The sequence below is a fragment of the Bubalus bubalis genome, chromosome 7 (genome assembly GCF_019923935.1).
Source record: "Bubalus bubalis isolate 160015118507 breed Murrah chromosome 7, NDDB_SH_1, whole genome shotgun sequence".
Taxonomy (NCBI): Eukaryota; Metazoa; Chordata; class Mammalia; order Artiodactyla; family Bovidae; genus Bubalus; species Bubalus bubalis.
Window position 1 is genome coordinate 25502271 of NC_059163.1, and position 219522 is coordinate 25721792.

Sequence of the window (219522 nt, forward strand, 5' to 3'; positions counted from 1 at the left end):
TTTTGCCTTTTCTGTTACCTAGCTAGCAACTTTGTACCTGGTTAACAATTCCTTGTGTTAAATGTTGGTGCAATTTCTATCTCCTGACAGGATACTGACTGATATAGACACCTTTCCAGGATTCCTTCACTTGCTCCCATCCTCCACTCCAGGTTGGAAATTTTTCTCCCATTTTACTGTGATTAACAACAAATCATCACAGAATTTTGTGATTGATTTCTAATATCCCAGCTAAATGGAGAACTTGCTACTCATCTTGACCTCTCTCTTTCCCAACATGTTGTCTAGAAAATAGAGACAATCTGTGATTATTTATTGAATGAGAGAAAGAATAATTCAAGAAGATTCCTGTGGAAAGATGACAGAGGAGAGAGAGGGAGGTCGCCACTAGACCAGTGGCTCACCCATTTTGTGATCTCAGGAGTTCTTTACAGAGTAGTGTACTGGTAAATGTTTAATAAACATTTTTTTAATCTCTATGTATTTCCTGATTTCTGTTTATAAATACATTCCCCGTGTCCAATTTTAAGTCATCAATATGATGCTACTGAACTCAGAGTTGAAAAGAGATGCTCACCTTGGCTGCTGGGAGCCAGTGCCAGCCAGCCTGCACACAATTGCTTCACACTCAACCTCTCTGAGGACCTTGAAGAACTTTAGTTTATGTGGATTATATCGATAAATACTTACAGCATTAGAAATTAGAACTGAAATATTCTTTAAATTTTCACTTGTAAATTCTATCAAAAATAACAATAATAATCCTACTACTTATTAGCCTAAATGCCATTTTTAGAAAGCATTTTTACAAAGCAAAAACCAATTAGTGCAAAAAAGGAGGTGTTGTTTTACATTTTGGCAGTTTTCTTAATGTCTGGGTTCCTCGAAGACTTCTCATATTTCCTCAAATATTCATTCCATTATCATATGTTATTTTAAGTATATGAAGAAAATCTGGCCCAACACAGATATGTTATTAGAAAAGAGAGGAATACACACATTTTAATAAACCTTTTAGATAGTTGTCAATATTTTTCATTGATGCTACACTAAAACTCAATGAGTGGCCGTTTCCTAAAGGTTAGTTATAATGTGGAATCTGAAACCACAAAATGAGCTTTTAAACTCAATCACGATAAAATCCACTGTTCTAGCTTGCATTTTGATTGGATCTTTTATTGAGCATGAAACATTGGTCATTTGGAAAGGATTGCTTCACTGAGTTAGGCAGATCTTCAAAATGTTAACATAGTTCATTATATAGAAACAAAAATTCCATTCACTAATATCACCACCAATCTCATTAGTAAAGTCCTTAAGGGTTGGAAAACTATCAGGCTACAAGTTTCCTCAAATTCTTATTTTCACTCCTATTTTTCTCATTGGCAACAAACACTGTCAATTGTTTTCCATGAAGTGACAGTTTCATTTCATGCATTTGTAGTGAAATATCTGCCAAGTGCCCGAGTGTGAATAACCATAGTTTTTCTATCATTTTTTTCCAAGTGAAAATGATGTCCCATAAGAAAAGCAGCTAGTTCAGCTTCAGTCTCAAGCAGCCACACAACTGCTTTTATTCAAGACAACTACTCTATTCTTCTGTGTGCAACAGAAATGCTTCATGCATCTTTCCCATTTTTTAAACATAGAATAAATGTTTAACCACGTGTCAAGATTTAATAATATACATTATTTTATTGCTCCATCAAGGACATTCTTAAAGGAAACTGGCTTTGTGTTGGGGTGGGGTGGGGGGAGGGGGTTTGGTTTTCACTGGTGTGCATGACAATAAGAAAACAATGACTTCTAGTACAATTTGTGACTGCTGCCTTGAGCCACACTGAGATGCCAGCAATTTTAACCACCATTGCTTTCCGCTACTGGTGCAAATGTCAACCATAAATAAGATTGTACCATCTTAGCACTATAATAAAAGTAATTTTGACCCCACAGACTCCAGAGAGGATCTGGAGATCTCCCTAAGTCCACTGACCACACTTCAGAAAGTGTTGCACAAAACAATGAAAAACACCACAAGTCATCTTGCATATATATAAGCCCCCATACCAATATGAAAGACAGAACATTTCTAGAAAAGGTATCTCCCCAGGTCACTATGCTGGAAAGAAAGAAAGAAAAGGCTTATTGAGAGCTGTATTAATCAAGTGAATTCTGTCCACGGTTTCTCCTGAGGAGGCAGCTCTGGGCCGCCTTGACCTACCATGAGCCCTTGCGGCTCTTCCGTTCACATCCGTCATCCCTATTACCATCCAGCTTGGACTTCGGACAGCTAATATAGAGACTCATAAAAAGCAAGGTGCTATGAGGACAGTAATATAAGAGCTCCTCTGAAACCAAGATTAACTAGCTAAATCAGATTCCTTTCCACAATGTAGAAGGGGAAAAAAGAAGAACAATCAGCCAGGTGTAGGTGGGGGAAAAAAAACCACCCAGATAAGAAATGGTTCAGTTCAGTTCAGTAGCTCAGTCGTGTCCAACTCTTTGCGACCCCATGGACTGCAGCACGCCAGGATTCCCTGTCCATCACCATCTCCCAGAGTTTACTCAAACTCATGTCCATTGAGTCGGTGATGCCATCCAACCATCTCATCCTCTGTCATCCCCTTCTCCCGCCTTCAATCTTTCCCACCATCAGGGTCTTTGCAAATGAATCAGTTCTTCACATCAGGTGGCCAAAGTATTGGAGTTTCAGCTTCAGCATCAGTCCTTCCAATAAATTGTAGTCAGGGCTATAAAAGGGCGGTGCACCTCTGGTTATGACTCCCGGCTTCCACTGCAGGGGGCACAGGGTTCAATTCCTGGTGAGGCAAGTAAGATCCTCAGAGGTGCACGGTGCAGCCAGAAAAAAAAAAAAAAAAAAGGCAAAACCAAAAAGGAAAAATAAGCAAAAATCTGACATTCAGGTCAAGTTGGAAAGACAAAATTACCACTAAATTAAAAAAAAAAAAAAAAGGTCACAGACATTCAGAAGTTATAAGCTAAAGCTACAAGAAAGGAGACAAAATGAGTGAAGAGAAACAGCGAAGGAGGGAGAAAGGGGCTGAATAGACCATGAACAAGTAGGTCAGCAAAAGCAGTAAATACAAAGAGGAACCAAGTCACCTAATAGTGTAAGGTCAACAAATTTCTGCTACTGAGTGGCTAACAAGAAAATCCAGTTCTTAGAGTTGCCAAGCCAGGCCTCAGCTCTTAGCTGAGATTCCTTCTGTCTATTAATATCCTTCCAAAACCCCACTGTTTAAAATAATAATAACTTGACTCTGTTCCTTGTATCCAGTGGAACTTAATTACCACCTAACTACTGGGAAGACATCATTCTAGATGCTTTCACATCATTATCTCAATTTTAAACCATATTTCTTGACTTAAGCATAAGTACCAACAACACTCCCACACATCAGGTGAGTTGGGAATTAGCAAAGGTGATGTGATTTTCACGTTCCATCAGCCATAAAATACAGAGGCCACAAGCCAGAAGAATTTGTTGCTTTTTCCTCCTGGTTCAAAATGAGAAAACAAACTATAGAGCATTAAGATGATAAGAGAAAAGGGTGTATCAAGTTGAGATTCCTTTAATTATATATTTTTAAATACAGGTGAATTAAATTAAGCAAACAAGGAGACTATAACACTGCAGAGGGGACTCAGAAACATAATAGGATGCTCAGTCTCAGAAGAGCCACGCCTGAATTTCTTCTGTGGCTCTCTGTTTCTCTCTGTGTAACCGTCGCATTGTTCTGTTCCTGCACCCTGGCTTTCTCTGTTGCCCAGTCTGTCTGGCAAGAAGTCTACCCACATCTCCTGAGTTTGCAGGTCACCACTCTACCTCACAAGGAAATTGAATCAATCTTCTCCTCCCTCTCTTTTTTCTTCCCTTTACTCCTCATTCACCTCAATTCCATATTTATAGGGAAAGTGCTCTGATTGTTCCAGATTGGGTCAGATAATCATCATTGGTACAGTGAACTGCAGCTGAGAGGCAGAGTGAAGGAAGCACCATATATGAAATGAAAATGATGGTAGACTAGCAAGGGGGTTGGGGGTGCTTGGTCTGGTCTTAACACTGTGGATCATCAGAATGGGGCAGTTGGGTAGAGGGTGGGTGCTTATTGTTAGTTGACTGATTCCAAAGAATGACCACTACAAAAGGTTAACCATTTGTCTCCACCACGTTAAAACAAAACAGCTCTTAAGTGATTCCAAATGGATATGGCTGCATCTCATGATGTCCTTGGAAAAGGACATTTGAGAGCCACTACCATCAAAAAAAAAAAAAAAAAAAAAGGGCTGCTGATCTCCAGCGAAGTCAAAATGTATTTTGAGAAATCTCTCCCTTTGCAGATTTCCTCCTACCATGTACTTTATGATCTCAGCCACTTTATCATTCAACATGGGTAGATCATCCCCTACATAATACCCTACATCTCAGACCTGTTCTTTATTTTTTCCTTTCACTCAAGCAAATCTATCTGTTCTGTATTATACTCTTTTGCTCCATTATAGTAGCTGCAAATGTTACCTGTGTTAGAGCTTTAATGCTCTAATACTGTTAACCATCCCAAATAAAAGAAATGTAATAAACACACAGATATAAATGTAAGAAACATAATTTCTTACTTTAGAGGAGTGGTTCTGATGGTAGCAATGACCTTGGACTAATTTAAGAAAAAAGATACATTAAGAAAGAAGGTCCATCACTGGACATATTATTTACAATACAACCCATTTCTCCTAAACTGTGGGGCTTGATACTGCGTTGTTTCCTTTCCAAACTGGTAATCTTGTTTTCCAGACCTCCTTTGTAACTGCTGTCTCTGTGCTTTCAGATTATAGCCGTAATACTGTGCTTTTTGTATAATAAATGACATTGTAAACCAGAGGCACTAAACACAAAATCCTAATGAGGCTGCATTTGTGCAACAGCTTCTAATGCCCTAAAGAATGAAAAAAAAAAAAAAATCAGTTTTAATGAGCCCTTAAGAGAGTTTTCAAAGATGAGCGGTTTCTAAAATTTGCAGTTCCTGTCCTCTTAAAATGCAAATATACAAATGTCCAGTAAGAGCTGTTTTTTTTAAAGGAAACATTAGTGTTCATCTTCATTAAGTATTACCCTACTGTCAAAATATTTTCAATTAAAAATTAAGTAGTACCCACTGCTTTCAACTCTCTTCATTTAAGGGGCTGCAGATCATCTTAGAAATTGACCTACTTAATCTAAAATTCTGCCTGTAACGATGGTACAGTAACCAGCAAGAGGAGATTATAAATTATTCTACCAGACCTTCCAGCTCACTCTGTCAGCTATAAAACTTATCTCCAGATCTTACGCTTTAATTTTTCTCTCACATACAAAAAGGCAGTGGGTCTCGATGGTTAGACAATGGACTCAGTAACCAGACTTCCTACTTTCAAATCCTTCAGCCAACAGTTGGGAGATTTGGGGAAATTTGCTTGAGTTCTCTGTGTCTCAGTTTCCTCACCTCTAAAATGAAGGTAATAGTAATTTCTATGGATATATTATTGTGACAATTAAGGCCAGGCCTGGGGCTTCACTCTCTATCCTTGTAGAGACCATCTGAGCAAGAATCCTGCTGAATCAGTTTACTGAAAATTCGCCACCCTTCAAATTTTATCACTCTGTCCTGCCTTTAGCAAGAATTCTGTCAACTCTTCTCACATGATTCTACTTAACGCTGATGATTTCTCCTAGTAATTTTCCATCCACTAACCCCCATCCTCCTGCTTGGCTATAAATCTCCACTTGTCCTTATTGGAGTGGGAGTTGGGTCAGAACCTCACTGAGTTAGCCTCCCTGGAATGAAATCTGCCTGCCTGTCGTGAATAATTTTTTCTTTAACACTGCCCTGTCTTTGTCTTTAAATAAGCAACCATCTCTTGGGCAGAGTGGGAGGAGAGGCACGTTTTGGAGATGGCTCCAATATTTTAATCTTGTCTCTAATAATCTAACCTCATTTATTAATATTTAAGGTGTTGGTGGCAGAACATTCATGCCTTAGCTACATAGGAAACTGGAAAAGGAAAATGTGGTTGTTTAGAGGAACCAATCTGTGAGGAGAGTTAGGAGAATGGACAGCAGGAGCTACCCTCACCATAAAAGCTGGTATTGTAAGAAAAATATGTTTAATTTTAATAAGGGTGGCATTGATGTTGTTCCTTATCATGTCATCACAGTTCATTGGTTGAAATGCATGGATAAGGAATGCAACGGCTGAATCGCTTACCAAACGTCTGATTGGAGGTTTGCTCAGGATGATTGCCCCAACAGTAAGATCAACAGTTTCCCCCTTGAGAGTTTTTATTCCACTATTCTATTCTATAATGAGAAAGGGAAACATTTTTTTTTTACAGAAATAGCTTTTAATGATGCCACAATTGTGCTGAAAATGCTAAAACACACATCATTCATGTAGCTACATACATATTTATGTTCTATTCTGTCAGTCCATTCCCCACAGAATACCTCTTAACTGCCAAAAAATAGTCACTGAAAGGTCACATTGAAAAACCAGACTGTTCAGTCTTTAGAAGAAAAATGGAGAGAAGGTGGGGTAGCATACTCAGTGTATGTGTGCTCACAGATAGTAGAAAATGCTGGGGTCTTTTGAATTTGTGCAAACCTATCCAGGTTGTGCTGTGCACTGTCATGTCCGACTTTTTGCAACCCCGTGGACTGTAGCCCACCAGACTCCTGTCCATGGAATTTTCCAGGCAAGAATACTGGAGTGAGTTGCCATTTCCTCCTCCGGAGGACCTTCCTAATCCACAGATCAAACCAGCAGCTCTTACAACTCGTGCATTGGCGGGATTCTTTACCACTGCACCACCGCAGACCTACATAATATTACTAATCCTGTGCTAGACAATGCGTCTAGGAGGTTACTCTGTAATCTAGAAACACCCGTGTTTAAGATTGGGTTTTATAGATGAAGAGCCTGAGAAAGGGGTTCTAGTACATGTACTTTATTGAGTGAATATGTTCTTTAGAAAAAGCTGGAGGGGGGAAGAAGCAGTATGGGAAAGAGCTGAATGAGGATATCTTCCTAGGTCGAGTCTGGGAAGGAAGATGAAAGAGAGGAAGTGAGTCAGTCCTGGTTATTCTTGGACTGGGATACTCCAGTGAAGTGGCTCCACTTGGCCAAGGTCAAGACTCTGGTGAAAGTCACAGGGATGAGCCCTCGAAGCTGTGAAGGGTGTCTGGGCTGGGCTGCAATGCATACCACATGGCTGTTCATTGTTCTGTGATGATTTTTAACACATGACGATAGGAACTTCATCTTGTGCATTCTTTGTATCCCTGGCACTTATCAGTGCCTAGCACATGGTAGGTTTTTAATAAGCTGTTTCCTTCACTTAAATTACACGGAGAGCCTCCTATTGAATTTACATAGTGACTTCTCAAAAGAGCCATCTAAATTCAGATTTGCTTTTGACTCCTGTGGAGTACACTGTGTTTTCCTTCATGCCCTTGTCACCACCCTGGCTGCTTACATCGGCCAGTCTCCTCTGCAGATCAATGGGAGCGGAAGGAAGTGTGGTCTTGTGGTCGAAAGAGTAGCTAGCTTGAGAACCCGGAGATCTAGCCTCATGTCTTATTGGATGCTTTAAAGAAGTCACTGAACCTCTCAAAACTTCCCATTTGGGGAAAGGAGACCTACACGGTCTGTCTTACTTCCGTTTAGCTACCTCTGTCTGTTTTACTTTTCTGTTTAGCTTAAAACCTTTAATGTTACACATTGTGAATGAGAAATCTCTAAAGCACCTTCCTGCTGGAGACAGAAATCTGGAAGTTGTGATGTTTAGAGAACGGATTCCTGGAGTCCTAGAATCCTGAGATGCTGGGCTAGCATGCTCTGCTGTGGGTAGAAAAGAGCTAAGATTCCCTGGTGGTTCAGCGGTAGAGAATCTGCCTGCGAATGCAGGAGACGTGGATTCGATCTCTGGGTCAGAAAGATCCCCTGGAGAAGGAAATAGCAACCCACTCTAGTATTCTTGCCTGGGAAATGCCATGGGCGGGAAGAGCCTGGCGGGCTACAGTCCATGGGGTCTCAAAAAATTCAGACATGACTTAGCGACTAAACAACAACTAGCTTGTCTTGGCTCATTCACCTTAATGCACGTGTGCTAAAGGACCTCATTTGGTAGCTACAGATGTATGAAAGTCATTCAGCTGTGTCCGACTCTTTGCAACCCCCATGGACTGTAGCCCATCAGCCTCTTCTGTCCATGGAATTTTCCAGGCAAGAATACTGGAGTGGGTTGTCATTTCCTCCTCCAGGGGATCTTCCCAACCCAGGGATCTAACCCATGTCTCCTGCATTGCAGGCAGATTCTTTACCGCTGAGCCACCTAGGAAGCCCAGATGTATAGAAGTGGGCAAAGAGGGACCTGAGGAGTGGAATCTGATGAGGTTACTACCAAAGGGACACCACTCCCTTAATAGAGAGGCTGTTGCTCCTCTTCACATTCCTCTTTAACTCTCCTTTAGATTTCAACCAACATTCTCGTAGATGTGGAGAAATTATCTGCTAACTATTTTCTCCCTGTCTGCAGTCAGATGACTGCACACCCACTGAGTAGGGATCTGGCTCGTGGTCAAGAAAGTCCAAACTTTTCAAAGGAATGGAAATAGGTTGCCAAAAATTATGGTATTGAAACTGTAACTGAGGGTATTAAATCACTGAAAACTAGGGAATAAGGACCAATGAGGAAAGCACAAAAATCTTGTTGCGGAGGATATATAAATCCAAACACTCTAATGGAATTAATAGCCTAATTAAATTGTTTGCTCACAGATGACATCTAGATTAAACTATGAATTAATGAAGGCTTTTATAACCACAAATTATACCTGTCATTTACCTCATGGATAAAAATCTGGCTCAACAAGAGCTGAGGAAAGTTGGACTTGGGGGGAAAAAAAGAGGAACTTTGGAAACTGATTTGGGGAGAGGATTTCTGAAGCTGACTCTGAGTGTGTGTGTGTGCGCGTGTGTGTGTTCACTATGAACACAGCTAACTGTGTGAAGCGGGAGGGAAAGCTGGGGTGGGGAGGCAGAATAAAGAGGCATACGATACTTTAGACATAAATAAACAGATAGTTCATAGACCTCTACAGATAAATCTTCAGTATTTCAAAAATTCTCCTACATTATTGTCTATTCTCTTCTCAAGGGCTAAGTAGAAATCAGATAGTTCTCTCTAGAAATTGATGCTTACAGGAGAAAACTGCACAACCCCCTTATTATACAGTGGGAGAATCAAATGGAGAACTCTATTAACCTGTCTACTGCACCATGGTAGGGCTGGATGGTAAACAGGTTTGGGGAGAGGAAAGTTGATTTCTGTTGGCTAGTCCCTTCTCATGGATGGGGACCTTACCACTCAAGAGATTTCATTCCTTCCTTATATCACATTCACTATCCAAATCTTCTCCTTTTGTAGCCTCTAATTTGCCTCAGAGAGCTTACTGCTCAGGAATGGGTATAGAGATACCAACAAACAAGTAGGACATTTGAGATCATCATGGCTTAGTGTCAGGGCTCTAGGTCTGAAAAAACATCAAGGAGAGAGGGAATATGTAGAAATTTAGCAGTGGCATCATAGTTATTTTTCTTCTCGTTCCTGGGCACACAGGAAAACTTCCTAGCCTCCCTCAAAGTTCATTTGTGGCCATGCACAGGGTTTGGCCAACGAACGGGAAATGGAAGTGATGTGTGTCATTTCCAGCTTTCAACACTTGAGAGCATGTGTGAATTCACTCAACCCCTGCTTTAGTGTCTGAAAGTCTTGTGTTCCAGGTGGAGTAGCTGTAAGGTGAAAGCCGCCTGGATTTGCAAGTCATCACTTGGAAGGAAGCTGCCCGGAAAAGCTGCTGAACCTGCAGTAGGTTCAGCACATGTGAGCTGGGTGAAGTCTGAGGAGCTGTTTATTGCTGCAACAGAACATAGCTTCTCCTGACTAATACCAGAAAGGATACAGAAAGAGGTGTGAGGAAGGGCTCAGAGCCGTCCCTGCTCACCTCACCACTTCCCAGAGCCACAAAGAAAGGGCCTGTCTTCTGGAAAAGGAGGCATTAAAAAATATCCACAGAAGGTGAACTTGAATATACTTCTGTATTGTCTTTTTAAAAATATTTATTTATTTATTTGGCTGCCCACCAGGCTCCGTCGTCCCTGGGATTCTCCAGGCAAGAATACTGGAGCGGGTTGCCATTTCCTTCTCCAGTGCATGAAAGTGAAAAGTGAAAGTGAAGTTGCTCAGTTGTGCCCAACTCTTAGTGACCCCCTGGACCGCAGCCCACCAGGCTCCCCCGTCCCTGGGGTTCTCCAGGCAAGAACACTGGAGTGGGTTGCCATTTCCTTCTCCAATGCATGAAAGTGAAAAGTGAAAGTGAAGTTGCTCAGTTGTGCCCAACTCTTAGTGACCCCCTGGACTGCAGCCTACCAGGCTCCTCCGTCCATGGGATTCTCCAGGCAAGAACACTGGAGTGGGTTGCCATTTCCTTCTCCAATGCATGAAAGTGAAAAGTGAAAGTGAAGTCACTCAGTCGTGTCCGACTCCTAGCGACCCCATGGACCGCAGCCCACCAGGCTCCTCCGTCCATGGGATTTTCCAGGCAAGAGTACTGGAGTGGGGTGCCATTGTCTTCTCCTTATTTGGCTGCACTAGGTCTTAATTGTGGCATGTGGGATCCAGTTCCCTAACCAGGGATCAAACCCAATTCCCCTGCACTGGGAGCACCAGGGAGGTCCCTCTATACTGTCTTTTACAATAAAAATATACTTCTTGTGTCATTTAAAAAAATTTTTTTAAAGTAGGAAAAAAAGGTTTGGGGTAGCTTTGAGAAGAAAGCTTTGTGGTAAGGAATTTGGAAGACTGCCACCATCCCTCAAAAATGTCTCTTGCGTTTATATAAAGATTTATTTGGGTTACCAAGAGCCCGTTTAAAAAATGACTCAGTGAGGCAGCATAAACAGTGAATTCCTGCAGTGGTATGATTAAAATCACAAATGCTGGTGGTTGCTGACTGAAGACACTCAGCCTGGGTCAGCTCCACTGGGCAGATTGACAGCATAGAACGCCAACTCACTCTGGGTGGAAAAACCTGACTTTTGTTCCCTCACAATGATAAGCAACAAGACCCAAAACTCTTTCAGTAAAATGGGATGGTTTGTGTTATGAAGTGTATTTCTTGCAAGTAGCCTGAAGTGCTTTGTAGAAAGAGAATGTTAAATAAGATAGTACCTATTAACTAAGTGCTGCTGACATAAAAGATGTGGGATGACTACTCTTCTGAATAAATCATAAGAAATCAGAGAAGCTGGTTTGCATGCATCCATTGAAACATCAGTTCCCTGTTCTCTAGGAAAATGAACTTCTTTATTCATGCTGTCGGTGACACCAGGAACTGAATGAGACAATAATGAAATCAGTTTCATAAATTCTGCTTCATAACCTTGGTAGCACCATGTGGCTTAGACACGCCCATCAAGTCTGCCACATAAACAAACCTTCACAGTTGAAACATATACACTACCACGTGCAAAATAGCTAGCTAGTGGGAAGTTGCTGTATAACACAGGGACCTCACCTGGTGCTCTATGATGACCTAGAGGGGAGGGATGGGTGAGGGAGGGTCAAGGAGGAAATATATGTATGTGTGTATAGATATAGATGTAGATGTAGATATAGATATAGCTTCCCTGGTGGCTCAGATGGTAAAGAATCTGCCTGCAGTGCAGGAGACCCAGGTTCAATCCCTAGGTCGGGAAGATCCCCCAGAGAAAGGAATGGCAACCCATTTCAGTTTTCTTGCCTGGAGAATTCCATGGACAGAAGAGCCTGGCTGGCTACAGTCCATAGCGTTGCAGAGTCAGACATGGCTGAGCATCTTCCACTTTATAGCTGATTCACGTTGTTGTACAGCAGAAACCAACACAACATTGTAAAGAAATTATCCTCCAATTAAAAATAAATTTTAAAAAATCACCATACAAAAGAATCTTCACAGAAACTTCTATTTGTCACCAAATACTCAAGAGAAAGAGGCCCAGATAGAAAAGAGAATCTTGAGTTCTCCTCTCACCCCACCCCTTGACTTCCTCTGCCACCTACACTTTCTAAACCAGGACAACCTCTGTTGTCAGTCATCGAGTCTCCTCAGTGATCAACTGTTCACACATGGGTAGGAACATGTGAATTTTCCCTGTAAGCCTTTTATCTCTCATTGTGGGGCCATGGCCATTTGACCCTTGTTTCAGGGATTAAAGGCCTATGAAATAGCATGAGGATTATTAACAGGTTGGTCTAGAAATGGAAACTAATCAAGATCATTTCATGCTGTTGTGGTGGGGTAAAACAATCACAGCTCTGCCAGTTTCTCTTCTTCAAGTCATCTCACTCTCCTAAATGGAGACCTAGAAGACTTCCAGGAGGCCTGTCCCCATGAGACTGTTGGTGGTGGCCACACTTTTTCCCTTGCCCTTCATAGATTTCTCTAGAACATCCCTTCTTCTAACTCCAGGCCCTCCCTTTTCTTAGCCTCCTGAGCAGGAGTTTGGGCTCCCGTCCCTACTTCCAAATTTTAACATTTCCCCTTCCTATGCTTTTGGCTCAGACAGTAAAGAATCCTCCTGCAATGCAGGAGACCCAGGTTCAAGCCTTAGGTTGGGAATATCCCCTAGAGAAGGGAATGACCACCCTCTCCAATATTCTTGCCTAGAGAATTCCATGGACAGAGGATCCTGGCAGGCTACAGTCCATGGGGTCACAAAGAGTCAGACATGACTTGAACAACTAACACACACCCTACTTCCAAATTTTAACATTTCCCCTTCCTAGGCTTTTAAAACAGAGTTGGATACTTCACTTTTTCTAGGAAGCTTGATTTTGTTTTCATTATAGAAATATATTTTCATCCCACCTCTTTTCTGAAATTTTGTAAGGCTCTGATTTAATAAGGAAATGCCCTAGGTCACTCAGTATAATAACTTGAGTTTGTTATTATTTTTTAAAGCCTCATTTTAGGATTCACTCATTATTAAAGGGCCTCAGAGTTCCCAAACTCCCCAATCAAATGTGTACACATATCATCACACTCTTTTCACGTATTGTGAGGACACTTTCATTAAGCCTGAGTAATTATACTGAAGTTAAATTGGTCTGAAAGAACAGAAACTGTGACTCACTCAGTACTTAGACCCAATTCTGACTTACTCTGATAAAACAAGCATTTGTTTTTGATTCTCCATCTGTTTCTGTGTTACATCTAATTGTCTCCAAAAATGATCTGAATTTTTTAGAAAATTCTTCCTAAGATTTCCATTGAGTAAAATTGATTCATTGCCTATGTTGTAAATTTTTAACTAATTGAAGTAACAAATAGCAATTCCTTTAAGTTTTCTAAGTTTTTATTTTTGGAACTAAAATTCCTAAAATTAGATGGACTGCTGCTGCTGCTAAGTTGCTTCAGTCATGTCTGGCTCTTTGTGACCCCATAGATGGCAGCCCACCAGGCTCCTCTGTCCCTGGGATTCTCCAGGCAAGAATACTGGAATGGGTTGCCATTTCCTTCTCCGATGCATGCATGCATGCTAAGTCGCTTCAGTCATGTCCAACTCTATGTGACCCCATGATGAGCAGCCCACCAGGCTCCTCTGTCCACAGGATTCTCCAAGCAAGAATACTGGAGTGGGTTGCCATTTCCTTCTCCATTAGATGGACTAATGGGTGGTTTTTTTAATTTAAAATATCTTAATGATATAACTATTGAATATAACCATCCTGATGGTTTCTCTGTTGCAATTTTAAGTTGTTGATGCTATTTGAGTAGCTTGAAACCTTTATGGGTCTTGAGCAATGTACAATGAATTGTAGGTTGAACATTGATGTATGTAGTATCATTTATAACCAATAAAACAAGAGGCTGTATTATCGAAATATTTAGGGTCATACAGAATAATACATAGGGTTATGCAAAAACTGGACTTAGCCTAAAGTTTCCTCCCCTCCATTATCACACTAATAACATGGGATGTTAACTAGGAGATACAGCAAAAGAACTGGGTTTTTTTTTGCCTCTATGTTCCTCTCCTGTGAGTGTTGAAAAACCATGAAATGGTCAAAAAGGAGACAGCAGGGACTTCCCTGGTGGTCCAGTGGTTAAGAATCTGTATTTCCAATGCAAAGGATATAGCTCCAATCCCCAGTGAGGGAACTAAGATCCCATATGCCATGTGGCAAGGCCAAAATAAAAAAGAATAAAGAGAAATTACATATTTTAAAAAGGGAGACAGCAAGAGAGGTTAGAAAAAACAGAAGTTGCAAGAAATACAAATTGAATAGCGTATCCCTTAATTAACCAAATAAGTGAATGCTGTGGAAAGTGAAGTGAAAGTCGTGTAGACTCTTCATAACCCCATGGGCTATACAGTCCATGGAATTCTCAGGCAAGAATACTAGAGTGGGTAGCCATTCCCTTCTCCAAGGGATCTTCTCCATCCAGGGATCGAACCCAGCTCTCCCACATTGCAAGTGGATTCTTTACCAGCAGAGCCATCAGGGAAGCCCAAGAATACTGGAGTGGGTAACCTATCCCTTCTCCAGCAGATCTTCCCAACCTGGGAATCGAACCAGGGTCTCCTGCATTGCAGACAGATTCTTTACCAGCTGAGCTACTAGGGAAGCCCAAATGCAATGGGGGTTTCCTTTATTAGTTTGCTTGGGCTGTCATACAGAGTACATCAGATTGGGTGGCCTAATCAACAGAAAATTATTTTCCCTCAGTTTTGGAGGCTAGAAGTCCAGGATCCAAATGTTGACAGCGTTGGTCTCCCTTGAGGTCTCTCTCCTTGGCTTGTAGTCTGCCTTCTCTCTCTGTCTTCGTATCATTTTGCCTCTGCACTTGTATGTGTCCTAATTTCCTCTTCTTAAAAGAACACAAGTCATATTTGATTAGAGCCCACCCAAACAGCCTCATTTTAACTTGATCATCTATGTTTAAATAGGTGACTTTAAATCTTGTCTTTGAATATAGTCACATATGAGGTACTGGAGGATAGGACTTCAACATATACATTTTAGGAGGTACCAAAGTTCAGCCCACGACAGGGTCCTGTCCAAGCCATCTGTTGAAAACCACCAAAAATTCCATTTATCCTATGCAAATCATCTCTTTAAATGCATCAAAGAACTGAGAGGTTAAAAAATTATACATATACACACACGGGCCAAAACCCAAACTGAAATGAAAAACTAGGCAAATAAACAAAGCAGTGAAGCTGGTTTCACTTTGAGGGCACTTGTCAACACCTGGTGACTTTAAGCACCTTAAGTTTCTATTTTTCTGTAATTTTAAGAGAGCCAAGAGGAGACTAGAACCTACCCAAAGTGAGGAGTCTAATTAAAGCACCCCTAAACCAAAGGGATGAACACCCAATGTAAGGTGAACTAGAAATAAGCCTGCCCCCTACTTATGCCACCAAATCATGGGATCACAAGGAGAACCGTCACACTTAAACCATGGCATTGAGTAGAGGGAAAATTATTCCTTCTAATCATACATAGTTACAGACCAGCCTCAAGTAGTTCTCTAGCCTGTATTTATAATTCGTCTGTTGCCCTTAAACCCATAAACCCTAGAATTTAAACTAGTCTGAGCTTGGTCTCACCCCAAGCTGTCTGGCAGAAGTGTTCTGTTATTGACTGCTGGATAAAACCCATGTTCCTCCCAACTTGGTATCATACACCAGCAGGATTATTGTACTCACAGAGTCTCCAGGTTAAGAATTTGGAAAAAGCACAACACAGACAATTTACTTCTTCCCCCAATGTATCTGTTGGCTATCAGAGAAGACTTGAAGACCAGGAGGTGACTCCAAGGCTAGAACTGTAATTACCTGTAAGCTAGTTTATCTGCAGTTCTGGTGGTTGATACAAGTTGTTGGCTAGGACTTCAGCTGAGAATTCTCTTGGTGAAAATACCTAGATATGATCTTTCCATTGGCTACATGGGCTTTCTCACAGCATGGTGGCTGCTTCAGAGTGCAACACATCTATAGACAAGTAGGGTTAAATTGTTCTGCCTATTATCGCCCAGCCTTGGAAATCACATGGAATCACTTCCATGGACATTACAGATCTTCCCAGATTCAAGGAGAAAGAACAATGACTTCGTTTCTCCATGGGAGGAATGTCAAAGTCACATTGTAAGAAAAGCATGTGGAATGGGAGATATTGTGACTGCTATCTTTGAAACCTAAAATTCACCATCCAGAAGGATATGAGCCAATAAAAAAGATACCAGCTGACAGTTTTAGAATTATCCATGAATCCCAAGCTGGATATATAAGAGGAAATCCAGGCCTAGATATATCATAGTGTGGCAATCCAGAAACAAAGAAAATATTTAAAAGTCTATCCTTCCAAGAAGTAACAATTATACTAACATCACACTTCTCAGCAATATATGAAAGTCCTAAGGCAGTAGAATAATGTCTTCAAAGATGTCATCCTAAAATTATAAACCTGGCAAAAATATCATTCAATAATGATGATGAAACAAAGACATTTGCAAAAACAAGAATATGCAGAAAGAGTTTATCACCAATAAATCTCAACAGAGGATGTTCCAAAAGATTGAAAGAAGAAAAGTGAGTTGAAATGGAAAGACTAAAATGCAAGGATGAATGGTGAGCAAAGAAAGTAGATCAGATCAGATCAGTTGCTCAGTTGTGTCCGACTCTTTGCGACCCTATGAATTGCAGCACACCAGGCCTCCCTGTCCATCACCAACTCCCGGAGATCACTCAGACTCACGTCCATCGAGTCGGTGATGCCATCCAGCCATCTCATCCTCTGTCATTCCCTTCTCCTCCTGCCCCCAATCCCTCCCAGCATCAGAGTCTTCTCCAATGAGTCAACTCTTTGCATGAGGTGGCCAAAGTATTGGAGTTTCAGCTTTAGCATCAGTCCTTCCATTGAACACCCAGGGCTGATCTCCTTTAGGATGGACTGGTTGGATCTTTTTGCAGTCCAAGGGACTCTCAAGAGTCTTCTCCAACACCACACTTCAAAAGCATCAATTCTTCGGCGCTCAGCCTTCTTCACAGTCCAACTCTCACATCCATACATGACCACTGGAAAAACCATAGCCTTGGCTAGACAGGCCTTTGTTGGCAAAGTAATGTCTCTGCTTTTGAATATTCTATCTAGGTTGGTCATAACTTTCCTTCCAAGGAGTAAGCGTCTTTTAATTTCATGGCTGCAGTCACCATCTGCAGTGATTTTGGAGCCCACAAAAATAAAGTCTGACACTGTTTCCACTGTTTCTCCATCTATTTCCCATGAAGTGATGGGACCAGATGCCATGATCTTCGTTTTCTGAATGTTGAGCTTTAAGCCAACTTTTTCACTCTCCACTTTCACTTTCATCAAGAGGCTTTTTAGTTCCTCTTGAAAGTAGATAATTCTAGATAAATATTGACTATATATTATAAACATATATTCATATCACATATAAATATATTTACATATAAGACAAAAATACCCAACATAAATCAGGAGGGGATAATCGAGCAAAATGTTTCAAAGATCTTCCTCTTGTTTAGGAGGGAGTTAAACATTCAGAAAACTAAGATCATGGCATCTGGTCCCATCACTTCATGGGAAATAGATGGAGAAACAGTGGAAACAGTGTCAGACTTTATTTTGGGGGGCTCCAAAATCACTGCAGATGGTGACTGCAGCCATGAAATTAAAAGACGCTTACTCCTTGGAAGGAAAGTTATGACCAACCTAGATAGCATATTCAAAAGCAGAGACATTACTTTGCCAACAAAGGCCTGTCTAGCCAAGGCTATGGTTTTTCCAGTGGTCATGTATGGATGTGAGAGTTGGACTGGGAAGAAAGCTGAGCGCTGAAGAATTGATGGTTTTGAACTGTGGTGTTGGAGAAGACTCTTGAGAGTCCCTTGAGCTGCAAGAAGATCCAACCAGTCCATCCTAAAGGAGATCAGCCCTGGGTGTTCAATGGAAGGACTGATGCTAAAGCTGAAACTCCAATACTTTGGCCACCTCATGCAAAGAGTTGACTCATTGGAAAAGACCCTGATGCTGGGAGGGATTGGGGGCAGGAGGAGAAGGGAATGACAGAAGATGAGATGGCTGGATGGCATCACTGACTCGATGCACATGAGTTTGAGTGAACTCCGGGAGCTGGTGATGGACAAGGAGGCCTGGTGTGCTGTGATTCATGGGGTCGCAAAGAGTCGGATCAGACTGAGCGACTGAACTGAACTGAACTGAAAGATACTATTGCTATTGTTGTTTAGTTGCTAAGTCATGTCCATCTCTTTGTGATCCCATGGACTGTAGCCCTCCCAGTTCCTCTGTCCATGGGATTTCCTACCACTGAGCCACCAGGGAAGCAAGATGTTATTGGGTTGGCCAAAAAGTTCATTTGGGTTTTTATGTAATATCTTATGGGACAAGCCTGAACAAACTTTTTGTCCAATCCAATACATGATAACTTTCTAAAGTCACCACTAAAATAATAGAAATGGAATGAATAAGATAAGAAAAATCACTCAAGTATTCAAAAAATAGTCAAGACAGGAGAAAAAAAAAACAAATAGTGGGAGACGTTATCTAAAATAACATCTTAGAACTAAATCACCCTGGTAATCTCAACAAATGTAAGTAAATGGGCTAAATGCTCCATTTAAAAGAAAAAACCCACAACCCAGCAGACTATATAATAGCAACAAAATCCAGCTATGAGCTGCTTACATGTTTGCTGGCTCTTCTCAACTCTATCCTGCCTGGCTCCGGGCTCAGCTCTATGCTCTGCATCCCTGGAAATCTTTTGCCATCTAACTTCTGCTTGGGTTTGGCCAGCAGCAGATAGTGGTAATAGATCACAGGTCAGGAGAAGAACGAAGTAGGATATCAGTTCCCCTAGTTTCTCTCCCTGCCAGGACAGTGTTTTTCAGTGATTGTGTTATCTCTACTGAAGACCACTGATCCTGCAGGTGCCCCTCTCCCAGTAACAGTTTATACTGGGTTCCACTATTACTGTTCCCTTTCTTTGACCTTTTTGTGCTTAGAGTACAAATGCTTTTCCCTGTTTCTAGTGCCTGGGTATGTCACCGTCTTTTATTGGTTCCCTTAATGCTGTCCACACCTCTGTAAAGAATTTCTTCATTAAATTGTCTTCAATTAGCATTTTGAGTGCACTGCCTATTTCCCGCCAGGATCCTGACTCACAGCAGGAGACACACCTAAAACTTAAGGATTCTAAAAGATTGACAATAAGATGTTGAAAATGTTACACCATGCAAATACCAACCCCCAAAACATTAGACTTTAAGATGAAAAAACAATATGAGATAAGAGATACAAGATGAAAAATTCAGTTAGTCAGTGATAGAGCATTACTATCATAGCGTCAAATGATATGAAGTGAAAAAAATTGAGAGGAGAATTAAATAAATCCTTCAAACCTAGAGTAAAAAAGATAAAAATGATCTGCAAATAACAATTTGTTTTTTTAAAGTACACTATACATGGAGACTTCCCTGGAGGCCCAGTGGTTAAGACTCCATGCTTCCACTGCAGGAGACATGGGTTCAATCCCTGATCAGGGAACTAAGGTCCCCTATGCCATCCAAAAGAAAAAAAAAAAAAAGTCCACCATACATTTGAATAGCTTTATAACAGGCATTTATTTTTCTAATTTTATGTTTTTTAGAGTAATATAATCCTTAGTTTGTATTTACCTGAGCAGAAATTGGTTGGCAGCAGAGATAGGAAAGCAAAACTGTGGAGGTGGTCAGAAGAAACCAGTTATACCAGAACACAAATGGACAAGAAAATGGTAATTTATGACAGAGAAGCTAAAAATGACTAAATAAACAAATGGAAAAATGTTCAACCTCACTAGCAAAGAAACAGAAAATAAAACCATACATTATTTTCACCAATAAAGTTAACAAAAAGTTCTTTTAAAATTAGATGTAATACCCAAAGCTATCTAGGATAGAATAGACACTGCCATGTGCTGCTGGCAGGAGTAAAACTTAAGACAATTTATTTAGCTTATGACAGTTGACCCAATAATTCCATTTCTGGGAATATAGAAAATAGTTTGAATTAATGATAAAGATTCATGTACAAAAAGGGAATGCTGTTGATAATATACATATTTTTAAAAATAGGAATGCTCTTCTCTTTCTTTTCCCCTTTCCATATCTTTCTCCCTGCCATTCAGTTGTTCACTTCTTGAACCCCAAGCCCATTAGATTGAGGCTATACGAGGTAGGTGTCCCTGTGGGTGAGTGGGGGGAAAGCAATGGTAGCCCTTGTGGAATGGTAGACAAGCAGTAGAGAAGAGGGTCTCTGTAGGGCGTTGACTCAGCTCAGAATGCAAGAGCCCCAGCAGTGAGAGGAGAGCCTCTGTGGGAGGGAGAGAGATAGCCTAGAGCAGGGTGTCATAGCCCAGTCAAGGTGAGGAGGGCATTTACACAGGTGAGAGTGTGGTGGCTATTAGGGAAAACAGTTGCATATAGGGGATTGATCAAATAAATAAATATATTGAAGATAAGGAAGCCAGGTTTCTCATTTCTAGAGAAACAAGTTACAATTATTACAATATATACAGGCAGAACATAAGAATGAGATATTGGCTTAGAATTGGGGATATTGTTGTCAACTCTTGGCTCTTATAAAAATAGATACAAAACATAAAAATAAACACAGATATAAACACATGTATGTATACATACATATGTCTGTTATGAGGGTCTAGGAACAGTGTCACGCTTTTAGCAAGGAGCCCACTAGTGCCTAGATGTTGGTTTCTAAATATTCTTTTCCAGTAAAAGGAACCAAGCCTCTTGAGAGAAACAGATGAGTCCAGTGCTGGGGCAGGGAATGTACAGTAAGACTGGAGTATCTCTGCCAGAAAAAGTAAGGGTGGGTTCAGCGAGTAATGGGAACATTTCTAAAGAACACATAAATCATTGACGAAGCTACGAGTCCATACTTATTCAAGTGATATAAACAATTGGATGAACTGACTCTTTGAAAAGGAATGACTCTTTAAATATTCTCTAAGTATCTCCGTACAAAATATTTATTATTTATAAGGGGGAAGAAAAGTACCTGTGCACTGGAAAAGCCTGGCAGACATCACCTTCATAAAGTTATCAAAGTTAATATCACCAGTGATGGGGCAAATTGAAATCATGTATCTGATAGGGTGCAATGAGAGGAATACAGCATTGCTTCTGAAAAACACCTACCAAAGATGCATGATTGAATCCAATTGTGAGGAAAGATCTAACATACTCACATGGAGGGGCGTTTTATAAAATAACTAACTTGTAATCTTCGAAAGGATCAAGGAAATGAAAATCAAGGGAAAGGCGAGAAACTGTCCTGGATTGAAGGAAACTAAAGAGACCTGACAACTAAGCATAAGGATTTATTCTGAACTAAATCTTTTACTATAAAAAAAATATGGTTTTTCCAGTGGTCGTGTATGGATGTGAGAGTTGGACTGTGAAGTAAGCTGAGTGCCGAAGAATTGATGCTTTTGAACTGCGGTGTTGGAGAAGACTCTTGAGAGTCCCTTGGACTGCAAGGAGATCCAACCAGTCCATCCTAAAGGAGATCAGTCCTGGGTGTTCAATGGAATGACTGATGCTAAAGCTGAAACTCCAATACTTTGGCCACCTCATGTGAAGAGTTGACTCATTGGAAAAGACCCTGATGCTGGGAGGGGTTGGGGGGCAGGAGGAGAAGGGGACGACAGAGGATGTGATGGCTGGATGGTATCACCAACTCAATGGACGTGAGTTTGAGTGAACTCCGGGAGTTGGTGATGGACAAGGAGGCCTGGCATGCTTAATTCATGGGGTCGCAAAGAGTTGGACACGACTGAGCAACTGAACTGAACTGAGTGGATCAACATTACTTTCTTAATATTGGTAGTTGTATTAAGGAAAATGTCCTTGTTTGTGGATATTATACACACTAAGGCATTTAGAGAGACAAGATGATTAAGCATCATGTTGGCAACTTATTCTCAAATGATTCGGGGTTGGGGGGAAGTTATTTGTTCTGTTCTTTCAACTTTCTCTAAACTTGAGATTGTTTGCAAATAGTTTTTAAATGTAGAAACAATCTAAATATCAAATAGACCAGTTCCATAATCTGGGTCCAACTTCTCTAATTTCATCTGTCATCGATCCACCAGGCACCCATCCCAACATTCAACCACCCCATCAATGATCTCACATACTACACATGTAGTTCAATTTGGCTTGACCATATTTTGTCTCTTTACACAGGTGAATAGGCTTTATTTCCTTCAAAATTTGACTCAAAAGACTTCCGCTAGAATATGGTTCTCTCTTCCTCAGTGTGATTAGTTGTCCCTTCAGCTCTCACAGCATCTGGGGCTTCTCTTGATCTTACAGGGTGCACTTCTCACTTATCATCATGAATGCACTCAGTTCTATTCTTGCCTGAGTTTCTTGAAACAGAGATTATGTCTTCCTTCCCTTTTTTGTTTTTTTTGGCCATATGCAAACATTCCCTGAACCAGGGATGGAACCTGAGTCCCCTGCAGTAGAAACACTGAGTCTTAACCACTGGGCCACCAGGGAAGTCCCAGGGACTATTATTCTTTATCCAACAATCCTCATTGTCTGACACTGAGTAGGTTCTCATAAAACTTTGTGACATCAAAGGATAAACAAATAAACTGGTCTTCCTGCAAATACAGTCAGTCCTTCCTTCATAATCCATTCCCAATGGAATAGCCAGACTGACTCACACCTCTTTCTCCTGAAATGTCTCTCTAGGGCTCTCTACAAAGCCTAACATTACGCCAGCTGCAAAAGGAAACTATTTAAGAGATTCAGATTCACTTTCATTGAGGCAGGCTATGAAGGGTGAATTTGGAGCTAAGAGGCAATAAATTAATAACTAACATAGAGCATATAGTAATTCTTTTAGGATTTATTAATTAATAGAGTATAAAGTACCAAAGACTCTTTCTAACTTCAGAAATCCCTTAAAGTACATTGATATTTTATTAATTAGAACCAGATCTATAAGAATCACAGCATGTTTCTGAGCCACTGTGCTTTTTTAATAGACAGATACTACTTGATAAGTCTACGGATTTGGAAATCTCTGACACATCAGCAAGAAGATCACCATTGCTGAGTGTGGACAAATTGAATACCTTTGACTTGTAGGGAAAAAAACTTCCGATTGTATATTTACAGGACTCTCTTGAGGATTAAAATACTTAACCCATGTAAAAAAGAACTCAGGATAGCAGTCAACACAGAGCAAATACTCAGTACATATTAGTTGTTGATTTTGTAGTTATTACTGATTGGAGCCACATTCTAAATATTTATCTATTTGACTGTGCCACGTCTTAGTGGTGGCAGGCAGCACCTTTGGTTGCAGCATGTGGATCTAGTTCCTTGGGCCAGGGATTGAACCTGGGCCTTCTGCATTAGGGGCATGGAGTCTTAGTCACTGGACCACAAGGAACTCCCAGAGTCACATTTTAGAACCACATGATATTAGCAATATTCTAGAAATCTTAATCCCTCCATAGGAATGGGAGAACCTGGAATTTGAAGACAAGTTAGGTGACTGTTGAAATAATCTTGGCCTATAGTTAAATTGGGCTGGGGTGGGAGGGAATACAACAATGAGAACAGAAAGAAAGAACTCTGAGAAGTGAGTTTAAGAAAAAATTGAATTCAGAAAGCAATTGCTTGTTGAGGGGTCTAGAAAATGGAGGCATTCAAAAATAACTTCAATGATTTAAACTCTTGAGATCAAGAACTATAGATTCCATTGGAAAAAATACTGACAAATGGGAGGAAAAATCTACTTGAGGAGAATGAAATCATATTGGATTTGAAGAAGAGGAGATCATTGGAAATCCAAGTAAAATATTTAGTCTAATTGGAGAGATAAAGGACTGCACTTTAGTTAAATGAATAGGACAGCAAGTATATAAAAATTATCTGAATATAAGTAATAAACAAAGTAGTAACAATTGATAAGCTTTCTGCTTTTAAAAAAATTGTTATGGGAAAAACCAAGGTTTGACACATCAGGAACACCCAGAGTTGAATTGTAGGAGAAGGGAGAAGAACCAATAAAGGAAAAATGTTCTCAGAAGCAAGAGGAAGACAGGGTAGAGCCCTGCTATGAGCAAAATACACTATGTACTCTGAGAGGCAAGATTAGACATGAGAGCAGGCCATTATATAGACTACTTTTAGTAACCTGATGATACATGGCCATCTGAGGAATGCAAAGAAAGCTGATACAAGACCTTCTCAGTAAAAAACAAAGAAAAGAATGAGGCAAGGCCATTTGCTGAGAGTGATGGAAGAGGATGTGATCGAGGGCTTAGTTGTGACCTTGTAAGAAAAGATATGGGAGTTTTGAGGAGCGTTAGTGGCTCAGCTGGTAAAGAATCCACCTGCAATGTGGCAGACCTGAGATTGATCCCTGGGTTGGGAAGATCCCCTGGAGAAGGGAACGGTTACCCACTCCAGTATTCTGGCCTGGAGAATTCCATGTACTCTATTGTCCATGGGGTTGCAAAGAGTAGGACATGACTGAGCGACTTTCAGTTTCTTTCTTTCTATAGAGTTGTGAGCAAGGATGAAAAAAAAACAAAGGATGGCACTTCCCCCAGGACTAGTGGGCGGGAGAACTATTACCTTTCCCAGGCCTGGAGAAGAGGGAGGAGAGAGCACTTACCCAGAGAAAGCTTTTGGGAGAGGACCCCCTGCAGGGGTTGTGGGCCTTTAGGTAAAGGGATATAGCCAACCTGCAAGACTGGTAAGGAGGAAGCTGGGGGTATAAATGATCTGACCTCATTTTCTCTTGCCCTGTAGATTTCAAGTAAAGGTTGAAACCTAACTGGTATCTAGAGGACCAGGGAGCCAGATTGTTGGAATCTCATGGGACAGCTTCTTATGGCATGTGCATATGTACATGCTACGTCGCTTCAGTCATGTCTGACTCTTTGCGATCCTATGGACTGTAGCCTTACAGGCTCCTCTGTGCATTGGATTCGCCAGGCAAGAGTACTGGAGTGGGTTGCCATGCCCTCCTCCAGGGGATCTTCCCAACCCAGTGATCAAACCCAAGTCTCTCACGTCTCCTGCATTGGCAGGTGGGTTCTCTACCATTAGCGCCACCTGGGAAGCCCTTCTTATGGCACAGAGGAGGGTAAAGATGGTGGGAAATGGATCCAGTGAGACTTTAAAAAGAATGGAGAAGGTTTGACAATGCCACTGTTAGAATGGAGTTGCAAAGAGTCAGATACAACTGAGCAACAAACACATGCACACACACACTGTCCGAAAAGGGATGAGGAGCCAAGAGATGAAAAAAAACTGCCAACCTTCTCTAGAAGATCAGATTGATGCTAGTCAATACTTTAAAATAAAGGTACTTATAGCAGAAATCAACACAACCTTGTAAATCAAATATACTTCAATAAAATAATTTTTAATTTAAAAATGAAATAAAGGTAGTTATTTTTATCTTATTACAAGGATCACATGTAGTCATTGTAGAAAATTCCAGAAGTATTAAAATCAAAAAAGAAAATGAAAATTACCCCAAATCCCACTCTCCAATGGTAATCACTTCTAATATTTTTGAACACACATCCATTCTTTTTTATACACACAAAAAATTTTTAAAACAAAATGAGTCAACATTGTACACCCCTGAAACCATCTAAAGTTCTTTGGAAATAATAATAAACAGAAACCAAATCAGATCAACTTAAGTATTGATTAATTAAATGTTTATTGACTGCCTACAATGTATAGAGTTTCATAGCACTTAAAAAGACAGATTGTGATTTTATGGAATTTACATTCTATCGGAGAGAGACATTCAGTTCAGTTCAGTTCAGTCGCTCAGTCGTGTCCGACTCTTTGCGACCCCATGAATCGCAGCATGCCAGGCCTCCCTGTCCATCACCAACTCCCAGAGTTCACTCAGACTCACGTCCATTGAGTCAGTGATGCCATCCAGCCATCTCATCCTCTGTCATCCCCTTCTCCTCCTGCCCCCAATCCCTCCCAGCATCAGAGTCTTTTCCAATGAGTCAACTCTTTGCATGAGGTGGCCAAAGTACTGGAGTTTCAGCTTCAGCATCATTCCCTCCAAAGAAATCCCAGGGCTGATCTCCTTCAGAATGGACTGGTTGGATCTCCTTGCAGTCCAAGGGACTCTCAAGAGTCTTCTCCAACACCACAGTTCAAAAGCATCAATTCTTCGGCACTCAGCTTTCTTCACAGTCCAACTCTCACATCCATACATGACCACTGGAAAAGCCATAGCCTTGACTAGACGGACCTTTGTTGGCAAAGTAATGTCTCTGCTTTTCAATGTGCTATCTAGATTGGTCATAACTTTTCTTCCAAGGAGTAAGTGTCTTTTAATTTCATGGCTGCAGTCACCATCTGCAGTGATTTTGGAGCCCCCAAAAATAAAGTCAGCCACTGTTTCCCCATCTATTTCCCATGAAGTGATGGGACCAGATGCCATGATCTTCATTTTCTGAATGTTGAGCTTTAAGCCAACTTTTTCACTCTCCTCTTTCACTTTCATCAAGAGGCTTTTTAGTTCGTCTTCACTTTCTGCCATAAGGGTGGTGTCATCTGCCTATCTGAGGTTATTGATATTTCTCCCAGCAATTAGTAAGCAAATAAATTATACATAATATTTTAGGGGGTCATAAATGATGTAAAAGAACAAAGCTGGGGCTGGGACTTTTTTGGTGGTCCAGTGGCTAAGATTTCGCCTTCCAATGCAGAGGGTGTGGGTTCAATCCCTGGTCAGGGAGTTAAGATCCCACATGAATTGTGCCCAAAAAAACAAAACATGAAACTATGAGCAGTACTGTAATGAATTCAATAAAGTCTTTTTTTTAAAAATGGTCTGCATCAAAAAAAAAAAAAAAAAAACTTTAAAAAGTAAGTAAATAAAAAAATAAAGCTGGGGAAATGAGTAGAAGCTAATTCAGTTGTCCAGGTGAGAAACAGTGGCTTGGATCAGGAAGGAATAAGGGAGGAAGAGCTTGAGAGCTGGATTCTGGATGTATTTCCAGCAGAGCAGACGGACTCACTGATGAGGGCACACAGGGAGTCCGACTGTCCCTTCAGATGCACCTGCTCCTCCCTCCTGGGCACTGGTGATCTGACCTCCGTGGACCACACACTTCGATTCTCCTATCCTCCTTTGGTTGGGTTCAGACAATGAAGTGAACTGGAGGGTGGGAGACCAAGAAAGAAATGTTTATTCGCCTGACATCTGCCCTGCCAGGCTACAGTATGGCAACACTGCCGTTCTCTCCTGTCAGGCAGCTGTCTAGGACACCACAGCTCTTGCTGGTTCTGGTAAACCCTGCTCATCCCTGCTTTGTTCCAGCTTCGGGTAGCAATGGCTTCCCACAGTGATCCCCTTTTGGGTGCTTCATCATTCCTTATTACTTTCCCTGACCACAAGGACTTCCCAGGCGGCTTAGTTGTAAAGAATCCACCTGCAGTGCTGGAGATGCAGGAGACATGGGTTTGATTCCTGGGTCAAGAAGATCCCCTGGAGGAGGAAATAGCAACCCACTCTGGTATTCTTGCCTGGAGAATCAAACAGACAGAGGAGCCTGGCAGTCTACAGTCCATGAGGTCACAAAGAGTTGGATGTGACTGAGCAACTGAACAACACCACCTTTTAGTGTGCTAACTGCATTCTGCCAGGACTCTGAGTGACACAGGGTGTGAGAAAAAAAGAATCAGAGATGACACCCAAGTTACTGGTCTGAGCAGCTGGAGGAAAGGGTTGATTTGCTGAACTGAAGGAAAACTTGATAGTGTAAAAATGAATTCATGGGAAAGATAGGGAGTAGCTCACAGAACAGAATCAAAGGCAGAAATACAAAGGAGTGGGTTGAAGCCCCTGGCCTGCTGAGAGCTCAGGATGGAAGCTGGCAATGATTGGTCAGAGCTTCTAAAGGGGAAAGGGGTTCAAAGCCTTTCATTGAAGGGAAGAGGCCAGATGTAGGCTCTAACTGCAACTGCTTGCCTGGGCTGCGGCATTTAGCATGCTTGAGGCCTCGAAGAAACTAGATACTGCTAAACTTCCTTCAGTGCGTGAGACAACTCTTTCACAAAGAATTACTCAGTCTATAGGTTATCGCAGAGTCATGAAAAAGCTTAGCTACATGTATATGTGTAACTGAATCACTTTGTTGTACACCTGAAACTAACACAATATTGTAAATCAATTATACTACAATATAAAATAAAAATAAAAAAAGAAAGAAAACTTCAAAAATCAAAATAGATGACAATGAAAAATAGATAAATAGGGAATTCCCTGGCAGGTCAGTGGTTAAGGCTCTGCATTTTCACTGCTGGGTTCAATCACTGGTCAGGCAAAAATATAAATAAATAAAAAGAATTAGCCCAAAACATCCACAGGGTTCAGGCTGAGAACCCCTTCTCTATATGAAGGTTGCCAAGGACTGTTTCAGTTCCTTTTTTTTTGGCCGTGAGGCTTGTCTTAGTTCCTCAACTAGGTATGGAACCCGTGGCCCCTGCAGTGGAAGCAGAGTCTTAACCACTGGACCGTCAGGAAAGTCCCTGTTCTCCAGTTTCTATGTCTTAGAAGCCAGGTCAGATTATGCTAGATACAGGGCCTCACACTTTATTGGAAACCAATTTTTAGAGTGACTGTGGCAAATATATGGGTACTGTCCGAACAGGCTCAGTAAACAGTTGGAAGTTTTTGTCTGAGAGCCTGGAGCTGAAGTTGACAACACGATGGCAAAGCGCAAGTGTGCAAACAGACACAAACCCCCTCCGTGTAGTGCCGGTGTATTCATCGCTTAAACAGAGTATTCTGTATGCGCTCAGTTTGCAACTGAAATTAATAAGGCTATAAATCACATTACAGCTTTCAAACTCATGCAGGAATCTTTCCAGGGAGCGGAGAGCTATGGCATTGTCTAATGACGGGTTCTAAAGCAGGCCTGCCAACAGGGCTGCATTCATGGGGCACAATATGCTTTCTGTGTCCCAAGGATTCTCCTGGGACAGCCTGACTTACCTGGAGGAGGTAGACAGACTCACTGGAGAAGGCAGGCTACGCTCCAGACGTGCCTTTGTTCTTAGCACAAGGGTAGGTCTGAGAACCTGGGCCTGGCCCAGGGCCAGGCAGGCTCTGAGAGCAGATTAAGAAGGTGCACTCTGCCAACGAGCCTCAGGGCTTAGATGGCTCAGTGGTTTCCTAACATTCTGGCAGAGAGAAATATTTTTTAAAGCAAGAATTTTTTTTTTTCTATTTTGCCATTTGGAGCTAGAAAGTTTTCTGTTGAAAATAAACATGATTCATGTCCCAAGAAAGCTCCGTTCTAGAGAATGCTGCAAACTTCCTTGACTGACATATCTCCCCAACTCTGAGGTGATGGTTCTTCTCTTTATTTTCCTGGTCCAGGAAGACCTGAATCCTCAGGAGGAACCAGTCTTCAGGGTGGAGAATATGCAGCTGTGTCCCAAGAATTTGAATTCCAATTATTAGAAAAGTGTGATAATATGATGATTTCCCCCGTCTCATTTTTGCTGCCTCTGGAATTCCCCTAAATTTACTCAAAATTATTTCCCTGAAGCTATAAAGTCAGGCTTCCCCCCCAACACTTAACACGAGAATGTTTTAACTGTAAATATGAATTCTACAGAGATTGTGCTTGAGTACTAGAGTTAACCCTGTCAAATTAGTTCTGTAGTTCAGTAAACTCCATTAAATGATATTTTTCTATCACAAATAAATATGTAGGTGATTTCTTCAGATATGTATGTTTTGAACTTTATGCATATTAGCAATCAGTTAATGTGATAAGACCATTAATTCACTCACAAAATTGTTCTTAACTCATAAGACTAAGCAAAGTTTATTTATACTATTATTAAATTGCTGTGGGTGTGCATGCATTATACATATACATAAAAATTTGTGAAACACATGCGATAAAGTACAGTCATCCCAGTATTGGAGTTTTTTTTTAACTTAGTCTCACTTTTTAAAAGTTACATTTAATATTCATATGTTTACTCTTATTTTATGATATGGAAAAATGACATCCTTGGGGCATTTTCTTCTTCAAATAATGTAAATATCCTGTGAAATATTATGATATTGATTATTATCTTTGTCAGCTTCTGGTTTTCCTTCTTTACATTGGCTTATTCTTTCTGGTTACAAAACAGCTAAATTAAAATGTAAGTTTATGACAAATTTCTGTTAAACCTTGTATACAAAATTTGTAGTCTTTCTTTCACACAGTAAGAATAACTGAAATTCCTAGTAAATGCACACACAAAAATATATCATCAAAATCTTATTAATTCACTACAATAGTCACTTCGTTCATTTCAAAATGTAGCCTTCAGACTACCAGCGGATGCAGGTGCTAACATGTAGGTTTAGAAACTTACCCCAGAAATTGTGATTTAGTTGATCAGGAGTTGGACCCAGGAATTTGCTTTCTTTTTTATTTTTTCTCTCAGTGTGGTAAGTAGCACTCTTACAACATCTTTTTTACGTGTGTGGGTTTTTTCTAACTTAATTGAGGTATGATTGATGAATAAAATTGTAATATATTAAAAGTGCATAATGTGATTTGGTTTCACTTTGTGAAAAAATTCCTACACTCAAGTTAATTAACACATCTGTCACCTCACAGGGGCTTCCCAGGTGGCGCTAGTGGCAAAGAACCCACCTGCCAATGCAAGAGATGCAGGTTTGATCCCTGGATTGGGAAGATCCCTTGGAGGAGGAAATGGCAACCCACTCCAGTATTCTTGTCTGGGAAATTCCATGGACAGAGGAGCCTGGCAGGCTACAGTCCATGGGGTCGCAGAGAGTTGGACATGACTGAGCGCACGCATGCGCGCACACACACACACACAGGCTTATATCACTTAGCATAATTCCCTTCAGGTTCATTCACGATGTCACAAAAGGAAGTATTTCCTTCTTTTTTTAAAAGGCTGAATAGTATTCCTGCATGTGTGTGTGTGTGTGTGTGTGTGTGTGTGTGAGTATCACACATACACAAACACACACTTTCTTTATCTATTATCTGTTGTTTAGACTCTTGGCTTGTTTCCATACCTGGCTATTGTGAACATTGTTGCAATGAACATTGCTCTGGCTAGGATTTCCAGTACCATGTTGAATGAAAGTAGTGAGAGTGGGCATCCTTGTCTAGCAATCTGTATTTTAAGAAAATGACTGCATTGTATGCCCAATGAAACTTAAGTACCATTTATTTAAAAGATTTCTGTTGTGTTCCTTTGGTCATTTGAAATAGAGAATTAATTTCATACCTAATTTTGATAACTTACTAGCTTTATATTCTTATTTTTCTTCAAAAGAGTTTCTAAAACTGTATAGATTTCAAGCCCACAGAAACCTCAATCTACTCCTGCTGTAGGTAAATTTGTAATATATACTTTTGTGTTTCTAAATGATATCCATGGGTAATTTAAGAGAACATGATGGAAAACATGAGAGAATTCAAAAGGAGATACGAAAAAGCAGTGTTCAAAATAAGAAATAAGCCAGGGATTATATGTACCACATGTCCAGAAGCTGATAACCAATTTATAAGCATCTACAGCTGCCAATTCTTGAACATGAATGCATGAAAGCAATAGGCAGCAATTATCTGGTCAGGGGAGCAGCTGACCTAATTCCTTTGAAGGATCATCCCCTGGTACCAGTTATGATAGTTGGTCAGACGATATTCTGCAACAGATGTTTAACTCTCATCATCCCAGGACTAACTCTGTTCAGCCCAAATTTGGACTTGAGTTAAAAACATAAAAAAGATGATGTCTTTTCTAGATCTATTGGTCACTGTTCCACTCACAATCCATTCTAAGAGACTGCCTTCTACGCTTTGGTCGTGATTATTTCAAATGAATCTACTTTCCTGGTTACAACTGCTTGAACCAGGTAAAGATAGGATTCAGACTGAGCTGACTGGATGTTCTCAGTTCAGAAGCTGGACCAAAATATAGAGATTGAGGCTGTTCATACTGTGCAGAGCAGCTCTCAGCTGTGGGAATGTTGGTGCAAACATGATGCTGTGGCAAATAGAAGCCTCGTGTCAGAATTGGTGAGGGGGAGTGAACCTCAAAAAGCCGTAGAAAAATAAAAAATGCCTGGAGTAGAGGAGAAGGAACAAATGGATACACCCAGAGAAGCAGAGATGAGAGACCATCTGATCCCAGAAGCTATTGGATGACTTTCTCATTCCTGTGAAGCAGGATTCTGTATTCTTCAAAGTATAGATATCCTTCAATAAATACCCTTTCTACCTCTACTTAAAATGCTGAGTTGAGGGAATTTCTGTTCCCATCAGCAGAGATCCCTCATGGAGACAATGGTGTACTTATCAGCCTCCGTTTTCAGAGTAGTTAAGGAAGGAAGCACGCATCCTGTGGAATGTGCTAACGTCTGCAGGCTTCCTGTGCGATGCAGGCAGAGTGCTGAAACTTGGCCTGATGAGCATCAAAGAAGCAGGAGGCTGAGGGTCAATAGGGTATGAAGCTAGAATAATGAGGACCCCGAACAGGAAGGCTCCCTACCTACAAAAAGTAAAGTGAAAGACATTCAAAAGTATGGAGATTTTATTTACATTAGCAAAGGGACACATTCAGCTTCAGAGTCTTACTTGTATTGGTTATATCTTTAATATGTTATAGTGTTAATGTACACTCAAGGTATAGTGGCTAAAGAGTCATAATCTGGCTCTTTGTGACAGTACAGAGGTTACACTTTTTTGCAGGGAAGTCAGCGTGGTTAAAACTCAGTATTAAAAAAATAAGATCATGTCATCTGGTCCCATCATTTCACGGCAAATAGAAGGAGAAAAGCGGGGAGCAGTGACAGATTTCCTTTTCTTGGGCCCTAAAATCACTTCGGATGGTGACTGCAGCCATGAAATTTGAATATGATTGCTTCTCGGTAGGAAAGCTATGACAAACCTAGACAGTATGTTAAAAAGATCCATATAGTTAAGGCTATGGTCTTTCCAGTAGTCATGTATGGATGTGAGAACTGGACCATAAAGAAGGCAGAGTGCCAAAGAATTAATGCTTTTGAATTCTGGTGCTGAACAAGACTCTTGAAAGTCCCTTGGACTACAAGGAGATCAAACCAGTTAATCTTTTTTTTTTTTAACTTTACAATATTGTATTGGTTTTGCCATATATCAACATGAATCTGCCACAGGTATACACGTGTTCCCCATCCTGAACCCTCCTCCCTCCTCCCTCCCTGTACCACCCCTCTGGGTCATCCCAGTGCACCAGCCCCAAGCATCCAGTATCGTGTATCGAACCTGGACTGGTGACTCATTTCATATATGATATTATACATGTTTCAATGCCATTCTCCCAAATCTTCCCACCCTCTCCCTCTCCCACAGAGTCCAAAAGATTGTTCTATACATCTGTGTCTCTTTTGCTGTCTTGTATACAGGATTATTGTTACCATCTTTCTAAATTCCATATATATGCGTTTGTATACTGTATAGGTGTTTTTCTTTCTGGCTTACTTCACTCTGTATAATAGGCTCCAGTTTCAGCCACCTCATTAGAACTGATTCAAATGTATTCTTTTTAATGGCTGAGTAATACTCCATTGTGTATATGTACCCCAGCTTTCTTATCCATTCGTCTGCTGATGGACATCTAGGTTGCTTCCATGTCCTGGCTATTATAAACAGTGCTGTGATGAACATTGGGGTACACGTGTCTCTTTCCCTTCTGGTTTCCTCAGTGTGTATGCCCAGCAGTGGGACTGCTGGGTCATAAGGCAGTTCTATTTCCACAAACCAGTTAATCTTAAAGGAAGTCAACCCTGAATACTCTGGGAGGACTGATGCTGAAGCTGAAGCTCCAATACTTTGGTCATCTGATACAAACAGCTGACTCAATGGGAAAGACCCTGATGCTGGGAAAGATGGAAGGCACAAGGAGAAGAGGGCAACAGAGGATGAGATGGTTGGATGGCATCATCAATTCAATGGACATGAACTTGGGCGAACTCTGGGAAACAGAGAGGGACAAGGAAGCCTGGCTTGCTGCAGTCCACAGGGTTGCAAAGAGTTGGACACTGCTTGGCAACTGAACAACCACAGCAGCAGCAGAGTTATGACTACTGCACCTTGGACTGAGATCAGATCAAAAAGTTTTGCTTTACTTTTTTCTTCCTACCTGCACCCCTACCCCACTCCAAATACTAGTAAGAATATCAGGGGAACTAGGATGGACATTATGCCTCTGCCAAAATGCCAACTGCTAGCTCTTTTATTTTTTATTTGTTTGTATTTTAAATTTTATTTTGGGCTGTGCTGGGTCTTCATAGCTGCCCTCAGGCTTCCTCTAGTTGTGGTCAGCAGGGGCTACTCTCTAGATTTGGTGTGTGGGCTTCTCATTGTGGTGGCTTCTCTTGTTGCAGCTCTTGGGCTCTAGAGCGCAGGCTCAGTAGTTGTGGCAATGAACGGGGACAGCTGCCCCAAGGTATGTGGGATCTTCTCAGACCAGGGGTCATATGCGTGTCTCTTGCATTGGTAGGTGGATTCTTAACCACTGGAACACCAGGGAAATCCAGCTGTTGCTTTTTATAAACAATTTTTTAATAGATCTAGATCATATTAGTGTGGGGCAGAGTTTGCCAATCATCTTTTCAATATCCTTTATCTCCCATACTACTGATAACAGTTTAAGCTGGATGCAAACATACCTAAAGACTGCATAGGAAATAGAATATAAGCAGAACTGATGTATGCAACTTCTGGGCTAGGTGCTTCTTCACTCTTACCCCTCCAAATGGGATGGCTTCAGTATGTGATTGTGAGCTAGCTAATTCTCAAGCACAAAAATGAAGCTAACTCCCTAACGATGGGAAAGCAACAAGATGGACAAGGCTCTATATGATAGGGCCTCTGGTGTTTGTATTTTTGAGTATGTTGTTTCAACAGCCTAACCAGTGTCCTAAACAAGGCCATCATTATGCAGGCCTTCAGATGATTCTCTCCATATATATTGGCACCTGACCTAAATCTAGGAGACAAGCACAGAATATTTCTAGAGAGATGATTGGGGTCTGAGAGTTGAGACAGATGTGCTAAGCCTTCCATAGGATCTTAGAATAAAAGAGTATTTAACAGTCCTTAGGAAAGTGGGAACTCTAAGTATGTCCTAAGAATATTTCTGGAAGTGTGATAAGAGGTACAATTTTAAGTAAGTTCAATATGACTAAATAAGGGACTTCCCTGGTGGCCCAGTGTTTAAGACTGAATTCCCAGTGCAGAAGGCAGTTCAACCCAGTTCAATCCCTTCTTGGGGAACTAAGATCCCACATGGAAAAATTAAACAAGAAGATTAAATAAGGAGAATAAGAAAATAAGGAGAATAAAAGCACAAAATAGTTGACAAGTTACATAGTTTCCTGATGATGATAAATTTTTTTATGATGTTTTGATGTTTCCCTCAGGGAAGAAATAATTTGGGATCTCCAAAAATGTATAACCTAGTAAAGACTCGGAGAAGGCAATGGCACCCCACTCCAGTACTCTTGCCTGGAGGATCCCGTGGACGGAGAAGCCTGGTAGGCTGCAGTCCAGGGGGTCGCTAAGAGTCAGACACAACTGAGCGACTTCACTTTCACTTTTCACTTTCATGCGTTGGAGAAGGAAATGGCAACCCACTCCAGTGTTCTTGCCTGGAGAATCCCAGGGACGGGGGAGCCTGGTGGGCTGGCGTCTATGGGGTCACACAGAGTTGGACATGACTGAAGTGACTTAGCAGCAGCAGCAGCAGTAAAGACTAGAGGCCAAGGTCCTATTAGAAATGCCACAGGAAGCTTTTGCTTTACTTAGAAAAATTTCAAACCAGGCCACTGGAAAATGGTAGACTTGCCTATGAGTTTGGGGCCATTTGCTTCCTTTCTATCTGGTCTACCTCCAGTTCTGAAAAACAGTAAGTACAACAAGCCCAGTCCAACACTGGGCCAGATAAAAAACGCCTTCTGAATTAAGAGCTCTATGACTTCCTGGATAATTTCATTCCAGAGGTATACAGAAATTTCTAGTTTTGTTGCACAAAATATTTGTATAGTTGTTCCCAACTTTCCCTTAAAATCATGATCACTGCATATATCCCAAAAGGCATATACTTGTTTTTGTAACATTATCTCCTGGCTTTGTGGTCGCTTGATATGCAGTCCAAGGCCTTGTAGAAGGGCTTCCCTGGTGGCTCAATGATAAAGAATCTGCCTGCAATGCAGGAGATGTGGTTTCGATCCCTGGGTCAGAGAGATCCCCTGGAGAAGGAAATGGCAACCCTCTCCAGTATTCTTGCCTGGGAAATCCCATGGACAGAGGAGCCTGGTGGAATACAGTCCATGGGGTCACAAAGAGTTGGACACAACTTAGCCACTGAACAACAACAAGGCCTTGTAGACAGCTGATGCTCAGTAAATATTCAGCTATTTGTTTACTGAGTCAGAAAGAGTTTCACATAACTCTAGCTTTTACTAGTAAATGTAGCTGGCAAAATCAGCTGAAAGCAGCAACAGTCTATAACCATACCATGCCATGTTTCAATTGTGCCTTTGAGAAATGATTGCATGCTGAGTCTCAAAGAATTTGCTGCTGCTGCTAAGTCACATCAGTCGTGTCCGACTCTGTGTGACTCCATAGACAGCAGCCCACCAGGTTCCCCCTTCCCTGGGATTCTCCAGGTAAGAACACTGGAGTGGGTTGCCATTTCCTTCTCCAGTGCACGAAAGTGAAAAGTGAAAGTGAAGTCACCCAGTTGTGTCCGACTCTTTGCGACCCCATGGACTACAGCCTACCAGTCTCCTCCGTCCATGAGATTTCCCAGGCAAGAGTACTGGAGTGGGGTGCCATTGCCTTCTCCCAAAGAATTTCAAAGGTACTTAAAATTCACTTTTTAAAATGCCTAGTCTCAGAAGAAGAAGAAACAGAGACTCTACCAAAATGACATCATTTCATCAACTTACCAGCAAGTACAATGTGGAGTGGTGTTGCTCTGGCCAGGATACTTCATCCCAGGAGATAATTCTTCCCAGGAGCTTCTCTGAGGGTCTAATTTAGAAAAGAGACTTGACAAAAAAAGCTATTTTGTTGCTGTTGTTGTTGTTGTTCAGTCACTCAGTCATGTCCCACTCACCCCATGGACTGCGGCACACCAGGCTTCCTTGTCCTTCACCATCTCCCAGAGCTTGCTCAAACTCACGTCCATTGAGTCGATGATGCCATCCAACCATCTTATCCTCTGTCACCCCCTTCTCCTCCTGCCCTCAATCTTTCCCAGCATCAGGGTCTTTTCCAATGAGTCAGCTCTTCGTATCAGGTGGCCAAAGTATTGAAAGGACTATAACACCAGCCAAGAGAGGGCCCCTTCTTCACTTCACACCACCTTTACCTAGACCAACATAGACATTGACCACAAGGGACCTGATCCAACATCAGTCAGCCACTGAGAAGGGACGATTGTAAGTCCAAACTCTGAGACAGTGACCCCCAAGTGTTGTGCCGAGGTCAGTACACATCTGAAGAGAGCCTGCAGGGCAGCTGAGCCAAAGGAACCAAGCAGATAACAAAGAGATGGGATTCTTTTGAAGACTGGCAAAGAGATCAAGTGAACTCCTCTAGCACCTGCCAAGAGAAAAGAAGAATTTGGAGTTCTGGAGGAATTGGGGTGCCTCCAATTATATAGGGGGAGCTCAAAGCCAGAAATTACTGTTGTCATTACATTTACCCCCCAAGCTGCTGTGGAAGATAAGGATACACACTAACTGCAGTGTACTTTACTGAATTTGTTTGTTTTTACTGAATTTTTAAATGTAAAACATAGACTTTTACATTACGTTTATAATAAATGTATACATTTACTCAACAATACAAAAAATAGAGTATTGAGTAGACACTCTACCCAAAAAATCTTTTGAGAACCTTTCCTATTGTTGGTTTTTATACTAATTTAAGGCTTTTCCGGTGGCTCAGTGGTAAGGAATCCAGCAAAGCAGGAGACGGAAGGAGAAGGATTCCATCCCTGAGCAGGGAAGATCCCCTGCAGGAGGGCATGGCAACCCACTCCAGTATTCTTGTTTGGAGAATCCCATTGACAGAAGAGCCTGGTGGACTACAGTCCACGGGATCACAAAGATTCAGACACGACTGAAGCGAACGAGCATGTGTGCACTGTAACTCTTAATGTTAGGCATAATTTTAGCATTATGATAAAGGATCCTGGCATTTGTTAGCATGGGAAATTACATTTTTGTCTCACTTCCTCTGTTTAATGTATACCTAACTTATTGTGGCTCAGTTGGTATAGAATCTGCCTGCAATGGGGGAGACCTGGGTTTGATCCCTGGGTTGGGAAGATCCCCTGGAGTACCCACTCCAGTATTCTGGCCTAGAGAATTCCATGGACTGTGTAGTCCATGGGGTCACAAAGAGTCAGACAAGACTGAGCAACTTTAACTTTCAACTTTCCTTTCAACTTATAAAAATCAACATATACTCCCTAACATCATTTTATAAATTCAATTTTAATTTAGCAACTAATGAGAACTTGGTGAATAATCCCTTGGCTTTTGAACAGTTTTAAAACTAAGGCAGTAACATATTTTAAAGTCAGGTAATGAGATACTGATACATACAAGATGTATAAATATAAAAACAACGTTATTAGTAACATGGGCTTGTTTTTTTCATTTGGACAAGATTCCATTTCTATGACCTTAGCTGTAAATTTCTATAGTAGAGAATATGCTGCATATATTATAATGCATGTGGGAGTAGCTGTCAAAGGAAGCCTGTTCTATATTCAACAATTCTCTGAGTGGAAAAAAAAAAACTGACTTGGCATTCAAATCAATCTTTTAATATTCATTACTGATTTGTATGTACACTGTAAATTCCTGATAGTGGTCAGGAGGCCAAGTTACAATGGACTTATAAAAATTGATCAGTGGGCCTCTCTGAAAGTCTTGATGGAAGAGTTCTAATATAGTGGGAGAAAGGGAAAGTCCATAGAAAACTGCAGTTTCTTTAGCATAAAGCTTGATTTCTCTCACAATACTTCTCTAGCATTATTTTTTTCTCCTTACCCAACACTATTCTTAAACATTCAGAAGACATTTTGGAATCAGGAATGGAAATTATAGAGTAGTGAATTTTGGGTATGTAATTTTTAACTCTAAAATGCAGGTGGTTATATGATTTATGTCAAAATAAGCCGATCATTTTCTAAGATTAAAGTCAAAATTAGCTGGGTTGATGCAAAGAGTACCTTGTATGGTTAGATCTTTCGGAGACCTGGGTTCGATCCCCAGGTTGGGAAGATACCCTAGAGAAGGAAATGGCAATGCACTCCATTATCTTGCCTGGAGAACCCCATGGGCAGAGGAGCCTAGCAGGCTACAGTCCATAGGGTCCAAAGAATAGAACACAACTGAGTAACTCAACACTTTCACTTTCACTTTGGATCTTAGTTTCCATTATCATGGTTCAAATAAGCAATATATTAAAAATAACTTTCTGAAATATGCAAAGGAACATAACTAAAAGGGGATCATTCCTTTGGAATGGAGTACTTAGAGAATTTATAAATATACCTCCACTGGCAATCTTTCAAGGCAAAGTAAGAAAACTATCAATATTTCTCCAAGATGGTTTAAGTATAACTTTATTAAAAATAGAACGATTACATAAACTATCAAAATCTCCTATCATTGACATATTTGTGTTGATATAAAAGAAAATAAAAGAAACTGATTTTGGTAAAATCTTTATTTGGTCTTTCATGCTATTAATGAAGCCCTTCTCTGAAGATGGAATTCACACTTGACTGAGTTTGTAGGATGATCAGTATAGCAACAGGAGATACAGCAGAAAGAGAAGGAACACAGAGAAACACTGATGCATTGAATTTTTCCTTTTGTAGGAAACTAGCTTCTCCTCTGAATGGTGTTGATGTCTTTACTCACACAAAATCTGCTCATCAGCTGCTGCTGCTGCTGCTGCTAAGTCACTTAAGTTGCATCCAACTCTGTGCGACCCCACAGACAGCAGCCCACCAGGCTCCGCCATCCCTGGGATTCTCCAGGCAAGAACACTGGAGTGGGTTGCCATTTCCTTCTCCAATGCATGAAAGTGAAAAGTGAAAGTGAAGTCACTCAGTCGTGTCCGACTCCTAGCGACCCCATGGACTACAGCCTACCAGGCTTCTCCGTCCACGGGATCCTCCAGGCAAGAGTACTGGAGTGTGTGCCATTGCCCTCTCCGGTTCATCAGCTAGAACTCACCAAACCACCTAGTGGTGTTATCCACCCGCTGGGTGTTTTGAAGCTCACAAATTATATCCTGCTGTTCTTAAGAAGGAAAGCTGAAAATGTGCTATTATCTAGAGCCCGAACTTTAGCTCCCAAACTCTCTTACCTTGCTTTATATTTTACTAGCAGGTCTCAGCTCCTATATATTTTGCAAATCTGGTTCTGCCTTCCTTGCCAACTTGTTGTACCCTTTGCTCTACGGGTGTTCTAGATTTTGCTGTTTCCCAGGTGGCGCTAGTGGTAAAGAACCCGCCTGCTAATGCAGGTGATGCTAGAGATATGGGTTTGATCCCTGGGTCAGGAAGATCCCCTGGAGGAGTGCATGGCTACCCATTCCAGTCTTCTTGCCTGGGGAATCCCATGGACAGAGCAGCCTGTCAGGCTACAATCCATAGGGTAGCAAAGAGTCAGATATGACTGAAGCAAAGCATTGTTCTTCTCTCCTGGTAGGCTATATCCATAGATTTACATTCCATATCACTTTCAGATGGCTTCATAACACTCCCCAGCCCACTCCTTATCTGTGTCATGTCCTCAGTGGGGACTCAGACTGAGTAGGTCAAAATAAAAAGTTGGGACCATTGCATTTTTAAATTCTGAGGCTCCACAAAAAGGTTTCCTGCTCTGTGTTAGTTACAAAGAGAAATATCTCCACCAGCAAGATTGAAACAGTTTTTCTTATGCATCAGCAGCAAAGAAATGACACTTGAACAATATTTATACCTTTGGAATCACCAAGTCCAGCTGGTCCACAAACTGGTTTCTCACCCTCATTTTTGTCTTCTTTCCTGATGTCACATTTCACTCTGGTAGGAGGTATGCCTAAAAGGAAACCCTGACGGCTTCCCTTGTGGCTCAGTTGTGGGGAATCTGCCCGCCCATGCCAGAGACGTGGGTTTGACCCCGGCTCCAGGAGGATTCCACATGCTGAGGAGCGGCTGAGCCCATGTGCCACAACTGTTGCGCATGCACTCTAGAGCCTGTGAAGAACACTACTGAGTTCATGCACCACAACCACTGAAGCCCATACACCCGAGAGCCCGTGCTGAGCAACAAGAGAAGCCACTGCAATGAGAAGCCCGTGCACCGCACCTAGAGCGTGGCCCCTGCTTGCTGCAACTAGAGAAAAGCCTGTGCAGCAACAAAGACACATCACAGCCAAAAATAAATAAATAGATTTTTAAAACGGAAACCTTGAAATAAGGCATCAAAGGGAAGAGAAGAGAGAAAGGTCCAAACGGGAGAAAAATACTTCTCAGATGAAAGTCATTTCGAAATATGTGAAAGGCAGATAGAGGGCAGGAGGAGAAGGGGATGACAGAGGATGAGATGATTGGATAGTATCACTGACTCGGTGGACATGAGTTTGACAAACCCCGGGAGTTGGTGATAGACAGGGAATCCTGGCGTGTGGCAGTCCATGGGTCACAAAGAGTCAGACACAACTGAACAACTGAACTGAACTGAATTACTGAAAACACATGGACTAAAAAAGGAAAACACTGAAAGGAAAAAATATAGTGTTAATAAAAACCATATTTGTCATTTGTCAAAACATGATTGAAGACCAAGCATGATAGACAAATATTCCAACAGACATTTCCTAAATGAATTACAGTATTTCATGGGAACACCCCACCCTTGAACATCATATGTTTAAGATTATATTGCTCACAGAGAGCTATTGGTTCATCTTCTTTTTTAACTTAATTTTCTTTTTTACCTTGTTATTTTATAGAGAAGTAAAGCCAATTAACAATGTTGTGATAGTTTCAGGTGGATGGCAAAGGGACTCAGTCATACATACACATGTATCCATTCTCCCCCAAACTTCCCTCCCATCCAGGATGCCACATAACATTGAGCCCAGTTCCCTGTCCTATACAGTAGGAGCTTGTTGGTTATCCTTTTTAAATACAGCAGTATGTACACATTGATCCCAAACTCCCTAACGACCCCTTCCTCCATCCTTTGCCCCTGGCAACCATAATTTCTTTCCTGTGATCTGTTTCTGTTTTGTAAATAAGTTTGTTTGTATTATTTCTTTTTAGATTCCAAGTATAAGGGATGTCAAACAGTATTTCTCCTTCTCTGACTTACTTCACTGGAGTATGACAATCTCTAGACCCATCCATATTGCAACAAATGGCATTATTTCATTCCTTTTAATGGCTGAGTGATATTCCATTGTATATACGTACCACATCATCTTTATCCATTCCTCTGTCAACAGACATGTAGGTTTGGTTAATTTTCCTAAGTCTAACAAACTGCTTAGTATGACATTCAGGGCCATTTGTGATCTGGACCCCAAGTTGTCATCTTTGTAGAGGGTTAGTATAATTTCATGTGTTGATTTCATGTGTCATCTTGGGTCAGCCATGGTACCCAGATACTTGGTCAATGATTATTTTGGAAGTTTCTATGAAGATTTTGTTTGTTTTGGGATGAGATTTAACAACTAAGTTGGTGGACTTTGGATAAAGCAGATTATCCTCCATAATGTGGGCAAGCCTTATCCAACCAGTTGAACATCTCAATATTACAAAGGCTGAGCAAGAAGGAATTCAGCCAGCAGACTACATTTGGACTTGAACTGCAGCTCTTCCAGAGAGCTGCAGTATTCCTCTGCAAATTTTGGACTTACCAAGCATCCATAGCCATGAGCCAATTTCTTAAAATAAATCTCTCTCTCAAAATCCCTCTATATATATAGAAAAAGAGACACAGACGCAGCCTCTTGGTTCTGTATCTCTGAAGAACCCTGCCCAATACAGGTAGTGATAAGACTGTAGACTCTATAATCTGAATTATATGGATTTAAGATCTGGCTCTGCCATTTACTAACTGCAGAATATAAACTGGAAAAGTTATTTTACCTCTCTAAGCCCATTTTCTCTGTATAAAAACAGGAGTAAAAACAGCCCCCTCAGTTCTTTAGCCATGGTCAGATTACATGTCATGAAATTTAGATCTCTCTACTCCTTTGTTTCTGCTGCTCACTGGCCTTTATAAATGTGTTTCTGTGCAGGGAGCAAAATGGTTACTTTTCCCTCCATACCTGCAGTGGTTTTAAAACTATGTTCACAGATTCTTTGATACTCTTCCCTTCAACTCCCCTCCTCTTTACTATAGGCTGGATTTATTGAGTTGCTGCTGCTGCTTTTTTTTCTTTTTAGTATTTACTTACTTAGTTGGCTGTGTTGGGTCTTAGTTGCATGTTGCATCATGTCAGATCTTTCCTTGTGGCACATGGATTCTATAGCTGTGGCACAAAGGTTCAGTAGCTGTGGTGCAAGGGCTTAGTTAATCCCAAGCATGTGGGAGTCTAGTTCTCCGGCCAGGGATCAAACCCACGTCTCCTGCATTGTGACGCAGATTCCTAACCACTGGACCATCAGGGAGGTCCCTATTGATTTGCTTCTAGTAAACAAAATATGGCAGAAGTGACCATAGAACATGTCCCACATTGCTATAAAATGACTGCAGTTTCCATCTGGGTCTCACGTTCTGTCTCTCTCTCACCACCTGTGCGGGAGCAGTCACAGGCGACTGTGGTCACTTGAGCAGCCCTACAGAAAGGTCTAGTGGCAATGCCTGAAGCCTCCTGCCCACAGCGGACACTGAACCTGAAAGCAGATTATCCAGTCCCATGATGACTTCAGCTCCTGTCAACAACTTCATTGCAGCCTTATGAGAGATCCTAAATCATAACCACCCAGCTAAGGAACTCACAGTTCTTGAGCCTCAGAAATGGTTTGAGATACTACATACTTATTTTTACACAGTTAAGTTTCAAGGTAATTTGATCAATAGCAAGTAATTAATGAAACTCCAGTACTTTGGCCACCTCATGCGAAGAGTTGACTCATTGGAAAAGACTCTGATGCTGGGAGGAATTGAGGGCAAGAGGAGAAGGGGACGACAGAGGATGAGATGGCTGGATGGCATCACTGACTCGATGGATGTGAGTCTCAGTGAACTCCGGGAGTTGGTGATGGACAGGGAGGCCTGGCGTGCTGCGATTCATGGGGTCGCAAAGAGTCGGACACGACTGAGCGACTGATCTGATCTGATCTGATCTGAATGCCACATTCAAGTCTATAAAAGCCTTTTCTGACCAACATAAAGAATTTCTCCTCTCTGTTTCTTCCCTTGTACAAGGCAGGGAGCTCACGGAGGGTAAGCCATTTTTAACTCTATTAAGTGGGAAAAAATAACCAAACTCAACCCTGATACATAAAGGGTTAGAAAAGTTAAGCTAACAATTAGTGTTTTCTACGTGTCCTATGCTGGTCTAAGCCTATTGTAAACATTATCCCATTTAGTCCTCATAAAAACCTAGGAGATATACTATTATTATTCCGTTTTACAGTTGATGAAACTGAGGTGAAGTTACAGAGAAGCTGGTTAATTTGCTCATGATCACACAGCTAATAAATACTGAATTAAGAAATGAATGAATACAAGTTTCTTACAAACAGGACCACATATGCTTCTTTGAACCACATACAGTTTCTAGCCCAATATTCAACTGGGTCTCAAATATTTACTAACTCACTGTCTGCTAACAAAAGAAGCTGATGTATGTGAGAAAGAAGTCTTGAAAACCCTGATTATGGATAATTTAAATTGATTTCCCAAATATAATTCTTTTCCTTCAGTGAGAAGAAATAAGGATTACAGAAAATATATGCTGTGACGAAACTAAAAATACACTTTGGAAGATGTTTACCTCTCTCTCCACACCTCCCACATAAATGCTTCACAAGAAATAATGTGTATTGGTAGTTTGATTACATAAGATACACAAAAATATTTTTTGGTGGTTCAGGATTCAAAACAGTTTGTGAGAGTAAAACAGTGTTATTTTAATGGTGTATTTTCTTCCCAAGAACTACAAGGAAAGAATGTTTCTACTGAAGTCTTTTTGATTTATAAATTTCAAATAGCGGCTTCAGGGGCTCCTTTTAGGAAAGCGTGCAACCAATGGTCCCTCCTGGTGAAGTCTTTCTCAATAAGCACCTATATACCAAGAAACCTAAAGCAAGTTTTTATTCAGAGTTGGTCAAACTCTGGAAAGCAGCTTGTGGCTTCCTATTTTAGAACTTTTGACTTGTTTTCTCTGAGCACTTTCTCTCCAGTTAATAGTAAGTAGGAGGTATAAACAAACAACACGGACCTACTGTATAGCACAGAGAACTATATTCAATATCTTGTAATAACCTATAATGGAAAAGAATTTGGAAAAGAATATATATATATAAAACCAAATCACTTTGCTGCATACGCAAAACTAACACAACATTGTAAATTAACTACACTTCAATTAAATAATAGTGAGTAGGTGGTCTTTTATATTATTTGGTGAATGTGGATTCCTTTTCTCTTAATGTCTATTTGACATTTAGAGAATGTCAAACTTTACATTTGTTTACTTTTTACTCCTTTACTCCTCTTACATTTTCTCTGTAGAGATTAAAGAAAACAAGTAATTTGGAGGCTGTAAAAAGGATCTTGAAGCTAAACACTAAAGATAAGTAATTATAAGGGCATTAAATCACTTCTTTTGATCTTTTGGGGTTTCTCTTATAGGATGGTACCTTCATAAACTGTCTGCTGAAAACATTACCCTAAAATTTCATTTAAGACAAAGGAGACTAGAAATTTCTCTCTTTAAAGATTAAACAAAGCCTTATCTTCTATATTCACAAAAAGGTAAGCAGCCTGTTTCTAATTATTTTTCTTGAAAGATTATAGATAGTAAACGACTTTGCTCCTCAACTTGTCCTAGATTTCTGGAGGAGGGGTCTCACTTCACACTATCCTGCATTTCAGAGCAGAGCTTTTATTTTGACAGCACTCTGCTTCGCAGCTTCCTCCTTACTCTGTCACTCTGCACTGGAAGCAAGGCACGTTTCTATTTCAAGATCCCATATTTTAGTCATGAAATAAAACAAATGTAAGAAAATGTTAATAACCTGTTTTCAGACAGAACTCAACTCTCTAGAAACAAAAATATGAACTACTCACTAAAAACTTTTGTTTGAATATTTGTTCTTAGATTAAAAGCAAGGCAAAAATAGCCAGAGGGTGAGTATTTTTGTTCAGACTTCCACACAAGCCAGAAATACCCGTAGGGGAGGCAGTAAAGACTGGTAACTAAAAACACTTCAGACTCCGGAGTAAGACAAGCTGGAATCCTGGCTGTGCCTCTCCAAGCTGTGTGACCCGTCTTGAGGATTTACTTTACCTCTTATTTTATTATTGCTGTTGTTTTTTACTTTTTACTTTACTTCTTTATCTTCTGAAAAATGGGGATGACAAAAATACCTAATCCTAACCCTAACCCTATAGTAGAGGACTGCCGTAGGAATAAACACAAGAGAATGCAATAAAAGTGCTCAGTGCAATGCCTGGTACATAGTGAGTAATCAATATATTTCATTTATTAGTACTTAACGTGCAGGAGCTTCCCAGGTGGCTCAATGGTAAAGAATCTGCCTGCTAATGCAGGAGACTTGAGTTTGATTCTGGGTGGGGAAGATCCCCTAGAGAAGAAAACGGAACCCACTCCAGTATTCTTGCCTGGGAAATCTCATGGACAGAGGAGCCTGGCGGGCTACAGTCCATGGGGTCGCAAAGAGTCGGATGCGACTGAGCACACACACACACCATATGCAGAAAGGTAGTTTATTATTTGGGACAAAATATTCCTAAAAAGTTTTAATTGAAAAAATATGAATTCCGTATCAATACAGTAGTATTAAAGTTTTCTTTATATGCCTTATTTTCTCACAGAATTTCAAAGACTTTTCATTTGTTATAACTTCAATTCATTTTAAAAAATGATATTAGTTATTAATAAAAAAGTGATGGTAATTAAATGTAAATTCTTGTGAATGCATAATGAAGAAAAAGAATGTCCATATTTTTTGTTAGGACAACTGAACAAGTTCCTTACTTACCAATTACTTACTTATAACTATAGATTAAACTGTCATTGGCAATCTCACAGACAGTAAGACAGTTTTATTAAAACTAAGCTTCACAAAGGCTATGTAATGAAGTAAGAGCTCTTAAATACTCTGGGTTAAATTTTAATTGAGTCAAATCTTCTGCCAAGCACTTTGGCAAACTGGTATTCATCAAAAGCCATAAAAATGCAAATAACCCAGAAAAAAGTTACACTTGAAGATGTTAATTGTTCTTTTTGTTTTTTCCCTTGGTTATTTGGTAACGGCTTTATTGACATATAATTCACATTTCAGATAATTCACCCATTTAATGTATACCATTCAGTAGCTTTTAGTAACTTACTTAGAGTTTGCAACCATCACCCCAATCAACTGTAAAATATTTTCATCAAAAAGAAACCCCAAAACTTTTACTCATTTCCCAATCACATCCACTAATCTACTTTCTGAGGCTTCCCAGGTGGCACTAGTGGCAAAGAATCCGCCTGCCAATGCAGGAGAGGTAAGAGACATGAGTTTGATCCCTGGGTCAGGAAGATACCCTGGAGGAAGACATGGCAACCAACTCCAGTATTTGTGCCTGGAGAATCCCATGGACAGAGGATCCTGGTGAGCCATGGACCAGAGGGCCATAATGAGTCGGACATGACTGAAGCCACTTAGCACCTGCACAATCTACTCTTGTCTATAGATTTGCCTATTCTGAACATTTCATATAAATAGAATCATTATGCTAAAGTAAAAGCAGCCAGCCACAAAAGACTGCACATTGTTTACAACGGTTATCCATGTTACACCATATATCAGTACCTCCTTATGGCCAAATATCATTTCACTGTATAGACATTTGACCATGCATTCAGCAGTTGTGTGTGTTGTCTGTGTTGTCTCCCTTTTCGGACATTATAAATAATGCCCTTCTGAACATTTACATACAAGTTTCTGCATGGACATGTTTACATTTCTTTTGACTACATACCTGGGAATGGAATTGGTATTATTCTTACAGTACTGAAAATCATAAGCAATTTCACTGTCCAACAAAGAATGGTATTATGCAAAATAAATGTTGCCTATGTAGAAGGAAGACCATGCAGCCATACAGACCATGCAAGAAAAAGGATGCGTGTGTGCTAAGCCGCTTCATTTGTGTCAGACTCTGTGTGACTCTATGGACTATAGCCAGCCAGGCTCCTCTGTCCATGGGGATTTTCCAGGCAAGAATATTGGAGTGGGTTGCCATGCCCTCCTCCAGGGGATCTTCCCCAATCCAGGGATTGAACCTGTCTCTTCTGTCTCCTGCATTGGCAGGGGGGTTCTTTACAGCTAGCGCCACCTGGGAAGTCCGGGATTAAAAAAAAAAAAAAGGCAAAAAAAAAGCAAAGTAGGACCCTCTTAAAATCCTTTCTGGGTTTCCCTGCCCTGTTCTGTCATAGGGACCTGCCCTCTGCCTCTGACCTCAGAGCTCTCCCCCTCAATTCTCTGAAGACCAGCCACACTGCTTTTAGAGATTTTTTAAAATATCTAAGATCCAGAGTCTTTGCATTTGTTTCCTCTGCTGGTATCACACTTTTCCCACTTTGATGACCAGTGGTTTCAAGTATCATCTTAAATGTCTCTTTCTCAAAGAAACCTTCTCTGATATCCCTAACTAGTCTAGGATTAGGTGTTTCCATAGCAGCCTGCAATTTTCCATCTTAATACTGCTGTTTATTCAGTCAGTGATCAAGTATTGAGAACCTTTTACATGCAGGAATACACGGTAAAATAAAACATGCAAGACCCCAGACATCCTAGACCTTATATTCTACAGAGGGAATGCAACGTACAAGTAAACAAATCACCCTACTGGGTGATTTTAGTTAATGATAATTAGTTCCACGGTTTTCCTCTGTGTTTGGATAGTAAACTCCAGGAAGGTAGAAGCTATTTGTATTAGTTACTTCCAGTTTGCTAGAGCTTATTAGCACCTAGCTGGCTGAATAAGCTAAAAACAAATTTAAGTGACTGTTAAAAACAGGCATATAAAAAACAAATGGAAAACACAAATGTAACTACTTCTGTAAACAGTTCAGTTTGAGGGTTTCTTTCCTTTTTCAAAACTTTCTGTAATTCTACTATTCTTTTTATAACTACAATTTTAAAAGATAAGCAAAAAATCACCAAAGTCCGTAAAGAAACCCCAAATAAAACACATTTATATGTTATCACATACTCATTAACAGACGTGGTGGTAAACCTACACTGAAATACTCAGATGCGTTGGTTAACAGTATAGAATTTCCTTGGCGCCTTACCAAGTAGGTTCCCGGCTGCCAGCAATGTAATTTACTGTTTTAAAAGAAAAGGTGCTTAAGAATATGCCCCCCGCAATTTCCCCGATCTCTAATACACTTGAGAATCTCCCTACCCAGGACGTGGCAGCAAAAAAAAAAAACAAAAAACAAAAAAACCCTGAAATTCTATTTTTCTGTCAACGATGAGAAGAGAACACAGAACTTTTTGCGAGGTCAACAAAGGACGCAAGACTTTTACACAACAGATCGCCGGCTTTTCCCCAAAAGATCCTTTTACAAGCCCCAAAGACAAAAGATGGGCTGGTAAAACCAGGTAGCCCTAGGTTTGGCCAGGAGAGCATCCAGATAAAACCCCACCCCCTACCAGAGCACTCAGCCTGGTCTTTCTTTCCCCTGGGCGCATGCGCAGCGCACTCTCCTGCCTCCTCACGCCTTTTCCAGCGAGTCGAGTAGGCGCTTACGTCACCGTGCCGGCGAAGAGAAAACCCTTCCGCTGCTCCCCGGAAAAACGAGTCCACGCACCTTTAGCTTTCCTTACCACTCCTCCTACCCCAATGCCAAAGACTTTCCCAGCCCGTTGCCAGCATCCCACCTTTTTGCCGAACTTCTGAGTACGTTCGTTGGGCGGAAAAGGCGGCGGAGAGGGAAAAGTGGGAGGATGAGAGACCAGACCAGGGTTGTTTACGGAGAGTGAGCGAGTCTAGGAATCGGTCCGCGAGGGCGGAGCCGAGGAAGCCGGCACTTCTTTCCCTCTTCCCCTCCCTCCCCAGCCTTCCCCGCGAGCGGACGCGGCATCGCCTCTGTCTCGCTTTTTTCTTATTTTTCTCCCCCCTTTCCCCTTCCTTTTTTTTTTCATTTTTCCCCCTTCCCCCCCTTTCACCATTTCCCCTTGGAGGCGCTTCCCCTGGGCAGGGGCAGAGCCGGTCTCACCCCCCGCCTCTCCCCGGCCCCCGCCGCCCTATGGCGAGAGGGAACCCCCTCCCCACCCGGGCACAAGCGGCGGCGGTTGGAGGAGCGGGACCGGCGGCGGCGGCCTCAGGTCCGGGGGCGTCATGGAACTAATTCGCTGACCAACCCACCGGCTGCAGCCGTGCGTCCCGCTCGAGCGCCAGCGCCCGTGCCCTCCGGCCCGCTTCCCCCTCTTCTCCCTCCTCTGTCGGCCCGGTCCTGGTCCCGCGCGTCTCGTCGCCGCGCGCAGAGGAAAATGAGGTGGTAACGGGCCCCCGGATGACCCCTCGTCACCACTTTGAGGTCTACAGTTCTGCCGGGGAGGAGGAGGAGGAGGAAGAAGAGGAGGAGAAGGTGAGGGGCGGGGACGGTCCCCGCCACCCGCGCGCGACCCCCTCCAGCGCCGCGCGCTCCGTCTGGGAAATCTGCCGGACACCCCCCACCCTACCCCTCTCACCAACAACTCGGCACCTGCCCAGTTTGGAAACAGCTCCGCTGGGTTCCCTTTCGGGCCAATTTTTTTCCGTCAGCGCGTAACTTTTTTTGTAGCTGCAGCAAATCGCCTCCTAGTGCGCGTTCTAGGCTCCGCGAGCCCGGGGGATACACAAAGAAGGGGACACACCCCCAACCCCAGACCTCAAGGGGCCCGGGGGAAGATCGTTCACTATGCAAAGCAGGCGGTGCCGGGGACGGGACGGGACGGGGCGGGGGGGGGTGGGGGGGCAGATGATGGGGAGAACCTGCGGGAAGGCGGGGGAGAGGAACGTTACCCTTGGTTTTGGGTGGGTGGGGAGATCTGGCGAAGGAGCTGAGCTTAGAGTTTGCACCCTAAGGGCAGATAAGAAGACCGAAAAGTTGAAGAGGGCGGAAGGCCCTCTGCCGAGCTAGTGATTCCACTGCAGATCGTTTGGGTAGGAGTTGCGAATTAGATAGCAAAGTAGTGGAAGGGTATCTTTCCGGAGGTAGGATGGCATCAGACTGGAGATCTTTGAATGTCAAAAGTATTCAACTTTTATTCTGTCGGTGGGAGCCACTCAGCGTTTGAACAACAGCAGTGTGACATGATGTTAATAGTAACACTTGTTGAGGCTTATTATTGGACAAGCATGGTTCTAAGTGGTTTGGAACTTACTGAATCTTCACAGGGGTAGGTGGGTCAGAAACATTTTACAGATGAGGGAAACTGAGGCTCCATAAAATTTATTTTTCCTACTAGATGACAGCCAGGACACGGTATCCAGAATTCCATCCTAGGCAGTCTGACTGTGCTGTACAGTCTGTATCTCGGAAAAAATTAAAGTAGTGTTATCTGCTTCTAGCTTTTCCAGGTCATTTGTGGCAGACAAAGTAGAAGGGAACAGACAAGGAAGAATGGACAGGATTCAGATTTGCTAGTCTGGGACCAGACATGAGAAATTCCGAGCTTCTGAACTAGAAGTTTCTAAATACTGATGAAGAGCAGACTAGTAGAATCAGCGTGTTTGGGGAAGGTGCACTTGGATGGTTTGCAGTTAAACTGAGTTAATTGAGTTTTCATGGCAGTGTGACATACTAGTTTAGAATGGAACTCTCAAATGTTTCTTGGTTAAGATTGGAAGCTTAACGATGTGTACATGTTTTATTCTGATTGTATGCCACCATCAAAGGTGAAAAGTATTCACCTTTCTGTACATGTTTCTTCGTCTTTAAAAGAGGCTTAATAAAAATACAAACTTAATAATGTGCTTCCCTGGTAGCTCAGTCCGTAAAGGGTCTGCCTGCACTGCAGGAGACCTGGGTTTGATCCCTGGGTCCGGAACATCCCTTGGAGAACATCAAGCCCATGGAGTTGAAAGAGTTGGACACAACTTGGTGACTAAACCCCCACCACCAAACTAATACCGTTCTTTGAGTTTGAGGAGTTAATATGGCAGTATTTTGAACAATACCTGGCCAAGTGATAAGCACTTACTATTTTTTAGCTAAGCACTTAATAAGTGTAAACTATTATTATTATTTATTTAGCACAGTGCTGAACTCGGGAGAGTGTTTGCCATCAAGGTTAATAGGAGAGACCATCCTACAGATAATCAGTTACACAGTAAAGTTATCCACTTCAGCAAACTTAACATTGATACTTTTACTTTTGTCATATCTGTCGGAATTCTCATTATATCAGTTGACCCAAAAGTGACCCTCTCTCTACAGGATCCAGATATTGAGTTTATATCTGATCTGCAGTAGCCAGATCAGATACTGCAGTTTCACTTTTCTGTAGGTTGGAAAATCTGGAACATCCCCACGGATGTTCTCCATGCTTGTATTATTTATATCCCATTTTTTTGAAGTTTAAGGAAATATGACATCTTTGTTATGTTTCCCTGTTGTGTTTTGTTTTGTTTGTTTTTTCTGTTGATATGGTGTAGGGCTTCCCTTGTGGCTCAGCTGGTAAAGAATCCACCTGCAACACAGGAGACCTGGGTTCAATCCCTGGGTTGGGAATATCCCCTGAAGAATGGAAAGGCAGCCCACTCCAGTGGCAGAATTCATGGACTGTATAGTCCATGGGGTTGCAAAGAGTCGGACAGGACTGAGCGACTTTCACTTCACTTCGTGGCGTGTTACATTGATTTCTGAATATTAAACCAACTTTGCATTCCTGGGCTAAATCCCACTTGGTTATGGTGTGTAATCCACTTTTTATGTTTTCAAATACAGATTGCTAGTATTTTGTTGATGAATTCTGCCTCTGTATTTAAAAGAGATATATATTGGCCTACAGTTTTCCTACTGTAGTCTTTGGTTTTGGTAGCAGGATCATAACTGGCCTTATAAAATGAGTTGAGAAGGATTCCTCCTCTTTATTTTTTGGAAGAGTTTATGAAGAATTTGTCTTAATGTTTCTGTAAATGTTTGGTAGAATTCATCAGTGAAGCTATTTGGGCATGGGGTTTCTTTAGTTTGTCTTACTAATTTTATTTTATTTTTGTCTTACTAATTTTAGAAAGCTGGCAGATCCTAGTGAGCCACCCTGGTGAGAGTACCTAAAGGAATGAAATAAGTTTTGACAAGAGTTAATTAATTACTGATTAAAATTAGGTTTAGAAGAAGTCTTAGAACCTAAAGAGTTCAGTCTGTATCCAGTATAGGTATTTCTTCTAAATAACCTCTTGACAGGTGATTATCTAGTTTACACTGGTGTTTCTGAGGTTGATATTTATGTTTACTTTAAATGAAATTATTGTGAGTCTGTTTATCTCAGATTGTGGAGAATTTGAGAAAAGTACCAAGGCAACAAAATTGGAATCTCAGAACATCTCAGCAGAGTATAACAGTAAATGGAATTTGACAAGATGACTTTGTTTAAAGAAAGAATGCATTTGAAGTCCTGAACAAAGATGTAATGTCCTCCCCCAACCCCAAAAAAGGCACCAAAAGCCCCCCGCACAATGAGGCAGGGAGATAGAGAAGTTTGCCTAAGAGTGTACCTTAGAAAGTCTTAGAGTTTTAGCTGAGCATAAATTTTGTCTCGATAATTCAATAGTTTCTTTAAAAAAAGTAGCTAATGATCTTAGAGGGCATTAATAATTAAATTGGTGCTAATTTTGAAGAGCTAAAATCATGTCACATGAGGAACTCTTGAATAGTTTTTCATTTCTGCAGAGGATGAACTGATGAGCACGATAACAGCCTTCAAACATTTGAAGGCTTGATCTTTGAAAGAGATCAGACTTTGGTTATAGTTTTTTGGTTTTGGCCCCAAGGGCTGAAATGAGCCTTTGATTCTATTTCTGTTTCATCAGGACACTGCTGTGGGCCCAGTGGGTTACGAAAACATGATATTGATGGATATGAATACAAAGGAATTTATAGGGAAGATAGTTCTTGGAAGAAATTACCTTTTAGATGGATCTTTCAGGATAGTTTTTATTTTCCACTAAGTTACTTAACTTGTTTCTTAAAAAAGCGCTTCATGCTTGGTATAAAAAATTTGCAAAAAACCCAGAAGTTTAAAGAAGCAAAAAGAAAATCACTGTCCTGTTAACCAGAGGCAGTTTGCAGTAGGTTAAGCAGTAAGTTAGTGAAATATGTGGGGTGATTCATAGGGAAGAGGATATTAGCTAGAGTTGGGGCAGAGGGAACACAGAAATTGAAGATTAGGCTTGTATATTTTGTTTTTTCAGATTTTAATTTTTATAAAAAATTAGGGACTTTGTGTGTTAAAACTATCTGAAGCAAATAGGTAATACAGGTATGTAGTTGATAAAATGGAATAGTTATTCAAGGTCTTCAATGAAAAACAGCATTCCCCTGCTGCTTGACTTCCCCACTCTCTTCTCTCCTCATTTCCTAGAGGTTTTCTCATTCCGTAGAGGTTAACCACTCTTAGCTTTTTCTCTTGTTATTTAAAAATCGTACTTTCAAATAACTACTGCTGTTTTTTGATGTTTGAGTTTTAGATATTATTTATGTTTTCTTCTGAAATATAAAGATGAGGCTCTCATTCTGCCTTCTAGCTCCCTCATCCTACCAGTGTAGTTTTATCACAGTGTTTGTGTTGAAATCTCTATTCAGTATTTTCATTATTATTGCTTTGTAAATATTGTGGTATATTATTATATTTCAGTTCAGTTCAGTTGCTCACTCGTGTCTGACTTTACGACCCCATGTACTGTAGCACGCCAGGCTTCCCTGTTGATCACCAATTTCTGGAGCTTGCTCAAACTCATGTCCATTGAGTCGTCATTGATGCCATCCAACCATCTCATCCTCTTTCATCCTCTTCTGCTCCTGCCTTTAATCTTTCCCAGCATCAGGGTCTTTTCTAATGAGTCAGCTCTTCACATCAGGTGGCTGAAGTATTGGAACTTCGGCTTCAACATAGTCCTCAGAACTGATTTCTTTTAGGATTGACTGGTTTGATCTTGTAGTCCATGGGACTCTCAAGAGTCTTCTCCAACACCACAGTTCAAAAGCATCAATTCTTTGACTTTCAGCTTTCTTTATGGTCCATCTCTCACATCCATATATAACTACTGGAAAAACCATAGCTTTGACTATACGGACCTTTGTTGGCAAAGTAATGTCTCTGCTTTTTAATATGCTGTCCAGGTTTTCATAGCTTTTCTTATTATATTTTCTTATATTTACTTTCTTGCATAATCTCTTTTTCTGAATTTAATAACCTTTTTTAGTTGCTTTGTTGTTGTTCAGTCACTAAGTTGTGTCCAACTTTTTGCAGCCCCATGGACTGCAGCATGCTAGTCTTCCCTGTCCTTCACTATCAGTGGGAGTTTGCCCCAAAAATCTATCTGCCAGTGCAGGAGACTCCAGAGATGCAGGTCTATCCCTGGGTCAGAAAGATCCCTTGGAATAGGAAATGGGAACCCACTCCAGAATTCTTGCCTGGAGAATCCTATGGTCAGAGGAACCTGGCTGGCTACAGTCCATAGGGTTGCAGAATCTGAGCATGCATGCACATACATGTCCATTGAGTTGGTGATGCCATCCAACCATTTCATCCTTTGTTGCCCCTGCCCCCTTCTCCTCCTGGCCTCAGTCTTTCCCAGCATCAGGGTCTCTTGCAGTGAGTTGGCTCTTCACATCAGGTGGCCAAAGTATTGGAGATTCAGTATCAGTCCTTCCAATGAATGTTCAGGGTTGATTTTCTTTAGGATTGACTGGTTTAGTCTCTTTGCTGTCCAGGGGACTCTCAAGAGTCTTCTCTGGCACCATAATTCGAAAGCATCAATTCTTTGGCAGTTAACTTTCATCAAATCTAATTACGTTTTTTTCACATCCTTCCACAGTGTCTCCAGTTTTCTACATACAGTTAAATCTCTGTGGTTTCCTTTTTTTTTTTAACTTTAATGTAGAAACATCTCTCAGACTCTCAGATGCTTTGCGCTGATCTAGACTTTGCTTTTTAGACTTGCTCATTTTAGAGTGCCAGTTACCTTGCATGCTAAGTCACTTCAGCTGTGACCGACTCTTTGCAGCCCTGTGGACTGGGGCCTGCCGGGCCCCTCTGTCCATGGGATTCTCCAGGCAAGAATACTGGAGTGGGTTGCCATTTCCTCCTCCAGGGGATCTTCCGAACCCACGGATCAAACCCACATCTCTATGTCTCCTGCATTGGCAGGTGGATTCTTTACCACTAGTGCCAGTTACCTTACTGTTGGGCTTTCTAGATTGGCATTGTCAAGTAGAAATTACTGCCTTGATAGAAATGTTCCTTTGCCGTACTGTCCAGTGCAGTATTCACTGTCCACATGTAGCTGTTTAGTACTTGAAATATGGCTAGTGTGACTGAGGAATTTTAACTTTATTCAGTTCTGATTTTAATAGCTACTTGTGTAGCTAGTGGATGCTCTATTGGGAAGCACAGTTCAGGATGGTTTCATACTTAAGGGGATAGTTTCATACTCAGTGGAAATGGTTTTTTTTGTTGTTTTGTTTTTTTTTTAAATGAAGAGACTGCTTAGCCCTTATCTGATTAGATTTTAAACAGGAATATTTGGGACAACTAGTTCTAAAAATTTCTAGTTTAAAAAGCCTATGACTTAGTTTTGACACATTGATGTTTTGATCAAAGTCCAAAGATTCTGTCAATTATATGGTCATGTTTTTGTCTCTTTATAACTGAACTTCAGATTTAAAGGGAGAATGTTTTAGATAACTGATGATTATTGTAAACATTTTAATATATGGTATTTTAAAGAGTTGTAAAATCCTATATTGCCTCATAACATTTTTATTTTATGAATTGCTTAATATGTACCAACATATTTATACAATGCTACACTTACTATATATGTGTAATTAAATATAGAACATTTTTTATATTTGCTTTTATAGGTAGCTACATCAAGCTGGGTGGCAGGCAGATCCATAGGATATCATGAAGTTTCCAGGGCCTTTGGAAAACCAGAGATTGTCTTTCCTATTGGAAAAGGCAATCTCTAGGGAAGCCCAGATGTGGAAAGTGAATGTGCCGAAAATACCTACAAATCAGGTAAAGATTTCTCTCTCTCCACTCTAGATAGGTGGCTTTTATTACTACTATTATATGTAACAATATCTTGACACTGAATTGGAGAAATACGTATATAAATATGTATATAATACATAAAGATATTCTTTATATGAGAAAAAATGAACTGTTTGCTTTTTTGTTTTATCTGGGTTGCACCTTTAGGAAGATAAGTATGTCCCTTCCCTTTCCTTGTAGCACAATACTTAGAGTAGGAGGCCTTCTTTATTTCTACGTACATAGCTCACCTTAGAGGCTGAACATAATCACATCCTTATCTTTAGTGATCAAAAACTTTTTCCTTCATAAATATTAGTAGAGAATTACATAACCTACTAAGGTCGTGTCAGTGTTGAAAACTTCTAGAAAGATAATCACCAGCTTACCTCTTAATTACTGTTGGCTATATGCCTTTTGCTGAGCACCGAAGAATTGATACTTTTGAACTGTGGTGTTGGAGAAGATTCTTGAGAATCCCTTGGACTGCAAGGAGATCCAACCAGTCCATCCTAAAGGAGATCAGTCCTGCGTGTTCATTGGAAGGACTAATGCTGAAGCTGAAACTCCAATATCTTGGCCACCTCATGCGAAGGGTTGACTCATTGGAAAAGACCCTGATGCTGGGAGGGATTGGGGGCAGGAGGAGAAGGGGATGACAGAGGATGAGATGGCTGGATGGCATCACCGACTTGATGGACATGAGTTTTGGTGAACTCCGGGAGTTGGTGATGGACAGGGAGTCCTGGTGTGCTGTGATTCATGGGGTTGCAAAGAGTTGGACACGACTGAGTGACTGAACCGAAGATATGCCTTTTCTCTTAGAAATTTCATATAATTAGAGTTTTGTTTTTTTTTTTTTTAACAAATAGCTGTGAATATGTCTACTCTCCAAAATTTACTGGTATAACATGAGAGTGAAAAACTTGGCTTAAAGCTCAACATTCAGAAAACGAAGATCATGGCATCTGGTCCCATCACTTCATGGCAAATAGATGGGGAAACAGTGGAAACAGTGTCAGAGTTTATTTTTTGGGGCTCCAAAATCACTGCAGATGATGACTACAGCCATGAAATTAAAAGACGCTTACTCCTTGGAAAGAAAGTTATGTCTAACCTAGATAGCATATTCAAAAGCAGAGACATTACTTTGCCAACAAAGGTCCGTCTAGTCAAGGGTATGGTTTTTCCAGTGGTCATGTATGGATGTGAGAGTTGGACACTGAAGAAGGCTGAGCGCTGAAGAATTGATGCTTTTGAACTGTGGTGTTGGAGAAGACTCTTGAGAGTCCTTTGGACTGCAAGGAGATCCAACCAGTCCATTCTGAAGGAGATCAGCCCTGGGATTTCTTTGGAAGGAATGATGCTAAGGCTGAAACTCCAGTACTTTGGCCACCTCATGCGAAGAGCTGATTCATTGAAGAAGACTCTGATGCTGGGAGGGATTGGGGGCAGGAGGAGAAGGGGACGACAGAGGATGAGATGGCTGGATGGCATCACTGACTCGATGGACGTGAGTCTGAGTGAACTCTGGGATTTGGTGATGGACAGAGAGACCTGGCGTGCTGCGATTCATGGGGTCGCAAAGGGTCGGACTGAGCAACTGAACTGAACTGAACTGAACACATCGTTTATCCCTGGTACCTAGCTTTGTGCTTGGGATAAAGAATATGGCGAATAAATTTTCAGTATGTGTAAGCAAATGACAGTATCTAAGCTTCCCTGGTAGCTTAACAGTGAAGAATCCCCCCTGCAATGCAGGAGACTTGGGTTCGATCCCTGGGTTGGGAAGAATTCCTATCCCCTGGAATAGGAAATGGCAACCCACTCCAGTATTCTTGCCTGGAGAATTCCGTGGACAGAGCAGCCTAGTGGGTTGCGGTCCATGGGGTCATAAGAGTCGGACATGACGTAGTGCTAAACCACCGCACCATAGGTTATTGATGTCTATGTGCTTTTTCTAATTCCAGCCTACTTTTATCTTCTTTCCCACAAGCTGAAGAAATATTAGTGTTACCTAATTGTCGTTTAGGGAATTGGAAAATTAGTTAATCTGAAAGCCTTTTATACTAGGAGCATTTGCATGTGTCATCAAATACATTTAATATCTCACTTGATCCTCTGAGGGCTTCCCTTATAGAGCCCATAAGATTGCACACACTTGATCCTTTGAAAAAGGCAGTAGTCCCAAATTGCTCAGGATTTCAAATAGTAAGTAGTAGAGTTATAATTTTGAACCTGAGGCAGTTTTCTTCCCATTATACTTTTTATTTTTGTATGCTTGTGTGATTCAGTCATTCAGTAAATGTTTAAGTGTGATGTTCTGAGCACTGTTCTAGCATTGGGGATACAACTGTGAGAAAAACAGAAATTTCTGCTCTTATGTTCTGACATTCTAATAAGCCTCAAAGCTTTATTACATCTGCTTTTAGAACCATTTTTTTCTCCTATTATCTCAAGTCATCATGCAACCAGCATGCATGATAAACTTTTATAACATGGTCTTTGAAGGTGATTTCTATCAAGATGATAGTATATTGCTATATTGTCACTTATTCTGACCTATTTTTATAGATATTTTAACAGATATTATTAAGGTGTAATACCAGAGAACAGAACAGGATCAGAACTTCTAAGACGGATCTGTTTAAGGTTTTGCCTTTGGTAATGCCAAGTAGAAGCCCTACTTAGTGTTAGTCACTCAGTCGTGTCTGACTCTTTGTGATTCCATGGACTGTAGCCCTCCAGGGCCCCTCAATCCACAGAATCTCTAGGCAAGAATGCCGGAGTGGGTTGCCATTCCCTTCTCCAGGGGATATTCCAATCCAGAAATTGAACCTGGGTTTCCAGCCTTGCAGGCAGATTCTTCACCATCTGAGCTACCAGGGAATCCCAGAAGCCCTACTTAGTTCCTGTAAAATGTATGTGGGCTTAGTCTGAGGGTGATAGGAAATAAGATAGAGATGGGAGTGAAGAGCTATAGGGGCTGAGCCGCTTGACAGAAGAACCTCAAGGCCACTTACCTGTTCTAATTCTTTTATTTTCTTCTGCAGCTCTCAGGGACTGGTTTTCTACTTCCCTTTTCACAATTTCTTCTAACTGTGATTTCCCTCCTTTTTCACTCTTTGCATAAGAGAAATAGTCTTGTCTCTAAACCAATTTTTTTATTTTGGGGCTTTTTTTTTTTTTTTTTGGTGCTGGTTAAAGCGGAAAAATAAAATATTTTTAAGCTTTTTCTCCTCTAGTTTTCTTCTCCCCACCTCTACTTTCACCTAAACACTACTACAAGGTCATTTTCTTAAAATTTTCATCTCCTGTCTTGCAGTTTAGGACAGAGTAGAGTGGTCACGCAAGAATATATTACACATCTATCACTTCCCTTCAGTTTGCTTCTACAACACTCTGTTCTTCACATATGATAGCACACACTATTATAATTTCCTGATGATTTGACTTTAGTTTCAGTTCAGTTGCTCAGTCATGTCCGACTCTTTGCAACCCCATGAATCGCAGCACGCCAGGCCTCCCTGTCCATCACCAACTCCCAGAGTTCACTCAAACTCACGTCCATGGAGTCAGTGATGCCATCCAGCCATCTCATCCTCTGTTCGTCCCTTCTCGTCCTGCCGCCAATCCCTCCCAGCATCAGAGTCTTCTCCAATGAATCAACTCTTCGCATGAGGTGGCCAAAGTACTGGACTTTCAGCTTTAGCATCATTCCTTCCAAAGAACACCCAGGACCGATCTCCTTTAGAGGGACTGGTTGGATCTCCTTGCAGTCCAAGGGACTCTCAAAAGTCTTCTCCAACACCACAGTTCAAAACCATCAATTCTTTGGCGCTGAGGTTTCTTCACTCTCTCACATCGTACATGACCACTGGAAAAACCATAGCCTTGACTAGACAGACCTTTGTTGGCAAAGTAATGTCTCTGCTTTTGAATATGCTATCTAGGTTGGTCATAACTTTCGTTCCAAGGAGTAAGTGTCTTTTAATTTCATGGCTGCAGTCACCATCTTCCATGATTTCGGAGCCCAAAAAAATAGTCTGACACTGTTTCCACTGTTTCCCCATCTATTTGCCATGAAGTGATGGGACCAGATGGCATGATCTTCATTTTCTGAATGTTGAGCTTTAAGCCAGCTTTTTCACTCTCCTCTTTCACTTTCATCAAGAGGCTTTTTAGTTCTTCCTCACTTTCTGCCATAAGGCTGGGGTCATCTGCATATCTGAGGTTATTGATATTTCTCCCGCAATCTTGATTCCAGCTTGTGCTTCTTCCAGTCCAGCGTTTCTCATGATGTACTCTGCGTATAAGTTAAATAAGCGGGGTGACAATATACAGCCTTGACGTACTCCTTTTCCTATTTGGAACCGGTCTGTTGTTCCATGTCCAGTTCTAACTGTTGCTTCCTGACCTGCATACAGGTTTCTCAAGAGGCAGATCAGGTGATCTGGCATTCCTATCTCTTGAAGAATTTTCCACAGTTTATTGTGATCCACACAGTCAAAGGCTTTGGCATAGTCAATAAAGCAGAAATAGATGTTTTTCTGAAACTCTCTTGCTTTTTCGATGACTTTAGTTTACTGGCATATAATTGGCACACAGTAAATGTTTGTTAAATGAATGTTTATTATCATCTTTTTATAATTCATTCAGGCCAGAGAAGTTATTTTATATATTAATAGTACTTTCAAGTACACAACAATTTTGTTACAAATTCAGGGGAAAAAACTGAAGACTGGTTAAAGTGACATGTACTTTCAGACATACTTTTTTTAATAGATACAAAGATAAATCTGCCTCAGACTGTTTATATAAAGATGATTTTCATTAGAATTTTGAAAATCTAAGGATCCTTAAAGGCCATCTAATTTTGTGTTTCCAAATGTAGGATCTTGAATCACTGGGCTCCTCGGTGTATGAGAATCACCAGGAGGTGTCCTGCAGATTCCTCTTCCAGACCTACTGGACTTGGGTAGCAACTATGGGAATTTGTATTGTAAAAAACATCATAGTTTTGTTATAGCTCAGTTGGTAAAGAATCCGCCTGCCAGGAGACCCCAGTTTGATTCCTCGGTAGGGAAGATCCACTGGAGAAGGGATAGGCTACCCACTCCAGTATTCTTGGGCTTCCCTTGTGGCTCAGCTGGTAAAGAATCCGCCTGCAATGTGGGAGACTGGATTCAATCCCTAGGTTGGGAAGATCCCCTGGAGAAGGGAAAGGCTGTCCACTCCAGTATTCTGGCCTGGAGAATTCCATGGACTGTATACCCCGTGGGGTTGCAAAGAGTTGGACATGACTGAGCAGCTTTAACTTCACTTTGTTAATATGTGTTAGGTCTGGGAAATATTGATTCGGTCTAATCACATAATAAAAAAAGTTTTTTGACATCTGTGATAAATGATCCTCTACTTTGTCTATTCCACCGTAGAAAAGCTCTACCAGTTATTGGAGATTTTTTCATGAATTGAATCTGAAAACTGCTTCTTACAGTTGGCTACCTGTTGGTTCTAATTCTGTACACTGAAGCAGTACAGGATAAGTTTGTTCTCTTTTGTCTACTTATAATCCTTTTAAGCTTGAAAAGTCCTCTCTTCCAATTATATATCCTTTGTTCTTGAACCATTTTTCACTTGACAAGGTTTCCCCTTTTTACCATCTACTTTTTTCCCCTCTGCATACACTCTTTTTACCATGTTTCTTAAATCATGATATTTGAGTTGTGCTCATTAATAAGCAGTAGAATGAAACTATTACCTCACTTTATCTTGGCTTGATAATTTCATTAGTATAGCCCTAAATTAAAAAAAAAAAATTGTTTTGGCAGTAATGTCTTGTTGTTGGCTTATTATACTGAACTTGTTTTTAAAACCTTTCTGTTTTGTTTCTCTGCTTTTAAGTAGAATTTCCCTTATCCTAGATGTACTTTTTAAATTTTTAACTTAGATGCACTGTTTCTTAAAATTTTAAATTGTTGACATTTATCTGTTGATAAATTGATGCTGGCCCATTTTTCTAGCTTTAAAATTATTACCTAATATATTGGAGCTTCTCTGGTGGCTCAGAAGTAAAGAATCCACCTGCAGTGTGGATCCCTGGAGAAGGAAATGGCAACCCACTCCAGTATTCTTGCCTGGGAAATCTCATGGACAGAGGAGCCTGGTGGGCTACAGTCCTAGGGGTCACAAAGAGTCGGACACGACTTAGTGACTAAACATCATCATCATCTAATATATTCAGTTCAGTTCAATCGCTCAGTCGTGTCCGACTCTTTGCGACCCCATGAACTGCAGTATGCCAGGCCTCCTTGTCCATCACCAACTCGAGTTTACTCAAACTCATATCTGTTGTGTTGGTGATGCCATCCAACCATCTCATCCTCTGTCATCCCCTTCTCCTCCTGCCCTCAATCTTTCCCAGCATCAGTCTTTTCAAATGAGTCAGCTCTTCGCATCAGGTGGCCAAAGTATTGGAGTTTCAGCTTCAACATCAGTCCTTCCAATGCACATTCAGGACTGATTTCCTTTACGATGGACTGGTTGGATCTCCTTACAGTCCAAAGGACTCTCAAGAGTCTTCTCCAACACCACAGTTCAAAAGCATCAATTCTTCGGTGCTCAGCTTTCTTTATAGTCCAACTCTCACATCCATACATGACTACTAAAAAACCCATAGCCTTGACTAGATGGAGATGGACTTTTGTTGGCAAAGTCATGTCTCTGCTTTTGAATATGCTGTCTAGGTTGGTCATAATTTTTTTTCCAAGGAGTAAGCGTCTTTTAATTTCATGGCTGCAATCACCATCTGCAGTGATTTTGGAGCCCCAAAAAATAAAGTCTGCCACTATTTCCACTGTTTCTCCATTTGCCATGAAGTGATAGGACCAGATGCCATGATCTTTGTTTCTGAATGTTGAGCTTTAAGCCAGCTTTTTCACTCTCCTCTTTCACTTTCATCAAGAGGCTCTTTAGTTCTTCATTTTCTGCCATAAGGGTGGTGTCATCTGCATATCTGAGGTTATTGATATTTCTCCCGCAGTCTTAATTCCAGCTTGTGCTTCCTCCAGCCCAGCGTTTCTCATGATATACTCTGCATGTAAGTTAAATAAGCATGGTGACAATAAACAGCCTTGACATACCCCTTTTCCTATTTGGAACCAGTCTGTTGTTCCATGTCCAGTTCTAACTGTTGCTCCCTTACCTGCATATAGGTTTCTCAAGAGGCAGGTCAGGTGGTCTGGTATTCCCATCTCTTTCAGAATTTTCCACAGTTTATTGTGATCCACAATAACAGTCAAAGGCTTTGGCATAGTCAGTAAAGCAGAAATAGATGTTTTTCTGGAACTCGTGCTTTTTCGATGATCCAGCAGATGTTGGCAATTTGATCTCTGGTTCCTCTGCCTTTTCTAAAACCAGCTTGACTATCTGGAAGTTTACGGTTCACGTATTGTTATATCCTGGCTTGGAGAATTTTGAGCATTACTTTGCTAGCGTGTGAGATGAGTGCAATTGTGCAGTAGCTTGAGCATTCTTTAGCATTGCCTTTCTTAGGGATTGGAATGAAAACTGACCTTTTCCAGTCCTGTGGCCACAGTTTTCCAAATTTACTGGCATATTGAGTGCAGCACTTTCACAGCATCATTTTTGAGGATTTGAAATAGCTCAACTGGAATTCCATCACCTCCACTAGCTTTGTTTGTAGTGATGCTTCCTAAGGCCCACTTGACTTCACATTGCAGGATGTCTGGCTCTAATATATTAACTTTGTCATTTTTGAACCATCTGTAGATTTGGTAAATAAATACATCTGTTTTGCCCCTAGGTTGGTTTTTTTCTTTTCCTTAAGTAAACAGTTTCTTAAAGTATATATAGATCATAGAGTGTACAACTCATAAATTTTCACAGAATGACACTAGCCACATTACCAGCACCTTCAGAAGCTCTTCTTATGTCTTACATTTACCATCATCTATCTTTTCCCCACAAAGAAACATTAGCCTATATATATCAGAGATTAGTCTTTCTTTGTTTTGAATTATATTTATATATGGAATAATAAAATATGTCCTGGGCTGCTTTGCTTAGCATTATTATTTATTTTATTTTTTTTGGTGTAAGATCTCATCATAGGGATTCATTTATCCATTCTTCTATTGATGATCATCAGAGTCTTTTTGTGTATGTCTTTTGGTGAACATGCTTGTACATTACTGTTGAGTATATTCTTAGAAGTGGAAATGCTAGAACCTAGAATATGTGTGTTCTCAGGTTTAGCAGATACCACCAATTGTATTACTTACCCCAGTTGTTACACCACTTTTACACCGCATTTTTTTTTCTTTTTACTCTTACAGCAGAGTATGAAAGTCCCAGGTTGCCCTGCATCCTTGTGAACCTTGATATTGTCTGTCTTTTTCATTTTAGTTATTCTCTCGTGATTGTGTTATAGTGTCACATTGGGTTTTAATTTGCATTTTCTGGGTAGCTAATGAAATTCAGCTTTTCATGTGCTAATTGGCCATTGACTATCTTTTTTGGTGAAATGTGTGTTCACATCTTTCACCTGGATTCTGTTGATTTCCTTTTTAAATTGTTAGAAGTTTTTTGTTTTGCAGGCTCTGTGTATTATACATATCTTCAGCTCTGTATATGTTGACTTTTGATAAATAGAAGATCTTAATTTTTAATGACCAAATATCAGAAATTTTTTCCTTTTTGCTTAGTCCTTTTAAAGAAATGTTTGCCTCACCCGAAGTAATAAATTTTTTTTTTCCCTTTGTGATATGATGTGAAGTAGGAGTCAAAAATAATTTTTCTCCATTTAGAAAACCAGTACTATTGATTAGAAATACAGTTTGTGCCACTGCCCCATAATGTATTTTTGTTATTAATGACGTGACTGCTGTATATGAGTAAATACATCTGTGGGTCAGTTTCTTGCCTCTCTTCATTGATCTGTTCACTTCTCTTAAATACCACACTGCCTCAGTTATTGTAGCATAATAATGTCTTTGGTGGCATATACTTTTTTTTTTTTCCTTAACAGTTGTCTTGGCTGTTTTAAGCCCTTTGCTCTTCTGTATGTATCAATACTTTTAATACACTTACCAGTTTTCAAAAAAACAAAAAAATTGTGGAGTTTTGGTTTTACTGAATCTGTAGATTGATTTGGGGAAGAATGAACATGTTTATGAGTCTTCTAATCCATGAACATAGAGTATTTCTCCATTTTTCTTTAAAGATGGTCTTCAGTTTCTTTTAATAATGTTTGATAATTTAGGTTTATTCCTGGGTATTTGAGACTTGTTGAGGCAATTACAAATGATATCATTTTAAATTTTTTATGTGCTTGCTTCTGTATGCTGGTGGATTTTTATATAGACCATACTAAATTAACTAACTTAGTAGTTTGCAGAGTCTCTAGGATTTTCTGTGTAATATACTCTGTCATGTCAAATGTGAATAATTGTGGTTTTATTTCGTTCTTTCCAGTCCTTACAACTTTCTTTTTTTTCCTGTTTTTCAGAATTAGCTAGGGTTTCCAGAATACTGCTGAAGTCTCCATTTGAGGAGAAAGCTTTCAATGTTTTACCATTAACTCTACTAGTTGCTATATATTTTTTAATCTTTATCAGATTAAGAAATTCCTTTCTCTGCCTTAGTTTGCTTGGAGTTATTTTTATGAATAAGTGTTGACTTTTTATACATCATTGGATTTTATTAACATTTTGGCTAGGAATCTTCCATCTAAGGTCATGGGTAAGGTTGGTTTGTAATGCCTTTATTAGATTTTCATGATAAAGTTATGCTGGCTTTGTAAAATGAGTTGGGAATTATTCCTGCTTTTTTTCCCCCAGTGCTCTCAATTTGTTTAAATTGATACTATTTCTTTCTTAAATGTTGGATGGTTTCACTTCAAAGCCCCTGGGGCCTAGAGATTTATTTGTGGGTAAAACATTTACTAATTAATATCTTTGGTAAGTATGAGGCTAATCAGGTCTTCATTTAAATGTTGTCTCAGTTTTGGTGAATTGTGTTTTTTAAGGAATTCATTTCATCTAAAGTTTCAAATTATTTGTATAAAGTTACTCAAAGTATTCTCTCTTTAACATTCCCTTTTTTATTTCTTAGTTAGCATGTAGTTTTTCTTGATCACTCTTTATAGGTCTGTCAGTCTTTCAGTTCTGTTGATTTTTCCCTATTGTACATTCTTTTTTTTTTTTTAAGTTTTGCTCTTTTTCCATTATTTCTACTTTTTTTGTATAGTTTTCTGTTCTTTATCTTGAGATATAGATGCTTTATCTCAAGAGAAATGTTTTCTTCTTTTTTAATTCATTTAGCACTATAAAGCATCACTGTCTACTCTTACTGAGTTTGTTGTTAGATTTCATATTAGGTTCTTAATTTGAGTTGTTACATGTCTCAGTTCTAAAATTTCCCTTTTGGATTTTTTATAGATTTCATTTCTTTAGTGAACATTTTCATCTTCTCATCTGTCTTCCTTCCTCTCTGTTTGTGTATCAAGTCCTTTTCTGATAATGCAAAGACCAAGATCTTTTTGTTGTCCCCCTTTTTTTTCTCCCTTGTTTTTGATTACTTGGTTCTTTGTCTTGTCATGCCTGGTTATTTTTGATTGGTTGCTGAACATCATGAGAAATTGTAGAGGCTCTAGATGTTTTTTTTTTCTGCAGGAGGGTTCAATCTTCCCAGTGCTGGGCAAACTGAAGAAGAAGCTTGAATCCATTGAAGGACTGTGCTGATGGGAGGCTGGGTTGCTGTTGAGTATGGCTTCATCTATTTCTGGTTGTCCCCAACTTCTAGAGAGTAGCCAAGGATTCCAGCAGAGAGCTTGGAGTGTTTACTAGTGCCCTTATTCCTGGAAGGGTGCTACATTCTTCCCTGAGCTCATTCTTACTTTTCAGAGACTTTCTGCTTAGCCACTTAGAGCCTTGTCCTTCCCAACTTCAGAATTTCATTCAGAAGATTAATTAAGAGGAAAATCAGCTGAGTGTCACATTCAGATTTCTGACCCTCCCTCTTCCCGCTACGTTCTTGGCTCTTCAAGTCACCAAATTTTGACTCTTGCCTTGTAAGACTCCCCAAAACTCTGTTGGTTTCTTTGCTCATACTTTACAGCTCTTGCCATACTCATAAGATGGGCAGATGCCTGAAAGGGGAAGCTATGCAGAGTGTTGACTCATCTCTAATTGTTGCCTCCTCTCTGGAATCTCGGCTCCTCAAGGCCTGGCTGTCCTAGCAGTTCTGATGCCTTTCTGTCACTGTTAGTGGCCTTTCTAGCTGTTCTCAGCTAGAGTGTAGGTTTGCTGCTCCCTACTCAGTCATAGCCAAAAGCAGTAAGGTGATTTTTTTAAAAGGTATTGAACAGTTGTGACAGATGATGATATGGGAGCACAGGAAAGTACTTAGCCCAATTTGAGTAATCAGGAAAAGTGTCTGGTAGGGAGTGATGGTTTAAAAAGCTCTTAAAGGATAAATAAAAAAGCAAGTAAAAGAGCAAGAAGTGTGTTTCAACCAGAGGGAGCAGTGATATAAAATACCATTACAGGAGTAAGGAAGAAGCCATAGATAGAAGTACTGCTCTTATGCGTTTTAAGGCAAAAAGGGATGGAAGGTGAGTGAGGCTGGAGAGGTAGGTCAGAGAGGGATTTGCATGCCCTGCCTGGGGGATTATACTTCATCTTTGAGGTAATGGTGAACCTTTTAGAGTTTAAAGCTAGACGGAATTTGTGTTTTAATAATCAGAATAGCAGAAAGCTCTGTGTTTTACCATGTTGAATCAAACCATTATAAATTCTCTTTGGGATCAGTTGTTCAACCACTATAATTCTCTTAACCTTATTTGAGCAATCCATATAAGAGAAAACAGATCTCTTGATTAGGAAATATGAGTGAGTCTTTGCAAACTGATCTTCTGTGGGAGTTTTTTGGTTTCTGTTAGTTTTGGCTAGTAATGATAATACTAGCCATGCAAGAATGCTTTCTTGGCTCCATTCTCAAATTTGTTAATACAAAGTATGTTAAAGTCCATAGAGTGTCATGTTTTCTTTCATAATTATTTGCATTATAATTGGTTTGAAAGAACTGTTTATAAGTAACATTTTGTAAATTTGTTTCTTCTGGCATCACAAACCACTGGGTATTTGTAAAGGAAGGAAAGGACAAAACTAACGTTTAACTGCTATTTGCATTCTCTGTGTTTCACACAAGTTAAATCACTTAGTTGTAATATGTAGATCTCTATTTAGCTATGTTCTCGTGTGTTATACCTCTCCTTACAGCACATTATGTCCTCCTTCTGTGAGACTTCTTACAGTTATATGTTTGTGTTATTTGTTAACAAATAACACAATGTCAAACACGGATAGTCACATTATGTGACTATCTGTAAACATAATGTCAAACACAGATAGTCACATTATGTAATGTAATCTGTTATTTAGGGATTTTTCCCCCCCTATATCCGACCTGAAGGTATTGAATTAATGCTGTTTTTGCTCCTTATTGCTCTTCTAGATCACTGTTCTTTCACTTCCCTAAAAGCCTACCCACTTGCATCAGATTGTATCACCATCTGCCTCTCCTTGTATTAATTTATTTCATTTTCATCGAATTGTTCAGATGGCTTAATTAACATGGCTATTTTTTTTTTTTGCATTTTTAGATAAAAGCTCCCCTTTGTAGAAATTTAATTTCTCTTGAATGTTTAATTATCTCTATCTAAAAGTTTTGTGGCTGCTTCAGTTGGTTCCCAGGGACCTGTAGGGGCTCCTGGTCCAGCTCCTACAAGTAACACCTCATGGCTCTGTGGAAAATGGAATATTTTAAAACCAGTACCCAGGGACTAGCTGTAGGGCTGTGTCTACTTCCTCCCACCTCTAGAGAAGCCATAGATCCAGATAGTATTTTGCTGACTTTTTCAGACTCCTCCTTTCAGAGTGAGGATCCAACTGCTGGCTTTAATATCCTGGCTTTAATAACCTAACTCCAGGTTCCTCTGTCAAGTTGGAAAGTAGTCTCTTTAGGACGTTATTTTCCTGTTACCCCGTATATCCCAAGCATTTCAAGCCCACAGCTTCAGTCCCATGAGCAACTTTATGTTTCTTTTCAATTCATTGAATTGTATCACTAGTTGTCAGAGTATCTGTTCTAGCAGTCTTTTCCATCCACCTTGATTTTTATTTGCAAATCTGAGGAGCTTAACACTAGGTTATTGTGTTGACATTAGTCCTGTTGACATTAGTTGACTCCAGGTTGACATCCGTCCTGTCCTTCAGAGTAAAGTTCACAGGTTTAAAATACTTAGTTCTTTTCCTTGCCTTGCGAGTGATCACCCCCTGCCCTCACTCTTAAGATACAAGGTAGTTGCTGTCTTCTCTTAGAGCCTTTTGTCCTACTCCCACACTAGGCCAGGCGCCCTTCCAGTGTCCCCCCTCACCCTGTGCATACCTCTGTTCTCATGTTACCGTATTTTATTAATGATTTCTGATTGTTTGCCTCATCACGAGGCTTTGCTTTAAAGTTCAAACAGGGAGATTGTCATTCTTCATTGTATTCCCATGGCCTGTTGTATGATCCAGACTTAATGTTCATTAATATGAACTGAGTTAAATGTCTTGAGTATCAGGTGTTTTCAAATTATTGTTCATAGTCTTAACACCAGTTTGGTGGTGAGATATTAATATAAAAGGTTGTAAACCATCTTTGTCTCATTTTCTTGTCAGTATTTCTTGTGTAGTATTCTAGAGTCAGTTTTTATATAACAAAAGGAATTGACCAGGAGGCAAATATATATGGCAGTTAACCATCATAAATACCAGTGATAACTGAGTTTAGAGCTAAATATAAAAATTATGTATGTGTGATTAGTTGATTTGGCCACAAAGAAATACTTTACTTTTGGGGTCAAAGCTGAAAATTGACAGAGGAGTTGGAATAAAGGAAACTGGCTAGTGCACTACCAGAGGTTACAAGGAGCACCTGGCACTGTTCTTGCAACGCTAAAGAAAACCAAGAGAAAGGAGAGAAGGAATTCTAGCTGAAATGCCTATTTGAGGAGATCCACTGTCAAGATGTGCAGCCTTTCATACTTTAATAACTCTTAATGCATCTCTCTCTGATAGAGGAATTAATTTCATAAAGTTGACTCTGAGTGATCAGGAAAAAGGGTTAAGCTGTGGTCTTTGTGCTTTCTGAGGAATGAGATAAATAATATATTTTTAAAGAGATTTCCATCCAAAATGGTTATGATGGTGAATCCTGCAGTGCTCAGGTTAAACCTTTACTTGTCTGGAACCCTCACTTCTTGAAAATGGTCTTTTCCACTAATCACGGAGCCTTTTCTGTACTTTTGTGTGTTTACCTGACAGCAATACTTACCACTCCAGTGTTCTTGCCTGGAGGATCCCAGGGACGGCAGAGCCTGGTGGCTGCCGTCTGTGGGGTCGCGCAGAGTCGGACACGACAGACGCAACTTAGCAGCAGCAGCACTACTTACGTATATCTGTTCTATTTATTAGTAGTAAATTAAGTATTACTAGGTTTGTTTTGTTTTTATGATTCCTATAAAACTGAAGAGTAAATAAATATTGCTTTAAAGTATGTACCTTTTGAAAATTAAGCCTAAATCCAAAACTTAAAAATAATATGTAGGAAGATTAAAATGATAATAATCCGTGTTTGTATAGTAATCTCTAATGATAAATTCAGATTAATTTCCCCTTCAGTATCCTTTCATCTTTAAATGTATATTCATCTCTTGTCCCTGGTATCTTTCATTTATTCCTATCGAGTTTAGTTTTGTTTTTAATGGACTATCAATCTGTTATCATGGCCCATTTAAGATAGTTTAATGTCTGTTTGCTGCCTTAGAAAGAAATTCTCTTATTCTTACTAAATTTTCTTATTCTCAGGAATTGAGAAAACTTAATTCCAAAATTACTATTAGTTTGTAACAATGTTACCTAAACTTTAAAACCTTAATTTGATTATATAGATTTGTGGTGTGATGACATCGTGAAAATTTTATTTCATAAATAAGAGAATACTGGATATTGATATTAAATGCTGTAACTAGTACACTGCAGTTCAAAACAATCAATTCTTAGGTGCTCAGCCTTCTTTATGGTCCTACTCTTATATTCATATATGACCATTGGAAAAACCTTAGCTTTGACTATATGGACCTTTGTTGGCAAAGTAATGTCTCTGCTTTTGAATATGCTGTCTAGGTTGGTCATAACTTTCCTTCCAAGGAGTAAGCGTCTTTTAATTTCACGGCTGCAGTCACCATCTGCAGTGATTTTGCAGCCCAAGAAAATAGTCTGTCATTGTTTTCATTCTTTCCCCATCTATTTGCCATGAAGTGATGAATCCGGATACCATAATCTTAGTCTGTTGAATGTTGAGTTTTAAGCCAACTTTTTCACTCTCCTCTTTAACTTTCATCAAGAGGCTCTTCACTTCCTCTTTGCTTTCTGCCATTAGGGTGGTGTCTTCTGCATATCTGAGGTTATTGATATTTCTCCCGGCAGTTTGGATTCCAGCTTGTGCTTTATCCAGCCTGGCATTTCGCATGATGTACTCTGCATATAAGTTAAATAAACAGGGTGACAGTAGCCTTGACGTTCTCCTTTTCCAATTTGGAACCGTTGTTCCATATCCGGTTCTAACTGCTGCTTCTTGACCTGCATACATGTTTCCCAGGAGGGGTATAAGGTGGTCTGGTATTCCTATCTCTTTAAGAATTTTCCACAGTTTGTTGTGATCCACACAAAGACTTTGGCATATTCAATGAAGCAAAAGTTAGGTGTTCTGGAATTCTCTTGCTTTTTCTATGATCCAGTGGATGTTAGCAATTTGATCTCTGATTCCTCTGCCATTTTTAAATCCAGCTTGAACATCTGGAACTTCTCAGTTCACATACTGTTGAAGCCTAGCTTGGAGAATTTTGAGCATTACTTTGATAGCATGTGAAATGAGTGCAATTGTGCAGTAGTTTGAACATTCTTTGGCATTGCCTTTGGGATTGGAGTGAAAACTGACCTTTTCCAGTCCTGTGGCCACTGCTGAGTTTTCAAATTTGCTGGCATATCGAGTGCAGCACTTTCACAGCATCATCTTTTCGGATTTGAAATGGCTCAGCTGGAATTCCATCACCTCCACTAGCTTTGTTCATAGTGATGGTTCCTAAGGCCCACTTGACTTCACCTTCCAGGATGTCTGGCCCTAGGTCAGTGATCACACCATCGTCATTATCTGGGTCATGAAGATCTTTTTTGTACAGTTCTTCTGTGTATTCTTGCCACCTCTTCTTAATATCTTCTGATTCTGTTAGGTCCATACCATTTCTGTCCTTTATTTTGCTCAACTCTATAGACTTGTGTACTCTGGACATTACATATAAACATGATCATATAATACATGGTCTGTTGTGACTGTCTTCTTTCACTTAACATATTGTTTTCAAGGGTCTTCCATATTATGGCATGTCTGTACTTCATTCTGTTTTTTTAAAAAATATATTTATTTAATTTGACTGCTCCAGGTCTTAGTTGTAGCATGTGAGATCTTAGTTGCAGCATGTGGGATCTAGTTCCCTGACCAGGAAGTGAACTTGGGCTCTTGCATTGGGAGCTCAACGTCTTAGCCACTGGACTACCAGGAAAATCCCAGCACTTCATTCTTTTTTGTTGATGAATAATTTTCATAGTATGGATATATCACACTTTATTTATATCCATTTATCAGTTGATGGGCATTTGGGTTGTTTCTGCCTCTTAACTATTATGAGTAGTTACTGTTGTAAACGTTAGTGTACAAATACTTGTGAACATTAGTGTACAAATGCTTGTTTGAATACTTGTTTTAAATTCTTTTTGGTATATGCCTAGGAGTGGAATTGCTGGGTCATATGATAATTCTGTGTTTAAACTTCTGAGGAGCTGCTAGATTGTTTTCTGAAGTAACCGTACCATCTTTCATTCTTACTAGGTGAATGAATGAGGGTTCTAATTTCTCCATATCCTTGCCAGAATTTGTTGTTACTAATTTTTTTATTGTAGTCATTTTTGTGGGTGAGAGGAGATACTGCCTTTTGATTTTGATTTGCATTTCCCTGATATGTAATAATGTTGAGCATCTTTTCAAGTGCTCATTGGCGAATTGTGTATTTTCTTTGGAGAAATATCTATTTAGACCCTTTGCTCATTTTAAAATTTGGTTTCTGTCTCTGTTAAACTCTCAGGAGTCTTTGCATATTCTAGATATAAGTACCTAATTAGATATATGATTTACAAACATTTTCTTCATTTTGTGAGGAACCATTTCACTCTTCCCATCGTTTACATGTTGTTTGCTTTTGAAAAGCTGAAGATCAATAAAGATATTTGCTTTGTTATGACTCTGACAGTAACTAAGTCAACTTTGTACTCCATAGCTAAGTTATACGAGTTTTATATTTTCTATAGTTATACTGGAATGACTTAAATGATAGATAGAGAATTAAAAATGTCCCAAGTACTTCTTTTCTCAGGTTTCACATTAAAAAAGAGCAATGCTTCATTTACTTTAAAAACTGTGTGAATGACTCAGTTATTTATTTACCAAAGTAGCAGAAGGGTATATTTGTAAAGTAATTTAAAGTGAGCTGTATCACCCAAAAGTTGATACCCTTTTTTAGCTGGTTGAGATACCGATTACTGTGTTATATCAGCATAGGGTTCTTAACTGGGGCCAGTTTTGCTCACCAGGTGACATTTGGAAATGTCTGGAGATATGTAGGTTGTTCTGCTGGAGAAGTATCTAGCATCTATGTAGCTTCGCTGGTGGCTCAGAATCCACCTGCAATGCAGGAGACCTGGGTTGGGAAGATCCCCTGGAGGAGGGCATGGCAACCCACTCCAGTATTCTTGCCTGGAGAATCCCATGGACAGAGGAGCCTGGCTGGCTACAGTCCACGGGGTCACAAAGAGTCAGACACAACTGAGCAACTAAGCACAGCACAGCAACTAATACATAAGGTTTTATCTTCCTTTATCTCAAGTTTGTTAGATTTTGAATAAACTTAGAAACATTTTCTAACATGTAAACATATTCCATAGCATTTGCTAACCTTTTGTAAGTGAGAATTGCAAATATATCTTGATGATAACTTGAAACTTATTCTCTTTTATTTTTTAATTGTTCCCTTACAGAATGTTTCTCCATCGCAGAGAGATGAAGTGATTGAGTGGCTGGCCAAACTCAAGTACCAATTCAACCTTTACCCAGAAACATTTGCTCTGGCTAGCAGTCTTTTGGACAGGTTCTTAGCTACTGTAAAGGTAAATATTCTAGAATATACTTACATACAACTTCTGTTTTAATGGTTTATATGCTGCACCAGGGGCAATTAGTAGAATATTCTACAAGGTGGAAAGGAATGGAAAACCTTCTTAAAGATAAGATATATATCTGTAAGAAGACATGATGTCTTCTGTTATTGCTTTAAGTTTTCAGAAATGTTTCTGATTATATTCTGTAAGTATTCATAGCTTATACTTAACCAATGAAATTTATGTCTTTCTTTTATAGCATTGGTAGAAAGTTTAGTCATCTTTTTAACACATTGAATACTAGTTGTGAATAGTGAATCAGACTAGAAAAGTATAATAAGCCTATTGCATATTTTTCTGTCACTACTTATTGATTGAATCTCTTTTTTGTAGTTTTCTGAACAGCATATAAGTACTTTCTAGCAGCATACATTTGGAGTATAACAAGATGAAAACTGAACTGTTTTACATAACTTTGGTGTTTTTTTGTTCAATGGTCGTATTACAGATAAGTTTTATGTTATCCCTATTGGTATATCATTGGTTATATGATGTGAAATCAGTCATGGGAGGCCCTTAGCAGATTTAAAGCAGAAAGTCAACATTTATTCAATAGCAAGACATGAAACAAAAAAGCAATTCAGTCATCGTTTGTATCCCTAGGAATATATATGTTGCAGGAACTATGAGTTCAGTGCTGAGGGTACTGTATTTTTTGTTATTTGGTATAACAAATAGAAGCCAAAGAATTATGGAATGGAAGAATTTGGATGGCCACTCAGTTACCTTTTTATGTTTCAGACTTCTACTTTTGAGAGACTTAAATTATGATGATCCTAATTGCCTGAAGTCTGGGTTAACTGAGATGCCAACAGTTTTTCAGCATCAAGTCCTCCTCCCCTCTCCTTGTTCCCTTACTGTAGCTAAGCTCCCTTTCACAGAGAAAGATACCATGGGGCCTGATGTTACTAGCATCAGATGCTTACTTAGAGATGGCTAATCTATATTGAAACAATTCATTTAAAATGTATTCATAGTTTAAAGGTGCTTAAAACAGACCATAAAAGGATTGCAACAAGAATGGAGCCTCAAGTCTAGCTGTGCAGAAAAAGGTGCTATGAACCTTAAAAGTACAGACCTTGAACCTTATCCCAGACCTACTAAATCTGAATCTCTAGTAGGTGAAATCTGAACATTTTTATTTAAATAAAGAAACTACATAGATGATTCTGATGTACATCCAGGATTGAAAATTACTGTTTGTTTAAACAAAAAAAACCCCACATATTTGCTGTTTGGGTTCTTTACAGTACTAAGTTTACTATTGGTGCCCTTGATTTGGGGATTTCATTGCCTACCCAGAGTTGCTAACTGTTGGACTGTCTATAATGAACTCTGATTTCCTCAAGGATATGGAGTTGATACGTTGTTACACAGGGAGAAATAAGAGAACCTGAAAAACTGTCAGAGCCACAAGATCTGACTTCACTTTCTGGATCACTTGTGGTATCTCTGTTAACCTCTGAGACTGTTTTCTCATCTGTAAAGCAAGATATAACATTTATGGCAATGTTTTCTAAACATAATATTCTGATTAATATTAATGATTACTTTAAAATATTGATAGAATTGAACTGGCTTTTATTTCTCATTTGGGCTTCCTTGGTGGTTCAAATGGTGAAGAATCTGCTTGCAATACAGGAGACCTGGGTTCGGTCCCAGGTCGGGAAGATGCCATAGAGAAGGGAATGGCAACCCACTCCAGTATTCTGGCCTGGAGAATTCCATGAACAGAGGATCCTGGTGGACTGCAGTCCATGGGGTGCAAAGAGTCAGACATGACTGAGCAACCAACCCTTTATTTCTTATACAGGAAGAGGGATGGAAGATTCCTAGACTGTATGCCACTTCTATTGAGGCATTGGTTGTTGACTGGCCTATTTATTACATAATTAATCAAGGCTAAACTATCATGATTATTCATTTGGCCACACCACATAGCTGTGGGATCTTAGTACCCCAACCAGGGATTGAACCCAGGACACGGCAGTGAAGGTGCCAAATCCTAATCACCGGACCTCCAGGGAAATCCCTGTCCTGATTATTTAAAACTGAATTGGCAAACTCTTACTCTACCAGTTGGGTAGAAAGTTATTATAGATAAAGAAAACAGGCAAACTCAAGCCCTCCTAAGGGTGTCAAATCTAAGAAAGATTTTCCCCACCTTGATTGATTCTGTATATATTTAGGAGCCTTTCATTCTTATCATGGATTTGAATATATAATTTTTTGGGTGAACGTTTAATTAGAAAATTTGCTAGCATGTCACTTTGTAAAGTATGTAAAATATATAATAGCCTTCATTTTATATTCCTTTCTTAATTCCCCTAACATCTCATATGTTAATCTTAACTGATAGGACAGATAAAGAGACTAAAACCAGCTTTAAAAATACACAAATATATTTTTAATTGGGGGAATTTTATAAGTAAAAAAATGTCTTCTAAAATCAAGCTCACCTCTGATGGATAGAAATTAGCTTTGGCTAACTAGCATTGGTTGAACTTGCAAGAGAATGATCTTAGTATTTCTGTAGAGTGTGTAATATGGCTGGGTTTATAAGTTATCTCTGATCCTAGAAAGCAGTGAGTGAGAGCCAGATTAATTTGAATTCCACAGGGTTGTGTGCATACTTGCCTCGTCTGCATATCTAGTTTCCAAAAATAAACTCTTTTTAACTTTTTGACAAATCACTGAAGTTGTTTTTTCTCTATTCCTTGTTTTAGGCCCACCCCAAATACCTGAGTTGTATTGCAATCAGCTGTTTTTTCCTGGCTGCCAAGACTGTTGAGGAAGACGAGGTAACTATTTTCAAGATTAGTCATGTCTCTTTGTTGAAAGTTTTATCCGTTTATTAGCTTGTTTTCTGTTTACCAAAACAAAAACTGAAAAAACGAGTTAATTTTTTTCTGTCCTGCCCTCCCTGCCTCCTCCCCTTTTGCTTTGTATAGAGAATCCCAGTACTGAAGGTGTTGGCAAGAGACAGTTTCTGTGGCTGTTCTTCTTCTGAAATTCTGCGGATGGAGAGAATTATTCTGGATAAGTTGAATTGGGATCTTCACACAGCCACACCATTGGATTTTCTTCACATTGTAAATTCACCTGAAGTCTTTCAATTTCCTACTTGAGTATATAGTCCTGTTTTAGTAACTTGAAAAGTAGATTGCCCACTCTTTTGGCGGGAACGGGGAGCTGCACTGAGTCTTTGTGGTTGCTTCAGCTTTTGTCTAGTTTTGGGGAGCAGGGGCTGTGGAGCGTGTGGGCTCAGTAGTTGTGGCTCCTGGGCTCTAGAGCACAGGCTCAGTAGATCTGCTGCATGGGCTTAGTTGCTTTTACAGCATGTGGGATCTTCCTAGAGATCAAACCCATGTCTCCTGTATTGGCAGGCAGATACTTTACCCCTGAGTCACCAGCGAAGTCCTTTTTTTTTGTTGTTCTGATTTTTAGGAAAAAGAAAATTACTGCAGTTAGCCAAGGAAAAAGTAGAAATTAAGACACATGTCAAATCACTGAAGCTAAAATTGCAAACTTAGAAATTGAGTAATACCTGAGATTACGTCAACTTCTGTACATAGCTTATCTTGACATTTAAGTAACTAGAATGATGTTCTTGTGATTTAATTTTAATTTTTTATTTTTTTGTAGTTCCATGCCATTGCAGTGTCAACTAGACCTCAGTTACTTTTTAGTTTGCCCAGTCTGAGCCCATCTCAACATTTGGCATTCCTTACCAAGCAATTACTTCACTGTATGGCCTGCAGCCAACTTCTGCAGTTCAAAGGATCCATGCTTGCCCTGGCGATGGTTAGTCTGGAAATGGAGAAACTCATTCCTGATTGGCTTCCTCTTACAATTGAACTGCTTCAGAAAGCACAGGTAGGTGTCAGTCTAATTAAATGGCATTCATTTGTCTCTTACTGGGAAAATAGGGTTAGCAGATAGTTATAAAACTAAGATATTTTTAATCTTGTAATGGCAGCTCATTTTTAAGGGCAGATGAAGTATTATTACACAATTTAAATGTATAGGTTAGATGTCTTTTTTTCTCTTTTAAAGCCTAGACAGTATTTTCTCGATTCTTTTCATCCCTCCTCTAGGTGGTGGTGGTTGTTTAGTCACTAAGTCCTGTCCAACTTCTTTGCGACCCCATGGATTGCAGCACTAGGCTTTCCTGTCCTTCACTATCCTGGAGTTTGCTCAGAATTCATGTCCACTGAGTCGGTGATGCTGTCTAACCATCTAACCTTCTAGGTTTCTGAAAATCTTAATCTTAAAAGGTTACTAAGATTCTTGCTAATATAGTCTCCATTGGTTTTGTATGAAGAACCTTACTACCTATTAGGCTTCATTACAGTACTTCTGTAGTTAACTCATTTTTTTAAAAAGATAAGGCAAAAACATAAACCGCAAGAAGTTGCTTTTTAGACAAGCAGATAATTTATTGTTGGCTAGAGAAGGAAGTATTTGGCAAATAGAAAGTATATTCCTGAAGTTCCAGGACTTTCTGAAGTAGTTGCCTAAGGTTGGTGAGTAGCTTTATCTGCAAATTGATATAAAATGTTTGAGTTGGTTAAATTTTTATCAACTATATAAAAACTAAAAAGTTGTGGAGAAAATTCTCATTCAAATGAAAATTTGAAATTCAAATGAAAAGTTAGTAATGGTTACTCTGTTAGCAACTATTTGGAGAGGATCCTTACTGGTTCTGTTCATGGCATTAAATGGAACCTACGAGTTTAGATCTGCTGCAGACCATACCCCTTAGCCAAATGAGTCCATAATAAGACTTTTGAGCCTACTTTCCCTTTTATATGTCCCTGTTTATTCTCATTTGGCAATAGTTATTCTGATTTGTTTTATTAAATTTTATTTAGAGAAGAGACTGCTAAATTCTGAGCATAAAAACATTATGTAATATAAAAACCAACTTCAGCAAACAGCTGCAATCTTTGAGTTGATAAAACTTATTAAAGAATTCTATAAAAGAAAAATGAGAATAATACTTGAATTTGGTATTTTGTAAGACAGTAACAGTTGATAGATACAAGCCGTAAAAGCTAACAGACCAAAAAAAAGTTGGCAGACATCTAAAATATACTTCAGGGCAGCCTCTCAGCTCTGAGAATTTCATGCTTTAGTTTGTGAGCAGAGAAGGGCTGTCTTTTCATAAAAAGAATGATGATAATAGAGCAATATATCAACTAGAGCTCTGTTCCTCTTAGATGTGTTTTATTCTGTTTTAGCATAGCCCAGCTTGTTCTCCTTCCCTGGGACACATGATGTTAGTGTAATACAGGCTGTTTCTCCATACACAAGGAGATACCTTCTTTTACTTGCATTTGTTATATTGAAATAATTGAGAAATGTTTTTTTCTATTGAAATAATGCTATAATGAAAATAAACCCTGGGAGATAGTTGCTAGTTAGTGAGAATTTTTAGAAAGTAACATCAAAAACTACCACTTAAGGGAATAGTGTGACACAGAGCACTTACTTTGCCTACCTTGAGTGTTGGAAAAGGAAGTTGAATGTTAATCATTTACATTAGACTCTGGAAGTGGGGGAAGGGACATTAAGAGAACCTCCTACATTTTTCATCTTTATTGGAATGAAGGACATAGCTCTAAATGCCTCCATGACTTTGTTTCTGTGCCTGTTTCCAAGTTAGTGCAGAGAAAATTTGCTATATGAAGAGTTACTAGCACTGAGAAAGGACAAGCTTTGAACCGTAAATAAGAATATTGTAAATAACATGTATATTCTGTAGCTTTGATGGCTTGTTCTTTGTTGAAGAACACTAGAGAATGTGCTTATTCTCTATTGTAAGTCTTCTGGTGCTAAAAGAAAGTGTTCACCAAAACTGTTCTCCCCAGGCATTATTATAAGCTTGGAATTTGAAGGAACCTTCTTAAAAATCAGATCATTCAAACTGTTTATTTTATAGCTGCGGCACAGAGAACTTGGGATTTTCTCAGAGACACACAAAACTTAGTAGTAAAGAAAACTAGAAAAACCCCAGTGCTTTATCCATACCATAAAAATCTTGAAGATTATAGTCCAGTGGTTTTCAGTGTTTTCTTTAGAAATAGAACTCTTCCTCACCCCCCTCCCCCCAAATCTTGTACACGCACAATCCCCAAATCTTAAATAGTAAAGTATTACTTTGTAATATGTGTTTGGGGCAGAAGCCTATCAGATGCAGTCCTATTCAGCATGGCCTCTTCTCTTTCATAAGCTGTTTGGACATAGTTTGAAAACCACTGTTCCATTGTCTTATATATGTATATAGTTATGTTACATTTATTGAGAAATCTATGGTCAAGGTATTGGGGATACAGTGATTCCAAAAAAAGTCTCTGCTCCATGTAGTAGTCAAGTTATAATGAGGAAGACAGTTAAAAACACACATAAGATCACAAAATTTCAGAGAGTTTGAGACTTGGTCTTAGCAATTCTCTGGAATCCTAGTGGCCCAAATCTGTGCTTAGTCGCTGAGTTGTCTCCAACTCTTTGCAACCACATGGACTATAGCCCGCCAGGCTCCTCTGTCCATGGGATTCTCCAGGCAAGACTACTAGAGTGGGTAGCCATTGCCTTCCCCAGGCCCAAATATGAGTGGCTCCTTATTCTTTAAGACTCAGTTATTTTTGCTAAGTTCATCTCTGTTCACATAGGAACACTAAGTCTAGTATCTTTGTAATTAGACCTGTGACAAAGCCCTAGTAATATCAGATACTCCTCCTGGATTTCTGGTTGTTATATAGGAAGTTCTTGCATCAGATTGCTAAGATGGTGCCGACATTACTTCTGACATGTTTCCCAGTGTCGTGGTTTGAGAGGACTGCCATTGGTCCATCACAGGCATCCATGCTGTGAGGGGCCCCATTGTCAGCAGCTCTGCCTGTGTTCCCTCTGAACTTCAGACAAAGTACAGGGAGTGTTTCCTGGTTTTGAAAGGCAAGCTTTCTCTTGTCTATTCTAGTCCCCTCACCCACTCTACTGCCATATCACCACCCCTCTTACCTCTTATGCTACCTTTTGGTCATCATTCTGAGCTGGCTAACCCTCTTTCTTCTTACTCCTCTCATTGCTCTGTTTCTGTGGCTGTACTCATGTTCTCCTCTTTCTGATCGATGCCGTCTGCCTTGATAATCTCAGGATGTTAAATCTCCCCAGATTAGCTTGGTGGTCTTCCTGTCCCTAAAGCGATAAAGCATCTGCCTGCAATGCAGGAGACCCGGGTTTGATCCCTGGGTTGGGAAGATCCCCTGGAGAAGGAAATGGCAACCCACTCCAGTATTCTTGCCTGGAGAATCCCATGGACAGAGGATCCTGGCGGGCTACAGTCCACAGGGTCGCAGAGTCAGACACGACTGAGCGACTTGACTTGACTTTAACTTCCTATCTCTAACCAAGGTCCCTAGTCAAAGTATAAGTTTACCTCTGTGGTGTAGTGTAAGAGTATGGAGTTCAAGAAGCAGGCCCTCCCCACCAGGTCTTCTAGTCCTTCCTGAAGGTGCCTCGAGTCTGACTCCTTAGGGCACTAGGTGTTTTCAGGGCTTTATGCTATCCACTGAACCTGATGGGTCCATCTGAATCAGTTACATAATGCTATTCCGATCCCCCTTTCCCATCAGTAACCTGTTCGGCTGTCTGCTCTGTAAATGTTTGAGGCTATTTGCCTTACCTCCTTGGTAAGCTGAATTACAGTTCTGTTTGTTTTTCTAGCAAGGGATACTTTAGTTACCATTGAGGGAGATGGTCGTCCTAAAAAATAACAATAAAGGTTCTCCTGACACTCTGCAACTAAATCATTCTATGAATTTCATTAGAGAACTTGTCTGGTGTCTAAAGTTGCAGTAATTCCAGTATATATGCTTATTTTGTTTCTTCCACTGTATCTTAGCAAGGGCCATATTATTTTATTTTCTTAGAACAAACTCAGGTTGCAATAGAAGGAATTTATGTTGATGAATTACTTTGGACAGAGGATTTAACTTGGGTAAACCATCATTAGATGGTCTGTGTGCTTGCATGCTCCGTTGTGTCCAACGCTTTCTGACCCCTGGATATAGCCTGCCAGGCTCCTCTGTCCATGGAACTTTCGAGGCAGTACTGAAGTTGGTTGCCGTTTCCTACTCCAAGCGATCTTCCGGACCCAGGGATCACACCCGCCTCTTGCGTTTCCTGCATTGGCAGGCAGATTCTTTACCACTGCACCACCTTGCGAAGCTTCATTAGGTGGTATCAATTTGCAAAACCTTCAGTGTCTTTCTAGCCCTGTTTTCTGCCAGTCCTCACATTTACTTACTACTTCTACAGAGAAAGTTTTTAGTGACACAGTCTTCTTTTTACTTGAAAAACATGTTTTTCTTCAGGCTTCTTCTGTGATACTATATGCCCAGTGACTAAGGCATTAGAATATTTGTGATATTTTTACTTTTCTCGGCCATTAGTGTAATTCATTTGTTGAAGAACAACATAATAAACTGGGTACTTACTTTTTAGACATAATTTTTTTTACACTGTAGTCTTCTTTCCATGTCCCAATTCCTTTTTTTCTGTTACCTGTCTTTTGGAGGCTATTTGAAGAAGTGGGGTCCTGGCCTGGAGTACCAGGTGCCTTAAAGAACTCTGAAGCCCCATCTCTCTCCTGTGTGCTTTGTTCCACTGTCTTTGTTTTTTAATTTGGCTGCACTAGGTCTTATTTGCAGCATGTGGGATCTACTTCCTTCACCAGGAGTCGAACCCAGGCCTCCTGCATTGGGAGCACAGTCTTTTTAGCCACTGGACCACCAGGGAAGTCCCATTCCACTGTTTTTAGCATGGCTTAGCTTATTTCACATCCCTGGGACATGATAAGCCTTAGCCTACAGTTATAATCTTAAAAGTTATTATAAAACTTTTTTTGTTTTAAGAGAAAAGAAATTCTAATACTAGTTAATAATATCTTGCCTGTTAGGGTGTTAGCTAGAGCCTTTCAAACTAGGGGAAAAAATTGGTGAACAAAATACATATGAAAAATGGTCATTTTCATATATAGTTTCTGGTAATTTCAGACACTGTTATATTTGTACATGATGACTAACACTAGCCTCTCATCTTTGTATACTTTCCTGGGTAATAGGTAATGAGTTTATTTTAATGCATTTTATGATTATTTAAAAAATTTTTGGCCACACCACCCTGTAGCATGTGGGACCTTAGTTCCCCAACCAGGGACTGAACTGTCACCCCCTGCATTGGAAGGTGGAGTTTTAACACTAGACTGCAGGGGAAGTTCCAGCAAGGAGTATATTTAGAGATAAAAAGTTTTGTCACCAAATATGTTCTTGCAGAGCATGTTTTTTTCCTTTATTTTCTCTGTGGTGTTGCAAAGTCATACTGTGTGCTACAGGGTTTTTTAGGTATGAATAAGAATTGGTTGAGAAATGTCCAAAGATACCTATAGAATACATCAGCCTGGAAAGTGATCGCTGGTAGTTAGTCAAGATAGACTTCCTGGAGGTGGTGGCAGTTAGCCAGACCTGGAAGGAATACATAATACAGTTTCAATATGAGGATGAGCAAGGGTAAAGTAAGAAAAGGCAAAATTTGTGCAGAGTAGAGAGCATGTTTGTTTGGCAGGAATACAGAGCACAAATTGGGATATGTTAGGAGGAAATATGGAGAAGGCAATGGCAACCCACTCCAGTACTCTTTTGCCTGGAAAATCCCATGGACAGAGGAGCCTGGTAGGCTGCAGTCCATGGGGTCTCAAAGAGTCGGACACAACTGAGTGACTTCACTTTTACTTTTCACTTTCATGCACTGGAGAAGGAAATGGCAATCCACTCCAGTGTTCTTGCCTGGAGAATCCCAGGGACAGCGGAGCCTGGTGGGCTGTTGTCTGTGGGGTCACACAGAGTTGGACACGACTGAAGCGACTTAGCAGCAGCAGCAAGAGGAAATAAGACTGGAAAGGCTTCCCAGGTGGCACAGTGGTAAAGAATATACCTGCCAATGCAGGAGACTCCAGTTCGATCCCTGAGTCAGGAAGATACCCTGGAAAAGAAAATGGCAACCCACTCCAGTATTCTTGCCTGAAAAGTTCCGTGGACAGAGGCCTGGGGGCTATAGCCCATGGAGTTGCAAAGAGTCAGACATGACTGAGCACACAGCTCACACAAGACAGGAAAAGAAGGTTGGGTCAGATTGTGGAGAGCCTTCTTAATTCCAAAGTAAAGAAGTAGATTATTTCTGGTAGGCACTTGGGGTGCTGAGGAATTAAATAGAGGAATTAATTTAAATGTGTTGTATAGGAATTTTGACTAAGGCTATAATTGTAGGGAAAGTAAGGCAGAAAGAGACTAATTAATTTAATTAGACTCTATCACAAGATTTTGAAGGCCTTCCATGTAGTCATTGGTGCTAGAAACTTAAATAAAAATGAATATGATACAGTGGCTACCTCTTGGGATCTTATAGTCTGCAGAAGAAAAGCATAAGTGGTTAAATAGATTATTCTAACACAGTGTGGTAAGTATGATAACAGCTTGATACAAAAACAGATGATCCTGGGATTTGGGGTTTGGGAGGGATAAGGGAAGTCAGGGGTGGCTTCAAAAAGGACTGATACCTGAATTATTCTGAAGGATAAGAAGGAGTTGAATTATCCTGAAGGATAAGGAGTTAGTGAAACTTCCTAATTAAACAAAAATCTTAGCAAAAATGTTTTTTTGCTAGTGCTGTCAAGCCTGCTATTTGCTACAGAAATACAACTTGTGAAAGGTTCTCATTTACTGTTTAAAAAAAAAAAAACAGGTTGTTCAAAAATTCTTAGACAGCCTTCCCCATCCCTTATTTAAATTTTTTCTTGCCTCTGCTTCTTCTCTAAATTCTTAATGGATTTTGTTTATCTATACATTGAATGTGTTAGTCACTTAATTGTGACTGACTCTTTGCAACCCCATGAACTGTAGCCTACCAAGCTCCTCTGTCCATGGGATTCTCCAGGCAAGAATACTGGAGTGGGTTGCCATTTCCTTCTCCAGGGGATCTTGAACCTGGGTCTTCTGCATTCCAGGCAGATTGTTTACTGTTAGAGCCAAAAGCGTGTGTATGTATATGTGTGTGTGTGTCTGTGTATATAGACACACACACATATATAATATGTATCTTTATAATATATATATGGGAGTATATTTATTAATATCTAATTATCTGTATTTTGGTGTTCACTAAAGACGTTGGAGGAGGCAAAGAGGGTGAGGTGAAAGGCCTTCTGGACAGGGGAGATAGCCTGAACAAAAAGCAGATGTTAGATATGTATCAGTGAAAAAAGAATAATTTCTACTTTCATGAAGATGTCCAGCATATAATTGCAAATAGAGAATTCAAGTTCCAAAGTGGTTTATATTATAAATACAGATCTGGACACACATTCTAAAAATGATGGGTTAGGCTGGAGGAATTAGATGAGTTGGAGGTAAAAGATGTGAGGAGAGAAGCCTTGGGGGACAGGGGGCATGAGGAGAAAAAGTGGCTAGCAGAAAGGACAGAGCCACCTCCATTGATTATTTTTCTTTCTCGCCTGGCTCAGATGGATAGCTCCCAGCTGATCCACTGTCGGGAGCTTGTGGCACATCACCTTTCTACTCTGCAGTCTTCCCTGCCTCTAAATTCCGTTTATGTCTACCGTCCCCTCAAGCACACCCTGGTGACCTGTGACAGAGGAGTGTTCAGATTACACCCCTCCTCCGTCCCAGGCCCAGACTTCTCCAAGGACAACAGCAAACCAGAAGTGCCAGTCAGAGGTCCAGCAGCCTTCTGCCACCATCTCCCAGCTGCCAATGGGTGCAAGTATGCCTCTGCCAAACGCAAAGTGGAAGAAATGGAAGTGGATGACTTCTACGATGGGATCAAACGGCTCTATAACGAAGATAACGCTTCCGAAAGTGTGGGTTCTGTGTGTGGCACTGATTTATCACGGCAAGAGGGACAGGCTTCTCCTTGTCCACCTCTGCAGCCTGTTTCTGTCATGTAGCTGCAAGAGTTACCTTCAAGTGCAAACTAAGGTAGACGACTCTGGGGATGGGAGCATGGAGAACCAGGATAGGCTATGTAAGGTATATATCTTTTCAGGCTGATTTGAAATGAGCCAGAGGAAAAAACCCAGTTGATTTGTATGACTAATTATAATTTAACAATATTTAAGCACTTAAAAACCAAAAAAAAAAGTCTAAAGATCAAAAAAGATTTTAGTAAAAAATTCCTTTGTAGTATTTGTCAGTTCTACCCTTTACTCTGCTAAAATGTAACGTGTAGATTGCCTTGTGTCAGAAACTCACAGTGTTTTTTTTAAATTCCAAAATTCCTAGCTAGCAAACCTTGTCCCAGAATCCTGATTTAATTTTCCCTCTTGCTTTTGCTTGCTTCTTTGAATACTAAATGAATTTTATGCATGTTGATCTATGCCTGCTGATGAGGAAACCCTCAAAGTTTATTTTTAGCAATCTAGTGAACAAATTATTTCAGTGTGACAGCCATGTTTAATCCATGATTCAAATTCAAATTAATCTGGAAAAGGTACTTCAAAATTGCCCCATATGAATCAGGTGGTAAAAAGGACCCCTGTTACCATTGTTGATTTTTGTCTCCTTTCAATTTCTAGAGTTTGAAAATAAAATTACTTTCAGTTTTTGTTTATCTTAAATTGAAGCTTAAAAGTGGCACGTGATTAAGACACTCTTAGGTTTGTTGAAAGGATTTTTGACATTTGTATAAAAATTTGTGATAAAGACTATATCGAGGTGCTCACTAAAGAAACGTAACAGCTAAAGTTAGGTTTTTTAAACTGCTCAGTTCACTCATTTATAATCAGCAGGAGAGACTCTCTAGATGTTGGGGCAGCTCTGTGATTGGGATCTGTAACATGTATTAACTGAATTCAGTACCCTAGTTTTATGTTAAGCCATTAGGATTTTTCTTGATCAGTTAACCCCCTGCCTCCCCAGCCTACCTGTATTTCTTGATCAGTTAACCCCCTGCCTCCCCAGCCTCCCTGTATTTCTTGATCAGTTAATCCCCCTGCCTCCCCAGCCTACCTGTATTTCTCTTAATGACTTCTGGATTCTGAGCTCCCTGTGCAGTCTGAAGAAGGTATTGCAGTCAGAACCATGTACTGATGATAAAAGCTACTGGTAGCAATAAATGTTGTCCTTAACCTTTTTATCTTTTTTTTTCTGCTTGTGAAGAGGTACAAATTCTTGATTGGTTAAGCACTGCTATTTCAACTATAAAAGATGATAAAAATACTAATATGCTTGTGGAAAATAAAACATAAAGGGGGGAATTAAATGTGACTGAGTTTAGGGTTTGACATTATTTTTCCTTCCTAATATTTTCTAACTGGTGGACTGTGACCTTCCAAACAATAAATTCTTAGCTTAAGGAACTGTGAGGGCAGGCATTTCCCTTGTCTTGATAACCTGTCATTTTTAACCCACTGATTTTGCTCTAGTTTAGCAGAGCACAAGTATTCTCCAGTCTGCATTTGACTTTTAAATTCTTGTGGTAGGGTTGGCTACCTGCTACAGTCCAATCAAAGGGGAAATGTCTCCTGACATCGAAGTACAGGGAGTGAATAGGACAAGGTTCAGCTTCTGACATATCAAATATAAAGCTTTCCAATATCATGAAGTTTTGTCTAATATGTAACTGTAACTTCTAAAGACTCAAATTATTGAAATTAGTCTATAAGCTCTTAACAGGAGAATGTCTCCTAAGCCTATTAGTATTTTGAGGTTTGGCCACTAGATGGTGCTTTTAGAAAAACCATCTTTTTAAGTTTCAGGAGAAACTGGGCTTACTGTGACGGAATAAGCAGTTTAAGCTCTCACCTCTTGTTGCTAAACATCATCATGTGCAGCTGTAAGTTCACATCACTTAAGCCATGGGAGGCCTGTGCACATGGGACTGATGGGAAATTACCAAGATCTGCCATGTTGGGACTTAGATGTGGCTAAGTATGTCTCAACAACAACAAAAACATTCTAAAAATTCAAGATCCTAATGTTTGGTTAAGTTGTTTGGTCCTGCACCCTAGAAATACGCTTGGGAATACTTGAAAATAGCCAAGTCCCAAAAGCTTGCTGCTTTCATTTTCAGTTGGATTTGGCTGATCATAGGACAGAAGGCAATGGTGACCCACTCCGGTACTCTTGCCTGGAAAACCCCATGGATGGAGGAGCCTGGTAGGCTGCAGTCCGTGGGGTCGCCAAGAGTGGGACACGACTGAGCCACTTCACTTTCACGCATTGGGGAAGGAAATGGCAACCCACTCCAGTGTTCTTGCCTGGAGAACCCCAGGGACGGAGGAGTCTGGTAGGCTGCCGTCTATGGGGTCGCACAGAGTTGGACACGACTGAAGCGACTTAGCTTAGCAGTAGGACAGAAGATGGAAGTATAGCCTTAAACGTGGTAAAGCTAGGTACAAGGAGTTAAACTGACAGCTTCCCCTCACCGTATTAAGAAGTTTACAGATTACAGACCTTCCTCTATTTACAACAGAGTTATATCTTGATGAACTCAATAAGTTGAAAATATCCTTAAATCAAAAATGAATTTAGTGCACCTAATCTACTAAACACCATAGCTTATGAACCTAGTCCACCTCAAGTGCTCAATACACTTAACATTAACCTCCAGTTGGGCTGAATCCATTTAACACAAAGCCTGTTCTACAACACAGGAATCAGGTATCTTATGGAATTTGTTGAATCCTGCCCTTAAGTGGAAAACTGGTTCTAAGTCTATCAGTTATTTTCCTTTCATGAGTGCATGGCTGACTAGGAGCTGCTGCTGCTGCTAAGTCACTTTAGTCGTGTCCAACTCTGCGACCCCATAGACGGAGGACCCCATCCTCCGTCCCTGGGATTCTCCAGGCAAGAGTACTGGAGTGGTTTGCCATTTCCTTCTGCAATGCATGAAAATGAAAAGTGAAGTCGCTCAGTTGTGTCCGACTCTTAGCGACCCCATGGACTGCAGCCCACCAGGCTCCTCCATCCATGGGATTTTCCAGGCAAGAGTACCGGAGTGGGATGCCATTGCCTGCTGCTACTGCCCAGCAAAATGAATATCCGTACTGCATATGGCTGGCCCAAGACAAGATCCAAATCCAGAACTACAGTTTCTTCTTAATGTATATCACTCACACCATCACGAAGTCAAACCATATTAAGTCAGGGACCTTCCGCAGTGGTTTGCGTGATGTAAGACCCATGTGTAGTACAGAGATATGCCTCTCCCTGTGCCACCTCTGGGTCATTGACAAGCTGTCCTAAGAGGTAACCAAGAACATCTTACCAGATAGAGAAGTTTAGACAGCCCACAACTCTAGGTTTTTCAGGTTCTAGGAGGCTGAACCTCTCCATTTCTCTCAACTCAAAGTATGAGTTTCATGGCACATCAAATGTCAAAACTTTTGACCTTACTATGTTACATAACAGTAGGCCAGTGAACTTAAAACTACTGAAAAGCAATTAGTGTGTTTTGCTTTTTAGAATACTCTCTCTTGCAGTTTAGCCCAGAAAGGGCTTACCTCTTACTCCCAGAGTTTGCTGTATGAGGTATACAGAGACATGCAGTTCATAGCATGTGGCTACATCCCCCAGTGCCTAATGTTGGCCTAGTGTAGTATAAAAGTATTTGGGGAGAGGAAAGAGTGGGAAGACGGATGGATGTAAAGCAAGGGCAAGGAGAGCTAGAGCTGCACCTCTTCAGCGTTACAAAAGCCCTGTGCAGGGCACGGTTAGGCAGAGTTTGTAGAACGCTATTGTGCATCCTACCCCCATCATACACAAATTTTTTTTTTTTTTTGGACAGGAACCAACCTTAAAGCTTCATGCCTCTCGGTGCCATAATTTGCCAAGAAAAAAAGCTTTTCTTTGGTGCCAAGAAAGTTTCCATAGTGGACTGACAGGCCGTTTCAATTCACAGTACTGCAAATAACTGACTTGAGGAAGACATGAAATCTTCATCTGTACCTCCTACGATGTTCCACTAATAATCAAAAGATCTCATTTATTTACAGCTGCCTGTCAGAATAGGAAGGTTGGAAAAGGAGGTGAGCAGATACCCAGGCTTGCAATTAGTCTTTTCATATTAACACATTCAGCCCTGAGGGTGCCACTTGTTGGCTAGAGACTGATCTGAAAGCTACATGGTAACAATCACAAGGACTAAATACCACAGTCTTAAGGATTCAAATGCAAGGATCTTCAAAGTGAGCCATGTTGCCAACACTGTCTCCAAGGTGGAAAGATGGCAGTCATCTGCAAAGCAAAAGGTTTTGCATAGAACTGTCATTTAAGTACAGTGAAAATTATTTACTTAGTTTTTCAGATGTCCAGAACTGTTTACCCATACGGGACAATGATAAGCAGAAAAGTCAAAATAACTAAGAAGGAAGTTTAGGTACAGTCGATGCGAAAAAGTACAGTCGAGCCTACTGGTATGATGACCTAATTTTATCTCACTCAGCTCAGTGCATACTAATTCAGAAGATCAGGTTTCTCCTTTATACATGTGCTGTGCCAATCTCAAAGAGATCATCTAGGATACACTTTGAGCAATAAGGCCGAGTCTGTAGCTGAAGCAAGGTTTTTTTTTAAAAGACGATGAAAAATAAAAAGCCTGTTATCAAAATAGGTTCAGCTGGTTCAGTTCTCCCTGCTTTTCAACAATCTACTTTGGGACAAGCGAGTAATGTTTATTTTTCATCTCTCTTAGCTGGTCAGCCAAGAGAACTTGAGAACCTACCAGTTTTATCAACACTTGAGAAAAAGAACCTGAAGTAAACGGGAGGTTAGCTGTGTGCTTGACCTGTGCTGTCCATTACCCACTCTCCCTAGATAACTGAATAGAAACCAACCTAGATGGAACAGCCAGCTCTCTCGCCCCTCTCACTAAGATGTCACCATTACACTTCTCTAGCCTGAGGCCTAAAAGGGGAACAGCAGTAATAGATTACACATTTCTCTCCTTAAGGACAAAAATACTGCCTAATTTGAGTTTTAAATATTGCTCAAAAAATGTCTTTACAATCTGACACAAAATTTGTTTTCAAAACGAGTGACAGGGTAAAGTTGATATTAAAATAATGAAAGGAGCTTAAAAAGAAATCCAATCATTGTGCTTAGTAATCACAGTGGTTTCACACAATAGGATGTCTGTGTTCAACTTACAAGACTGATAGTATGTCATGCTGTAGCATCAGTTAATGAGTTGATACCCACCCATCCATCCGTCAAACCACTGATCACATCTTAGCAGATTTCTATCCTTGCAGATTATAGTGTAATATGGAGGGGATGGCTCTCAACTCATATTTTAACTATTTAATGGCTCAGATGAACTTGATTTTAATAACATGTAATAACAGTGTCTAAGTAAAGGAAGCCTCTCGCCAGTATGCTTATCCAATTAGACTAAATAATCTCTTTCCAAGAATCAAATGATTCAAGAGGCAGGCACTGTTGCTTTATCATTTCACCTTTCAACCAAAGCATATGTTTACCATTCTTAAATAAAGCGGGGAACTCTCTCAAGGATCTTTACCAAATGCAACTCATGCCACCAATATCCATCTGTTATGGGGCCAAAAAGTGATGGAAATAAGCAAAAACTATTGACAAGAAATGAAAAGGTAGCAAACTGCATGTTCATGCTTAAAATAGAAATGAGTTTGGAAATTGCACCTTGACTACAAAAATTGCCCCTAAGAGGTGACTGCTGACAAAACAACCTACCCCTGCATCCAGCCCATCACAAACGAGTCAGCATCGGAAGTCACTGACTCCACAGCCAGAAGTGTGTGTGTGCGTGTGGGTGTACTTGAAGCAATTTTCAGCATTTTTTTTTCCTCCTTTGGCAAACAGAGTGGAGAAAGCCACCTGGCTGACTGGCAGATGTGCATGAGAACCATTGTTTACAACGCTCCTGTTGTCTGGGACAGGATATGTACTTGGGGGTTTGTTTCCATGGTCCAGGACACAAAAACTCTGGACACGTGGTAAAGAAGAGCTTCACAATAAATAAAAAGGCAAGCATGGGCCAGAAAGTTATTTTAACGTACCTTTAAATATAAATTGAGTCCCAGAGGCAGAAAAACCACCTACCCAGCCCTGGCACATTTTAAACATGATTAAGACTTGCAGGTCAAAGTCCCAGTGACAGCACTGGGGCTTGCTGCTGTGTCTGCGATGAGGAGCATCTGAAACACGGTTCTGTGGCTTGAATGTCACCTAACTTTCCCCTTGAGCTTAAAATTGGCATAATTTTGATACCAAAACTAAGTCTGAATAACCAATACATAAAACTGGCTAAGTAGAAAAAAAATTTTTTTTTTCCAAAACAGAGTCCCAAACCCCAAAAACTTATATATAGGATGCAGGTAACAGAAAGAGTCAAATAAAACAACAATGGTTCCTGAATTTAAAGGAAGGATGCCCACTTCTCTCTCTGAAGAGGCAGACGATCAGCTGAAAAATAAAAATATTGTATCAATAGAACACTCCAAATTTAAAACTTGCAGCCATCTTTGTTCATGCAATATCAAATGTTTAGAAAAATACCCCAAACTTCAAAACAACCCATCAAGCTACCAAGAGGAAGGAAAACTGTTGCCCCAATCTTATGACCTGATGGATGGTTGAGGGTCCTGATGGGACTGTTCAGAAGGTCGCTCATGGGACAGAGGTCTGGAGTTTACATGAGATCGTTTGTGGACCCTCAGACTAGGGTCCATGCTGTCTTCAGTCCATGAGTTCTTGGGTCAGCAGCTTCAAGAACGTGACAGCTAAGCAAGATCCCAACACATGGCTACTTTGGGTTTTGGCCCAAGTTCTCTGTTTCACTCAATTTCCTTTTAAGGAGTATTATTAAGTATTACTGTTTTTGGTGACGATAAGTCATTTTAGTAACCACTATGGGCAGTGGTTTGTAAACAGACATTGACAAATACAAACAGCAGTGCAGTATTTGACCCAGACTTTAAAGAACAGGAGGCGATGGTGGAAATGAGGTAACTCTTCCCCAACACGTGTGAACAGACAGCTCCTGCTCTTCTAATGCTCTATGTCCATTAGGAGAGAGTAGGGCTTGTCAACAGGATGGTTACATAAAGAAGAAGCTACAGAAGAGAAAAAAGAAAGGTTCAGATTCAAAGTTGATTCTTAAAAGGCTTTAAAAAAAAAAGGAGCTTCTCTACAACAAACTGAAGGAACAGTGGTGTGTCAGTAAAAGGATGGCAGTCGAGGTGGGGAGCAACAGCAGTAGAGCTGGCACCAGAGGCCGAGGAAGAAGAGGCTGCCTCGGCGGGGGCGGTGGGGTGCTAATCAGGGTAGAAGGGGATGGGAATGGGGGACAGAGGGTGGCAGAGACGGTGTATGAAGCACAGAACACCACGTGGCAAGCGTCTTGGAGGAGGTGGTGCTGCCCAGATGGTAGCAGTTCAAGTCCAGACAAAGCAGGAAAGCATGAGACACTTCCATCCCTATTTCTTTTATCCAGTATTATAAACACGTGTACATTTGTATATCAAACAGTGACTAAAAAGAACTCACAAAAGGGCACACAATGTTTGGGTAAAAATATATTTTCCCCCACTTTATGTTCTTGGCACTAGTGATATGCATAGATTACCTGTCCACCACGCTCCTACCTCCACAGACACCAAATGACCGAGCCAGTTTGCTACGGGATTACTTTCATACTTGAAAAAAATGATATGCTTCACACCAATACAGTTGTTTTAGTTTTTTAAAAAAGACAAGTGTCTAACATGCAGTTTACATATATGACAATTCTGCATTAACACTGAAAGGAGATTACACAACAGTTTTAAAAACATTGGTTATTTTCCAACAGCAAAATGACAGTGATCTACAACTACAGTTTAAGGCATATCAGCATATTTTAAAATTAAGGAACAGACACAGTTGTAATGCTGTTCACAGCTTAATCTTCCATTTATTTAAAAAATTCCCTTCATACCTACATACAATCTAGACTTGACGTCAATTCCCCCTAAAGAGTCATCACATATGTATCCTGTCAATGGAACCAAGACTTCTGGAAGTTGAGACTTGACAACTTCAGACACTTGCAAATGGCAAAGCAAAGGGATCTCAATGCACAGTTTTGGTAGGACCACACAGAGACAGTATGACATGAGTTGGTAACAGCTGAAAACCTGATTCAACAGTCTGTATTATGAAACACCGATGGATATGTCAAGCAAGTGAGGAAACCAAGTCTGTTTGTTTGAGGTGCACAAGATATGAGGTGTTATTGCTGGTGAGATCACAAAGCAGAGAAAGAAGATGAGTAACCTGTGCCCAGCATTCTGTTAAATGTTCCCCTGGTTGAGGTGTCCTTTCTGGACAAAACCACCACCAATTAATAAAGAGCCTAAGCTGAGAAAAGGTCGTCTCTCAACTGCCCGTAAATTCTCATAAGTGCTTTTCCATCACATCCTTCTTGAAACTGTCATAGGTATCTAAAGTCCAGAAGAAGCAAAAGCATGGTCATAATGGTTGAACAAAAGATCTGGGGAAGGGCCAGCAAGAGCTGTCTTGGCAAAAAAAAAAAAAAAAAAAAAAAAAGTGATCCTTGGTAGTAGTTAGCACAAGGGAAAAATCATTAAACCAGGATCACCAAAAAACTAAGCAGTCATAAAGGCAGTGTAATATGAAAAAAACTTTCTCTTGTTTTTCTCTAGTGGAAGGTAGTAGTTTCTCATTCTAGCTTTACTTACACAGTCAGAACCAAGGACCCTCTGGGACTTCCCTGGGGGTCCAGTGGTTAAGACTTCACGCTCTCACTGCTGAGGACTCAGGTTCAATCCCTGGTCAGGAGACTGAAGTCCTGCACATCACATGGCACAAGCAAAAATAACAACAAAAGAGAACCAAGGACCTTCTGTAATATCCAATGAACCCACAACACTATGTAGAACACAGACTGGGATTGATAATTTCTGACTTCCACACTGACACCAAGGAAAAGTCAAATCTCTGTTTCTTGTGAAAAAGAAATGTGAGCCATTTAAAATATAGTTTTCTTTCTTTTAAAAAAAGAAAACAAAGGCTACTCAAACCAATACCTCCCTACCCCCATCCAGGAAAAAAGAAATAATTCCACCTATCCCATTTGTTTCTCTAAAAAGCCAAAAAGATCTCAAAGGTTTCTTACTACTGTACTTACATGCAAAGGCGAAAGCACATCCAATTAGATTTGAGGGTATCATTTACTCCGTGCAGAGCCAAGGACTACTGTGAAAAAAGGCACAGATACAGAAAGAAGAGAGGGCAGCAATAACAAACCAAACAGGACCGGGGAGCAGGGGCAGAAAAAAGTTCAGAAGCAACGCAGTTTTTTTTTTTTTAAAAAAAAAAAAAAAAAAGCTTTTATATGTTTCTTTTGACTTTTTATTCCCTGACTCTCCATGATTTGTTTTTCTGTGAAAAATTTAATGGGGGGAAAAAATCAATCAACAATCTTGGAATCAAAAAGTCAGCTGGATGCCTTTTGCGGTTGGGCTCACTTTAAAAAGGCTTTAGCGATGCATGTAAAATGGTCATTTTCAAGGGATGCATTCTTAGGATTTAGAAGTGTATTTCCTGTTACAAGGCACAAAAATGAGCACACAAGCAATGATTGGAACAAGCATACAGCACTAGTATTCAAGCTTCTGTCTGGTGCACAGCGTCTGAGCAAATTCAGCCCACGATTAGAATCAGCATGCCACCTGATGTCTGGCTGCTGCACAGCTAGCTTCAGACTAGAATCATTCAAAAACAAAAGCAGAAACACTGATCCCGGAGCTTCTAAAGCCTGTCTTTATACCTCTATTGCCGCTTCTGGTTTGCAGTTTCTATCCCAGCTTAGTTTGAGCTTCCATGAAAACTGATTCCTTGCTTTGCCTAGTTAAGCCTAAATCAGTTCATGGAAGCCCATTCCTTCTTTCCCTAAGAGTTGAGGATAAAGAGAAGGTTGAAAATTTACTGAAATCAGCTAGAGACTTACTATTTAAATTTTTTTAAAAAAGTGTGTATGTGTTCTGTTCACTTAATGTATGACTTAATGAAGACCCTTCTCCAGGGGATCTTCCCGACCCAGGGATTGAACTTGGGTCTCCTGAATTACAGGTGGATCCTTTAGCATCTGAGCCACTAGAGAAGCCCATCTAATGGATGACTAGGGAGGGCCAAAAGGAAAACGCAGGGGTGAAGGGTCAGATTCATAAGAAATGTTATTCTTTCAAGTAAGAAGTTGGAGACTATGGAGTCAGAGAGAAGCTGGGAGTGTTTTGTTTTTATGGGGGGAGGGGGGATAACTAAGAAACTGAAAGGATAAGCTTCAAGAAGGAAAAGTATAGAAAATAAATTAGGTATGCTCCTTTCCATACAAATCTGGCATATGTAGTCTATGTCCTGAAATGTGACTAATTCCTAATTCTTGTTGATGGGGCAATGGGTCTTAAACGTAGAGGGCAGGTTGAGCGAGTCTTGGTGAGGCCATTCCTTCAAGACAACTGGATTTGAAAGACCAGATGTTCTATTCCTTCATCCCTCTTTTGGCCAAATATCAAAATATGCAAGGAAATTGGGATGTGAAGTTGGATTTCTGCTTTCTTGACTCATGGGTTTGTATTATGTCCCTTCCCATTTCTACCTTAAAATGACAAAATCTCCTCAAACTTGTGCTGCAAGATGATACAGTTTATAACAAATTTTCTATTTTAAATATTTCTGGAAAATTTCTCCTTGGAATTATTGAAAAATGTTACTCAAAGCACTGATATCCTGGAGTCAGTCATTAGGCCCTCGCCCTCAGCCTACTGAGAGCAGATTTAGGTGTGTTTATGAAAAGATGGGGTATTGTTAGTAGCAAACAAGTTGCAGAAAGCCCATTAATTTTAGTAGAAGACTCTTCTACTAAGAACGTTGTATGATCAGCCTTGGAGAGGGCTATCTGTGAGAGGGCCAAGGCTGCCCTGACACAAGTAAATATAATCACTGATTTCTTATTACAGGCCAACTTGGCTAGGACTTAAGATAGGGGTTCAGACATGTTTTTAAAGCCATAAGAGGAGACAAACCAGTCTGAACAGATCCACAATCCAGGCCAAATAATGTTATTATAGTAATAATTTTAAAAAATCCATGCAAGGGTGAAAGTCAGGTAAAGCTTACCCACCGTTCTGCCTACATACAAAGCTACCTTGGTTGGGGCAGGTGAGGAGAAGCAGCAGAAGGCGTTCAGAGCCTTTCCATCATGGAGATGAATAATCAAGAAAAGCAAGTTGTCAGAGCTATTCAGGTTTACAGTTCAGCTGCTGAGGTGGTGAGAAGTTTTCCTGTCAGACGTACATGGAGGAATTTAGCCTCCTTCCCTTGGTCCCAAGCAACACTCGAGTCACAGGACAGGCATGCTTGCTGCCGCCACTCTGAATTGGCATAAACGGCAAGTCATTTGCGTTTCCAGAAACAAAGTCCCACTGCACATAGCTTTTGCTGTGACTCCCTTGTTCTATCATTTTCCACCCCCCAACAACATTCAGCAAAATGAGTTAATAGTTATATGGTGTCTGGGGAAGGGGGAAAAATAAAAATAAAAAAATAAAAGGACACAGATGGCAGAGATACAATATTACTGCAAAAGCAGGTGAATGCGGACCATCCTTGGCTTGCCAGGCTTTATGTGAAGCTTGCACTGCAAGTTAAAAAACAAAACAAAAAAGTTAGAAATAATAATAAATTAAAAGAAGGAAAATTAGGAGCGCCAGCACCAGCATTCGGTGATGGTGAATGCTCATGCAATGATTATGGAATCGACAGAAATTAAAACCAAAAATTTGAGTAAGCTATATACTACATGACAAGCAAAAGCAAAATTTTAATACTGAATTAAAGAACACATGGTTAGTTTCCATTTGCAGGTCATTCGGAATTCACGAGTGACTTCTTGAAACCATTACATGTTCTACTGGGAAGATTTGCGGTTTGATTTTTTATTTTCTCATAACACAAAACCATGATCTATTAGATTTGGGCATCACAGCAGTACTGAATAGCTGAAAATTCCATTTCTGAGCTGCTAGAGTCAGAGAATAAATAAATATACAATAAACGTCTTTGAACAAATAATTTGGCAGTTGGAATATAGTGGATGGAGGACATGCTATTGATCTATTTGGGAGGGGGAAAAAAAAGGACGATCATTATATGGTTACAGCTATAGCAATGCCAGGAGCCTTCCCCCTCTTAGGTATAAAGCAACACCAAGTTCAAGATCCACACGTCTAATTTTAGGCAAATCCAAAACATGCAACTTCATTCCTTAGCAAGAATCAAAATATGTTTAAAAAAAAAAATGAGTGGATGATTCTGTAAACTGTCATTATCAGATGCCAGGTATAGTTTTAAAATGAGATTTTAAAACTTTCTTTTTGGAATGGATGCGTCTTTAAACCCCCAAACTGCCGGCTGGCAAAGTTTTCAGAAAAGATGAACACTGTCTACTGAACAACTTACCCTCGGGCACTTCCACCACTGAGGTGTAGCCGTGAGCAAGGAAAATGACTTGGTGGCCAGAGATGGCAGGAGGTGGGGTCCAGTTAAAGGCAGTACCAGGGTTAGTTCTACCTTGTCTGTAATCTTAGGACATGTAATATGCTCTCATGCCACTACAGGTCAAGGAGGAAGTACAAAGCCTTACCTACGTTAAAGAGGGAGCGTGTCATTAGAATAGAAAAAAACAAAGAATTTCAAACTATTAGAAAAACTTAGTTAAGCTCTGAGGTGGAAGCATAGCCGGTGAATAAACACGCATCTCTTTTTAAATTTTCTCCCTCGAACAGCTCCCATGCTCCTCCTCCAGCTACGCAAGAAGGAAAGAGCCTCCCATGTATTTTCAAAGTACTGTTCTAGTTCCCCTGGTCACTGTCTGTCTGTGGTCCTCTCTAACCAAAACTCTCCACTGGCAGTAAGAGAAGTAATTTTTCTTTTCCACTTTTACACTTCCGGCCTCCAGCTGGCAATTGCTTTCACTGTTCAAATGGGAAAGGGAGCTGAAGTTCCTAGAAGAAGTTACCAAAAAGCTCGTGCTGTTGTCAGGCACAACATCTGGTGACTCTTGCGCACCAAACTCAGTCTAACCCTATTAATAATAACTGAGAATGTATAAATAAGGCTAAAATAGAATTCACACGCACTTCACATAAACTTGAAAAGCATTATAAATGTCTAAGGCCCAAGGCTGGGAAGAAAATAACCTAAAACGTTCTAAAGGATAAGAAAAACCTCCTTACACGGAGAAGTCTGTTATTAGAGAGACTGTTGAAAATGGAGGCACAATGCTGATCAGCTCTTGGAATATTTATTGCTTAAAGGCACATCCAGTATAAATGAGATATCCTTGGAACACTGCTGGTCTTTTATAAAAACATTTTTAGTTCTAAAACGTGTACCTTTATGCACTTTGTGCTTCAGGGTAAGAAAACTTGACTTTGGGTTTCCTAAAACATGAGTCAGCAGCTTTTTTCTATTTCGTTCATGCCTATAGATGTGTGTACACACGTACACACACACACACACACACAACCTATTTTTATCCTGGGTTGGTTTGGATCAACAAGGGTATGATGCCAAATGGCTTTCATTGTGTCTTCCCTAAAGGAATCACCAATCTCTGACTGCATGGGGATCGTCACCATTAGTGACCGACACTGCCCCCAACGTGTAGAGCTACTACAAAGCGCGTTCTTCAACTGGATTATAATCTAGGCAGCTGTCACTCAGAATTAATACAGCATGACTCAATTTTCAGCCCCTGGAGTCCTTCGATCGGTTGGGTCTGTACCAACCCCATTCAACACCACAGCTCACCTACACTGACTACCTTCTATTGCTTAGAAAATCTGCTTGCTCCCCTGCTCCCTTCACACATTGCTTGCTGGCTCAGAGCTTGGAAAGTCAAGGTCTGCAGAGGAGAACTGCAAACTCTCTGCATGTCACGGAGCAGTGCATGTTGGTTTCTACCACAGACAACATAACAGTATTCCTTGCGGGGCAGGTCTGCACACTGACCGAGATGAACACCTCACTGCCGTGCTCACTGTCCACTGATCAGACCTGAGGACTGCGCAGGCTCCAGCCTGTCTGCCATATTACATCTAAGAACGTAATTTTCTGCCTGCTCCAGTACCAACATTTTTAGTGTTTACTTAGTTGTCAGCCTCTCCCCTGGCACCTTAGCATCTGAGGGTGGAGAGCAAGAATCCTGAAACATGCTCTGAGTTGGCTCCTCACTGCCCTCAGAGGGTCACGTATTAAACGAAGAGGGTGGCACCCATGGGCTCACCACCCGGCCGCCACTAAGGTTTTCTTCTAAGGTAACTTACTGACCACTGTGCTTACTGTCAGACCAACAGTAATTGTCATAAAACGGCACCCTTGAGTCTTTCAGGTGATTTCCATAAAGCTTCAAATTACAGGAGAATTTCAAGGCAGGCCCAAATCCCCCACTGGCTTCAGGCCACTGCTGCTGGAATATCATAGGGAGTGACAACTCAGGAGCAGAGTCTGACCCCTCAGCACATTAAATCAAGGCTATATTAAAAAAAAAATTTCTTTGTGTGTGTGGATACAGGTATGTCTTGAGAGCTGGTGGAAGTGTCTTAATAGGATGGGCATTTTGATTTCATTTTCACAATAAAACAATTCATCATCTTGTTCAGAGGAAAACTAGTGGCCACTGGCAGTTCTTCTGAATCTTTCATTTTGGGAACAAGACGGTCAGTGACTGGCTTCTCAAGCCTTACAAGAGAGAATAGAAAAATAATTCTAACAATCATAATTTTAGGATGCTCTTTCATCAAGAGCCAGGAGGATTGTCTCCAGAGAGTAGTGAAGAGAAATACACTGTCTTCTCGAGAGTCCTAGTATTGGTGCAGAAGATGCTACTGGAGACGACAGGCGGCTCCAGTCCTGATTGCTTGATCGTGTGGTCAAGTTTTAGACATGAGTGTTTGTGTACCCTTTAGATATACTTTAAAAACCTTTATCGTCTCCCCTGCACTGTAGAGAAAATACTTGCTTTTATCTTTCTGGTAACAGACCAGTTTCCAGTCTGCAAATGGGAAAAGTAGAGACATGCAAGAGGAATAAACTGTTAGAGACCCCGCTGCATGGGGGACACCGCTTACTTTTTCTTATCCTTGTCTTTCTTGGTTTGCTGGGCCCCAGACTGTTGGGCCTGGGACTGGAGCAACTGGGCGGCTGCCTTCTTCTTCTGGAAATTGTTCACCTCCTCCTCCAGCTCCTTCTTCTTGTCTTCCACTTTCTTCTTCTCTTCTTGGTGTGTCCGCTTGAGGAGGTCGAATTTCTCGTGGAGCTGAAAAGGAGAGGAGGAGAACAAGCTTGAGGGAGGGGCTGGGATGCTTGCTGGTCTAAGGCTGCTTGCATCTGTTCAGAAACACACACGTGGTGCTGCCTGTGGTCCAGTTCCCAAAGGGGATCTGGATCTAGAGCTGAGCCAGGCAGAGGTCTGAAGAGCATCCTGTGGAGCGCTGTGCTCTATTGAGACTTGGATCCCTTAGGACTAAGATAAATCTCTGTGCAGTTTTTCGGATAACAGAATACAGTCATTGTAAAAAGCATAAAGAAGAAAATTAAAATCATCCATGCTCCTAGTAAGAAACTTACCTAATGGTAAGAGTAGTTCTTTTCAAAATAGATAATACATATTTACTTGAAGACTTACATAATGACTACAGATAGACGTATACAGACTATGCAAATAAAAAGAGCATGTAGAGAAATTTCTGAACCTTGACAAACTAAATTTAGAAAAATATCACAATGCAGAAACAAAAACAGGGGGAGAGGGAAGAAGGGAGGGTGGGGAGGCAGGAAGAGAAAGGGAAGGAGGGACAGAGGGAAACGTCCGCACTGAATGATTCTAGATTTTTTACCCAGCATTCACTTGATACTTAAAGCCAACAGCAAATAAGGCTCAACTTTCTTTTCCCTGCAGCAAAACTATGTTGAGTACTTAGCTATTAAGTAAACTCTAGGTTTTTCATTATCTACCATCAAGGCAAACCTATGTCTTTTTCTCAGTGGGATAAATGTTACTCAGAAATCCATGAGGCCCGATTCCAATTGATGTCCATACAAACAGACTCATAAATTTTAATGTACCTCAGTTTATCTTTTAACAGGAGAAAATGAGTAATATTCATTAAGCTATATCAGCTAAAGAATTGGGTCATTTTAAAATCTGAACAGAATTGATTCCTTCATTCTAAACTCTTTGAAAACTTACTGTATTGAAAATATTACTTAAGATGAAAACAAATTACTACTCATTACCATGTGAAATAATTCATATGTCTGAAAATGTTCAGTTATTTATTTTACAATATACTATGCATACATTTAGCAGTATATTTAGGGTATTATGTATAAGAAACAAATGCAAATAAAAAGGATACATTTACATTTAATTAAGTGATCTTAAAAGCTTCCACACTACATTAATCTGCTGCTGCTGCTAAGTCACTTCAGTTGTGTCCGACTCCGTGTGACCCCATAGACAACAGCCCACCAGGCTCCCCTGTCCCTGGGATTCTCCAGGCAAGAACACTGGAGTGGGTTGCCATTTCCTTCTCCAATGCAGGAAAATGAAAAGTGAAAGTGAAGTCGCTCAGTCGTGTCTGACCCTCAGCGACCCCATGGACTGCAGCCTACCAGGCTCCTCTGTCCATGGGATTTTCCAGGCAAGAGTACTGGAGTGGGGTGCCATTGCCTTCTCCAACATTAATCTAATGGCAACTAAATTAATTTCTTGGTTTAATTTAAATAATAGGGGCATATATGTTTATATAATCAAATATATGTTTATCTGTGCAGTTTTAGGCAGATTTTGTGTGCTTAAACTATTTTAAAGTGGTAATGATTTAGTTTGTGTGCTTAATTATTAGAAAGAACTTCCAAAAGTGATAGACCAAAAGCTCTAATTTGTATTTTAAGAAACTTCTCAAAATAAAACTAATATAATCAATAAATACTGCTTAAAAAAAATTTTTTTTTAAGAAATAAAAAAGAAATCCAGGAAGCAGTTACCCTGGCCTGGAACTACAAGGGCTTTGGGATCAGGCCTAGAGATCTAAGATCTAGCTTTAGTCTTGGCTTTGCTGCTAAGTTGGTATGTGACTGCATAAACCCCTTAATCTTTAGGACACTCAGTGTCGCCATCTGTGAAACAGGAATGAGACTGGCTGTCCTGCTCTTCACATCACGCTGGTAGGCCACTTCTCTGATAGAATACACGTGGCAAGTGCTTATCTCCTCTGTCTCCCCTGGACGCAGGACAGATGGCTCACCTCTTTCTCTGCCTCTTTAAGTTCAGCTTCTTTCTCCTTCACTCTCATGACAAACATCTGTCTCATCTCTTCTTCTTTCTTCTGAAGTTCTCCCAGAAATTCATTCCTTTTGGCTTCATACGTCTCCTGAAGACTACTCAAAAGCCACAAACCAAGGACAGTGTTGTGAAGTTGCATGATAAGACATTTCAGTTCAGACAATTTCTACCCAACTGCTTCCTCAAAATAGATAAGGCTGCCGCTTACCAGGTTCAGGGACACATAAAATGGCACCATCTTTTTTTAATTATGTGAGGATCAGAAAGACAAGCGTATAGGAACCAGAGATGTGGCAGTAAGCACAGAATAGCACTAACGCTGATGTTGTTGTTTAGTCGCTACTCTTTTGGGACCCCATGGACTGTAGCCCGCCAGGCTCCTCTCTCCATGGGATTTCCCAGGTAAGAATACTGGAGCGGGTTGCCATCTCCTTCTCCAGCGGATCTTCCCCACTCAGGGATCAAACCCGAGTCTCTTACACAGGAAGGTGGATTCTTTACCACTGAGCCACCAGGAAAGCCCCTAGCACTAATGGGATGCCTCTTACTGCCCAGGCTGTCTGCTGTGTATATTCACACAGGGTCAGCCTGGGCAGGCTGGTGTCTCCCAGATCAGTACCAGGTGGACACTGAAGACATGATTAGAATTTTAGAAGGTTAGAGGGGGTGTGGGGAGAGACATGCATTGACACTGGAGCCAGACAGAGCCATCAGAGCTGGTTTGGGGTTCACAGCAGTTTACTGCCTGATCTGAGGAAGGGCACAGGCTCTCAGCTCAATGTTGTCTATATAAATGTGAATACAATGCCTTCCAGGGATATGATTATGGGAGGTGAATGTGGGCAGACCGAGAAAAGCATCTGACATAACATTAGTGCTGGATAAATGTCATCTCCCCCACTCAGCTCCCTCCAACCCCCCAGTTTAGAAAACAGACTCAGTGAACCATTTAAAGAGACAATAGTGTATCTAAAGATATTATAGAAAATTACTACTCTTCAAGTGATATTATGAATTGTAAATAGAGCAGGGAGGAGTTTTACTTTTATTTTAAACCTCATCCACCTCCTGACTGTCTACAGAACTTAGGGCCCAATATTTTAAAGCAAATGCCATGGACTCAGTTTCACCTCCAAATCAGAACAAATATATTTACAGAAAAAGCACCGTTGGTGACACAACTTAGAAAAACAGACACCCACACCCACTCACACAGAGAAACATTTGTGGGTAAATTATTATTTCTAGCTCTCCCTTGAACTATCCCTAGAACAAGAGTTGTTACAGTAACACAAGTCTGCAGAACTGTCCACCTTTACCCAGGGACCAATTTCATCCATAGAGCTGGTTCCAAAATGAAGAGCACCTGTGGATGACCCCAGGCTCCATCCAGAGCCACCCCAGCGTTCACACTTGTCCATGCAGAAGGAGGAAAAGGACATGGGGGGGGGGGGGGGGGGAATAGCAACATACTTACAAATATCTTAATTAGGTTTGTTTCTATTTCTGTAATCAGTGCTCTTACTGGCCCTGAAAAAATCAGTTCTCCTGCCCTCAAGTGTATCAACACTACCTACCCAGTAATGGACAATTAGGAGTCTCAAGTTTCTGGAGGTATATTTGGCTTCCACATTATCTTAGAACACAAAAGCAAGTGTAGCCAACATCAGTGCTGGCTAACAATAGCAATATTTGGACTTGACATTTAAACCCTACAGCCACAGATACAGAAAAATGCGTGGGATAATAAAGGTACAAAATAATTTGCAAATTTGATTTTGTTTGCTAGCTTCCAGTAAACTCTTCAACAGCATTACTTGGGTCAGAATTGCCAAAGGCAGAGGATGACCTGTCCCTGCTGTTAAATTTTGGGAGGGAACCCAGTTTTTGTTGATTTTAAGATAATGAACATGTCTCCCTTTCCTAACAAGCAGTGGAACACCCACTGCTTTTGGGGTTTGCCAAAAAGTTTCATTTGGGTTTTTCCGTTAAGATGTTAGGAAAAAATCCAAAGGAACCTGTTGGCCAAGCCAATATTATAGAAACACTATCAAGAAACATGACCCAAAATGTGTTCCAAAGACCACTAATTTCAAGAAATCTTCAAAAGAAGGGATCCCAGGTTGAAAGAACGAAAGGAAGGTGCAATGTGTCACTTTGACCTCTCTTTAGGAGAGCCCCAGAGTGCAGGGGCTCCCAAGACCTGCAGCACGTCAGCATTGCCTGGGCAGGTTTTATTGGACTTTTCTAAACTCCACTCCTGGAGATGCTGGCTCAGGATGTCCGACAAAGGCAAAGCAATCTCTGTGCTTCTTAAATGTTCCAGGTGACTGGACAGTAACTAGTATGCCAACCAAGGCTCATCTTAAGTGCTCCGAAAAGGCCTTTGGTTTCCAAACAAAACAAAAACCTGCTTAAACTGATTAACTTAGAGCTCCCCAAATCTGTTTCATCATGGAAAGTTTTGCTAAGTGACCCACAGAGAGAATCTCCTTTGGGTAACACTACTAGGAATTCTGAGAACTCTCAGAATGACTCTGCCTTCGCCAGTCCCATACACAGCCTAGCCTAGGCTCCCGTTTTGGGAAATCCATTTTCAAACTGAGTCATGACCCAGTCGAGGGACTTAACCCATCTGTTAAAAAGTTTAGAGACTAGGACAGGAAAAAAAAAAAAACAATGCAGTACAAACACGAACAGCAGATATTGTTTCATGCAATGTATATACTGGATCATGATGTAGAACGTATTTCATAGTGAAGTTTGCGGCCCCAAGTTGGGAAACGCGTATCCCAGAGAAAGGATAGAGTGATGCTGCTGCAGCCAGATGATCTGAACACTGGCTGCTTATGAGATGGCTGCATCCGGGGACAGTAAGCGGCTGTGGAGCTCTGACACGAGATGACAAGCAACATGCTGGAAAGAGAAACCCCACTCCAAGGAGTCCAGTGCAGTAAGTTTCTTAGATATGCATTCACAGATGACACTCCCCAGGCACGTGCGGAAATCCATGTGTGAACGAGAGACACTGGACACCCTCCCCAATGCCTCCAGCCAGTGAACCCCAGTCTAGAAGGAACTGGCCCTATAGTATATCCACTCAGACACCTAAGGGGATAACACCTTTTGCAATTTTTAGCTCTTCCAACTTCATTTGTAATTGTATTTACTAATACACTTTTCTAAGGGAGAAGTGAACAATATTTTCATGAGGCTTTAAGCCAGCCTGAAACACAGGCTTTCTCTTCTCATTTTCTCTCAACAGGTCTGAGTAGAAGATGGCTCTGCCCACAGAGGTCAAGGCAAAGGAGAACAAGCGCTGACACTCCAGCCCATCCTTCACTCAGGTTAAGTCATGCAGCGCGGCTCTCTCCCTGTCAGGTCTCGTGGACCACCAGGGGAGGGCAGGCTGGAGTCCCATATGTCACCAGGGTTAGTGGAGGAATTTACATACGAAAATGCGTCATCCTCACAACCACACTGTGAAGTGGGTATTATTATCACCACACGTTTCATAGATGGAAAAACTCAGACACAGAGGAGCTCAGTAATCTGTGCAGGTCACACAATGAAGAAATGACGGAGCTGGGACATGCGCCTCGGCCACCTAGCTCAGGTGGGAGCTCACCTCCCATGGCCGGAGAAGCAAGGCTTTGGTGCTCCTAAAAACAAAGAAGTCTCAGGGGAATGCAAACTGTGTGACCTTGAGAGAAGGGCAGTAAAGCAGCACTATATAGGACCTGACAGGCAGAGTGCAGGAGAAGGCGGAGTTTGGAGGCGTGCAGGAGAGCTGGGAAGAGGGCAGTGGCGTCCAGGAGACGAGCGGCAGAGACAAGACCCATCCCCTCTTCTGTGAACAGCCCGCCCCCACTTCTTCCCCAAATGCCAGCCAGAAGGGGGCCCGGGTATGAGGGACCTGAGTCCTGGGAAGGCACGGGTGCTCTGGCTGGAGTGAAGCATGAGCTCCAAGGCTGCAGGGCAGCAGGTGGAAAAGATGTGCACCAGAACAAGCAGGAAGGGACTTTCCGGGTGGTCTCCAGGCTCCCAGTGCAGGGAGCCTGGGTTCGATCCCTGGTCAGGGAACTAGATCCCACAAGCTGCAACTAAGACCTGGTGCAGCCAAAATAAACATTTAAAAAACAGAAAAAGCAGGTTGACACCTGGAGATGTGTATGCATAGTGACACAAAGAGTCTGCCACAAGACAAAAGAGACAATACTCTGAATGCAGGCAGGTTGAAGGACAGTACTGGGCACAGACTCGGCTTCTGTGCCTGGGACTCACTTCCAAGGCTCAAATGTGGCCTGTCCCTGAGCTCGCCTGGCTCCTGGTTCGGTGTAATACTCAGGGGAGCCGCCACTCATTATCCTCGGCTTTACAGACCTCTCTCTATTTTATGAACACGTGGTATAAACAGAAGTGGCGCCCAGAGGGGAGGGTGGCCTTCACTGTATACCTGAGAAGGAATTCTCTACTTTGAGAACATAAAAGCCCGGAGTCCTTCACTGATACTCCTCCAACCTCACCCTAAATGCACAGGAAAAAAATGTCTTCTCTGAGCATCCAGGCGTGATGACTTTGATGGTGAAATACCAGGAAATCCCTCAGATTAACTGTGGCTTTTGCTTTTCCTTAACTGTGTCATCGTTCACGCAGTGAACCCTCAGGGTCAGGCCCACAGGAAGTGCCCAGGAGGCTGGAAACTCCTCCAGGAGAGAGGCTGGGCTCTTTGTAAAGTCCTGGTTTCCAAGGAAAGGAAAACCAAGTTCATTTCACCTTACAACCCACCAAGACTTGTGATTCGGAGTTGACTTTTACATTCCAAGGATCTTGCCTGCACCAAGAGGGCCACCTGAGGTTGAGTGAGTGGGTCTCCAAGAGGAGAAACTGCTTCCAGGGTTCCCAGGAACTCAGGTGATAGGAGATGTTTATTTATAGAAGGTCTACTTCTATTTCTTATTTTCTTATACAGGGAAGAGAGTAAAGGTTTTGGTGATACAGATGTATTGGGTTGGCCCAAAAGTTCATTGGGGTTTCCATACCATCTTACATAAAAACCAAATGTTTTGGCCAACCCAATATTATATATTTCCTGCTTTTTTGTCCTCAAAAAGGAACCCTCAGGCCAGTAGAAATGGAACCAAATGGGGAAGGGGAGACGTGTGAATAAAGCATGTTCTCTCCAAGTCTCAAGGACCTCCACCGCCAGACTGGGAGGCCGAAGCAGTGGGCTGGGCCCCGCTCTGCCAGGAACAGCCTGCTGGACCCACCCAGCAATGCTCCTCATGGTGGGCACTACCCTGGCATTGCAGGAGAAACTGTCGTTCAAATGCAGAGATGGGGCAGCAGCAGGAAACCCTCACCATCCAGGGGCCTGCATTACAGACTCCAAATTCCAGAGCTGAAAAGAACACAGCTGTGCTGAACGCTTAACATTTGGGGACGTAAACTACCTCTAACAGACTTAAGAAATAGTCACATGCAGTCTAACTTCTGCAGGCAGCTCACTGGCTCCAGGTGATGATCTAGTAGTCTGCTGCTGCTGCTAAGTCATGTCAGTTGTGTCCGACTCTGTGCAACCCCATAGACGGAAGCCCACCAGGCTCCTCTGTCCCTGGGATTCTCCAGGCAAGAACACTGGAGTGGGTTGCCATTTCCTTCTCCAGTGCATGAAAGTGAAAAGTGAAAGTGAAGTCGCTCAGTCGTGTCCGACTCTCAGCGACCCCATGGACTGTAGCCTATCAGGCTCCTCCGTCCATGGGATTTCCCAGGCAAGAGTACTGGAAGGGGGTGCCATTGCCTTCTCCCGATCTAGTAGTCTAGGGGCTGCCAAATTAGAGCCTGAGAGGGAAATCTGGCCCCTCCAGTTTTTCTAACTACAGTTTTATTGGAACGCAGCTGAGAAATGGAATATTTCCTGCCATATCAGAAAACACGGATGTCACAGTCATCAGCGATTACAGTCCTTCAAGGTGAGCTGGTGAGCCCTGAGGGAACTCAGGAAGGAGAATACCTGGGATCTAGCAGCCATTGGACTGCAGCCACTCCCCGCTGTGAGCCCCAAGGGAGCTCCGGATGTGAAAACCACAGGATACTGGCCCTGGGACGGCCAAAATGCAAATGAGAGGGACGACTTCAGTGAGTCCAGACTCCTGCATCTTCCCACACATAGAGAAGCACTAAATTCCTTCACTCGGGTTACCTGGTTTTCTTTAATTAACAATGATCACTGCCATCTATGGGGTCGCACAGAGTCGGACATGACTGAAGCAACTTGGCAGCAGCAGCACCAGTTCAGACTACCTGCCCTTTGTGGCAAAACTTCTATATAACCTGATGGATCCTCCCCTCGTCTCCTCAGAGCAGTTCTCTCAGGGTTACTTGAGATGCTGTCTCCTGGGCTTGAAGTCCCACCAAACATTAAACATAACCCTCCACTTTTAGGATGTGAATATCTTTTTTACAGCCACGCAGCCACACCTGTTCTTTTCGTTAGGGTTTCTGGCTGCTTTCATCCTATAAGGGTGGAACTGAATGACTGGGACAGAGACTGCATGGTTCATAGAACCCACCGCATTTATTTCCTCGGGGGCATATTCTGGAAAAAGTACTCCTACTAGATCTTACTATCCCCGGATCCAGCCCAGTTCCTCATTTTACAGATAAAGAACCTGAAGCCCAGACAAGTTAAGAAGTCCGGTGGTAGCAGGACCAAGACTTGAACCCAGACTGATGCCTCCTCATCCTTCAGCGCTGTCTGGGTTTGAATGAGAGTGGAGGCACATGGGTTCCATTGTTCTGTGGTTCCTTCTGTTCCATGTCTATGGGGGTGGTGGGGCGGGAAGGGATGAGGAGAGAAAACCTCTATGAAAAAATAAAGATGGCTTCTGCCACTATCAACTACCATTTTCCTCCAGCTTAATAAGCAGGACTGTGTTGAGGCTATCTTGGAGTCAAGTTTCTATCAGCTGAACCTGTATACACAAAAAGGGATCCTCTACGCTGCCTCAGAAAGCACATTCCCGTGGTTGAAGACGGTCAGTTTCACAAGCCCCCAGGGCAAGACTAAATGGTGCAAACCTGGCTAAAAGTGAACATCTCGGTTAGAAGCCCTTTGTCTGGGGTCTCCAGTCATTCTCGCAGGATACTCAGGAGCACTCTACCAGGAAACCATCCCAGATCTCACAAAACTATCTCTAAAGCGACTCCAAGAAAATAACCTCCTCCCATCCTAAAGGCAGCTCAGATCCCAGGGACAGTCTGCCACGCTGCACGCAGGCTGCCTCGGGCATATTTTGGGAGGTAAATGTGTGGCCAGCCGGCTCCTAGACATCCAAGTGTGAGTTACAGGTCAGCCACAAAAGCAAAGGAAAACAGTCTTTTCCAATGAACTGTAGCCCCCAATTGGTACAGCCATAGAACAGACACCTCGTATCACCTCAACTCAAATCCCCATTAAGAAACTACAAGAGGGACTTCCCTGGTGGTCCAATGGCTGAGAGTCCACCTGCCAGTGCAGGGGACACAGGTTCAATCCCTGGTCTGGGACAATCCCACATGTCTCAGGCCAACAGGTCCTGAACCTGTTCAGGCAACTACTGAACCGGAGCGCCCCAAGTGCTGAAGCCCGTGCACCTAGAGCCAGTGCTCCAAAACAGGAGAAGCCACCGAAAGGAGAAGCCCGTGAACTGCAACTCGAGGGCAGACCTCGCTCCACGCAACTAGAGAAAGCCGGTGTGCAGGAACAAAGACCCAGCACAGCCATAAGTAAGTAAGTAAATACGTATTTAAAAAGAAAAGAAACTGTATGAGTTTAGTATGGAAAAGTGATTCTCTCCTGTACCAGGAGGTGGCGAATCTAGCCCAGCAGCCCACCTTCCTCTGCCTGGCTGACCCTTCCCCACCACTGGGTTCTCACCGGGCCTGGCCTTTGCAGACAGCCACTCACTCTCTGGCTCACAAAACCTGGGATGCAGAAGTCCATGGGGTTGCAAAGAAGCAGACATAACTTAGCGACTAAACAACAACAAAACTCTATATTGATCCCACACTCTCCCCTTCACATTCTTCCTCTTCATCTCCATCCATCAACGGTGTGGGGAAATACATAACAGACACTCTGTAAGTTATTCCCTTTCCTACTCACTCGTGTTCTTAGAACTGTATGGCTTCACCGAAATCCAGTAAGAGCACTGCCAAAATAGGACTGCTGGCAAGGTTCAACCTTAAATCTGTCTGGCAAAAATGAACAGGGCCAACTGTAATGAGCGGCAACACCTTTATGAACGCCTGAACCAGGTCCTATGCTTCTGTGAGTGTAACAGGGTTCAAAACTCACGCCCCTCACTTCCAACTTGGGCAGGTTGTGGTGCCTTCGCTTCCTCGACTGTAAAATGAGGATGCAGGAATGACATCAGGAACATCAGCTACTCGAGGTGATACAGACAAAGTGGTACTGCAATGCCTGGCAATACACGCTGTTAATCTGCCCTCGCCTGACCCCCTCCCACTTGGATATTTCAATCCAGTGAGTGTTTCTGTGATGCACCAGGACATCCCGGAGACTGCTGCCTGGGGGAGCTGATTGCTAGGTGCCCGCATACCTGAAGGGCTTGCTGTCAGGGTCGGTGTCCTTGAAGCCCATCTCCTCGAGCTTACAGCGCCGATACAGTTCATAATGGCGGGTGTGAGTCTGTTCTCGTAAATCTTCCATGTTCACACGGATCAGCATCTCTCGGAGTTTCACAAAGTCACAGTGGTTTTCATTCTCCACTGTGAGAGATGGGGAAGAAGGCAGGGAGGGTTCTCAGCAGCCATGTCATTAAGATCTGAAGTGATGCTTCTGAGATGTTGTTACCATGGCTACTGAAACCTCTGAGGTCTCAAGGTCACCCGAGGATCCTCTACTGGATCCTCCTTCCACCCCTAACATAGACAGGATTTCTGACATCGGTGATGACTGTGACTGATGACGAGGGTGACCGCTGAGTGCATACTGACTGCTGAGTGCAAGGCACCCTAGGAGGAGCTCTGCAAATACTGTCTCGACTCTGTAACAATTCTGCCAAGTAGGCTATGTGACTCCTGCCCCACAGATGCAGAGCATGGTTCTGATGAGCAGGCTGACCTCCCAGACAGATGGAGCAGAGTCTACATCCAGACCTTGTCACACCTGGCGATTTCTACCCCTCCATGCTGTCGGGACCTGTACAAGGCAGCTTTTATGTACCACCTCCTTTAATTGTACCAACAACTTGTTGCTGTTGTTGTTCAGTCATTAAGTCGTGTCCGACTCTTTGCAACCCCATGGACTACAGTACACCAGGCTCTCCTGTCCTTCACCATCTCCTGCATTTTGCTCAGATTCATGTTAATTGAGCCAGTAATGCCATCTAACCATCTCATCCTCTGCCACCCCCTTCTCCTTTCACATCAACAACATGAAGAACGTCTTATTGGAAAGAATTTAGGAAGATTCATAAACACTAGAATTTTCCTAAACATCTCAAAGGTATTGTGCTTTCTCAGTTCTCATAGATTTGCTGCCTTTATTCAGAACAAGAGGACTGATATATCTTAAACTGATGAAGGAACTTTCTTTCTGCAGCCACCCTACTTAATCCATAGCATTGGATAACCTCCTTCACAACATACAAGGGCAGGCAACAGAATCAGAGACCTTGCCCAACAAAGTGACACAGGAAAAAATATCTTCAGGTTAGAGACTGTGGTCATGTCCCCGAGTGCCAATTACAGGTCACTTAGTCTCATAATTCTCAGATACTGACTGAGAAAACATTTCATTAGAAGACAATTTTTCAGGAGATAATGGAGAAACAAGTATCATGTTTGCAAGAAACTTTTTGCAGCTTTCTGATACTTGGCTGATGAAACTGGTTCAAACTCCCAGGGAAGAACTCTCTTTGCTCAGGAATTTACAGTAAATTCCCCACACCACCCAGCATTCCTGACGGGCTGCCTCATGGACACAAAGGCTCTGCAGACACTTCTCTCTGTTGTGTACCGGCCTCCCCATTTCTTTCCTTCCTCCACGACTGCCAGCGGCCCCCTTCCATCCGCCCATGTCGAGTTCCCGCGTGGTCACTCTGGGGGTGACAGCTGAGGAGCACCTTCGCTGTGATGCCCACGTACATACCCTGCACCACACCCCAGGGGTACTGCCTGGCCTTCGCCATCTTGTTGCCGATCTTCACCTCTTCGGTGCTGCCGACCACCGCAAAAGGGAGGTGGACCTGCCAGCAACAGAGGACAGAGTGGTTACCCTCCCCAAGCGGCAAAGATGGGCCCCCCATGCCTCCGCACGCCCCCTCCTCCCACAGGCGTCTCCTTGGGGCAAGAGGAAAGGCGGTGTGAGGGCAGACGAGGGAGGGGGCTCAACAGCCCAGTGGGCGTAGGTGTCATGGATCCGACCCTCCTGCAACCAGCTCCTGAGGCTCTGACGTGGGCTAGACTCTGGGGCAGACTGGAGTCTTTGCAATTATATGTATGGTAAGTGAGGGAACTCCAGGGTCTGACAGTAGCCACTGATCTATGCTCATCTATGTGATTAAGAGCACTTGACGTGAGGCTGATTGAGAATAAATTTTTAATTTTATTTACTTCTAATTCAATTACACTTAAAAGGAAGCAGTGTGAAACAGTTTTCCCTTAATTACAACTTTATGGTTTTGGTAGGACTGCACTTCACTTGGCATCAAATTCAAATCTTCTAAAAAAAAAAAAAAGAGGAAGAAGCAGTTATGTCAATGTGGACGTAAACATGAAGGAAAATTACTCTTTTGGGTACTTATTTCATACTGAAAAACTTTGAAGTATGAGAGGAGTAAGTTAAGCAGGTGTCCAAGTTGGGATGTATGTAACTGTGAAATGTACATTCAGGAATTCCCTGGTGGTCCAGTGGTTAGGACTCTGAGCTTTCATTGCCATGGCCTGGGTTCAATCCCTGGTCAGGAAACTAAGATCCTGCAAGACTTGCAGTGCAAGCAAAAAAAGACAAAAAAAAAAAGAAAGAAATACACACACACACAGAAATGAAATTTTTGACGTATTAGGTTAAATAAGTTCTTAAATTTATCTTCTTACTTTTTAAAAATGTGGCTACTGGAAAATTTTAAATTCCTTGTGTGGCTCATATTTTATTTCTGTTGATCAGCGTTGCTTTTGACAGGTGATCACTGCACAAAATTCAGTTGAGAAAATTACTGGCTCAGGCCTTGCCCCCAGACTCACCTTGAGCAGAGCTGCTATGTAAGATACTAGGCTGTACCACGCTCTGTGCCACGTTGGTTTATTTGGTAACTATGGCTACATTCTGGGGTGAAAACAGTGATTCCATATTTTTCCTATTGGCAGGTAAGAATAACATTTGAAATGGCTGATCTTGGATTTATTGCTGATAAATAATAAATCAGTAATTATTTACTGATTTACTGCTCCCCGATGCAGGGTCCTTCTGCTACAGAGAGACTGAGAAAGATGATGCTTTTAAAGCCGAATCCTCTCCCACAGAGAGCTTGGCAGAACCCTTGGCCCAGGCTGCCCAAGTGCTATTCTGTCTGGCGCTCATGGTACTTATATTTTCCAGTTGATTTCTCACTGTGGACGAAGGAAAGAAAGCACATCTTCTTCCCCAGCATCTGGAACTGCAGAGTGTTTCCTCGAGTTGGGGCAGCAGGACCCTTGCAGCCCACACTATGATGTCACGACCTAGGAAACCACCTGCTCCATCGGCGCTGAGGGACAGAAGCCGCCACTGGCCCCTAGGATAACCTTCTTTCACATGCTCTCGTGGCCGTTTCCCAGGAAGCCTCTCTCTTGGGTTTCGTCCAAGGACTCCAGACCCTTTACTATCCTGGCCACAGCAGCACGACAGCCAGAGGGGCTCACACAACTCAGGGTGAGCAGACCCGGGTGAAGCAGAGCTGGACTGCCTCTGCAGGAATGAGATCCTTCAGTGTTAAAGGCAATGTTTTCCACAGAAGGAAAACATTCTATTCCCTTCCAAAGTCCTGACCATGGTGGGGATGACTAGAGGGATTGATAATAGCCTTATCCAGAGAAGTCCATATGCTGAACAAAAGGAGGAAGAAGCAGTTCTGAGGAATTACTCTCATCTCCTAATTACGACGGCAAACAGCACAAGTCTGGTTGAAATTTCAGTTAGGTTGAAATCTCAGTGTTACTATTCACTAGATGGCTTTCACCAAATCATTTAATTCTCTAGCTAAGCTTCAGTATGACTTTCTTTATATAAAATGTCCAGAATAGGCAAATCTACAGAGACAGGAATGTACAGACTGGTAGTTGTCAATGTCTGTATATGTGTATGTGCTAAGTCCCTTCAGTCTTGTCCAACTCTTTGCAACACCATGGACTGCAGCCCACCAGGCTCCTCTGTCCATGGGATTTTTCCAGGCAAGAATACTGGAGTGGGTTGCCATGCCCTCCTCTAGGGGATCTTCCCAACCCAGGGATCACACCCGAGTCTCTTATGTCTCCTGTACTGGCAGACAGGTTCTTTACCACTAGCGCCACCTGAGAAGCGCCCACCAATGGCTGGGATGGTTAGAAGGCTGACATCTAAAAGGTACACGGTTTCTTTCTGGGGTGATGGAAATGTTCTAAAATTGATTGTGGCAATGGTCACACAATTCTGTGAATACTAAGAACCACTGCGCCATCATCACGGGATGGTCCTTACATGAGGACTTACACTCATCGTTGCGTTAATCTCTGCCACTGTTTCTTCATCTGTAGGGAACTGATAGATCTGGACGCCGTTGCTGACTAGTTCACTCATGATCTTACTCTTGAATTTGTGCAATTCGTTCTTGGCAATGGTGTCCGCTTTGGCAATTATTGGAATGATGTTCACCTGTAAACCAAACACAGCCATTTTTATTTAATTCCAACAGATGAAAAACAGACAAATGAATAAAATATAGAAAACACAGAAATGGAAATTGTACAACTTCACTTAGAAAATATAGAGATATTAAAAATTGCACTTTCTACCTAGATGCAAAATTCAGAAGATATTTGATAATCTTTTAATTCCATCTCTGAACACTTTACTTCCTCCCATCTGGCACTGAAAGAAAGCATCCTTGTAATTTCCTCTTCTGTGCCACCTCATTCTTCCTTACGGTGTAAAAGGAAGTGTTACTCTATAACAAAGAAGCCTATTCTTTGAGTAACCAGTCACTCCTCTGTTACTCCTCCCAGCTACTTTAGGAGCTTGATTTTTGCATGTTTCTAACAGTCTAATACCAAGGTTTTCGGTAGTTAGAATAGTGGAACATTCAGCTCTATGAGGAGAGCATTCTTTCTTTCTTCTGATGACCTGAAAATTGCTAGGAACAGGGAACCTAAGCATTAACCAAAACAAAAATGGTTTCACCTACTTTTAAACTTTTCAAAATCACATCAACTAATTCTCTTGAGAACCAGCTTCTATCAGATTACTTTGTGCCAGAATGAGACCTAGTGCCCAAGACAAAACTCGCTTTCAGAGCATCGGATACAGAGAGCTCGGGATTTGACAGCAAAGGCAGAAAGCCCGGGACAAGGCCTGAGGACCCTCCAGCTCAAGCCCTAAAGCCCAGGGTGGGCCACTCTTCTCCCAGCTTGCCCTAACACTGTCCATAAGGCACATTTTTTGAAATTCACTTTTAAAGAATAACTTCCTTCCACTCCCTGTTTGGTACAAAGGTTTCAGTAAGATGCTATTGACATCTGATACCGAAGCCAGGTCAGTTGAAAAGGGAACAGAAAGAGGTCCCAGCCAGAGAAAAGAGAGACTTCTGGGAGGTTTTCCAGGTCATGTCCGCATTCCTTTGCTTCTCCTTTTATCCCAACAGCCAAATCAAAAATCGCTGATAAGCCAGAATGAGATGATCCACTGATGGAAAAAACCTACTCTTCCCTATTCCTTTACCCACTCCTAACCTTATCATGCGTGGGCTCCCTCCAGCAAGTTGGAGGCTGAGGCAGACATCACTGAGGACTGGTGAATGTCTGAATCAGGACCTGGGCAACAAACTCCTCCCTGTTTTTCATATTGGCTAACTTTTGTGCACATTTGGTATTCGGTTAACACCAACATGCACAAAATGGCAGAGGGTCATACTTTCCTGGCCAATTTGATGAGAGTAGACAGAAGAACCAAGCACATTTAGATTTAAAATCTCTTCTTCAAAAGAAGGTGGTACCTGGAAATCTTTTCTGAAATTATATGTTTGCCTTAATTCTTCACTTGACTTGTACCAACAAACCTTTGACAACATCATTTTCAAATTCTCTCCGGCATTACTCTACAATAATATTAATCCTTTGAAAGTGGTTCAACTTGCTTTATAGTGATGGCTTTGTTTTTATTAAATGCATTTGCCTTTTCTTTCCCCTTTGAAATCAACTCTATGAAGCATAATCCTATTGTTGGATATCACCCTGACGTGGTCTACAAGTTCTGCCTCAGTGAGGAAGCCACCTCCCTCTGCCTGCCTCCCAGCCCTGCTTTCAAGGACCTGAGAGTGCAGGGAGCAGGGTCCCCCTGCCCAGGACTCCTCACCCTCAATGGCTCACTGCAGCTGAATCAAATGAGATGAGGGAAGGTTTCTATTTATTCTCCCAAGAATACTCTAGCTGCAGGAGTCTTTTCTGGCTGGTAGAATATGTTTGTGTAAAGCAGTGTGCCTGTGCAGGCTGGGGCCTGGGGAGCCTGGCATGGTATCAGCATGCGGGCCTCCTGTGGGCTGGTTCAGGCAGAGGCCTTGGGGACAGGCAGATCTTCTCAGAGGTCTCTATTATGTCCCTCCAGGGAGAAAGCATCCTTTAAACAGAGTTGTTGGGACAGAAAATAACACCCAACAAAGCCCCGTAAAGATACTAGGACTTGTTACTGATCTCAAAAGCAGGTTAGAATCTAAGAGGAAACACTGGAGCGGAATTCTGTGGTTGTTCTTGTTGCCGTCTGCTGCTGCTTTATTTCACAATGTATTGTCTTCCTACTTATTTCAAAATGGAAAATCAAATTGGTCGTCAAGTACGTCATCAAATGCGGTCAGACTTAGCAGCCCCTCTCTCAAATGTTGTGAAGGAGAGAGGTTACACATGTGCAAAGATCAGGGGTCAAACGCATTCTGAGACACTACTTCCTTTGAACGCATGGTACAGATCTGTTTTAAAATCTAAGAAATTAGACCAACCTTATCACATAGATAAAGAATTAACACTTTTTAAAAATTTTTTAAACTTTAAGTTAAAGCCAAACCTATACAAACCCTTCAAAGAGAGATTTAAAGCAAGTTTCTTTAAAAAAATAAATCGTGAATTACTGTTCAATCTCCCTAAATTTAACCCTTCCTACGACCCTTTAGGTGTCTCCACTATCTGATTCCCCAACCCTCAACAGAGCACACATTAGTGCTAATTTAAGAACTGAAGCTCTCTTTTCCTCCCTGGCTGCTTGAAGATCAGCCGCCATCACGAACAACACAGCAACTATCCGGACCAGTAAGTTCACGACCAACCAACTACTTCAGCAGAAACGATGTCCTTCACCCTGGAAAGGCAATAGTCCCTAAGACAGAAATTCGGGAAAAACTGTCCAAAATGTCCAAGACCAAATGTCATCTTTGTATTTGGATTCAGAACACATTTTGGTGGTGGTAAGACAACTGGCTTTGGCATGATTTACTACCATTCCTTGGATTATGCAAAGAAGAATGAGTCCAAACACAGGCTTGCAAGACATGGCCTGTATGAGAACAAGACCTCAAGAAAATAGTGCAAGGAACACAAGAACGGAGTGAAGAAAGTCAGGGGGGCTGCAAAGGCCAGTGTTGGTGCTGGCAAAAAGTGAGCTGGAGCTGGGACGACAGAAGGAGTAAAGATTCTGCAATGACTCCGTCTGTGGTGATTGTACAGATTTTTCATGAAAGAGAAAATAAATGAAGACCTCTTACCTGAAAAAAATAAATAAATAAACTAAAGATACTTTGTAATAAGCTACATCATTTTGCTTTGTCCTCTGTCCAATATCCAGAGGTTTTGAAACATTTTTTTCATATTGTTAAACCTTATGGTTCTGTAAGCCAGTGAAAATAAATACAGGGTTAGGAAGCAGAGGTGGGGATGAACAGGTGGAGACTTCTAGGGTAGTGAAACTACTCTATTTGATACTTTAGTGATAATTACATGTCATTATAAATGTGTCCAAGCCCACAGAATGTACAATATCAAGAGTGAACCCTGGTGTAAACTATCGACTTGGGGTGACAGGGATGTGTCAATGTAGGTTTTTTGACTGTATTAATAACAAATGCACCATCCTGGGGGGATATTGGTAATGGGGGGCTATACATGTGGAGAGCAGAGAATCTATGGAAAATATCTGCACCTTGCTCTTAATTTTGCTGTGAACCTAAAACAGCTTCCCTGGTGGCTCAGATGGTAAAGAATCTGCCTACAATGCGGGAGACCTGGTTTGATCCTTGGGTTGGAAAGATCCCCTGGAAGAGGGCATGGCAACCCACTCCAGGACTCCTGTCTGGAGAATACTCATGGACAGAGAAGCCTGGTGGGCCATAGTCCATGGGGTTGCAAAGAGTTGGACATGACTGAGCAACTAAGCACACACAAAACTGTAAAAAATAGTCTTTAAAATAAAACACCAAATTACACCAAAAGCAGAGGTCCCCTGGGGCCTCTGGACAAAGGTGATCTTAGGGGAGAGTGGTGGCACCCAGAGCAGCAGTGAGTACCTTACTGTCCAGCTTCTTCATGGTGACCAGGTCCAGGGACTTGAGCGAATGGCCAGTGGGGGCGATGAAGTAGAGACATGCGTGGATCCTGGTGTCATGGTAGTTGAAGAGAGAACGTTTGATCTTCAGTTCCTCTTGCAAGTAGGCCTCAAACTGGGCATCGATATATTCCACAATCGGCTTGTAGCTAGAATGCAGAAGATGGTTATTAAAATACATTTTTAAATCAGCATGTCACTAGTCTCAAACCTCTATGTACAGTCCTCCAGGAAAGTCCTTAGTGGTTCCCTGTTCTCTAAGAGCTAAAGTCCAAGCTCCTTACCTTGGCAGCCCAGGCCTTTGGCCATATGGCCCCTAAACATCACCCCAGGCTCCCCTATCCTTCTCCTTCCTAGTTCATGCTTTCTGCCCCACATGGCAAGCTCCCACCTGCCTCCAGGCCTTTGCTCATGATAGATCCCCACCTGGAATGGTCTTCTTCCTCTTAATCTCCTGGCTAACATTCATCCTTTTAAAACAGCAATTAGAAATATGTAGGATACACTGTCACTGCCCCCATGGCACCCATGAAGGTACTGCTAAGAGACTGTGGTATTCTTCCCTGCTGGGCCAAAACTGAGCCTCAAAATCTGTCCCAGTAAAGTGACTTTGACAGGCTCTGCCAACTGACTGGCATTGGTGCCCAGAGTGAAACTCCTCTGTGGTTTTAGGATGTGGCACCATCTCCGGCTGGCAGCCTCTCCCTGCTCCTCTGCCCAGTCCTTCGGGGAGGAGGGCTAGCTACTCTGTGCTCTCAAAAAGCCTTGAGCTTGCCATGACCTTATCTATAAATGGAAGTGCCTGGTCTATTAGGATCAAGGTTCCTTCCAACTCTCAATTTTATGATTTGAAGGTAAACTCTCTTCTCACCAAATCATAATTCAAATCTGTTTTGAATAATTACACATGACTCTATGAATTGACCACAAACACTATCATTAATAGCATATGCGGGATATATATTCAATAAACCACATGGTCTCCAGGGATGAAGTAGTTCATTAGGTCACTGTGGAAAAGCCACGAATTCTTCCAGGTCTCCACAGGGACTGCTCAGAAGCCAGTGTCAGCACCAATGAAACAGGTGGATTAGGAATAAAATGGGTTAATCCTTCCCCAGCTTACTACCTTGCTGAGGAATGATTTAAACTTTAAGAAAAATAAAAACCTCTCAACACTCAACTCGCAAACCCATAAATTAAACTGAAATCCCTGAAAGGGAACTATAAATCTTTTATAATAAGGATGACAGCAGATGTCCTAAAAGAAAAAAAAAAATTTATGACCCAAACTGAAAACAGAAAAAAGTTTTCTTCTATTTTCCTTTGGTGATTTACTACAATCCATTGATTCAATTTGAGCAAAGCCTCTAGAGGTTTAAAGAAAAAGTAGACTGTGCCTGAACAAAATCCTTAACATAATAGAAATCCCAATAAATTCCAATAGAAAGGATGAACAAGCAATAAGATTCTTCTACATGTTCCAATTTTTAAATATAGGCAGGTAGGGCTTCTCTGGTGGTTCAGTGGTTAAGAACCAGTACAATGCAAGGGACACTGGTTTGATCTCGGGTCGGGGAAGATCCCACATGCCATGGACCAACTAAGGCCACGCCATAACTACTGAAACCCGCATGCCCTCGAGTCCGTGCTCTGCAACGAGAGATGCTACTGCATGAGAAGCCCACACACCACCACTAGAGGAGTCCCCGCTTGCGGCAACTAGAGGAGACTCTCGTACAGCAACAAAGACCCACTGTAGCCAAAAAAATAAACAAATACATAAATTAAAATTTTTTAAAATATAAGCAGGTATTATATAACAATATTAATAATCATTATTATGATAGGATAGTTATGTAAAATGGTAGTTAGAAGCATGGACTCAAGTCAGACCAACTAAGATCAAACTCCAAATCCACAACTTTCTAACTTGCTTTGGACAAGTTACTAAACCTCTCTGTGTTTCAATTTCCTCACAGGTAACATCAAGGACAAAAATATCACCTATATCAGAGCTAATGTGACAAATAAGTGAGCTAGTATATGCAAAAAACTAGCACATAAAAGTGTGAGATTTAACTATTTCACAGTAATTTAACAAACCACAAATAAGAGAAAAGCAAGCCTCAGTTTTCAAAAAAGACAGGGAAAAAAAAAGAAAAAGGAACTTTGTACTGACCTAGACCCATGGTAACTCTTCTGCCACTGACTCATGCCCTGTAGGGCAGTGGCCCAGGCCACTTCAACGAGGCCCACGCATGCCCTGTGGGTCCAAGGCCAGGGCTTCAGGTCCCCCGACACCGAGGCAAGTGCTCGGGGAACCAGGGACCCCCCAGCACCCTCTGAGCCCGGAAGGGAGGAAAGCAGCTCATGGTAGTTGCTCCTTCCTATCCCCCCAGTTCCTGATTTGCAGCTTCCTAGCACCTCCCCCAACAGTGGTCCAAGAATGTTTCTTCTTTCTAGTAATTTCCTTTTTGCCTTTGGTCTTGATTCTGTTCCGCCAAGATTATGGGAGGCATTGCACCTCTCCTTTTCCAGTGAGGAACGCTTTCTGCCCTGGATTCAGCATCTCCAAAGCCATCTGTGGTTCTCCGCTTACATTTCAGGCTTCCTGCCGCCTTCCCCTGTTTAGGAGTTTGGGCCAATCTTTTCAATCTCCTTCTTTTCCCTGTATGCGGTTTCCTTGGAAAATCACATTTCGTCTTCTGTTTCACTTAACCAGATCTCTTACCTAAGTTTCAGACCACTCCATCCAACTGCTTACCAGATATTTCCACTTGCTCTTTTAGCCAAGTGCCCAAAATCACACTTTGTCTTGTCCCCAAACCCTACTAGCCTGTATTCCTTAGCTCAGCAGATGGCATCTCCATCCACACCACTGGCCAAATCAGAATCCTAGGTTCAACCCAGAGACTGATCACACAGAGCCTACCTCCCACCCATAGCCAAGCACAAGATCCCATCTGTTCTAGCCTCTAGAGCATTATAAACAAATAAATGTATTTCAGGAAAACTATTGACCAAAATCACTATTCCCTGCATTCCAGATTTCATTGTGTTGATGAAACAGCCTCTCTTGGTGCATACAGTAAGTCAGCCTAGTGGCTCTGTTCTCCCTTCACATCCTTCAAATAACCCCTGCCCTCTCTCCATCTCCTGTCCACGTGTGATCTACACTCAAAGTCATAAAATAAGGAAATTTCATCCTTATTTTTGCCTTTTGCTAGTTTCCATTTTTATAGCGAGGGTACCTATTTATATTCTGGTTTTGCCAATTCAAACTTCTTTGGATTGTAGCCATATCAAGCAGAGGAAAGGAGGCAGGTAAACCAAATCAAGTCGTACGTTTTCACATAATTTCCTTTTAAGGCATGAGGATATCCCTTTTTATCCTCCACTCTTTTTTCACCCCCATAAATATCCAGCCATAAAAAACACACACACACACACACACACACACAAAAATTGACAGTGGTTGACCCTAAGAGTGATGGGAAAAAATATTTTATACAAAGTTTTCTAGCCACCCAAGGTACCCATTGATCATGCTTGCAAAATAGCCCATGCCATTGTTCAGGGACTGACTCTCTATTTTGTATATGAACAGATAAACAGATACCTGCCATGTATTTTCCTCTCTCTTGCTATCTATTAGCCAAAGCTAATTTTCCTTATCCTTCTACTACCTCTACCAGAAAGTGTGACTAAGACAGAATTTAAAGATCAAACAGACCACTCCATTACCACTTTATAACTCTGATAAAGATTTGGCGAGTTTCAGGAGTCTCTCAGTGGACTTGAATTAGCCATGCTTTTTGTGCTACCATCATAGTTTGTAAGATGCTACTGACATTCTCCCATCTCCTAAATATGCAGAATATACATTCTGCAGCAGCAGTAGAAGAATTCTTCCAGTAGAAGAATCTACTATAGCAGATTGCGATTCCCTTCTCTAGACCTCTTTCCTTCTTCACTGAATAGTAGAGACAGCAGAACAAGAGTGTCCTTAGACCACGAAGAGTTAATCATGCTATTAAACAAAACAGGAAACCTTACCAGACCTCTCTTCCTGCCTCCTTCTAGCTAGCCTGGTCCAAGGCAGATAGTGATGCAGGAATGCTGACATGTCCAAAGCCTACATAAACAAACTGGGACATTCTTGAAGTCTTGCATCGATGGCAGAAAAGCTTGCCTAATCCTCAAAGTAGTAAAAATAATCATGGGTTTGGAGAAACAACACATCTCTTCGCATATGTTTACACACTGATACAAAAATGCATACCCCACTTCCAATTTTTTTGATGGAAGCAGACCCTATCTGAATGAGTAGCGTTTTTTTTTTTTTAAACAACAGGCATTTGGGTTTATAGTCAACAGTGTCAACAATCCTTCTGGAGCACAGAGTTCTAAATGCCACTCAAAGAGGTTATGCAATAGCTGTCAAGAAATTTCAGAAGAAAAAAAAAATATTTGGTATCTAGGTTAGGTTAATACCACACTTCCTCTCTTCTAAGTCTCCTTGGAAACTATTATTTGATCCAAATGAGTCAGAAATTTTCTTAAAGAGGCCTCCAGCTGCAAATGTGTGGGTCAGCCTTGTCCTGGCCACCTGCTGCTCAGGGCTGGCGAGTGAAAACCCACCAGAAGGGTAGGAAGTCGCCATTTAAAGGAGAAGTAAAAAATGCAGTGGCAGCGCTGGGGCGATGACGAGCAGGAATAGCTCAAGGAATCTCAGCAGCAAAATGCGGGAGGATGGTTCTCATTCCCTCCAGAAGGCATCCCGAAAAAGTCCGGCTGCTGCCTGCCCATCAAGCAGTGCACACGCCTGGCATTCCGCAACCCCAGGGAGAAACCTGCACAGGTCAGAGACGGAGACCCGCCTTGCTTCGATGGGTCCTCCTGACCACACGAGGACCAGGAGCCCCCAGGCTTGCTTCCCAGCTCCCACAATGCACTTGTGCTCTTCTGCTTGTCATCAGGGTTTTCTCTTCATCTGTTCTACTGAGCATCACACACAGCATTCAGACAAGACCCTCTCCATCATTCCTTGGAATTGAAGTCATAAATCAAGAGCAACTGCTCAGCTGCAGGAGCTGTGCTTAGCTGTTCCCCACTCCACACAATGTACAGATAGTCCATTTTGACAGATGCAAAATAAAATCTTTCTTACTGTGTCTAACAATTGCTCCTGTTATTCCAGGCCAATGTTTACTGAAGAGCATATAAACTGCTCTATAGATAAACTAGAGCTCAGTGCTCAGCTAGAGCATGCATTAAATATTTCTCTGTCATTACTATGGGTACATCTTTATATCAGAGACAGTTAAAATGTATCTAGACAATACACAGCTCTAGATTTTTTAAAAAATGGTTAAAATTCCTCTTTAGAACACACACACATATACCATACACAGTTCAGAGGAAAATGAAGCAAACAAAGAAACAAAACCTGGTATGATACAAATGAAGTGTCTGAGCCCTAAGCAAACAGACTGTAACTTAAAGTTCTGGTTGTCTTATTCCCATTAAGTTGTAACTGCACAAAAATGTCTCTGGAAGCCTCCTTCTAGAATTATCTTTGGGTCTGGGACAGTTTAACTTTCTCAAACTTTTTTTGGAGAATGAACATAAATATTTAAAATAATCATAAGGGATTCAAAGATTAGTGAAGAAGATGAGTGATCTTGAGATGAATGCATGGGTGCAAACCAGGAAGGTTTAAAACTTAAACACCTCCCTCAAATAAGGACTACAGAAACTCAAAGAGTAGAACTTGCTTGGCTTTATCAATTGAGAAGGTTTGTTTTATAAAAATAAAACTTCACAGTATTACTTTATAAGTAGGTGAAGTTTTGTCAACCAGTTTTAGTGAATACATAAGATGGACTTACGGGCTACCCTGGTGGCTCAGCTGGTAAAGAATCTGCCTGCAATTCAGGAGACCCCAGCTTGATTCCTGAGCTGGGAAGATCCCATGGAGAAGTGATAGGCTACCCACTCCAGTATTCTTGGGCTTCCCTGGTGGCTCAGCTGGTAAAGAAACTTCCCACAATGCAGGAGACCTGGGTTCAATCCCTGGGTTGGGAAGATCCACTGGAGGAGGGCATGGCAACCCACTCCAGTATTCTTGCCTGGAGAATCCTTACGGACAGAGGAGCCTGGTGGGCTGCATGCAGTCCATGGGGTCACAAAGAGTCGGACACGACTGAGTGACTAAGCCCAGCAAGACTGACTTATTGCTAATAGCTTCTGTCTACATATAAACTATAGGATCAAAATTTTGAAGGAAAAAAAAAAAGACATTTTATTTCTTAAGCAGGTTAAACATGTCTGTTTTCTACACTGACAAAGACGTTTGTTATAAATACATTATCTGGTTAGCTTAACAAACCCTCGCTGGATAGAGAATGATCTGAATTCCTCACTAGGCTCCACTGAGACCACACTCATTATTCAGACTCAATGTGGCCATTCTGCACCCAGCAGGCCACCCAACTGTGAGCAGCCTACAGGAAGACCCGGACAATGCACAAAGGAGCCACAGTGCTCACACCACAGCTCCAGCATCAATATTAAGATCCTGTGCCGGCTGGAAATCAGCTACGATATTTCCCATTGAGCTTTCACAAACATGCTTTCTTCACTTTGGGTTTTAGGAGCGGATACCCCTGGTTGCCAAAGCCATCAAAATACAGGATTACCCCCTATGATTACCACACCCCTCCTCCAGGCTCAGCCATTCACCAGCGCCCTTCCTTAGACCGCACCTGAAGAGAGATTGTGTGCAGATCCCACTCTGAGACCTGAGAGTATCTAGTGTCATTCTCTTAGAGTGAGATAAACTGCCAAGGACCCATCGCTGGTTATTGGCAGAATTCAGACCACAACCTGGGTCTACTAGATCCTGGGCTCTAGTTTCTTGGGCAAAATCATTATTGACTCCAAGTTTTCACTCAGAGCTATAGGAATTTGGGGATTAAGTCAAATATCCCAATCTGTCTCAGTGACTAGGAGAGCATGAACGCCTGCATGCATGCTAAGTCATTTCAGTCGTGTCTGACTCTTTGTGATCCTATGGATTAAAGCCCGCCAGGCTCCTCTGTCCATGGGATTCTCCAGGCAAGAATGCTGGAGTGGGTTGCCATTTCCTCCTCTAGGGGATCTTCCCAACCAGGGACCGAAACCGTGTCTCTCATACCTCCTGCATTGGCAGGCAGGGTCTTTACCGCTAGTGCCACCTGCGAAGCCCTAGGAGAACAGGGCAGATGCTCATTCCAAACTCCTCTTACTTTTTAATGCCTGGTTTTTGTTTTGTTTTCTTGGCAGAGTTAAAGTGACAACATCAACAACAACAAAAAACGAACCAGAAACCACATTCCCCAGACCCTCTTGCAGCTTGTGTTCAGATGTGGCCTACTTTCTGCCAAGTAGCTGCAGCCATACAAGATCTGGAGGCAGGGGGCATGTCCCCCAAGGCAGAGGCCACACACAGGGAAAGGGGTTCTTCTTGCAAGTGGTGATGAAGGCATTCAGTTAACAGGGACAGATTCAGTGGAGGTTCTAGAGACCTGTCCCCAGCATCACAGGTACCAAATATATACAGTAATTTGTGGCAGGAGTTCCATTAACCCTAGATGTTTCTCTAGACTGCTTTTCTAGATGGGAAAGCCCCCAAACCTGGTTCCATGACTTTTCCGGGAAAATATCATAAGCTAGCTTATTCCTTCTAACAAATCCCTTTCTTGCTCATACTAGCTGGAATCAATTACATCAGCTGATTCTGACCTCAAGAACATTCTAAGAAAATTTCTCAGAGGACAACAATGTCTTTTAGGTGACAGGAGACCAAGCCCTACAACGAGTGAACATTTAGTCTTTGCATTTACCCAGGAGGAGTCTTGTTACCTCCTCATTCATTTACATCCCCACAAAATCCCAAGATGTACCTGTCATCTTTATTGATCTGATCTCCAAATCCCACGGTGTCAACGATGGTTAACTTCAGCCGCACATTGCTTTCCTGAAGCTCATAACTTCTGGCTTTTAACCGGACACCTGGTTCATTGTGAGTCGCTGGGTCACTTTCAAATTTGGTGTTGAATAACGTGTCCATTAACGTGGATTTGCCGATGCCCGTCTCACCTGCATGATCACAAGAGAGAAATCAAAGAAGGTGTCAATGCCTCCGAGACATCAGTTCACATCAGCAGGAGTGTTTTTTTCTTTTTTTTTAAATCATCATGTTAGAAAAAATTTTTGAAAAGTCAGTCTCACCAGATATCCCACCACACAAAAAAATAGCTCTTTCCATGTGTGATCTATGGACTACCTCCCTAGAAATGCTTTAATGGATTTCAAAAACCATTCAGCAGAGATCTTGAACTTATAGATCAAGATGCTCTTTTTTACCTCTGAATAGAGAAACAGAACTTAAAAGCTTGCCTGTGGTCAGTTTGTGGTCATTTCAAAGACAAACTGTAGCTCTTCCTTCCCTAAATGTTGGCATGCAAAATTATCAATATAGTACTTTAAAAAAAAAATCTATATTGCTGAGTTTCTGTTACTAGGAAAATGTAAGAGACTGATTGCATTTATATTGAATTACCTGATACCATCTAATGTGGGAAAGAATTACATTTTTTTCAAAACAACACTCTTAACAAATAACAACAAAAATAACAAACCCAGCTACAATTACTGAGCACTTACTTTCTACCAGGTCCTATGACAAGAGCTTCCGATGTACTATCTCATTAAACCCTAGTACTAATTCCTGTGGAATAAGTGCTACTGTTTCCTCCCTTTTATAGATGAGGCATTAAAGCTTAGATAAGGTTTAAGTAACTTGTCTAAAGTCATACTGTTAAATGGCAAAGCCAGGTTTCTAACTTGGGTTTGTGTGGTTCTAACACCTACATTCAACGAATTCCGACATTGTTACAGAGAAAACTGACTGCCTAATATTTTCAGGTATGGTTATGAATCTGTGAGAATCCTTTATATTATCTCCGTTTGCATTTCCCTATTCAGTAGACAGCAAGCATTTGTTAGATGCCCTGCTATTCAGGCCGATGTTTGTGACAATGGAATTGAATGATGTTAAATGACCTGCAAGGATGGCCTTATTGGTTCACATTATAGTTCAAGTCATCAGGCTTCACTGAGCCTCTAATATATGCAAATCAGAGTGGCAGGTATTATACTAAACCAATCAAATGGTAAGACCCAAATGTGGAGCCATGGAGAACTTTAACCTCATCTTTAAAATAAAGCCAAGAAAAACGTTCTCTTGATACTAATTCTTGAGTCAAAAACAGTTGGCAATGAAAAAGAACCCACCCACTTCTGTGGCCGTGGCCGAGTGTGTGGGGGTAGAAATCAAAAAACATTATCTACAGGAATGCATTTTTTAAAACAAAATTTGGAAAATTTCCCCAATTAGATTTTCAGCTCAATTTAAACATACCAGTATACTCTAGCCCTTTCAACAAATCTCAATCCCATGATGTTCCTAGGAACAATATCTTGCTTCTGAAGGGAGGGTTGCTGTAATGCCTTTTAGGAGCTCTGGGATTGGCAGCCTTAGGGCAACTTTCCCATTGAAAAGACAAAATCCACTTACTAATTAGAAGTTCTGTATTACTCATTGCTTTCCAACATAGTACAAAAATGAAGTAGAACGGAATTTCTCTGTAACTAAGCTTTCTCTAATTAGAAGCCTTCTGTGGTTTGCCGCTGACTACCATGATTCATTTGTAGAATAAAAGTTAGTCAAGAACATTTGCCCAACTCTTCAGCTTTACCCATTGGACCTGATACACCTAAGATCAAAGAACTTCCTCCTTCATCAGTCTTCATTCAGCCAGTATCTTTTCCAGCTTTGTGCCAAGTGTTGGGAATACAACAGTGAACGGCTGGATATGGTGTGCTGCCATAGCTTAGAATCTGATCTGGAACATGACTGAATACCAACCAGACTCTGATTTACTATTATGGGAATGGTATTTACATGTCTGCCATGACCACCTTCCTCTTACAAGCAAGACCATAGTTTATTCCTTGGACCTTGCTAATGACCACAGGTAACTGGACCAGTGCTACCCCCACTGCCCCCTGGGGCACCGCCAGGGCTGCACCCACGGAAGTGCAATTATGACGCTGTGAGAATGCTCCATATTGAACAGGGATCTGTGTATCTAACCACACTTCTCACTTTGGGACTTTGAATCTGCACACAGCATGATGGCACGAGAAAGAAAAGATATACTAAGAGAAGTGAATAAGCAGATGCCATGAGGCTATAAATAAACAGAAGACATGTTGTTGACAGACCATTAGCCAGGCATATAGGAGAAAGAGAGCAGACAGATACAGTAGACGTTAGTATCTGAAATTCATTCATTTATAATACTTCAGTATTTACTGTGTAACAAGCACAGGTGCTGGGGATAAAATGGTAAATAACAGTAGCAACTGAAACGTCTTGAATTTCTGTGATATCCTGCATGTTGTTCAGAATCTCCATGAAGTGTGGCTGTGTAGCAGTTGAGACTGCTTCCTGTCTTCCGTACTTTCTTTAATATTCTAACCAAAAAGACCCATCAATAAACATAATCAAAAGTAGGCTCTGTTTCCTAATGCTCAACAAGCTCATAGCCATGATTGGTAACTTAACAAAATAACTCTTGAGCAAAATAAAGTTACTAAGTAATGGATACAGAAACAAAACAGGGTTTTCACTCATAAGATACAGAGAATCTGGACAGCAATTCAGTATTGAAGGTACTCCAGTCATTTTAAGTACATGAGTATTTTTCTCAATACAGCAAACTTCTTTTCAGAATTTACTAGAGTGGGTAGCCTTTCCCTTCTCCAGGGGATCTTCCCCACCCAGGGATTGAATCCAGGTCTCCCGCATTGCAGGTGGATTCTTAACCAGCTGAGCCACAAGAGAAGCCCAGAGTAAAGACAAAGGAAGAACAGCAGAGCTACCTTATAAAATTTCCTTTATAAGGTCAAGGTTCTGACAGTGGAAAGGTGGCCCATCTTCCTTCCATCTCTTTCCCTCAGCACAGCAATAAACACTACAATTTACATGGCAAGAATTCTAGGTTACCTGGACAGCACTGAAATTACCATTTACTAAGTTGAGAATTAGTTAAGCATATGTGAATCAAGAATATGATGCTTTTTTTAAGGCAACATAATTTTAATTATTTGCATTAAGGTGGACATTATGAACAATTAGCATTCCAGGCCCTACTTATAGCACAGGGTTAATCAACGGGTTGGAAAAACCACTGTTCCTCTAAATTTCAGAGTGCTTAGCTTTCCATTTCTACGCTCTGTGCTTTTAAGAGCCCTAATTAGACACCGCTACCCCAGCAGCAGTGCAAGTCACCAAAAGTATTTCACGAAGAAATGACAGTTTGGGGAATAAAAGGAATTCTAGAGAACTAGGAGAGCTTTTCAATGCGTTCGTTGTTGAGGTCTATCTCTAGCCTCAGAAAAGAAGGCATTTTCTATACTTTTAAGGACACGCAAGAGCAAAAAGGCTTCTTTTGAATTGAGTAACTGAAAGCCTACCTGGTGTAGGTTCCAACTCAAACCCAACAACCGCAACAATATTTCGAGACAATTAATGACTAACAGCAATTCTAAAACATCTCAGAACACCTGGCTCCGAGGAAGCCTTCCATAAAAAGTAACTGAAAAGTGGTCATAGTGATGACTTATACTGGGATTTGCTACTTTGGTAGATTTTTCTGAGTCTGTTGTTTATTCTGTGATAAGGTCATCTGCCTAAACAGTTGTTAGAGTAACTGGAGATTTACTCTTGAAGTGCTATCTGGGGCTTCTACTCCTCTGCTCCTGCCAGTGCTGGTAAGCTGGACACACAGCACAGTGGCAGGCAGGTCTGCCTCTTCCATTCTCCTCTCAGGCTTACATAAATCTCAAGCTCTAAGCTGGACACTGTTTAAAAAGAAAAAGAAGAAAAACAAAAAGAGCACAGAGGAATGTATTATTAATTAGAAGGTAATTACAAATAGTTGATCGGTGATTCAGCATTTTTACTCTGATTGCCAAAACTGGCTACTTGGATAATTATTATTATATCTACTCAAATAGCTGTGAATGAAGGTCTGTCTGTCTCCTCTAAACAGTCGAGGTTTTATTCTTGGATGGAGCCAGATAATCAGAGAGTTATGTTGTGTTATTTTAACTCCTCGTAGAATCCCGTTTGATAACGCTAATACCACCAGGGACTTGGAAGACCTGCATGTGACCCTCAGCATCGCATGCCTCAATGACCCCCAAGTAGGGGGAGCTCAGGAACCCAGGTTTAAATGGAGGGTCAGCCACATATGTCTTTTCTGAAAATTTACAAGAGAGATTTTTCCAGGTAAACTGTGCTTCATCTGGAGGAACCTGTTTTTACTTTATAGTTCTATAAGTCTGTCCTCATTAAATGTTTAACTTGTGTTTGGCACATATGTGTTTAACAAATATCCATAGACTGATTGGGCCTCCCATGCTCTGGCCACACTAGCTAAGAGATGAATGTGTTCCTGAGAGAATCAACTGCTACAGGCAGATCTGCCGGCTTTGCTCTGACTCCAACCGTCACTTTGTTTTCTGGGGTTAATTTTATCTTTACTCATTTATTTATTCATTCCACCCTTAAAACACTTACACCCTTTCCTAGAAAAGCAAGCTGGGATAAAAATGTTTAAGATCTGATTGCAACATTCCACAGCTAATGATGACAGTATTTGCCTTAGCTAAAATGATCTTAAACTCGTCTGCTTCCCATTTCTCTTCTGCCATTCTCTCAAAACAATCAGTGAACTTATTTTCTAAAACTCTACTCTCAAAATGTGTTATTGATTTACTTTGACCCTACTATTGAACTGGTTGCTCTTCAAAAGCCGGGATGTCGCAGTATTTTATCCCTCTGTGTAGGTGCACAAAGAACCACATACAGCAGGATCAATGGTGTAGTTGCTCACAGATCTGGTGTCATTTGAGAAAGAGAATGACAACGATCAATAAATTCTGAATTGTGAAAAAAGGCTGGGTACTAATTTAGAAATACAGTGTGGATAAGAAAGAAAAGTTTATTAAAAAGAATGAAATAACACCATTTGCAGCAACATCAATGGACATAGAGAGTGTCATACTGAGTGAAGTAAGTCAGACAGAGGAGAAATATTGTATGACATCCCTTATATGTGGAATCTAAAAAGAAATGATACAAATGAACTTACTTACAAATGAGAAAGAGACTCACAGTCTTACAAAACCAACTTATGGTTGCGGGAGGGTGGGGGGAAGAGATCATTAGGGAGTTTGGGAAGGTCATGTACATACTGCTATATTCAAAACAGATAACCAGCAAGGTTGTATCCATTGTACAGCACATGGAGCTCTACTCAATGTTACCTGCCAGCCTAGATGGGAGGTGTGTTGGAGGAGAATGGATACAAGTATACGTACTGCTGAGTCCCTTTGCTGTTCACCTACCACAACTAGAACAACATTGTTAATTGGCTATACCTGAATACAAAATAAAAAGTTTAAAGTTTAAGAAAGAAATGCTTTATTTAAACTGACGTACAGTTTTGGGGATAAACTGGTGTGTTACAGGCAAGATGGAGGGTAAGAGAACTATGAACCCATGGCTGTTTGATACCCGATTTAGCATCAAGAATTCTCTTCCCGACTTCAGTGGTTGAGAATCTGCCTGCCGATGCAGGGGACATGGGTTTGATCCTTGGTCAGGAAGATTCCACACGCTGCGGAGCAACTAAGTGCATTCGCAGAACTACTGAGCCTGCACGCCTAGAGGCCATGCTCCACAGCTAAAGAGGCCATGAGAAGCACACGCACCGCAACTGGAGAGTAGCCCCCACTCGCCGCAACTGGAGAAAGCCACGAAGAGCTAGTGCAGCCAAAAAAAAAGAATTCTCTTCCCGGTTAAGTGAACACTACTCTCCTGCTCTCTGTTATACTTCTCTCCATGACTGAGAGAGAGAGGCTCTAACAATATTTAATTCAGTGCCTCTAAAACTAAACTAAGTGCACACCAGGATTAATTTCTGCCCTGGTTTGTTTCCTCTCTCTTTGCAACCTGTAGGCTCTTGCCACAAAACAAACTTACGATTCTAAGACCTTTTAGAAAAACATCAGCTTCCTTACTAGGATCATAACTTTTTTTTTCAGTCCTTTATTTCCTTCCATATCTTTCACCCAAAATAATGATGCTGTAAACACCATGGGTGCACATACTGTGTAAAACACATAAATGCACAGTAGGATGACAAGGAGAAGAGAAAGTAGCATGGATACTCAAGTTAAATATGACACCCACTTCTCTAAGTGGCTGTCAAAACATTTGGATCAACTAGAATGCTTTTCGTAGACTCTTACTTTAGAAATAGAACATTAATTGACACTGAAAACTGTCTTCTTCTACAGATATTTTGCTGTAAAGTATTTGTGAAGGGATTTGATATGTCTTATCCTCTGAAGATAAGTACATTTAATGCTGACACCCCTGTTTCTCAAAGAACTAAAGCTCATTCCAACCAAACGGCTCCAAAGTGCTGTGCAGAAGAACCCGGATTGCTAGATATACGGGCAGAGAAGGAAGGGAAGGACTTACTATGAAGTAAAAAAAAGAAAATGTGAAAAACAGAACAGCATGATCTCATTTGTATAAAACCAAAACAAAACAGCACTTACCCAATCACGAGAGACCTGTTTATATCTGCCCAGTGTGTGTCTCCCCATGCTCTGCCTGCCTTCTGCCCACGTCTCCTCTCCTCGGGGACCCTCGTGTGTTTCAGGGTAGATAAACCCCATCTCCCACCTCGGGTGGGTGGATGACTCAGGCCTGGTGGATCAGACAATCCCATGACTATTGAAGAAGCTGTGTCAGGAATGGCTGCTTCTTCCCCCTGAGGTTGCTGAGCTGGCGACACCACCAGCGGCCATACCACCTCAGTGAAGAAAAAGCCCAAACACAGGAAAAGCCGCGCAGAAGCGAGCAGGATCGGAAACTGGAGACGGAGCCCTGGAAATGCTCTTTGAATTCCTAGATCAGGCTGTTCTTAATTACACAACGCGGTATAGGACCTTTGCAGTGTGTTTTGGGGTTGAGGAAGAGCCTTAACTCAGTTTAAACTGGATTTCTGCAATTCTCGGTGGAAAATTTCCTAATCCAAGACCAGTCAGAGAGAGGTGCCGCACCGCTGGCTCTGAGGATGGAGGAAAGGGTCCAAGCGTCAAGGAATGTGGGCAGCCTCTAGCAGAGGGTAAAAAAGGAAGTGTCTTCTCCCCTTGAATTCCACAAAGGAGCACAGCCTTGCAGAGGCCTTGATTTTAGCCCTGCGAGACACATGTTGGACTTCAACAAAACTGACATGCTCAACGCTCTGTGGTGACCTAAATGGGAAGGAACTCCAAGAAAAAGTGGATACATATACCTGTGGCTGATTCACTTTGGGGTACAGTAGAAACTAATAACATTGTAAAGTAACTACACTCCAATAAAAATTAATTAATGAAAAAGCTGTAAAATAATAACTGGTGTTGTTTTCAGCCTCTGAAAATAATTTCCAAGTGTAGGAAGTTTCTAGAAGGATTCTACAGTTTTATCTCTGTGGAATGAAAATGAGGGTGGGAGAGGAAAAGTAGGGATACTTTGTAATTTTTTAATTAGAAATACACATTATATTAGAGCAACCTTGTGGTTCATATGGTAAAGAGTCCGCCTGCAATGCAGGAGACCTGGGTTCAATCCCTGGTGGGGAAGATCCCCTGGAGGAGGGCATGGCAATCCACTCCAGTATTCTTGCCTGGAGAATCCCATGGACAGAGCAGGCTGGGGGGCCCCAGTCCACGGAGTCACAGAGAGCTGGACACAACTGAGTGACTAACACACATACATGCATTATAATGGACTTCCCAGGTGGCGCTAGTGGTAAAGAACCCGCCTGCCAATGCAGGAGACATGAAAGATGTGAGTTCGATTCCTGGGTCGGGAAGACCCCCTGGAGGAGGACATGGCAACCCACTCCAGTATTCTTGCCTGGAGAATTCCATTAACAGAGGAGCCTGGCGGGCTACAGTCCATGGGGTCTCAAAGAGTCAGACACGACTGAAGCAACTTAGCACTCATAATATTAAGTAAGTGAAAAACTAATTTTAAACGTGGTTAAGAATGGAGTCCAAGGGGTCTCAAAGAGTCTGACACAACTTAGTGACTAAATAACAACCAGGAATGGAACCAGAGTAAAAACCTAAGAATCTCAGGAATCATCACCCACCCAGGAGAATCAGAATACCAGCTGCTTTCCAAAGGCAACAGCACAGCATGGATGTGTCGTGTGAGGAATTCCAACTAGTATCATTAATTGCACTAGTAACACAATGGTGAGCCAACGAGCCAACACTTGCATAGCACAAACCAGGTCAAACCAGATCCTTCCAGTCTGGTTCCACTGGACCAGACAGCAGGGGCTGGAGCGTAACTCTCAAATGCATTCTAGAAGCTGATTTTGAAGGCAGGGCTGGGGGAGACAGACAAGAGAAGCCAGAATAGTAATTGGCCTACAATTTAGCATACTTTTCAATAGAAAAATCAACAAATTGCCAACAAATCACTATGCTAATGAAGAATCGCTCTGCTCTGCAATGAGCATTCAGCAGAAGAGAAAAGACAACTCATTTATGCCACTCTGTAGAGCAAGCTGCCATTCCAGGGGGTCCCCTGCTGAATTTTAATGTGGGGAAAACAGAAACAAGGAGAACTGGCGGCTCGGCTCATGTTCCTCTCTGGTGCTCGAGCCAGAACGCTGAACAGTGAGCTGGCTGGGGGGCAGGTTGGCGGTGGCTTTCAACACCCATGCAGATGCCACATTCAACATGCCCCTCTCGAAGATTTTCAGAAAGAAAGATATCTACCCCTCCCTCTCAACAACTGACTTCCACTGAATTCTCTGCTAAATTCACTTCATTTTACTTAGACAAGAGAAGTAAGTCAGGTACATTCTGCTAAGCTTACTGTAGGGAGGAGACATACAGAATACATATTGGCTACAGGTAGAATTCCTTTTAGTTTGTCTTGAAGTCTATGCCCAGAAGACAATAGCCATGAAACAGTGTAGCCCGAGCCACTTCACTGCTGGGCAGCCTGGTCCTCCATCAAGAGTGACAGGGAAGCTGAAGGAAAGGCCATGATCTATTTCAAGGACACGTCTGCTTCCAATCAACAGGAGAGTCCTGTTTCTACTTTCCTCTTTTTCTCCACCTTCTTTCCTACCTTCCTCCTCTTGGTTTAAAAAAGATATGGCTAAAGAAGAAAAATACTGAGACCAGAAGCATAGACCAATACATCACATTTAAAGGCTATGAATAAAACATACTGGAGATGTAAACATTTAAGTCAGATCTCTTTGGCCTTTTCCCATTTATCTACCAGGAATAAACGGAGATCAATTTCAGATTCCAACTGAAAGACTAAAGGTTAATTCAATAATTCAGGTGGAAAATTTATTTCAAGTATAAAATAGGATTTAAGATTGTCTTTTACTCTAAAAGCAAAATTTTCAAGTATTCTCAGTTTATCAAAGTGGTTAAAGTAATTGCAGATTTTACCTGCAGTAGGTAGAAGCATATCTTTAAAAAGATTTCAATGGAGATTACTACTGCAGCCTATTCAGAAACCCTGGAAACAAATTTTGAAAATGCTTTTGAATGATCTTCCTGTGTATGTGTATCTCAGTTCCTTCTTTCAACTTCCTACAGTCTAGTTATGGGCTTCCCAGGAGGCTCAGTGGTAAAGAATCCGCCTGCCAATGCAGGAGACCCAAGAGATGTGGGTTCAGTCCCTGGGTCGGGAAGATCCCCTGGAGAAGGAAATGACAACCCACTCTAGTATTCTTGCCTGGAAAATTCCATGGACAGACGAGCCAAGTGGGTTACAGTCCATGGGGGTGTAAAAAGTTGGACATGACTGAGTACACATAGTCTAGTTAGGGTCTAAGTCCCTCCCCTATGAAAAATTAAAATAAGTGATTCAACAGCAATATTAAACTGATCATTGCTTGACTATGTGACATAAATAAAAATAACACTTTGAGTAACACCGCAAAACTGACAAAGCATTTTATCTAAATATGTCTCTATCTTTGAGTTGGCCAAAAAGTTTGTTCAGGATGAACTTCTTGGCCAACCTAAGAACTGTGTGACATATGTGGAGTGGAGATATTATTATCTTGCTTTACAGATAATAAAAGAGTGAAAATATCATTCCCCTTATTTCCTGAAACATGCCCCTCTGACAGTCACCTGCCGACACCTAAGAGTCAGACTCGTTGCTCAGCAGCAAGCTATGAGTCACTTACCAACACACAGGATGTTGAAACAGAATCCTTGAGAAGTTGACTTGTTGACCAGCTGGTCGGGGAGACTGTCAAATCCAACATGGCCAGAAAGGGATAAGTTTCGAAGCTCTTCATTCTGGAATGTCAGAGGGGAAACATTTGAGAACCCATGACAACACCCCCTGGGCACCCCTCCCTCTCCCGTCCTCTCTTCTTGGCACATGGGGAAAAGGCGACCCCTCTGTGCCCACTCCCTCCCTGGCTTCTACACAACTGAAGCTACCAACTCTAGAGCCATACTCTTTCCACAAAATCACAGTGACTCGCAAAGCACACCGTCTCCCTCCCAGGCAGCTCAGGTATGCTTACAGATGCCCCAGTTCAGGGGAAATACGCCTCCCAGAGGCGGCTGATACCAACATGCTCTAAGTGACACCAAAACTCCAATCCTCTGACAGCCTCAAGCGCGCAAGAAAACTTTTCAACCCAGAGGGAAAAAATAAAGGACTCTCTTCCAGACACAGGAAGGAGCTTTCAGAAGCTCACAGTGGAGGATGCATTCCCGTAACTATGCAGAAATTCTGTAACCACCATATTGAACATATTGAAAATGGCACAACACAGGGCTTGGTTCCTTCTCTAGCGTGAACTGGACAGGTTTGGGGGGCCTCCTTGCTCTCCCCCACAGGATCTGCACTCCCCACACCTGCTCAAGAGTCTACTGAAGGAGAATGGGGCTAAGGTAGTTAGCATACTTTAAAAGCTGGATGACTTAGGCTGTATTATTATATGGTGCTAACTTCCTCCACTACTACTCCACTCCACTATCTACTACTGTGGGCAGGAATCCCTTAGGAGAAATGGAGTAGCCATCATGGTCAACAAAAGAGTCCAAAATGCAGTGCTTGGATGCAATCTCAAAAAACGACAGAATGATCTCTGTTTGTTTCCAAGGCAAACCATTCAATATCACAGTAATCCAAGCCTATGCCCCAACCAGTAACGCTGAAGAAGCTGAAGTTGAATGGTTCTATGAAGACATACAAGACCTTTTAGAACTAACACCCAAAAAAGATGTCCTTTTCATTATAGGGGACTGGAATGCAAAAGTAGAAAGTTAAGAAACACCTGGGGTAACAGGCAAATTTGGCCTTGGAATACGGAAAGAAGCAGGGCAAAGGCTAATCGAGTTTTGCCAAGAGAACACACGGGTCATAGCAAACACCCTCTTCCAACAACACAAGAGAAGACTCTACACATGGACATCACCAGATGGTCAACACCAAAATCAGATTGATAATATTCTTTGCAGTCAAAGATGGAGAAGCTCTATACAATCAGCAAAAACAAGACTGGGAGCTGACTGTGGCTCAGATCATGAACTCCTTATTGCCAAATTCAGACTTAAATTGAAGAAAGTAGGGAAAACCACTAGACCATTGAGGTATGACCTAAATCAAAGCCCATATGATTATACAGTGGAAGTGAGAAATAGATTTAAGGGACTAGATCTGATAGAGTGCCTGATGAACTATGGACGGAGGTTTGTGACACTGTACAGGAGACAGGGATCAAGACCATCCCCATGGAAAAGAAATGCAAAAAAGCAAAATGGCTGTCTGGGGAGGCCTTACAAATAGCTGTAAAAAGAAGAAAAATGAAAAGCAAAAGAGAAAAGGAAAGATAAAGCATCTGAATGCAGAGTTCCAAAGAATAGCAAGGAGAGATAAGAAAGCCTTCCTCAGCAGATCAATGCAAAGCGAGGAAAACAACAGAATGGGAAAGACTAGAGATCTCTTCAAGAAAATTAGAGATACCAAGAGAACATTTCATGCAAAGATGGGCTCGATAAAGGACAGAAATGGTATGGACCTAACAGAAGCAGAAGATATTAAGAAGAGGTGGCAAGAATACACAGAATAACTGTACAAAAAAGACATTCACGACCAAGATAATCACGATGGTGTGATCACTCACATAGAGCCAGACATCCTGGAATGTGAAGTCAAGTGGGGCTTAGAAAGCATCACTATGAACAAAGCTAGTGGAGGTGATAGAATTCCAGTTGAGCTATTCCAAATCCTGAAAGATGATGCTGTGAAAGTGCTGCACTCAATATGCCAGCAAACTTGGAAAACTCAGCAGTGGACACAGGACTGGAAAAGGTCAGTTTTCATTTCAATCCCAAAGAAAGGCATTGTCAAAGAATGCTCAAACTACCGCCCAATTGCACTCATCTCACACGCTAGTAAAGTAATGCTCAAAATTCTCCAAGCCAGGCTTCAGCAATACGTGAACCATGAACTTCCAGATTTTCAAGCTGGATTTAGAAAAGGCATAGGAACCAGAGATCAAATTGGCAACATCTGCTGGATCATCAAAAAAGCAAGAGAGTTCCAGAAAAACATCTATTGCTGCTTTATTGACTATGCCAAACCTTTGACTGTGTAAATCACAATAAACTCTGGAAAATTCTGGAAGAGATGGGAATACCAGACCACCTGACCTGCCTCTTGAGAAACCTATATGCAGGTCAGGAAGCAACAGTTAGAACTGGACATGGAACAACAGACTGGTTCCAAATAGGAAAAGGAGTACGTCCAGGCTGTATATTGTCACCCTGCTTACTTAACTTCTATGCAGAGTACATCATGAGAAACGCTGGGCTGGAAGAGGCACAAGCTGGAATCAAGATTGCCGGGAGAAGTATCAATAATCTCAGATATGCAGATGACACCACCCTTATGGCAGAAAGTGAAGAGGAACTAAAAAGCCTCTTGAAGAAAGTGAAAGAGGAGAGTGAAAAGTTGGCTTAAAGCTCAACATTTAGAAAACGAAGATCATGGCATCTGGTCCCATCACTTCATGGGAAATAGATGGGGAAAGAGTGGAAACAGTGTCAGACGTTATGTTGGGGGGCTCCAAAATCACTGCAGATGGTGATTGCAGCCATGAAATTAAAACACACTTAATCCTTGGAGGGAAAGTTATGACCAACCTAGACAGCATATTCAAAAGCAGAGACATTACTTTGCCAACAAAGGTCCGTCTAGTCAAGGCTATGGTTTTTCCAGTGGTCATGTATGGATGTGAGAGTTGGACTATGAAGAAAGCTGAGCGCCGAAGAATTGATGCTTTTGAACAGTGGTGTTGGAGAAGACTCTTGAGAGTCCCTTGGACTGCAAGGAGATCCAACCAGTCCATTCTAAAGGAGATCAGTCCTGGGTATTCATTGGAAGGACTGATGCTAAAGCTGAAACTCCAATACTTTGGCCACCTCATGCGAAGAGTTGACTCATTGGAAAAGACTCTGATGCTGGGAGGGACTGGGGGCAGGAGGAGAAGGGGACGACAGAGGATGAGATGGCTGGATGGCATCACCGACTCGATGGACGTGAGTTTGAGTGAACTCCGGGAGTTGGTGATGGACAGGGAGGCCTGGCGTGCTGCAATTCATGGGGTCGAAAAGAGTCGGACACGACTGAGGGACTGAACTGAACTGAACTTCTTCCACAATGCTCAGTGCATTCTGTGGGTATTGGAGATCATCTGTAAAACCCTTCCTTCCCAGGGAAACAGAGGCTACCTATGGTCCTTCAATTAAGAACCACAGTTATGGTATGGGATTCCAGAAACTAGTTATTGAAAGTCTTCCTGGTGTCTGGCTATGTTGCCAATGAGCTTTATACTCAAGATACTGAATTTGGGGTAAGAAAACGAGCCTCAGAGTTCCATTTTTTAAATAAAGAAGGGAAAGCCTTGCGCAGAATCAACTGGTCAATAGTTTTTAAAAGACGGTCTTCGTTGTCCTCCTTTGTGTGTTACACAATAATGAGAGTGATGTCTTTGAATACTCAGACTGAAACTCCATTTCCAAGTCATTTCAATCACTAAAGAGAAGGAGAAACATGACTCCCTAAATGTTGGGATTTCAGTGCAACGTTTTATGGACAAAATGACGTCTAAGGGCCTTGGCAAAGCACTAAAATTCTGATTCTGTGAAATAAGGTTGGAAATCACCACCACTCCCCCTGAATACCATGGTGGCAGCTGCAGGTTTGAGGTCACTGGTACAGAGAACAGATGCCGAGGCTATGAATAAGCGTCCTTGAAACCTGCCAGCAGTGAATATGAGACTCGAGAGTGGGCTCTCATCCTTGAGCAGGATGGCCTGGCCGACAGCACACCCAACAGCTTGGGGAGCGGCCCCCGGGGGCAGCAGCGCTGGTATCTGGCCAGGCCTCCCAGCACCATCACGAGGCCCCAAGGCTACCACCTGCCCTTTCCTCTCCAGATACCTCAAAGGTTCAGGCAGCAGGTATTTTTAGGGTGTTTACCACATCCGCCAAGACTGAAGGAGAAGATTTGAAATGAGTCTGGGTTATATTTAGAACTCTTTCCATCACAGCTGTGCAATGGCTGCTGTGTAGCCGGCGAGGAGACACCATCATACCAGCCTCTTTCCTGACATACCACCGCCTTGAGCAGGCAACGAGCAGCAGGAAAGGAGACCAGGCAAGGAAGAACTATCTCCCTACACCCCCTCTCCTTTTTTGCCACAATAATTCTTTTAATTTCTGGGGCGGGGGAGGAAAGAGTGGTTTATTGCTCTGGATTCTGGAGGGTTGTTGGGTTTTTAGATTCAGATATTCACCCAGGAGCCAATCCGGGGAAAGAATCAGAGTTAGTAATTATAGCTCTCATCCCAGAACCCAATGCTCAGCATCTCATATTCTCACCATTTCCAAAACACGAGAAACCACCCACACACCCACTGAGTATTTTTATACCCACTGAAAACCACATACAAAATGAAAGGTTATAAAACAGTTTGGTCTTAAAATTTTTTTTACTTTGAATTTATATCTTCAACGTCTCTGTCTTCTTTGTCATATAAAATATGTAAATTTTATAATGCCACTTCAAAAGTCCATTAAAGGACTGCCCAGCATTAAAGGAATCTTGAGGGCTGTTGCCCAGCAGTGGGTGATGGGGCAATGGGAAATGGGAGGCTCCTCCTTTGGTTCACGAACAGGCTTAAACACTAAAATCAACTGCAGGATATGTGAGGGGAGTCTATTTAACTCACACACAGCAGCTGAAATGAATTCCTGCACTCTGCATCTCATAGTACCATGCCTGTAGCTTTATGCCTTAGCTGCCTAGACCCAAAGAATGTGTGTGGGGCTCAAGTCTAGAAATGATCGCGGGGAATCTCAGATATTCTCATGTCTTTACTGCTATCATATATTAGCAACGACTCAGAATCTTCTGTCTAGTACTGAGCTCTGTCTGCATTCCAGTTCTGAATTTCTACCCCAGAGGCGGTTCTCCTAGGCTGTCCTACTTGTACCCTAAATCGCTGTTCACCAAACTTGAAATCATCTTCCTTGATTGCAAACCCACCCCTACTCCAGGGTTTCCTATTTCTCTTAATGGCACTAATCTGTGCCTGAGTCCCACCCGTCTCATTCATTCCAAAGTGTTATTAATGCTGCGCCCTCCTCCTCTTTATTCTCACTAATTCAACAGCCTTCCAACCGGTCTCCTTGCTTGGATCTCACTCTACTTGGCTGCCAAAGGGATCTTGGTACTCAAAGGCCCTCAATCCAAACTTCTTACTCTGCCTTCTCAGGAGCTTCTGTAGGCTGATATCAAATCTCTATTCCTATCAAATCTCCCATTCCTCCCAGAGGAGGACCTTCCACTGCAGTTAAATGGAATTACTTATAGTTTCTGGGAGAGCCCCTGGTTTCTCCTCATCAGACTTTATTCATATTATGACATTTCCTCTATCTGGGAGGATCTTATAGCCTCCAACACATCCAAACCTTCCAGATCCCATAGAAATTTTATCTCCAACCTTGTCTTTACTGGGCTTCCCTGGTGGCTCAATCAGTAAAGAATCTGCCTGCAATGCAGGAGACCTGGGTTCGATCCCTGGGTCAGGAAGATCCCTTGGGGAAGGGAATGGCTACCCACTCCAGTAGTCTTGCCTGGAGAATACCATGGATACAGGAGCCTGGTGGGCTACAGTCCATGGGATCGAAAAGAGTCAGACATGACTGAGCGACTAACACACACCCTTGTCTTGACTATGAAATCTCAGGGTGAATTTCAGTAAACATTCCCTTTACCAATAAAAGGAAAAATGATTGGATAAAGGTGCCTCGAGCTATCTGGCATTCCACCACCATATGACGGCTAACATTTATTGATCAAGGTTCTAGGAAAGCCCTAAACATGAATGAACTAGAGAATTTAACAGTTCTATGAGGTAGTTAACTATTGTTACCCACTCTCCACTGCCAGATGAGAAAACAGAGGCCCACAAAGTTTAGTAACTTTCCCAAGGTCATACAGCCAATAAGGTGAGAAGCTGAAAAGTGGACCCAGGAGGTCAGATTCCTGAGTCACTGTTAACCACATGATGATCTAAGTTCCTAGGTAGTTCCTAGGTAGACAATACAGTGACTTTAGCCACTATTGAAAGCCAATATATTAAACTAGAAAGAAAAAAAAATAATAATTCTAAAATAACTCTAAAATAATTCTCTGGCAACCATAAGAGGTGGAAGTTGAAAATTAGAATTGGCAAAGTAGCTCTTAAGTATATTTTCATGGGTCCTGGCAATGCTGAGACTTTGATTTTTTTCATCTACGGCACATGAAGCCAATAATAAAAGGCTTAGTTTGGACCATTTTTGAGATGCAAGTGCCAACTTGGAGCCACCAAGCAAGTAACTATAAGACCTTAATTGATTCAGTTCTCCATTTGCTAATCTACCCAGGGAGGGGCTGTACTTGGATGATTTCTAGGCCCAATCCATCCTGAAATGAGTTATGACTAAATTCTATAGTATAAAAAACCAGTCTTTAACACAACAACCTCATTTTTCTCTTCCCAGATCTTCGTGACATGAACACCATTATTCATTTATTCATTCAAAAAAAAAAAAAAAAAAAAAAAAAAACACTGCTCAAAGCACTAAGGGAACAAAAATACATTACTTTTGTTATTCATTGATAAATGCTCTTCCTGCCCTTCAGAGGCTTACCGTGTAGTAGTAGAGATAGGACACGAGTAGTATTAAGGATAAGAGAGATAAGTACTATGGGAGGACAAAGGGAAAACAGGAGCTTTTGGCTAGGGAAATTCAGGGGACATCTTTCAGGAAGGCTGGAGTTCTCCAAACCTACCAGGAAAATTAAAGTCCAGCTTGCAGAAGCCTGCCAGATAAACACTATCTTCTGCCCAAAGGGTTACTTTACTAGGAATGTGGGTACTCTGAAGATTACAGTCAACAAGTTTTGCAGAAGATGTCTAGCTGACTTCATTATGGAAATAATTATAAAACAAATTACATAAGAATGTGCACCAACACCTACATTCTGAATGCTGCTTTAAAATATGTTCCACATTTCCAAATCTTGCTTAGCCAAAAGTAGGATGGCACAAAGCTTGGAGTCAGACAGCCATGGGTTTGAATCCCTACCTGTTTTAGTCCCTGTTCCCCCATCAGTAAAAATGGTCCACTTGGCAAGGTGGCTGGGAGGAACTAAGGAAATGGTACATATGGGAGAGCCAGCATTTACTAGGTTGTCAGGAAACCTGTGTTTCCTTTCCCTGAATTAGGTGGGAGGAAGAGAGGAGCTCTCCTATTGCTGCTGGGCCCGCAAAGAGAGATAACAGAGCGACTTTGACTTCACACTTCATGCTGGGAGACTCTGCAGATGGGCAAAGCCCTCAGACTACCCAGGGAGGAAGAATCACTAAGGATGAACAAAGAGGGGAAAAACAACATGGAAGAAAGAATGAGGCTCTAGCATGAAGAAAACCCACCCTAAATAGGATGCTCATTTACAAAGCTGCAGGAAAAGCCACAGAATTCCATTCCTGTTTGCAGGCATCAACATCCTCCAGGGCTGGAAACCATTAAGGATTCCTCAGCTTCTCTCTTCTATTTTAGCCCAGCCCACACCCTCTTGAAATTAACAAACTGGCTGTACCCAGATGGATTCTATTCACCATATTCAAACTGAAGGGGTAGCCCAAAGTTACTGGGCTCCTTTTAAAACCAAAGCCTTCAATAGATGTGGTTAGTAGGTAGTCAACATCTGCCGATCTTAATCAGCCAGTGGGAGTGGGGGAGCATATTACCAAGGTGATATGTTGTGTCCATTTTCATGTGTATTGAAAACAATTAGACCATTTTCCTGTTTTTTTCTTTTTTTTTTTTTTGCCTTTAAAGACATACTACAATTGAAGTTTAGAAAGATTCTGCCTCTTTTATTTTTTTTAATTTAAGAGATAAAATTTTATTATGTATTAGACAGCTGGAAATTACATTCTTCTCAAAGCCTCATTTTATGGAGAATGCATTTTATTGATCCAAGTCAATCTCCAAGTTTATGTTTCCTCATCTGTAAAATGAGATTTAATCAAATGACTTCTAAACAATATCTTTGGTTTGCTAATTCTAAGATGTCTTGAGTTTGGAAATCAGAGATGCATAAATCTAACTGTCATTCTGCTTGAGGAAAGGCCAACACAGGGTAAAAGTTTGTTGTAGTATATCTTCCCTTGTCAGATCTAAGATGGCTCAAGTTTTACATGGCCCTTAAAAGGGAGTTTCTGTCAGTTACCCTGGTTAACTCCAAACATAACAGAAATCTCTGTGTGTATCCCCGTGTTTTCCACATATATTTTTCATTTTCACTTGCTTAACTATGGACCCACTCCCTATAACTGTCCTGCTTAAAAACTACCTTTTTCTTCAGCTGTATCTGCAGTCTCCCAGAAATTTTTTGAAAAGTAGCCTCAAGACAAAACAGAGAAAATTCTTCTATGTAAGTTAATCATCTGTCTCCATGAAGCAAATCTTATTTTCATGCTTTCATTCAACAAATATTTATTGAATACTAGCACATGCTAGATACTGCAGTAAATGCTAAGGTGATGATGGTGAGAAAACAAAGCATTGGTAAGTCATGGAACACATGGGACAGACAGCAATGTTAATCAAATAGTCACAGGGATTTCCCTGGTGGTCCAGTGGTTAAGATTATGCACTTCCAATGCTAGGGGCACAGGTTTGATACCTGGTCGGGGAAATAACATCCTGAGCTTTGCAGCTCAGCTATTAAAAATAAAAAACAGTCACAAATGTATAATCATAAGCTATTGAAACTACAGGATGCAATGCAACCTTCCAATTCATGTGATTAACTATCCAGCCAGTGAATCCACCAGCTTCTAGGATATAAAAACATGTATTTAGTCTGCAGTACTTTTCAATATTAATTTAGTAGACAACTCCTTAAGTACAGCTGACTTGAAAGTCTTATGTATTCAGATGAATACAAAGAGTCATTTTGCCCAGCATTGCCTGATGGGAGGAGGCAGAAACGATGAAGGCTTGAGTCTTAAGAAAATGAATGTCCAATTTTAAATAGAGCTGGGATGGAACCATGGGGCATACTCCCTTTTCTTTGTCTGTTCCCATAAAGAAGATGTTCACTCAGAGGAGAGGTACATATTCCTTCATTAGTCTTTTTTTTTTTTTTCGGGCTCTGTTTCAGTAGGACAGATGCCACCCAGCTGGAGAAAAGAGAAGAACCTGTTTTCCTCACACAAAACCCTTGACTTAGCACCAGCCACTTCCCAGTATTTGGAGAAATCCTGGCCTCACAAACTGCCCAAGAAGTAGGTTCTACCCAAGTGCCTGACTGTTTATTTTTGTAAATACATACATTTATCTAAATACATTCTAGAGAGCATTCAACTGGTTTCATATTCTCTTGTAAAGAAAGGAAAGTTAGTGGGAAGATGGGAAACGCCCTTGGTTCTCATGCAAAAAAGGAAAACACTGGAATGCAAAGTATCAACCCAAACCACAACTATGAAGCCTGCGTTGGGCTGTTTTGAAGGCTAGGCATGGCTAGGGTCACTTCCATAATATGAAATAATATAAAACATCTGAAGCATCTCATTACCAATGGGGATCACGTTCTTTAAGGATGACTTGGACAATATTTGCTACTCTGCTTGTCATCTATACTATAAAATCCCAAAATCAGAGCCAAGAAAGCCTCCAAAGAAATTGTCTCACACTAGCAGCAGAAGAGACAGCCAAGAAGAGGGGACTGTTCAGAGGAAAACCATAGGAGGAAAGAACTTGAGAGCATTCAGCAAGAGGTAGGGACTGAGAAAAAAGGCATCCAGGGGCCAGTCCCCAAGTCACAGAGCCAGGGATGCCAGCTCCAACTACCAACCCAGGAGCCACCCTTGAAACAACACCAAATAACCAGAAAAGATCTTGATTAATACTGAGTAACTGCACCAGTATCAAGTACCATGTCTAAGCAACTGTCTCCAAAAGACTCCTAGCAGAAGGACAAATTTTGCTTTTCCAAATCCTAACAAAACTAATACAGTGGAAGGGTTTTCTCTGGGGATTGCAGGATTATAGGGAAATTTTACTGCTATGTTTCCATAATACAAGAATTATTATTTTAAAAAACGCTCACATTTTTATAGCAGAAAATAAATATTAATAAGATTTTAAAAATCAGGAAATGTAAGTGACAATAATAAAAATTTTCAAAGGGGTTAAGGCTACAATTTTATTGCAGCTAATAGATGGGCCTGGAGTGCTGTGATTCATGGGGTAGCAAAGAGCTGGACACAACTGAGCGACTGAACTGAACTGAAGATAAAATATGAGTATTTATTTTTTTCTAATAACAGAACCAAGTCACATAGAAAGCAATGAAGAGTAAGCAAAAATATCAGAATAAGACAGTAGAAGGTACTTGACACGTGAAGTCAGGAGACTTGGGGCAACTCTGCCATTGTTTATCTGGGTGACCTAGGGTAAGTCATTTAACTTCTCAGCTTCAGTTTTGCCAAGTTTTAAAAAAACTGAAATATACCTAACTCACAATGTTGTATGAGTATACAGCACAGTCGTTCCAATTATACACACACACAGAGACATATTCTTTCTCGGATTCTTTTCCATGATAGTTTACTATAAGATATTGAGTATAATGAAGGAAATGGCTTCAACTCTCTCCAGTATTTCTTGCCAGGGAAGTCCCATGGACAGAGGAGCCTGGCAGGCTATAGTCCATGGAAGCACAAAAGAGTTGGACGCAGCTTAGAGACTAAACTGCCACCCTGCGCTTTACAATAGGTCCTTGTTGTCTGTCTACTTTATATGCAGTAGTGTGTATCTATTAATCCCAAACTTCTAATTTATCCCTCCTGCCCCTTTGGTAACCATAAGTTTGTTTTCTATGTCCTGCGTCTATTTCTGTTTTGTAAATAAGCTCCTTTGCATCACTTTTTTAGATTCCACACACGTCATATTATGTCTTTCTCTGTCATATATCTTCACTTACTTCACTCAGTATGACACTGACTAGGTCCACCCATGTTGTTGCAAATGGCATTATCTCCTTCCTTTTTATGGCTGAATAATATTCTATTGCATATATATGCCACATCTTCTTTATCCAATACTCTGTTGACGGACACTTAGGTTGCTTCCATGTCCTGGTTATTGTAAATAGTGCTGCCAGGAACACTGTGGAGCATGTATCTTTTTGAACTATGGTTTTATCCAGATAAATGCCCAGGAGTGGGATTGCAGGATCATATGGTAGGTATATTATTAGCTTCTTAAGGAACCTCCACACTGTTCTCCATAGTGGCTACGCCAATTTTGTCAAGTCGAAAATAAACTAGCTCACCAAGCTGTTGCAAGAATTAATTAACATAATTCTCTATCCTCAGCTCTTTTGACACACTTTTCTTGGATGACCTCATCCCTGCCCACGATGTTAGTGACCAATCACAGGCTAACAGCTCCCTAGTCACAACTTGCTGCCCTGCCTCCTTCCTGGGCATCCATAGTCCAGGTACCTCAAAGCCAACATCAAAAGTAGAATGCACCCTACCCCCGATTCTCAATTCACATCTGTCCTTCCTCTTATTTTCTTGGCAACTTCATCTACTCCAAGGTAAATTAGAGGCCTCTAGAATAACATCTGGAGAAGGCAGTGGCACCCCACTCCAGTACTCTTGCCTGGAAAATCCCATGGATGGAGGAGCCTGATGGGCCGCAGTCCATGGGGTCGCTAAGAGTCAGACATGACTGAGCGACTTCACTTTCACTTTTCACTTTCATGCACTGGAGAAGGAAATGGCAACCCACTCCAGTGTTCTTGCCTGGAGAATCTCAGGGACGGGGGAGCCTGGTGGGCTGCCGTCTATGGGGTCGCACAGAGTCGGACACGACGGAAGCGACTTAGCAGCAGCAGCAGCAGAATACCATCAATTAGTGTGCATACTGTTAAAAACCTACATAAATGTATAGGCCTCCACCCCCTTGCAGATAAACCCTCCACTGTCCTCCGAATTAGACGGTGAAGACTTTGGGAAGCGCTCAGTCTCGGGTTAGATTGTCTCCTCTGCGCCTAGATGTAATAACCACCCATCGCCCTTTTTTGGCTGAACGTCACCCACCCAGCACTCTTCCCTGACAAGAGTACATTCATTCCACCAGCTGATTTCTATTTCTGAGCCTGGAAATCCGTGACTCGGAGGGCCCTTTTTTCCTAACATTACCCCCGTTAGACCTCACCCAGATTTGTATCCAGTGTGATGTCTTGTGGAAATTGTATTTTCTGACCTTCTCTTTCTTAGATAAGGAGGCAGGTCCAGAGGGATGCACGGGCCGGGTGGAGGGGCAGAGGGGCAGGGAATCCCCACCGCTCTGGCGCCTGGCCCACCCCACCCCCCTCCATGAGGGTTAGAATGCACACCGCTGCTGAGTAAAGCCCGACAGCACAGGCCTGAGCACATGCAGCCCTTGCCTTCCTCCACCCAGGCCTCCTGTTCCTCTCTGTCTTTTCTACATCCTCCTCTCGAAGAAAACAGTCCCTGCCCACACTTCCTCCAACATCTTGCTGCTTTCTCTGTGATGAACGGTCTCACTTTTGTCCCATTAGATATCAGATCTCTTACCTTAACCACTGGGAAATATCCTGCTTGAAAGCAGACCCCAGAAATGGGTATCTGAAGTCAACAAACCCTCCAGCTGCTACCCACAGCCCTGGGTCCTGGGGAGGTGGGGGGAAGGGCAGCGGGAGGCGGGTGGGGTACTGGCTTATTAGTAAAACAGCCTTGCAGCCAGGAACTACCAAGTGTGACATCCCCAAATTGCAAAAAGGGGCAGTACTTTTTCTTACAATGTTTCTTTTCTAGAAGCCCCTGTAAATTCTGAAAGGCTAAACCTAACTGGATGCCAAGAATTAATGACAACAGCAAAAGACGTGTTCTGAAGTTTCCAAAGACCGATTTTTCTATTTGAGTCAAAGTGACTAATGCCTGTAAGAGCTTAATGTTACAAAGTGCTGATCAGCAGAAAGTCTCCTGTTTGGGAATGAAGGGGCCCACATGTGCATTCCAGGGACTCTCACAAATTCAGCAGTGCTGGGGGGAGTGGGGGGGTGGGGGGAGGTGGGGAGAGCAATGTGACAAGAAGGCCAGAATACTCAGAAAGGCACGATCTGATTAGAAACACATGCTACAGCTGCTCCCTCACACCACTCTGTCTCCACTCTCACCCCACGATAAAGAGAAGCCCTTCGCTCAGCCAACACCAAGGAAAGCTAAAGAAAAAACCCTGAAGGAGAGTCACTAACCATCTCCAAACCCTCAGCTTTCCAGTGGGATCCCAAAGAGCCCACGACCCTCTCCCAACACGTCACCTACCTTGCAGGGGAGAAAATCATGCAAATTTACACAGCTCTGTGGTACTTTTTTGGGCCTTTGGCCCTGCCTTTTTCGCTTCCCAGGTGGTGCTAGGGCTAAAGAACCCACCTCCCAGTGCAGGAGATGTAAGAGACAGAGGTTCGATCCCTGGGTCAGGAAGATCCCCTGGAGGAGGGCACAGCAACCCACTCCAGTATTCTTGCCTCGAGAATCCCATGCACAGAGGAGCCCGGCAGGCTACAGTCTATGGGGCTGCAAAGAGTCAGATATAACAGAAGCGACTGAACACACACACACACCCTGCCTTTACAATATGCTAGATCTTCCAGACAAGCTTTCTCAAAACAGTGAGGCACGGGAGGTCTAAGATAATCAAGGGTCCAGATCACTTGGAAGTTTCATTCTCATCTCTGTATGTACAGTTCTCCTCCTCGTATGCATACATCAATTCCTCTATTCTTCCTGTCTGAGAAATAGTGTGGCACGGTTCACATACTTCTATTCACTGAACATATTCATCAGCAAAAAATGAAACATGGATGGGACACTTCCTTCCCTTTGCCACCATTTCTATCACCGGATATAAATTAGCCACTTCCTTTCTGAAAGACATCATTTATTTCTGTCCCTGTCTGATAAACGAAGGGGCTTTCAGTGACTGTAAGGACCACGTAATGGCAGATTCTGAGAAAGAAGAAACTGCCACCCAAGTCGGTTCTACGGCAGTCATAAAAGCACCAAGGATCTCCTCCCTAAGCATCTTCAGTCACTCAGCCAGGCTGATCTGGAACATCTTTGCATGCCTGCTAAGTCACTTCAGTTGTGTCTGACTCTTTGCGACCCTATGGACCCTGTAGCCTACCAGGCTCTTCTGTCCATGGGATTCTCCAGGGAAGAATACTGGAGTGGGTTGCCATGCCCTTCTGCAGGGGATCTTCCTGACCCAGGGATCAAACCTGCATCTCCTGCACTGCATGCAGACTCTTTACCGTTGAGCCACTGGGGAAATCTGCAACATTCTTGAGGGAAAGGATTCATTTCTAGGCCCTGAAAATTGAGAGACTGTACCAAAAATGACCCAAGAGCCTGTAAAGACGTGCTTAGGAAATAAACATACAAATTAACATCTGTTATCACTCTGCCAATATTACTAAAAAATCCTGGCCAAAAGCCTCAAGCCTTCCTAAGATAAATGTAGCATCTTAATCTCAGCCCTGGCTGAAATGTGATCAGGATGCAAGAGAGGTTGTCTGCATACACCTGGGGTGTATCTTAGTTTCTTATTGCCATGCAACAAATGCCCACAAACCTGGTGGCTGGTAACAACACCTATTCATCAGCTCTTGGTTCTGTAAATCAGAAGTCTGGGTATGGCATGGCTGGATTCCCTGCTGGGGGTATCACTGAAATCAATGCACTGGCCAGGCTGAGAAGTTTGGCCGGGGCGGGGATGGGCGGGACGGGGCTGGGGAGGTATAGAATTCCACTTCCAATCTCATTCAAGTTGGGAGAATTCAATTCCTTGCAGCTGTAGGAGTGAGGGCTGCCTCTCCTTGCTGAATGTCAGCTGGGGTTGTACTCAGCTCTAAAACAGTTCTTGTGGGCTAGTCACCCACAGTCACTAGCCATATGGCCACCTATCTTCAGCAGCAACAGAAAACCCCTCATGTCCCTCTCATATTTCAAATCTCCTTTTTCAGAAAGAGTCCAGTCCCTTTTAAGGGACTGACTGAGTCAGATCCCCCCAGGAAAACCATATCTTAGAGTCAACTGTGCCATAACATAAGCTCATCAAAGGAGTGACTACCCCCTCATACCCCCAAGTTCTGGGGGTATACAGGGCATGGAAACCGAGGGCTCAGATCATGGAGCCACCTTAAGATTCTGCCAACCCTCTGTGCACTAAAATGTTCCTATGTTCTCCTGTGTCATTTTAAGATAGAATAAAATAATGAATATTAGCACTTCCCTAACTCAAAACACAACTAAGTCTCCAGGGAGGAAAAACACAGAAATTGGTTAAAAAAAAAAAAAAAAAGTCACAGTAAACTAGATCTCTATCAGGTTACCAAGGCATTTCCACCCTCGTTTACAGCAAAAGTGATAAGGCAGCTAACAAGGAACTAGCCGGAGAGTCGCTTTGCCTTTGGAGGAAGTCTTCCCCAACAACAAAAGCAAACTCTGCAAACCTTTAGGGGGGCTGCAACATCACAAGAATTCTAGGAAATGCAAAAGTTTTTTAAGGAACTTAAGCATTATTCGGGAGAAAAGTCATTTAGACAAAACAGAAGATGACTGTGACCTGTTTGATGATGAAATACAGTATAAAGGTTATCAGGGTGAGACAATGGAGAGCAATACGGACCATGGCAAGAAATAAGGCTTATCATAGAGAGGTCAGACCTCATCTAGCTCATGATAAGATGAAACAGATTTGGTGAGTTGCAGAGATAATCAAAGCTATGGTTTTTCCAGTAGTCATGTATGGATGTGAGAGATGGACCATAAAGAAAGCTGAGTGCCGAAGAATTGATGCTTTTGAATTGTGGTGTTGGAGAAGATTCTTCAGAGTCCCCTGGACTGCAAGGATATCCAACCAGTCCATCCTAAAGGAAATCAGTCCTGAATATTCATTGGAAGGACTGATGCTGAAGCTGAAGCTCCAATACTCTGGTCACCTGATGCAAAGAACTGACTCACTGGAAAAGACCCTGATGCTGGGAGTTTGAGCAAGCTCTGGGAGTTGGTGATGGACAGGGAAGCCTGGCGTGGTGCAGTCCATGGGGTCGCAAAGAGTCCGACATGACTGAGCGACTGATCTGAACTGAACTGAGCTGAGCTGCAGAGATGGAATGGAGATGGGAGGAAAGAAAGAAGTGGAGTCTGTCAGGGGAGGCAGCAGGAAAAGAAAGAGGTCCCGTGGGCATGGAAATCAATGAATTGGGAAAAGCAAAGAATAATTCAGTGTAGAGGATATAAAACTTTAAATAAATCTGGTTCACATTTTAGTCTATTGGAAATAACCCTTAAAGTGAAACATTACAAACACACATCTAAGCAACACATAACTAAACACATGTCCAGGATCTGTCACTGGGTGTCCCAGTGCTGAGGGAGGAGGAACAAACACTAGATGATCACATCATGAAAGCAAGAAAGATTTTTCTGTTTCCTACCCCCAGTGCACTTTGAATAGATCTTCCCATCAGAGCAGCGGCCCAAGGGATCTTGGATACAGTACTGCCTGCTAGCCAAGGTTTTAACCCAGATTACCAGCCTGGGCAATCATCCAGTGGTAAGCTATTTGATGCAAACGTCCTTCAGAACATTAAAAAAAAAGGTGTATCTTGCAGAAAACCTAACAGACTGACTCCTTTAACTATGGCTACAATTTCTGCCATCCTAATCAAACTAAAGCTTTCTTATTTCTTCCTACTCTGTTCTCTTTCTCAAGAAATAGAACCAATTAACCCCTAAAATAAATAAATACTCCCACCAGCAGAACAGACAATTTTCTGCCTTCTAGAAGGCATACATCAAAGAAGAGTCTGCTTAGCTCTAAGAGAAAGTTGGTGCAGGGTTTTTGTTTTTTTTTTTCCCCCCACACCTATTGCTGTGCTTAGGAAAGCAGACCCAAGAGGCTATATTACAATTATCCTCTACTCTCAAAAGTTTCCTCTTGTTGGATGGCTTTCGAGGCTGGCTTTCTTGTCTTGATCAGCTAATGCAAAACAAACCTTCTTTTCACAGGCTGTCACAGAAGAATGTTCCCACAGTCCCCTCCACCCCTCCACTGCCTCTTAAAGAGCCATTTTCATTATCATCATCATCACGTTATTTCTGAAGAATCAACAAGAACCCAAATCAGATACTGGGAAACCTCTGCTACATCCAACAATCTGTTACAAAATCCCATCAGCTTTCAAAACTAGATGATAAAATACATTCAACAGCGAAGGTTATGTTTTCTTGATGTTGTTCCCACAAAGCCCAAAGGGGCTGGGCTGGCCACCCAGATTCATCACTGAGATGGGGTCCAGTCCCAGTTCAACGCTCCTAGGTTAACAGATAAAGAGTTGTGGGATCTGTGAATGGGAACGTGTTTCTGACAGTCTTTGATAGCATGATTACAGGGCAGCATTAAGCTGAAATCGAAACTTGAAAGACTGTAACTTGGCAAGAGATCCTTGCTGTAATTCATACGTTCTGTAGGAAGGAGAAACTGAGAAAGTTCAATGAGACCTGGGGTGAAAGAACAGAATTAGCAAACGTCTTTGGCACTGATGCAAGTTGCTGCCATTAACCTCTTCCAGAGCCTTAGTGGTTCATTAGAATAATTATTATTCACATAGTGAAAATGAAAGGCAGGCAGGGAAAATAAGTGATAATTACACTGGCAAAAACAAGAAGAGCAACTTGGGCCCTCTGGACTTGAGAAAGATCCAAGCCTCAAATCCCTCCCACATAGAGAGGGTCAGACCATACATCTTACTGTAATCATGGCTACACAGAGTTAAACCCCTTTGGCCACAATTGCACCAACTGTATATACTTAGGTTGGTTATTACCAGGAGTGGGTTTTGTGCAGTGTGGCAGCTGCAACCACGAACGTAAGGAAATAAGGCCTGAGAGCTCTACCCCAGGATTCCTTCTCAGTCCAACTTCCTACCTACTCTTTAGCCCAGATATTAATAATTCAGAAGGCAGTGTGACAGCCCCGAGTCATCTGGCTGCTCGCATGCCCAAATACTCAAGAAATAAACACCGTAAAACCAGCTCTATCTGGACAGTGGCGTGAACGAAGGTTTAATCCTCAAGAAGACTGCACCTCCTCGTTCCTCTCCTATTCTGGGATCAACATGGAAAAGTCGACTGATATCTTTTAAAAGTCTGAATTCAAAGCTGCCTGGAATACCTGAATCGTTGTTGTTTAGTTGCCAAGTTGTGTCTGACTCTTTTGCAACCCCATGGACTGCAGCCCACCAGGCTCCTCTGTCCATGGGATTCTCCAGGCAAGAATACTGGAGTGGGTTGCCATGCCCTTCTCCAGGGGATCTTCCCAACCCAGGGTTCGAACCTGAGTCTCCTGCATTGGCAGGTGGATTCTTTACCACTGAGCCACCAGGGAAGCCCAGAATAGTGAAGGTTAAAAATTCAGAGTAGGAAAAGTGGAAACAGGCTCTACCACTCTTTTAGCCAGAGGACTACAAGAAAGTTCTAACATTTCCTTTGATCAATCAACCAAAAATCAATCACCAAACACGTACACAAAGACCACAACACTAAGTACAGTTTAGCAGAAATGAATGAGATACACCAAGGCTGCCATACTTGGACTCCCCTTCAAGCTTTTCAGTATCATCCTCCTTCCACTACAGCCTGGTGGTTTGAACACTAAAGAATCTGCTTGCAATTCAGGAGATGCAGGTTCAATCCCTGGGTCGGGAAGACCGCCTGGAGAAGGAATTGGCAACCCACTCCAGTACTCATGCCTGGATAATTCCTTGGACAGAGGAGCCTGTCCTCTAACTTTTCACTTCTCTTTTCCACTGCAACCATCACTTAAGTAATAATTTCCTAGCAGTTCTGTGCCACACACCATACCTAGACCTTTAAAACATCTTCCCATTTATTTAATCCTCATAACTCTGTGAAGTAGATACTTCTGGCTCCGTTTTATAGATGAGGAAACCACAGCTCAGCTTAAAAGCAGAGGCAGCATTCAGACCAGTTTTTCCAGATTCCAAGTCCACCACCACCTACCTAGACTTTAAACTGGACAGCTGGCTCTTTTCAAAGTACACCCAACTCTGCACAGAGAATGTCTCATCCTCAGTTCCACCTGTCAAATCCTACTCATCCTTAAAGCCCCAGGCAAAATGCCACCTACTTCATTAAGCCTTCCCTATTCCCTGAATTAGACACCATTGCTCTCTATTCTACAAGCAGTCAGTGTATCTGGGTCATCCTGTACCTAACACCATACTTAGTTTTCCACTGGTCCAGGTCCCTGGAAGAATGCAAATTTCCTGAGGACAGGAACCCCATCTTATGTGTCTTACTTTGAACTTCACTTACCACAATGTCACCCTTAGCCTGGTCTGTGTTTTAGGATGAACAAATGCAGAGAATCAGATCTCACAGAGTTAACAGTCTTCCCGTCTTTCTCAACCAAAACAACTGCCATGCAAGAAGGAGCATTATTTCAAGATGGGGGATGTGTGATGGAGGGAGTGAGGTTGAAGACAGCCCTTGGGAATTAGAAAAGATAGACATTAACACTCTGGCTACATTTGTCAGTTTAATCCCTTGCCAGCACTTTGAAGGCTTCCCTGATAACTCAGTTGGTAAAGAATCTGTCTGCAATGCAGGAGACTCTGGTTTGATTCCTGGGTCAAGAAGATTCCACCGGAGAAGGAATAGGCTACCCACTCCAGTATTTCCTTGTGGCTCAGCTGGTAAAGAATCCGCCTGCAATGCGGGAGACATGGGTTTGATCCCTGGGTTGGGAAGATGCCCTGGAGAAGGGAAAGGCTACCCGCACCAGTATTATGGCCTGGAGAATTCCACGAACTTTATAGTCCATGGGTCGCAACGAGTCGGACATGACTGAGTGACTTTCGCTTTCAGCACTAGGAAGCAACTCACCGTGCATGAAGCTCAACAGTACAGGGCACTTGGTCTCAGGAAATATATATATTTATTCATATAAATATATGTGGGCTTCCCTGGTAGCTCAGCAGTAAAGAACCATCCTGTCAATGCAGGAGATGTGGATTTGATCCCTGGGTAGGGAAGATCCCCTGGAGGAGGAAATGGCTACCCACTCCAGTTTTCTTGCCTGGAGAATCCCATGGACAGAGGAGCCTGGCGGGCTACAGTCCGTGGGGTCGCAAAAGAGTCAGACACAACTGAGCAACTAAACAACAACAACATATAAACACATATACACACAGATAAATATATATGTGTGTGCCAGGCACCATCCTGAGCACTTTGCATTGATCTCACTTATCTCCCATCATCGCCTCTGATATTATTCTCATCTTATAGTTGAGGCAACTGATGCTCAGAGATGTAACTGCTCAGGGACACACAGCAAGTAAGTGATGGTTTAAAGCCAGGCAGGCTGCTTCCAAAGCCCTTGCCACTGCATTAGCAAGGCCTGAGAGCCGAGAAAAGCAACTTCTGGTCAACCTTTTATAAACCACAGAATGGTACGTGTGTGTTGGCCACTGGGGGACAGCCACAGCCTCACATGAGCACATTATACTACCATCTCCTGAGATCAGTAAGGGCTGGGAAGGCAGGCCTACCTCAACACTTGTGCCTGAACCCACCCAGTGGAGCAGAGAGAGAACGTGATGGGGAGACTCAGGGAGGGGGCGGGGTGGGTGGGAAAGCAGGCAGCAAGGGGAGAAAGGATCTGAGAAGAAATGCCTTTCCATCCCCGGCTGTTGAGCATGTTCTTGTATTTCTTAGAAGGAACACATCCAACAGGGAAGATTATAGGTTAAAGTTAAGCAGCCTACAGCCATCACTCTCTTGCTCACCTGAAAAGCAGCAAAGATTATCCAGCCTCCCTTCTTTGTTTTCTCTGGGGATGCTAGAAAAACCAGCTGCAGAGAAAGAGCAACCGAAGCTTACACAGAAGATGCAAAGAAGATGCATCAGAGGCGGAGAAGAAAGACAGGATGCAGTCAGCAGTCCTGACGGATTAAAACCACATGGCTTGCATGCCGGATAAGCTCCCATCACTTCCTCCTTAGCCTCCGGGAGAGCGCTGAGGAGCGCATGGCTGGCCTGCTACAACGCTTTCAGAAACAGGGCACAGCGAGCATTTTCTGGACCCCTGCTACCATATGCAAGGAACCGGAGAGACACCAACCTCACTATCCTAAAAAGAGATGCCCCTTTGGGGATGAGAGAACATTTCCAGATTCATTCCCTCATCCTGTCCAGAGGGAAAGGCTCATCGCCCAGGGATTTCAGATTAGACGAAAGAGAAAATGATTATCTCCTGACTTATCAATGGAACGCCATTATCCACTTTGTCTGAGTTTATATTAAAAAATAAAACTTTTAAAACTAATGACAATTTTACCCTCAGGGAAACTAACATGATTCTAAAGCCTACCCTGAGCTAGGCATTCGTTGGCAATTCCACTTAAGATTTACTTCAACTCCCCATTCTGAAGACATTTTAATTGCATCCACATTCCTTTACACCCACTTGTCTGCGGCCTACAATTTGGAACACATGTGGTATCAACACAAGACACCTGCTTTTTGATTTCCTAACAATCCATGAGGTTATTACTAATATAGTATTAGTTAATACAATAACAGACCCAAGGAAACCGTACTCAGATGTCATATATTTAGACAATAATATTTCCGCAAGTGCAACAAATGGCAAAGCATTCTAAAATCAGATGTTAATAAATTCAAAGGCACATATTATTTAATATCATTTTCTCCCCCTCCAATAAAAGTTGTTGGTTGCTTCCTCTTAAGCTTTTTCGTATGGTCTAAACTCCAGTCCCACCAAATACGCTCTCTTTACTTACAATACTATGCTCTTCTTTCCATCTCATCCCACATTATATCATGAAGCTGGACTTAACCAACCTTAAAACAAGTAAGCACCCACACATAAAAAGCTACTTTAGCCATTACACCAAAAATCCTCCAGGCCTTGCAACCAGACGCGAGCTAGGAGCCACTTTAAATGACAGCAAGTACCACTTCTCTCTGCTTTGGTTTCATCTTCTGTAACACAGATGAGGGGACAGGGGCTGTTGGGAAAGGGTGCATGAACACTCTCTAATTCTTGACACTAGTTGTTATCACTCACAATGGGGAAAGAGAAGAAAAGGATGCCAGCACCCACAGAGAATAGATATCAGGCTCCAAAATAAAACCCAACTAGAAGCAATCAGTCATCAAAACCAAAGTAAACAACATGAAGCCAAAGGAGAAGACATAACAGACAGAGGAATGGATCCAAGTCCAAGTCAAACAGAGTGTTACCCTGTCCAAGAAGCATGACTTTAGTTTTTGAGACCACAAAACCAGTCTATTATCTAGCAGAAAGCAAAACAACCATCCAGCCCTTGTGGGCCAAGATTAACATGACACAGAAGGCCGTGGGGCCACTGCCACCAGACCATTCCCACACCAAGAGCTCTCACAACTCTGGCCCCACATTTGAGCTTGAGTTTCGGATTTTCCTGATTCTTACAACAGTGAGGGAATCATAAGCCTTAGACCTTAAGTGAACACAAGCATAGGAAGTGAAAAGTAACTGTGATGGATAGAGTTACAACTCATGTATCCAAACAGGTGTTTTTTAGACTGGAAGGATTCAAGTGCTCCAAGCCAAAAGAGCAGAAGAGACTGAATGAGGGAAAAAACAGTTTCATTGTTTCCCCAACTGCTAGAAACCAGAGCTCTCTTTAAATTATGTCTATAAAATATCCTTGGGAGAAGGCAATGGCACCCCACTCCAGTACTCTTGCCTGGAAAATCCCATGGACGGAGGAGCCTGGTAGGCTGCAATCCATGGGGTTGCTAAGAGTCAGACACAACTGAGCGAGTTCACTTTGACTTTTCACTTTCATGCATTGGAGAAAGAAATGGCAACCCACTCCAGTATTCTTGCCTGAAGAATCCCAGGGACAGGGGAGCCTGGTGGGCTGCCGTCTACGGGGTCACACAGAGTCGGACACGACTGAAGCGACTTAGCAGCAGCAGCATAAAATATCCTTATCATGTAAAGATAATAGAACACATACCAACATATCTAACACCCAGCCCAAGAGACAGAACACCATGTAAAGCTTTGAAGCTCCAGAGTCCCCCACATGGAACAGTATTCCTCTCCCTAATGCCCACCACTACAGGCAAACACTTTTCTTGAACTGGATTAAATCATTTTCTTCTAGTTGCTGTTGTTTTAATAGTCTTACTTTATACACCACTATCAGCACACAGGAAAAGTCCTAACTTTACCATAAGGAAAGTGCCCACTTTCTTCTCCAAACCATCTACCAGGAAATTCAACACTCCTCCCTAGAGGGAAATGAATGAGGATACAGAGCAGGCAGAGTTACTTTAAAGGAGGGTGGGAGGAATTGGGAGGTTGAGATTGACCCACATACACTTACTGACACTATGTATAAAACAGATACCTAAAGAGAACATAGTGGATAGCACAGGGAACTTTCTCAAATGCTCTGGGGTGACCTGAATATGAAGAAAGTCCAAAAGGAAGCGGATGTGTGTATATGAATAGCTGATTCACTTTGCTGTACAGTGGAAACTAACACAACAGTGTCAAGCAACTATATTCCAATAAAAATCAATTTTAAAAAAAGTTAAGTAGTTCTCCAAGCGTGGTCAGAGACTTTCTGGCGGCTTTCCAGGAAACTTCTAAGGGTATACAAGTTCCTTCTTTTCAACCACATTATCTATGAAGCTGGAACTTCTTCATGTACTTCAACCAAAACAATATATTGCATCAGAGTAAATGAAAAGCAGACCTGAAGACCCAGCTGTCTTCTATTAAGTCAACATTAAAAAGAATTACAAAAGTCTAAAACAATGCATCTCATCCCAGTGACTGGCTTGAAAAATTTACATTTCATAAAACCATTATTTATGTCAACAGGCAATACAATTATTGTCACATAAAATGAACTAATAAGTAATTTTTTAACATGTAAAAAATTAATATACAAATGGACTGAAGTTGCAACAAAGCCCCATGGTAATGGCTATGGGGAGCACTTTGTTTTGACATAAAGTATGATGCAACTAATAAAAACACAGGTCCCAAACCGCCCAGTCAGAGGATGCACTTGGAATGGCAGAGAGCTTCCAGACGGTGTCCTGTGTCGTCTGCAAGGCATTAGTTATTCTCGAGTCCACAGGCTGGAGGTGTGCACGTGTGCAGCACCAACAGTAACTTGAGCTGTGTTATGTAGCTGTATTATGTAAGTCTTTCATGAGGACTTTTTTTTTTTTTTTACAAAGGGTGACTCACCATAAATATTCAACTGCATTGAAGACCCAAGTTAAACTGGATTCATTGCATCTGTAGCTCCAAAACTGTTAAGGTTTTTTCCACCATAGTCAGTGACTAGGGTCCCAAACATGAGATCAGCAACTGGAAAGGGATTTGGGCTTTCCTCTGCTGGGTCATGGGAAACCAAAGAATTTGCCTACAAACTACCTATCTAGAACACCTCTGTTCTGCTGTCCTTGGGTTTGCAGTATGAACAGAAGCCAGAGGGTTTGGCTCCCGTTCTGAGTCTCTGGGCCGTAAGCAGGTCACTGACTCTCCTGGGTCTTGGCTCCCTTCTCTGTACGCTGAAAGAGCTGGATGAGATGGTTTCTTTCAAAGTCATTCCTGCTTGAACGCTCTCTGAAAACCCAAGCCACAGAAAGCTGCAGTGGTGTTTAGTTTGCCCTCCACAGCATCTGGACAGGGCTTGGCGGAGAGTCAGCGCTCAACATGGGTCACTGAACTGTCAACAGTCTACAACTACCAGCGCTAAAGGGGCAGGCTCAACAAGGAAGAGGAGGGAGGGTCCACGCGGACAGCCAGGATGCTTCAATCCTGCTTTCAGCAGCGAGGGTCAAAACTCATGGACATGCTGCCAATTCTAGCTGGGGGAGAACCTATTCTTGAAGCTTAAATGGGGGACTACATCTGGGTGATCAAAGGGACATGGCCATGGTGAGAAAACATGACCGAAAGCCAGCAGCAGTCTCCCTGGGGCTCAAATAAACTTTTCTATTTTTCCAGGGACTGCAGAGATGTCTTCATCTTCAAGGGAGGTAAAAGTGATATCAATTCACCAAAACTCTCAGAGATAAGAATGTAAGATTTCCCTGAGGCACAATGAAATAGTAACAGGACCACCGCCCTGGAAACAGTGACTTATTGCTTGAAATCTATAAAAGAGCGAACATTCACAAGGTACCATCTATATCCACCAGACACTATTCTCAATGCTTTCCATGCATTAAAGTTTACATCCTCAGAACCCTGTAAGTTAGATAATATTATCCGCATTTTACAGAGGTGGACATTAAGTCATAAGGATACAAAGAAACCTGGCCAAGGTCTCATAGGAAATAAGCAAGAAAACCTGGATTTTTAACCTGTGGTGTTGGAGAACTCTTGAGAGTCTCTTGGACTGCAAGGAAATCCAACCAGTCCATTCTGAAAGAGATCAGCCCTGGGTGTTCTTTGGAAGGAATGATGCTAAAGCTGAAACTCCAGTACTTTGGCCACCTCATGCGAAGAGTTGACTCGTTGGAAAAGACTCTGATGCTGGGAGGGATTGGGGACAGGAGGAAAAGGGGACGACAGAGGATGAGATGGCTGGATGGCATCACTGACTCAATGGACATGAGTTTGAGTGAACTCCGGGAGTTGGTGATGGACAGGGAGGCCTGGCATGCTGCGATTCATGGGGTCACAAAGAGTCGGACACAACTGAGTGACTGAACTGAACTGAACACTAGGGAATTATATCAGTGACTCACCTCAGCACTAGTGCCATATAAACAGATTATAGTTTCCTGTTTGCTTGCTATGTGTCACGTTTTCACTAAAGTAGGCTATGGGGGACTCCCCTGGTAGTCCAGTGGTTAAGACTCCATGCTTCCACTGCAGGGGGCTCGGGTTCAACCCCTGGTCGGGGAACTAGGACCCGAATGCTGTGTGGTGTGGACAAAAAAAATTGTTTTTAATTAAAATATAAACAAAGTAAAACAATATGTTTGGGTAGGCCTGATGAAATACGTGCTGAGGTGGGAAGTGGACCGTTGATGAGGAGCCCTGGGGAGATAGCAATGCTGAGTGTCCCCTCAAATGTGTGTGGGTCATGTATTAATACACACGCAGGGCTTCCCTGGTAGTCTAGTGCTTAAGAATCCTCCTGCCAGTGCAGGGGACCTGGGTTCAATCCCTGGCCAGGGAAGATCCCACAGGCTGTGGAGCAACTGAGCCCACGAGCCAGTTCTGAGCCCTTGCTCTAGAACCCAGGCACCTAGAGCCTGTGCTCCGCAACAAGAGACACCACCATGATGAAAAGCCCATGCACCACAGCTAGAGAAAGCCCACACAGAGCAATGAAGACCCAGCACCGCCAAAAAATAATACATACATCTTAAAAATTTTTTAAAAAAATACACACGCAGACAAGGTTCATCCAGTCCCCCTGTACCACGGCAGCATGTAGTTTACCTGAGGCCTGAGTAAAGGGCTGCTGGAGAGCCAAGCCAGGGCTCGGAAGGAGAGAATAACCCACTCGTCACCTTGCAGACCCTTCATTGACCTCAGTGGCACTAGCGGTACAGAACCTGCCTGCCTATACAGGGAGATGCAAGAGATGCGGGTTCGATCCACAAGTCAGGAAAGAGCCCTGGAAAAGGAAATGGCAACCCACTCCTTGGGTTTCTTGCCTGGAGAATCCCATGGACAGAGGAGTCTGGTGGGCTACAGTCCATGGGGTTGCAAAGAGACACAACTGAAGTGCCTTAGCACATAGACACACACACACACACACACACACACCCTTTGCAGAAGGTACCAAAGCCTGCATAGAAAAGCAGGGCCCCCAGAAGGGAAGTGGCTTTTTTTTTTTTTTTTAAGGGTGAAAAAGCCCTTCAGAAACTTCTCACTCCCACTGAGAGCAACGAACTTCAGCCCTGCCAGCAGATGCTTGATAGAGCCCAATTTCACAGCAGAACAGCCACGGTCATCAACAACAAGGACTCATCCTGCATCATCTTCACAAGTACTTTATTATTAAAAATGTGTAACAATCACATCTAATTGGTCCTGAGGTCAGAAAACACTGAATTCAAATCCTGGTCCCATTTACTTACTTACTTTGGGAAGGTTATTTATCCTTCTTGAGGCTGTTTCCTCATTCGGAAAATAATACACCACCTGCTCAGGAGTTTATCGACGAAATGAGATAATGCATATAAAGTGCTTAGGCACAGTGCATGCTGTACAGTGAGTGTTCAACTTTATTACTCATTATTTTCAATAAAATACTTAGATCGATAAAGCTGGAAATAACCCAAGTGAAATGAACATTAAAATGGGATCTCTTCCCCCTCAAACAACACGTTTCTAATTCAGAGACCCCATCACTAACTCAAGGCCTCCCTTGCTTGTCCTCCGTCTAGTCCAGTGTGTACTGAACTGCTAATGACAAGTTAGGTGTTAACTGTCTCATAAAAGTTTCTTCAAATCACAGAGCATTAAATGCCTGTGCCCCTCTAAAAGGCCTGGATCTTGAGTTCCTTGTCTCATCTTAGGTTCCAAGCTCTTCCCTTTCTGTCTCCTCTTTGAGTTGTTTCTAATTTATTAGTTCAGGACATCTCCCACTGGATGAATGGACTCTGTTTCTCAACAGTTGCTACATTCTTGTCCCCTTTAAATTACTGAGCAAAAGACAAAACAGTTGTTAAACATAATTAAATGAACTTCAGTAAAAAGGGAGCTCAAGATTTCCCAAACAAGACACTCAAATACAAACCAAAAAGAAGATGGTGCAATTGAAGCTTCAAGACACCAGAAAGAAAAGTAAAGATACAAGGCAGACTGAGAGGAGATTATTTCCACATATAAAAAGGATGAATGTCAACAGGACAGAGAGAAATAGCCCAAGTTGGGGGGGGGGGGGGGGGGGCAGAGGAGGGGAAGGCAAGGAGGTGAAGAGGTCATTCACAGAGAAATGAAAACAAATGCCCAATGGCCGCCCAAAAAGAGGTTCAACCTCACTACAACCATGGTAGTTAAATACCATAACCACCTAGAGGTTGCTGTTTTATCTTGTGGAGCCATTGGCCATCTTTATTAAGAATTACTTTAGAAAAGTAATTAGGTCCCCATATTTTAAACGGCCCATTTTTTACAGGGCTGCATGAAGCTGGACAGAAAAAAGACACTGTGACAGCCACTTGGCATTTCACACCCAGACCCTCACTGGCTCATTCTCATTTTTTTTTTAAGGTGGACCATTTTTAAAGTCTTTATTGACTTTGTTACAACTTTGCTTCTGTTTTTTATGTTTTGGTTTTTTTGGCCACAAGGCATGTGGGATTTTAGCTCCCTGGCCAGGGATCAAACTTGTATCCTGTGTACTGGAAGAAGTCGTAATCACTGGACTATCAGGGAAGTCCCCCAGTCTTCCTTTAAGGTAAACAGTATACTACTGAATAGCCCTGAAGTTGTCCATTTTCAGATGTTTTCCTTTTTCCCAAGTGAATACTACCGCTCTAAAAATCTCATAAAATCTTGGCATATTCCTAAATGTTGCACTGCACCCAGCCAACATTTAAAAATCATAACTAAATAGTATTTAGGGGAAACAAATGCTTCAATATTTTGTTCCAGACAATGCATAAAGTGATTTAAATTTTGAAAGTAATTAGTGTTACCTTTCACCCACATATATCTTGGGCAGGTCTACAGGAAGTCGGTGGTGCCATTTTTAATGGGCTTCCCAGGTGGTGCGAGTAGTAAAGAACCCACCTGCCAATGCAGGAAATGTCAGAGATGTGAGTTCGATCCCTGGGTTGGAAAGATCCCCTGGAGGAGGGCATGGCAACCCACTCCAGTATCCTTACTTGGAGAATCCCATAGACAGAGGAGCCTGGTGGGTTACAGTCCATGGGGTCACACAGAGTGGGACACGACTGAAACGACTTAGCAAGCAGGCACGCACTTATCTTAAATGTGTCAACTACAAACTGGCACTTGCCAAGAGCATCTGCCAGCGATTGAACAAGAAGGGCATCTGCCATCTGCCTCTGCGGGAATTGAACCCTATGCTGCTGCAGCTGGCGACCAATCAACACCCCCCGAGGGGAACTCAGGGTGGAGAGTGAGATACTCTGTGCTCCACAGAAACTGGTGGAACGGGTCTTTAGAAAGATATTTTCAGTAACTGATTTCATGACCCAAATCCTTGCTTCTCTTCCAAATCTAGAAAAGCACTAAATCCCTTCATGGTGACATCAGCTCCTTGTGACTAGCAGGAAACCTTTTGTAAAGTAAGTGCTTGATTACACTGAACTCCCCCCCTCACCAAAATCTTAAATATGACCTTTCCCTACTACTTCTTTGGGGCTTCTCTGGTGGTTCAGTGGTAAAAAAAAATCCGCCTGCCAGTGTAGGAGATGTGAGTTCAATCCCTGGGTCAGGAAGATTCCCTGAAGAAGGAAATGGCAACCCACTCCAGTATTCCTGCTATGATAATCCCATGGAAAGAGGAGCCTGGCCTACAGCCTATGGGGTTGCAAAGAGTCGGACACGACTTAGCGACTGAACAACAACGCTACCTCTTTGGAGCAGTCTCTCAGAGCTATCTGAGGTGCTGTCTCCCAGGCTACAGCCCTCATTTTCCCACAAATAAAACTTAACTTGCAACTCGCACATTGTGCATCTTTTTAGCTGACAAATGATAGACTTGGGTAAAAACTCTCTGTAACTGATACAAAAAGTAAAACAGCATGGCTGCAAGTCAGTCGGTAATAAAAATCCCAGCTCTGCCACTTCTGAGCTGAATGACTTTGGGGCAGATGACTTCTAGGTCTCTTTGCCTTTCATTGAAAAGTATGGATAGTGTGTACATCATAGGCTTGTGTGGAGAAGGCAATGGCAACCCACTCCAGTACTCTTTCCTGGAGAATCCCATGGACGGAGGAGCCTGGTAGGCTGCAGTCCATGGGGTCGCTAACAGTTGGACACGACTGAGCGACTTCACTTTCACTTTTCACTTTCATGCATTGGAGAAGGAAATGGCAACCCACTCCAGTGTTCTTGCCTGGAGAATCTCAGGGACGGGGGAGCCTGGTGGGCTGCCGTCTATGGGGTCGCACAGAGTCGGACATGACTGAAGCGACTTAGCAGCAGCAGCAGCAGCAGAATAGGCTTGTGATGTAGGAGCATGGCTGCTACAGTGAACCACCAGAGAAGCCCCAAAGAAGTTAGTGGGGAAAGATCAATATATAAGATTTTGGTGAGGGGGGAGTTCAATGCAATCAATAGGAAGCATCCAGTACAGTCTTGCCTACTGTAAGCAATTCCATTGTAAACAATATTTAAAATGTTTTTCCCTATCAATTCAATGTCAACTCCACTAGACATTTAAGGATGCCTGTATAAGAAACACATATAGATTTCATACACTAACTTTAAAAATGTAGGTATTTATTGTCCCAATGAATCCTGTAGTCTCATTTCCACAGGATAAAGACAACCATGAATAACCACTTCACGCTGTTATTGCTAGAACTTTCGCCAACCACACTGGCAGCTCTCTGGAAAGTAATAAGTAATGAACATGAAAAGACTGAAAGCAGCCCACCAATTTCCACACAGACGCGCTTCAGGGATCACTGTATACATATAATTTCAATAATTAGGGGAAACACGCCCAGAGGAAGGCCCTGAATGCAATACCAAAGAGAACCAGCTGTACCATTCACGGAGGCCGCCTCACCCAGTCACTCTGCAGTATCTTCTGATGGGCAGGAATAAATTATATTACGCTTTGTCAACCCCAACTGGGATGGCCTGAGCAACCCAGGGCTGTGAAAAATTGAGCAGAGACAAGAAACAGGTGAAGTGAAAATTAAACTCCTCAGCCCACTGCATCTGTGTTCACTTCCCAGCCCTCTACAGCTCCCTACTGTCAGGAGCTCAACCGTTAAATGATGATGACTGGGAATTCCTGAGAAAAATTGAGTGGATCGTTAAATTCTTTGTTCCGTCACCTCCTTCTAGGATGCTCTGCCACAGTAATTTTTACTGGTTAAGTCCTTCTACATTAGGCAGAAACCTAGGCCTGTTATGGCTGAATTATTTTGAAATGTTTACTGAGGATCTCTTTTGTGCCAGGTACTATTCTCTACTGGATTTAAGACACAAAAATGAAAAGGCCACGAAAATTGTCATGGTACAACAAGGTATCCATCCGCTTATTATGGGACCCAAAGATAAATGAGAAATGAGTCTTCCCAACTCTGCCTGGACGAGGGGAAAGTTAAGAGGCCTGGAGAGTCTTGCAGGATGAGAAGGCGTAGAGGGTGGAAGAGCCAGGGAAAGGCATTCCCGTGATGTGCAAAGACGAAGTCGGCTTGGAGATGCAGCCTCATAGGGATTAGAGGAGGAAAGCCTGCACCCCAAAAAGAATAGAGTGGCGAAGGGCAGTTATGCAGAGATAAAGTAAGAGATTCAGCCTCTCTCATACCTTTTTCCTTTGGAAAACCTTTTATACCAATAAAAGAAAAAAAAAGGAGTTAGTCACTCAGTTTTGTCTAACTCTTTGCAACACCATGGACTGTAGCCCGCCAAGCTCCTCAAGTCCATAGAATTCTTTGTGGGGGAGGAGGGGAGTCATTCCCTTCTCCAGGGAATCTTCCAGACCCAGGGATCAAATCCGGGTCTTCTGCATTATGGACAGATTCCTTACCATCTGGCACTAGGGAAGCCCTATATCAGTAAAAAGACTCCTTAGTTCTACAGCTCATATACAAGTACTATGAAATGAGTTAAGAACTGAGTAAAAGCATGGACTTGAAGAGTCAAAACAAGCTGAGATGTCAGAAGTGAATTTCTTCTTTTTTTTTTAAGCTTCTCGAAGCATTTTTTTTAATTTTCTGCTTTTCCCACCAAGACCTAAGTTGTACAAACAGGTGTAAAATTCTGACCTCATGCAGTCCAAGTCCTTTCTGCTTTCTTTGCCACGTGTTTTCCAGTTGTGTCCCAGTCAGTGCATCGCTTTCTTCTGTGACATATCAGACATAGATGGCAAGAGCACTTGGCGACGTGGGGACAGTGGGGAGGCAAGCATGCGGGGAGCAGCAGGCTCCCACCCCAGCTGAAAGCCCTGCAGAAACAGCCTCGGCTGGGGGATGCACAGAGGAGGAAGGTCATGGCTATACCAGCCTCCCTGCGTTTGGCTGGCAGCTGGAGCTACCTTCTAAGATGAGGAAGGCCTAGGGGCTCCCATGGAGAGTGAGCATTTAAGAATAACTAACGGGTTCAGGACAGGGAACACGTGTACACCCGTGGTGGACCCATGTCAATTCATGGCAAAACCAATGCAACACTGTAAAGCAATTAGCCTCCAATTAAAATAAACAAACCTATATTTAAAAAAAAAGAAAAAGAATAACTAACACCCAGGCAAGGTGTCAAGTTAGGTTAAAAGTTCTCTAACCATCATTTTCTCTTGGCGAGTGGAGGGGGAAAAAAAAAAAATCAAGAAGAGTTGAATCACCTTTCATTCTTCCGTTTTTGTCATTAATTTGGTATTGCTTGGTTTTTTTTTTTGTTTTGTTTTTTTTTTTATTGCTTGGTTTTGATACAGCAGAAATACAAACAAAAAGGCATCAAACCAACAGATCACCTGGGTCCAGGCTGCTGCTGCTGCTGCTAAGTCGCTTCAGTCGTGTCCGACTCCACGAGACCCCACAGACGGCAGCCCACCAGGCTCCTCCATCCCTGGGACTCTCCAGGCAAGAACACTGGAGTGGGTTGCCATTTCCTTCTCCACAGAAGTGAATTTCTAACTAATCCTCTGATTCAGAGGAGTACAGAAAAATCCCATTTCCAAGTTGCTCTTTGTGGTGGCTCTCTCATATTTATGCAGCTGCAGTGCACGCTGACCTTTATGAGCCATGAATTTGGTAGAGTTTGGCTTTCTCCTATTGCCTGGATCTGGGGTGGATTTCTTTTCTAAAATTTCTTAAGAAAAATGAGTATACATTTTCAATTCCCTTGATGTCTCAAGTCAAAAGATTTATTCTATTTTGTCAGAGGTCTGAAATATTATTGAGATCACAACATCTCTCAAGTAACAATTTCAGAGTTAAGCTTAAATGTCTCATTTTATACTTATTTTCAGAATCTGCAAAATGCCAAGATGCCACTTCTTTTACAGAAGTTGGTTTGACAAAGGCAATCAGTGGATTCGATTTAGAAAACTAGCAGAAGAAAAAGTCTCAAGTTTAGAACACTGCTTTCTGTGGGCCCACTCACCACCCCCCATCACCACTACCATGGCCAAATACAGTTAGGATTAAATTACAGTAACAGGGCAATGTTTCCAAAAGTTTCGAATCCTCAATACAAGTTGTAACATTACTATGACTGCCTATCAAACTATACTGCTGTGGACCAAGACTTCCATTCCAACTGGCTTCTGTTGGCCTGAAAACTTAGACAAATCTAGCATCTGACTTCAGCTGGACAGTCTTCTCTTCAAGGCAAGGGAGGCTTTTCAAGCCAAATATAACATGTGGAAGGAAGACTGTTCCACGTGTTCACAGGGAGCTTTCAACCCACATCTCTTAGTAAAAGTGTCCCAGCAGAACAGTGCTTGAGCCGGATAAACCGAGAAGGGCTAAATGGTCAGTGACCATGGAAAATGCTAAGCATAGTTTTAGAAGACTGGAAAGATAGCCCAGTATAAGCTGGCCCTTGAATAACCCAGGGGTTAATCCTCATATAATTTATAGCCAGCCCTCCATATCAGTGGTTTCTCTGCATCCTTGGATTCAACCAACTACAGATGTATAGAGCTGCAATATTTACTATTGAAAAATATCCACTTCTAAGTGGACCTGTGCAGTTCAAACCCCTGTTGCTCAAGGGTCAACTGTACTTAATAACCCTTTTGTCAAGTTACTATCCTGACTCACAGGAAACTCGCATTTTCGTAGTTTAGAAACAGCTGAAAGCAACTAGTTCATGTGGTTGAACCCACCAGCAGGAAATAGGACACAATTAAAGGTAATTAACTGCCACATTTTTCTTTAATTTTTAGCTGCACTGGATCTTTTTTGCTTTGTGTGGGCTTTCTCTAGTTGCAGCAAAGTGTGGCTTCTCTTGTTGCGGGGCACGGTCTCTAGGGCGCACAGGACTCAGTAGTCGTGTCACACAGGCTTGAGAGCACAGGCTCAGGAGTTGTGGCGCACAGGCTTTCGTTGCTTCTCGGCATGTGGGATCTTTCCAGACCAGGGATGGAACCCGTCTGTCCCCTGCACTGGCAGGCAGATTCTTAGCCACTGCGCCACCAGGGAAGTCCTGCCACATTTTTCTGTTGATGATCTAACTAAATTTTTGCTTCTTATAACCACTGGGCTTCCCACGAGGTGCAGTGGTAAAGAATCAGCCTGTCAATGCAGAAGACGCAAGAGACTCAGCTTCAATCCCTGAATCAGGAAGATCCCCTGGAGCAGGAAATGGCAACTCATGCCAGTATTCTTGCCTGGAAAATTCCATGGACAGAGAAGCCTGGTGGGCTGCAGTCCATGAGGTCACAAAGAGTCAGAAATGACTAAGTAACTCAATACACACAACCATTAGGGAAAAGTAGTCTTTTGGAAAGAAGGGAATCAAAACTCAAAAAAAAAATCACAGAAATTTTTATCATAAAAATCTTCTGATGATCAGAAGCCTCAGAAGTTGTTTTCTAAGTATTCTGTTCACCAAGCATCTGCTTTTGTTTGTCTGATTGTCACAAATAAGTCCTAGAAGATACATTTTCCTCCAGGCAGGAAGAAGAGAGGAGAAGCGGGAGTGCTGGCTTCCTGCTGGGCGGGGAAGGGTAAATGAGAAACTTCAGTCTCAGCTGAACTCCCCAGAACTCGACTTCCCATCTCAAAGGCAGGCCCTGATGAGGTGACCTCTCAAGTCCCTCCTGGCTCCAGCACTAACAATTTCTTGGAATCTGGTAACAGACCTTATTCTACCTGTATCCACTTGCGTTTTACATCATCCTACTGCCAAGCTCATAAATTATTTCACAGCCTGCAAGGAACAGCCATTAACTGTCACTGGACCTCAACCAAAATGAAAAAAAGAAAAAAAAATCCAACCCCATTCACTATGTATAGCAAATATTTTCACAGAGGAGTATTTGCATCGGACACCACACTCTCAAGAAGGCCTCCCACTCCCTCCGTCGTGGATCCTGGTCATACCACCCAACTCTGGTTCTATTTCTCCCAAATGGATCAAACCTGTCTGGAGAGATCCTGTGAAGGACACAATCTACAAGTTTTGCTGCTGCCTTAAAACTATGCAGACATTTTCATATCAGAATTCAAGGAAGTGCTCTTGTTTTAAAAACCAGCATATTTCCCACACAAAGTGCTTTAATTGCTCAAATGTTAAAGCATTCTAAAAGACATTCCAAAACAAAATTTTAAAACTTGAATGATTTCTTTATTCAAATACAAGAAAAATAAATGAATTATTTCCAATGGAAATCAGACTGCAAACTGGCAGGCACAGCCCATGAACATGTGTATGTGGCCCACACAGTATTTTAAAATACTTGATTCAGTTGCCAGCATTTTCAGATGGGAAGATTTCACCTCAAATTCTTAAATGTCCATCTTCTTTTGAAAAATTGAAAACTATGACACCTCTAACACCCTCATTTCAACAGCTAAAACCAAGAGGTGGCACATGCTTGGGCATTTATAGTAATTTAATTGAAGAATCAGAGCGTTGTCTGTTTTGGTACTTTTTTTCTCTCAAATAAATGAACCAAACAATGATGCTCCCCATGGTCAAAGATGGTTTGATGCACCAGTATCTCTCCCCTACTATCTCACCATGTCTCCCTTACTGTCGCTCCATACCATAAATAATTCACTCCAGGACAAAATTGAGGCCCGGTGGCTTGGATGGCAAAGAATCTGCCTGCAATGCAGGAGACTCGGGTTAGAACTCTGGGTCAGGAAGATCCCCTGGAGAAGAGCATGGCTACCCACTCCAATATTCTTGCCTGGGAAGGACAGAGGAGCCTAGTGGGCTACAGTCTATGGGGTCGCAAAGAGCTGGACACAACTGAGTGACTAACACTTTAAAGACTGCTAGATTGCTAGTAAACCACTGTAAACCATGGCTCATAACTATTTTAAAGAGAACATGTAAGGTAAACTTCTATTTCTTATTAGTGTTATGGTTACATTAAATTTGACATTTTTCTAATGGTAATTAAGTATAAGAATGCTTGAGATCTAGATTATATGAATTTATTTTCTTTTTCAAGGCATGTTATTGCTAGATATGTTTATGTATTATAATATATATAATACATGAAAAAAAATAAAAGAACTTGCTACTCTTGCTAATCTTATGTCCTCTTTACTGAAAATAGTTGCTATATTCTCCTAATCAGGTCACAGTCATTTTAAAAGCCTCAATAGTTTGTCTCTATCCTGCATGAAAAGGACAGAGCAACTGATTTGACAAATCGTTTCCCTAAATCTTGCCCTACCATGGATTCAAGTATCTCTTGTCAAGTGGAGATAAGGAGGCTCATTTCATGGGAGTATTATGTGCAAAATGGCATAAATCTTGACTCCTGGCAACATTTATATGTAGGGTATTAACCAGCTATTCACTGACTCCACAAACCATGAGATAAAAAACTAATTGGACTAAGCAGAGATGTAGACGATGAGATCAGACAAAGCTCTTCCCTCCCTCCCAGGAATGTGGTTAACAAAAGACCAAGGGAACACAAAGGGCAGACTCAGAGACAAGGAAGAGGGACAGCATCCTGTTGCAACTCTGGGCTTGCAGTTGTTCAAAATGTTGCTAACATCTTTAATAGCTCTTCTAAAGCATATTATCTTTCTCCATCAAAGGACAGCTGAGCCAAGGCCTGGGAGCATTTCTGATGATACGAGATCCTTTTACCATCACAAATTCATTCCCCTTGAATCCTGAGATCCTAAGTATAGGGTTCCAAATTTAGAATATACATATGCTGCACTCTATCCTAAGGAAGAAAATCATTATTAGCCCCTAAATTGAACTACAAATGCACAGCAACAATTCTTGCTTTATGTTGTGAAGGAAAAATGCACTTTTAAGAATCATTGATGCCAGGACTATTTCCTTCAGTGTGTCCATATGACCAACATGTGCTTGCGACAGGGTTTCTTTCATAAACAGAAATATAAAAAAACAAACAGGCATTTCCTGTAATAATCTCCACCAGTAACAGGCATCGATTTTCAGCCCCAAAGATACAATTTTCACAAATGACTTCTTCATACTCTTATAGAAACATTTCCCTCCAACAAGAATATCTGCAAAACTGCAAGCAGACTTAGAAATAATGTATCTGCTCTAACAGAGATCATAAGAATCTGGCATTTTGAAAAGTAGATAGGCATGACAGAGGTCTGTTTAGTGACAGCTATAGTTTTTCCAGTAGCTATGTAAAGATGTGAGAGTTGGACCATAAAGAAGGCTAAGAGCCAAAGAATTGATGCTTTTGAACTGTGGAGCAGAAGAAGACGCTTGAGAGTCCCTTGGACAAGGAGATCAAACCAGTCAATCCTAAAGGAAATCAACCCTGAATATTCATTGGAAGGACTGATGCTGAAGCTCCAATACTTTGGCCACCTGAGGCGGAGAGCTGACTCATTGGAAAAGACCCTGATGCTGGGAAAGATTGAAGGCAAAAGGAGAAGAGGGCAGCAGAGGATGAGATGGTTAGACAGCATCACTGACTCAACAGACATGAATTTGAACAAACTCCAGGAGATAGTTAGTGAAGGACAGGGAAGCCTCGTGTGCTGCCGCCCATGAGGTAAAGAAGAATCTGACATGACTTAGCAACTGAACAACAATAGAAGGAGTGACTTAGCGCTGCAAGCTTTAACTTAGCAAATCAGCCCATCTGGCAAGTGTGACAGAGAGCTCTGGACTCAATGTGAGCTCCCATCAAGCTAGACTCTCTGCAACCAAGTGATGGGAGGAGACTGGGCTAAAGAAAAAAATCCTCACTTTCCTTTCCACTTTTTCGGATCCTATGACTCTTAGCACTGCTGGCATTCAATTAAGCTCAATGATAAACACCGTATGTGAATAATGTTTGAATGTTTAAATTACCCATCAACTCAAAGTTCACAGTAGGCACAGGTAAACAAGTCCTGGTACAGTGACTGTTTAATCTCTGGGCTCAAGCTTGGCTTTTTCCTGATTATGATAGTGATGAAATGTTTCAAGCATACAAAACATAACACGTCTGTATACTCATTACCTAGCTTCATCAAACCATAGCTTGTCCCATCCATATACTTCAAGACTTTTTTTTTTTTAAATCATAGATACATTTGAAGATCCCTGAGTACCTCTCTGATACCATTCCCCTACTTCCCCAGATCACCTTCTTAGTTTTTAAAACAAAATGAGATTGGACTGTGCCCGGAATTTACTTCAAAATAGTTTGGGGGACTGATGGGTGGGGAAGAGAAAAGAAAAGGGGAACTAGATGAACTAAAACTGGTCTGGGTGATGAGAGAACATTACAATGAACACTTCCATCCCTACTCTGTCTATGATATTTTCCTCAACAAAAAAGTTTTCTAAAAATTGAGACGGACACCAGGTTGTAAATATCTCTAGACTATACTCCTGCTGCTGCTGCTGCTAAGTCACTTCAGTCATGTCTGACTCTGTGCGACCCCACAGACAGCAGCCCACCAGGCTCCGCTGTCCCTGGGATTCTCCAGGCAAGAACACTGGAGTGGGTTGCCATTTCCTTCTCCAATGCATGAAAGTGAAAAGTGAAAGTGAAGTCGCTCAGTCGTGTCCGACTCTCAGCGACCCCATGGACTGCAGCCTACCAGGCTCCTTTGTCCATGGGATTTTCCAGGCAAGAGTACTGGAGTGGGGTGCCATTGCCTTCTCTGAGACTATACTCTTAAAGGTTCACTATTCAGCACAATAGCCACTAGCCACATGTAGCTATTTAAAGCAAATGAATTAAATCAGACAAAAAATTTAATTCTGTAGTTGCACCAGCCATATTTCAAATGTTAAACAGCAACCTGTTTAGCAGCTACCATACTGATCAATGCAGTAGGACAATATTTCCATTGTCATAGAAAGTTCTACCTGACTGCACTGGTCTGCAGCCTAGGGTGGTGGTATGTGGAATCTCTATTTGGTAAGAAGAGGTATAACCAATAGTCAGAAGACTTGGCCTTAAGATCATCAAGTCTAAGTCCTGATCCATCAAAACAGGGGCTGATGGGCTTGGATCAAGAATAATATCTAATCAAACTACTTCACAATGTTATTTCGAAAAGTAACTTTTACCCATTGAAATCTTATCACAGGAAAAATGCATGCAATCGCACAACTTCAACTAGGACATCACTGCTGTCCGTGCAGTTGAGTTTAATGGCAAAGCCAATGTGCAAATTAGCAACATTTCAAATGTATATTTTGAAATATACATATATTTTGAAGACCCAAAAAACCAACAAAACTGAAAAATGATTCCAGTTTTAGTTTGAAAAAAGGAGAAATCACACATTTCAGCTTCCAATTTATTAAGTTTCTCCTCCAACTACCTTTATTTTAGAATAGGAAAACAACTTTTTACTTTTTTAAAAAAACACTTAATTTTCTCATGGTTGGGATTAAAAATTAAATCAAATTACTGATGGAAGATTACCTAAGGTCAGTGGGAAGAATGAACACAAAAATCCAGGCTGATGACTATGGGCCAAGCTTTCATCTATATCTAATGAGGTAATTTCTTCTTCCCAGACAGACTGAGTACATCTTTATTTTTATTTATTTACTTTTTAATTTTGGGCTATGCCATGTGGTAGGTGGGATCTTTGTTTCCCCAACCAGAGATTGAACCCAGAGCCACGGCATTGAGAGCACCCAAGTCCTAACCACTGGGCCGCCAGGGAATTTCCCTTCAAAATTTTTAATCTCAGTGACAGGGAGCTCCATTTGCCAAAAAAGGTTTTTGGTTCTGGCTTGGTTTAGTGGGAAAATGAAAAGGAATAAGATTTTGACATCATCACTCATGCATGGTGCTGGCCCAGGCTCAGTGTCTGTTGACTTAATGAAACAGGGAAACAGGAAAGACCTTTGAGGAATAAGAAAACAAAATCTTTAAAAAAGAAGAAGTAACATTTAGCAGTATCCCTAACTCCGCAATATGCTACATAAATGTCTGTTATAGAAAGTCCCTGAGAATTCTCATCTCTCTCAGCTCTGACTGGGTTATAAAATCCAATTTAGACTAAGGTCTCTTCAGCTTTAAAAGTCAGCTTTGGAACGGCAGCTAGTGACAACAAATTAATTATCAGTCATTTCAATGGCTGATCTTAATTTCATCTTCTGCCTTAAGTTCATAAAATACCTTAGCATTCTGTTTTCTGAATCAGGAAAATTTGATTACCAGCAACTAAAAGACTTCTCCAGAGGGCCAAGAGATAAAACTGTGCTTCAGGACCAACAAATATCCCCCAGGGGAGAAGTGATTCAAAGGTTGACTAAGGATTGGAAGAGTCTAAAAACAAAGAAGTACCTAACAGGTAAACAATCAAATGGTTTCAGCATAGTCTCGGATTGCCCACCCACACAGAAAGTCAAACCAAATCTCAGGGTAAGAGCAAAGGTGACAAGTTTGGTGAGATTTGGAGAATCAATCAGTTTGGCTTCTATGTTTCCAAATATCTCTTCCACATCAGAAACCACCTCTGAGCTAGGCTTCTACAAAGAGCCAGGATGATTTGAACAATTTATCCTCAGAACTCTCAGGTAGAGACATAAATTAATCTGGGCCCTTAAAATCGCCCAACATTAGTTAACGAAAAACTCTTTCAAGAACTGCTACCTCATTTTTCCAATCTTTGCGGACAGTGTAAGCTCCCAAATTTCTCTTTGTCAAAAAGTTTTAAGCTTTGGCCCAAGTTCACAGCCCAGGCATATATCAAAAACACTTTTTCGTAGCTGAGTAATATTGTAAAATAGATAGCAAGAGGGAATTTGCTATGTGACACGGGGCGTTCAACCCAGCGCTCTCTGACAGCCTAGAAGGGTGGGATGGGGTGGGGAACGGGAGGGAGGTTCACAAGGGAGGGGACATATTAGGTATACCTGTGGCTGATTCATGTTGATAGATGGCAGAAATCAACACAATATTGTAAAGCAATTATCCTCCAATTAAAATATATATATATTTTTTTTAACTTTCTAAACATATTTAAATAAAAAGGGACATCACAAGGAAAAACAAAACACACACACATCTTCCCTCATACATTCTATGTCTAGTTTCTAGGTAACAAAATATATGTCACTGACTTGAAATCAGTATGCTAAACAAGTTACAACACAAAGTAGGCTCCATACCCTCAGAAAAAGCACCTGCAAACTGGGGAGTGTGAGAATTCCATCCCAAGGATCTAGGGAGGAAAACCATAGAAAAGTTTAGGTGACAGAGAGGCCTTTTTCCTAAGACCAGTTTTTACAGAAGTTTGAAGTCTGACCTCTAGTAAATAGTAAAAATCTGATAAAAGATCAGTTTGTTGTGAACCTATTTTTTTTTTGATGTCCAGAATGCTTTGTTATGTTACAAAAGTAACATGCAAGCTCCCTCATCTGCATACGGCAAAAAAAGAGACCCAAACCAGGAAACAAGGTGTTTTCGCCCAGTTTTCCCCAAAATGCAGAAACCTGAGACAAGAGCGTGTGTGCACGCAGCTATTTTGAAAAGGGATCCCAAGGAACAGGAGTGGGGACCTGGAATAGTTTAACAGGGAAAGAGGAACATCATCTTAAAGGACGGAGCCAGTCATTGCTGTGGGTGGGGGCCCACGTGGACCCTCTGAGGAGCCCTATCTATTGTGTTTCAGAATTGTCCAACTTCGTAACAAAAGAGAGAAGTATTTCTCTACCAGCTTGCATCCCCAGCACTCAAAGGTGGGCCCACGGAATGGTAACAACCTTGGATATCCAGATTTGTACATAAGTCAGAATAGCTAAGCAGAACCCAAGTGGCTACAGCAGAAAAGCTTAGGGAAGAAAGCTGTAGAGATGAGACCTATGCCTGCCAGAGATCAGCACAGCACAGCTGGAATTAAAATGGACTACATCACTGAAAGCACTTGGTGTACTAACTCATTTAATCCTGTAAACCTTTGAGTAAGGTACTGTTAATTATTTGGGGCTTCCCAGGCAGCTCAGTGGTAAAGAATCTGCCTGCCAATGCAGGAGATGCAGGAAACACTGGTTTGATCCCTGGGTCGGGAAGATCCCCTGGAGGAGGAAATGGCAACCCACTCCGGTATGCTTGCCTGGAGAATCCCATGAACAGAGGAGCCTGGTGGACTACATCCATGGGGTCACAAAGAGTGAGACACGACTGAGCGCGTACTGTAATTCTTTTACAGATGAGGACTGAGAGGTAACCTAAGGTCATAAAGGAGGTCAAATGGCAGAGCTGATACCCAAGGACTCCTCCAGCAGTCTGGCTCTAGAGCCCACATTCTTAACCGAAATGCTGCATACAGTCCTCCATCCAAGTGGTCTGCAGGGACCACATCAGCGGCTGGGTGAATCTAGATACGTAGTGCAGACTACACTAGGCTATTCTATATAAGGGGCTTGAGCATCCACATATTTGGGGGTCCACGGGGATCCTGAAACCAGTCCCCACGGACACCGAGGGACAACTGTACTAGTATCTCTCAGTGGAGAGAAAACAACACAAAAAAGAAGGGGGTCATAGATGTATCTGCATTTAGAAACAGACAGGCCTGGGAAAAAAAGACTGATTTGGAAGCATCCTAAGGGAAATCAGCCTATCAAGCAGCTGGAAGTCCTAATGGCCTCAAAACCAGTTCCCAGAGAGTACAGTCCCAGAGCTGGGGCCACCAGAGAGCAGCACAGAAGGTCTTTGAGAAGGTCACCGCCCATCCCTTATCTGGTGATGAGGCTACTTAGAAGTTCACTGTGAAAGAACAGCAACAGTCACACTCTCAGCCTTCAGTTCATCCTGGCTGAACACTTTCTCCTTCTCTCTTCAGTTTACAAAATCCAGCAGGAATCACAGAAATCAAACAGACCTAGAGAAATCACTACCGACAGGGAGACAATTTTATAAAATAAGGACACTTGGCTCTTCAGAAGACGCCCTGACTAGGAAGGGGAATGTGTTAGTCACTCAGTTGTGTCCAACTCTTTGCAACCCCATGGACTGTAGCCCACCAGGCTCCTCCATCCATGGGATTCTCCAGGCAAGAATAGTGGAGTGGGTTGCCATTTCCTTCTCCAGGGCATCTTCCCAACCCAGGGATCAAAGCCAGTCTCCTACGCTGCAGGTAGATTCTTTACTGTCTGAGCCACCAGGTATGGTGAAATCTCGCTATTGAACCCCACCACTGGCCCTCCCTAGGGGAGGGTTGACTTCCCCCATGCCCTCCAGCTTGGCCATGTGACCAGCAGAGCCCCTCTCTGCAGAAGACTATCCACCTCCATCCTGCTGAATTTAGAAATGACCGTTTATTTTGGCCAGTGAGGTTCACAGTGGAAGTGACTCATCTAAGAGCCTGGAAAGTCAGTTCAGGGTTCAGCCTGCCTCTTTCTCCTCTGCTGCCAGACTGGCAACATCCAGAGGAGAGGACAGGACACTCCCTCAGCTGGGTCCAAGGGTCAGTTCAGCATAGAGCGGATCTCAGAGGAAGGAACAGACAGGGACTCTGCGTGAGAAACAAACCTCTGCTGGGGAAGCCACCAGATCTTGGGAGCGGTTTGTTTACCTCAACAGAATTGAGTCTCCCTGACCAACAGGTGTACGCACGTTGGTTAACAGCCATGGGTTCCAAAGCCAAGTTGTCCCACTAACTGGTTGTACCAGATCAGGTAAGTGACGACTTCTTTGTGCCTCAGTTTCCTTGACTACATTACTTCTTAGGAATTGTGAGGATTAAAAAAGAACTGTCTTGACAATAATTTAAACAGAAAACACTTAAAAAGTCAAGATGCTGCACAGGTTTCCTGTACAGAGAAGTTGTGAGTCAAGCCTTTTGCTTGCAACAGCAGGTCTGAGTAAATTTAATGGGCACCCTTAATGAGATTCATGAAGTTTATACTGGCATGGAAATGGTACACAAAGGGAGATGAATGAAAAAGGATTAAGTCTTAGGAGGACTCCGGGTTTTTTTTATTTTATTTTATTTTAGTTCTACCAATTTATTGCTACCAACCCGTAACCCTCCACCCTCATGCACACATGCTCAGTCATGTAACCCCATGGACTGCAGCCTGGCAGGCTCCTCTGTCCATGGACTTTTCCAGGCAAGAATACTGGAGTGGGTTAGGACCCTGGTTTTTAAGACGTGGGTCGGGAAGATCTCCTGGAGAAGGAAATGGTAACCCACTCCAGTATTCTTGCCTGGACAATCCCATGAATGGAGGAGCCTAGTAGGCTACATACAGTCCATGGGGTCGCAAAGAGTCTGACACGACTGAGCAACTTCACTTTCTTTCTTTCCTGTCTTCACAGGATCCAATGGGTTTTTAGTTTTCTTTACGGACAACACACAATCTGAGGCGGGAGGAGTCCCAGCATTCTCCCCACCCCACCCTTTGGAATTCAGTTGCTTCAGTGTCTAAGACTTTAGTTCTGCTTTTTGAGGAAGAGCTCAATACAGATAACTAGACAGAGGAAGACCTGGTGATTCTGTTACTGGATCCCTCCCCCTCTCCCTGCCCTTCCTCAGGCTTCCTCTGTTCTTTAAGGGCTAGATTTGGCCACGAAAGGAATCAACTCCCCTGAACCTTCCCTGAAACCTGAAGAATTAGTGTTCTGAAGATTTTCAGTGTCTTCTATCAACCAAGCGCAAGAATCTGGGATATTGTAAGTTGTGGGGCGGCAGGACAGCATCAAAAATACTGAAAATGCTGTGCAGTTAATACCCATGTCCCGAAGAATGTACCACAAACGTGATGTGGTCTCTTTCCATCACCTCCCCAGCCTCCTATCTGTCTACCAATCCCCCATCTTGAATGCTGATGTCCCTGCTACACCGGATTTAAGAGGCTCTGCCTCACCTCAGAGCTTGGCACACACTGTTCCCTTGGCTTGGAACACTTTTCCTCACCTTGCTTTCCTTGCTAAATCCTAGTACTTATTCATCCGTTAGAGAAATTTGATGAGAGCAGCAGGAACAGCATCTCAAGTACTCACATCATAACCTCAGCACCTGCACAAAGAAAGTGCCCATGAAATATCTGATAAAGCAGATGGATAGGCCAAGATGAAGCCAGATAAAGCCAAGAATGACTACTGATGCATTAGGGTATTGAGAATGGTTTTGTTTTGCCACTTTTAACCTATCTGTATTACAATGATTCTACTTCTATGAGAAAAAAAAAAATTAGAAAGTAAAAAAATTCATAAATTCTTTCCAAAGGAATGTTAGTCATCAAAAGTAGACACATTTTATGTCTATTTTCACAACAATTTTAACATAATAATTTTTTTTAAAAAGGCAGGAACGAAGCTGCCCCTTGTCAGACACCAAAGATGCCCTTTTGGAGCATGAAGTCATTGCTACTTCTCCAGCGCAGCCTGGCCCCTGCATCAATACATCACGCTCTGTCCTGTGCCATCCTAGCCCAGCAGATAGACAAAGTACATCCACACAACTCAACCTCCTGCATCCTTTGACTTGAGTGCCATGCTCACTCTCACTGGCATGGATCTGGAAGAGGTGGCTCTGATGCCTGGTCATTCAGGCAACAGACCTGATTTCTATCTCAGGCCAGGCCTGAGACAACGCAAACTTGCTTCTTAGAGCACTAGGATTCTTTTTAGAAACCTGTTTCATCTTAGGGCCAGTTCTGTTTCTCTCTGTTCAACAGCAGCTGCACTGATGGGCTGCCAACAGGCCTGAGTGGGTAGAAGAGGTATTATTTAGTTGGAAGGGAGTTTTCTGTCAATCTGGATTAAAACAAACTAACAAACCCAAAACTGAGGCGGTACCAATTATATTGCAAAGTAGTTCTCCTTGGGAAAAAGGATAGAAGCTTTAGATCTACTGGGTCTTTGTTTCAATAATGGTTCAGCTTGGCTGACCCTGGGTGAGACCGTCTAACTAAGGCTATGAAAGACAGCTCCCCCAAAATGATAAAATGCAAGAGCGGTCCCTACCCTGCACCTCCCCCAACCAAGTGTAGGCCCTGTAAAGAGAAAGAAAGGAACAGAAAACTCTGTAGCTGGCTCCACAGGGAGTCAAAACCCGAGCATCATTATCAGTTGTGGTACCATCAATGAGTGGTAATAGACACTGAGTCTTCTGGTAATTAATCAAAGCAGGCCATCCAAATCATTCATTCTTTTGTCTGGACACAGACATACGGTGGCCCCTGTGAAAGCACTAAGCATCTGTTTCCTTCACTATATGAACCTCCAATTAGTCACACAGGGTCTTCCCAGGCACATAGTTTGGTTTATTTATTTTTTACACATATCCCCTCTGTTTTGAATTTCCTTTCCATTTATGTGACCACAGAGCACTGAATAGAATGCTATACAGTAGGTTCACATTAGTTATCTATTTTATTGTTGGTGTGGTTTAGTTGCTCAGTCACATCTGACTCTTTTGTGACCCCATGGACTGTAGCCCGCCAGGCTCCTCTGTCCATGGGATTTCCCAGGCAAGAATACTGGAGTGGGTTGCCATTCCTTTCTCCAAGGGATCTTCCCAACCTGGCGATCAAAAACACGTCTCCTGCACTGCAGGTAGATTCTTTACCACAGTGTATATATGTCAATCCCAATCTCCCAATTCAACAGTTTGGTTTCTTAGTAACAGTTTATATGGTACGGGTTATGCTTGCTGGTATAAACCTCAAAAAATGGATGAAAATAACACTCCAAGTACTGTTATATCAGGACAATGGGATTATGAGTAGCTTTGGTCTTTTAAATCAATTACTTGGGTCAATTTTTCATTGTGATGTAGAGACATCATTTCTAAAGATATTTTACAAGACAGAAAAATATTCCACAGCTTTCAAAAGATTTACTCTTTCTGCCACAACCAGAGACCTTCATGTAGGGGCCACATCCTCAAGTCATAAAAATGGCAATTTTACAACAAGGGAAAATAACTTTTCACTGCCAGTCCTCACCCTCCGGCTGAAGACAGATCATATCTTAAGAACTGCCTATAATAACCCTCAAACAGATAATAACACTCAAACAGATAAGATCCTTCACCTGCATCATAGCTATTCACTCAGCAATAGGCACGTAATTTCCTTTCTCCCTAAATGGCTTACATACTCTGTTGAAATTTGTTTCTGTAATACACACAGACACTAAATCTTTCAGAAAATAAAAGCTCCAGGTAAAAAGGAATTTCTCGGTTGTCTGCTACTGTATCCCAAGCACCTAGAAAAGTATTGGCACAGAGGAGGTGTTCAATAAATAGTGTTAAATGAACTAATGAACAAACATGATTTTCTATTCCTTTGGGTACAGTGAATAAAACAACAATTAAACTTGTTTCTTGAAAAAGTTTCTTGATATCATAGAGGACTCTCCACCACTGGAAAAGGTTAACACTTCTATTAGGGATAACGCAGAAAATATTTCTGCATTGCGGAGGAGGCTGAACCAATTGACCTCTAAAACCCCTCTAAACCCCCAGACCCTATAACTTGATGAACACCACTGGGTAAGAGAGAGGATCAGCTACTTAAAGCCTCTTCCCAGGTAGAGTGAATTACCATGCTCTGATTAAAATAAAGATAATAGCTGCCCTGGGACTTGGATGCCAAAATACTAACTCATCCAAAATGTGGACACATCCCTAGGGAAGAAATGCTCTTGCTAATCACCAGTCACACTCTGGAAACAGCAGATGTGCCTCAGGGGCCTCTGAGACCCTAATACAAAAACCACGCTTGAGAAAATGGTGAAGCTAGGGGTCGAGATCAAAATGGAAATAAAAAGAATCACACCACACTGAAGCTCCTGTTGCCCAGCCAACAATAAATCCACTTGAGATGTCTCAATTTAGCCTTGAAATTAAAATGGATATAACTGAATATAACCACTTCAGAAGACAGAAAATACTACCTCTGATATGTAAAGATTTTTGCTCAGTAAAATGTCATATTTACTTGGGATATCAGATTAAGATATTCAAATCCAAGAATGTCGTCTCAAGCTGAGAGCAACTTATTTTGACTGAACTTTTCTTCAATCTGAACGAGAGGCAGTTTGTAGGGAAAGGAGATTTGTTCATGGTTTCCTAAACAACTTAAAAAAACAACAAATTCTAAAGGAGTAACTGGGGACATTCCATTCACAATCAACTTTGGAGTAATTCTTTTCTCTCAACGCACCCTTCCCTTCTTTTGTTCAAATCACAGACTAGATAAGGGAAAAGGAGGGGCAGCGAATTCTACCATCAAGGACTCTATATAGAGACCTTGGGGCTGGGTTTGGAGAATCTTTTGCGTTCACTGGGGTTGTTTTGAAGACCTAAGTGCAAATACTACCCTAAGACAGTACCTGAATGAACAAAGTGAAACCATTCAACAATTCCTTGCAAGTTGCATGAAAAGACTTTGTAACTTTGTAGTCAACTCCTGATCACCCCTACCACAACTTGATCCAAAAAAAAGTCCTCTGTTTTCAAACTGTAAGTAATTTAATCTTAATTCTAGTGACAACAGGGAATGTGCAGAGAAAGCAGGCACCTCCTCTGTGTACATATACTTTGTAAAGTCGCCTCTGTTTTTGAATGAGCAAGGTCTTACACAAGAATTCTGAGGGATTAAGTTCACATCTGGTTGGCAGACCTGGTGTTGGATATGATTACGGCCACACAACTGAGTCTTAAATCCACATATTGTTCCTATTGAGCTGACATATATGAACTAACTAATTTATAGAAAATGTGCAGCAAATTATTTCTTCCACCTCCCCCTTGCCCCAAGAATGCACCAGTAATAGGTGTCACTGAAAGACATCCTCCCCCTACACACACAGAATATTTGCATTCCTAGCCACTGTCCAATTATCTTGTTATTTTAGTTATCTGAATCACTGCTCTGGAAATGAGAGAGAGTGTGTGTGTGTGTGTGTTTGTGTGTGTGTGTTAGAGAAGGGGTTGGGGTAGGGGGATGGGGATAGTAATTTAACCAGATGAACTTGACCTCTCTGGACCTCAATTTTCTCACCAGAAAAATAAAGGGATCAGCCCAGAGACTGCAAATTCCCTCAGTAACAACGATCTATGACCACTAATTATCAAGAGGAGACCTGAATTCTTAAGAGTATGTCATTAAATATTAGAGTTTAAAATGCCTACAAGACCCACAGTTACGCTTCAATATAACCACTGCACATGTTCCGAGGGTGGAGAGTGCCTTTGAAAACATCTCTGGCAGCTGAAAAACCAGGTTAGAACCCGGAGAGGGACTCCGCTAAATGATGAGGAAGGGGGTGCAAAAAGAGAGGGTATCTGGGGGAGGAGTTGCAAGAAGAGCCGGGGCGGGCGGTGTTGGGGGTGGGGGGGCGGGTAGGATCTGAGAGCACAGTCTTGAATTTTGCACTTCTGGGCTTCCAGAGCTTCCAGGATCTCCCGGAGACTTGGGTCTATATACCTACAAACCCTCTGCAGCCACCACCTGCAGCTACACAGCGGTGAGCAGGCGAAGAAGAGAAAAGGAACAGGCTGTGACAAAGCGGGAAGAGCCTCTCTCAGAGAGCCCACAAAGCCTTTGGGACGAAAATGGACTTTGAACAGCGACAAAGAAAGGGGGAAAGAGAAAGAAAACGGACTCCGCCTTCCTCACCCGGCTCTGCTCCTTTCAGCAAAAAAAAAATAGGAAAAGGCCGCCGCCGCCCCTTCCCTTCGCCCTTCACCCGGGATGAGGAGCCCGGCTGAAACCGCGCCCTTGAAGTCCCGCTGCCGTCCAGGCCGGGTCCGGAGTCGCCCACTGAGCCCTGCACCCCCCGCCCCGCCCGCAAACTCGCGGCCTGAGCATCCCCTTCCCTCCCTTCCTCCCCGGCTCCCTCGTCCCAGTCCCGGGGCACCCGATTCTCCACGCACCCGCCATCCCTTCCTCTTCCCGCGCCCCCGCCTCCGGCCTTCCAACCGCAGAGCGCTTTAAGACTTTCACCCACCCGGACAAGGGGGCCCTTTGAAAACTTTGTCTGTGTATCTAGGGCTTTTGTCCACATCCTGGGCAGGGCCCGGTTACCGGCGTGGGTGCCGGAGGGTGTCCGGAATCTCTCAAGGCTGGGGAAGCCACCACGGAAATCCCTCTCCTTTATTTTTGAGCCGGTTTCTTCCACCCTAAGACACGGCGCTTGGACTAACAATTCCCACGCCCTGGTAGCCCCTCGGCGCGGGGGAGCCGGGAGGAAACCCCCGCACCCGGCGCCTTTCTCCACCGCCACCAGAGAAAAGGTGTGCGCGGGGAGAGGGAGGCAGCCGAGAAACACCGTGGCCAAAACGACCCTGTTAAAAGAAGGGAAAAAAAAAAAAAAAAGGAAAGGGGTCCTTTTTCTCCCACATCCCCAGAACCGGGGCGATCCACTGTTGCATCACGTAGTAGCCGAGCCTCCCGGATCCTCGCCCTCCCCTTCGCCCCAGACGCGCGCCCAAATTCATGCACACTCCCAGGGCCACCGCCGCAGCCGTCCCGCGCCCCCGCCCCGGCCCCCGGGGTCCCGGCTGATACCCTCCGGCCAGCGGGAACCCCCCACCCCCACCAGCGCCGGAGGAGAGGCGGACGAGGAAAGCGAGGCCCCGGCACTCACAGATGGTCTCCCCACGGCTACGGCCATCGCGGCGGCGGCGGCTCTGGTTGCGCCCGGTTGCTCTCCGCCAACACTAGCGGCTGCTGGTCGGGCTCGGGCTCCGGCTCCGGCTCGCCACCCCCGCGCCTCCCTGGCGGCTGCGCTCTGCTTGCGCCCGGCTCCCGCGCGCCACCAGCAGCATCTACTGCCCCCACGCCGCCGCCCCTCCCGCTTTATTAGAGCAACATGGCCACCCGCCTGGAAGGGACCATTTGCTTCCCCAGGAAGGGGTGTGAGCCGGCGCGCCCAGGCTGAGGCGGTGGGAGGGAGGAGGATGGGCGGGTCTCCAGCCCCGGTCAGCCAGCCCCGGCCGCCGGGCTCGCCCTCCCCGAATGGAGCGGTCGGCTCCGAAAGGACCCGCTCCAGTGCCACCCGGAGCGCCCTCCAAGCCTGTACGCTGCCCGCCACCCCCGTTCCACCACGTGCTGGAGTCCGAGTAAAAGCCTGGGCGCAGAGGTCCCAGCCCTGGGTCCCGCCACGCGCTTCCCCAAGCTGGTAGTTGGAGCGCCTGCGGAGAGGGAGACGGGGCCCTGGGGCGAGACAGGTCCACGCGGACAGCTTCTCGCCGAGAGTTAGCCCCATGGCAAGCACGCCCTCCTCGGAGGAACAGGCTTGAAAGGGGAGTGGGTCATTAGGGAGAGCGGCGGGCGACCGAGGTGGTGTTGGGCAGACCCCTGCGAGGGGAGAGTTGTCCCCCCACAATTCTTCTCTCCTAAGGGAGAGACTCAAATGCATGCAGCTGGAAGCTGTCACTGTAGCGTGCGGCCGGGTAGGCGACCCCACCGAAGAGGAAGAGGCCGGAGTAGTTGCGGCCGTGCACCGCTAACCACCGCCTGCCAGAGAGGAAGAAAAGGACGCCCCAGCCGGAGAATGAAAGCAGCTGCTGACTGCCCTAGAGCGTGGGGGCCGAGGCCTCCCCTGGGTGTAACCGGAGAGCTGGGCACAAGTGAGATCGCTGGAGACCCGACCCCACGACCCGGAGGCGGGCGCGCGGGGCGGCGGCGGCGCCAGGCGGGTGACCCTGGAGCGGGCGCGACTCCGAGCGCGTGGGACTGGAGACTGCTTTGCGGTGGGGAAGGGTTTTTCCGGGAGGTGTTGGGGCATTGCTGCGTGTCTGTGCTGCGGGAAGAACGGCAGAGTCCCGCTGCACGCGGGGTGGCGCGGCGCCTCGGCCACGGCTGGGGTGGCGAGGTAGGGCTGGGGTGGCGAGGTGTGTTTGGGGTGCTGTAGATTACCGCGGCCCCTCGTGGAGTCGCGGTGGCGGGGGTGGGGGGCCCTGACGACACGGTGATCGAGGATAGCGACCGGTCGGGGAAAGGGAAGCCGCTGGATCCTAGCGCAGGGAAGGTGTGGTAAGGCGGTGAAGGGCTGTCTGTGATCAGCCCACGGGATTGCGCCCTTGAGGAAATCCTGGGCCTATTGAATTAGGTGATAAGACAAACCGCCTCTTCAGACTGGGGCGCCTCAGAGTCTGAGCTGAGTCTTCAACTACCCGGGTTTCTCGGGGCCTTGGGTTTGCCGCTCCAGCTGTCTCTGCCCCCAAGGGTGCAGGATTCAAACTCGCTGCGCCACCTTTGCCGAAGTGTTGAGTGAGCTCTGGGTGCGCTTCCCGCTGCTGCGAGACAGACACTAGGTTGTACCGGGAGGGGTTGAGGGGCTAGAGGCAACCCAGGCTGAAGTCCATCCTCAGGGTGCTCATGGGATCGCCGGGAATGAGAATACGATGAAAGAGCTCTCAGTGAAAGGGCTTCCCAGGTGGTTCAAGTAATGAAGACCCCGCCTGCCAATTCAGGAGCCACTGTTCCATCCCAGGGTGGAGAAGATCCTCTGGAGGGAGAAATGGCAATCCACTCCAGTATTCTTGCCGGAAAAATCCCACGGACACAGGACCCTGGCTGGTGAGCGAAGGTGAGGTTGCAGAGTTGGACACGACTGAACACACACGCACTGGATGAAAGAAAGATGAGCAGCTCCTGTCTGTAGCCCAGACCCTCAGAGCACTAACCTCTTCAGTTCTGACCAGTGTCTTCCCCTAGACTTCAGATCTTTGTAAGACAAGACCACCAATTTATGTCAAGCAGACATGAGGCACCCTAGGTACTGAGTTAGGATTACCAGGTGCATGGGTGCTGTGCAAAGGGAGGGGGAAGAAATACTTAATCCGCAGCTGTCTGTGGTATATGGACATTGGGTTCCTTCTCCTGGAGGGAGGATTTAAGAGCAACACTGCCCTGGACCAGAGGGCAGGTCCCTCCACAAGCTGTCAACCCCATAAGGGCAGCCGCAAACCAGCCCTCCATTTTGTGTTATATTGATCAAACCAGACTGCAGGGTCTTATTAATTGTTTTTAATTTTATTGACTTATTTTGTTTGCAAATACTTATATTGAAAGAGGCCAAAGGTAGCTCAGATGGTAAGGCGTCTGCCTACAATTTGGGAGACCTGGGTTCAATCCCTGGGTTGGGAAGATCCCCTGGAGACGGAAACAGCAACCCACTCCAGTATTCTTGCCTAGAGAATTTCAGAGAGGAGCCTGGTGGGCTATAGTCCATGTGGTTGCAAAGAGTCAGACATGACCAGGCAGCTAAGCATAACAACTACAACCTGACTACCTGGATTCAAAATCCTGGCTTTACTGTTTGACAGCTGTGTGACCTTGGGCAAATTACTTAACATTTCAATGCTTCAATTTTCTCATCTTTAAAACCTGTTTAGTGATCCGTCCTCCCTAATAGGGTTCCTAAGGGCTTAGATTACCTTTTTAATTCTGCCCAGCACTGTGCTAGCAACTAAAAAACTATTTTTTAATGGGATGCCTCTCTGACTCTTAACCGGTATACAGTCTGCTGAGAGACAGATGTTGAAGAATTCTAATAAATAGGCCAAATCCTAGAAAAGATATACGAATTATGGGATTTCAAAGCATAGTAGAAGGAGCCATTCACTCTGCCTGTCAGAAAAGGAAAGGCTTCACCATAGAGGTGGAGGGGAGAGGGCAAGAAAGACATTCCAAACAAGGGATGAGAATGAGCAAAGAGTCAGTGGCTTCAGGGGTAATGATGCTGTGGCAAGGATAGGTATTGGCATTTGCTAGTACATAGGAGCTGTAGAGGGAGCCTGGTAGAGTGGGAAGCACACAGCACTCCGTATTATCACTTACCAGCTTTGTCACATTGAGCATGTTAGCCTTTGTTCATCTCATTTTTTTCCTATTGCAAAATAGGGTAGTAACAGTGAGTCCTGATGCAGGATATCCATGTTCCTGCCCCCAAGAGAGCCTGAACGTAAAGGGCTTTCTTTCCCTTAGGTTCAGTTAGCTGAGTTCGGGCAATGGGGAGCAACAGCAATACAGCAGAGGAGTCTGGTTACTTATTCCCCTAGGCTCCTTTGCTATGATGTGACTGCAAGCTGGCTAATTCTGTAGCTCACAGTGACTAGGTTTTTCTAGGGTAACCCAGGGTAACCTGGAGGAAGAATGGCAATCCACTCCAGTATTCTTGCTATTGTTCAAACTTTCTGGAAACTTTTGAGACTGAAAAACAGCATTGGTACCATTAGTAACTACACTAAAACAATAGGCAAAAACCAGGACTTATGGTCACCCTAGCTATTATTATAAGATGTTATTAATTGAAAGATGATCATACTAATACACATCTTTTACTGGACTATGAGTGTCTCAAGGCAAGACTGCTTATTTGTGTTACATGAAGTCTGATATATTCAGTAAACATTGAGCTGTATTAGAATAGAGATGAGACTATTCCTTCTCCAGGGGATCTTCCTGACCCAGGGATTAAACCGCATCTCTTACATCTCCTGCATTGGCAGGTGGATTCTTTACTGCTAGTGCTACCTGGGAAGTCTGCACACACAAAGTCTGATACATTCAATAAATGTTGAGTTACACTGGAATAGACATGAGGCTCAGAGAAGGCAATGGCACCCCACTCCAGTACTCTTGCCTGGAAAATCCCATGGATGGAGGAGCCTGGTAGGCTGCAGTCCATGGGGTTGCTAAGAGTCAGACACGACTGAGTGACTTCACTTTCACTTTTCACTTTCATGCATTGGAGAAGGAAAGGGTAACCCACTCCAGTGTTCTTGCCTGGAGAATCCCAGGGACTGGGGAGCCTGTTGGGCTGCCGCCTATGGGGTCGCACAGAGTCGGACACGACTGAAGCGACGCAGCAGCAGCAGCAGAGGTGAGGCTAGGGGTTAAAAAAAAACGTTATTGCCATGCTAAGGATTTAGAAAAGATTTCCTGATTCTGGGAAAGATTGAGGGCAGGAGGAGAAGGGGCGACAGAAGATGAGATGGTTGGATGGCATGACAGACTCAGTGGATATGAGTTTGAGCAAACTCCAGGAGATAGTGAAGGACAGGGAAGCCTGATGTGCTGCAGTCCATGGGGTCACAATGAGTCGGACACGACTGAGGGATTGGACAACACAAATACAGACAGAATGTAAATTAACAGTTACTCTGGACTGATGTGGTAGAGAAGTAATAACTAAGTAATATCTAAGGGGTATGGGATTTCTTTTTGAAATGATAAAAATGTTCTAAAATGTATCATGGTGACATGTAAGGTTCCAGTTGTTCTGTTCTGTATCAGCAGTAAGTATATTCAGTTTTTAAGTTTTTAGTCATTCTAGTCATTTTTCAGTGGTACCTCAATGATCTTTTAATTTGCATTTCTCCAGTGACTAATGGTGTTGACACTCTTTCCATTTGCTTATTTTCCATGCATGTACCTTCTTTGGGCTTCCCCAGTGGCTCAGACAGTAAAGAAACTGCTGACAATGTGGAAGACTGTGGTTTAATCCCTAAGTTGGGAAGATCCCCTGGAGAAGGGCAGGGCAACCCACTCCAGTATTCTTGCCTGGAGAATTCCATGGATAGAGGAGCCTGGTGGGCTCCAGTTCATGGGGTCGCAAAGAGTCAGACTGAGTGACTAACACTTTCACTTTCATACCTTCTTTGGTTATATGGGGTTTTTTGCTGTTTTTTATTAAACTGAGTTATTTTATTGTTTATTCTTATGCTTGATGTATGTTTTACACATATTTCTATGGTTTCTCATTTCATTTTCTTCAGTTCAGTTCAGTTCAGTTCAGTCACTCAGTCGTGTCCGACTCTTTGCAACCCCATGAATCGCAGCACGCCAGGGCTCACGTCCATGGAGTCAGTGATGCCATCCAGCCATCTCATCCTCTGTCGTCCCCTTCTCCTCCTGCCCCCAATCCCTCCCAGCATCAGAGTCTTTTCCAATGAGTGAACTCTTCGCTGGAGGTGGCCAAAGTATTGGGGTTTCAGCTTTAGCATCAGTCCTTCCAATGAACACCCAGAACTGGTATCCTTTAGAATGGACTGGTTAGATCTCCTTGCAGTCCAAGGGACTCTCAAGAGTCTCCTCCAACACCACAGTTCAAAAGCATCAATTCTTCGGCGCTCACCTTTCTTCACAGTCCAACTCTCACATCCATACATGACCACTGGAAAAACCATAGCCTTGACTAGACGGACCTTTGTTGGCAAAGTAATATCTCTGCTTTTTAATATGTCATCTAGGTTGGTTATAACTTTCCTTCCAAGGAGTAAGTGTCTTTTAATTTCATGGCTGCAATCACCATCTGCAGTGATTTTGGAGCCCAAAAAAATAAAGTCTGTCACTGTTTCCACTGTTTCGCCATCTATTTCCCATGAAGTGATGGGACCAGATGCCATGATCTTCGTTTTCTGAATGTTGAGCTTTAAGCCAGCTTTTTCACTCTCCACTTTCACTTTCATCAAGAGGCTTTTGAGTTCCTCTTCACTTTCTGCCATAAGGGTGGTGTCATCTGCATATCTGAGGTTATTGATATTTCTCCCGGCAGTCTTGATTCCAGCTTGTGCTTCTTCTAGTCCAGCGTTCTCATGATGTACTCTGCATAGAAGTTAAATAAGCAGGGTGACAATATACAGCCTGGATGTACTCCTTTTCCTATTTGGAACCAGTCTGTTGTTCCATGTCCAGTTCAAACTGTTGCTTCCTGACCTGCATACAGATTTCTCAAGAGGCAGGTCAGGTGGTCTGGTATTCCCATCTCTTTCAGAATGTTCCACAGTTTATTGTGATCCACACAGTCAAAGGCTTTGGCATAGTGAATAAAACAGAAATAGATGTTTTTCTGGAACTCTCTTGCTTTTTCCATGATCCAGCGGATGTTGGCAGTTTGATCTCTGGTTCCTCTGCCTTTTCTAAAACCAGCTTGAAAATCTGGAAGTTCACGGTTCACATATTGCTGAAGCCTGGCTTGGAGAATTTTGAGCATTACTTTACTAGCGTGTGAGATGAGTGCAATTGTGCGGTAGTTTGAACATTCTTTGGCATTGCCTTTCTTTGGGATTGGAATGAAAACTGACCTTTTCCAGTCCTGTGTCCACTGCTGAGTTTTCCAAATTTGCTGGCATATTGAGTGCAGCACTTTCACAGCATCATCTTTCAGAATTTGAAATAGCTCAACTGGGATTCCATCACCTCCACTAGCTTTGTTTGTAGTGATGCTTTCTAAGGCCCACTTGACTTCACACTCCAGGATGTCTGGCTCTAGGTGAGTGATCACACCATCGTGATTATCTTGGTCGTGAATATCTTTTTTGTACAGTTCTTCTGTGTATTCTTGCCACCTCTTCTTAATATCTTCTGCTTCTGTTAGGTCCATACCATTTCTGTCCTTTATCAAGCCTATCTTTGCATGAAATGTTCCCTTGGTATCTCTAATTTTCTTGAAAAGATCTCTAGTCTTTCCCATTCTGTTGTTTTCCTTGATTTCTTTGCAATGATCGCTGAGGAAGGCTTTCTTATCTCTCCTTGCTATCCTTTGGAGCTCTGCATTCAAATGGGAATATCTTTCCTTTTCTCCTTTGCTTTTCACTTCTCTTCTTTTCACAGCTATTTGTAAGGCCTCCTCAGACAGCCATTTTGCTTTTTTTGCATTTCTTTTCCATGGGGATGGTCTTGATCCCTGTCTCCTGTACAATGTCATGAACCTCCGTCCATAGTTCATTTTCTTAATAGAGCAGAAAATTTTATTTGATGGAGTATAACTGACTTTTTTTCTTTTATGGATCGAGCTCTTGGTGTCTAAGAAATCTGTCAAATCTTTGTTTTTTTCTAGAAGTCTGTAGTTTTTGTCTTTACATTTAAGTCTGTGCACAGCTTTGAGTTAATTTTTGTATATGGTGTGAGATATGGATGAAAGTTTATTTTCTCACATATGCAATTTTTCCAGCTTCACATATTGGAAAGATTATCCTTTCTCCACTGAATTGCCTTTCTACCTTTGTCAAAAATTGATCAAGCATATATATGCTTGTCTAGACTAATTTCTATTCTGTGTATTGGTCAATGTGTCTATCATTTTGCCAACACCACACAGCCTTGGTTTCTGTAGCTTTCTAATAAGTCTTGAAATGAGGAAATATGAACTCTCCAACTTTATTCTCTTTCAAAATTAGTTTCACTAATCTAAATTGCTTGCCTCCGTATAAGCTTGTAAAATCATACCAAAAAATCGTGATGGGATTTATTTTGGATTGTATTAAATCTATAGAATCACTTGGGAGAATTAACATCTTAACACTATTGAATCTTCCAATCCATGAACATAGTATTTATTCCCTCTGCTTGCTTTTTTTTAATATTTTAATTTCAGAATACAGATTTTACATGTATTTTTTGTTTTTTTGCCAACAGTTTTATCAAAATACAATTCACAAGCCATCTGGTTGTTGTTCAGTCACTCAGTCGTGTCTGACTCTTTCTGACCACATGGATTGCAGGACACCAGGCTCCTCTGTCTTCCACTATCTCCCAGAGTTTGCTCAAATTCATGTCCATCGAGTCGGTGATGCCATCCAACCATCTCACCCTCTGTTGTCCCCTTCTCCTCTTGCCTTCAATCTTTCCCAGCATCAGGGTCTTTTCCACTGAGTTGGCTTTTCATACCAGGTGGCCAAAGTATTGGAGTTTCAGCTTTAGCATCAGTCCTTCCATTGAATATTCAGGGTTGATTTCCTTTAGGATTGACTGATTTGATCTCCTTGCAGTCCAAGGGACTCTCATGAGTCTTCTCCGGCACCACAACGCTCAGGTTTTTTTATGGTCCAACTCTCACATCCATACATGCACATATCATACAATTTACTCATTTAAAGTATACAATTCAACTTTGTTTTTAGTAGATTCACCAGTTCCAGTTTCACAATTTCCTCCCTTTGTTTTCCTTCAGTCCCAAGGATGATTATGATTCCTAATTTTATTAGTCTTTGGGTGCCTTGCCATCCTTATTTGTTTGACTTCAGTGCTTCTCAAATTTTAGTACATATGTGTCACTTGGAGATCCTGTTAAAATGCAGATTCTAAAATCAGTAGGTCTGGTGTAGGAGCTGGTGCTCCTTGGGTCCATCAGTCTCCCAGGTGATGCTGACGCTACTGATTTGGTGATTATACTCGACTAGGAAGTGTTTACAGTTCTACCCTTTATTTAAGAGGTTTTTTGTTTATTAATTTTTTTTATTTGAAACATCTGCTGTAATGTCCCCCCCCCCCCCCCGGCCCCCCACCCCCCAACCATGGAGACTTTGGTCGCTATATAAGGAAACAAGAAAAAAGTTGATATTGTCATTCATAAGCTCAATTTCTTTCCGTTATTGAAACAATTGGTTAAAAATTCATTCTAGACAATGTTAAATTTACCAGTAACTCAAACTCTGCCCTGTTCCTGTTGCTTTTTTACTATTTGAAAATCAGGACAATATTTGCCCTTCTTCAGTCCTTGGCATTTCTTATTTTTCTCTGGTTTTCCAAAGCTGACTGACACTAATCTACAATCACTTATGCAAAGTCTTTCATGGATAATTCATTGAGGCCTGGAACATTTAACTCACTTAAAGAAAGCAATTGGTTGCTCACTTACCACATTGGATTTCAGTAACCTTTTAATCACGTTAATACTACATTTTTCATTTAAAAATTATTCTCTCTGAGAGAGGAAATGAAATTAAAGTTGGGTAGCTTTTACTTTTCTCTGTCATCTGATAGCATTATATCATCAGCATCAATAGGTGACTTTATTCTTCCTTTTCACCCTCTTATGACAAGTATTACTTAAAAAGCAAGAAACAATTTTTGAAAAATTCTTGATTTTCTTTTTAAAAGCAAAATTAAGTCTGTAAGTATTAATCCTTGTAGGCTTGTGCTACTCCTTAATATATGCTCCTTTTTAAAATCTGATCTTATTAAGGAGCATTCTGTGAAATGATCTGCTCCCTGGAGTATGATGACTTGGCCTGCTGGTCACTCTTTGGCAGCCAGCCCCAGAGTTGGGTCAGTTCCCATAGTTCTGGCATCTCTAATTCTCAGATAATTCCTTTCTCCCTGTAGCCAATTATTGTAATATTAGTTATTACTCCTTTTTTTGTGAGCCTAAAAATTTACATAGTTGAAGTCCCTTCAACCATTAGATATTGACACTGGATTAGAACAGATTCATACATGCTGCTGCTGCTGCTGCTAAGTTGCTTCAGTCGTGTCCAACTCTGTGTGACCCCATAGACAGCAGCCCACCAGGCTCCCCCGTCCCTGGATTCTCCTGGCAAGAACACTGGAGTGAGTTGCCATTTCCTTCTCCAATGCATGAAAGTGAAAAGAGAAAGTGAAATCGCTCAGTCATGTCCAACTCTTAGCGACCCCATGGACTGCAGCCTACCAGGCTCATCTGTCCATGGGATTTTCCAGGCAAGAGAACTGGAGTGGGGTGCCACTGCCTTCTCCAGATTCATACATACATACCTGTATATTTGAGCAGCAATATCACTTCTACATTTTCACCTTTTGTCTCAACCTGTTTGCAATCCATCATTCTACTATCATCAATTTCTACCAGCTGAATAACTCTCTGGCCCATGAGATTCCTCTGCACTGCCATCTCTCTTATTGTCAACTCCTTCCTTTTGAATGAGGTAAAATTTTCTCTCCCTATTTCAATCATCTATCAATATCTTGATTCCTCATCTATCAATATCTATTAGATTACTTTCATTTCCTTTTGTTAATTTATCTGGCTTGAGGGCATTGCTCAACCAGTCCATCCTAAAGGAGATCAGTCCTGGGTGTTCATTGGAAGGACTGATGTTAAAGCTAAAACTCCAAAACTTTGGCCACCTGATGTGAAGAGCTGACTCACTGGAAAAAACCCTGATGCTGGGAAAGAGTGAGGGCAGGAGGAGAAGGGGACGACAGAGGATGAGATGGTTGGATGGCATCACTGACTCAATGGACATGGGTTTGGGTGGACTCTGGGAGTTGGTGATGGACAGGGAGGCCTCTGGCGTGCTGTGGTTCAAGGCGTCGCAAAGAGTCAGACACAACTGAGCAACTGAACTGAACTGAAAGTTCAGTCATGTGGGAAGGGGAGAGGGTAGGACTGTACTCCTAAGATGCAGTTGATTGTTGACAGAATCTGAAGTTTACAGAATGGAGTCAGTGTAGTTCAGCCACATGACATCATAAAATATGTTTGGCCAAATGCACATGAAATGCTACTCAACATCACTAGTCTTTAGGGAAATCCAAATTAAACCACAATTATTTACCACCTCCTAGAATGGTGAAGGAGAAGGCAATGGCACCCCACTCCAGTACTCTTGCCTGGAAAATCCCAGGGACGGAGGAGCCTGGTAGGCAGCAGTCCATTGGGTCGCTAGGAGTCGGACACGACTGAGAGACTTCACTTTCACTTTTCACTTTCATGCATTGGAGAAGGAAATGGCAACCCACTCCAGTGTTCTTGCCTGGAGAATCCCAGGGACGGGGGAGCCTGGTGGGCTGCCCTCTATGGGGTCGCACAGAGTCGGACACGATTGAAGCGACTTAGCAGCAGCAGAATGGTGAAAGTTAGAAAAAATTGGCAATACCAATTGTTAGGGAGGATGTGGAGTAACGAACTCTGATGTATTGTTAATGAGAATGTAAAATATACAACTACTTTGGGAAACAACTTGGCAATTTCTTACAAACATTAAATAATAAGTCATATGATTCAATAATTCCATTCAGAGGTACAAGAGAGACAAGAACTTGTACCCACAAAAAGAATATTCATAGCAGCTTTATTCATAGTAGTCCTGAAATGGAAACAATCCAAGAGTCCCTCAACAGTTTAATCGGTAAATAAATTGTGGGCTATCTGTACGATTGGATACTACTCAACAATAAAATAGGGGCTTCTCCAGTGGCTCAGCGGTAAAGAACCCACCTATAATGTGGGAGCTGCAGGAGACATGGGTTCGATCCCTGGGTCAGAAGATCCCCCAGAAGAGGGCACGACAATGTGCTCCAGTATTTTTGCCTGGAGAATCCCACGGACAGAGGAGCCTGGCAGGCTGTGTCCATAGGGTCCCAAAGAGTCGGACATGACCGAAGCGACTTAGCACAGTCAAAATAAAATAAAATAATCCACAGATAATGCAAAATGTGGATAGGTCTCAAAAGCCTTATGCTGAATGAAACAAGCCAGACACAGAAAAGTGCATACAATATGATTCCATTTATATAAAATTCTAAACCCCCAAAACGTACTTATAGAAAGCAAAATAGTGATGGCCTGGGGTCTCAGGTAGGGTGGATTAACTTGAAAGGGCACAAAAGGAAATTTTGAAGTAATAAAATATGTTTTAAATTCTTTTCTTAGAGCCAAACTGATGGATCTTTTTTTTTAATTAATTAACTTACTTTTGACTGTGCTGGGTCTTCATTGCACGAGTTGCAGCTAGAGGCGGCTACTCTTCGCTGCAGTGCGTGGACTTCTTATCGCGGCTTCTCTTGTTCTAGAGCACGGGCTCAATAGCTGTAGCCCACGGGCTTAGTTGCTCCGTGGCATGTGGGATCTTCCCTAGCCAAGGATCAAACCCATGTCCCCTGCAATGGCAGGTGGATTCTTAACCACTAAACCACCAGGGATGTCCCCAAAGTGTTCTTTATTATGATTGTGGTGGTGATTACATGAGTGAATTAATTTGTCACAGTTCACTGATCTCTATACTTAAAATGGATATGTATTATTGTCTATCAGTTATACATAATAAAATTTACTTTTAAAATTATTGTACCAAGGTAGCCATTGTTATATCAAAAACTATAAGAGTAGGTCTCTTTTGTCTATTTAGATTTATTGAATATCTACTCTGTTAGACATCAGGCAAGGTATTTTGCATGCATATTTCATTTAGTCATCACAACGTGCTTAGTCACTCAGTCGTGTCCCGCTCTTTGTGACACTTTGCCCTGTAGCCTGCCAGGTTTCTCTGTCCATGGAGTTTTTTGGGCAAGAACACTTGAGATGTTTGTCATTTTCCTTCTCCAGGGGGTCTTCCCGACCCAGGGATTGAACCTGTGCCCCCTGTGTCCCCTGCATTGCAGACACATTCTTTTCCCGCTGAGCCATTGGAGAAGCCCAAGTTATCACAACAGCCCTCTGATAGCTGCTCTATTTTACAGCTGAAGATAATGAAGCACAGAGACTTTAAGAAAATTGCCTTATGTCCAATTATCATTGTGACATTAGGAAATGGCAGAGACTCCATCCCCACCTTAACACGCATGTCATTCTTCATGCAGCTCTTTGAAATTTTACTTACCAAGTGTAAGAGAATCACCAGCATTACTGAAACACTAAGGAACATAAGGTTTAGCATTTGAAGGAGAATCCTCAGATGTGAAGAGACAGTTAGGCAAACCTAACTCTGTTATTACTGAGGGTATGTTTATCACAGCTTGGAACACCTCCATATATGCACTCAACATGCCTCACTATTGTTGTTGTGCTGCGTTATTTCACCTGACCCTTGAGACTCCCTTCCTTCCTGCTGCCACTATCATATCGCACCCAGGGTCTGCTGATCCCTTTTAATACTCTGATCCCAATCCAGACAAAACCCCTCATTAGGACCCCTTTGCGTGCTTTTTTGTTTGTTTTTTTCAGAGTGTGCTTAGTCACTCAGCCATGTCCAACTCTTTGCAACCCTTTGGACTGTAGCCTGCCAGGCTCCTCTGTCCTTGGGATTTTTCAGGCAAGAACACTAGAGTGGGTTACTATTTCCTTCTCCAGGGAATCTTCCTGACCCAGGGATCAAACCTGCATCTCTTGTGTTTCCTGCATTGCAGGCGGATTCTTTACCCACTGAGCCATATTGTTCCCCTTTAGCCTAACAGAACTGAACAAAACTTAAAACAAACAAACAAAAAAGACTTTAATGCTGCTGCTGCTGCTAAGTCACTTCAGTCGTGTCCGACTCTGTGCGACCCCATAGACGGCAGCCCACCAGGCTCCCCCGTCCCTGGGATTCTCCAGGCAAGAACACTGGAGTGGGTTGCCATTTTCTTCTCCAATGCATGAAAGTGAAAAGCGAAAGTGAAGTCGCTCAGTCGTGTCCGACTCTTAGCGACCCCATGGACTGCAGCCTTCCAGGCTCCTCCGTCCATGGGATTTTCCAGGCAGGAGGACTGGAGTGGGCTGCCATTGCTAGTGGAGTACAAAAGGCAAATAAGCAAAGTGGATAATTATGATTAAAACCATCTGACTTACAAAATATTCTTACCATCTGTTAATTAAATGTTTATCAGTCATGTATTATGGGAAGAAGAAATTATTCATTATAAGACGTGTATAGTATATCATTTCTGTTAAAAGGAGGATAGAAAAAGGCTCCTAAAGCAAATGTGCATAGAATGTCTTCAGAAGGAAGGATGAGCAGGAAATTGCTAATAGTGTTTGCTTCTGTGAAAGGGCATATGGGCAGGTGTGGGCCAAGTTAATAAACATTGTGGGTGCCTCAACCATGTCCATTTTACCCAAATGCATTTGGAAAACTGACTTTTTCTCCAGGGATGTCTCTGACTGATATAAATATGGTTCCATTTTCTTGACCTGTTACATGTGATCCAATTTTGTCTGGTGAAAAGAGAGGATAGTATTGCTGCAAGCTTCTGGAATTATGCTTTTTCACTCTTAGGAGAGATTAACATGACGCTTGCCTGGTGGTTCAGACAGCAAAGGATCTGCCTGCTAATGTAGGAGACCCGGGTTCGATTCCTGGGTCAGGAAGATCCCCTGGAGAAGGGAATGGCAACCTAATCCAGTATTCTTAGCTGGAGAATCTCACAGACAGAGGAGCCTGGCGGGCTACAGTCCATGGGTTGCAAAGAATTGGACATGACTGAGCGACAATCGCTTTCACTTTTCATCAGCTTTTCTCTTCTGCTGGACACAAACAAGGGAGAATGAAGCCAACTGTTTCCATTTTACAACTATGCAAGAAATCAGCCTCAGGCTGAAGCCCATGAACTAGAGAGCAAAGTAGAAAGACAGGAAAAATCTGGTCCTTGATGATACTGTTAAGCTGCTAACTCAACTAACTCTTGAACCCTATCTTGCATTTCTTTGATAAATGAACTGATACATTTCCCTATCATTTAAGCCAGTTTTGGTCAAGTGTCAAGTTTCTGCTACTTGTAGCTGAAAACAATTAATGGAGATGGAGACTGTTTCCCTTCTATATACTTTCTATCTTTTCCTTTTTAAATCATGTGCATGTACATCTACTTTAAAAGATTGTAAGAATTTACTGTGTTCCAGGCATTGAGAAATAGAGTATTCAAGTGCCCTTTAATCTTAAAATCTCTTTAAGAGATTTGCTTCTTTCTCCTCAATGAGGTCAAGCATCCCAACTCCTCTACAAGGAAGATATGGATTTACACTTCACAGAGTGAATACAAGTTGGACTACATGAAACTGACATTTCTGTAGGTCAAGATGGTCAAATATTGGCAATTTTACAGTATAAATTTTACAGTATAAATCACTAAACACAGTATTCATGTAGAAGAAATTATACATAAGTTACACACATTACTAGGCTCATCAGACTCCCATGCCAATGCCCTGAATAAGCTTGGCCATTAATCAACTTTCTCTTAGGCTTTCCCCAGTTGCTGGCTATTTTCATCATTTCTACCCCTAGATCTCAGAGAATTGATGGCAAAAGACCAGATCAATACACATTCATGTTGTCTACTCCTATTTTTTTTTTTTAATATATACTTTCTAGTGCCTATCATTCCCCCTGGCTGCTATTCCATGCTTTCTACTGACAGAGAAAACCAAATCTTCCCAGCAGGAGTGCCCTGAAAAAGTGAAAGTGAAAGTCGCTCAGTTGTGTCTGACTCTTCGACCCTACGGACCATTCAGTCCATGGAATTCTCCAGGCCAGAATGCTGGAGTGGGTAACTCTTCTCCAGAGGATCTTCCCAACCTGAACCCAGGTCTCCCACATTGCAGGCAGATTCTTTAAAAAGCTGAGCTACAAGGGAAGCCCAGGAGTGCCCTATCCCTGCTAATATACAAATTGGCACATGTATCTATAACTCACAGCATCCCTTTTCCTTCCCAAAGATGCTGATCCCCAGACCCTGCCCTGTCACTTGTCTGATGGTGAAGCAGAAAGTAAAAGAAACAAAAAGACACTAATATATCATGACATAGAGTATTGGTTAGCTGCTGCTGCTGCTGCTGCTGCTGCTGCTAAGTTGCTTCAGTCCGACTCTGCGATCCCATAGATGGAAGCCAACCAGGCTCCCCCATGTATTGCTGCATAAAAAATTACCCAAAGTGTAGTGACTTAAAACAATAAACACTGATTATCTCACAGTCTCTGCAGGTCAGGAAGTCAGAAGCAGCATATCTGGGTGGTTCTGCCTCAGGGTCTCTTATGACATTACAGTCATGGTGCTGTTGGCTGGGGCTGAAGTCATCTGAAGCCTTGGCAAGGGCAGAAAGGGATGCTCCCAAGGCGGCTCACTCAGATGCCTGGCAAGTTGGCATTGGTTATTGGTGAAATGATGCGGTTCTTTCCCATGTAGATGTCACCATAGGGCTGACTGAATATCCTGTAATATGGTAGCTGACTTTCCCCAAATAAGTAATCCACAACAGAGAAGTAAGCCAAGTGGAAGTTACGAGGTAGACAGTTAGGAAAGTCACACACACACACTCTGCAACATCCCATTTGTTATCAAGTTATCTCTATTCAATATAGGAGGTGACCACACAGGGGTTACCAAGAGGCAAGAATTGTAGGGACTATCTTGGTGGCTGATGCAGCTGTAATTGCTACCATTTCACAGATGAGAAAACTGATGCTTGTAGGGTCTATAGATATGTCAAAGTCACACACTTCATGAGAATTTGGTAGATGCGGATGGGAAGCCAATGCAGGCTGACTTTCAAGCCCAAGCGCTGGTTTCTGTCATCCTGCCCCTGACATACTACCCCAGAATGACTTCACATTGCTTTGTCACCGTTAAATTAGTGTTTAATTATTTTATAATTTTTCAGTTTTCTTATAAGGCTATACATATGATAGACCTTAAGTGAATAGTTACTTACATATACATCCAATAAAGTAGCTTTTAAAAGTAAAAGGATTAACACCCTTATTACAAAGTTTCGGCATGGCTATTATGCATGCCCAATTGATATTCTAGTTTCAGTAGCAAATTATATTAATAATTGTTATCATTATTAAGGGAACTGGAAGAGTGACTGGACAAGAATTAGACTGACCCTCATGGAGAGGATTGAGAAGAAAAAGAAGCTAAGTCCATCGATTCTTTTTAGGGTTAATCCAAAACTGAGTCTGATCACCTGTTTTTCTCTGATCCTTATTATCATCAGCCTTCCCTATCAGATAAACAGATTAACCAGAATGTGAGTGAATTTAAATGTGTAATCAATTCTTCTCTGGTTCTATGCAATGACAAAGTTTATATTTGTGTTTTGATTGAAAACATTTTTTTTACTTTTAATTTTTGTTTAGATAAATTACATATACGTATACATACAATTTATTTATAAGAATCTTTAATAATCCAACCTCTCAGAGAAAAGCATATTAATACGCTGTTATGTTTTCTCCTAAAACAGTGAATTTTTTTAAAAATTGAAGTGCAGTTGATTTACAGCTTTATGGCAGTCTTTGCTGTACAGCAGAGCAACTCATCATTTTGCCAACAAAGGTCTGTCTAGTCAAAGCTATGGTTTTTCCAGTAGTCACGTATGGATGTGAGAGCTAGACTATAAAGAAAGCTGAGTGCTGAAAAATTGATGCTTTTGAACTGTGTTGTTGGAGAACTCTTGAGAGTCTGATCCCACCAGTCCATCCTAAAGGAAATCAGTCCTGAATATTCATTGGAAGGACTGATACTGAAGCTGAAACTCCAATAATTTGGCCATCTTATGCAAAGAACTGATGCAAAGAACTGACTCATTGGGAAAGACCCTTATGCTGGGAAAGATTGAAGGCAGGAGGAGAAGGGGACGACAGAGGATGAGAGGGTTGGATGGCATCACCCATTCAATGTACATGAGTTCGAGTAAGCTCTGGGACTTGGTGATGGACAGGGAAGCCTGGAGTGCTGCAGTCCATGGGGTTGCAAAGAGTCAGACACGACTGAGCGACTGAACTGACTGACTGAAAGTGACTCAGTTATACACATATGGACAAACTTCTTTTGTACTCTTTTCCATTATGGTTTATCACAGGATATGGAATATAGTTCCGTATGCTATACACTAGGACATTGTTGTTTATCCTTCTATATGAAATAGTTTGTGTCTACCAACACCAAACTCCAGGACATCCCTCTTCCTCCCCATCCCCTTGGCAACAGCAAGTCTATTCTCTATGTCTAAGAGTTCTGTTTCTGTTTTGCAAATAGGTTCACTGTGCTATATTTTAGATTCCACATATAAGTGATATCATGTATTTGTCTTTCTCTTTCTGACTTACTTCACTTAGTATGATAATCTCTACTTGCATTAAAACAGTGAATATCTTTCTATAAATAAGGTGATGCTAAAAATAGTACTTTATCCTTTTTTTTCTCCTTAACATTTTTAGATTGTTGAAGATTCAAGAACATTGCTTTTTAAATAGCCCCTTGATTATTTCTGATTGCAGAGGTACTATGACCTCTGCAAAAAATTTGGAAATTTCTGAAAAATACAAAAACAAGGATCACTCACAATCCTACCATTCAGATAGCCATTGTCAGTATTTCCTTATATTCAGTCCTAGATTTTTCTCTATGCATATTTACATATATAGATAAATATAGTGCTAAGCCATGTCCGACTCTTGTGATCCCATGAACTGTAGCCTGCCAGGCTCCTCTGTCCATGGAATTCTCCAGGCAAGAATACTGGAGAGGGTTGCCTTTTTACATAGTTAAATACATATTTGTAAAAACAAAAGGGGTATTTTGTTTTATAGTCACCTTTTCACTTAAAAGTATATCAGAGCATCTTTCCATATTAATGCATACACGCCTTCATTACATTTTTGATGAGCACAACTACCCATTGATACCTAGATTATACCTATATTTCATTTTTATAAATAAGCCTGTGGTCAATAATCTAGCACATAGATCTTTCACTACTCATTGAGTTATTTCCTTAGAATATATTCCAAGTAGTGATGTTGATGAATATTGTAGGGACTTGAGAAAACCCCCTCATCTTTCGCCACCTCTCTCTGCCTCCAGTGCTTCGTAATAACTCCCTCTACATTTCAGGAGTCTTGTAGAAATATCTCTGGTGCTTCTGGGCTTTGCAAGTCCCTATGCTCCAGAGGAAGCACAGGGGCAGGGAAGGAAGTAGAGGCAGGCAGAAGTGGGCAGCTGACTGGGTGTGAGCATTGCCCCTCTAGCTGCACTGAGCTGAGGGGCTCTGGAACATGGCATCAACAGTGTCTGCTGTAGTATTGCTAACCTGGTTTTATGTTATGTTTTTGTTTTTAAGTTTTTGGCTACTTCCCTTGGCATGTGAGACCTTAGTTCCCACACCAGGAATCGAACTCTTATCCCCTGCATTGAAAGGTGGAGTCTTTTTTTTTTTTTTTGAAAGGTGGAGTCTTAACCACTGGACTGACAGGGAAGTCCCTAACCTGGTTTTAAAGTTAAATAAACTTGAATTCAGGAAGGTTACCTGCCCAAAATTACATTGTAAGTGAGTGGCAGAACTGGGGATCCATTTAGTGTGACTACAATCCCATACTTGTTGCTCTTTCTAAATCACATTAATGTTGTAGGTACACTCTGGACATTTTGGAGTTAATCCCAGAAATTTGGAGCTAAGAAATACATTATACATTTTTGAGTCTGTTCCTTAGTATGAGAACTCAGGAGTCAGGAAGGCTTATTAGCCTCTAAGTCTGAGATTGTAGAGCTGGATGGTTTCAGAGTAGGATCAACTCTGCAGACTGCCATACACTGCTCCTTCCACAACAATGCACAGCCCTGCTCTGTAAATATATTAACTCATTAAGAAAATTAAAAGATACATATTATCTACTTTTATTTCAAATCTAATATACATTTGAAAGTTAAAATTACAGAATGGCCTCATTTCTTCTAAGTAGTATCAAGAGCCCTGTGTCTACTGGAATCTTAAAGATTATTCCACATTTGATTATTCCTCTTCTTGCTGCCGCACACTTTCTCCAAGGAAGTCATTTCCCAAATAAAAGTGTTACAGTTGAAATTAAATTAGCAATTAAAAATAAATGAACTACTTGCTATAGTCTCTAGGAGCCACTTTGTATGAACTAAAGTGTTATTCATTTAGCAAACTAAAAATCACCCGCATAATTTTATTTACATTCACCCTTTCCTCAGGTGCTATGAACAGGGACTTCTGTAGGTTTAAAATATGAGGCAAGTAATCTGTTTTCTCTAGTGCAAAGCACACTATAAAGACCCATCATAAGACTGTAATGGCAACCATTTAAAATGCAGGGGGAAATGTCATTACACCATTTTTATCATTTGATGAACTAATTGAAAGAAGCACAGTAGGATTTCCCTGGTGGTCCAGTGGTTAAGAATCCACCTGCCAACGCAGGGGAGATGAGTTCAATCCCTAGTGTGGGAAGATTGCATGCCACAGAGCAACGAAGCCCGTGTGCCCTAGAGCTCATGCTGCACAACCAAAGAAGCCGCCATAATGAGAAACATGCATACTGCAACCAGAGAGTAGCCCCTGCTCACCACAACTAGAGAAAGCCTGCAGGCAGCACTGAAGACCCAGTGCAGCCAAAAGTTAATCATTTTTTTTAAAAAGGAAGCACAGTAATTCTTATCTAAAATTACACTAAAATTAGACACATTGCTTGTATCTAGGGGAGAACAAATATTTTATTAAAATTTTAGTTTGAAAATTAATGCCATATGTGGGTATTCTGATTTAATGCAAAGTCACACTAACAATACGATTCCCCATAAGGAATCCAGAGACAATGACTAGTTATTTTCTTTATTATTTTTGAAGTTTGTAAAAATTCTCATATTATTTTTACTCATTTTATAAGTATTTAATTTATACTATGCAACATGAATTGCTTTGAAGCTTCCTCCTTCTGTTCCCTGACCCAGTGCCACAAAGAACAGGATGCAACATTCTTCATTCTTCTTATTGGAGTGATGTAATTTTTTCATAGTGGACTTTTTCTTGTCCCTGTATGCATGTGTGCTCAGTCACTTCAGTCGTGTCCGACTCTTTGTGACCCTATGGAATGTAACCTGCCAGGCTCTTCTGTCCATGGGATTCTCCAGGCAAGAACACTGGAGTGGGTTGCCATTTCCTCCTCCAGGGATCTTCCCGACCTAGGGATTGAGCCCATGTCTTTTATGTCTCCTGCAATGGCAGGTGGGTTCTTTACCACTAGCACCACCTGGGATGTCCCTGTATAGTCTTGAGTATTTCTGCCATCTTATATGTGAATTTCCAGGAATGTTCTTCTTCCTATCTAGGAGAAGAGGGAACAAAAAAAGAGACCAAGGAGGAGAGGATGATGCAGAGCTTTTCAAAAGAATCAATGTAGTAAAAATATTTATTTAAAGAAATAGAATATGTTACATTCATACACATTTGGATAACAGCAGCTTCTTTGTTTCAAGATCCAGGGATGAGTTTGCCCCTGATGGAAATATGTAATACATAATCATACAGCTAAAAGAGAGCCTCTAATTTCATCTTTTCACCTTCAGACAGACCTATCCCTAAGTCATTTTGGGTAGATAGACTTCATTATTTGTGAAAAGGTTGGTAAGAAGAGAAAGTGTCTTTTGAAAAGTACCCTTAGTAAACATTTGTATTGTAAAGTACAATTCAACTCTAAAAATGTTACATTTTATCTCTCACTTTGAGAAGTGCCTCAAAGTAACACAGTTGCTACTTTCTATCTGTAGTCAAGATTCTGTACTAAGTACCTTTCTGCAGTGTTCTCAGACTTCTTAGATAATGTCCCATTCAACAAATGTTACCTTCCCCAGAGCTCTCCAGCAAATCTTCAACACCAAATGCATATCCAACAATTCCATTCAAATCTGACACTACACAGACACCACAGATTAAGGGCTCAGTCCCCAAAGACCGCCCCCACTTCAGACCAGCTACAAATTCAGGGGGTCATCTGCACTTCTTATGGGCCAGCCTGACTACTAATGTGGGGGTTTCTACGACCCCTCTGCAAGTTTGACAATTGGATCAAATGACTCATAGCACTTAGGAAAGCACTATACTTAGAATTATTATTTTATTATAAAGGATACAACCCAGTAATAGCCAAATGGGAGAGACACATAAGGCAAGGCTGGGAATGAAGGAAGCCTGGGGAGCTTGTACCAGCCTCCTGGTACATTGATATACTCACCAATCAGGAAACTCTCTGAACCTCCTTAGAGTTTCTATCAAGGTTTTATTACAGAGGCATTATTGATTAAATCATTGGTCATGTAGTTGGACTCAATCTCCCCATACCATTACCACTCCTCATTCTCCGCTCCCCCCAGTCACCAGTAATATACTTTCTATCTCTATGGATTTGCCCATACTGCCCATGACATATAAATGGAACCATATAATACGTGGCTGTGATCAGCTTCTTTCACCTGGCACAATACTCCCAAGTTTCATCCATGTTGTAGCACATTATCAGTAATCCATCCCTTTTTATTGCCAAATAATATTCCATTGTATAGATATACCACATTTTATTTATCCATTGATCAGTTAATGGACATGGGCTGTTTCTACTTTTTGGCTACTGTGAATAATGCTACTATGAACTTTCACATACAAGCTTTTATGTGAAATGTGTTTTCATTTCTCTTGGATATATACCCAGGAATAAAGTTGCTGTGTCATATGGTATTTCTATATTCAATATTTTGAAGAGTTACAAGATTGTAACAGGAGCACCATTTTACATTCCCACCGGTGGTGTATGCAGAACACTAGACCTTATATCTCCCCCAACCCATGAAGAAATTAAAACTCTTGCCCTAGGACCAGTTTTTTAAAACCTGGGAAGAGATTTTATTTGGCCTGGCCTGGGTCAGATGCTGACCTGTTTTCTCATCTCTGTTGTTAGAAAAGGGTAATGGAAAAATATGGTTATCCAGCTTATGGCCATGGGAAAGAGTGTTTCCCTGGAAAGGGATGTACTGCTATACGGAAGGCCTGCACAGGGACTTCCCTGGTGGTCCAGTGACTAAGACTCTCTGCTCCCAATGCAGGGGGCCCACATTCAATCCCTGGTCAGGAAACTAGATCCCACATGCTGCAGTTGAGACCCAACACAGACAAATAAATACATATCTTTTTTTTTAGATGCCTGCACAGAAACCTAAGATATAAAAATAGTGCTACCCTCTAAGGGGAACTGTCACTGTGTGGGACCACTGGGTTTATACAATGACTGGGAGGATGCCTCTGAGGTTTAGGTGGCATCTGGGGCCTGGAAGCATAAATCCCCTGAAACAAAGCAGCCTCACTCAATAAAGAGTTGTCCTGCCCAAAGGCCAATAATGTTCCAGTTGATCAACTCAGTTCTGTAATAACAAACTCATCATTTCTTAGTTAGGAACATGCCTACTCAAAATTTTATTTGCCAGCCTGCCTTTGTAACTAGATGTAGCTATGTGATCAAGTTCTGGTCAATGACATGGAAATGGAAGTGATGTGTGTGGCAGCCGAGAAGAGTCCTTACAAAAAAGTGTGTCCTCTCTTTGCCATTCTTCCTTCCTGCAAGCTGGGATGCAGATATGATGGCTGGTACTGGAACAGCCATCAGACTATGGAATGGAAATCCCATTTTAAGAAACAGTGGAACAAGATGAAAAGGATGATCAGAGATTGTCATACACACTCTGGGCTGAGTGTGGTTATATGGGAAGAAATATACTTCTATCTTAATAAGTCACTGTTTTCTGTCATTCTTAGCTGAACCAAAGCTAATCTAATATAACTGTGTCCTACATGCCAGGCACTTTCTCTGTGTACCAAGTACCATTCTGTGAAAACACTTTAAATGCATTAACTCAAAGTCTTCTCATGTCAAATCAATGAGATAAGTACTTCAACCTACAAGCCACATTTTGAGATGGAAAAACTGAGGCTCAGAAAAATTAAAAACTTGCCCAAGTTCATCACAGATTTTACATGCAAGACACAACCTCCAGAGCCCATGTCTGAAACTATCACACTAATAAACCAACAAATGAACGACTCCCAGAATACACTGATGATGAGAAAACGCAAATAACAGCAATATATAATTAATAAGCAGGAGAAACTATAATCAGAGCCTCAGCTATCTCAATATAACAGTGACCATGCTGCTGCCGCTGCTGCTAAATCACTTCAGTCGTGTCCGATTCTGTGTAACCCCATAGATGGCAGCCCACCAGGCTCCCCCGTCCCTGGGATTCTCCAGGTAAGAACACTGGAGTGGGTTGCCATTTCCTTCTCCAATGCATGAAAGTGAAAAGTGAAAGTGAAGTCGCTCAGTCGTGTCCAACTCCTAGCGACCCCATGGACTGCAGCCTACCAGGCTCCTCCATCCATGGGATTTTCCAGGCAAGAGTACTGGAGTGGGGTGCCATTGCCTTCTCCGAACAGTGACCATGCATAAAAAATACGCCTTTTGAATTTAGGAGAGAAATCCAACTATCGGCAAGTGTGCATTTGCCAAGCATTTTTGTGACTGCCAGACTTTTGAGTAGAATGCTAAATTAGAATCTTCAGCACTCTTTCAATATGTGGCAATTGCAGCTTATAAATATCAAATTTTAATACGTCATTTAGTAGATTACTAAGCAGCCCTTGGTTGTATGCAAAAATGAAAATCTGTGGAATTACACATCCCTCACATATAATGAGTGAAGACTGTGCATTTGTTAAATTTACAGTCTGTCAAGAGGACCTGCATACCATACCTTGTGGATCATTCTTATAAAATGCTATATGCGAAATTAAGCCTCTTGCTTGAAATTTGTAGCCCTCTATCTCTTTATATCTCATAATTGTTTCATATATTTCTATATTAGTTTGAAATTTAGGACACAGAATTTTGTGAGAGGATTAAATTCAGTTAACACTTGCAACACACCCTACCTGTAGCTGTGGGACACTGGGGATAAAATGATGAGTGAGAATGGTTCTTATCATCTAGAAACTCACAGTCCACTCGGGGAGACACTGACAAGACAAGTGGAACCAAGTGAGATGGACCTTGAAGGTATGTTCTAGAAGGAGAGAGGGAAAAGTGATTCTTTGTGCCTTTCAATATTGGGGAAGGCTTGGATAATCCTTAGAATTCTGCCAAATGGAGAAGAGAGAAAACACACTGAGAAAAAAAAGTTTAAACACAAAAAAAGCACAAAGCTGTAGGAAAAATGGAACAGTATTAGGGAGTGACAAGTAACTCAGGGCAATTTATTTATTTAAAGTTATATGCATGTACTACCATACTAATGACATTGTAAAGAAAAGAAAGTGAAATCACTCAGTCGTGTACAACTCTGTGAGACCCCATGGACTATAGTCTGCCAGGCTCCTCCATCCATGGCATTTTCCAGGCAAGAATACTAGAGTGGGTTGCCATTTCCTTCTCTAGGGGATCTTCCCAACCCAGGGATTGAACCCAAGTCTCCCACATTGCAGGCAGACTCTACCATCTGAGCCAGCAGGGAACATGTGAAAACAAATATAAATAGAACTTCTAAGGAAAAAATAAGCAATTATAAAGATACTGCTAATTATGAACATGGGCTTCTCAGGTGGCTCAGTGGTAAAGAATCTGCCTGCCAATGCAGGAGATGCAAGAGACAAGCATTTGATCCCTGGGTCAGGAAGATCCCCTGGAGTAGGCATTGGCAACTCACTCCAATATTCTTGCCAGGAAAATTCCATGGACAGAGGAGCCTGGCTGGCTGCAGTCCACGGGGTTGCAAACAGTCAGACATGACTGAGCACCCACGCAATCATGAACATGGTAAAATTAAGTAGTTTAAAAAGTGAGAACTAAAAGCTCAGGATAGGCTACCCACTCCAGTATTCTGGCCTGGAGAATTACATGAACTGTATAGTCCATGGGGTCACAAAGAGCTGGACACAACTGAGCGACTTTCATTTTTCATGAGCGCGTGCGCATACGTGTGTATTTGTGTGTGTGTATATACTTTTTTGGACTCCTTTCCATTTTAGGTTATTACTAGGCACTGAATATAGCTCCCTGTGCTATACAGTAGGACCTTGTTTATCTCTTTTGTATATAGCACTGTGTGTATGATAATCCCAAACTCCTAATTTATCCCTCCTACTACTTCCTCCTTTGGTAACCATAAATTGTTTTTTTATGTCTGTGGGTCTGTTTCTCTTTCACAAATATTTTCATTTGTATTCTACATATAACTTGTTTTCTAATTTTGCAACGTTTAACAATAAGAAACTAAGCGATTTATTTGTACTTGTCTGGGTGCTTTATTTTTCCAGGAGAGAGTTATACTAGCAAAGGTTGTGAGAACTAATAAAAGCTTGATACTCTACTTGGGAATCTTTATGAGCCATCCCTTCCATAAACACAAAAATTAGAGTCACATCAGATTCTATTTATACTTTGCACACACACACACACACACACACACACAAAGATATGGCTAATCATAATGGCATTATCAACTAAAACTTCAAACCCCAATATATGCTTAAGCAGGAGCCTGTCATTAAAGATGGAGACTGTAAATTTCTATTTCAAAGGTTCTTTGCCATAATTTAAATTTTGAGGGCCAGTTTTTGTCATTTGTGATTAGGAGTTTATTGTCTTAAGTCTAAAATTGCTGAAGGCTCACATTAGATGTAGCCCCAGTCCCTTGGGCTGACTGTATTATTTTCTTGGCTTAAAGTTTAGTATTGTCTTTAATTCATAATTTCTTTGTGAGAATTACTATTATTTTTTTGTATTTGGGTGTACTGGATCTTAGTTGCGGCTTGCAGGATCTTTAGTTGTGGTAAGCAGGATCTAGTTTCCCGACCAGAGATCAAATCCAGGCCCCCTGCATTGGGATTGGGTCTTAGCCACTGGACCACCAGAGAAGGCCCAGTGAGAATTATTTAAAATTATTTTCCTTCTCGGTTAAGATTAATTTGAAACTAGATAAATATCATCTGTAAAGCTACTCCACAGGCATGTAAATAGCAATAAAGTGACAATATAACCTGAGAGCAAACAGCAAGGATGCCACTCTCAGCCTCTTCCAGTTGTAGAATATTCCTTAGGATACTTCCCCTACTGCCCAAGACATGAGGTCACCCAAGTGAAAACAGCTGTGTCCATCTGTAGCTTGTGGGGCATCTCCCTCACCAGTACATGAATGCAATGAGCACAGTACCAGAAACACAGCAGACATTCAACACACATAAAAAAAGTAGATCTTTGTAGTCAGGTCTCGAAGACCTTGATCTTATAAGCAATTAACCACTGCAGAGTTGTTTTGGAGCTTTGTTTATTTATTGTTTTAGCAAGAAATTGAGTTATCAGATCTGGCTTTTAGGCTTATAAAGTGAGCAGCAGAGTGGGGAATGGGCTGGAGTTGGAGAGGGAAGAGTAGAGGCCAGGAGACTGGTAAGGAGGCTAATGCAATGGTCCAGGTGAAAGATACAAGAACCTGAACTATGGCAGAGGCCAAGTGAATGGATATGAGATAAAGTTCAGGAGATGGGGTTGACAG

General features: G+C 42.1%; 2 protein-coding genes, 1 long non-coding RNA gene and 1 pseudogene across 11 annotated transcripts; 3 read left to right on the plus strand and 1 right to left on the minus strand.

Moving 5' to 3' along the window:
• Positions 1 to 50627: 50627 nt before the first annotated feature.
• On the plus strand, positions 50628 to 89381 carry CCNI (cyclin I). Of its 3 annotated transcripts, none has more exons than XM_006059938.4 (7): positions 50628 to 51121; positions 57605 to 57761; positions 75992 to 76120; positions 78898 to 78972; positions 79123 to 79263; positions 79817 to 80047; positions 87753 to 89381. In XM_006059938.4, the coding sequence occupies exons 2-7, from the start codon at positions 57648 to 57650 to the stop codon at positions 88194 to 88196; spliced, it is 1134 nt and encodes a 377-aa protein (XP_006060000.1). In that variant the 5' UTR covers positions 50628 to 51121; positions 57605 to 57647; the 3' UTR covers positions 88197 to 89381. The 3 variants fall into 3 exon arrangements, with proteins under 3 accessions (XP_006060000.1, XP_044801681.1, XP_044801680.1); XM_044945746.2 differs by having other exon boundaries at positions 87861 to 89381; XM_044945745.2 differs by lacking the exon at positions 57605 to 57761.
• SEPTIN11 (septin 11) lies at positions 79903 to 192478 on the minus strand. 7 transcript variants are annotated; one of them, XR_006552173.2, is made up of 11 exons: positions 192308 to 192478; positions 140876 to 140990; positions 130412 to 130607; positions 122425 to 122611; positions 118374 to 118535; positions 115797 to 115893; positions 114244 to 114412; positions 105603 to 105735; positions 103422 to 103609; positions 92044 to 92484; positions 79903 to 85698 (listed from the first exon to the last, which is right to left on the minus strand). XR_006552173.2 is itself a non-coding variant. In XM_025289860.3 (11 exons), exons 1-10 carry the CDS (start codon positions 192332 to 192334, stop codon positions 97461 to 97463), a joined length of 1299 nt encoding a protein of 432 aa, XP_025145645.1. In that variant the 5' UTR covers positions 192335 to 192478; the 3' UTR covers positions 94535 to 94692; positions 97418 to 97460. The 7 variants fall into 7 exon arrangements, 6 of the variants coding, with proteins under 6 accessions (XP_044801679.1, XP_025145645.1, XP_006060004.1 ...); XM_025289860.3 differs by lacking the exons at positions 79903 to 85698; positions 92044 to 92484 and adding exons at positions 94535 to 94692; positions 97418 to 97485; XM_044945744.2 differs by lacking the exon at positions 92044 to 92484.
• On the plus strand, positions 119383 to 121523 carry LOC102407660 (annotated as a pseudogene).
• A 159-nt stretch (positions 192479 to 192637) lies between the features above and the next one.
• Positions 192638 to 209157, plus strand: LOC123334401. Its single transcript, XR_006552174.2, has 2 exons — positions 192638 to 194254; positions 208978 to 209157. It is a non-coding gene; the product is annotated as an uncharacterized LOC123334401 (long non-coding RNA).
• Positions 209158 to 219522: the final 10365 nt, after the last annotated feature.

Coding starts and splice junctions, on each gene's coding strand:
- CCNI (XM_006059938.4), top strand. CDS start 57,648: ATGAAGTTTCCAGGGCCTTTGGAAAACCAGAGATTGTCTTTCCTATTG. Junction 57,762..75,991: donor CGAAAATACCTACAAATCAG/GTAAAGATTTCT, acceptor GTTCCCTTACAG/AATGTTTCTCCATCGCAGAG. Junction 76,121..78,897: donor GGTTCTTAGCTACTGTAAAG/GTAAATATTCTA, acceptor TCCTTGTTTTAG/GCCCACCCCAAATACCTGAG.
- SEPTIN11 (XM_025289860.3), bottom strand. CDS start 192,334: ATGGCCGTAGCCGTGGGGAGACCATCT. Junction 130,608..140,875: donor TTTCAACATCCTGTGTGTTG/GTAAGTGACTCA, acceptor GTGATCATGCAG/GTGAGACGGGCATCGGCAAA. Junction 103,610..105,602: donor TTAAAGAGGCAGAGAAAGAG/GTGAGCCATCTG, acceptor TCTCCTTTTCAG/CTCCACGAGAAATTCGACCT.